The sequence below is a fragment of the Clytia hemisphaerica genome, unplaced genomic scaffold (genome assembly GCF_902728285.1).
Source record: "Clytia hemisphaerica strain Z4C2 unplaced genomic scaffold, Clytia hemisphaerica genome assembly, whole genome shotgun sequence".
NCBI lineage: Eukaryota > Metazoa > Cnidaria > Hydrozoa > Leptothecata > Clytiidae > Clytia > Clytia hemisphaerica.
The window spans coordinates 1,030,772-1,260,370 of record NW_027103768.1 but is presented as its reverse complement, the minus strand read 5'-3'; the positions used below and the strand labels follow the sequence as shown (position 1 = coordinate 1,260,370).

General features: G+C 35.8%; 18 protein-coding genes and 1 long non-coding RNA gene across 20 annotated transcripts; 11 read left to right on the top strand and 8 right to left on the bottom strand.

Annotated features, from left to right (window-relative positions):
- The first annotated feature begins 13,512 nt into the window (after window positions 1-13,512).
- On the top strand, window positions 13,513-15,634 carry LOC136805812 (small ribosomal subunit protein eS12-like). Its single transcript, XM_067062372.1, has 5 exons — window positions 13,513-13,604; window positions 13,740-13,776; window positions 13,988-14,225; window positions 15,229-15,330; window positions 15,519-15,634. The coding sequence occupies exons 2-5, from the start codon at window positions 13,760-13,762 to the stop codon at window positions 15,585-15,587; spliced, it is 426 nt and encodes a 141-aa protein (XP_066918473.1). The 5' UTR covers window positions 13,513-13,604; window positions 13,740-13,759; the 3' UTR covers window positions 15,588-15,634.
- Window positions 15,635-26,989: 11,355 nt separating this feature from the next.
- On the bottom strand, window positions 26,990-35,483 carry LOC136805790 (DNA primase large subunit-like). The gene is made up of 14 exons (XM_067062349.1): window positions 35,236-35,483; window positions 31,482-31,588; window positions 31,047-31,186; window positions 30,793-30,840; window positions 30,583-30,652; window positions 30,334-30,486; window positions 30,141-30,221; window positions 29,960-30,027; window positions 29,391-29,469; window positions 28,796-28,903; window positions 28,355-28,639; window positions 28,154-28,222; window positions 27,970-28,049; window positions 26,990-27,576 (listed from the first exon to the last, which is right to left on the bottom strand). Exons 1-14 carry the CDS (start codon window positions 35,399-35,401, stop codon window positions 27,447-27,449), a joined length of 1,584 nt encoding a protein of 527 aa, XP_066918450.1. The 5' UTR covers window positions 35,402-35,483; the 3' UTR covers window positions 26,990-27,446.
- Window positions 35,484-35,909: 426 nt separating this feature from the next.
- LOC136805793 (ethanolaminephosphotransferase 1-like) lies at window positions 35,910-42,865 on the top strand. Its single transcript, XM_067062354.1, has 9 exons — window positions 35,910-36,030; window positions 39,356-39,424; window positions 39,795-40,009; window positions 40,209-40,431; window positions 40,649-40,757; window positions 40,884-40,932; window positions 41,126-41,306; window positions 41,495-41,671; window positions 41,819-42,865. The coding sequence occupies exons 1-9, from the start codon at window positions 35,962-35,964 to the stop codon at window positions 41,954-41,956; spliced, it is 1,230 nt and encodes a 409-aa protein (XP_066918455.1). The 5' UTR covers window positions 35,910-35,961; the 3' UTR covers window positions 41,957-42,865.
- A 1,450-nt stretch (window positions 42,866-44,315) lies between these two features.
- Window positions 44,316-45,599, bottom strand: LOC136805837 (innexin inx3-like). The gene has a single exon (XM_067062402.1). It carries the CDS (start codon window positions 45,597-45,599, stop codon window positions 44,316-44,318), a length of 1,284 nt encoding a protein of 427 aa, XP_066918503.1.
- Window positions 45,600-47,927: 2,328 nt separating this feature from the next.
- Window positions 47,928-76,649, top strand: LOC136805778 (uncharacterized). Of its 2 annotated transcripts, XM_067062335.1 has the most exons (38): window positions 47,928-48,060; window positions 48,201-48,295; window positions 48,714-48,944; window positions 49,068-49,205; window positions 49,366-49,767; window positions 50,752-50,865; window positions 51,025-51,120; window positions 51,288-51,647; window positions 52,061-52,780; window positions 52,904-53,284; window positions 53,530-53,610; window positions 54,624-55,151; window positions 55,696-55,737; window positions 57,753-57,893; window positions 58,276-58,503; window positions 58,763-58,942; window positions 59,691-59,854; window positions 65,025-65,235; window positions 66,483-66,608; window positions 66,795-67,009; window positions 67,276-67,619; window positions 67,902-68,068; window positions 68,222-69,122; window positions 69,432-69,604; window positions 70,284-70,605; window positions 70,919-71,130; window positions 71,218-71,325; window positions 71,555-71,823; window positions 72,515-72,821; window positions 73,140-73,223; window positions 73,436-73,492; window positions 74,012-74,032; window positions 74,300-74,416; window positions 74,595-74,726; window positions 74,985-75,314; window positions 75,496-75,640; window positions 75,832-75,934; window positions 76,169-76,381. In XM_067062335.1, the coding sequence occupies exons 2-38, from the start codon at window positions 48,220-48,222 to the stop codon at window positions 76,295-76,297; spliced, it is 8,355 nt and encodes a 2,784-aa protein (XP_066918436.1). In that variant the 5' UTR covers window positions 47,928-48,060; window positions 48,201-48,219; the 3' UTR covers window positions 76,298-76,381. The 2 variants fall into 2 exon arrangements, with proteins under 2 accessions (XP_066918436.1, XP_066918437.1); XM_067062336.1 differs by lacking the exon at window positions 74,012-74,032 and having other exon boundaries at window positions 76,169-76,649.
- On the bottom strand, window positions 62,863-64,473 carry LOC136805798 (nephrocan-like). Its single transcript, XM_067062359.1, has one exon. It carries the CDS (start codon window positions 64,298-64,300, stop codon window positions 62,990-62,992), a length of 1,311 nt encoding a protein of 436 aa, XP_066918460.1. The 5' UTR covers window positions 64,301-64,473; the 3' UTR covers window positions 62,863-62,989.
- A 412-nt stretch (window positions 76,650-77,061) lies between the features above and the next one.
- LOC136805815 (uncharacterized) lies at window positions 77,062-79,148 on the bottom strand. The gene is made up of 4 exons (XM_067062376.1): window positions 79,039-79,148; window positions 78,708-78,739; window positions 78,051-78,155; window positions 77,062-77,182 (listed from the first exon to the last, which is right to left on the bottom strand). Exons 1-4 carry the CDS (start codon window positions 79,106-79,108, stop codon window positions 77,087-77,089), a joined length of 303 nt encoding a protein of 100 aa, XP_066918477.1. The 5' UTR covers window positions 79,109-79,148; the 3' UTR covers window positions 77,062-77,086.
- Window positions 79,149-88,069: 8,921 nt separating this feature from the next.
- Window positions 88,070-89,196, bottom strand: LOC136805814 (uncharacterized). The gene is made up of 4 exons (XM_067062375.1): window positions 89,100-89,196; window positions 88,798-88,835; window positions 88,407-88,511; window positions 88,070-88,205 (listed from the first exon to the last, which is right to left on the bottom strand). The coding sequence occupies exons 1-4, from the start codon at window positions 89,155-89,157 to the stop codon at window positions 88,101-88,103; spliced, it is 306 nt and encodes a 101-aa protein (XP_066918476.1). The 5' UTR covers window positions 89,158-89,196; the 3' UTR covers window positions 88,070-88,100.
- Window positions 89,197-91,666: 2,470 nt separating this feature from the next.
- Window positions 91,667-93,949, top strand: LOC136805786 (uncharacterized). The gene is made up of 3 exons (XM_067062346.1): window positions 91,667-91,833; window positions 91,967-93,631; window positions 93,784-93,949. Exons 1-3 carry the CDS (start codon window positions 91,722-91,724, stop codon window positions 93,870-93,872), a joined length of 1,866 nt encoding a protein of 621 aa, XP_066918447.1. The 5' UTR covers window positions 91,667-91,721; the 3' UTR covers window positions 93,873-93,949.
- Window positions 93,950-94,666: 717 nt separating this feature from the next.
- LOC136805836 (QRFP-like peptide receptor) lies at window positions 94,667-96,004 on the top strand. The gene has a single exon (XM_067062401.1). It carries the CDS (start codon window positions 94,667-94,669, stop codon window positions 96,002-96,004), a length of 1,338 nt encoding a protein of 445 aa, XP_066918502.1.
- Window positions 96,005-104,213: 8,209 nt separating this feature from the next.
- On the top strand, window positions 104,214-107,109 carry LOC136805797 (protein Wnt-5a-like). The gene is made up of 4 exons (XM_067062358.1): window positions 104,214-104,319; window positions 105,251-105,495; window positions 105,711-106,000; window positions 106,401-107,109. The coding sequence occupies exons 1-4, from the start codon at window positions 104,288-104,290 to the stop codon at window positions 106,890-106,892; spliced, it is 1,059 nt and encodes a 352-aa protein (XP_066918459.1). The 5' UTR covers window positions 104,214-104,287; the 3' UTR covers window positions 106,893-107,109.
- Window positions 107,110-107,864: 755 nt separating this feature from the next.
- LOC136805794 (QRFP-like peptide receptor) lies at window positions 107,865-109,152 on the top strand. The gene has a single exon (XM_067062355.1). It carries the CDS (start codon window positions 107,900-107,902, stop codon window positions 109,100-109,102), a length of 1,203 nt encoding a protein of 400 aa, XP_066918456.1. The 5' UTR covers window positions 107,865-107,899; the 3' UTR covers window positions 109,103-109,152.
- Window positions 109,153-109,542: 390 nt separating this feature from the next.
- On the top strand, window positions 109,543-110,834 carry LOC136805795 (QRFP-like peptide receptor). The gene has a single exon (XM_067062356.1). It carries the CDS (start codon window positions 109,586-109,588, stop codon window positions 110,783-110,785), a length of 1,200 nt encoding a protein of 399 aa, XP_066918457.1. The 5' UTR covers window positions 109,543-109,585; the 3' UTR covers window positions 110,786-110,834.
- A 638-nt stretch (window positions 110,835-111,472) lies between these two features.
- On the bottom strand, window positions 111,473-113,068 carry LOC136805813 (uncharacterized). The gene is made up of 4 exons (XM_067062373.1): window positions 112,938-113,068; window positions 112,727-112,761; window positions 112,455-112,592; window positions 111,473-111,612 (listed from the first exon to the last, which is right to left on the bottom strand). Exons 1-4 carry the CDS (start codon window positions 113,005-113,007, stop codon window positions 111,532-111,534), a joined length of 324 nt encoding a protein of 107 aa, XP_066918474.1. The 5' UTR covers window positions 113,008-113,068; the 3' UTR covers window positions 111,473-111,531.
- Window positions 113,069-118,782: 5,714 nt separating this feature from the next.
- LOC136805835 (sushi, von Willebrand factor type A, EGF and pentraxin domain-containing protein 1-like) lies at window positions 118,783-133,174 on the top strand. Its single transcript, XM_067062400.1, has 15 exons — window positions 118,783-119,026; window positions 119,775-119,972; window positions 127,326-127,538; window positions 127,767-127,958; window positions 128,264-128,452; window positions 128,642-128,893; window positions 129,176-129,424; window positions 129,612-129,884; window positions 130,592-130,944; window positions 131,206-131,326; window positions 131,499-131,660; window positions 131,827-131,988; window positions 132,240-132,386; window positions 132,514-132,604; window positions 132,860-133,174. Exons 1-15 carry the CDS (start codon window positions 118,783-118,785, stop codon window positions 133,086-133,088), a joined length of 3,075 nt encoding a protein of 1,024 aa, XP_066918501.1. The 3' UTR covers window positions 133,089-133,174.
- An 811-nt stretch (window positions 133,175-133,985) lies between these two features.
- Window positions 133,986-137,012, top strand: LOC136805788 (uncharacterized). Its single transcript, XM_067062348.1, has 4 exons — window positions 133,986-134,247; window positions 134,744-134,823; window positions 135,095-136,635; window positions 136,870-137,012. The coding sequence occupies exons 1-3, from the start codon at window positions 134,085-134,087 to the stop codon at window positions 136,625-136,627; spliced, it is 1,776 nt and encodes a 591-aa protein (XP_066918449.1). The 5' UTR covers window positions 133,986-134,084; the 3' UTR covers window positions 136,628-136,635; window positions 136,870-137,012.
- A 774-nt stretch (window positions 137,013-137,786) lies between these two features.
- LOC136805804 (uncharacterized) lies at window positions 137,787-139,532 on the top strand. Its single transcript, XM_067062365.1, has 3 exons — window positions 137,787-137,907; window positions 138,386-138,670; window positions 139,026-139,532. Exons 1-3 carry the CDS (start codon window positions 137,850-137,852, stop codon window positions 139,472-139,474), a joined length of 792 nt encoding a protein of 263 aa, XP_066918466.1. The 5' UTR covers window positions 137,787-137,849; the 3' UTR covers window positions 139,475-139,532.
- Window positions 139,533-189,518: 49,986 nt separating this feature from the next.
- Window positions 189,519-190,535, bottom strand: LOC136805832 (prokineticin receptor 2-like). The gene has a single exon (XM_067062399.1). The coding sequence runs from the start codon at window positions 190,533-190,535 to the stop codon at window positions 189,519-189,521; it is 1,017 nt and encodes a 338-aa protein (XP_066918500.1).
- An 8,334-nt stretch (window positions 190,536-198,869) lies between these two features.
- LOC136805817 (uncharacterized) lies at window positions 198,870-225,395 on the bottom strand. The gene is made up of 3 exons (XR_010846451.1): window positions 225,310-225,395; window positions 204,049-204,105; window positions 198,870-198,957 (listed from the first exon to the last, which is right to left on the bottom strand). It is a non-coding gene; the product is annotated as an uncharacterized lncRNA (long non-coding RNA).
- Window positions 225,396-229,599: the final 4,204 nt, after the last annotated feature.

The following is a 229,599-nucleotide window of genomic DNA, read 5'->3' as shown; positions in this document are numbered from 1 at the left end:
TATATATACATATTTTCATAATGGTATTATCATTATTACATATTACAATTTTAGTTTTGATTTAGCTTTGAAAAGCTGAAGCGAGTGTTATAAATGCAAATCAAAACAGTGTACCGGGTGCCTCAGAAAAATCTTTGGACGTTTGGCGAGCCACTGAGGCCAAGCAAAGTCTTTTTTGAACTCAAAACCATTTTTATTAGAAAGAGGATAGTCTAACTTAAATTTTGCGGTATAACTTTTTAAGTTTGGTCAAGTAGTTGTCAAGTTATAAGCTTTTGAAGTCAAAATTCACTTTTCGAAAAGTGTAAAAAACACGTAAAAAAAGGTGTATTAAATTTATGCAAATAATGAAAAAATAGCTCAGTATTTGACTTATTTAACGACTTTTACGACATAATTAATTGTTAAAATACTTTTAAAAGCAGTTTTCGTTTACAACATAGTCAGTTTTTAGTAAATAGTCAGTTTTTAGAAATATTTGAAAAAAATTCTTATCGAAAACGCTTAAAAATGCTTAATTTAATATCCTTTTATTACGTGTATTTCACACTTTTCGAAAAGTGAATTTTAACTTCAAAAGCTTATAACTTGACAACTACTTGACCAAACTTAAAAAGTTATACCGCAAAATTTAAGTTAGCATGTCCTCTTTCTAATAAAAGTGGTTTTGAGTCTAAACAAGACTTTGTTCGGTCCCAGTGGCTCACCAAACGTCCAAAGTTTTTTCTGACGCACCCGGTATGATATAACACGAACTACAATATTACTTGTGCAAATCAAAACAAACAAAATGGCAGACTGGTTATGATGATGATGAGCTGATTCATTGACTAGAAAAAGTGTTTTGTATGTCAAATTTTGTTTCTTGTCTTTGAAACTGAATACTAACTACTGTAATTTAGTCAGAAGTTCACTTAAGCAATGATTTCAATTCTTTTTCCAGAATCTTTAAAGAAATTTGCTTAAGTTTTCAAATGTACATTTGATATTTTTGTTCAAACTCTAATTTATTTTTGTCTGTCATTTTATTGATAACTAATAACTACCTTTATTGTTTATAGGGCTTCTTGAGCTTTAAATACCATCATATGGTCGTAACTTGAGAAAGTCCTTCTTAACTTAGTAAAACAACCGGCAAAGTACAAAAAGGATGAGTGTACGCATATGTAGCTAAAGTTGAATCCAAACGTGGTTGACTTTTTCTTTTGATCTTCAAAATAATTTTCCTCACTTAGAGTGTTTTTACGTCTTTTCAGTGTGGTAAATCTTTTTCAAAAATCTGAAAAAAGTTTGTTTACTCCTTAAACTTTACATGCGCACGTTAAACTTTTTCATGCAGTTGTGATAGCCTAAATAACTTACGCTCCAGTGGTTTGGTGAAATAGCTCCAAATTCTGGCTTTCTAAGTTAGGAGAGACCTTCCCGAAGGTATTTAACGGTGATTAGACTAGGTACACAGACAGTCATACAGAAACACCATAAAGGGAAAGTATATCGCTAGCTATAAACTCAAAAAGTCTAGCTTCCTGAAGGCACGTCTCTTCATTGTCTGCGCTGCGATCAGCTTGGAGAAAAGATTGCATCATGAAAAAGGACTATGCACTTGAAAAGAAATTTAGGCGCATTTTAACTTTTCTCGACTGTACGTCTGAATGAACCACAATGGCATTCCTTTACTTTTCTTTTGATCAACAACATAGAAGATTTTGCTTGAGAAGTGCAATCACAGCGTACGCTAGTGGAGCCCGGGCCTTAACTAGGATAAGTGAGTTTCTATTTCACCCAACTTAAGATGGCGCAGAACTTTTTGATAAATTTTATACGCAGTATCCTCTTGACTATTGTTTATTAGGCAAAGTAGCAATAGAAATATAGCAGCCAATGAAAAAAAAAACAAGCTATTTCTGATTGGTTACCTTGTGGATTTATTCACTGCGTATGTCCATATATTTTGCCTACAATCTAAGATGTCTGCGACATTATTAAAAAAGGTCTATTTAGTAAATAATAATCATGACATATATCGTTACAAGAAAGAAACTAGGAGAAAAAAACAAACAAACAGGAGATGTGAAAATCAGTAAGATAATGATACCATAACTTTTTAAATATATTTTTGAGAGGCTTTTCCAGCTTTTCCTTAAATTTTATTATTAAGTTATCAAGCTGCATGAATTCTTCAAGTATGTATTTTTTTATAATGGAATATAATTTTTTTTTTCAACAAACGCCTCAATCAATCAATCAATAAATCAATCAATCAATCAATCAATCAACCAATCAATCAATAATTAAATCAATCAATTATTCCTGATTATTTTTTAATGTTTAATCTTTAAAGCATTAAAGCTTTATAAGTGCATGACATGATCTTTATGTGGGGGCATTTAGTGAAAGCTATGACTAGTGTATGTTCAGACCTGAGAAGACCTGCATTAAACAGGTCAAAATATTGTTTATTTCAAATTATATAAGAATGACTATGAGAATTATCTAGATTAAAAACGTTAAAAGGAATGATGTATGTCATACTGTATGGCTTTGCTTTTCACTCAGAAAACTTTGATTTTGGACACGATTGGTGCAGGTTGGTGTTTTTCATTAACAGTCAGTTGATCTTTCTTGACCTCAAATGCTTTGTATTTGACAGTCAAGAATTATGGCTGTTTCTTGTTTTAAAATCTGTCAGGTAAAGTTTTAGGTCAGGTAAAGATATTTTTTTGCTTGCAGTACAAAGAAAATCAACAAACCAAGCAAAACACACCCATTATATTAATTATTTCTCCTGATAAGGGAAAGAAACAGCAAATTTCCCCTTGTCAATTTCTCCCCACTAATTTGGAATTTCATATACCTATTGTGCCCTTATTTCCTAATTCCTCCTTGAATTTTCTTCTGTTTTAACCTTTAAATTTTTTGCTTTACTTTGTATGTCATTTCAAATATCTAGGACAAAGTAAATGACAACTTTGTATATGAAATTCAAACTGATTCATGCTTATATGGAGAAATATGTGAATTAGGTTAGCGTATTTTTTTATGCTTTTATATACGAAGAAATACGCAAATTAGGTTGGCATATTTTTTTGTGCTTATATATATATGGAGAAATGCACAAATTAGGTTGGTGTATTTTTCATGATTGTACCGGGTGTCCCAGAAAAAAGTTCTGCTCTTTGAAGTGAATTTTCTCGAGTTTTATGAATTTTTAAAAGATCAATTCTTTTCCATTGGAAAGAGGAAAGATAAACTTAAATTTTGAGGGGTCATTTATCAAATTTGGTCAACTAGATCAAAAATTATGCTGAAATGAATAAAAATTTCACATTTTGAAAAGGCTCAAAAACGTTGAAAATCGACCTATCAAATTTTATAACCTAATTATTACTTTTTTTGCAAGAATAAAGAGTTAAAGTGGACATGAAAACAAAAAATGCTTGAAATAATTCTCTAAAGGACTAAAAATTTTCATTTGGGTCATTTCAAATTATTTTCTATGGAATTCAGCTTCAAGTTTTGGCTTAAGGACCCTTAAAGTCAAAAGTAGGGCTGATTTTATCAGTGTAGCTATTGAAGTCAAATATCGGTTGGAATTATCAAATTTTTCAGTTTTTCAGATAAATTTCTTTGTTTCACTTAAAACCTTACTTCGTTTTTCATAAAAAGATACTTCCATTAGGTTTTTATTGCTTCAACAATGAAAATCATGATCCATGCAATTATGCTTCTATAACAATTTGATAGGTCGCTTTTCAACGTTTTTGAGCAATTACAAAAAAAGAATTTTTATTCATTTTGGCTTAACTTTTGATCCAGTTGACTAAATTTGACAAATGACACCTCAAAATTTAATTTAATCCTTCCTCTTTCTAATGCAAAAGGATTGGTTGTTTAGAAATTCATAGAACTGGAGAAAATTCACTTCAAAGAGCGGAACTTTTTTCTGGGACACCCGGTATATATACAGAGAAATACACGAATTAGGTTGGCGTATTTCTACAAAGTATATATAGGAATCAAAATATGCGAAACCATGTTGGAGTACAGTTCTCCATATAAGTATAGTAAAAGTTTTTGGTGTAATTTTCCATATATATAATATAGTTAGGGTATTAGGCTATTATCTGCTTTCCGGTAAGATTTTACAGCAGCCTATCGTGGAAGGCACTGAGAGGCCACAGGTGCCAGAAAGAAGGGCCATTTGAAATGTGGCAATCTGATTGGTGGAAATTTGATAACAGTCCGCGAAGGAGCGCTGGGAAGCAATCAGTAGAAGAGACCACTTATGTTTTTGTTGCAGATTTGCATATAAAGTTCTCACATGGATTATTTGTCAATGTGTTGTGTCAACTTAAGCGCTGTGGTATAGTGGTCATTGACCTTGGTTGCTGTAAAGGCAACTGATTCCCACTTGCAGCGGTTCACCTAACAAGTGAATGAACCTTTGTCCGATCAAACCATACCATGTGAGGGGAATTCTGGAATTGGGTAGTCAGTTCAAGGTGCTGACGGGCGCTAATTGAAAGCATCTATAGTAACGTGCGAGAATGGGACTCTAAGCCTCCTGCAACTTAACCAAATACCGTAACTTGGTCTAATGTCGACACTCCTCCTCTAATTCCGACATCCTTTTTATCAGCTGCAATTTATAAAAAGGTTGAAACTGTTTTTCTTTGCTTAGTGGTCAGAGAGGAATAATCCTTTTTCAATCAGCGATTCAAGCTTTCATATTATTCCTTTCTCTAAAGAAGGGTGTCAGAATTAGACGAGGGATGATGTCGATATTAGACCAACTTACGGTAGAAATAGAAACTTGTCAGCATTGTATCGTTGCAAAGGGAAAGATAAAAGAGGCAAGACTAGCCTAGTTTCTAATCCTGATATAGGAGTTTAAGTTTAGATTAGACTGGCGTTAGAAAATGACCTAATTGAGCTCATTATGGTAACCACTGCGACCTCCTCCCTTTTTGCTTTGAATTTGTGAATTGAGTGCATGACCCTATAAATATTTTGCTTGCAACTTCAGAATGGAGTGACTCTACCTCTCGCTTTGAAACTCTTTACACTATATACAACACTTATTGCCCCGCAGGGGCTTTTGTTGCTTCACGTAGCGGGCTTGCTCGCCAGAAAAATATTCATGTTCATGTTCATGTTGTTCCTTTCAATTTTTTTCGTGAAATTCTTTTTAACTTTTGTGCATTTTACACTGAGCATTTCGCCGTGTCAATTCAAGACAGCCTTAGTCCATTTTTTCCATTTTGAGATAATTGACTTTAAAGGTTGAGATGTGTTGGACTTAAGGCTACACATTTCATGTCAATGCTTCAAAGAAAATAAAATTTGCACTAAAATTTAGGACTTAAGGCTGTTTCTGGTTGATATATTATGGATATATATTTTTTTTGAATTGCAAAATACACCTCTTTCCCATTAGAATTCTGTGGACTTAAGGCTGTTTTTGGAAAGCGTGCATGCTGAAATAGGGGGTTATGGTCTTTAGTCTATTTTCGAAAAAATGGACTTAAGTCTGTCTTGAATTGACATGGCGATTTGTGAAAGCGGGAAATTGAAAGTCCCGTCTGCACTGCAAGTCCACGTAGCTTTAAGCTTTCACAAACAACAAACAGCACACAAGATTTTTGCTTGGTTAATATCTTTTTAACGTAGTTGCTCAAAACTAAAACTGGATTTACTTGAGGGACATTGTTTGCTACTGAATGAATAACTATAACTGATTTCACTGATATTGGATCAAACCTTATACGATTGTCAGAATGGACGACATCTTCAATGACATTTGAAGAACAGTGTTACAGCAAAAAAATGGTTGAGCATGGGAAGCAGCGAGCAGAAAAATGTAAACAGAACACAGGAAAAAATTTTCGATTTCTAAGGTTGGAAATTCAATATTTTTGGGTTGGAAATTTTGGTTGTTTTATAATTGAAGGTTGGAAATTTGAGCGATTACTTTAAGCTGATTTGGAAAACAGAAATTACCCATAGGTTTTGTAGAATAAATCAATGCCCTTGAAAAATCAAGTGAAAAAACCCATGAAGAAATGACAATTTTCCAAGGCTGGTTGGAAAACATGACTTTTTGGGTGGGAAATTTTTATTTTCCAAACAGTTTGGGAATTGAAAAAAAGGTCAAAAATCGATGTGAGCATAGATATTTTTGTAAATTTGATACCTCGGGTTGAAAAATTAGACTTTTTGGGTCGGAAATTTGTGTTTCTCCAAACAGTTTGGAGCGATTTTTTGTTCAAAACTGTTTTGATGTATAGCTAACCTAGATATTAGGCTATAATGTGAGCAGTCAAGCTGTAAGTTTCCGTCAGGTGAGGCGGCCTCTATCAATCGCAGTGAGTTCGCACAGTGAAGCACATAGGGTACTTGTGTCATAGTTTCAACTGCTGAGCTGTGGGAGTGATCTAAGATCAACCACGTATCTGTGCGAACAATACAAGAGATTGACAGGGTGCCATCGAGCCTAGGCTAGCGAGTGACTGTTCACAAAAACAAAAACCTTGTTTAAAGGGGAATTAACGTTTGGAATTAACCCTGAATTTTTTGATCAAACAAAAAAAGAACCACTTCAAAATGTCTTTTATTCATTGAGTTATTTAATCTTTAATTTCTCACAATTTTAAATCTACAATGGAGAAAACCTCCCCCTCTGTGTATTTTGTGACGTAAAGTGTGCTCCAACTATTCTCACTGTTACACTCTATTTGGTTGTAAAAGAGATATAAAACGTTAGAAATGAATCTGTTTTAGAGTAATTATAGCAAAACGTTGAAGACATAAAACTAGGAGAATGTAGTTAGTATTCCAAAGGTGCAGTAAATTCTCTAACGGTAAAAAGAAACTCAAAAACTGCATTTTAAATCATCATTCACCACTTTTCCCTTATAAAAAAGAGAAACACAGTTCGCACCCTACGTCACATTTTTCGTATCCATAGCAACACAAGGGAATTTTCAAACAACTCTTATTCCGGATGTAGAAGAGTAAAGCCCTATAAACCATATATATTTGAAATCGTCTCAATGAGCTCTATTTGAATCTGTCATTTGTTTGTTGATAAATTTGAAACGTTAATTCCCCTTTAAGATCTCTGCCATCACTTTTTGGATTTTGGCTTTTTTCAACCTGAATTTTTGAAAATTCCAACCTTTTTTAGCTTGGATTTTGGCTTTTTTCCAACTGAATTTTTGAAAAATCCTAGCCATGGAAAATGCTAAATTTCCAACCTTGGAGAATGTCCCACATTTCCAGGTTGGATTTTCCATTGGATTTTATCTTTTTTTCAACTAAGAAAACTTGAAATTTCCAACCTTGGAAATCAAAAATTTTTTCCTGTGGAAGCGGAACAAAAGCCGAAAGACAATGGATTATGGAGTATTTGATGCTATTTTGTGAATAATCCTTTACGTCAATATTGAAGCTTTAGCAAACATTGAAAACGCTGTTTGTGCCACTGTGTCAGAAAACGATACTTCGATGAGTATATACGCCGAAGATTTTCAGCTTTAGTTACCTGAATTCCAGACTGGGACAAAACATTTCAAGCTTCTAAGAAAAGCTTATTATTACACACGCTATTGGAGTAATTTCAATTTGAATTGTTTTGTCACATATTATGAACAGACTCAAACACTCTCTCTACTAATACCACCACTGCACACTTTTTGACTTTTTAGAACCAGACGTCCAATAAAATACAAACACAATGTGTACCACATGTTTTTTATAAGCACGTGTCTGCCTTTGGTTAGGCTTAAATATGCTTAAGACCGCAGCAAATCTAGGCTCAGCAAATCTAGGCTCAACATATGCTTACTATTTGCTTATAAGTTGTTAATTTTCTAACATCATTTATATTGTCTAAGGTAAGCTAAGGTTTGGTAACAATACATTGCTGAGATTTTGGTAAAGAGTAGTAACTTTAGCTCTTTTTAAAAAACAACACGGGTATACATAAAATCAATAAATATCCCCACTTTAGACTCCATAAGCAATTATATTTCAGGCTTAAGTATGTTATATCATGTTTAATAATTTACCAAATATGAGTCTTCATTAGACTAGAGTCTGCTTTTGGCTAAACTTTTTGAAAATTTGGATGATGCTGAATTCAGTAAAGTATACTAGAACCAATTTGCAATCCCTCGGCACTTTCAATTTCAAGCACTATTTTTTGCCGTCTCCATAATTCCACTGAAAAGGGCCTGGGGCGTTCTGTAAATTCTGCTAGCATATTAGAACAAAGCCAGTTAGGGAAACCATCCAGGATTCTACCATTCTATAAGCCAGCAAAAACTAAATGACGCTTGTAAACTTAAGTTTCTTACTACTTTCCATCTAAAACAACCAAAAACATTGCTACGTCACAAAGCCAGAGACCAAAACAAATTATCTTTCAAGATTATGGTGCCCTTTTAGATCTATTGTTAAGGCCATCTAAAATGGTGGAAGGAGTTTTGGAAAGACAAAGGTGCCCGCTGCTTCGAGGGCGATAACGCCAAAACGCCCAATATGATCTTCCAACAAAAGGCGAGCTAGTTGTCGCGCGAGTTAGGTCATGCACTCCACCGCAGCACACAATGAAGCGTGTTTCAACGAATATCATTAATTATAAGAATATCTTATGTGCTTACCTTCAGTAAACTTTGAGTGCTTCATTGACAATGAAGAATAGGTAAGAAGATAAAAAATGCGCTGGATAATTTTCATTGTAACAGTTTGGTCAATCATCGCTGAAAGTTTGAAAAAGTTTTTCTGACGCAAAAAAAAATTTCAGCCAATTAAAAGCACAGTGTGCTTATACTTACTATGTTTGCTACATCCTCTAGGCTAAAAAAATTGCGAAAAGACACGAACGCCATTTTTTAATGAGTGATGTTATGATTTTTTTTATTGCAGCCGCGTACAGGAATTCACCAAATGTTCCTAGCTGAAAGCACTGCCAAAAAGAATCCGGGCCACTTATAATCGCGTCATCATCCACCAGTCTATCAAAAAGCCTTAAGTGGCCTCTGGGCTAAGTCGTCATATGCTTATAGACGTTATGCTTATAAAAAATCATATACTGTATTTGTTCATATCATGGCAGCTTTTTTCTGATTTTAGCAAAATATTAGACTCACTTTCATTCTGAAAAATGGAGCTGCCCTTTGACCAAATGGCTATTTTAAATGTTTCCTTTCTTTTGAGTTTTTTTAGTCCTGGTTCCTCCGGGCTGGGTATGCTCTGCACCTCTCTGGGGCATTTTTAGCCATGGCAAATTGTTAGTATAGAGTGAAGATATACCGTGAGATCGGGCAACTTGCATCAGTGGAAGCAAACATGCATAGCCCTCAAATGAATGACCTGTCTGGTCATTAAAATACAAAGTAAAATCAAAACAAAAATGGTAGAGTAAAGCTGTGATCAGAGCTGCGTAGTTCATTTGTTTGAAGTTTTGCTGCTTAATTTGGTCAGTCAATTGATGGCTATGCAAGTTTCCCTCCACTGATGCAATGGGCCATTCCAGTTTTTATTTGTTACCCCCCCCCCAATGGACGACATGGAATTTCCGTAGCAAATTGCTTTCAAGAAAGTTCGGAATTTCCGTAACAAATTTACAAAATACCTATCAAAACCCTGGAATTCCGTTACTGTAACCTAAAAAAATCATGGAATTCCATTACTGTACTTCAATGCAAAATTAAGTAAAATTCATGGAATTCCAATACTTTCTCTTTAAAGTTTGCCTGGAACTCCGTGCCAAAATTTATTTAAAAAATTGATGTCATCCATTAGGGGGTAATTTTTTTTTCTGGAATGGCCCAATTTACCCCACTTCACTCGTCTTCACTCATGGTACACTAGCTAAGTTCAAACAGATACGACCCTGGACACCGCCGTACATTGCGCAGTGAAGTCCGGTGGGCGTACGGTGGGTGTACGGTGATATTTTAGGTTAGATCGAAAACACCGCACAACACCACCGTACAGAATCCCACCGTACACGGAATTGCCACCGTTCGATTGTCCGGTGGATGTACACATGGATGTACGCACTTCCCACCGTACAATGTACGGCGGTATTTTTCGTGTATGGTGGGACATGAACGGTGGTAAAAATAGGTTAGGCTCCACTCACCGTACACCCACCGGACGCCCACCGGACTCCACTGCACAATGTACGGCGGTGTCCAGGGTCGTAAACAGATTTATACAGAACTATAGATAGGAAAAAAAATTATAACAGTACAAGTAGAAAATTACAGTAGGGGAACGACCCAATAAATTCTAATTGTACACATAAAACCCTCTTGTGTTTACGTAGTTAAATTTTCATTTTGAAGTGTAGTTTTTTTTAGAAAAATATATGTTTGGGGATTTTTGCGAAGCGAATATACATGAGCGAAGCAGTTTTGCTATCGTGTGCATGTACCTTTAAATTCAATATACCAGGGGAGCGCCAAGGAAAAATTGATGTGCGTTTTCTACGGTACCGAAAACATCATTTTGATCCATCAGGCGGCACTTTCTCATACATTTCTATCCGTCGCTTCCGTAAATTTGGAACAATTGGTTTTTAGTGTAGAGGATGTATACCAGATCTAAAATGTTGCGGAGATAATCTTGCCTTGAGTTTCTGTTTCGATTATCTCCCTAATGTTTAAATTAGGAAATTTAAAAAAGAGATTGGAAAATCAGCGCGGGCTGGAAGCTTTCAAACGCTCGTTTTTCAAGAAGTCGTTGCATTGACTCGGGAAAAGATTTTCGAACTTTTCCAAATTCGAATGTTGACTCTGAATTCGAATGTTGACTCTGAATTCGAATGTTGACTCTGTCTTTGAAAAATAAAATCATTGTTGTTTTGAAAAGAGACGTTGGTGCTTTGAAAAGAAACGGTGCTTGATGAAAAGAAACGAAGAAAGCAGCTGGAGAAAGAAAGAAGATGGAATTTTTATTGTTTCGTCAACAGGACAGCAGCCTCAACGGAGTTGTTGCTTCGTTGCAAAAAGAGGTTCAAAGCTGGAAAATAAACTGTATTATGATGGTGGGAGAACCATTCCTTAGATGATTGGATCTTGGTAGTAGAGAGCACAACATGAATTTGAAATTTTAGTATGTTTTGAAATGGGAAAAAGATAAAATATTTTGGATATGGCTAACCTGGAAGAATTTATTCCTCCCCTTATTGAGTGGAAGAAGAACTGTTTCTCTGTTGTTGTTTTTAAATTTTGGCTTGGCCGACCCTCGATGATATGGACTCTGTGGTTGTTGTTCGTTGTTTATGAATACGCATTGGTGGTCAGGGAAATAGAACATTGAAATGGGATTGTATTTTAAAGGATTTTATTGTTGGTAATGGTAATGTTAATGACTTGTAAAATGTCAAAATACATCAACAAAACTTGACATTATTTTTATGATGCACTTTAACTGTTTTTAATTTCTGTGCTACAATTATACAGCCGAGAAAAAAGTCACAGATTTTTTTTAACTTTTTTATGTGAAGAGTTTGCTCCTGTTTGTCAACAACTCAAGGGTGAAAGACTTGTCATACATGTCTCCAACATACTTAAGATTAAGAGCCTTTAGATTTCCCAACTTTGAAAAAATACACAGCCAGTAAAATAAAGAGCTTTTGCTTAGTAGCATCGTTGAAGAATTCTTTCAAAATCTTTTTATCTGGTTTTTCATAATTTTGATCTCAGGATTTTACAGCGCTAATAGTTTTAATATAATTTTAGAACGTTGTTAAATTTTTCAGAATTTATGATGCAATTATACGATATTCCTAACTGCGTACGATTATTGAATTTTGAAATTGTATAAGTCGACTTATTTCCATTAAATTCTAGTCTTGAAATCCTCCTTCTTTTACATCCCTGTCTCAATAAGCCGGGTGATGTCTTAAGTTTGTTTAATTTTGTTGCCTCTGGGTTCTCTGCAAGGGAAACTTTTTGAAGAGGCTAAAGGGGTATTTTTCTACCGGAGACGAAATTTTTGTCAAGTTTTCCAGCGGGTATGTGACACAGGGGTGTTTATGTTAGTTCTTTCGTTAGGGGTGTATCAAAAAATTGCAATTGTTCTTTTTATAATGCGAACGTTCTAAATTACGATTCGAAACTCGAAAGTTCGATTTCGAACGCAAGGAATTCGAAACCGGAAGTAAAACAAGTTCAAAACAAAAACTAATAACTAAAAATACTAAATGCTTAAGGCAGACAAACTTTCCCGAGCAAAAACAATTTTTGAACTTTTTATTGAATATTCTTAGAGAGTAGAGAAGAGCATAATGGATTAAAGAAATATTTTTAGGGTATATAAGTCACATTCATTTGAAATTGCTGATTTTCCAACGATTTGTGAAACAATTTGTATAATTTTCCTCAAATTCGTAGAAGTAAACATTGTAAGTTTGTTGTACGCCTGAAGTGTTTGAGTAAATCTCTAAAGTTGTATCTAGTGGGGGGCGTACGGTTTTTTGGTATTGCGGAAATCGACCCTTTTTTCTTCGGAAATTCGGAAATCAGGCAAAATTCCTTCGGTATTTCGAAATTCTAAAATTGTTTCGGTATCAGAAATCCATGAATTTTAGCTTCGAAATTTCGGTATTGTAAAGTTTTTATCCCTTTTTTTCGGAATTTTGGGAAATTTGATGAAAAATTAGTCAAAACGAGGAAAAATACCCAAAAAATTGGTATCGGAATTGCAAGTATTTTTTTACGGAATTTCGGAAATTTTGGCAAAATTGTCCGGTATTTCGGAAATCGCAAACCCCGTACGCCCCCCCCTATCTAGGGTTTGTATTTACGATTCTAGTGACCCTATAAATATTTTGCTTGCAACTTGCGAATCGAGTGACTTGCCTGCCTGAATCGCTTCGCAATTCTTATACATATACACACTAGTTAAATGTAAAAAAAAACAAAAACTATAGACTATGAACCAGTAATTAAAACAATAGTTGGTAAAAAAGGGACCAACGAAAAGACTAGTCTATTATAAAATTTAACTTATCTCTTATCTTTAGGTCAAAGATGCTTGGTAATTGACTGGTGATCCTGGATTTCAAGCAGATTGTGCCGCCATGGCAGAATGCGGACGTTGTTGGTTGTAATATATTTTCGGATCGGATACTAGTTGGCTAATTAGTCTGTTGAGAAACGGTGTTTATAAATCTTCAAAACATGTTTTTTTTACTTGAATTAATCTTTTGTATTCAAAAGCTTTCATGAATCCTCTAGAAAGCAAAAAAAATTTCTAAAAATTACAATTTTTATTAAAAAAATCAATGGGTAAATGAATAAACAAAATGAAAATGGTTAATGGATTGAAATGAGCAATTGACAGAACAAATTCCATTGCTGAGCTTCTAGACCCATAATTTCAACGAAAAAGGTCCTTTGTTGTTGTCTTGGGGTAGACTAGAGTACGAAAAATACGACGGCCGAAAATTATGTCGTAAGAGATTAGGGTCAGGTATTCAATTTGAGCTTGTTTCGTATGCCGTAAAATTAGTAATTCATTTCTCGTGTGAGATTTATATCATTTGAAGTCTCTTTCAATTTTACACCCATTCTAACACGGTGCTCATTGTAAGTAATTTTATGAATCAATCTGTTAATATCTCCTAGCTTTCTTACTCTTCTCGGCTACATATTTCTAATGTTCAACGTGACTCGTGTTTAACCCAGACCACTTATTCATTTTTATTATCTCTGATCTTTCAGAAGGAATTCCAGCAATCAAAATGTCTGATGCGGAAGGGTGAGTTTCTTTATTTAATTCTGTTGTTGTCACTTTGTTACCAATACCAAGCTAGTCTCGATCGAACCGATATCTTAAAGTTACTTCTATTTATTTGAAAACTAAAAAATTTAATTAACCTGAGTTTGTGCTTACACACTACAGTGTTGACCATATACATATTTATTTGTCCTTATGTCTTTGTTTGAGGATTACAAATTTTCCATTACAGAGATGATGTGCCCACAGCTCCCGCTCCAGGAGGTCCCATGGACATTAACACTGCCCTTCAAGAAATCTTGAAAATGGCTATGGTTCATGATGGACTTGCTCGCGGTCTTCGTGAAGCTGTAAAAGCCCTTGATAAACGAACTGCCTTACTTTGCATCCTGGCAAACAACTGTGATGAACAGATGTATGTCAAACTTATTGAAGCCTTGTGTGCTGAGCATAGCATTAATTTAATTAAGGTGAGTATCAATGGAAACATGTCCATAAATGTTGTAAAATACTTATTGGTCTCTTTCAGAAAAAGGGCCATTCCAGAATTTGTCAGTAACAGGGGCGGGCAACACAGGATTTCTGAGGGTAAAAGTTTTCACCAAAATTTAAAATTTCCAAGGCAAGAGAAGAAAATATATGAATTTTCGATGCATTTTGCAAAAGTACATGGATTTTCATCAGAATTTCCAACCACCCCTGGGAAAGAAAAATTATTCAGAGGCTAGAAGAAAATTTAAAATGCACGTCATCCGACGGGAGTAACAAAAATTTTCTGGAATGGCCCAAATCGATTATAGGGGTGGACTGAATTCCCATGGTTTACCACCCTTTAGAGCTATTTTTTTTCAATTGACTTGGTACCATGAGATTGGGTAACTTTCATCAGTGGAGGCTAAAATGCAAAGCCCTCAAATGAATGACCTGGCTGGTCATCAAAATACGACTATGCAGCTCTACTCTACCATTTATGTTTTGATTTAACTTTGTATTTTAATGACCAGCCAGGTCATCATTCAGGGCTATGCATGTTAGCCTCCACTGATGCAAGTTACCCGATCTCATGGTACACCCTTTTCTAAAAAACAGATGGGATAAATTATTATATTAGTTGATTATTACTGAATAGGATTATTATAGTTAATGAGATGTATATTTTGGGCTTGACACAACTCTTGGTATGTATTTACAGTATTTTCCCTGTGCTACACACTTGTGATGAGTTAGCGTAGGCTGATACCTTGATGACTATTGCCTACCATCACCCATAACCTGAAGTGTGTTTTGGTCATCTTAGAATGACGTCAAATTTCCCATGTTTTGTAAAATTATCTTAAGGGATACCAAAGTTGCGGGAGTTGAAGGCCTTTTATAAACCTGTATGCAGAGAAACAAAGCCTCACTGTACTAGAATCACCGCCTGTGATGTTGACCTTAGTTATCTGGAATTATGAATCTGCTTTCGTGAAATAGGTTGATGACAATAAGAAACTTGGTGAATGGGCCGGTTTATGCAAAATTGACAAAGAAGGCAATGCCAGAAAAGTTGTTGGATGCAGCTGTGTTGTTGTAAAGGTAAAATATTTGTAATTAGTTGATCAAATTCAGATATGTAATTTGAGAGAATGATGAGTTAGCTCTTCTGATTTAAACATGGTGACTATAGCCTACCATCACCCATAAACTGACTCTCTGTTTGATGTTAACTTTAAGGAATTATTCAAAACTCTCCAGCTAAATCATTTCTTTTACCTTTAATTCAGGACTGGGGTAAAGAATCACAAGCTCACGATGTGCTCATGGAATACTTCAAGGCTCAGCAATCATCTTAGACAAAATGTACCATCTTTAAAAAGACAAAAAAACTGAATAACATTGACACACTTTGTTTTCATTCATATTGCCTTCTTTCTCCAGTACACTGTTCTATCTAAAAAACCTACATACCAGAAACATAGAGGTAATAAAAGTTAGATGGAGTAACAACTTTTCTTTCAAATCGGCCTCCTTTGATTACCAATCCTTGATAGCAAAAATCAGTCCAGATATAGATTATAAGAACTAAAGTAAACTTATTCTGTCCAACAAAACCTCGTATTTAGGTAAAATGCTAATTTTTTTCGAGTAATGATTACTTTATAGTTTTAAAAGTAGTTTATATTTTATCGGGAAACATTCGAGAGGTAAACTTCTTAAAATTTTGCGAATTCTTTGTTGTTTGCGGAAGGTTCTTTGCTACAAAAACGCCCACCGCCTTCGGGCGCCCAATATTTTCCGCCCAAATCGGTCCAAAAACGCCAACCACCCATAAATTTTGCTCCACCTATCCGCCCAATCAAGAAACTTTTTGACTTTTTGACTTTTTTCTAAGAAATTTTTGACTTTTTCTTTGACTTTTTGACTTTTTGTAGAGGTGTACGATAATTTTTCGAGTGATAATTGAAATATACGAAGGGTAAATATTTCAATTACAACCGACAATAAATGATCCCTGCCCCTTATCTTCTGCATTTATTAACTTGTAGCGAAAGGAGTTATTTTGTTCTTGGAAATTTGATAAATGCATGTGATACTTTTGGGTTAGAACCAATAGATATTGTAATTAATGGTGCTAACAAATGCGAACAAATGTCTTTTGGAAAATGTACGGTTGGTAAAGGACGAAGATAAACAGAACATTGGTACCTGTAAGATGTATCTGGCAAATTGGCAAAATTTTGAATATAGACAGGGTTTTAAGGACCTACTACAATGTGAGGTGAAAAGAACCTGATCCCTTTTCTTCACTACCCTTTTTTTATCCCCTTTATCCCTTATCCTACTGATCAGGTTTCTAGGCTTTTTCACCTCTCTTTTACAGTAGCTCCTAAACCCCTTTTAGTTGCTTATTAGTGATAGGAAAGAATGTTTATATGACATGTCTGTTTAATTTTTATGACTGGTTCCCGGCTTTTACTTTTGAGTCTTCTTTGGATCCAATTTTTGTGTTCAGTTTTTTTAGTTCAGAAAATTCAATACTTAAGTTTTGTCGCTCATTATATAAAATACTTTCGAGTTTTGTTGCCCTTTTATCTCTTGTGACTCTCAGGCTTCCTTTTGGTGTTAGTCGCGCGGCTGAGGTCGAAAAAAGTGGCTAGAAAATGATTTTCGTGATACACCTCTTAGATTCCACTTTTTTCGATGGAAACTCTCGAATTAGTATATGTAGATTCCAAAATCAAAAAGTTTCCACGATATTATCGTGCAAGTAACGAGTAAATGGCGATTTTTTTTTTTTTTTTTTTTTTTATCGTTCAAGCATTTTCGGAACGTAATATACTAGAGAAATTAAATACAAGTCGGTATTGAAAAATATAAAATATACTATATACCGGAGCCTGTCCCGGCATGGATCTTTTGGATTTAAATAAAATTCTACTAGAATTATGGATTATGTATAAGAAAGGAAAAATAAAAACTTAAACTTCATCTTGAGGGAGTCGTACTCTACCTCTCGATCCACGGATGCATCTCACTGTAGATCTAACGAGCGAGAAGCATATGACAGTTCTAATGCTGTTAGTAACTTTTGAGAAAGTTTCATGTCTTTTGTCTGCTATCATTTCAGCTAGACGCTTGTAAAATAACGTACATTCACGTCCCATCGCACCATTTGCCGCAAAAACAAGCGGAGAAAAAGTCCCATTTTCGGCTTGCAAAATACGTTCACCATATTGTCTCTTCTTTTCGCGTTCATTGGATGATAAGCAGTTCTCAATTTTGAATTGGTGTACCTTCGAGCAAACGGGTTGAAAACCCTCACATCATCAAAAATGCTCTTTGGCCAGCAGTCCAAAAACTGAGAGCGCTTATATCCAGTCTCGCCTCGCGTGAGACATTTGCATGTCTTGGTAGATCTTCGTTATTAAGTTCGTTTAATAGGGGTTCAGTTCTTACATCTACGCACACTTCTCTTAGCAATTTGGACGTAATGTCTCTAATTTCATTGTGTCTCAAAGACACGAATCCTCCCTTCTTGCACGAGAGCGCGTGTGCTAGATCGAACGATGATCCGCACGCGCAAGTTGATGGTAGTCGGTCGAGAGGCCAGTTGTATCGAATTCTGATGGCATCCCAAAACTCTTGCTTGGTCAGCTCGAAACCTTGTTCATTCAAAGGGATGGATGTCAGCCAATAGACGATATCGGCTTTACCGAATTCTCCCCGAATGATTACCCATGATGCATTGTGCAAAATAATTCACGGACGATATTGATGACGATACCAATGCATCATGGGTAATCATTCGGGGAGAATTCGGAAAGCCGATATCGTCTATTTGAAACACCTTTTTGATTGAGCGTCTCCATCGTTCGTTTGGTGTTGATGTCGGCTGTCTCCAAGAAAGCTCGTAGCTTTTCCTGGTGACGTTGCTGCCGTTCGTTGTGAAGACGAGACTTGGATTTCGCTTCGGGTGCACCGTCATTTGTTTGAAGGATTTGATTCTGCAGTGCCACGGTTGCACTCATCGAGTCTCTGTGATCGTGGCTCGATTCTTCGGCGTAGATTTTCAGTCCCATTCCGCCGAGACGTGGAGGTAAGGAAAGCATTATTCTTTCCTGGTCGTTGATGATGCGTCCACCAGTTAGTGATGGAATCAGTCGGTGCCGCACAGCTTCGTCGACTCTTTTCAGCTCGTCATTGATCGTTGGGATGGTGCGTAGGAAGTACGTCAGCTTATGTTGGTAGCTGCTGACGTAGGCTGAGTAGGCTGCTTGTGGATAAGTTGCTGCGATTTCAGCAAGAAGATTAATCTCCTGGGTCCAATCGTCGATCTTTTGGTTGATGTACTGACTTTTGTTTTCATCCGTACCAATCACCGCCCCGAGGTGCCGTTCGCCATCGGATGTTATTTTAATATCGGTACCAGCAAACTTTTCCTGTGCTTGTTCGAGTTGGTCGGGTTTAACAATCAGCCAAGATTTTGTTGGTTGTGGATAATAACCGTAGGATGGACCGATCTCGAGGAGATGATCCCACCATTTCTTCAATGCGTCCAAGGACCCAGCTGCTGTGATATCGTCGGCGAAGGCGACCATTCGGTTGTGGTTGTTGCCTATACCAATGAGGAGGATGTTAAGCATCGGTGTAACACCCAGAGCGTAGATAGCCATACCGAGTGGATCTCCTTGAGTGGTTCCTTCTTGGGATTTGATTTCTAGACCTCCAACGACGAAAAGTCTAGCTGGGCTGGAGTAGCAGTTCGTAACATATGTTGCGATTTCGGGACAGTGGCAATGGCGATGGCGATTTTTTGCGTTTCCAGGCAAAATTGCAAGGCCTGGAAATTCATGATTTTTGGGGGGTCTTCAAATTAAAAAAAGACCTATATCACATGATAGAGCTCTTCAAACTGAGCAAAAAAGTGTATTACACCAAAGTCCCAACTTCTCTAGATCAAAAGTTATGGGCCTATTTGTGGTCAAAAAGGTGTTTAATTTTGCATAAATTAATGCAGATTGTGGGGAAATTCCCTGTTTTCCATCAGTTTTTTACCACAAATAGGCCCATAACTTTTGATCTAGAGAAGTTGGGACTTTGGTGTAAACAATTTTTTTGCTCAGTTTGAAGAGCTCTATCATGTGGTATAGGTCTTTTTTTAATTTCAAGACCCCTCAAAAATCATGAAAAAAAATGAATTTCCAGGCCTTGCAATTTTGCCCGGAAACGCAAAAAATCGCCAATTACTCGTTACTTGCACGATAATATCGTGGAAACTTTTTGATTTTGTAATCTACACATACTAATTCGCGAGTTTCCGTTGTTTTTTTTGGAATCTAAAATATGTATCACGAAATGAAACGTTTTTCGACCTCAGCCGCGCGACTATGTAGTCCACTTAAACTTTGTGATTAAACTTAGTTTTATTTATCATATGATATTTATGATATGTATGATACAGTATTTATTTTTGTACACTTTCACCTAAATCCCAGTCTCACCCTTGAAAACCGTGTTTTTCAGCCAGAAAGAGCTATTTTGTCCAGTTTTTGCGCTTTTTGAAGCTCAATATCTCGAGTTAGGTACTGAAATCACCTATATTTGCAATATATCTCTAATCCTAATTTTTTGAGAGCTTTCCGAAATATACAACAGGTCTCCGTTTTCTCGAGCTAAAATTTTCATTAATTTTTAACCCTATGATTTTTGCCTGAGACCGTCATATATGTCCGAAAATCACACCAAAGTGTCCGAAAAAAAATTGGAAACATAGTAATTTCGATTCCCCTACCCCTTAGCTTTCCAAAAATGTATAACAAGTGCTTTTAACAAAACAGTCGAGCGATTTTACAAAATGCCCTCTACTACTCCTAGGCCGGAGCAAAAATAACATGATATGATAACATGATGTCATTCAAAATCTTAAATTTATTAACAATATTTCAGAATCGTTATAATCTACGTCTACAGTCAAAATTTGGTGCTGATTACATTACACGTTTTTGTTAAGAAACGCTCTGAGAATGAGAAAATTTTTAAAAACCTTCCAATCAAAACAAATGCTTTTTTCTTTGCATGAAAAAAAGGCTGATTATGTCAGTTTAGAAAGGCCTAAAAGGCCGATTTCTTAAGAAACATTGAGGCTACTTGGTAAAACTAGTTTCTTAAAAAAAATTTGCAATCATGACGTCCTTTGAATCTTACCTATGCTGTGTTTATTCGACGAATTTCATAACGTCTAAATCGGTTCTTGGCGGTCTAACTTAGAATTGTGACCCAATTCCGTAACCATCTCGTAATAGACACGCTTCTTTTGAACATAGAGGTATAAAGAAAGATAGGAGATGAATTTGTCGTTAAGGCCAGGGCAAACCGATCCAACATTTCATCCAACATGCCTTTTTACTGATCGTGATGTTGGATGAAATGTTGGACCGGTTTGGGTCAATTCAAATTTTTGGAAAAAAATGAAAATTCAAAAAAAGAAGAAAAAAATCGTGTTGGATGAAGTTTGATCGCCATCAAACATTTCATCCAACATTTGCTGCGAGATAGAAGAAGCTCTCTCATTGAATTGTGTAATTTTTCGTGTTGGATTGGTTTGGTGGTACTTTTTGAATTTTCATTTTTTTCCAAGTCATGTCGGATGAAATGTTGGATCGGTTTGCCCCGGCCTTGATTTTCGCTTCATCCAACGCAAGTTTTTCCATCAAACATTTCATCCAACATTGGAAAATCATGTTGGATGAAATGTTGGACTGGTTTGCCCTGGCCTTTAAAGTCTTTTGATTTCTTTTATGTAATAAATCAAAAGAAATTCTAGGCTCGCCCGACGAAATACGACTTTTTAGTAGAACTCAAGTTGTCTGTTCTGAACATTGTCACTATCAGCATCGAAGATTTCTAGCCTTCTAATATACGAGAATAAAATAAAATTTAGCTCCACGAAATAAGTTTGCGTTCAAATTTGGCATCCATTAAATTTTGTTTTGAAAAGATATTTTCTCTAGCCAGAAAATAAAAAGTTCTTTATAAGCCCACACAATTTCAGACCCAATTTGTAGACAAAAAGTCGCTGGAGAATTTTGGAGGAAAGTATTAAGCAATAGGGTTCACCTTGAAGAAAATGTTGATCGAAAAATCTTGTCATTTGATGAAGGATTGCAAAGTTTACAGGCCCTTTTTTAGTCCAAATATTATCTTACACCAATGTCAGAAACAATAAATCTCGTCTCATCTTATTTCCAACACTTAAGTTAGCCAATAAGATTTCACCTATCAACAAAAGAGCTCATTAAAAATGCACGATATATGAGATTATGAGCATGCATACCTCGTAATTTTTTTAATCGTAGGGCGAACATGGTTACAATAGCATACTTCTCCTGTTTCTTTATACCTCCATGTTTTGAGCTATATGCGAGAGTTAAGTAACAATGGAAAGCGATGGGAAAGTCGGGAAATAGGTTTTGGACTTTCCATAACTCGCCCGAGTTACGGATTTTCGGATTTTCGAAATTTCCCTATACTTGGGATATAAGTATCTTTATTATATTATACGCATTTTTCAACATTGCCAAGCCCTCGACCTAAGCATCTCCAATAATTGTATGTTTTATAAAAAAACATGTTCTTCGTTGAATTGAAAAGATAATCCGATTTAAAGGCCGATTTTAAAGGTTTTGTTTTGAACTAATATCACTGTATATGAATATGCAGAGGGAATATGCGAGGGGCAAATCACTCGAAAAATGGTGTACGTGACCCGGGGGCACTGACCTTGACGACCGACGGGGACGTGCCGCTGGAATTTCAAAAGTCGATCCTGTCAGAAATGAAATTTGATGAAAATTAGACCCTGTCAGAAGAAAAATTCGATGAAAAACCTACCCTGTCAGATTCTACTGTGAAAAACCTATACCCTGTCAGATTCTACCCTGAAAAACCTACCCTGTCAGATTCTATGTTAAAAACCTACTCTTTATACACGTTTTTCGCGTTTTTCGTAAAGTATAACGTGATATCAACATTTCCAGGCTAAAAAACTACAGCATTGCATAAACATTAAACCTCAATACCTGGAAAACCGACCAAAAGAATCGACGACGAGAGTTAGGAAATTACAAAGTAAACATATCTTTAATATTATTCAAAATCATCACTAAATTTCAGATATCCGTTTCCAGGATTACCGTAGGATCACATAAAATTCCGATTCCCGCTCTAGCATTACTGGCGCCTTTCCGGGATCATTCCGCTATAGCGGAATGATCCCGGAAACTATAGTTTTCCCGGGCATACCGGCAGAAAAAAGTGAATTAATCCAAGCTGGCAAATCATAAAACGCAAAAAAGAAGTAATGTTTTCATTATTTTTATAATCAACCAACTTGTTTCATTGTTCTCAACTAGTCGGAACTAACTATCATCTGTTTTCAAGTGGCAAGTGGAATGTTATAGCAGGAATCGGAATCTTATGTGATCCTACGGTAAGGTTCTCAAAATCAGAACTGATGAAGTCTAGGTTAGAAAGGACTATTTTGCAAGTATAAGCTTTAAAACGACGCTTTTACAAAGAGGACGAGAGGATGTCAATTAGACTAATACAGAAGAGTCGAGAGTATTGTTCTGTTCTACAGCTGTTCTAAGCCTACAGCGGAATGTCTCAAAGATATGGGAAGAAACAAAACATAACAGTTTTGAAATAAAAAATCTGAATCAAAATCTGGAAACAATGTTGTTAGTACCACTATTCAGCTGAACATTTATTCTAAATAGTTCAATAGAGGTATCTTTGAAATTAGCCTCGATCCCTTTAAGAGGGCCCAATGGCGGGCGTGTGGTGCGAGACAACAGCAGCAAAGCGCCTGTGTTGGCCGTGCGATAAGTATTTGCAAAAAGCTGTTTGCCCCTCGCAAGGGTCTGCTCACCGCCGCGTCAAAACGATTTGCAAAAGAACTCTACATGCAAAAACGGCAAAAACAGACCCTGTCAGACACACATCATGAAATTGTGCCCCTGTCAGATCAGGATTTTGCAATTTTAGATACCCTGTCAGTAATTCTGCAACACTGAAAAAGGTACCCTGACCAGCGGCACGTCCCCGTACCTATTTTTGCCTAAGTGCCCCCCCCCGGGATACGTGATTTATGATTTATTTTTGATTTATGATTTATTTTTGATTTATTTTTGATTCATGATTTATTTTTGATTTATTTTTTATTTATGATTTATTTTTGATTTATGATTTATTTATGATTTATTTTTGATTTATGATTTATTTATGATTTATTTTTGATTTATCTATAATTTATGAATGGGAGTAATTTTATGGAAATTTTTTTTCAAATTATAGCGAACTGATAATCAAAATTATTGTCAAAAAATTAAAAAAAGTTGAAAAAATTAAAAAAAGTTGAAAAGTCAATTTTTTTTCGAAATATTTTTTATTTATTTTTGATTTATTTATGATTTATTTTTGATTTATTTATTATTTATTGATTTATTTTTGATTTATTTTTGATTTATTGATTTATTTCTGATTTATTTTTTATTTATGATTTATTTTTGATTTATTTTTTATTTTTGATTTATTTTTGATTTATGATTTATTTTTGATTTATTTTTGATTTATGATTTATTTATGATTTATTTTTGATTTATTTTTTATTTATCTCTAATTTATGAATGGGAGTAATTTTATGGAAAATCTTTTTCAAATTATAGCGAACTGATACTCAAAATTATTGTCAAAAAATTAAAAAAAGTTGAACAAATTAAAAAAAGTTGAAAAGTCAATTGTTTTTCGAAATATTTTTGATTTATTTTTGATTTATTTATGACTTATTTTTGATTTATTGATTTATTTATGATTTATTTTTGATTTACTGATTTATTTCTGATTTATTTTTGATTTATGATTTATTTTTGATTTATTTTTTATTTATTTATTATTTATAAAATTGTGTACGAGATTTATTTTTGTGATTTGCCGAGTGTGATAAATTGCGTGGGTTGCGTGCCTTCGTGGGTCGGAAAAAAATTCGTGGGTCAGCAAAAAAAATTCGTGGGTCCATGAAAAAAATTCGTGGGTCCAATAAAAAAATTCGTGGGTCCATGAAAAAAATTCGTGGGTCCATGAAAAAAATTCGTGGGTCCAAAAAAAAAATTCGTGGGTTCACAAAAAAAATTCGTGGGTGCAAAAAAAAAATTCGTGGGTCCATGAAAAAAATTCGTGGGTCCAAAAAAAAAAAAAAAATTCGTGGGTCCACAAAAAAAATTCGTGGGTCCAAAAAAAATTCGTGGGTCCAAAAAAATCGTGGGTTCACAAAAAAATTCGTGGGTCCAAAAAAAAATTCGTGGGTTCACAAAAAAAATTCGTGGGTCCATGAAAAAAATTCGTGGGTCCAAAAAAAAATTCGTGGGTCCATGAAAAAAATTCGTGGGTCCAAAAAAAAATTTCGTGGGTCCATGAAAAAAATTCGTGGGTTTTGGTAAATAAAAATTTTATGTATTGCATTTAAGCATTTTTTTCGCGTAAAATTTCAACATCAAGATCAAGAACAAAAAAGAATTTGAAGAAAAGAAGAAAGACAGATAAAATGATTTCTCGTGTTTTTGTACACAAAATATTTAGGTATGTGAATTTTTTTTTCGACTTCTTTGACTCTTTGAGAAAATTCTTATTCATAAAAAAATGTCGTGCACTTTGTATTTTAAACTGTATATATAAAGAAACTATCAATATCAAAGTAAAGGAAATATTTTTAGATAAACATGAGGTTGAAGGAATTTACTTTAGTTAAAAGTTAACTAAAGAAGAAATTTTATGGAAATGACATAGACGACAAGACACGAGCCATAAGGTGTCGAAATATTAATCTTTTTATAATAATACAGTTTACGCTTTAAATTTAATACAATAGAACAGAAACTTGGGCTCTATTCAAAAGATTTATTACGAAATCCTAGCTAGCAAAGATAGGCCTATTGTTTTAAACCCGAAATCTCACCCTGATATTCTTATAGAAGTTATTCTTATAAAAGAAAAAGCGTGTATTAAACTTATTTCATGCAATTGAAAAAAAAGATTTCTTCCCATTCCTTTCACCAACTTAGGGCTCAAATTACGGATTAATTTAATGGGACAAATCGCACGAAATTGTTGTTGCGATTTTTGTCATCTCAGAGAAGAAGTCATTGCATTGTTTTTTCGCGCACGTTCTATTTTGTGCCAATCAAATTGCGTCACGCATTCGAAAGATTCGAAAATGTTGCAATCAAAATCAAAACAAAAACTTTCATTTGAGATTTTTATTTGGCTTTTGAAAAGAACACATTGAGCTTTTCAAAAAATAAAACCTTATCGTGCTTTAATTATTACTCTCATTCTCAAAAATAAAACTTGAGAATGAAGGAAAGTTGTAGAATTAATTAAATTGAGATTCGATTGAAAGAGGTATGTATGTATAGAAATGGAATGCTTTGTTTGCTTCAGTTTTCACAGTAGACTTTCCTGCCTTCGAAATTCTGTTATCGAAGGCAGCCTTTATTTATCTAAAATTTATTCTTATCAAATGGTGATTCAATTTTGGATATCAAAAACTACCAAGGATGACCAGTAAGTTTTAATTTAATTTGGAGATGAAAAATGGCAAAAAAGAATGGGTAGCTAGAAACAACTGCCGGCCATTTGTGCGAAAAAGGGATTTTTTTTTCGAAGTTATTCATCCAGACTATTTTCCAGACTATTTTCCAGACTATTTTCCAGTAATATTTGAAAATTTTAGGCTGTTAGTTTGAAAATCAAACCCAGCTCGATGTTTAATTTACTTTTGTTGATCAATGTAAAATATGTTTTGGATTTTTAAATGCTTTGAACTCTTTATAAAACTAAAAACTAAATACTCGTTGAATTTTTTTTTTGGACCCACGAATTTTTTTCATGGACCCACGAATTTTTTTTGGACCCACGAATTTTTTTCATGGACCCACGAATTTTTTTTGTGAACCCACGAATTTTTTTTCTTGACCCACGAATTTTTTTTCTGGACCCACGAATTTTTTTTGTGAACCCACGAATTTTTTTTCTTGACCCACGAATTTTTTTTCTGGACCCACGAATTTTTTTTGTGAACCCACGAATTTTTTTTTTGGACCCACGAATTTTTTTCATGGACCCACGAATTTTTTTCATGGACCCACGAATTTTTTTTGTGAACCCACGAATTTTTTTTTTGGACCCACGAATTTTTTTTTTCGGACCCACGAATTTTTTTCATGGACCCACGAATTTTTTTTTCGGACCCACGAATTTTTTTCATGGACCCACGAATTTTTTTTGTGGACCCACGAATTTTTTTCCGACCCACGAAGGCACGCAACCCACGCAATTTATCACACTCTGATTTGCCCCTCGGGAATATGTATTTTATTATTTTTTGTCAAAATTTTGGTAGGAAAAGGAGAAAAACTACCCTTTCAGACGTTGCAGGGTTGAGATAAATTTTGGCACTGCTTCGAATTTCCATTTTATCTTTAGTATTTCTGTACAAATCGGAGTTTTTCCACCTTATTTTAGAGAGTATTCTAGAGGTGCAATTTTCAACTCCCGGAAAGAAAAACTGAAAAAATCCTTGACAAACTTAGGGGGCCTTTGTGCTCCGGTAATTAGGTTTTGAAAAATTCGCGTGGATTTATTTTCGCTACTTACCAATCTCATGGGATTTCGTGCGAATGTTTATTCGATTATGTTTCACTGAAAAAGCTCAATGATATTCCAATTTTTTATAGAGTTATATTTACATTACATAAAATCAATAAGCAACAATAAAAAGCTAAAACAGAGGAAATCTAAAACAATTACTTACAAAGACTTTTGTCAACAAAAATTTACCAAAAAATCATTTCTTACTAAATTTTGTAATTTATTTTTAGATATAATCTTAGCGGATTTTACGGCCGTTCTAAAAATAATAGGGCCTCTTAAAACGGCTATAAAACGTTCGCTCATATCTAAAAGATACTTTCTGAACCTATATTTCAAACCTTATTTTGCCAAGAAAGATGTTATATATGGAAGTACCATTTTCATTATGCGGAATTTTCAAAATCATTATTGTGATTTTTTTTATAAAAGTAGTTAAAAAATTTGCTCAAGAGAACTTGAGTGGAAATGGTTAAAACATAACATATTGTTTCAAAATTATGGGCTCAGCACATTTCCATATCTTCGTCGAAGTTCACATCCATCGCTTCTTGCGGAGGCGGTGGTGGTGGCGTTGGTTCCGCTTTCACTTCCGTTTTCACCATCACTTTCTCTTCTTTCAAAATATTCGTGAAACTGGAAGAGAATTGAAAATCTTAATGTAAAACGAGTACCAGATTATTAATTAGACAACATGCAAGTACGAAGAGGAGCGGAGCTAGCTCTTTTCGAGGATAAACATATTTTGATTTGACAGCGTATATTTCTTAGTACTTTCGGGAACCTAATAAGCGTCATTATATTAAACGGACATTCTAATTTCAACACCCCCCCCCCCGTTTATTAATTTTTGGGGAAAAAAATGTTTTTTAAAGTTATGCCCTATGCCCTAATTCTGCTGTATTAGCCTCCTTTTCAAAAAATTTCCACCCACCCCGCTTATTCCAAACCCTCCGTTTAATAGGTACCTGAGATTAGTTTCAATAACTGAACTGGATTGCTTTAATAGAGCCCGCTTGAAAGGCTTACCTTTTCTCCCCAGACAAGAACTTTTTGCTTTCATCAAAATATTGATTAGGATGATTTATCATAGTCACGCCGTTCGGAAGCTGGAAAGTAAAGAAATTCAATGGATGATGGATGAAGATTCAGGACGGTAGAAAGTTGTTAAGAACGAACAGGCAATTGATAAGGAAACATGCAATCAACTGACCTTATGAGTGACTTCAAAATATCTGGAACAGGCTATTTGGTAGTGTTGTTGCTTCGCAAGGTCCAAAATCTATGAAATAAAAAATACAAAAAAATAATTTAACATTTTGTCATCGTCATTCTAAGACTAGAAAAATTTTTCAATGACTTTCCACCATGTAAATTATTCCAATCCTTTTCATTTAAACCAATAAAGACCAACCTCTTTGATGCTATCATTGGGGATCTTGTAATTTTGTAATCTTCTTTTAAGAATATCATTATCGCTATGTTTGAAGGGACATCCATGGAAATCTCCAGGTCCTGGTTGATTTGTGGTGATGATTTTCATACAACTGTATGGAGTGTAGTCAGCTCTCTTGCCTTCTTTCCCGTAACTGTGTCTCACATTGTATGCGTATTGCTTCTCGAACTTATCTAGGTCCATTTTCTTTGTGAATTCTGATCTCCAAAATAACAGTGCTTCTTCCAAGCTTAAACCAGCGGCCTATATGTAATCACAAATATACCATGTAACATCATATTGATGTTAAACTACATCATGCTGGAGGTACAAGATAATCTTTGAAAAACTATTTCATGGGTCCTTCTTCTTCGATCTTATATTTTTAATCATTATTATTACACAAATAAAAAAACAAACCTTTATGAACAAGCCATACTGCAGACGACCCCAATGTTTCAAATGATGGTCTTTGCGTAGACCTTCGTGTAAGTTTCGCATGCAGATTGGGTAAGATTTTACAACATCCTGGTAGAAAGTAGAAATATTTTTTTCTTTTACATATTTATACTTCTGAGAACAACTTAGGCTGCTGGCATCCCCTAACGGATTCGTGCTCCTTATACTATACTACCTGGGGTTTTGTAGAGGTCTGCGATTCAGACTAGAAACAACTGTGATGAAGAAGAATAGAAGAACATCCTATTATTATTTTTATTATTATTATTATGATTATATTTTCGAAAAAAGATAGCTATAAAAATGTCGAGACAGAGGCATAATGTTTCAATTAGTAATTTGTTTGTTGCACTTGACTAGATACAGTGAAGTAAATAGAATCATAAAGTGCTCAAGAAAATTCGGAAAAATTCGAGCGAAAAATCGAGAAATAAAGAACTAACTAGCGAATACAATCAATCGACACTTGATTTGATAGCTTTACTTTAACAGCTAAAAATTAAAAAAATATCCAAGAACTTTTCTTAAATGTCGAGTGTAGTATTACTAAAAGTACCTCTTCCATGTTGGCTAAGCTCAGTTTATCATCTGCATTTTCTTTTTTCGAGGTGTAGCTATCTCCGATGTATGCAGAGCTAGGAACAAGAAGAATAAATGATGTTTTGTAATATATTTTAATCCCATGGTCGATTGAAATTCGATTGACGTTTTTGTACGTTAATTTGTAATTTCCCGCGAACTTGTAATTTCCCGCAAAAGTGAAGTCTCCATCCTTTGGAAATTCATCACCTTTTTCGAATGTCTTACTAACTTCGAAGGCTTAAGTAAAGGGAATACTATCGAATTAAAACTCGATTCGCGTTTCTATGACTTTTGAGACCTCTTTTTAAAGTTTCAGATTGATTTTTACTGTTAATCTGACGTCTTTCAATTGTTAGAATTTCAATCTAAACCATGAGATTAACCAGGAATCCCATGCTTGTTTTCGTGAAAATCTGGATAAATTATCCTTGGTCAAATTGCAAATCTCAAATAAATTCAAAATTGACCTCGGGAAATTTATCCCGAATTTCCCTCATAACCATGAGATTACTAGTACAAATTATTGGCAATTAAAAGAATTACCTCAAATTTTTCAGCATTGGTAGCAGTCTTGTATCCTCTTCGATATATGGTAGTTTCTTTGCAGTTAACTAAGAAATCAATCGAAAATAGTCTGGTTTAGCATAGCAAAGAAAAAAAAGCAGATATGTAATCACTTGCAATGAAAGAAAGATTTGGTTTCAACATGGATTAATTTACTTACAGCGAGTGCTTGCGATAAATGCGTACGATAGATTCCCAGAATGATGGAAACTAATTCTGTTTCAGGAACATAAGCCTCACCCTAGAAATGCAAAACAAAACCCTTTAAGAGAACGAAATTTCTGTCTCAATGGTAATTAGGTCAAATCATTTACTAAGGAAATACACAAATTAAAGAACCAAACTTAGCATACCTTCTCTAGGTAGACCTTCCTGGAGCGAACCAAATCCAACACACTTGTGAAAGGTACTTTATAAAATTTCATTTCCGGAAAATTGACTTCTTTTGCATTGAACATTGCTGCTTTGAGTTTATTCGCAAGTTCGTTTTTCTCTTCATCACCAATCTGAAAAAGGATTTACAAAATTTAGTAAATATACATGAAATTCCTTAATAGCATTTCTCATCAAATACAAAGAAAACTTCATTTATGTTTACTCACTGGTGCATACTTGAGCTGATTTTCTTGAAGGAAGCTTTGAATATGTTGTTTCAGCTCTGTAAATTTGAATCTAAAAGAATGATTTACATCTTTTTGAGAAAAAAACAATTCAATAGGATTGAAAATGAGCTGTTCTTATGCTCAATTATTCATACTGAAGGATCTAAAAATTCAAGATTCTAAGGTTTAATTCTTAGCAAAATCACATACCTAAACAATTCCAATTCTTGGTTCAAAAACCACCGCCTTAGGTCTTCACTGAAATAGTACGAAAAGAGAAGATTAAGAAAAGTAGAATTCAATTGCTATGGTTTGTTCTGTTTCAAAATCACGAAATGGTCACCTTTTTATCAATCAAGACACAAGCTATTTATCAGGCTGCTTGTCAAGTTGATTAGCTTTTGAAATTTATTGGGGCTGGAAACTAGTAACCGTGGCTATTCATAAAATCAATTACAAAATACCTTCTAGCAAAAGCTAAGCGAAGAATGAAATGAGAAACATAATCTTTTCTTCTTTCTTCCCCAAGTTTGATTCTCATCTCCTTCTCTTTCTTTTCTTTGTCTGCTTTGAATTCAAACGTACTATCCGCAGGGTTTGTTTTCTAGCAATAAAGAAAAAATATAATAAATATTTTTAATAAAGTTTATAAAATTACTCAAACTTGAAGCTTGAAGGAGTTAATTATTTTTCTTTATCTAATGTAATTGATTGATAAATTATGTTATCTTCTATTTGGCAATGGTTGATTTAAATTGAAGGAGACGCCTTCAATGATTTTTTACACTTATGTGCTTTTTCAAAGACTATTAAAAAAAAGTGAATTAAGAGTAGAAATGGTCTTAAATTTATAACCAGCTCCCTTAATTAATTGGAAAAAAATACAAAAAAAAGTTCACCTCAAAATAATTGGGACTAAAATCTACGAGGGCTTTTTTCATTTTAGTGTAGTGATCAGGACTATTCTTCTTGAATCTGATGTTGATATTTTCCACTTCACGTAACACTGTAAATAATAAACATACAATAATTAGGACAGCCCTGTTCACCTACTGGTTTAGGTATAAAAAGTTTCAGCACTGACAATTGTCGGCAACACTAAAAATTATGTGACAAATAGAGTGTAAAAGTGCAAAAATGCTTTGTCGAGCTAGCCTGTACCAACCTGAATGTACAAGCGATTTGTGCAAAGGCTACACATTCTGTCATTGATATTTTGTTTTGATTTATGACATCAACGCGGATATAAAAAAAACTCAATATGTGTCAAATAGATTTGAACAAATACATGTGATGGGGAGTTGAAAAAGATGGCGAGCGGGTGAAAGAACATTTTATTTTCATATTCGAGTTACTGTTAATTGAGGTTACATAATAGTCCGGGAGCCAAATCCTATATCTCCTTAAATAAGCACTTTTGCTTAACCCAAGATTCTACAGGATAAACTATACATTTTTGGAATCCTCAACTATCCTAGTTTTGGAAATGGTCGGTCCCCAAAGCTAACTCCTGGTCAATTTTTCATACTGGGCCTGGGGGTACTTTTTACCCTTTGTAAGGATTTGTTAAGGAAAATGCCATTCCAGGGATGATATAATTTGCTGTATCTAGTCAATCAGTTGACCAATTGCTTTGAAACTTTGCAAAACGTTTCAAGGTAGGCTGATGATTATTTTCGGCAAAAAAGTTTTGTGAAAAATTATTTTTATAGGTTTGCCTGGTGAAAAAAAGGGAAAATTTGGGTATTTTAACTAAATTTTGACCCTTTTTAAGTCTGGGACCCACCCAAACAACTTATAATGAGACACAAACTAGGTGTTATGATAGACTTTGAATAGCAATATAGTGGAATCTCAAAGCAAAAACTGACAAAATTACGTCAAATAAATGTTATCATTTGGGCATAACTTAAGTTTTAAATCCGTCATTATTTTGTGGTAGTTGTCAACAAAAGTACTAAGAAATGACTGAAGGGTATATCACTGGTTTCAATCTCAAAGTTTCATAAATTTGAGGCTACCATACAATAAAAACATCCAAATTCAGGCAACAACTACCAAGAAGTGGTGTATTTACCCCCTGATTTGCCCACAGTGACCCTGATTACAGACAATGAAAAGCACACATAACTTTCCCATTGCTCCTACTACAAAATTATCCTTGTTTCAGTGGTCAGAAATAAAATTGGTACATCATAAAAACCGCTTTATGGGTGAAATAGGTCCAAAAACGATAAAAATCGCCTAAAATGGGCATTTTTACCCCCTGGTTTGTCCATTTTCACCCTGGTTTTGTTAGTTTTAAGTCAGCATTGTAATCTTTCAGGATATATTACACGAAAATCAAGTTAAAACTATTTTTGATGACGTTTTAACCAAGATTAGTGGTGAAAATTGCTCGAATAAGGTAAAAACCCATAAAAATGGGCAATTTTACCCCCTGCAACCCTGAAATAATACTAAATACTGTCTGTTTGAAATTTTTCTGATGACACAAACTAGGTGTTATGTATCATAACACCTAGTTTGTGTCTCATTAAAAGTTGTTTGGGTAGGTCCCAGACTTAAAAAGGGTCAAAATTTAGTTAAAATACCCAAATTTTCCCTTTATTTTCCCAGGCAAACCTATAAAATTAATTTTTCACAAAAATCTTTTGCCGAAAATAATCATCAGCCTACCTTGAAACTTTTTGCAAAGTTTCAAAGCAATTGGTCAACTGATTGACTAGATACAGCAAATTATATCATCCCTGGAATGGCATTTTCCTTAACAAATCCTTACAAAGGGTAAAAAGTACCCCCTAAACTCGGGCCCAGTATGAAAAATTGACCAGGAGTTAGCTTTGGGGACCGACCATTTCCAAAACTAGGATAGTTGAGGATTCCAAAAATGTATAGTTTATCCTGTAGAATCTTGGGTTAAGCAAAATGCCATTTTTTGGGTTTGGCTCCCGGACTATAAAGTAGTTATAACAATCACCACAACCCTGGGTGGGATTTTACAGCCGCCCGTCGTGCAAGGCACTGAAAGGCCAAGGGTGCCAAAAAGAAGGGCCGTTTGAAATACGGCAACCTCATTGGTGGAAATTTGATAAACAGCTGCAAAGGAGCGCCGGGAAGCAATCAGTAGAAGAGACCACTTTTGTTTTTGTTGCAGATTTCTATAAAAACTTCTCTCACAGTGTAGCTCTAAAGCTCTAAAACAGCATCTAATAACATGAAAACCAGAATATGATTCTTCAATGGGAATCAAAACTATAAAGTGCACTTACAAACATAAATTTGTCAGATCTAACAAAATTTATAACGGCACTGTCATCATTGACAATAAAACAAACAATATTCTGTCAAGAGCCTTGTAAACATTCCAACAACTTCCATCGAAATGATTTATCACAGCTCAGTCTACCATTTTTAGCGTGGTCTGAGGATTGAGCTGAGAACTCTTGCAGAGCGCCCGAGCTCCCACGCTGCGTGCACCGCGCACCGCTGGGATGAAAAACTTTAATCTGTCAATCATTTTCTCAAGCGAAGAGTACGCGAAGCGATTCTAGCTTTACGATAGTGCCGTGGATCATCAATGGATAGTATTCAATTATCATTATCCCTTTATTTGCATTCCTAGAACTTTTGCAAAAAAAAAAGTAAAAATAGAAAAGTTGTATTTTTTACTGCTCTATCCACATACTGAATGTGGCGTTTTTTTGCAAACTTCAAAAAACTGATTTTTGTCCCGCCTTTGCGGGATTTCGGCTCAAGTGCTTGAGTGCAGCATAGGGTACAAAGTCCAAATATACGTTTCCCGTAAATTTTGTATGAAGAGTTAGGTCTACACTGTCTTAACGATTACTTGTCAATGTACATGTACACATGTGTTGTGTCAACTTGTCAGCATTGTATTGTTATAAAGGAAAAGATAAAAGAGGTAAGACTAGCCTAGTTTCTAATCTTGATTTAGGAGTTTAAGTTTAGACTGCCTAACAGCTTACCGTGAGAAAGGGTAACTTGCATCAGTGGAGGCTAACATGCATAGCCCTCAAATGAATGACCTGGCTGGTCATTAAAATACACATACGCAGCTCCGCTCGCAGCTCTTCTCTACCATTTTTGTTTTGATTTATTTTCGTATTTTAATGACCAGCCGGGTCTTTCATTTGAGGGCTATGCATGTTAGCCTCCACTGATGCAAGTTACCCCTTTTCACGGTATCACCTGATGGGATTAACAAATATAACAAGTGTGCAACTTGCCGCCAGAGTGACGTCAAATGCTCCATTGTTTTGCCACTAATTTGATCTTCTTTGTTCCAGACACTTGCGCGTGTTCCACTACAGATTTTTCTTATTTCTACTTAAAAGCCTACTCGGTACGAAAAAGAAATCGTGTATTTTTTAATACGCGGTTCATTAAACTCAAATCAAATGACTTTTGAGGTTCGGTGAAATGGTGGTGGAATGGCCGTCCCATGTTGCGCCAGATAGTCCCAAGCCATTAAGTTGGAGCAGTTGACGGTACTTTTTAAGCGATCTTTTTTTGACTTTGGAAAAATCCATATCATGGTTAGGGATCTTCAGTTTTTCAAAAAGAGCTTTCATGGCAAGTTTAAGATAATAAAAAAAATAATAAACTGTTAGTGAAAATACAATCTTTTACATTTCAGGCGATCAACAGCATAAGTTTCAAATTCTTCCAGAGTGATATCTCCCCTCGGAGGCTCCTTGTTGTACATCATCAATGGATTCGGAAAATTTGTGTAGAGATGACCATCGTCTATTTTGTTTCTTCTACGAGATCTTCCTTTTGCTTTGGAAAAATCCATACCATTAAACTATTAATGACAAAACTGACAAATTCGTTTGGATGTTTCACACTTTAGCGTCCTGTGTGTTTCGGTGTTGAAATCGAAAGTCAATCTTTGTTTACCACCCTTTTCGCGCTCAAACAGTGGTCAATTGCAAACCGGATTTTTTTCTAATTTCTTTTTAAAGATTCGGTAATTACGTGTGCCCACGGATAACGCATTGGGCGCGAAGCATATTCGGGGAAATCGGATTAGAAATCGGGCTTCACCTTTTAAAAAGCAATCCCTTAGATAGAAACCATCTATAAACGATATTTATTAAATTTCAAATCTTTATCTTTTCTTCCTTTTAAATAATCTAAAATTTGAAGTTACTTTAAAAATATAAAAATGTTATATGTTGAATCAGTTATTTTCTATCTTGCTATGAAAAATAAATATCTTTCAATAAAATATAATTGATAATAAAAAGCCTGGTTTCCACATGGCCCAGCAACTTGTTATCAACAATTTGAAAAGATTATAAACGGGAGTATCTCTATCAATTTTATTGGGCAACTTCTTCTCCTCTGTTTATCATGGCGTCTCTTTTGCTGAACTACAAATACCTCTCAAAAAACCAGCTCTCAGGCTTTGACAACTATAAGGTATGCATGTTCTATTTTCAAAGTTAATATTTAAATAACATAGTCTAATTATTGTTTTTTCATAATTGCTAAGTTTGAAAGGGTTCCAGCAGGCAGCGGCTATAAAACCCCGCGATTGAGAGAAGGCAAGGGGTGGAGAGAACGGAGCAGACTCAAGGTAAGCGATCAACCTAACATAGGGGTGATGTATGTTAGCCCCTCTAAGGGTGTGTTATTCACACTACTGGAAATGCACTGTAAGGGTCAAACAAATACCGTGAGATTGGGTAAGGCGGTCATCGAAAAAATGCTCTGTTCGCGTCTCGCAACGGGTGTTAAAAATGCATACGGCGGACGGGCGGTCAAAAACATTCCCGGTTTTTTTTAATCACGCCAGTAACTCAGGGGCGGGCAAAACAATTTTTCGATGGTCTTCAGAGCAATTGAGAAAAAAGCTATACTTTAAAGGAACAAATTGATTTTTTCCGCATCTCCGCACCGGAAAATCAGCGGAAAATAGACCTTTTTTCAAAGAGACCACCCTGTTGAATAATTATGTAGTCCAGCAGAAAAACAATGATAAAACCATGCATAATTATTACAATATGCATGATACAGTAATTATGCATGGCTCTATCATTGTTTTTATGCCTGGACTACATAATTATTCAACAGGTCGTCCTCTTTGAAAAAAGGTCTATTTGATGCAGACGGGTGACGCGAATAGAACAATTTTTCAATGACCGTCTAACTTGCATCAGAGTGGAGAGGCTATAACATGCATAATAGCCCTCAAATGAAAGACCCAGCTGGTCATTAATATACAACTACACAGCTCCGCTCGCAGCTCTACTCTACCATTTTTGTTTTGATTTAATTTTGTACTTTAATGACCAGCCAGGTCTTCGATTTGAGGGCTATGCATGTTAGCCTCCACTGATGCAAGTTACCCAATCTCACGGTACTGTAGCATAAAATGAGTGGAAGTGCACTCTAAAAAAAGGGGGTAACAAATGTAGGGGCACAGGGTGACGACCCTGGACATCCCCGTACAGGACCCTGCCGACGCACCGGACTTAACGAACACGCGAAAGTCCGGTGTTAAAAGAGAATTTTTTTAACCACCGGACAATTTCTACACCAGACTTAAGAAAGTCGGATGTCCGGTGTTGGAGAAGGATATTTTTCCCACCGGACAATCAAAACACCGGACATGACCAGTCCGGTGCATCCGGTGTTTCTTAATTTTTTGTTTCATAAATGTCCAGCGTCCAAAATTCCCTGTATGCAACACCGGACGACTGACACCAGACTTATTGCGTCTGGTGTAGCGAAAGTAAAAAGTCAAAAGCTACATACCTGCCAGTTAGTCACACTAGCGTCCCGCCAAAATGAGTATCAAAGATTAATGCTGCGAAAACGCTATATCGTTTATTTGACTCTCAAGCAAAAAAATGCGCCGCAAAACTTCTAAAGGGATTCATGAAAAAATAACCCGGCGCTTTTTAATGAAATTAACATTTGCAAAAACTTTGAGAAATTGCCTAAAATTTGAGCCATAGTTGAAAAAATTAGAGCCAAGCCAACCTTGAAAACTAATTTGAAGATCAACTTCCCAAGAAAAAGATCTACGGGGAGGCGGAATCCACCTAGATCCGCGCACCGCCGGATAGGCTATGTCCCGGAAATTTTGCCGGACCTCAAACAATGACCCATTTACATGTGCAGAATTGTTTTTACTTTAGCGTATAAACAAGGCCTTAAAAATCGAAGCGCTGTCTCGGGAATTGAATGACAAATTTTGGTTGGTTGATTTTGGCTGCTGCACGTTTTATTTTGTTTCCAACTTTCAAGTTTTAATTAATATTGTCTTGCAAACTTGATTCAGGTAATTCTCATCCTTGTTGTTGAAATGTATCCTGTAGATGACTGATGTTGTTTTTTCTGAAAGCTTAATTTCCTAGTGTGACTAACTGCCTGCTGGTTCTCTTTGTCCATAGATCGGTTTATTTTTAATATTCTGTACATTTTTGTTTTGTAAATGAATCTAAGAAGTTGTTTAGTTTTAGAATTGAATACAATAGTATAAGAATGAACACACTACTTTCAATTTTGAAACTAGAAAGAAACTTTGGTCTGAGAAAACAAACCACTGGAAAAAAGATTGAACGTGATCAGACTTACTAGATTGTTTTCTGAAACAGAGACGGTTTTTTTAAAGACTGCAGTTGACCAGGGAAACGCATTTTTACGAGCAATTCGAAAGCGGTCCGCTTGGTCGCCTTGAAGCGGTAGAAAAACGCCACCGTACATCGTCCGGTAGGAAAATTAATGTACGGTGTTTTGGCATTCTAACCTAAAATCCCAGCGGACAACATCGTACAATGTACGGTAGTGTCCAGGGTCGTACAGGGTGTTTGTTGCAACAAGAAAAAAATGAAAATAGTACAATTTCTGCATTCAACAGAACAAACAAAATTCCAAGATGGTGGGCAGCGAGTGAATAAAAAGAGAAGCGATAAAAAGAACTGTTTTTGTTTAGGATAGCTTTCCTTTATCAAGACACAAGAGGTGATTTCACATGGGATTTTTATGAGAGTGAGGCTGGGCTTAAAAAATTGTTGGTTTGCCGTCACCCGACCCTAGATTTTGGACGTGGGTCGGTCGGTCGGAATTTTTTTTTATTTTGGCGATTTTTGAAATTTTCGTCCATGGAAGGGTTAACAGTTTGTTTACATTTAGGTAATTTTGAATAAAAAACAGAAGTGCTAGCAGGGAATTTACAATTCTTATGCTTGAGACAAACAAGATGCGAGTTTTGATTTTTTATTGTTTGAAGTTTTTGAAGGAAAAAAAATCTTCTTTAAAATGGCAATAAAATTTTTTGAGTCGGCATGTTTCGAGGTAGGGTCGGTCGGGTGACGGCAAACCAACAATTTTTTAAGTCCAGCCTGATCCTAAGTTATCATAGAACACAGATAAATCAAAATATTAATTGTGTACTTACATTCCAATATGAAAAACGATGCACATTGCATATAGAGGGTACTTTTAAAGTCATTTTCAGACATTTCACTATCATCCACGAGGTCCATTAGAAAATCTTTTTTATGAGAGGCTTGGGGAATCATCGTAAACAAAGCCATTCTAAATTACTTATACCAAAAGCCCGTTCCTTTGTTTTGAAAATCCAAGAAACCTAATCTTCTAATGTGTTTAGGGAGTCCATTTAAAGTGGTTTAGAGAAAAATTTTTTTTCCTATTTCAGTCTCCTTGCTTTGTGTGCATGGTTTTGATGAAATTTGGATTTAATTGATGAAATTTCTGTATTTATATTGTTTTGTAGTATTCCTCAATCGATACCTCACCTTTATCCAAATATGTGATGCACCCATTCTGGGACCAACTTGTAAAGGTGAGTTATAATCAACTACTATTCAAGAGATGTCACCTAGAATCATCTTTTTAAGAGACTGTTTGTATTTTTGTTCCTTGAATAAGAGCTAAATAGAATAACTTGTTTAACTTTGTCATTTATGGACTTACCTAATTGTGAAGTGGTCAAATTAAATTCACTATGATTATGTATATTATTGTGGACGTCAGCCAATAAGTGGTTAAATGAAAACAAATGTGTGGAGGAAACAAGAACAGACTAAAGAGCAGTATCCCCGGTGAAACAAAAGTATTGCATCGCTAGTTTTCATTGTTTTCAGTTATGACCATAGATTAGGAATTATTATCTTGAAAAAACTAAAAATATTTTAAAAACTGTTCCCTCATAGGTTTGTCCACTATGGTTCCCAGCAAATTTATTGACATTAATTGGATGGTTGCTTTCTTTATTCATGTTCATCTTACTAAGTTATTATGATCCAAACTTCAGTGCTATCAGTCAGAATGTCCCTCGTTGGGTATGGCTTGTTGGTGCTGTCTGTATTTTTTGCTCTCATCAATTTGATGGCATTGATGGAAAACAAGCTAGAAGGACAAAGTCGGGGTAAGAAATTTTAATGAGTACTCTTTTCACTACAAATTTCGTTAGCCTTTAGTTAACGTTGAAAATTTGATGATGAATCTCTAATTCATCTTTCTGTTCAAAATATTTATGATATTTTTTATTTCCGTATTTCAACTTGATTAAATCTGACTGGGTTAGAGGATGAGAAAATTCTAAATAAAAGACTTTTTAATTATAGATCACCATTGGGAGAACTGTTTGATCATGGTTGTGATAGTAGCATTGTATCTTTCATGGCTATTGGAATCTTTTCCTGCTTTGGTGTCAGTACAGCAACAGCATCTGAGCTGGAACTTTTCTTTGTCGCTGTTGTTGTGTTTTATGCATTTTATTTCTCGCACTGGGAAAAATACACAACAAATGTTATGTATTTGCCTTGGGCGTATGATATCTCACAAATTGTAAGTTTTAATTTCATATCATTTTTGAAAAAAACTTTCTCCTGAAAACACATTACCTACTCTTATTAACCCATTTCTTACCAGTAACTTGATTTAGTTTGCTATAAATCTTCTGATAATATATCTGTCATACAATTTAAAGATTTTGAAAGTGTTAACATTGAAAATGTAGAAATCTACTCACCAGACTGAAAAGCCTTTATTTTTTTTATTTCAGTGGCTATCAATATGTTTTTTCGCAACATATTTGTATGGTCCTGAACTGTGGAGAACAGTTGTCTACCAAGATTATTCTATCACTCAAGTTCTGAAAGTTACATTATATAGTAAGAATTTTTTTGAATTTAGCTCAAAATAAGAAACATTTTTTGGGGATAGTAAGTAGTAAGGGTTAAGAGTAAGAATCACAAATATCATGATAGATTGATCACTTCCTTTTCTAATTATTACAGCCGCTGCACCATGTCTGTGTGTTCCAATGAGCATTTATAATCAATATGTGTAAGTAATGACTTGAGATTTTTCTAACTTTGAATCAGCTCTCATATTCTCTAATCAAAAAACAGCTGATGCTGAACTAGAATTTCTTGTTTTACTGTTTCTTAAACTATGCATAATGATAACTTCTAGTATAACCTTGTACAACCAAATTTGAAAGTTAATGTTAACACTTTTCTAACAATCGTTGTTTCAGGGCACGAAGAGACAGACCAGAAAAATGTGTCAGTTTCTTTGAAGGATTGATGCCAATGTTGAGCTTAACTTCAGTCACTTTGGTCTATCTCTACTTTGGATACTTTTCACATGCTGACATTTTCTACACTAATCTGAGATTGTATGCAATCACATATGGAATCATCTACGCAAATCTGAATGTAAGAGTTTGTATCATTTATTCTTGTTCTCGGTTTCCATATCGCCTTATCGTGGGTTTATTCTGAGATACCAATGTTTCTCCAGTATAGCTGTTGTTTTCAAAATTCTCCTTTTTTGATAACATTACATTTGAATAATTTTAATATTTTAATATTTATCAGAATTTTATTTTCATTTATCTTTGTAGTGTCGCCTGATCATAGCACAGATGACCAATTCCCAGTGTGATCGCTTCAACATTTTGGCATACCCACTCTTCCCTATGATTGTGTGCAGTCAATTAAAACTGGTCAATGATAATAAAATGCTAGCTGTGTATTTTGCTTTTGTTGTTTTGGGCCATATACACTATGGTGTCAATGTGGTAAGCAAAAGTTTAAAAAAAATTTGGATCAAACTTGGATCCCTTGATATAGATTTGACGCTTTTCTTTTTAAGAACCATTTCTTTGATAAAATTTCTAAGTGAAATTTCTAAGCGAATTAAAACAAAGATCGTGTTTTCGTTTCAGGTTCGTCAATTAGCAGATCATTTGAATGTGTATGTTTTCAAAATCGGTAAAAAACCTGTCAAAGCAGTAAATGGTCATGCGTACACCAACGGACACTCAAATGGAATAAAAGCTAATGGAAAAGTTGCCCAAGACTGAAATTGAAGATTAAGTCTTTGGATCTCCTCTTAAAGGAAGAGCCAGCATGAATCCCAAGTGATGGTAGAGAAAATTCTTTCGACCCATGAATTAGTTACTTGATGATATTTTTATTTGCTCACAAAATTTTATTTTGAATTTTAACATAATTAGATCCTAACAGATTTGTCTAGCTTCGTCATGAACGAGATCCGGGTAGAGTTCTTTTTATCATTTTTTAATTTGTATACAGTGTGTGTCTGAAATCTCAGCCCAACTTCGCTGGTTTTTGTTTACATAAGCAAGGATCCTTGTACTTACACAGTATCAGGTGATGAGATTTGAGCATATACTCACTATGTTTTAAAATAGTTTATAAAATAACAACATATTTGATTGTATATGATCATTTGTAAATATCTTTTGGTCATCAGAGAGTTTTTTAACACCACATGGAGTTCAGAGCCTAGTTCATCGTTTGAGTGAGAGATTGTAGCTCTTTCCAATAATTTCTTTCATCTTTTTATCATCTATTGCTTTTTACCCTTCAAATCAAACCATTTTTTCAGTTCCACGCCTTTTTCGTTCGATTTTATTGAATTTACAGACTTTACCATACAGCACCATAACAAATATTTGTCAGCCTTATATTTTAGCGGCTAGTATTCTGGAAATTTGATTGATTTTATTTTCTTACTTTTTCTCTTTATTTATTCTTTTTTGCTTTGTTCGTTTTTGCTTTGTTCGTTTTCCCACTCACCAGAATATTCAAGATATTTATTAAGAATTTGAAGAAAAATAATCTTGGATGATATTTATAGGTCATATAATAGTTATATAATAGTTTTTCATGTTCAGTTTATTATAGTTTTTGAAATCTTGTGTATTGTGCCATAAATGCGATCAATTAACAAACATTTACGAGGAAAATCATGTTTTCTTTTAGTTTAAACCAATCTTAAACTATTTTAGAGGGTTTTTTGAGCCACCCTTCTCAGCTTTTCACATTCATAGATAACCAAAATGACAAAATGAATCCATAACATTATGAAAACCGTGGCCTGGAAGGTTTCTGTAACTTTCTAGATAACTTTATAAATTTGAGTCACTCAGGTTTGATCACAAATTCTTCTTGGAATCAAGAAACTTAAATCAAAGTTCCTTGTTGGAATAGATCTTATCAGAGTTTTTGATTTTTCTAAAAAAGCATTGTGGGATTGTTTCGGGAGTATTACAATAGAAATCTCTTAGGAATTCTTCGAAGGAATTTTATTGTAATACTCCCGAAACAATCCCACAATGCATCTCTTTTAGAAAAATTAAAAACTCCGATAAGATCTATTGGTTTATTTACTAACGTAATCTAAAAGTGAGCAAAACATATAAAAAACCGCTGTTCTTTATAGGACCGACGAGACAAGATTCTTTTTTCTTACAGCCCTATTAGGCTGAATTCCGGATCCCCCTTACAAATTTCTTTAGCTCTTTCGCCCAACCTATTTCAATATTTTGTTTCGTTTAGAAAATGAGAAAACTGATAAAAAATTAATCAATAAGTACAAAGAAAAGAAATGAAATATGAATGGTATAAAGAAGATGTATTTCTTAGCCAATAGAGGAGTGACGAAAATGAGAATGAACGAGACCCTCTGTTTGAAAGGTATGTACATTATTCGTGTGCAATTTGATTCTGTTTGTGGTTTAAAAGTCATGAAAATTATCGGAGTCGATTTGAACAGTTATTGATACATTAGTTGCCTTGAAATTTGACTACGGTATTTACCCTTATTTGCCAAGATATTAATAATAAAAAACAGAGCTTGACTGTTTCTAATTGGATTAGAGTGAATGGTCGAAGTGAGTAATTCTCACTAACCATGCCAAACATTCACTTCTCAATTCCTCATGTCCAAGCACGCACGCGTATCGTATGTTAACATTTATTTTGTCAAGACTACAGCCAGGGATTCAAAAATTTCCAGTTTCTATAGTTTATCAAAGGTTTCGTCACGAAAACAAGTAAGCATGTCCTTTCTAAGTTTCATAAAGTGCCTGAGATAATTTGAGTTATTACACAGATAATCGTTTCGGACACATTAAGAATCAGAGATAAGATCAAGATAATATATTGGATTAATAAAAATTGAGTTCCAAAAAATCATGATTACTATTTAAAAATTCAGTGTAAAAGAAGTAGCAACTAATTAACAGCATAAAATTTTCTAACAATATGTCTAGTTTCATCAAGATGATAAAATATCAAAATCATCTGTTTTAAAGTACCCGACACAATGGGCTTATTGTTTTGAATATTACACCAGAGTTTCATTGAAGCAAGAGCAATCACCACAAATGTCTACAGTTTTCGGAACTAAAAATCTCAAGACTTAGTGTTTCTCAGCAATAGAGAGGTCTGTTTACCGTATGAAGGTCTTTCAAAGCTTTGATGTTGGCTCCTTTGTCTCGTTTCATGTACCTCAAAATTGTGTGCATATCTCTGCTCCGCCCTCGCTTGAAGAAGCCTCACTACCTCTCCAAACATGGCCAAATTTTTCACTCGTATGAACTGTAAGTACTCGATTTCACGGATAGTGATATTTCTACGCACCCTCTTGACGATATTTCGTGTATTCCGTGAGACGTTTCGTGATTCTCTACACGAAAGCATGATGTAAGAGAGTGAAAACATATTGATTAGGACGCCAATGTTTGAAATGACAATACTGATGATTAACAGGAACCAAAGAACCACCAACACGTATTGGTACAAAATATGAGGGCTTATCTCGCAAATGAACTTGTTGTAATTCGTGAATGAGTGTCTAACGTCCTTCACACCTTCTGTGATATCACAGAACCCCATCGCTGGTAATAACATATTCCCTGGTTTTGGGTGAGCGCGCGTACGTGTGTAAGCGAACGCCAACGAATTGTTCAATTTCGACCATTTGAGCCATTCAAGACCGTATGATTTGAAGTTACCGTTTAGAAGGTCATCTGTGAAAACGAAGCTCATGACATTGACCAGAACGTAGAATATTTTCACGCAAACATTCAATCCTACACGCATGCGTAGTTTTCCTTTCCCGCCGTTCATTGAGTAGTCGAAGTAATTTTGAACAAGTTTTTCGGCAGTAGTATCACTTGGGGCTTTCAGGTTGTCTCGCAAGCTGATGATGTCTGCGTTGATGATGCGGAATAAGATGTAAGGCATGTAAAACATGATAGCGATGCTTGCCACGTAAAACGGAAAGTACTGGAATTGAATGTAAAACGTCTTGGTCATTTCTTTACAGTCCTCGTCTAATAAATGCGACGCTTTGTTCAAACGTCGACACAATTTCCCATCCGGGTAAATACCATCCAGCTCAACGTCTTTCGGGATTCCAAAATAACCCGATTCTGAAAACCGATATCTCATTTCTTCATAGATGTAGAAACCTTGGATCCAACAAGCGCTGTGGACGAAATCACGTGACAGAGAGGAGTCCCCAGGAACGATACAAGAGACTTTATCACTGAAGAAATCCACGCTCATGATCAGTGATGAGATCAAGAAGATTTTGGCCATGAAAATTCTGCTGAACTGATCAGTGACGTCATCATGACGTGGTTTCATCTTGATGGATAAGATATCCTTTATATTGCCTGTGATGATGGTCATCTTGATCCGAGCAACAAAACTTGTCACCGGCACTCTTGGTAAATAAAACCCCTTTAATCCGCAAAACTTTTCTGATAGCGCTGGACACCAAAATAAAACAATCCTCCTTAATTGACTAAGTTTGATCTTAACTTGGCGCTTCAACTTTGTGATCCTTGGTATTTGAAAGCCTTGTGAAATGCCTTCCTTTTATATTTCTTTCAGAAAGTTGTATGACCTGTATGGGACGATTGAATAAAGCAATGTCGCTCTCCTTGCGTCTCTTCCCTGTGACGGTCGACCAATCAATAAGGGCGAAAAGATGAGAGAAGGAGTGACCAAGATGGTGCAAAACGTGTTGATGTTTGATGAATCGCCTTTTGATGGGATTTGGATCAACAATCTTTTGATTGGCTAATTGTCTTAAAGAGGTATGTTACTCAGTAAGCCGATACTTTGTTATAAAGACTTGTCTCTTTTCACTAATTCAGTCATAAGAGCTTAAGCGAGTGTTTCTTTTTTGAAAAGAATGCCATGTTTTCTAGTCTCATCCTGTTTTGTGACTTTATTATATATGGCTTAGTTTAATTCGATCGGTTTCATGTTTATGTAATGCCTCGCAGATAGAAATGCTGGTAACAAAGTGTATCCTAAATTACCTCTAAGAGAGAAAGATCCGTGTTTTACATGAACAAAATAACGTCCTTTCATTTGACCTGTGTCCGATCATCGAACCTTCCAAATTATGTTATCACAGTATGAAGTCGGACAAATTTCACAATAAACGTGCAATTTTTCATAGCCAAACCGAATTCTGCCATTTAATTCCCATCCCAATCATGAGTGTCTTTTTTTTAAAGTCGAATGATCTACATCTACCTATAATAATTGCGCAACTTTCATTCGAAGAGCGACTTTAGTCATGATCTTGATCTCAACAGCGAAAAGTCTTATAAGGTATTATACCTTATCGGGGAAAACTTCGTCGGGGAAAATTTTCGTCGGTGAAAATTTTCGTCGGGGAAAAATTCGTCACTTGCTGGTAGTTGGTAAACGCATTAAGGCCGGGGAAAATTTTCGTCGGGGAAAATATTCGTCACTTGTCCAAAATTTCGTCACTTTTCCCCGACGAAGTTTTCCCCGATAAGGTATTCAGCAAATTTCTGGACTAATTTTTCACAACTTCAGTGACTTTCTGGTATGGTTAAGTTTCAAGAAGTTAAATATTATTTTAGAGCAAAACAAATTACACCGCTTCTCTTTCGAAACTTCTTATCTTAACACGTATCACTCCATTTAGCGAATTTAATATCATCTAATTAATTTTCTAATCTTTCTTAGCAGTTCGGATTTCGGGCTGACCTCCCAGCGCAGCTGGTTTATTTTTACTTCAATTGCCCCCCCCCCCTAAGGGCTATTCTAATTTTAGTGCAGATTTCCGTGACAAAATGAAGTAAGAAATGAAGAACTCCGGATAAAATTTATTCTCCTTCGGATAAAAGTCTCTGAGTTTGAGTTTTTTCATGCAACTAAGCCTAATCTAACCAGGACGCGAAAGTATTACTTTTTTTGTTGATAAAGATTTAATTGGTAGAATATTTTGTAGTGCGGGGAATATTAATTTGAGTTCGGTATGAAATTTAGTTCAAATATAAACTGAAGGTAATTACATGATTTTTACCTGATAATTTTAGAACAAAATCTTATATCGAGGAGTAAATTTAATTCCTGATTAGATGTTACCGTGGCTAGCCATAAATAATGAAATTACTCATAAAAAATGATGCGTTGATCTAGTCTCTTTGCCTTTCCCCTATTTGGGAAATTATTTATTTGTACTAAAACTAAATTCGGTTTAATTAAATCTGTGTTTTAGATAAATTCCCTGAATTCTTAAGCATGTCAAATTGAAAATATAACCTGGAATATTTTTGAACTTAAAAAATTAATAAGCATTAATTCAATTAGCACGGTGAGTAGTAATTAAAATTGATTGTTATCAACTCTCAATATTGATAGCATCTTTGTTTAAGGCTATTCAGATCCATCGTTGTTTTTATTCGCTTTATTTACTAATATTTGTTTCTTTCGAATCTATTTCGAACATTTGCTTTTTTCAGTGTTCGAACTAAGACGGGGGACTTCCTATCTTCTTAATTAGCTGTATTTTATACTACAAATCTATCAAATTTTTACCTACAATACCCCCGGATGGAAGATCAGCTATTGTTTATGAAGGATACATTTTCCAGTTGATTGAGCAGCGAACAATACAGTTTATTTCGTCATGTTTTTCTTGCTCACTTTGAGCATTGCTGCAGAATCGAGCTGCGCCAGCTTTCACAAACTGAAGATTGAACAAAACAGGAAAATCGAAAAAGAAAAATCCAAGACAGGGAAGATTTTTACCCCATGAATTAAGTTAGGGGTCAAAGGATTTGAAAATGCTGAAGAAATAATTAAACAAAGAATTTAGATAAAGGTTAGTTTTGGTTTTGGAATTTTCAATTTTTTTTTTTTTTTGGAATCGCGTACATTGGTGACGAGTTGTTGTACTGTTTGATTTGGCGAGGCTCTAAACGTCTATTGTTTTATATGGATTTCACTTTTCTTTTGTTTCAGGAATATAATACAATTTGCAATGCATCTTTTCTCGCCACAGAGCCTTTTAGTGCTCACCCTTTATCTATCCTCAACCGTCCATTGTCTACACAAAAGTAAGTCCCTTTTCAAGATACACAACTCATTCTAGAGCTTATACTTAACTTTGATTGACCAGAGATTCAAGACGTTCAGAAAACCTTTTGATCCAGCCAGTTGTCTTGGCGATGAATGGAACAAAACATGAGACATAAGCTATCGACAAATACCAGGCAATTAAGCGTTTGATAATTAGATTTCAGCATTTAAGATTTCTTTTATCAGTCAAGAATAGAGACAAATTTATTTTCCGATACTCGGAGTTTCGTGCCGTTTCGGGCAGTCTTCAGTCAGATTTAAAAAAATTCTTGACTGATATATCGCTCTACCGATGGTATAGAGCACTTTCTTGAATCGCAAGTCAGATTTGCAAATAAGATTTCTGTTATATTTCTTCATCATAATTCATTAATTACCCTCCAAACACTTTTACAGGTCGAAGAGATACATCAGATTTGAAAACAGATTCTCTTCTTGCCAAAGTTCTTGGTGATAGTGATGTAAAGAAAGAGAGAAAAGATCGCTCAATAGTACTCTCACAAGAACCAAACACCAATGCAAAGTGGGGTCAACAAGCTTGGTCGTATTTCTTCGGCGACAAGCAAAATGATAAGAGAGCTGTCAATCCAGCTCAAGAAGCAATGTATAACAATCGATTCCAAGGAGGTATGCCTCCTTCGATTTATATTATATTATATTATCTGAATATTCACTGTAGCTTTTTTACCCTTTTAAAATCTTCGGGAAACTTCATTTTCATATAAAGGTTTCTTTTATCCTTATTTTCAGTGAATGGAAGGAGTAACATCCCTACAGAAGGTTCTTCCATCTCACAATCAGCAGACGCTGACTCTTTCCCTCTCCATTTGAACGTTCATTCACCGAATGCTCGACTCAAAGGAGCTGTCCCTCATTTCGAAGAATATGGTAAGAAAAAACACAACTCAACGTATGATGATGATTCCAAAATCAGTTTTAGTGTCGTACATGGTGTGATAAAATACCTTATACTGCGGTTGGAAGTGCCCTGTAGTACGTTTTACGACTTCTGCAATCGAATATTTCCCTTTTACATCTTTTCTTTAAGGAGAGACAGTTGAGTCGGTGATGAAAGCACAAAAACGTTTCAAAATCCCTCGTCCAGAGGAGTACAGTTCTGAGATCGTCAAAAAGAACGACATCCCACGACCGGATGACGAAGATGACGAACCTGTCGAACCTGTCGTACATCACAAAAAGAAGCGATCGAAAGTCGCCAAGAAACAATACGTGCAATACCCACAGCAACAGCAATTCGCTTACAATCCATACGCTAGCAATCTGATAGCTTCGGGTGACTTGTACGCACAACAAAATGCTGGCATGATGCAGTTTCAGCAACCTGCTGCTGCAGCGCAACCAATGGCCATCGTTCCTGTAGCAAACATGGCCGTTGCAACTTCTCATGTGCAAAATCTTGATGGTGCTATCGCAAGACCCATCGTCACTGGTATGATAAAACGTTTTGAATGGTTTTTTGTTGTTTTTGTTTTTGTTTTTTTCTTCTTTATAATATAGGTTACACGGTACACTAACGAACAAATAAGACGAATGAATGGTTTGAATGGTTTGCTTCTCTCCTCCGTGTACTCTGCTTTGAGTCTGACTGTATGATGCTTGTAGTGAGGTCAGGTAGCACATAAAAACGTAAGAATACTTCAGATGGTGATTAAAGCATGAAATTTGGCACAGATGATCCTTACAGGGTCTAAAACTTAATTTTAAACAGTAACACCAAATTTTGTATAAAACACTAAATTTGGTCAACTAGTTCCGTTATTACGGGATTTTAGGTTTTGCCTGGAAAGGCTTACGATGACGTCATCACAAAACTTTAAACCTTCATAACTTTTGATAGGAAGATTTTGAAGGCATGTTTTATACCTCGATTTTCATCAGCATTTCATGCTCTTTCCGCTGATACCATCAGATTTTGAATATTTAAAAGAAAAAATTTTTTTGCTAAGCCACCTGATGACGTCATCTGGCAGGTGGCCAGGTGGGAAAATTTGGTGTTACTGTTTAAAATTAAGTTTTAGACCCTCTAAGGATCATCTGTGCCAAATTTCATGCTTTAATCACCATCTGAAGTATTTTTGTGCTAACAGACCTCACTATTGTTATGTGAAAAGATTAGTCTCCCCTCCATGTAATTTTGGCCGTAAAGGAAAGCCTTTTCGCAGTTTGCGCCGCATTTCGGGTGACGGATTGAATTTAGCACTTTCTTTGTTTTCTTGTTTTACATTTTTCTCAAATTCCGGCGTTAAATGTTACTTCCGATCCAGCGTTTGTATGAAAACCACGGCGGCTGTGCAACTTATGGAGGAAATAAATGGCTTCAAATCCTTCATAGGAGGAGAGCCTTCGACTAAACCTTATTGACTTTGACCAATCATATCCAGTCTTCATCCTTCATCTTAATTTTACTTTCTAGAAAAAGTATGTGACGATCAATTTGCTTTATGTAACGAATACGCCAAGAACAATTATTGCACTGACTATGAGAAGCAAATGAGAACACAATGTAGAAAGTCCTGCAACTTCTGTAGTAAGTTGATTGTTTCTATCTGTCGACGTTTAGAACTTTTTGTACAGTAAAGTCAACCTTTTTAAGTCCTCTAATTAATGACCAGTGTTTTTACCAACAAAATGTTCATTAAATGAATTGGGAAAATTTGCTAAAACAATTCACTTCTTTTGATTGCAGAAACAGAAGCACCGGTGACGTCATCATCAGCAGCGACATCGACCAGTGAAGATGACGTCAGTGGTTCTGGTGAATTCTCTGGATCTGGTGAACAAGGTTTGTTTTTTTTCTAATTCTAATCGCCAAAAGAGCTTTAAAAGCTTTGACCTCAATTTAAATTTTTTCTTTTGACGTGTGGTAATGTAGATTAGTAAGTGATTTTATAATTATTTTTCTCTTTTATAACTATACGAGAATTAAGCAAAACATAACTTCTTTTTTAGAGCCCATGCGAAGAAACTTGAAGGCGGCCGTCACTGGTAGCAAAAGACATGATATCCTTCAAGAAAGAGCAAAGATTCGAGTTCCCGATCGTGATGAATCGGGAGACGGTTCCGGATCGGGATCTGCTGATGGCAGTGGAAGCGCAAGTGGATCGGGGGATGCTGATACCGACAACGGACCAATCGAAGTTCCAATCCAACAAAACCCAATGCAAGAATTCCACATCCCTTCATCAAGAAAAGACTCTTTTGCTGGCCCACAACCACAATCCGATTCGGATGATGGATCGGGTTCAGCAAGTGGATCGGGTGATGAGTCAGGTGATTCTCAAGATAACGACCAGCAACCACAGGTTGTAGGTGGGTACTTGAAAGGTTTTTTTTTTGACTTCTGTTAAATTGCTAGAAATTCATTGTTCCGAGTTGAAAAATATTTCCTTTCTTTACATAGAGTTTCACCCATTGAGTTTCAAGCCCGAAGGGCTAGAGGTCAATCTCTAACCTTTCTCAGGCAAGAAAAATTGAAGCCTTAAAACATGCGCCGTATTTTTGATGACGGATTGAATCTAGCAATTCCTTTGTTTTCGAGTGATATATTTTTCGAAATTAAGCGGTAAATTTTAGTTTCAATCTGTCATTTGTGTAAAAACCAGGCGGGTCGCTCAAGGCCGCGCAACTTTGGTAGGATTTGTTGGCTTCAAATCCTACCAAAGAGATTGACTTCTAGCCCTTCGGGCTTATACTTCATTGGTTTCACCTTCTTATCATTGCAGAGGCACCAAAGCCAAAGATTTCAAAGAAATCTAAAATTCCACGAAGACCAAAGATTCACCAAGTTAGCAACAACAAACGAAGCAGAATTCCCAATCGACCTGCTCAACCGGTGTTTTATCCAAAGATCGACTTGAAAGCCATCGCATCATCTCTAGCTCATTACGAAGAAGCCGCTTTGGAACTTGCTGGTGAATACCCAAAGATCTCTGATGCTGAAGTAACGGAATACACCCGCTCCTTCATTCCCCATCCGGAAAGCGATGATGAAGTCCGGGCCAACCGTAACCGACAAAACATCCAAATCGCCAAAATCATTACTGCCGAGCGTGCCCGTAAGAGCAATATTCCGCAGTTCTTGAAAGTAACCGGTGATGTCAAAAAGCCGGAAAAGGATGAGTCAGATGCTGCTACTTTAGACTCTATTCAACAGCGATTCATTGTTCCTGGAGTTGAGCCTACATTGAATGACTATTATGCAGAAACTGGCAAATTGAATCCTTTTGATAAAAAAGGAGCCAAGAATTACAAGAAATCACGTATTGAGGGTTACAATGCAAATTACGATCCTTATGAATACTTGAGGAACATGCCAGCTGGTGCATCCATGGAACCAATCATTGATCCTCACAAACGCGCGTCCATTCCTTCTGATCACTCGTACCCAGTCTTCTTGATGAAAGTCTCACCAACTGATGAAGCCAAATACGTCGAAGAAAAAGGTATTTAAGTATGTTCATTAGCATAGCAAACTACACGAAAATAAGATACTGAATAGCATGTTGTTCTTTTTCAGTTTGATTTTACAACAGTTTAATAACGTTTTTTGCATTTACTTTTTCCAGCCGAAAGACGAGGTGAAATCCGCCATTTCAATGCCGAGGGCGTCGAAATCAACAACGCTAAATACCAACAAATGTTACATGGCGGCCACCCTGAAATGGAAAGTGCCGTTCGTGCTCAAGTAGCTGCCACACGCTCCAAGACACCTCAAGCTCCAGCTCCCCGCCCTCAAATTCCAGACTTCACAATCGCTAGCAAGAAAGCCACCCTTCCATCTTTCCCTGCCGCCCCTGAAAGCGCCCCTGCTGCTTACCAACAACCATCAAACCCATACGAGAACAACTTCGCACAAATGCAACAGAACGCCATGCAACAAGCTTCACTCTTCCCAAATAACAATCAACAATTCAACTATGAACAACAACCAGGACCTAACAACATGAGTAAGTGGAGCTTTTAGAAATCAAATCTTAATAGTAAATAGTAGTAGAAGTTAGTAGTAGAAACCTTCAGGATCCGTTGCATCTTTCGTGGGACTCAACCGGATGTGATTGAATCGTAGATAGGGTTTTGTAAGGATTCGCCCCTAGCTACCAGCAATTAAAGTCATACAACAGGCTTCAACGACAGCTCTCAAAATCATATTTCCACAATGGAAACAATAGTAATCTTTACACTTGTTTTGCAGGGAGTAAGATGTTCAACGCTTTCTTCAATGTCGGTACAAACAGCTCCCCGGAGGAGGGATCAGGATCAGGAGCAGGAGAAGGTTAGTTGCTCTCCCTCTTTGCTTTCTTTTGTACTTTAGTTAATCGATTTCTACATACACTGGATCGCATATTCACCTTGTAAGTGAGGACTTCGAGGCTGTATCCTCTGATATTTTGCCCACAGTCTGTTTGTTAGAGTTTGTTTGCTTTGGAAAACAGACGATCCAGTGTATCAAAGATATCGATTGTGTCACAATATTATTTTTTATTGAGGGGAAAGAAATGTTGATAGTAAACTAAACCTAATTGCAAAATTTTCTTGTGTTCGTCAATTTGCGATTTAATGTTATTTTTATATACGCGTATTATGGAGCTAAAACTTCGTTAACGGGGAAGAGTGATCACACACTCCTTCACATGGTTTATTTACCATTTCTTTCCTTCTCACTTCTCAAAAAACTTTTGGCCATACCTCAAAACCACATCACGCTCCTTCCTCGTTAACGACCTATCAACATTTCTTTCCACACAAAGCAAAATCGATTTGCGTACAAAACACTCAAAAACAAATTTTTCGAAATTTTATAGGTCTAGCGAGGATGAACGTGATCTAATGTGGATGGTCGAGGCAAAATCGTTTCCAGTGAATGTCTGGCCAATCGAGATTATCGGACAAAATGATCGAATAGTGTTATCGTGCCATTATTTAGTCAATTTGTATTTTAAGTTAATTTAAGTTAATTTTTAGAGACTTTTATCAAAATCAGTAAATTGTGTATAGAAATATTTTTTGTAAGAAAAATTAATGTTCCATTGAAACTATCTGTAAACTACCTTCTTCTAATTTCTTACGGACGAAAGATTTCCCCCATTTCCAAATTTCGAAATTCTTCTTATGAAATACAAAAAAATTGTGCGATATTTGAATAATTTGAATCAAACTAGTTTGTGTCATACCAACACAAATCCACAAGGTACACTCTCAAAATAGCTTTTACAAACAATATGAAGTGAATTTAACTTTTGCCTTCCCGTGTATAAAAATACTTGATTTACTTCTTTTCTACAAAAGATTTCATGTCACATATGGTTCCAGACCATGAGAGGTTGGTATCCACACCTGCCGTTGGTAGCGCCAACTCAAAAGTCCTCAACCTGCAGAACTTACTACAAACCAGCACTCCACAAGAAACGCCACAAACGGAACGAAAAGACAGCATCCCGCAAGTGATGGACACTAACAGCTATCTCCGTTCTAACCTAGCTGAATTATCACCTGAAATACCGCAGTATAATAGCTATCAGTACCAACCATCCCTGAATGCCGGTACGTACGGTCCGCAATATTCATTCAACACAATGCCAAAAACACAAGAAACAAGTTGGATGCGACCGAACGCTCAATCAGAATTAGCGTCTGCATTGACCAATCAGAACACAGAAGCGAGATCAAACATCCAAACACAGCCCACCATTCAACAACAAAAGAAAGCTGAAATACCTCAAAAGCAAGATACTCAAGTAGAGACGAAATCGAAAGTCACTTTACCAACTCTACAAGAATTATTTCAAGAACAACAACGACAAAACGAGGGAGCTCGTAAGTAGATGAAGAATACACGTCTTTTTTTTTTTAAGAAACACACTTTTAAGAAACATGAGGCTCAGAATGCCTAAAAACTAAGAAACATCTAAGAAACATGCTGAGGCTGAGAATGAGAAAATAACATTTTTTAATTCGGTTTTTTATAAGAACCTTCCAATCAAGGCTAATTATGTCAAAAAGTTTAGAAACATGTAAGAAACATTTAAGGCTCAAAAGGCCGATTTCTTAAGAAACATTGAGGCTGCTTGGTAAAACTAGTTTCTTAAAAAAAAAAAACGTGTAAACAATAAACCAAAGCCGATTTCTAAGAAGGCTTTGACTTCAAAGATGAGGGAAAAGAGCTCATTTCCAAATTTCTTTTTAATGTAGGATGGACAACCACTATAATTTTGTAGGCCAACTAGCGTTACTGAATTTGGAAAAAATATCTGGCGAGAGACATTTTCAAATTTCCGACAATGCATTCATGGACAGTCTTTGAAAGAATTCAGAATTGTTTGGGAATATCGTATCAATTATATCCATTTTTTTATTATAGAGCACCCAAAAGAAGCAGTGGCAGCAGTTCATTCTCAACAAAGTAAGTTTTTGTTGATTTTCGATTCACTGAATGTTTTAAATAAATCTTGTCTTCGACAAAACATAAATTCATATTAATGTTACCAAACCCCTTTTCGTTACAGACCCCCTTCTCAATGAAAAAATTGACCTAAAAACATCAAGGCACCCTGAAAACTCATTCAAACTGGGAGAGATACTCAAGTTTTAAATGTCCAAATATTGAACAGTATAAAATTCAAAATCCCAACCTAAACGCAAGATCAATCAATCCGCATTGGTACTTAGCGTCGCCATTTTATTTCCACAGGCTAAACGCTTCTCACCGGATATCTGAGACAGGGGTGTCACCATTTGACGTTGTTTGTGTGTAATTTGTCAGTTCACGCTCCCTTAGTTCATAATTATCTCAATTGTTGTCGTTGTTTGCTGTATACATTGTCATGTTTCGTCCCCGATCATTTGAATCTATGTTACTTGCGATGTTTGTTTCTGTTTTGTTTGTGTCCGTTGTATGTTTGTGAACTGTTCATATGGTTGTATGCAACACATTGCATGGCATTGTCATGTGTTGCTTCAAAAAAGTGGCTTATCGCTTGGCTATATAATGTGAAGTACTCGATGTCCAACACTAGATGTTTAGTTATTGTTTCTTGTTTTATGTTGTTGTACATGTTGTTCGTTCAGTAATCGTTTGTTCACACCTCCACTCCCATGCATGCATGAACACGCTTCATTCACTACATCTTTTTTATTGACAGTTCAACCTACGGTACCGAAACGAAACAATTTTTATGACGAAATACATGACGTAATACATCGAATGACAAACAAAAAACCTTTAGAAGAGAGTACATCCGATGAGATCTTCCCCATTTTGAAACCCTCCAAAATGTTTGGCTTCTCTCCTTCACACGAGGAATACAATGTGAAGAAAGACAACATTCCTAAATCTATTTTCCCTCCCACTCTCTCCTCACAAATGCTCCATAAACTACCTCTACCGTTCACTGAGAAAAGCTTTTCTCAGCCAGTAGAAAGTTCTCCAAAGTCACAACTCTCTTACCAACCTTCGCAGCCCACTAACCAAACAAATCTCGTCAAACCATCAAACTCATCCCCATCAAGCCAAACAGATTCATCTGCTACTTTCAACAACCAATCCAATCCCTCCTTAATGTCAAATAACCAATCAGAATCACTCATGAAGACTGATCTTTTTGGTGACGCAAACTCTAACATCAATCAAAATGATTCGACTAGCTCCATATTGAGTTCAGTCGGTCAATTTTTAGACAATGTTGGAAACACTTCATCAGTGAATAACCAAAATAACCCCTCTCCCTCTAACCCTACTCCTTCCTCTCTCCAAGCCGCAAACTCTTCCTTAATTAACACTCTCTCCCCTGAAAAACAAATAAACCAATCAAACATTGCATACATCTCCAACCATCCAATCACAACCCAATACAGCAACGAATCAAATTTCGCCAACAATTCATTAACACACTCAGACTTAACAGGTCCCAAAATGAACCAATCAAATAGCGATCCGTTAGTTGCTTCATGGAGGCAATTCTTCCCTTCCTTATTCCCATCCGGTAGAACGACATCTCAACAGCTTGACATCAAGAGTAACATAACGACAGCCAAAAATGAAACTCCTGAAGTGAGAGCTGGTGAGTATGATGTAGTCGTTGCTTCTTGTAAGCATGCGTTTGACACCCACTTACAGATTCGACGTCATGCATGTGAGGAGTTTACTCAAGGAGTTTGGTTCACTTATAATCATGAATAGATGTTCGAGACTGGTCGGTTTCCAATATGCCGTGGAATGTCTTTTCTGTTATTGATCTCATGGCTCTCATAGTATAAGTTGCTATAAAGAAGGGAGAATTTACCAGAGGATGCTAACAGCTGGTATGTGCTCTGGGACCTTCTTCCTTTTTTCAATACTTGGCCCCAGTACTTCCTTATGAGGGGATTTCCTTTTTTCGGACTTTTTATTTCTAACTTTCTAATTCTGTACAAAAACAGGTCAAAGTGCAGCAATGAACTACATGTTGCCAGAAACAGAAGCTAGTATCCATCCTTTATCATTGACCACTGCTGACGTGAAAAAACCAGCCCTTTATGACAGTGTTCTTGTCAAGAAGAATCTCATCAAAGAGAAACCAGGTCAGTACACTAATTTTTCGAAAAAAGCAACTCTTACCATAGGGCACCTGTACCAATAAGACAAAAGAACAAAAATCATCTTCCCAATAAAAACTTCTACAGCTTTACTACAATTTGCACCAGTAGTCAGGTATTGTTTAATAGGTCGTCAAACGGTACCCTGTAAAGCAACATTGGAGATTTAAACAGGTGCGCAAAAAGTTATATTGAACAGATAAGGTCGATAATGAAATTAGAACATCTGAGACTGTTATATTTGTGCTCTTAAAGACGCAGACATTTTGACATTTTATCAAGGTAAGCCCGAGCACCCACCCCCCCCCCCCCTTAATGGGAAAAGTTTGACGCTTTCCTTTCTATAAATGTATTTTTCTTTTTGAAGATCTTAATTGTGGCGGGGAAGATTGGAAAGGAGCGGAGGGTGACTTTGGAACATTTTGTTACAAGAACACAAATTTGAAAGCCAGCTTCGATGATGCAGTAGATCATTGTAAGAAGTTGAAAGGTAACATGTTCAGCGTACTCAATGCGTATGAGAACTTGTACTTGCAAAACCATATTTTGAGTGACAGTGTGGATCAACAGAGTTGGATCGGTTACCATGACAAAGGTATGGATTTCTTTTGTTTGTGTCAAGAGCCATTTTCAATCTTAATACTTGTAATTACCCAACATACGTGACTAGATTCTAAAAATTTCCAAAAGTTTGATTTTGCAAATCTAGCAGAAATTCAACAAAAGGAATTCAGTTGGTCTAATCAAGAATGTCACTATGTAAAGGATAGTTTTCTTCAATTCTTAAATTAGGTAACACCCCGGCATATCGGTATATTTCCAACTCAATTTGAAAACCTCTTTTTTTTTTATAGAAAAGAACGGTTTATGGAGCTGGACAGACAGCAGTCGAAGTATTTACACCAATTGGGGTAAAGAAGTGGATAATAAAAACAATAGACATGATTGTGTTTACATTGATCAAGAGGAGGGCAAATGGAAAGATGGAAATTGCACCTCATCAAAACCTTTCCTCTGCAAAATGAAAACAGAATGTAAGTATAGCTCTTATTCTTTTGCACTTTGCTTTGTAAATAATTACTGGAATTTCCAAAGGTCAAGGCATGGTTTAAATGTGTATGAGGTTCAAGATAATAAGATTTCCCTTTAAAAAAGTCTGTTTTCAGTTAGATCAGCTTTGTTCGTGATATCTGGGTTCAGCACAATGGATTGTTGATCGAGTTCATATGAAAACTACATCGTCCACTGTCCACTGTTTCCAAGTGAAGTGTTACAGTGTGGTTGACATTTTATCATGGTAACAATCAGATGTTTTCCCATCAAACAAAGGGCATCAAAAACACGATTTGTCATGAAGGCGCTTTCATAGAATGTTATTCTACACTGTTTACTTTTCCCAACTATTTGACAACCTGATTAGTAAATGATTCATACTTCAAGAATGCACTTGTCTATTTACTCTAAATAAAGTCTAAAGATGCGGGACTTTTTATGTAGACATAACAGTCGTAGTTTTGTATAAGAAAGCGTTGTACATGATCCATTTTACTCCATATGCCCCGATCTCAATGGACTACCTGATTAGATGTTTTACCTTACGCTAACGCTTTATAGTGACAAGTGATCCAGTGTCCAGTGGAAAATATCACTTTATTTTTTTTTACACTATTACAATATTACTGTCTGGCATGAGGATCTACCTTCTTCCAGCTGTAGGCGCATTCTACAATCTGAGTTTGAGTAATCTGTTTTTACAAACATTCATTTTATTCTCTTCTATAGCGTGTCCATCCGAATGGAACAACTTGAAATTAAACTCTGTGGTGGGATGTTACAAACTGTTCACTGATGATACCACATGGGAGAAAGCTGAACAACGGTGCAAAGCTGAAAACGCTCATTTAGCAAGTGTGGCCAGCGAAGATGAACAAACCATGATTTATCAGGTAAATCAACCACTGACTCTTCCGGTCTGGTATCCCAGCAGCTAACTGTAGGGAAAAATTTTCTCAATGGGATAATGTGTCGGAATGTCAACCCTATAAGAAAAATATGAAAAGTGTTATAAACTTCAACAGTTTTGTACCCTTTCAGAAACCCTCGATTAAAAATCTAGAGAATATTCATAATTCAATCTGTTATTTAGCTTGGTCATTGAGATAGGGGTGTAAAAGATTATTCTAGACTTTTGGTCCTTTATCGTGCTGTCAAAACCTCATGTTTGAAATACTGTATAGTAGTGATCGACTGACATTGGATGATTAATGCGCTTAATCAGGTTTTACACTGACATGCGACTCTCCTTTCTCTATTGAAATCATACAATATCTGTTGGAAAAGGTCAAAACAAAATGAAATTAGCACACAAATAACAAAGAGTCGACCTTCTGAAAAGGAATAACTTGTACAAAAACCTTCAAGGAATTTTAACAAGTGTTTACCAACTTTGTGATACTTCCGAAATCGATTAAAATTTATATATTTGAGAAGTAAAATTTACCATACAGCCCTAAATAGCTTATACAATTAGAGCATCGGGTTTTATCAATGTTACTGTATAGCACTAATCTACTTTCCTGTGGTAGACCACTTCTCTTCACATACTTGCGAGGTATGTAAAGGCTTAAAATGAGATCATCTGTTTACAAAAGACCTCAACTTTGTTTTCATTTAGTATTTAGTGACGTAGAAAACAAAGCAGTATTTCCATAATGGAGGGGGTAAAGTTTAGTGACTTGGGGCAATTTGAAAAAAATAGATCCTACTAGGTAGCTGGATTGTTCCTCGACGGACGAAGAGAATTGTCTCGTTTCCCCAACGGTCGACCGAATGTTTCCCCGAACTGAAATTTCCCCGAACTGAAATTTCCCCAACTGTACCCGGTTCCCGAGTGGATGCTTCAAAATCATCTACTCTACTACATTCTTCCTGGAAAATACACCCAAATGTACAACTAGTCATAGCTTTCACTAAATGCTCCCACAGAAAGGTCATGCCATGCACTTATAAAGCTTTTACAGTAATGCTTTAAAAATTAAAGCATTAAAAATAATCAGGAATAATTGATTGATTTAATTATTGATTGATTGATTGATTGAAAAAAAAATTATATTCCATTAACAAAATACTTGAAGAATTCATGCGGCTTGACAATTTAATAAAATTCAAGGAAAAGCTGGAAAAGCTTCTCAAAAATATATTTCGAAAATTATGGTATCATGATCTACTGACTTTCACATCTCCTTGTTTGTTTTTTTTCTCCTAGTTTCTTTCTTGCAACAATATATGTCATGATCATTCACTAAATAGACCTTTTCAGATAATGCCGCAGATATCTTAGATTGTAGGCAAAATATATAGCGGTGAATAAATCAACAAGGTAACCAATCAGAAATAGCTTATTTATTTTTCATTGGCATATAACAGCCAATGAAAAATAAATAAGCTATTTCTGTAAAGTTCAGCAATTCTCTGTTGCTACTTTGCCTAATAAAAACAGTCAAGATGATACTGTGTATAAAATTTATCAAAAAGTTCTGCGCCATCTTAATTAGGGTGAAATAGAAAACAATCCTAGTTAAGGCCCGGGCTCCACTTACGTACACTGTGATTGCACTTCTCAAGTAAAATCTTCTATGTTGTTGATCAAAAGAAAAATAAAGGAATGCCATTGTGGTCCATTCAGACGTACAATTGAGAAAAGTTGAAATTCACCTAAATTTTTTTCAAGTGCATAGTAGTTTTTCATGATGCAATCTTTTCTCCAAGCTGAAAGGATTAAAGCCATTAAGATATGATCGCAGCGCAGACAATGAAGAGACGGGCCTTCAGGAAGCTAGACTTTTTGAGTTTATAGCTATATACTTTCACTTTATGGTGTTTCTGTATGACTGTCTGTGTGCCTAGTCTAACCACCGTTAAATGCCTTCGGGAAGGTCCCTCCTAACTTGGAAAGCCAGAATTAATGCTATTTCGCCAAACCCCTTGAGCGTAAGTTATTTAGGCTATCACAACTGCATGAAAAAGTTGAAATGGCGCATGTAAAGTTAAACAAACTTTTTTCAGGTTTTTAAAATAGATTTTCCACACTGAACAAACAGTGAAAACACTCTAAGTGAGGTAAATCTACTTTGAAGACCAAAAAAAAACATTGATTGACATTCAACACATTCAACCACTTTTGGATTCAACTTTACTTATGCGTACATTCAACTTTTTTGTACTTTGCCGGTATCTGTTTTACCAAGTTAAGAAGGACTTTCTCGAGTTACGACCATATGATGGTCTTTAAAGCTCAAGAAGCTCTATAAACAATAAAGCTAGTTATTAGTATAATAGAATATCAAATGTACATTTGAAAACTTGAGCAAATTTCTTTAAAGATTCCAGAAAAAGAATTGAAATCATTACTGAAATGAACTTCTGACTAAATTACTATTTAGTATTCAGTTTCAAAGACAAGAAACAAAATTTGACATACAAAATCAATTCAGTCAATGAATAAGCTCATCGTCATAACCAGTCTGCCATTTTGTTTGTTTTAATTTTCACAAGTAATATTGTAATTCGTGTTATGGTGTCTATAATTTGCATTTATAACACTCGCTTCAGCTTTTCAATACTAAATCAACGTAATATGAAAATATGTATAACATTTACAACTGTATAATTTACCGCCATATTTATTACGGACACCTTAATAATTGGCCGGAACGCCGATGTCAGACAAACAAACACACAACACACAAAGCGCAAAAATCGAGATTCATTTCCAATATCTATGCGTGAAGCTATGAGTGCCTCCTCGTCGCTGCGCTCCTGCGGGGGCAAAAAGATTAAAAAATATTTTATTGATGCTTTGAAAACCCAAAAATCATATCTGAAAAAATTAATCCCTCCCTAAGGCTAAGTGCTAAGGCACTTCAACAAACGTTCTCACTGGGTATAAGGAGTATTGTGTATTCTAAAATTTATTTCGCTAAAGTTAATATTGTGTATGAATTCTAATATGTACATAAATAATAATGATGTAAAAGTTACAAAAGATGAAACCAGGAAAATAAATAAGATATATGATAAAACTAACAATATTCATGGAACTTGCACGCCACACGTAAGCCAACGAAGAGAGCGAACAAGAAGAAGAAGACTCCGAGAATCATAAAACAACAACATGTCTCTTTCGATACACACCGCCCGTGAACATTCCTGTTTTTGCGCGCCCTGATAATAAACGCCACGATAACGCCAATGGTGATAACCACGCCCAAACATACGCTCAAAATAATAAGAAGTGTATATTCAGTGTCTTGCCTTGCTTTTTCACATTGGTCTCCATAGAAACCTTTTAAACATTCACATTTGTATACAGTCTCGTTTACTTGTAGACAAGTAGCCTCGTTTTGACACAAATGATCTTTGCACGAGTCATAAGTTTTACATAAAGGTAAATGGATTTTCGATAACTGTCTGATATTCCGTCCTTTGAGACGGGATGGTGTTGCGCAATCACCTTGGAGTTCACCTTTCATGCGGAGGTCGATGATATTCCTGTGCATAAGCCAACAATCACATACTAACGGATTTCCTTTCATGTTTATTTTGCCAAAGATAACCAGACTTGAAAACACATTATTTCGAATGGCTTTTAAACGATTATTTTGCAAGTCTAAAACGTGAATCTTTAAGCCTTGGAAACTACGGTCATCCAAAGTAGATATGAAGTTGTCTTTCAGAATGATGTCAGTCAAATAACGAAAATTATTCATCACTCCTTTACGCACACGTTGTAACTGATTATGAGCTACGTTGAACTTTTGTAACGAAACCAAACCATTCAATACTCCTGCATAAAGAACGTCTATCTCATTATGATCAAGAAATAGCCTCTGTAAGCTCGTCAAGCCTGTAAAAGCATCGATGGTGACTTTATGGAGCTTATTTCTCGACAAGTATAAAGTTTTTAAACCATGCATTCTCGCAAACGAATGGGGCGCCAAATATGTTATATTATTCCGTGATAAATCCAAGTCTGTGAGATTGGGCAAATCCAAGTTTTGTGGAATATGTTCTATATTGTTCTTAGTTAGTGTCAAGTGTTTCAAACTGAATAGATTTTTAGACATGTTCTTAGGAAAGTTCTGTATGTTGTTCTCATCTAAGAATAAGAACTTCAATTTATGGAATCGCCTGAACAATACAGGGTTGAAAAGATGAAGGGAATTCCGTTTCAGATTAATCAATTCCGTGTCATTGTCACATCTCTCCAGAGCTATTGAAAGCTCTTCATCTGTGATATTCTTGTCTGATAATCTACAGTCTTTGCTCCAAACTTCAATTAATAAAAAACTCGAAATCAAAAGCACAACCATGTACAATTTCACACAAGACATTGCTGCTTTTCTATCATATAACCTCTGCAGAGCTTCTTCTTATCACAGTTTGTTCGTGTCTTGATGTTCGGTCATATTTTCTTTGTCTGTGGTTGGTGGCCTTTCGGAAAAGTTGTTTTATACACGATACTGTAATGTGTACTCTTCCGATTGTTTGTGTTTGAATCTCTCCATCTGACTGTTTATTTTGATGAGCTTATCCTTTCACTGTAGTCTGTCAGTTTTTCTCATTCTTGTGTAATGTCTCTTTCTAAATCACTTATCAAAACATCAGTTTAGTACACTCCGTCACAGTAGGCTTTCTCCTCAAAAGGTTTTCCAACTTTCACAGTATCTCCAGGCGTGACAAGTAAGTGACTTGAAAGTACTTGCTAGCAGAACAAAGATTCCTTTGTTCATCCATATAGTGATATGCTTACATGAACTTTCGTAGGTACAGGTCAATCAAGAATGGACTGTTTATAGAAACGCGACTTGTTGTGTATAAGAAATATTTTCATAGTACTACTTCCTGTCAAGTTTCCCCCGGGCCCCGGGTACTTAACTATGATAATCTATGGGCATCAAGTATTCTTTTCAGACTATGAAAAGTGATATTAAGGTGGGGTTGCTTTCTCTAAATCCAAAGTTTGGATTATGAAACTTTTTCACATACATCCCTTGCACCCTGAAATCTTCACTAAATTCCTGACATTTTTTGACAAAGTCTCTTTTCCTTTTACAGTTCCACTCTTCCACCTCTTATTGGATTGGATTTAATGATCGCGAGAACGAAGGTGATTGGTTATGGTCCGATAGGCTGACGTCATCATACACCAATTGGGCGGATAATGCGCCAAATAATGGCGGATATAGCTGTGCGTCGGTTGGTAAAAGTGGGAAATGGCATGATGGGAAATGTAACGAGAAGTTGAACGTGGTCTGTAAAAAGAAAGGTTAGTGGTTAAAACGTACATCAAATGGCTTGTTAAAAAACCTTGAGATCTTTTCCCTTCTAAAGTAAATGAAGTTGCTGGCTGCCAGAGTAGGATGGATTTGGTAGTTTCTGCACTATTTAATGAAATAAGGGTTTTTCAACGAAATGGTTGGATATTCCGAACGTCAATAAAAAACCCCCAGAAGGAGGGCTGGTAATTTTTGCTAAGATTAGGCGATGAGACAGTTAGATGGATATTCCCTCTAACGACAGGACATTGTTTTGTTTACTTCTCTTCAATTGGCATAAACAACACCATTAACTGTCTAACTTGTTTCCAATCAAAACACATTGAATATCGCCCATTTCAAAATGGTAGATCTCGTTACCATGGTGACATAATAATCGTTACGTCATGTAAGTTGTGACAGTAATTTATTACGCGTTTTTGTTTCAATTAAAAGATTTAGTTAATCCGTGTGTAAATTTTGACGTCGGACTTAGATTAACAACCACACCGTTATTCGAAAAGAAATAAAGATTTTGACTCATCTTTCGTTGAGTCTTTCGTGACTCAAACTGAAAATTAAAACCATCAGAAAAGTGCGCTCGTTCGATGATTTTGATAGATTAAATTTTGGTCAAATATTTTTCTCCTCGCTTTCTTTTGTGGTTTGCTTAGGCTGACCTCCTTTATGACAAAGCGTGCTTAGCGGCCCGAATTGAGCTGTTTAATAAACCTCAAAAAGATGATCGGTCTACAAAACACATTTTCAGGCTGAACTCATATACCAAAGCGGCTTTTTAAAGTGGTTCTTTGGAGTTTATATATGTCACAGGGATTACACGTTTATTTTTTATTAGAACAAACTATATAAGAACATACAGGCTTCGATGGCCAAAATATTAACAACAAGTTAAGAGCATTTTAAGGCATTTTAAAATTTCGATTTTTATCAAAGTAATTCAAGATTTTCCACCGAGTGAAGAATATGTAACAGTTTTCAGTTTGGTGACCATCAGATTTGGGGTGAGTCACTGAAGTGTTTTGAACAGTCCCAATACTCAAGTGCCTTGTGATATACTATGCTATGGAAACCGAATACACTCTCTCAAACATTGTTGAGATTTCTCTTGATTTTCACTCAACAGTTAGCACAAGTTTAAGAAAGAAGACACATTGAATGATCGATAGATATCATTTCAATTTTACACCCCGCTCCTTCTTTTTCCAAAAATCTCGATTCCACCTTTTGCTTTCTTCAGGACCGAAACCAGAGAAGACAGATGGTTACAATGAAGATGGTGTCTTGTTACCAGTCTCTCGTTTACTGGAGAACGATGAGACTGCACCAAGTCATCTCTATGATGATAAGGATAAATCAAGTCCAGGTTAGTGGCTTTATTCCTGATTTTTTAGTTCAACGAGGGTAAAAATATTATTATATAACATCCAAATTCTTTTGCAAGTTTTGAAAATTTGAATAAGATTCTATTAGTAGTGCTTTTAAAATGTATGGATTTTTTCTTTGCCCTGATTACATGCTGACTATTTTAATATCCTTTTTTCTTTGATAGTTGTACCACTGAACTTCTGGCCGCTTTTGAAAGATTCTAAACTTGGAATGGCTGGTAACCACCCATTGGCCGTCAATGAGCCACAGAACGTCAAAATCATCCCCGGAGGAGTGTTATTAGATGGAGAGCGCTCCTTCTTAGATGCTGGTGACTTCCATGGACATTGTATTGGAGATCCTGAGAAATGCAACAAAGGCTTTTCCGTTGCGTTACAGGTACGTTTGAAATGATTTTCCCGTAAATATTATTTTAGATTTTCATAAATCTTGTTTCTTGCACAACCTCTCTTAGGTCGTTATTGGATTTTGCAAAAATCATTTAATTAGTGTTTTGAAAACGGTTATTGATAATCATTAGAGATTTTTAGGGGGATTTTGATCATTTAGACCTTAATTCACACAGCAGAATAAACAAAACAACAAATTAAACCCTGTTTGCACTCCCCACACGAGACATCACAAAAATGATCATCCGCTTTCAGGTCAAATTCGATCCAGTTGTCCTTGGTTACAAGAAACCTCATTACGTCATTGATACATCAGGACGAGGCCGTGGTTTTGCCATCTACATTCAAAACGGTAAACTTCATTACAAAGTGGTCACTGATGGAGGGTCCTGGGAACTAGAGACACGTTTGACAGTCTCGTTATGGCAAGATATCGTGTTGACGTGGAAGAATCCATCAGGTCTACACGTCTACGTCAACGGCGCGTTCATGGATTACACGAACATCACGAAAACTGTGGACATCAACACCAAAATGGTGACCACCACCAAATTGTTGATCGGGAGAAGAAGTATCGATGATCGAGCTCCTTGTACTAAGTATGTTTGTTTGTTCACCATTTTGTGATCTTTCTTTCCTCTCTCGTTAAAATGTATTTATTGGATATTTTTCGAGTGATCAATGTATAGGATGGGGAAGTCTTTCTATGAAACTTTCCTGTGGTGATTTAACATGTGTTTCTGTTTTTCATGGCCAAGCTTCTCCATGGTATTGGCTAGATTGCAAATCGTTTGCCTGATACAACTGGATTTCATTCGAATTACATACACGAAACTTTCATTGAAATTCGGTTCAATCTCTAAACACTTTTACTTTTTCAGGATGGCAGTAGGTTCAGTAGTTTTGTTCTTCAAACAACTTTCCGTTGAAGATGTTCCTTACGCGTTCACGTACGGAGATACGGTGGTTGCATACACACGTTTTTTCATGACAGATATCGAGAATTCGGAAATTCCTGGCGCTGCTGAGTTTGTTGAGAAGTCTATCAGTAAGTCAATTTTGTGTTGTGATAAAATCTGAAAATATGAAATTAATTTTTTAGAACTAAAGCTGCGTTTTCTGTCTATTTCTTAGTTTATTTTGAAAAAGATTATCTCTCTTGTTGCGACCCTTTTTTCAAAATTCTGTTTTTCCTTTATAGCAAATATCGATGGAGGAATATTTGTTGACGGTGACACTTCAGATTCGGTCAAACCACACGCTTACCTGCAACTCGAGGATTTCCCTGATGTCATCTACAACGTACAAAAAGCGCGACATGGGTTTGCAGTCAGTTTCAAAATCAAATTCGACCAACGTGACCGTGATTATAAAGAACCACGATACATCTTGGATACGGGTGGTCATAATGGTGGAATGAAGGGTATTTCCGTATACCTTGTCAATGATAACATGTATTTCCAAGTCATCCGCTCTTCGGATGAAGACATCATGATTTGGAAAGTTCGCGTTCCTATCTACACCATCCGTTGGCAAGAAGTGGTCATGACATGGCGCTTAGACAAAGGTTTATGGATTTACGTGGACGGCATGTTCCGCGGTCACACGCTCTCACCACAACCTCTACCTAAAGATGATCTGAGCACACCAAAACGTTTGACCATAGGACGTAAAAATTCAGGACCGGAAAAATCAGGAGCAGTGTTTGGTTTCAGTTCACTGGCAATCTTTGGTCGATATTTGTCGAGAACTGATTCTGAGAAAGTGTTCGGGAATACAGACAATCCATACCAAGGAATCATTCGGGAGGTTTGGAAGAACACTCCAGGCGAAGAGCTGGATAAACTGGAAGACAACCCTGACTACCCGAACAACCCGACCACTATCGAAATCATCGAGAACTTTGATGCACCTTTTAACGTTGAATCGAACTATGGTTCCAAACTGAAAGGCTACTTCATCGCACCTGAGACAGGGAATAATACTTTCTACTTGTCGTGTTCTCGCGCATGCGCTTTGTACTTGAGTAAGGATGAGACAGGCAAAACAAAGCAGAAGATCTTGACGCTTAATAAACCCACAGAACATAATGTTTGGAATAAGTAAGTATTAATGTTCTTTGTCAGGTTCAGCGACTGAAATGGTAATCCTAAAGCTTCGGCTTTACGAAAGTTATTAATCGCCCTCATGTTCCAACGGGGATCAAATGGTATAATATACTACTCGATTAACTTCAATTGAATCATACTCAACTCATGCGAAGACTTTTAAGGAAAAGTAAGTGGTACTTTTGTCTATTTGAACTCCTGCTTTTTTGTGTACCATCAAAATTAAACTTTCAACATAGCTTCCAACCTTAAAGTTATATTGGGTACACTGACAGATGAGTGAATCATGAATTATAATTTCAGGTATGACAACCAATCATCAGAGGCCATATTCTTGGTGGCGGGGAAATATTATTATTTGGAAGCCATTCAGAAGGGCGTCGATAGCAGCGATTCGTTGAGTGTGGGCGTCAAGTTACCAACAGGAAGATATCAACGCCCTATCAACAAAGAGAACTTGCAGTGGAGACTACCTGGTATGTGAAACCTCGTTTATGATCTGCATTATAATTGTTCTCACTGTCGCCCCTCTTTTGTTTGAGCTTACAGTAGCGTAGGCAGGGGTGAAGAACGATCTGCGCAGGAGAGCAGACTTTTACGAAAAAGCACTTACCTATTCGTGGTATAAAATCATATTTACTTTGTCGTTTAAATCTGCTCTTCTAAGCAAATATTCCTTAACCCCTGTCTACGCCTCTGGCTTAAGGTCGCTACCCACTCATCATTTTATGGTCGTCGAACAAGGCGCACAGCTTAATTATTGCATAAATTACATAAATCAAGCCTTCAAAGGCTGTCGCTTTGAGCGCACCAAGAGTTGAAACTTTTCAACTTTTTTCGCTAGGCTGTGCGGCTTCCCCATTGTTCTTTTTTAAATAGCCAATCAGAAGAGACATTTAACTCTCTTTTACCGTGTGCAAAAAGATATCAACAATAGAAAAAAGAAAAAATGTGCAGCATATCTCTCCTTTATTTTGGATCAGTGGAATAGGAAAAGTGTTCAGCGACCAACGCGCCCGAGATGTGCGCCTTGTTCGACGACCATAAAATGCTGAGTGAGTAGCGACCTTTTAAAAGATTGTCATTTCATTGTATTGACTCGTATTGATTTGGTAAAAACACTTTTTCATCGCTTCTTATATTTTTTCACTCCAGGCAATCCACACGCAGGGCTTGTACGTGAAGTATGGTACAACATCCCTGGTTATTCCATCGAAGATTTGACTTCAGATTCCAACTTCCCAAATCGCCCTTCATCAATTGAAATCCTTGATAAGTTTGATGCTCCTTTTAATTATGAGGATAACTATGGATCAAAGGTTTCTGGATATTTCCACGCACCTTCATCAGGCGAATATACTTTCTACATGGCCACTGACAGTAGTGGTGAGCTGTGGTTGAGTAGTAATGAGAATGCAGATAGTCTGAAGAAAATTGTCACCTTGAGCAGTTGGACTGATCATAATCAATGGACAAAGTAAGAAAATGCTTAATTCATACATCATCGATCTTTCTTCTGTGTAAGGTTTGACCTATACGGACGTTCCTTTTCACTCCGGAAACGTTTACAATCTTTTAAAAATAAATTTGTAAGACACGATACTACATCAAAAGCCCATCAAAAGTCAAGTGTACGTACACAAATGAATCCATAACACTCACTCGTGTTGGGAACCAAAGCTCTCGAATGTTCCTTCAAAGACCCTTTAAAAGATATTATTTTACACTTCTGTGTTCTGTGGGGGATCTGGAGCTACCAAACACTAAAAACTTTTCCTAATCAACCATAGATATCCTGAGCAGAAATCTGACAAAGTGTTTTTGGTGGCCGGAAAATATTACTACATTCGGCTGTACATGAAGGCAGACAAGCTGGGTGATTGTGCTTCAGTGGCTGTCGAAATGCCTGATGGAACTTTCGAGGGACCAATCAAAAAGAAGCATTTATCCTGGAGATTGATTGGTTCAAATGAAGGGCCTGGACCCAAAGAAGTTTTCGAAGGTCCGTATAAATATTTAGTGAAAATTGTCAACTTTGTGGGTGTTTGTTATAGACAAAGTATAATTAAGTATCATCTGTTTTTTCCAGAGTTACCTAAACCAGTTGGTTTATACCCCCTGAATGAGAATACGCTGAAAGACATGATCACAAAAAATGTAGAGTTGAAAAATGCTGAAGTCACAAAGGGACCTGGAGGTAAGTGATTGAATTAGATGCGATATTCATTTTACCCAAAGTGTTTCTCAATTCCATGTATTTTCAATTTGACGTCATTCAAATAGGGTGGTCACCAATCAGATTTCGTGGCAAATAAAAGTTACAGTTTTTAAATCAACATTTCTCATTATAAGCAAAAAAGTTACAATAGTAGTTTAGTTCTTCATATCAGCCAATCAGGTGTCAAAGAAATGTCTTTCCACTTTAGATGTACCAAAGAGCGCAATCGAGTTAAAGGGAAGTCAATCTTCATACCTTGAAATTGCTAATAATGGAAAACTAGATGCTCGTAAATCAATTACAATTCTCTCCAATATCTTTCCAACGGGAGACAATGGTCCTATTGTTGCTTATGACCCAATGGGAAATGGTGTTCACTTATGGCAGTACGATAAAACACAATTATTCGTCCGTTTTACTTTACGTGGCTCGAATGGAAACATGACATTGGAACCATTAGCTACACGTGTTTTGCAGGTAAGACATGTGTTCTATAAAGTATTCGAAAGAAGTTTGGAGCTGCAATCATGGTCGTAATATTTGAGAAAAAATGGAAATTCCTACGAAATCTTATAACCACATTCGATTTGAAAGCGCTCTAACTTAGGTTGGAGTTAGGTTAGGGTAGAGTTTTAACTCTGAGTTTTAACATGAGACTTAACACTTAGGACCTTAGGATCTCAGGATCCAAAAGTTCAAAAGTGGTCCGATAAGGCTCATAATATAGCCTGGAAGTCTATAAACCCGTACCTAATTGAAATATCCGATTAAATTTAAGAGATAGCCCAAAATCGACTTTCTCGCCCTAACTCCAAATTTCGAAAAACGAGGAAATAAGCTTAATTCTCAATAGATTATGACCATGATTGTGTTCTGGGTTCTGTGTTTACAAATTAGATGATCCTAGCACCCCCGTGTCACAGACCCGTTGGACCCCACCCTCGCCGCAAAACCACTCTTAAATCTTCCTTTCTGGCGTTTTTGAACTGGAAACAATAGATTTTCTATCCCATTGGGATTTCATAGAAATTTTTATCTCCACTGAGAGAAAAGATTCCACCGAGGCTGTGAGACAGGGGTGTATCCTACAGCACAAACTTGTCTTAAGCGAATCAAGTTTTGTCCGCTTTTCTCGCTCGCTTTCAACTTCTCGTTCCTTCATCCTCAGATGAAAAAGTGGAATCAAGTTGGTGCTTCATACGATAACAACACAGGAGTTGCTCAATTGTGGCATGATGGCAAGATGGTCAAAAGTCGAAACATCGGACAAGTTGACTTGGCAACCGATCAAAACATTCGTATCGGTGCCGTACAAAACGACAAACGATATTTCGAAGGGAAAATCTCATGCTTACAAATCTACGATATCGCATTGCGAGAGAAAGAGATCGGTGAACTTCGCGTTTGTCCGAAAGCAAACCTTAAAGATGAAAAACAGGACGCAAAATCTGCAGCTAACAATACGCATAATGCAGGTAGGTGTTTCAATCCAAATACCATATATTTCAATCAGTTTTTTATTCTTAATAATATTTCAACTTCTGATTGTCAACCATAAACATCCATTTAATCTACAACCCAATGTACATTACCCAGACTTTTTATATCACACGACTCGTTTGAGTTAAGTAGACGTCTCCATCTCCATATAGAGAGTCTCCATTGCATTTCGACTTACTGCTGTCAGTGATCCATTATATCCTAATGTAATTCACCCAGACTTTTTATATCATACCATCATATATTCTAACATACACTAACCATCCATTAACACTTTTCATTCACAACTGAAGGAGTGAGCAAATCGAGCCTTCCAGAGGCTTTATCAAGTTTGGATGCAGATGTGGCAAGTGGAGCCTCAGAATGGTTCGATGAAGGTAAATGATATAAATTGACAGACGCGATACCATATATATATATCGAGACAAAATTGACAACAGAAACAGATATAGTGAATAAGAATTTAATGACGTGCAAACATAACTAATATAAGATTTAACATATGATCTACTGAGTAGACCCAAATCATTTTGAGTAAAGTTATTCTTTGGTATATTGAAATTGAAACAACACTTTTTTGTTTCCATAGCGACGGAGGCAGGAGCAGAAACGCGGATAGGTGATGAAACCGAAGAAGAGCTCGTCGGTAAGTCTCCATCTTGTAAAGCCTTTCAATCAATTTATATTCAAATATTTCGTGTGTCCCTTTCTTCATTTCATCCTAAATAAAATGAAAATGAAAATGACGTTAAGTGCTAACCCAATTCTTCTTTATCTGTGTACCAACAACTACCGACGAACAATTAAAATTCAACAAGATTACAACTATAATACGTACGCATTGTACAAAGATTACGTCATAAGCACAATTTCCTTCGTAAGTGAAGTAAAGAAGGCATCATCAACGGCCATCATACTGTGGACCTCTTGAGACCAAATTGACATAGAATTTTATACATACCATGACAAGAATTGTATACCATGTAGACGTAAAAATTTTCACTTTGAAGTCATCCACCGAACACAGCACGAGCAACAACAACAACAACATAACACAACAAACAATGACAAAACCATGACAGAAAAACACAATTACGAATACAAAATATATTCACCATGAACTTTTATTCATCGATTTTCGATTTTTTTTTTTTTTTCAAAATAGCTGAAGACGCAAAAAAAGAAGGTAAAACACCGCACCCAAAAGTCACGAGCAGTGCCGGAAAACTATACATTGTTTAAAAAAAAGCTATCAATCCTATTTTAAAGATTGCGTATAATTCATGTAGTCCTAAGAAGTAGAGGAGGTATAGAAAAAGAATGTTATAGGTGTAATATTAGTTTCATTGCATCCCATGATGTAAGTCTCAATGCGTACATGGTCAAGTATTTTATCTGAAGCCTTTCTACCTTGAAGCCTCGTTTTCATCCATTTTCTCTCTTATCACCATAGCAACACGTTGCCAACCGAATCCATGTTCGAATGAAGGGGTTTGCCAAGATGATGAGAAAAAGATCGATGGATATGTCTGCATGTGCCCTGCTGAGTTCACCGGTAGACGTTGCCAAGGTAACTGATCATTCTATCAATAGTTATCTTTTGTCTCATATGTTAAAACAGATGAAATTTGGATTATTCCATAAATCAGAGTCTTAGAAATATAACTCGTTTTGTCGCATGCTCCGAATTTGAAGGTTAGAATCAAAACACGTTCGATGCCTGAACATGATGTTACTTCACTTTTCAGTTTCCAAACAGAGGGCGGAGAATCCAGTGGTGAAACGAACAGCCATTCCCACCATCACCGTCACCAATGACAACACCACCACCAATTTGCTTAATGCGACCACCACATACCCCATTAACGCTTCAATTGCTGGTATATATAACATTTGAATTTTTTCTATAATTGCCATTAAGACTATTGCTCAGTTTCACTGGCCAAGTTCACTTTTTAACTGTAATGGAGAAATCCGCTCAACCGACACCTAATCTTATTTACGATGTCTGGCACAGTTATCCTATGTTGTATAAGAATTTATTTTAACAATCTACAGTACAGTATATTGTCTGAATATGAAGGAACGTTCACGAAACACCGTGTAGTAGTTGTAATTCTTCAATACTGTGATTTCAGAAAATGTCACAAAGAGCGATGAAAGCAAAGAAGATATTTCACTCTTGTATCAAAAACTTGGTTGCTACAAAGATGATCCTTCAAACCATGACCTGAAAACCAAAGTTGATTTAAAGCGAACCACGCAAGAGGATTGTGCGAAAGCGTGCGCAATGGCTGATAAGAGCTACTCTTACTTCGGCCTTCAAAATGGTACCTCGTGTTTCTGTGGCAAAGACCATGGGAAGTATGGTAAATTAGGCGATGAAGCCTGCAATATGACCTGCAATGGTAACGAGGCTGAAAGATGTGGTGGATCAGAGGCTAATAATGTCTTCTTTTATGGCTTAGGTAAATGAGATTTCTAACTGTAATTAATATAATGTTCTACTTTATATCTTGTATAACATTATCTTTCTGTGCATACCAAAAATAGACGTTTGTTTGAGAATTGTAAGCTTTGAACGTGTCATATTCCAATATTTCGCAGAACTTACCTACAATAGTTTTCAATTGATATTTTCCACTTTAGGCACCAATTACACGGTGAAGACATTCACAGGCAAGCCCCTGGGAGCGGGTACTGATGCCAAAATATATTTCGAATTGGTTGGCGATCGAGGAAGCTCAGATTTCCGTCAACTCGATCCCAGTCCCGTTAAATATGAACCTGGAAGGTTTGTACCAATTTCTCATCGCTCTTGTAATTTATTTCGATCAATTTACGAAAAATAGAGAGATTACAGGAGTTTTTTTGAAATTCTCATTCAATTGGTTGCAGTTAGTTGAGACTTGTACCTGCTTAGATCTTAATCAAGACTGATCTAACACGATAGGAATATGATTATGAATAATCTTTCAATTCTAGCGAGGACATTCAAACGTTCTTATTACCGGATCTCGGTAAATTGAAACGGATGAAGATTCTTCATGACAACACTGGAACAGCACCTAGTTGGTTCTTGAAAAAAGTAAGTTATACGTCAAGTTTCACTGATGGACCTTTGAGCCGAAACAAACCTTATTTTTTGTAAGATGTGAGATTACCGCTGTAAGCGAAAGTACGATGCAGATTCGATGCAGGGAGTTTTAAATTTGAGAAATCTTTAACTTTCCAACGACGAGACGAACGTTCTCGAGCAAAACTTTGTATTAAGGCAAAAATAGACAAGATAACCTAGAACTTTACTCTTTTCCCCTTCCAGGTACAAGTGACGGACGAAGAAGGTGGTTCATATGAATTTCCGTGCGATGAATGGTTAAGTGATACTAAGGGAGGAGGGAAACTTGAACGAGAACTCATCGCTAAATCGAACATACCAACACCAAGTTGAAAAATATAACTTTGGAATGACTTAAAGCTTAGATGAAATGAAACGATCATCAATTACAAGCTTGTGAGTACTGTGGCTGAGAAGAGGCTTCAATTCGTAAAGTCCGCCATTTACCGAATAACATTTTATATACAAAAGCTTTCCTCGTATAAAATGGACTTTTCTTGGCCCACGCATCATTGAAGAGCTTACGAGTCCGAAAAACTAGAGGATTTAAGACTTCCGGTAGCTCAAAACTTTAATAAGGAATATTTTTGTAGAGGGATTTGTAATATATTATACTTGTAAATATTAAATTTTATATAACCGCTTTATTTATTAGATGATTATTTCTTATTGCGTCGTTGTGCCTAGATTTGTTTTCCCACTTTCTATTATTGTCTGGTAGGGTTAGAAAGTCGTCAAAGACAATTAAAGCACATAGTGCCTGTCTCATCGGCCAACCCTTCTCTCAAAGTTAATGTTTGAAAGGTCTCTAATCTCTCTATTTTGGGTATAGCTTATTTTGGGCCCGTATGTTTTGAGAAACCTCTTCAAGCTTAGCAATTTTTTTATATTATGGAGAAAAAGTTTGAAGATGCTCGAAGTAACTCTTTTTAACAGCAAGGATACCTCTCCTCAAACGCACCGCTGGAAAACCAGGTTTCCTGTCATAAAAAATTAGCAAGCTACAAGAGAATTTTATCCGTATAGGGTATAGTGCGTTTTTAGTTTTTATACACGGGCTATTTTGTATAGGGAATTTCAATGTTTGAAAAAAGACATTATTTTTGAAATCTATTTGTTTATTCACTTTTGACATTGGTACATGCATCGACTGTGTGCTTTCAAGCAATGTCGGAGATATCCTTTGTTCCTTCTGCACTCAAGGTAGTCCATACCACACTATAAAAAAAAAGAGGAAAATTTGATTCATCAATCGCATACAGTAAAACCTCTAATTAACGGACACTCTAAAAGGCGGACACCTCTGATTAGCGGACAATTTCATTTTCCCCGGCCGTTTCCTAGTCAAATCCTCATAAAAAAGTTTCTAAAAGGCGGACACTCAATTAGCGGACCCTCTGATTAGCAGACAAATTTTTTCGCAAGAAATGGCCAAAACCCCTATTTTAGCTCTCCAATTAGCGGACATTGAATATTAAACGGGTCACAGACGTCCAAAATTTTTTTTAGATATTTTTATTTCAAGCACTTAGTAGTCTTATTATTAAAAGTATTTCTACAAATTTCCAGTTTTCCCTTGACCCATTCAACGAAATCATAAATCATAAATCCACTGGTACTTCAAGTCCGTATTTTGTATTCTCGACACCCTGGGATGGCCTAATTTCAAAATTAGAGCTCCGAGATCAAAAGTTTCTAAAAGGCGGACACTTCTAATTAGCAGACACTAACCCTTTTCCCCGATGGTGTCCGCTAATTAGAGGTTCCACTGAGAAGCATTTCTAATATTCAAAAGGCGCTACGTCTACTTGATCTCCCAAACATTAGTATGGATGGAATTGCATTAATTTGGAGAACTAACTCCTCCTGGCTGGCTGATAAACGTGGAGATTCTAATGTGGGAAAGCTATGGGAAGTTTAGGCTAAATTCCTAAATTTAAAGAAAATATTTTCATAAATTAATTTTCGAGTAGTGGGAAAAACGAAAATAAGAAAAAGGCGTTTGTTAGGCACCGGAGAGTACATTCCCTATCCACATAAAACCAGGTTGATGGTCTGGCAACAGAGATAATTTTCAAACACTTACAGCACCAGCACATTGAGAAACACATTTGGTGTAAGCACCAAAACATTTGATTCGTCCGAAGATACCATGAGCGCTCTCCAAACATTCATTTCGTTCTTTTAAACACTGCAAGAAATAAGATATTCTTCACAATTTGCTTCAAAGGTCTACATCAAGACTTTCGAGTTTTCACTGATCTTTTAGGCTATGCCATAAGACTCTCGCAGAGAGCTAATGATATTCAAGGTGTAAAGAAAAAGCGGAAGATTCGTTTAGAGTAAGAATTACTATTCCACTCCAGTTAATTTAATTATAATTTTTTTCTTCCCAAAACACTACACAATAAATTCCTGTTATTTGCCAGGTGGAGCCCCTACCCACTAGAAAGGTTTCTCCAGGACGATACTCTTCAGCCTAAATGTGCGTGTAGGTTTGCCCCTAAACCTGTTCACATTCCAAAGAGGAAGAGATTTTGGTGAATTTGGAGAATTGCCTAATAATTTCGCCAAATTCGCCAAAATTTCTTTCCGCCAAATTTAAATTTATAGGTCATTCGCCAAAATAAGTTCTCGCTAAATTTAATTTTCTTTCAATTTACTCTTTTTCCAGCTAAAATATTGAACAAAAAGGGAACGTTCGCCAAAATTAATTCTGCTAAATTATGAAGAGCTGACTTACACTGACATCACCTGATCCTCCATCATACATATCTAAAATTCAATTTGCGAAAGTTAAAATAAAACATTTGAAATGAAAAGTTCTACAAAGAAGATCCAAAATATTATTTGCGCATTTTCCTCAGTTAAGTTCTCTAATAAGGTGACGTAAACTAGGGGTGATGCTTCAGGTCTGAAAATGTTTCGGTATAAGCCCCTTATTCTGTTAGTGTTGTGGTGCTCGAATGAAACAATGTCGGTTTATTTGAGCGTTGGTGACCCTCGTTTGTCATCTGGACTTGAAGGTTTAGTTTGAGAAAAACACCATTGCGCGTGTTTTGTCTGAATCTTACCTTCGAAAGCGAAGTCAGCGGAAGCGAGGGCTACAAAAGCCAAGAAAGCGAAAATAGTGTATGACTTCATGGTGTTGTTGGTTGTGTGGAGAAAGTAAAGAATGAGACAAAAAACCGTTCCTTTTTTATTACCTTGTTTTTGTCATAAAACACCAAAAAACAAGTTTCATGAATTTAAACAGCTGTGATACTGATTAAACATCATCATCATCATCAATTCGAACAAAAGAATTTGCAATAAAATCGTCAACATTTCTCAATTTAATGTTTAAAATGTGAAAAGGAAACACCATCTAAATAAATAAATTGGGTATCATATAACTATAACGGACGAATTTTAACTAAAATTAATCAAATTTAATTAAAATACGCCACCAGTTCTTAAAAAGAAAGGAAATTTGATCATAGGACTTTCACCCCACATTTTAAGTATTCATTCCCTTTGGCTTATTAGCGCGTTTGTTTGGGAATTAGTGTCCACGAATCCAGGGTTTATCCCCTTACGCTACTGTTGAAAATCGAGAAATCTTTATTCTGAAATTTTAGATAGCCCACTAGACGTTCTGTCTATTTTAATGGAATACATTTTTGCGGAGGTTAAATTTGCGAAATTATTTTGAACAAAACTTAAAAAATTATTAAATAACTACTTTTGAAATATCAACTTACATCAAAGAAGCGCTAATAATGCGTATCTCAACAATAAGTAAGTATAACTTGGCAGTAAAGTAAGACATTAAATCATGAAAATATAATCTCTCGATAATGCCCCATCTGTGTAATTAAGGGCTCTGACCATGGTCGGAAAATTGATTTTAGTATTTGAAGATAGTTATGTTTTAGATTCTTTAACACTTTCAACAAAGAATTGCCTTTATAAATTGCTCTTTGATCAAATCTCTTAAGAGTAATTAAAAATTTAATTACAAAAATGACGTTATGAACTATAAAAAGACGGTAATAATAAACAGATATTCAATAGGTAAAAGTTGGTTATTGAGATTTATTAACCCGAGGTGATGAATATCATCATCGAGGGTGTAAGATACACCATCTACCGCAACAATTATTTCAAAATGTTTTTTCTCCGCCGAAACTAAGCTCTTCAAAGTTGAAATACTCTTCTTCGCAAAAGTCTTCATTTTCTTCTTCATCAAATCTTTTCATTGCGATTCTTAAATTTTCAGACTCAAGGATAATTAGCCTAACAGAAAATGTATAACATGCCACAGTTTTGTGGGCTACTTCAAGTAGAACTTTACATTTTGTAAGTGGCAAATATAAAAAATTCACTATGGTCAGAGCCCTTAAGACCCCGCGAAATCTTAAAAATTTCGTGTGTGAAATAAATTTATTCCCCGCGAAAATTGATCCCATTACAGTATATGGCCCCCAAAACATAGGTCATCATTAAAATGAGGATTCTGACCTGTAGATTTATCGGAATTAGACAATTTTTGTTTATTTTGAAAGAATGATGGTTATATATAAAAATGAGTATGTTTTTGATGGTTTGATACAGATTCAAAATAACATATTTGCCTTTGAAGGAAATATTACAACAACAAAATTAGATGAAAATTGCTTATAACTCATTCTAGCTCCTTGGATATCGAAAATAAGTTATGAAAATGGGATATAGGAAACTTTCTACACCTAATAATGCCTTTCAGAAAATGCAGATACATCTGTGCTTTAGAGGATGAGTAAAAGATATAGCATCTTAAAGGTCAACCAGTATTTTGGAGCCCTAGAATTAGCATTGATAAAACCGAAAATTCTAAATATGAGTGACAGCAAAAAATCTTGGAACTCCGTTCTTAACAGCTTGTCTTAATAGTTTATGACGAAAATTTAACATATAGAAATTTTCGCTGAATCAGCAAAATTCTGTCATTTTTTAGCAAAATATAGGAGAAAATAAATAACTTTAAAGCTTAATATTTTCAGTTTCAGTTAAGCTGTTTTTCTAAAATTTTCACAGTATATTCAATATATAAGTACATGAATGGAACCATTTTCAAAAGAAATTGGTTTTCAGAAATTTAATTATGACGTCGTTTAATTAAAATTGCCATTTTGAAAATTTCTTAATTTTCAGTTTGGGCTTTGCATCATCGAAAATCTTGAAATGTTCTATAAAAATCATAAATTTTACATCCATCGGGTCGTAAATTTAAGAGAAAACACAAATAGGGTTCATAGTTTCTCCCCCTATTACCACTGGGCTTAATAATTTGATTTTAACTACACCTACGTTTTGGGGGCCCCAAACCTGCGTTTTAACAACCAGGTACCTGTAAAAATTTTATCAAACTAATTTACGCTCAAAACCCTCTAAATCACATTTTCAAACTATGGTCAAAATTTTGTATTCATATCGTAAAAGAGATGTCGAGAAATCGCTAAAATTGCAAACCTACGTTTTGGGGGCCGTTAAATAAAAGCTACCTATCTTTCAGCGATTGAAAAATATTGTTGAAATTGAAAATTTTGAAAAAGAACTTTGGGGAAATAAAGTAGAGATGTTAAAGTTTTGCTTGCAGCAAAAGTTTTTGTTAAACCTTTTTTCCTCTAGATTTGAGAGAAATTTTAAATTTGATCAACGTTTTGGTGGCCACATACTGTAAGCATCTAAACGAACTAGAAACATTAAGGCTTCGATGATCAAAATATTAAAAATATTTTAAGGCTTTGTGGACATTTCAAGAGCATTTATAGTCTTTAAACCTCAAAATATCAAGAACATTGGAAGACTTCGAATATTCTAGACGCTAAAGAAACGTGTAGAGATTTTTTTACGGAAGATGACTTGAATGTAAGAAGTGCAATCGAATCGTACACTACATTTGTTCAAACCTCCCCGTCTATCAAATCCAGTTATGTCTAACATACAAATCGAGAACTTTTATCTGTCAAAACTGTGTCGTAATCACTCCTGATCTATTAGAACGGGTCGATTCATGTGAAACGTCAAGAATCTCAGGATTCCGAAAGGAAATAAAAGCTTGCGAAAACATAATGAGCCCAGGACGCAGAAATCACTCAACTAAAGTCCAAAGACGTCAATACTATGATCAGTGAAATAAAGGAGACCAGAAAGGCAACAATCGAAAAGAAGATGGAAAACATCATTGAAAAGAAAGAAGAAGTAAGACCACGAAGCTACGCAGCCGTCGCGTCGAGACAAATCGAGAAGAACATAGAAAACGCATTTCGAAGGGAAATTTCCGTAATTTATTGAATATTTCGGATAAAATAAGCATTTTAAACTCAGGTAACTTTTTTCTAAAGCCTTTGTTAGAATACAATAGCTATTTATAAGAACAAGAAAATTTTCGGTTTTTGCTGACTTTTGGCATGATGAATGACGTCATCAAATACTCCAAAGTTACCTTATGTGACAGGGAAAATGTGTCAAAAGTTAGGGGGTGGTACAGGAACAGCCCCCTAGTTTTGACCCCTCCTAAAAGCATAGTATGAATAGGGTTAAGAAAATTGAAAACCGAACAGAGTGGTTCATAGAGGCCCATATGCTCGCACAGTGGCCTGCGAACTTGTATAACATTGTTATTATTTTATTTGACCAGATGACCTCCATACACATAGATTTACCTTATCGGCCCTCATTGGCGTAATAAGGGCCGACGTTAAAAGGGCCAAGATTTTACAATTTTAACCTAAAAGCGGCGTTAATTTTTTATCATTATTTCTCAATTTAAAAGATTTTAGGTATGATTCGAAGACGAAAATTATCCATTGTTTTAACTCCATATTTAAAACTTCAGTGAAATATTTAATATATTTAAAAATCAGTGATTTTCGATGGAATTTTCAACAGTTTACTACTGAAAAATGACATTTTAATGTAAATATTAGTCATTATTTACTAATTTGAAGCATAACTAGCCATTTTTCCAAATTTTGGTCTTATTAACGGCCCTAATTGGCCCTAAACGGCCTCATGATCTTCTAATCGCTAAACTTCATGCGTATGGACTTGGAAATAAAAGCCTCGCTCTTATCCATAGCTATCTTTCAAATAGGAAACACAGGGTCAGAGTGGGTTCATCTTACAGTAGTTGGCTACCTTTGCTATTTGGAGTGCCTCAAGGATCTGTTTTAGGTCCTATCCTTTTCAATGTTTTTATCAATGATTTATTTTATTTTGTAAATGAAGATGACCTCTGTAACTTCGCCGATGATGATACTCTTCATAAATGTGCTTCTTCCTTGCAAGAAGTCATTGAAGCCTTAAAATTAGACTTGCAAGTTATTCTCGCTTGGTTTGAACATAACTCTCTTGTAGCCAATCCGGAGAAGTTCCAGATGTTATTTCCAGGTACTAAAAATGCAAATATATCTATTGACATAGGAAATTTTTCACTAATATCTTCTGAGAATGCTCTTCTTCTTGGTGTTACTATCGACAGTGCTTTATCATTTTATACTCATATTCAGGATCTATGTAAGAAAGCCTCTCAAAAAACTAAATCTATCCTGAGAATGAGATCATATTTGAACCAAGATCAGGCAGACTTATTATTAATAGTTTTATATTATCTACCTTTAAGTATTGCCCTCTCATTTGGATGTTTTGCAGTAAGATGGCACATAATCTTTTGACTGAAGCTCACTACAGAGCTCTTAGAGCTAAAGAAAATCTTCTAAATCTTGATTATGACGAGCTTTTGGTTAAAGCAAATTGTGCGTCTATCCATACTCAAAACCTCCAACTCATGTTAGTGGAAGTTTATAAGAGCGTCAATAATATCGGAAATAAACTAGGCTGGGACCAGTTTGAAATTATCCAGCGTGAAACAGGGAGTGATGATGAGGATAACGATTCCCCACGTCCTCCAAAACTTAGAAGAGGCGCTCAAATTAAACTTCCACTGCCAAAAAAATGCAGTTTGCTTGAACTCCTTTAACTATCGGGCAGGACAGGCTTGGAATAGATTGCCCAATGAGACCAAAACATCTGAATCATTAGAATGCTTTAAAACAAAAATTTTGAAAGCAAAAATATATTGTTCTTGCAAACTGTGCTCAATCTTTTAATGTTTTTAGAATTTTTATCCTATATTATTTACTATTAAGTAAATATTAGATTGTCATGTTGGTTTGAATTAGTCTTTTGTACTATTTTGTTTTGTACCAACGTTAAATAAAGAATAATAAAAAAAAAAAAAAATAAAAAAAAAATAAACCCAAAATTAGGCTGTGGCGTAATAAGGGCCGGCGTAAAAGGGGCCGGCCTTAAATTAGGGCCGGCGTAAAAAAGGCCGATAAGGTATATTAGATTGCCTACGCCCTAAATTATAGGTCAGCATAAAAAACAAAAAAGCCTGTTGCAAATAAAATCCGTGAATTGATAATATGCGAGCTGCGAGTTGGTCCTGCGAGTTGCGAGTTGCTATCAAATGTGCGAGTTGCGAGTTGCAAGTTGCGAGTTACGAGTTACGAGTTGCTATTTTAAGTAAATAAAAGTGCGAGTTGCGAGTTGAAAATTTCACGTTAAGACATCAAAATCGCGAGTTGCAGATCAAAATCGCGAGTTGCAAATTAAAATCGCGAGTTGAAAAATCAAAAGTGCGAGTTGCAAATTAAAATAGCGAGTTGAAAAATCAAAAGTGCGAGTTGCAAATTAAAATCGCGAGTTGAAAAATCAAAAGTGCGAGTTGCAAATTAAAATCGCGAGTTGCAAATTAAAATCGCGAGTTGAAAAATCAAAAGTGCGAGTTGCAAATTAAAATCGCGAGTTGAAAAATCAAAAGTGCGAGTTGCAAATTAAAATCGCGAGTGTGGAGCATTTTGTCGTTAGGGCGACATGTCTAGGTTCAAAATTGGAGAAAAGTTTTGTATCGAAAGATTAAAAGCTGATATATAAAAAGTATTTATACAGTGAAACTCGTGTAATTCGAATCTTAAAATTTCCTTATTAGGTGGTATAATAAATATTTACGATAGAATTGCTGTTTTTGCTCGAGAAAACAACAAGAAAATCCTAGATTGGAAATAATAAATTGTACTCGTTCTTTTGTGAGCATTGGCTCGATAGCTCTCATTCGTTCTGTCATGTCCTTGCGCTACTTCCCGACACTTTTATCGCAACAGTGGAACTGCACACTGAGATCTGTTGACCTCAATCCCGTCTCACCGATCCACTGGGCCTTTGCGACGCAAGTTCATTTCGAACAAAATGAGGCTGCCCTTTCCAAGCGCCTCACCTTTAGCACTGTTTTACACACCGACCGACTACAGATACACAATAAATTTAACACCATGTTATCCGGGCACTTTTGATTGAATAATCGCTTATGGTTTTTCGAATAGATCCAGATGTGGAGCAATCCATAGTAAATTTACTAGCAAGAGAAAATAGAGATTTACTACCTACCTAGAATTTCTACCCTTTAAACTGTTTAATGGGAAGATCTACTTTTAGGAGCATTTAAAATAGAGGCTCAGAAAACCCGAGCTATTTTTCTCGAGTTAAAAAACCGAGTTACGAAAAAACCAAGTTATGACGTCATTTTGTACCTTTTATGACATCATTCTAAATTTCGTAACTCGGTTTTTTTCCGTGACTTTAAAATTTCAAGTTATTTCTTTTTTTTTAACTCAAGTATTTTTCCTTCCTTTAAATTTTCGAGTTATTTCTCGATTTTTTTTCGGTCCTTTAAATTTTTGAGTTATTTTCCTTCCTGTAGATTATCGAGTTATTTAGCGTTCCTTTAAATTTTCGATTAACATTCTCGAGTTATTTTTCGCTTGATTTGTTATTTCAAAACTGAAAAAAATCAATAGAAATAGATCACCAATTCAATGCATGAATATATGTAGGGTATTTTATTAAGCTATAGATTTCAACTCTCGATTTTAATTTTCAACTCGCACTTTAGATTTTTCAACTCGCGATTTAATTTGCAACTCGCGATTTTAATTTGCAACTCGCATTTTTAATTTTTCAACTCGCGATTTTAAGTTGCAACTCGCACTTTTAATTTTTCAACTCGCGATTTTAATTTGCAACTCGCACTTTTGATTTTCAACTCGCGATTTTAATCTGCAACTCGCGATTTTAATCTGCAACTCGCGATTTTGATGTCTTAACGTGAAGTTTTCAACTCGCAACTCGCACTTTTATTTGGTTAAAATAGCAACTCGTAACTCGCAACTCGCATATTTGATAGCAACTCGCAACTCGTATGTTAAAAATCCACTAAAATCCCCTCTTCTCCTTGATCCAAATCATCACTTCGTTTTACTGATGAGGATAAAGCTGAAATCCTACAGGATCAGTTTTGCAGTGTTTTTACGAATGAACCTGCTGGATCACTACCTGAGTTTCCATCACGAACAGACACAGATGTAGCATTCGATCTAACAATCGACATGATCAAAAAGGAACTGAAAGATTTGAATCCTAATAAATCGCTAGGACCTGATGAGATTCACCCAGTCATGCTGAAAAAGCTGGCCTTTTACATAGCCGGTCCTTTACATACTATCATGGCCAAGTCCTTCGTAGAAAGTAAACTACCTGATGATTGGAAGACTGCACATGTGTCCCCGATCTACAAGAAAGGAAAAAAGAACCTTGCAGAAAATTACAGGCCCGTTAGTTTAACATCAGTTGCGTGTAGAGTAATGGAAAGAATCCTAAAGAAACAAATAATGGAACACCTCACGAATGAGAAATTGCTATCAACCAAACAACATGGGTTCATGGGTAAACGATCGACAGTGACACAACTACTTCACTACTTAGACAAATGTGCAGACTCGATATCCAATGATAAGGTTGTTGACGTAATCTATTTCGACTTCGCAAAGGCATTTGACACCGTTCCACATCGCAGATTACTAAGAAAACTCGAAGCGTATGGTATCAGAGAAAGGGTACTTGGTTGGATGAAAGCATTTTTGTCCGATCGTTACCAATATGTGAAGGTCAATGGAAAGTTATCTAAGAAATGCCAGGTGCAAAGTGGTGTACCACAAGGAAGTGTCTTAGGTCCACTCCTTTTCGTTATTTACATCAATGATCTAGCTGAAGTTACCAACTCAGAAATGTTTCTCTTTGCCGATGACACAAAGCTTGTTGAAGAAATAAATAACGCTGAAGATGCAATTAGACTTCAGCACGATATCGAGGCAATGGAAAAGTGGTCTGGTGACTGGTTGTTGAAATTCCATCCTGACAAGTGCCACGTGTTGACACTAGGGAAATTCTGGAACATTCAACATGCACATCCTTACGAGATCGCTGGCTCTGTCCTAGAACATGTTGATCAAGAGAAGGATCTTGGAGTGATTATTGATAGTGAATTGAATTTCGAAGAACACATCTACACCAAGATCAAGAAGGCTAACTCGATCGTTGAATTGATTAATAGAAGCTTCGACTTCCTTTCTCCCGAGATGCTCCGCACACTTTTCATTGCATTTGTGAGACCTCGCCTTGAGTACGCGCAAGCTGTTTGGTCTCCACGACTGATCAAACACTCTGATGCAATTGAAAGTGTCCAACGTAGGGCCACAAGACTTGTCGGTGGTTATAGAAACCATTCATATGAAGAACGTTTACAAGTCATGAACCTACCCAGCCTCAAGATCCGGCGTAAAATCGGGGAAATGGTGGAAGTATATAAACATCTTAATGTCTATGATAAATCTTCCCTATGTCAGAAACTCGTTCTTCGAAATCGACCTCAACGTAAGCACAATCTCGAATTAAAGAGGAATTTCGCTGAAGACGGCATTAGAGGATACCAAACGAATTCACTTTACTATAGGAGCATTGATACTTGGAACAGTTTGGCAACCAATGTTGTAAATGCACCGTCCGTAGGGAAATTCAAACTAGAATTGACAAACGAATGGAAAGATAAGATCTATAAATTGTAAAGATGTAAGATTGTTTCATAGAGGTCAATAGACCTGAGAAATACACTTCTATAAAAAAAAAAAAATTAAAAAAAAAAATAATAAAAAAAAAAATAAAGTCAATTTCCATACTAAAATTATAAAATTAGATTAAATTTATATAAACATATTCACGACAAGATACCATTAATTTTTCCACATTTGCTGGTACAGTTGTGATACTTTGCGAAGCAGAGGAAAGTACTCCCATGGCACGAGTCGTGCTCCAGCCCACACTAAAATGAAAAAAAGAAATAAGAATTCAAAATTTCAATTTTATCTCTAAATTGGGAAATTTTAATTGGGTTTTTTTAATTGGTGAATGATTGAGGAATAACTAAGAAAAACTATTACATACTGTGCATCAGTTAGAAATATTGATTGGTATGAATTGCGAATGAATAGAGGAAGGAATTGTATATATAAAGTATACTAACCTTATAATAACATTTTACTTTGCATTTGGAATCTTGGATTTGACACAGTACTTTATCAGTACCAATCTTCGCCTGTGTCCAACATAACTTGAAAACTTGGTCACACTAAAGTAAAAAAAATAACATGTTTTATCAATTCGATAATAATTCACTCTCGCTAATTCGAACTCAGAGGGAGAACCTTATATGTTCGAATAACGGAAAGATTATAGAATTATAGGGAATTAAAAAGAAATTCGAGTTATAAAAAGATTCGAATATTAGAAGGTACGAACAAGCGAGGGTCGGCTGTAACCCCATCGTTGTCAGTCTTTATATAACCAAAACAAGATACATCGTTGGAAAGACAATAAAGAGTATTAGATTTGGAAATAAAACAAACCTCACTTTCAGTCAGGCTGTCAGACTGAATGGCAGCATCAGCATAATCTAAAATGAGAGTGAAAGTGAAAGTAATGTTAGATGAGAACAAGATACACCGAATGAGAGTGGGGTACGAATTTGACGGTGTAACGCTATTAGGTCTTTCTTTGTCGATGTTTCGGTGTTAAAGATGTAAGGCCGTGATAAAAGAATGAGTTTTGCAATTTTTGTTGTTGTCTGTGTCGACGTTCTGGTATTTCAGTGTTGGTGACCCCCGTACGCCCAATACAACTAAAATTTTAATCAAGGTTACTGACAAGATCAACCAACCTTTTGAAGTTGCGAGTACGAGGAAAGTTAAGAAGACCAGAAATTTGATTGAAGCCATGATGGAACCTAAATAAGCCTTGAGGAAGTTATGAAATCCAATTTACCGAGAGATGGAAATTTCCTTCTTTTATGTAATAAAGTGAAAGCAAATATATGCTTAGCTGAAGATATTATTAAATCTGTAGCTGTAATTAAAATTCTTCTTCTACATCATTTTCTTATTTTATTTAGCGGACCTTTGAAATAAATGCATCAAGCACCCCCTCCCTAATGATTGAGATATTATTTTAAGTTCGCAAAACGAGAGCAAAAGAGAATACCACCCATCAATTTTGAATCTGAGCCTTGTTGTATAAAACGCGAGACAGCAAAAGATTGATCCCACCCAAACACAGAAAAATGGAACACATAATAATTTACATTTGTCAACTTTATTATCATTTATTTTTCACATTGTTTAGAACAAATTGAATATTTTGAGAAACAGGGTATAAATCCTTCGATGCAAGTATCATAAGCCAAACCACACTGAAAAACAAGAAAATAAATGTACTTTTAGAATACACCATATTATGCGCAGATATGTAATTTCTGCGCAGATATGTGATTATTTTGCGAAGATATGTAATTTCTGCGCAAATATGTAATTATTTTGCGCAACTATGTAATTTTGAGCTGCAATGTAATTAAATTTCTGCGTAGATTGAAAAACTGACTCGATTTTAACATTAATTTTTCACATACAAGAAGTAATATCTTGAACATTGTTCTTGGACTAAGGCAAACATTTGGCGATTGTTGTTTTTATTATAAGCATCATCTTTATAAGAAACAAGTCAATATCTTTTTATCAAAGTGATATTGGCTTTCGGCGTTTGGTTCTATCAAAGCAAACATAGGATAGTGCTTAAGCTGGAAAAATTTATTTTTCTTATAAGCATTAACTTAATAAGAATACAATTCATAACTCCCAAACCAATAGATATTAGCTTTCGGTGATCGGAAAAACATTATAATAATTACATATCTGCGCAGAAATTACATATCTGCGCAGAAATTACATATCTGCGCAGAAATTACATATCTGCGCAGAAATTACATATCTGCGCAGAAATTACATAATCTGCGCAAAAATTACATATCTGCGCACAACACACCATAACACAAATGTTTCACTTTTCATTTTGAGTACCAATTTAACAAATACGTGTTTTGAAACTTTGGAAAAAGGTGCGAGATAGTACCGATTGCGTTCTTTGTCAAAAATTTGCCGGCCAGGCGAGGTTGCGATTGAAAATTTGCCCAAAGCCGAATTTTTTTGAGTTATGACTGTCAAATGGACGCATAAAAATCTTGTATTTAGAGATGTGTTAACTTTTACCTCATATTTGCACTTGGCTCTACACGTAGCATGTCCGATTTGACACGTGACTCGGTCTGGGAGATGTTTCGCTTTCGACCAACACTCGTTTGATTTCACGCTGCACTAAAGTGTCAAGAAAAAATAGCAATGAATGATATAAAGTAAGGGTTTAAGTGTGTAAGTTCGGCTCAAGGGGGCTCAACAAACTGAAAACTCTCTTCTACATATCCGTAATATTCATCACAAACTTCAACGATTTTGATTATTACTCATTCCAACATTAATCGACGGAAGTTTCACTTTGCAAGAAGAATCTCTCTTCAAAACTCACCGTCAAGTTACCAGAGCCATTGGCATCAGTGGAAGCTAAAACGAGAAAATCAAATATGCTCATTGAAATTTTCATCAACAGTCCACCTTTTCAACCAAAAAGAAACACACAACAGGTATACCCTAACACAACCATACAACGAGCATATATCAGCCTCACCTTGAGAAGTGACGAGGGTAACAAAAGCCAAAAAGATGCAGATTTTCAACGAATACATGGTTGCTGAACTGTGATAAAGTTTTTAGAATTTAACCAGAGAGAAAATCGGTGTATGAAGACGATTTATTGCTGTTTTATGTTTATTTTTAATGATTCATTTCAAATCAAATTTAAACATAGATACAGCTGGCAAACTGATTAAATTTTATGGATTTTAATCTAAACTCCAAACGAAAATTGAGGTATCAATATCTACAAAAGTAAATTATACCATTAGTAACCGTTTTTTAATTAAACGATATTACCAGATATTACTTTTATACTGTAAAAGTTGGCTTAATTTTGCTAATTTACTCCTTTCAAGCTTTCAAGACAGGAAATTAGGATTACGTCATCACATTACCATGATAATTTATTACACCATTCATGTTCCCATGTTGTATTCTTCACCAATTATATTTCATCCAATGTGTAAATATATCACAAAGTGTCACGAAACTATAACAAACATGTCTAGCAGTCAACAAATCTAATATTATCACATATTGGTCAACGTGTAAAAAATATTGATGCTGCATAGTAGTCGACCCCCTGTTTTATGTTGAATTTCCAGTATTTTAAGCCTAAATTCTGTGAAATTTAGGGGGACTGAAAGTGATATCTAAAATAAATCTTACAAGTTCCGCTAAAGATAAGGGAATTGTGAATATCGAATTAGAGGTTGGGAGCGAATACAGGGCTTCGCCACCATTCCTTGAAACATTTCACCATGCGTTGGTTTTCCAACAGAAACAAAATCCACCCAACGGAGGGTGATGGTGAAAATGAAGAATTTTTCGAAAATGAAAGCAAAAATAATGAAACCTTCAAAATTGCTCAAGGTAGGTTGAATCTTGGCGGGACGAGAAATAAAAATTATGCCCATCTTTTAGCAGTGTATGCTCTTTAAGCTTGTTTTCACCAAGCATACAATGTATGTCATTACCATACATTTAAAATTTCGTTTTCCTTTAGATTTCAAGTTATTTTCGTCGATGGTTCATTTGGCGATCGGTTTTGCAGATGTTTGTTTCTGGTGGTCTGTGTGGCTGATGTCCGATTCATTGTACCCTATCAATGGTATGGCTTACGATGGTTACGCCTTCTTACGAGGATATTGTCTCATCTTAACGGCCAATTTTGTCTACTTTACAATCCGTTGGCTGTTTTACGAAACATTTACCGAAAATTATGATAATTTTTCCAGTATAAGTTACCCGGCAATATTTTTGAAATATGCAAAATTCATCAAGGAGAAAAGTTCCAAATTCAAAGTTCTGAAATTGATGCTTCCGCTTTGTGTTTATGGCTTAGTGGTGGGTTTCATTCAAATCTGGCGTGGATTGTTCGATATCTTCGGCTACTTATTGAAACTGTTGGAAAGGAATTATCAAATCAATCAAGTGTGGAGTGCATTGGCTTTGCAATTTGTTGTGGCCGTATCGCTTGCTTTCACTCGCAAAAATAATGCAGTGAATTTGTGCCCAACTCACGAAGATTACAAAAAAGACGAGTTACAATACTTGGACACACTTTTCAATATGCAAAACTTAACATTCATGAAATTGAGTCATAGAAAGAAGGAACAGAAATGGTTCGCGTTGGCAGAACGAAAATTCAACCTCCCTGCTCTTTTCAAAAGAGAAAAAAGTTTAGTCAGTGAATCGATCGTCGACACAGATTTTGACATCGTGAAATATTTCACCAATAAATTGATCAGCAGCCTTTCCACCACTCAGCGCGAACCAATCAATGGCTTGTGGCAAATCATCGTGGAGACAGAGCCTAAAGAGAGAGAATGTGTGGAAGAATGTCATTCTTTGGAGAAAGTGAACCTTGCTTTCACTGAAAATGAAAACGTTTTTCAATCCACTACGACTACCTTAACCTCACTTCCCACTCCTTTAAGCACTCCACCAGCTACACCCACGCCACCCTCACGCCCTATTCCCGTCATCCAAATAAATGGGGAAGTAGGGATTGAAAGAGAGAAAACGGTGGTATGGGAGAATCGAAAAAGCAAAGTTACTGTCAGTTTTGAATCCGAGGAAACTTCGACAATAGGCGCGGACAGTGAGGAGGATATCAAGTCAATAGCGGTCGAACAAAACGAACAACAATATTTGAATCTTGATCAATTAAATGAAGAACAGAAAGAGTACACAAAAATCTTGACCAACATTTCGGAGAAACGGTTTGAAAAGAGAGCAAAATCAATCTGCATCAATATCACTCCTGACATCAAACTTCCCAAACAATGTGAAGAAAAGGAGACAAAGGAGGAAATGGTGGATTCGTTTGATTGGAGACATTCAGTGATCGAAGTGTTCGGATATCTGTATGCTATCCATCATCGACAAATCTTCCTTCATATTTTCGGTGGAATGTTCTGGAGCACAACATGGAAATTGTTCGATTTTGCAACAGAATCCATTTTCACTAAAACCGCAAGTGATATTCCAGGACTTGTTTTGATTGCAATTTTTTGTCATTCTATGAACCATTTGGTTTTGTTTCGATTCAAAGAGATGGCGCCAAGTATCTACTTGAAGACATTCTACAATTTTTTGTGTGGGGTATTTACTGTGTGTTTGTGGGCATGCGCGTGGTACGTCTTGGATATCACCACCACTTTTACAGGTACGTTAGAGACTGTGAAGCCAGCAGAGTGATGGTATTATTTCTAGAACACCATTCATTACATATACGATAATCTTTCTAATTAAGTTTGATTTCCAAAGGGCCAGGTCTAAAGTGACATTAATTAAAATCAAATTTTTTCATCATTTTAGATCAGAAACGATTGTTGTGGGTGACTGCCAACTTGGTTGCTTTCTTCGTGCTAGCTTTTTTCAATATATCTATAAACATTGCTTTGTGAAATCGGCTGCCGTGAAAATGGACAAATCTAAATGTAATTTTTACCTATTGTTAAATACATCGAGACTTGAAAGCCATTTGGAATCAAGTCCATTGTTATCGTTTAATTCCCAAGGCAACCGCATCTGATGATCATATCATCATATCCCCTGCAAGCGGATGGCGTCTGGAACAATGTGGACATACTTTGACGTAGCCAACATATCTTTTACATTGAAACGAATTTACAATAGCTAAATCAGAAGTTTCGAAATGGGCGATGAGATCTATATCACAGGGAATTCTTGATTAGGTTGTTTTAGATATCTTTATCGTTGTTTGTAAATATGAGAAGAAATGAATGAATTTTCATACCTACCCATCAAAGTATTTTCATTCCAAAAAGAGAGAGTAGGTATATTAATAGAACTAATTCAATACTACACTTGAACCAGATTTCCATATGAGATAGGGAAATTCATCTCTCAATGTTTTGCTTCACAATTTTAATTTGATAAGATAAATAACTCAAAGGCCAGCGTGTTACAAAACACCTTTTCTCTTTCAATAATACTTGAAAATTATCGCCCTCCCTTCAAAAAATATTGATAAAGTAACAGAGGGAAAGAGTGCCCGTTCTTCATTTTCCCTTACATGTGGAAAAATGTTATCTTCGTATTCATAAACCGGATAGATTTTCAGAGATATATCTAGAAACCTGTGGAACAAAAAGAGAGTGGCCACCGAGAAAGTTTATCATTCGCAAATGAGCTCACATACAGTCAAGTGATAAAGTGCCATTTTCTATCGACAACAATGAGTCGTTTAGAATTCGTACAACTCCAAGAAATCACCAATCCTTTTGGTGAAACTAACTTGGAAATCATGTGCAATAAATACTTCGGAACAACTGTGAATTGTACTTGTGATAAATTCAATCTGTTTGTAGAGGGACAGGTGGTCAACTTTTGTCCATACGTTGGAACCACTGCAGCAAAATATACAGCCCGTCAACATTCGGCAGGAGATATTGTTTACGCGTCGACCATCATCTTCTTCTCCATCATCGGAATCATTGGCAATTTATTGGTAATTTTCTGCCATCCCAATAATAAAGGAAAGAACCCCACTGGTAACATACTGAGGAGAGTATCAGCTCATCAAAGACTGGTGAATACATTGGCAGCATTTGACCTCTTCTTTTCGATAGTGAATATTGCACTTGTCTTCACACAGCTTTGGACAACAAAATGGATCTTAGGCGCGCATGCGTGTAAAGCATTTACCAGTATGGCCACTCTTGGAGCTTTGATTGCGATAGGTATCATATTCATCATTGCAGTGGAAAGATATTTCGGTATAGTTCATCCATTCGCTATTGGGATTTCAACCAATGCTCGTTTGTATGGTTTGCTTACACTCAATATAACACTGGCACTTATCCCTATCATCCCTCGTATCATTTACCTGGGAATTCACCAAGAGACATCCCAATGCGGAGAAAGTTGGCCTGAGAAATATGGCCCTGTGACGTATAGTTGGGTCATTTTAGTGCTGTATTTTACAATCCCTGTATCAATGATATGTGCACTGTATTGGAAAATCTACACCACTTTGAACAAACGACAAACAATCTGTGAAGTAGTTTCCGGCAGTTTGAACCTCAAAATGCAAAGCAAACAACTACAAGACAATCGGCGAACCATGAAAAACTTGGTTGCTGTTCTTGTAGCTTTTGTTATATTTACTTTCCCAAACAAACTTAAATGGGTCATTTTTGATATGGTTGGTGGATATAAAAATTTGGATGCAGATATTTACACCAATGTTAATTACATTGGTAGCGTTTTATACAGCCTTCACGTCATCATAAACCCTTTAGCTTACACCATCATCGATAAAAGGTTCCGCCAGAAAGTCAGCAATTTCATCCGAGGTCGATTTCGCAAGATTCATTTCAAGTTGGTCATTCACCAAGCTTCATCGAAAGACGATTATGTTGTGGACGATGGACTTCAGTTGAAAGCTTACACCAACACCTTGATTGATAGCGATAAATCGAACTCGTCGTCACGACAACCGAGCCCTGAAGTTGTCACGAAAATTGAACTTATGCATGCTAACATTCTACCTGATATTTTACCCAAATTTTGAATAAGGCATATAATAGTTAGATGTTTTTGTACGATTTACATAGCACAAAATTTGTCTCATAGGTATACAATGTTCTTGGGATGTTTAAGACGCTTAATTTCCTTACTCGAAACAAGGTTCTAAAAAGGGTTGAATTAGATTTTTTCAGTTATTTCAGTTTGTGCTTATTTTGCTTGGCCAAAGATAACATAGTCCTACTAGAAAATTGAGGCCTTTGTTTTTATCCCCATTTGAATTCAATGCAAAAGATTGCACTCCAAATCATGGGACATTAGAATTTCTATCCCCATTGGGATTTCAATCGAAATTTTTATCCCCATTCTGGGAAAAAGTCCAACCGGGGCTGTGAGACAGCTCAGGGGTGTATCATAAAAACATTTTAAAAAATCTTAAATTTCTCTAATTGGTATTGCTTTTCGCAATTCTAGGCTTTATTTAAAGTCTATTCACGATAAGTGTGCACTCTTTTTTCATTTACCTATAACTTTTGAAGGAATTCTTCAATCTTTATAAATTTGGTATCATTGGAAAGATATTAGTTAGCGGAACAATTTGAAATAAAAAAATCTTTAAAGTAATTCTAAAAATGAAGATGAAAATGAAGAAGAAAAAAATGAAGATCTTGTAGAAAAGTGCTATAACTATCATTTTCACTGAAGTGAAACCTTGATTATCGAACGTCATCACTGTGAAAAAAATTTCTCAAAAATAATCATTCAGTCAAAAGATATCAAACAAAGTTATAAGCTAACTGACGTCTAAAAACGCTGTTTTCTGCTGTTTTCTGCTGTTTTTTTGGGTCAATTACTTATTAACTTTGTATCATAACTTTGTATTGAATAAATATTTTAGTGAAATTTCTTCACAGTAATGACCTCCAAAGATCAAAGAATCTCTCTAGTGAAAATGAAAGTTATAGCACTTTTTTACAAGATCTTCATTTTTTTCTTCTTCACTTTCATCTTCATTTTTGGAATTCTTTTGAAGATTTTTTTATTTCAAATTGTTCCACTAACTAATATCTTTCCAATGATACCAAATTTATAAAGATTGAAGAATTCCTTCAAAAGCTATAGGTAAAAGAAAAAAGAGTGCACACTTATCGTGAATAGACTTTAGTTATAGCAAGTATCCTTTAGTATATCTTTCATTTAATTTTGGAAAATTATAATTTCCTGTCTAGTGAGATTTTTCCAGAGCAGAGGAATTAAAAAGCTGATTCCAGACGGCAGAACAATCAATGAGAAACTATGTGCCTCGAAACGATTTTGAATTTTTTGTCATGTCAATGTGAGCATCAATCATTTTCTAAAGACATATGGCTTTCTCATCAAAAAGGTTTCTTGATTTACTGAAAGCCTACCGCGTCTACAAGAGTTCTAATTAAGTCGTTTAGAACTCCCATGAGAAGTGTGCCAGGAAATTCAATCAAACTATTTCAGTGTTATCTGGAAACTTATTTATTTGGAAAAATGATTGAAACTAAAGCAGACTATGGGTGAAATAAAGCTTCCAGTCTATGATATTATTCTAACCCCCCCCCCCAATAAAAGGATTATGGTGATCTTGTCGAGATGTACGAAATAGGAAAGAAACATCTTTAATCTAACTTGTCCCGATAAACAGCTTAATTTCTGGAGCAATTCCAAGGCGTTGCCTTTGAAGATTAAGATCACCTACGGATAATTAATCGAAATGATTTCCTGGCTGGAATATCTCAATGTTGACCGATCTAGGGGGGTTTCAACATACTCTTCTTAAGTTAAAAAATAACGAGAAATGACTTGATCATGCCTTGCACAAAAGAAAAAGAAATTGATGTCACTTTTAAAATTTCTTGGTTTGTGAAAGGTAGAAACAATTACAACAGGCTTATTTCTCAGTATGCTGAACGATCATACTGTTTTGAAAACTTGCATTCTGAAAACCAACAATGTTCATAATCTATACCTCATATATTGCCTGCTTTAAATCCAATTAAGGGACTATAAAAACACTGAGAGATGTAATAAATTAGATGTAGAGAGTTGGAAAATATTAGAAAATAGATTTGAACGCCACGAGGTGTTTTTTTCTAAATTTCATCTTGCAAAAGAATCAATTGCCAACCTTTCGATTTTCAATCGAAGCATTGGTTTTGCATTGGGTTTAACTCAGTTGTACTGAGAATTAGAGAAACAATAATGCAATTAATCCGCTCAGCGTGACACAAAGGAAGTGCTATGGTAGAAGGAAACAAAAGATTGAACAGTACTGCAGATTTTCATGCTAATTTTGGAATTCTTGATTTCTTAATTTGATTAATACAATGATGCAAAATGTTCAATTTATTTTGTATGACATTAGTGGAAAATTTATAGAGCGGGTGGATGTCTGAAACCCAAAGAAGGCTGGCATAATGATGGTGAGTAAACAAGTGGGTATTTTCGCGCACCTTTGATTTGATTCGCGCAGAAAACGTGCGAAAAAAACGTAAAAAATGCGTAATAAAAGTGGGTAAATACTTCTGATTTTATGCTGTTTTGTCCTCTTTGACTATATATATTTCATCAAAAACATCCAAATAATTACAAAATGCGCGAAAAAGGCGCGCGAAAACAAATGGGATGAATATGCAGCTAGCAAGTAAAGAGACGATAAGTGGAAAACAATCTGCAAAAACGCGTTTGGAGAGAGAATGAACATTGAAGGAAAGGGACATACATTCAGAAATAACAATGGTTATTCTGCTCGAAATGGATTACTGCCAAATAAACCTAAAAATTGAACCACACCTATGAATGAGCTGAGTGCAGTTAATCAAAATAGGGGCATCTAGTCACGAAAACAAATGACGTCATCATAACACGTCTCAGTTTTATTCTATTGTTCAATTAATATGAAAAGAAGAGAGGGTTCTAATGAGGGGAAAGGAAGGAAAATATTTTTGTCATGGTGTAAGCATCTAATCCATTCACCTTAATTAGACAACTGAACCAAAGAAGGATTTAAGAGCACAGCAGGAGAGGATATAGTCTTTTCTCATTGCTTCTACAGCCTTCTCAATGAAAAGATAGATAGCTTCACAGGAGAAGGAAGTACTATGGGCTTCTCCTTTTCTCACACTCAATATAAGGGAAATATCTACATGTACCAAATCTTTGGAGTATTTATTCTGACGTCAACTACTGGTAAGCTGGTCAAAGTTGCAACAGTGATGACCTGTGTTCAGAATATCATTACATCATAATTATATCATTATAGCTTTATCAGTTCCATTGTTTTACACGTATAACAGAGTTGAAGTAGTTACAGCTTAGTGGTGTTACGGTCATCTGTTTGGTCGAGAAAGAACCTTTCAACCTACGGAATATAATCGACATGTTTAAGGGCCCTCAGAAGTTTTAGTATTCTCAGAAACTTTGATGGGATGGTGAACAGTTTAGGTCAAAAGAAAAGAATGGATGGTGACGTCATAGCAAATCAGAACTAGAAGTTCCTGGTCTTTATAACTTTGAGGTATTGACCATTGAGTGTGGTTTGATGTAATACCATTCATCTCTTCCGTTTTTGATAGAGTTGATTAAATATATCCATGTCCGCAATTAGGTGTCCAATTATCGGTAAATGGATTGGAAGTAGTAATTAATTTCGTTCAATGCGTACATGTGTATGACCTTTCCGCACTGATTTGTTGTTCCTTTCTTCATGCGAGGAAATTGTTGGAAAAGGAGAGAGAAGAGAGAGGTTGCTCAAATGATATAAACCATCATTTGTGGATACTGACATGAAGTGTGTGAACACGATTTGATGTCGTTCTAATCAAGCCTTTAGTTGTGTTGAAACTTTGCGCTGTATTTTTTTGAGAGACTGTCCTTTCATGAGAAAAGGTCGTTATTTGGCGAACTAGGACCCGGCTGAGACGAAATGTTGTTTCAACGTTTATCTAATATTCACAACGACCATATTATTGAGGCAACGTTGCGTGTCAGGTGAGATGGACTTCATAATTTTGGGTTGGTTGTATTTGCACCAGACCAAACATTGACTCGTCGTTCAGTACATTTTAAATTTCATTGATATTCATGACTTGTTTTCGTGGGATGAGTTGTATAGAGGAAAGCTTCAATAATCTTTTAAATACTTCTTTTCATTATGATATCTTAAAAAGTATTCATTACAGTTGCAATGGATTGATTAGCATAATTACACTTGATATGTTTTGGAAGCATGTAGCAAGTAAACAAGTCGTCATTATGGTAAGTTGGTTTTGATGTTTAGTCATGGTGGAGATAGATCTATGGTGATACTGTAGGATAGTTGACGTGATTTCAGAAAAATGTGTAATTATTCAATATCAGAAGTCTTTTCTAAAAAAGAACCTTATCAAAGACAGCGGGAAGATATCATGACCAACGATACACCCACTAGTACTCAATTAATGCATTGAAGGCATTGAAGGGTATGTTGATCAAAATTGTGGCAAGCCTTTTGTCCCCAAAGAACTGAAGATATTTGTAACCCAAAACAGCATCTTTCGTTAATAGTTTTTTATGCTTATCGACAAATCGTGAAACAGGATTGTATAGCAAAATTAGCGATTGGGCAGTGTTCATAGGCCTATAGTAAGGGTCAAAAGGCCTATCGATAATCGAAATTTGCCCTTTTTGGGTGTGGTATTTCTTGAACATTGCAACGGAAAATGAGAGCTAACTGAAGTGACTGAAAACTCCTCCCTAATCAGATTTTAAAGCTTTCGGCACCAGTGTCTTAAATGATAAGGTCACATCATATCATAAGCCGGCTTGATTTTAAAGTCACAAACTCGTATGCATGACGAAAGAATAATGCATGAATAGAATGATATTTTACTTTTTATTAAATTTTATTAATTTCTCAATAAGATTTAATTGACCATAAGAGGGTATAATAATGCGTGAAAAATGTTCGAAAGGAAGTAAGAGTGGTATGCTAAGCCAAGCTTATCTCTAAGAAGTGAGACATTTGGCATACATGTCTGAAATTGTGATCAATATCATCATGAAAGGGAGATATATGAAACAGGTTGTCAGTGTAAGTTGCTACCGAGGGAGACGGGGGTATTATGGATGACAGCGGTGAGCAACAGTAACATGTGGCTACCTGGTTTCATTGAAATTAAATCCAAGATCAATTTGATTCTGAGGATACAAAAGAGTGTTCGACGATGCATAAAATACCAATTATGGTTTAAACGTTTTTAATTTCATAGATTAAAAGGTTTTTTAGGACCTATAAGTACTTAGTGTTAGTTATTTCTAACCATGTAGTACTGATTTTGTAATTTAGTGAGAAGGGGGTTACCGGTGTTGGAGATTTTAAAAGCTTTGAAACACTCGATGAATAAAATGGAAGAAGAGCAAACTAGAGCAATTATTACAGTAGCAATGAATGCAATATAATAATGAGAAAATATGGCAACAATCAATCAAAAATATGTTGTTCAAATTAGTAGCTTAATTAAAGTGAGCTTTAGTTGAATGGCATTGTTAGATTCCCAGGATAATGCAAGGCTAAATGAGCGAGGAGATTTGCAGTTTTTGAAATTTGATACTTCTCTTATATAACGGGTATGGAAAGCTAGAAATTACTTTAATTCTTGGGCAAAACCAATAGGTTGAAGGGTCCGAAGGGTAATTTCCAGGTATTCAATTTTGGAACAAATTTTTTTCGGTTGGATCATTCAGTCCTCGTTCAATTCCATTTTGAGTATTGAAAATAGAAGTGTAGATTTTGAATATGACGATTTCATAATGCAACAGAGTAGAATACTGTGAGTCACAGTTCTCATTTAACTTGTCCATAATAAATGTATATTTGATGTGATCGGATGGTCAATGGCTCATGAACAGTTGGTTCCATTCATAAGAAGCTACAGGAAAGAGACTGAGGATTGAGTTGTCCCTTGTCAACCTGTTACTGGGAGCGATCTTCTTATTGATCATCAATCAGCACACAGTCAGAGATCTACTTTCGAAGTCTTTTTGAAAATTGTCTGCGGTCGATTTTTTCGGGGGTTCTTTTTATTCCATTTTGAGTATACTTGCAAAAGTCGCATGAATTGTATTCTAGTTTGAGGAGTTGGGGGCTGGAAGGCTGGAGTTTGAATTGAAGCTCGATTGTACGATCATGAGAAAATTTTACCCCCGACTACTAATTGTTATGAAATATTTTGAAGTATTTACGTTAATCGACCAACCGGTCAAACTGGTTAAAGTTGTATTATTTTGAAATATAGAGTATAGTTTGCGGTGTACAGCTGTCCCATGCACGGCCTAAATTTAGCATTGAGCAGGTCGAATGTAAATGTTTATATTGGAAAGTGTATTGTTATGAGGCAGAAGGATGTGGAGAGGAGAAAATGACTAAAAATAATGATTTAGGGAGGTCTTTATCTCCACCAAACTTATCACAAGTCTGTTCCTGTCATTTACATATCATCCAGTACAAAAACATAAAACTTGAAAAAATCTTACCGCTGAGGGTGGACGAGAGGGAACTTGATATAAAAGCATGCTGTTACCCTTATTAATTTCATAAACATTACAGACACCAAGAAATAACATTGCAAATGGAAATTTCCGATGGAGTATAAACTGTGAGTGAAAATATTTATGATTTTTCAACGAGGGTATGCAAAAAGAGCAGCAAGTATCTGCAAACATTACCTCGAGGTGGATGGCATTTACATACAGCGAGTAGCTACAAAAGCTCAAGATAGCTTGAGAGGTACTGAACCTTAGTTTAGATAGAGTATAGGTATTTCAAAGCTGTTTCAATGAGATACCAGGTATTCCTTACAGGGACTTAAACGATCTCCATCTTAAGAAGTAAGCTTCCTAGAAGTTTTAATAAGTCACCAATGGAATATCAGTTGTAACGAAATGTCGCCGTACCCGATAAACGATGCGAGACATCGCACAATATTATACTTTTTCAAAAAGTGCAGGAGTTTCAACGTTCAATTAACTGATTAAAATCAAGCCCAATAGAGCTTGCAATTAAACGACTTAAAGAAATTTACAATGGAGGGTTTTTCGGATCCATGGGGATCTTTTTCAATAATTTATAAACAGACAAAGTTGGAAATGGATGATTACGTGAAAAACCTTGCTGAGTGAGGAGGGTCCATTCGACAAATAGCCTTTGCATCCGCTGCTTTGATATGTAAATGACTCTCAAATGAGCTCATTAAGGAGAATGGAGAAAAAAGATCTGCAGCTGGGAAACGTGCTTCAAAGTGAAAGGCGTTGGATTAATCTTCTTCATGGGTTTTCTAATTTCCATCGAAAAAATCTAAGAGATTCTAGTTGCAAAAGGCTCACATCATATTGAGTTTAGCAGTTATTATGGAAAAGTTATACAGTAGTAAGGTGACTTGTCAATTTACCGGTGCAAAAAGATTTTCAACGGATGACTATCGCAACCTATTCATCAATGTGAGTTTAAAGAGAAATCTTTCCTGTTATCATATCATAAAAGATTTTTGATCATTATATATAGTTCTCATGTTGCGGTCATGAAAAGATGTTGACATTTTAGATAAGCGAATCACTCTGGTGAATACGGAAACTCTTAAACAAACCATGATCGTTTATAGAAATGTCCGTCTAACACACGCGCTCTTTCCTTCAGTAAAGAGGGAGATGACGACAGTCAACGTTTTTCATCAAAACATTCATTTTGACGTACCCTAACAAATGCTGATTTTACAAATATTAAAAAGTTCATTCATTAGTGACATGTCATGTGTGTGTTGAGTGAACTTGGTGAAGAGTTTCAGGTTTTAATAGACGATATCGGCTTAACGTGAAAACTCAGATTTGATCCCCGAATATTGCCCAGAATGCTTTGTGCGGAAAAATTTCACCGTGAACTTTTTTCCGCGCACGAGTTTTCACGTTAAGCCGATATCGTCTATTATCATGCTCTTTCTATCTCATTGCGTTAGGGACCTTTGGACCTCATCTAGATATTTTAATAGGTAAGATTTGACATCGTTGCTTTAGAAATATGGGAGCTACGATAGTATGATTGATACGTTTTACAGACAAACGCAGATGAATGGCCAATACAACATGCTACCAGAATGTGCTTGGTTTCGCACTTGATTTATGAAAGCCTAATATTAACTTAATTATTTCATTGGATCAATAATTGGATTATGTTAATACCTTCATTCTTTCTATCTTTAGAATCAATTAATATAAAGAAATTCTTATTATAACAAGTGACGACAAAAATAGAAGAATATCAAAAAAGAAAATGGGTTTTGTCAAGACGCTAGCTTGTTTGTGGTAAGTTGGATATTATAAGATGTCTCAATATTTCATTTACAGTTATGAGTTACTCAATGACTAGTGAATGAAAAAGTTCTATTTCAGACATCAGAATAGAATCAGTTAGCGTGTCTAAACAATCTCGGTTTAGCAGTCACGTTTTTCGTATCCTACACGACAGATTAAAATACCGAAAAAAGATATAATCAGACTTTTAATTAGTACGTTAAGTGCCTAAAAATAATTCACTAGATCAACCCACATCTAAAACCGGCTCTGTGGAATCTCAATCCCTACTAAAACCTCCTCGAAACTCAAAGGAAGCCGACGGATGAAAAAAGACGTTTATCAAATCATAGAGAAGATACGATAAGATTAAAAAAACCACACATAGCTTAATTAATGATTAATCTTAATGACCAATTAGTAACTTCTATATCTTGATCAGTGACTTCCGATAAAGTTAATCTAATGTGTATTTAACGTTTCCGATGTTGGCGCTTATTAAGTCCTGCAAGAGACGAATAGTGCACGTCAACCGCCACCTAATTATCCCCTAATCATGTTTCCATTGTTTTCAAATGTTTTTGTAAACCCATACACAATACCTGTTATCAAGCAGTGCTAAAATTAACCTGCTTTCCATCACAAATGAGACAGATTATTGATGGAAAGGACTTTGTAAACAAAATTCAAACACAAGAAAACGGGATTCTGTCCGTCCCCCTTCTAAAGAAAATTAATCCGGTATATGGCTGTTGAAATGGAATTCCACTCATAACTTTTTCTTGAAAAACATTGATGGTTGAAGGATTAAGTAGATTTGTGGAAAAATTTAGTAAACAACAAACATTAGTTTCGTCTATCAGTCGTTGAGAAAGATGTTGGGAAATAATATTGTCACACAACCAGAGGTGGTTTATGCCAACATTCCTCCTTCGTTTTATAGTTATTTCATGGTACCTGTTCTCGGTATTCTACTTCCAATACCGTTATGTGATATTAGACGAAACTTAACGCCGGAGCAAGTGGAATTATGCAAACAGTTCAAAGAGAAACATCTGGATTTGTTGCTGGACGCCAAATTCAAATCAGAGTTCGAATGCAAGAAACAGTTTGCTGGTCGACGTTGGAATTGCACAATGCCGCCTTCTTCAAACGTGACGCCATTATTGTTACCAAGGTTACCATTAGGTAAGCGCTTAACTTTTTAATACAACTTTGTCGATGTTTATGAAAAAAGCATATTCAAGTATTTTGCGACAACCCCTGTGAATCAAGCAAAAAAAGAAAGGGCCAAACTCTGATACTCCAAAGTAAACGAATCAAATTTATTGTACTTAATTATATCGCAATACATTGGAAAACGTTGTGGGTTCTAACCAAATCATGTCACCTTTTACCCATAGCAACCAAAGAGACATCATATTTGTACGCTTCGATGTCAGCAGCCATGATGCACACAATCAGTCGTGGTTGTATGGCTGGTACTCTGAAGAACTACTGCGCATGCTCCGAAGAAGGAAGGCCACGTGATCTACCCAAGAATCAGATCTGGGGTGGATGTGGTGATAATTTACCATACGGATACAAGTTCAGTAAGATGTTCACCGATGCTGGTGAACAACTGACCGAAACTTCGTTGACAGGATTTTCAAGAGTTTTAATGAACCTTCATAATAATGAAGCTGGGAGATGGGTAAGTTTATTTGTGTTTTATTAATCCCTTTTACATTGCACAAAAACAAAATGTATGCAAACTTTGAGATCAACAAAATCCGGTAACAGGAAATCAGAGATGGGAGAAGAATCTCTCGAAATGTTAGCTAAGCTTAAATCTCGTGATCCAAGCCACGATAAACTTTCAATATATCATAGAGTCGATAAACTCAAATTTTTTCAGGAAATCAGAGAATTCAAGAGTCTTCCCACATAGAAACACGCCACAGTATCTAAAGGATGTTTATTCTGGAAATCTAGAAATTGAAATTTTGTAAAGATGCCAACAAATTATTGAATACTAAGTCTCTTGTATTTCCTTTGAAATATATAAATTTCATAACGGCTTAACATTTTCAATGTTCCTGTTTTTCTTAAAGGCTGTTTACGAGAAGTCGTTCATCAAATGCAGATGTCATGGAGTTTCCACAAACTGTCCAACAAAGACATGCTACAGACAGCTTGGTCGCTTCCACACTGTAGCCAAACATCTGGAAACATTACATCAAGATGCGGTTCACGTCAAACTACAAAAGGACGTCCCTGATGCAGAGGAGGAGGGAAATGTAGAGATGAAGCTTGTCGAAACCAGTCCAGGATTCACCAAGAAGTCTACCAAAGACCTGGTTTATATTAGTGATTCACCAAGTTACTGTGAGCGTAGCATAAGAACAGGTTCGTACGGTGTAGCCGGTAGACCATGTACAAAAGAAGGAAATATTCATACGGATTGTGAAGCTATGTGTTGTCAGAAAGGACATTATTCGAAACGAGAAATTGTACGGACTAAATGTGGGTGCAAACTGATTTGGTGTTGCGAAGTAAAGTGTAATATATGTGAAAATGAACAAAATAACCACTACTGCAGATAACAGGTTCATCTTGCACTTATCTAGTCAATTTTTTATATGAAGATGTTTTTAACGAAATATAGTTTTATGTTGCCCTGGGTGTTGTTTTATCATTATTGTAGCGCGATTTGTATCATAAAAATATGTGTATATAATAATTATCTATTTATATTGTGAAAAGAATTTATATATGAAAAATCAATGAGGAAATTGTACTAGACTCACTGGTCCAACTGTAGATTTTGCAAAGCATTCTCACGTCACATTGTCATAAATCCAGCTAAAACCCTCTGAAATCCTAAAATCTTAAAAGAAGCATCACTTCAGATTTAGTCACCCAATTAACATCAAATTTTGACAGGTTTTAGGTATCAGAATTTAATTGCAATCTTAGTGGAGGGTACTTTTTTCACTGGTCAGCGGTAATCATAAAACTTTGTGATGACTTCATCAACCCAATTTTTTACTATGAATTCCTTTTATGGTAGAGAACTTGTTTGTCAAGTTTCAAGTTCACAGCGTTTCTAGATTACAAGTTATAAAAGGGTGGTGAAAAACACACACCCCCTTGATAAAAGGAACCCCCAAAAACCTTGATAATAATAGGGTTAAAGTCCTGAATTAGATCGAAAAGCTCTCAGTTCTTGTCCGAAAGTTCTCGGACATCACCAAGGACCTCCACTCGATTATGTCATATTACGTCAATTAAGAGGTTGATATCACGATTCTTTGCTTTTACCTCCTATCAACCTTTCAAGAGATTTCGCAGTGAAAGATTGAATTTGCATCATTTTTCAAGGTTAAAACCATTCCCATTTCACACCATTAACGTTGCACGAATTTCAATAGTTTTTATCAATCACGCGGTTGGAAATTTTGAAGAAATACAAAATATTTTCTTTTCCCATGGGAAATGAGTCTGTGACTGTTACCATTTCGTTTATAAAAGAATGATGATGAAAAAGCTATTTCGATTATAAAATATTTGTGAAATTGTTTTCAAGGATTAAGAATCCTTCATTTCAAAAATGGCTGCCTTTGGCTTTGACAATTTAGAAGTCATTTGCGAACACTTCAATCTTGCTAAAGAAAAGTGTTTTTGCTATAACATTGTCTTTTACGAACACGGAAAGAAAATTGATTTTTGTGCTTTCTTCAACACAACTTCTGAGATCGAACGCAGAAAGAGAATACCGCATATATATGGAAATAATATTCAAAACGAGGCTAAAACCGAAGACATAGTTTTCGCAGCCATTATTGTTTTGGTTTCGATCGTTGGTATCCTTGGTAACTCTATTGTTTTGATGTTTCCTCAAAGAAAGAAAAAGTCAACTCATCTGAAATTAACGTATTCGCTGGCATCAACAGACTTAATCTCATCAGCAATTTTCATAGTCCTTTTAACGCCCACCTTTTGGACCAAAGAATGGGTTTATGGAGAAGTTGGATGCAAAATCCTTCGAACTCTAATGTTAAATCAATCAAGCTTTGCAATAGGTATCATTTTGGTCATAGCCATCGAGAGATTCTTCGGAATTGTGAAACCCTTCAAAATTGGCATATCAACAAATTTCAGATGTATGATGTGTTTGGCGATCAATTTTGTATTTGCTTTCTGTTCTGCTATTCCCTACATCAAATATTTACACGTCAACCCCGAAACAGAAAAATGCACTGAAATGTGGCAACATAGAGGCTATGCCATCATTTATTCAGGTTTCAATTTGGTCTTCTTTTTTATCGTCCCTATCATCACAATCGGTGTTCTGTACTGGAAGATAATTGTCACATTGAAAAATCAAGCGCTCACTTTCAAATTTCTTAACGGTTCTTACGTCAGTGAGAACTACGCAAAGCGTATTGAGTACAATAAAAGAACTATCAAAAACTTATTTGGAGTGGTGTTACTGTTTGTGTTGTTCAATTTACCTAACAAGGTCAAATGGATCATATTTGACACCAGCAGCAGTGGCAAGATGTATGGCGCAGAAAATGCACTGACAAGCTGGTCCAAATTTGTATCTAATTTGTTGACGTTTTTTCGCGTGCTGATCAATCCGTTGGTATATACTTTCATTGACAAACGATTTCGAAGTGATGTATGGGTCTTTTTCATAACAAAATTAATTTGTAGGCGAAGAAAACAAAGACAAGTTGAAATGGAAATGGGTGTCAGGAGGGTGATCAACACAGGCCTCACTGAAGTTGCGTCAAAACAACCTAACTAGAACCTCTCCTCTTGTACACGGGTATTACTATTGTTTTATTACCGAGTGTGACAGTCATGGTGGAAAACACCCCCTCCCGTTGATAATAGGAACACCAAAAATGCTTGATAATAATACATCGAAAAACTCTCAGTTCTTGTCCAAAAGTTTTCGGACAGGTACACACAATTACGTCAGTTAAGAGGTTGATATCACGATTCTTTGATTTAACCTCCTATCAACCTTTCAAGAGATTTCGCAGTGAAAAATTGAATTTATATCATTTTAAAACCGTACCAATTTCACACCAATATCGTTGCACGAATTTGCAATAGTTTTCATCAATCGCACGGTTGGAAAAACAAAATATTTTCTTTTTCATAGGAAATGATTCTGTGACTGTTACCATTTCGTTATTATAAAAGAATGATGATGAAAAAGCTATTTTGATTATAGAATATTTGTGGAATTGTTTTCAAGGATTAAGAATCCTTCATTTCAAGAATGGCTGCCTTTGCCTTTGAAAATTTAGAAGTCATTTGCAAGCAAATCAATCTTGCTAAAGAAAAGTGTTTTTGCTATAACATTAACTTTTACGAACACGGACAGAAAATCGATTTTTGTGCTTTCTTAAACACAACTTCTGAGATCGAACGCAGAAAGAGAATACCGCACATATATGGGGACAATATTCAAAACGAGGCTAAAACCAAAGACATAGTTTTCGCAGCCATTATAGTTTTGGTTTCGATCGTTGGTATCCTTGGTAACTCTATTGTTTTGATGTTTCCTCAAAGAAAGAAAAAGTCAACTCATCTGAAATTAACGTATTCGCTGGCATCAACAGACTTAATCTCATCAGTAACTTTCATAGTCCTTTTAACGCCCACCTTTTGGACCAAAGAATGGGTTTATGGAGAAGTTGGATGCAAAACCCTTCTACCTTTAATGTTGAATCAATCAAGCTTTGCAATAGGTATCATTTTGATCATAGCCATCGAGAGATTCTTCGGAATTGTTAAACCCTTCAAAATTGGCATATCAACAAATTTCAGATGTATGATGTGTTTGGCGATCAATTTTGTTCTTGCTTTCTGTTCTGCTATTCCCTACATCAAACATTTACACGTCAACCCCGAAACAGAAAAATGCACTGAAATGTGGAAACATGGAGGCTATGCCATCATTTATTCAGGTTTCATTCTGGTCTTCTTTTTTATCGTCCCTATCATCACAATCGGTGTTCTGTACTGGAAGATAATTGTCACATTGAAAAATCAAGCGCTCACTTTCAAATTTCTTAACGGTTCTTACGTCAGTGAGAACTACGCAAAGCGTATTGAGTACAATAAAAGAACTATCAAAAACTTATTTGGAGTGGTGTTACTGTTTGTGTTGTTCAATTTACCTAACAAGGTCAAATGGATCATATTTGACACCAGCAGCAGTGGCATGCACGGTACAGAGAATGCACTGACAAGTTGGTACAAATTTGTATCTAATTTGTTGGCGTTTTTTCGCGTGCTGATCAACCCGTTGGTGTATACTTTCAGTGACAAACGATTTCGAAGTGATGTATGGGGCTTTTTCATAACAAAATTAATTTGTAGGCGAAGAAAACAAAGACAAGTTGAAATGGAAATGGGTGTCAGGAGGGTGATCAACACAGGCCTCACTGAAGTTGCACCAAAACAACCTAGCTAGAACCTCTCCTCTTGTACAAGGGTACCCAGTGCAACCCTTAGGGCACTACTTAAAAAAAAAACTGCGATCTAAAGATTTTTGCTTGGCTGGGCTTGAGAAATGTATGAAGCCAATCATTGCATCTTTGTCCATTTAGACAATTCGTAACACTTGTCTGCACTAAGTTCTATTGTTATAATACCGAGTGAGTCTTTTTCGAGCATAACAATGTATAATGGGTATGCTTGATACTTTATTTTAGGTTTCAAATGTTAATTGATACTACTTTACCCGGTACCAAGCCGAGCTAATAATATAACAAGAAAGCCTAAGCGGCGTAAAGGCCCAGCAGTTTTGGCACTGTCAGCATATTTTTCCGCTGCAGAATCGGCATACAACATGTACAACATGAGCAAATTTTTTTGCAATGTATAGACTCGAGTCGGGCGAGCAATAAAGATTTAATTACTTTAAACTTTTTTCTATTAATTAAGAAAGAAAAATTTGACCATATAAGTTAGAGGTATTAATTCTATATGTTTTTTTCTTACGTATGCACAAAATAAAAAGTCAGGTAGTTCAATTTTTGCCTGGAATCGTCGATTGATAATTGCACGGCATAGGCCCCGACAAAGTCAATTTTTTTCGACCAGTTGTGTTTTAAAGGCCGATTGCGCTGCACGCTGGGCCAATTAATATCAATATTAATAAGGATGATACTTTCTTCAGTTTTATCAAAGATTCGTATTTTTCTAAAGTAAATAGTTTTAACAAGCCATTTTGCATTTGAATACGTCCATGTTACATTTGAATTGATCGTCTTCGCAACTGTTGCGAGCGTCACTGCACTGTAAAAATGAAATAAATACACATGTTAACTCATCAACTAAAAAATGAACTAATCAATCCTTCCTGGCGATCATTGCCTCCTTTTGTTCTTCATTGAGTATTGAGGTAGCAGAAGTTTATTGACGCCCCCTCAAATCTAAAAAAGGCCCACATATTTTTGAAAATAAATTCTTTACAATTGTTATAGGCCTGGGAATAACTCTACTGAAAAGGTCAAATATTTGGTTGATTTCATTCTCTAACAAATACAGGTATCGCAAGTATATTGGAATTGAAGGTTTTGTCTTTAAAAAAAAGTGATATCGTTTGCTTACTCATCAATTTTAATTCAAAAGCTTTTTCACATTGAATTGATACGGATGTGGAGCAAGATTTGTCAAAAAGAGGAAAAATAATTTTTTTTTTGTTTATTCAGCACAAGATAACAACAGGGAGACACTGTCCTGATATGTGTCTGATATGAAACAGGAACACTTATGTAAAAATAAAACCTTTAAACCTTTAAACTATAAACCAAGGGGGGTAGTAAGGTTGGCAGGTGAGGGGTATGTGCGGATGGGACCTCCAAGAACTGACCCTTAGACTGATTTTTGCTGAAAAGGTAACCCTTGGAGAGACTTTGTTACAATTTTTTCACTCAAAATCAAAAATATTTCCTAAAAATCGTGAATTATCCGACCCTTAGAAAGACTAATTTAATTTTTTTTCTGATTTTTGCGACTCTTAGAGAGACTTTGAAAGTGAAAAACCCGACATATACCGTCCGCACATACCCAGCACCCATTTTTGCCTAAGTACCCCCCCCCCCAGCGCAAAAAATTAAGCATTACGTCATACTCACATCATTTATACACTTGTTGTAGATTTCCACTTTACCAGCGTTTTCCATCCATTGACAATAGTTGAATCGATTGCGGCACTGGTTACGCTTCCACCCTCCTCGAGCACCTTTCAAACATTGACGTAATTTCTGATGGCACTGCAAATTGAGAAAAATAGTTCCTGTCAAAAGTACGTTTTCTCCTCACGAAACTTGACTTTATCCTACATTGGTAGAGAGGGCTAGTTATAAACTGATTCATTAAAAAGCAAGACAAAGTGAATGTGACTTACTGTTAATTCTTCACTTCCAGAACCATCGTCATTTTCTAAGAAAAAGAAAAAATATATTGAAATTGGTAATACGTTGAACGCGCCTACACGAACATGTTTCCATTTTTTTTCCTTAGACATCTCACAAATTTTTAAAGTAATCAATCAGATAAAATGCTTGATTTCTTGCAGATCTAGTATGCTTGAGTATCATTTTGAAAAATAAAGTTACCTTCATAGCTAAAATCAGCAATAGCCAATGCTACACAGAAAGCCAAAAGCAAAATAACACAAGTCTTCATTCTGATAGTAGTGATGATGAAATTCCCTCTTGTTAGAAAGTTTCTCAGTGGATCTTCGTTTTCGTTTACAACTCATTTATATAGCCAGGCCATTCAAAACATATTTCAAGCTGATCAAATGACGAATGGGAAAATACCACAAGGAAGATCTGCTGCTTTCATTTTGCGCTTCGGAATAAACATTTGCTTATTGTTTCCCAAGAATCGCACTTACCCATGAAAGTAAATATCAGCTTTAATCTACCTAATTTCAAAAAGGTAAAAGATAAAGTCCTAGAAATAATTAATTTCACACCTCAAAATATAATTTACTGATAAAACTTTTAATATTGCAATATCGAGGACAAAAATGATAAGAAATCACGGAGCATTAGCAGAATGGAGCACTCATGTACCATGTTTCAGTACAATAAATAGTGACAATAAAGATAGCACGCTTTTCAAGTTACCCAATGCAGAGGTATACTCAGATCTGGCCCTTTTCCTGAAAAAGAATTTCCGTTAATTTTGGTATTTCAGATGTAGTAAATCTTCTTATCCTAATTCATACCTATTGCTCTTAACTTGCCATAGTGATGGTTTTATCAATGAATAGTCAATACAGACCATATAAATTGTTTCCAAAAATACTTTTAGAGACCTAAAGAAGGTAAAAGTTGACAAAAATAAAGCGAAACAAATTTTGATAATGATGATGCCACAGGCGAGAATTTTTCCTCTGTTTCTGCCAAAACGGTCTTTAAGGGTTGATGTTAGCCAAAGTTGTTAAAGTAAGTAGTAAGTAATCCAAAGGCTCCCCAAGCCTATAAAAGCCTTCGCGAAACAAAATTTACACAGGATTTAAGTGAGTAAACTAATACTCGATTAATGTTTGTTTTACCTGAGTGATTATTCTGCAAAGTTTCCTTAAAATATCGATATTCGAGAAAAACAAAAATTAGTTGCGGGATAATGACAATGGCACGGTTTAAAAGCAGCATACCTTTAATACTGATTGGAATTCTTCCTTTTTTACTCGCTCAAAGGTCTTGCATTGAAACTCATTGCACTTCATACTTCAGTGGAATATGGGAGCCCACTACAACAGTTCCAATAGGAAAATGCATCGAACAAATAGATGAGCTCATTACGTGAGAGACACTATGTGAAGCCTTGGGGAAGTTGTCGAAGCACACATTGTCTAAGAATGGCTCCTGGCAGCAAAAAAGGGAGGGAGCGGATTACATGTGAGTCGTGTTTATTCCCTTTCGGAAAACTTATTCATCTTTTGCTATACCTGGTAAAGATAGAAGGCAGTGAGGAAGTGAGAAGGAGGGAAAGATAGCCGCTATCTTTCAACCAAACCACTACCAAGGGTGTTGTACCTTTTTAAAAGGCACTATTTCTTGTCATTATCTAACAATGAAGTGTGTTTGAGAACTGCTTGTAGGATTTCAAATTCTGGGAAAAGTTGAAAGTAGTCTAAAGTAGCAATTTGGGAATGATTTTTTTGGTTGACTTTGCTTGAATAACCAGATAAGTCTCTAGAACTTTTTCCAATTTGTCATTGACAAATCGATGTGGCTTTTTATTGGAACTTTGAGTATCATAATAGCAACTCATCTGCGAGGTCTCAGATTGTTGGTAGATTTTCGTGTGAAACGCGTGAAACTTGTATTTTATTGGACTATGATATATACATACCTCAAGCAAAAATAGACAAGCAACATGCTGAATGGACCTACCTGATGATGAAACTTAGATAGCAATAAGGAGAAAAACAATCATCAAGAAAATATAGCGCTTAGCGAAAATGCATTAAATTTCATCATTGATTGTTGATGGGCGGAGGGGTTTAGGGAAAAAGAAATAGAAAGTCCCGGCATCAAAAATCAGTTTTATTGACAATTGAATCATACTTGATGGTTGGCATTGTTATCAATAATGTTTTTGTGTGAAAGAACAAAGAAATATAAAGAAAAAGTCCAACGAAAATCTGCAAAAACGGCGATTCCCGGCATATTTCCGGCATTTTCAGCCGGAAAAAATTTTTCTCAAAAATCGGACTCGGCAATGATTTGGGCATTGTTAATACGCATCTTTGAGCAAAAAATCAGAAAAAACTAATGATAAAATCTCGAGAAAATGCCAAAAAAACAGTTTTTCCGGCATATTTCCGGCATTTTCGGCCGGAAAAAATTGTTTCTCAAAAGTCGGACTCGGCCATATTTTGGGCATTGTTATTAGGCATCTTTGAGCAAAAAATCAGAAAAAACTAATGATAAAATCTCAAGAAAATGCCAAATAAACAGTTTTTCCGGCATATTTCCGGTATTTTCGGCCGGAAAAAAATTTTTCTCAAAAATCGGACACGGCCATGTTTTGGGCATTGTTAATACGCATCTTTGAGCAAAAAAAACAGAAAAAACTAATGATAAAATCTCGAGAAAATGCCAAAAAAACAGTTTTTCCGGCATATTTCCGGCATTTTCGGCCGGAAAATTTTTTTTCTTCCAAAATCAGACTCCGTCACATTTTGGGCATTGCCATTTTGCATCATTGTGCCAAAAATCAGAAAAAACTAATGAGCCAATCCTGAGAAAAGCTGGTAACAGACGGACGGGCGGACGGACGGACGGACGGACGGACGAACGAACAGACGAACGGACATCGGTTAATTTATAGGACCTCTACCCCACCGGGGTAGGTCCAAAAAACATTCTTATAAAAAGCGTGTATTATCATGGCCACTTGATACTTCTGCAAAATATATTTCCAAGTAATTCTACCCCGCAGTCACGGTGGTTTTGGAACACCCCTTTCTCACAGACTCACTAAATAACAAGCAACATGCTGAATGGACCTACCTAATGATTAACATCAGATGAAAATAAGAAAAAAGTGACAATAATTGTACAAAAATTCAGAATGGAAAAATAAAGCTTGTGTGTTGAATAATGTAAAATGGTAAAAAGGAATTTCCCCAAATACGAAAATCACTTGAACCATTAAGGCCCAAAAAACCTTTTAAGCTGTTTTTTGCCCAAATTTGCCCAAAATAATTTTCCTTAAAAATCTGGCTTCGTCACATTTTGGGCATTGCCATTTTGCATCATTGTGCAAAAAATCAGAAAAAAATTATGAGTCAACATTGAGAAAAGCTATATTTTTTTATTTGGTTAAAGGGAATTTCCCCAAAATACGAAAATCCGTCTTTTAAGGCGAATAAGAATTTCCCGGGAAAAACCACTTCAGTCATTCTTTAGAGAATCTTGCCCTCCATCTTTGTACAAAAAATCAGAAAAAAGTAATAACAGGATTTGGCACAAAGTCCAAAAAACCCTATTTAAGGCAGTTTTTGGTCCAAATTTGCCCAAATATATTTTTTTTCGAAAATCTGGCTCCGTCACATTTTAGGCATTACCATTTTGCATCATTGTGCAAAAAATCAGAAAAAAATGATGAGTCAACTTTGAGATAGGGCTATATTTTCTTATCTGGTTAAAGGGGATTTCCCCAAAATACGAAAATCCGTTTTTTAAGGCGAAAAAGAATTTTCCGGGAAAAACCACATCAGCCATTCTTTAGAGAATCTTGCCCTCCATCTTTGAACAAAAAATCAGAAAAAAGTAATGACAGGATTTTGCACGAAGTCCAAAAAACCCTATTTTTAGGCAGTTTTTGGCCCAAATTTGCCCAAATATATTTTTTTTCGAAAATCGGGCTCCGACACATTTTAGGCATTGCCATTTTGCATAATTGTGCAAAAAATCAGAAAAAAATAATGAGTCAACATTGTTAAAAGCTATATTTTCTTATTTGGTTAAAGGGAATTTCCCCCAAAATACGAAAATCCGTTTTTTAAGGCGAATAAGAATTTTCCGGGAAAAACCATTTCAGCCATTCTTTAGAGAATCTTGCCCTCCATCTTTGTACAAAAAATCAGGAAAAAGTAATGACAGGATTTTGCACAAAGTCCAAAAAACCCTATTTTTAGGTAGTTTTTGGCCCAAATTTGCCCAAATAAATTTTTTCTCAAAAATCGGGCTCCGTCACGTTCTGGGCATTGCCATTTTGCATCATTGTGCAAAAAATCAGAAAAAACTAATGAGCCAATCCTGAGAAAAGCTGGTAACAGACGGACGGACGAACGAACGGACATGTGTTAATTTATAGGACCTCCACCGGGGCACCCGGAGGTAGGTCCAAAAATAATAATAATATGGCTAAGAACATTAATGTATTCTTATTAAAAGTGGTTCTTATAGATAAAAATGCGCTTTTTGAGCCAAAAAAAATTTTCGGCAAAAATCTGCTTGAGCCATCCTTTAACTATGATTGTACCCTACTTTCATGCTAAAAATCAGAAAAAATTAATGATCCAATTTTTCACAGAGTCCAAGAAACCCGTTTTTAAGCCGTTTTTTGGCCCAAATTTGCCCAAAAATTTTTTTTTCGAAAATCGGGCTCCGTCACATTCGAGGGTTTATGGTCATGCACCTTTGTGCCAAAAATCAGAAAAAACTAATGAGCCAATCTCGAGAAAAGCTGGTAACTAACTAACTAACTAACTATCGAACATGGGTTAATTTATAGGACCTCCACCCCACCGGGGTAGGTCCAAAAATCGGCCAAAGTATCGTCCCCGGTGGAAAATTATATTCCAATTTTTGTCCCCACTAATTTTCTGACTTGAAAACAAATAAACTTAAATCCCCGGTCATTAAAAATATGGGAATACCAATCCCCATCGAGTTTCAGTCCGTTGTTTTGACCCCCACTGGCTGAAAAAGTCCTGCCAGGTCTGTGAGGAGGGGGTGTTTTGGAGTGTTTTTTTATCATAATTTCTAGTACTCCTGAAAAAGTATGAGTCGGTATATAAACAGAAAAAGGGTCTGGTTATTTAAAGTGTATTGGTCAAAGAAAAAATCTTTATGAAAAAGAAATTGAACAGCTTGTCAGTGAATAAACCAAAACTCGATTACTGTTTACTTTTCCAAGTATCTCTTTCAAAAATCGAAACGTGAAAAAGAATTGGAGTTAATTTCAAGAAAAACTACAGCAATGGCACGGTATAGAAGCACCTACCTACCATTGTTAATTATAGTTCTCCATTTTTCATTTGTTAAAAACTTTTGCATAGAATTTCACTGCACTGCAAGATATAAGGGTTCGTATAAACCGACCACAGCGCCACCCACAGGACAATGCATCACACAAGTGGATGAAGTAATTTACAGCATGAAACATACTGTGAAGTCAGGAGGCTGTAAAAATACTCTTTGTAATGAAGTCAATCGAGAACGACTAAAATGTAAGTAGTACCCCATTTTTTCGTGTCTTCCCGCTAACATTTTCCCGATTGTTTTCTGTGCCACAGTGAAAAAGTTAGCCGCTTAGACCTTCAGTTAACCTCATTTCACCATGCTAAGATAACTGGTCCCGATAAGGTGAGCCAGTTCCTGGGCCTGAACTTTTACACAGATCATCAGTGGGGAAATCAAATCTTGCATAGCTCGCTGAAGGCGTTTTCAAAAATGAGTATCCGTTGATTGGTCGACAATGGTAGCCATCTTTACTAATTTGTAAAAACACTAGCAAGTGGAAATTTTGGAAGCCATTAACAAGCCTCAGACCAAGCAAAAGGTCAAGTTAGCAGATAAGACGCGAAAATTTTAATGAGAGAAAAAGAAAACTAGGCAACAGAAGAATTATTACTGTTTGTTTTTCAACCCGAAAAGTAAAGGTTTAAGAATTTAATTTCAATTGAAGAAAGGTAACATCGATGATAGCGAAATGAAATATTTTCACTTGTTACTTACTTTATTGATTCCTGAATTTTCATTGGCTGTGTGGTTTCCGAAACCATGTGTGGAGATACGTTGCCAGGCCCGTTACGCTGGTTACCAGCCTACCGTCATCCCTGAAGGGAAATGCATCAAACAAATCAATAAAGTGGTTCACATCAATATACCTAAAATGAAAGTGGGGAGTTGCAGAAGTACAAGATGTAGGGAAGTTGATAAAACGAGAACAGCGTGTAAGTGGGTTTTGTTGAGACTTAGAAATTACCCTGACTAAACACCATTCGAATTATCAGCTCATGCTCCGATTACGATAAAATTGGAATTGCTGATGAAATATTACCACGCACTATAATTTTCATGAAAGAAATTCTCCAAAATTTGAAAAACGAAAATAAAAGATGAAGAAGAAAGAATGATCTTTTTATCCGTTTTCACTATAAAATGAAATTGACTTTTGGTCAAAGATATTTTGAACCTTGCTGATTCCAGAAACGCACTTTTCATTTCTTCCTTACATCAAAATCTCCTTGGGGAGATGAAAAAAATATTAAAAACCATTTAGGGAGTGTAACTTTTCATGAAGCTATGGAAAAGATATTCTACAGTGAAAGGAGATGAAATGGAGCTGAAGTGTTTTCTGTTACAAGGACAACACTTTACCAAGCTATTTTCACTCGTCTTCATTTTATCTTTAATAAGGGCAAAAATTAAATGTTACTAATTTCGTGTTTCAAAAGCACAAAGCTTTTGAGGAAAAAGAGTCAACTGTAAAACTGTAAAAGTTCTGTTTGATGTAATGTAAGTTTCATATCCTAAATTTCAGAACACATCGTAGATAAAAAAAAAGAAAATAAATTTTGAAAAATAGCAAGGAGCTGAATTGTTCAAAGTGAGACAAAAAGGACAAACTCTGTGGAAATCTATAACATAACGCCTCTTGAATCTTTACTTTTGCAAACTCTTAATTCTTTTCGATTGTAGGTTCATGCAGAGAGGTCACGAATTGTTGGTGGGCTAGTTGGGGAGCTTGGACAGGTTCAATAACACAAGGGACCTGTGGAAAACAACATCGTAGACGAGCTGAGAAAGACAGAGCAAGATATGTGGAAAGATATGGAAGTTGTAGTGGAGTAAAAGGCCAATGCAATGGAAGTTACAACTCAGAAGATCGAACCATGTGTAAGTTATATCCTGAAGTCTTTCAGCTTTTTGTTTACATAGTTTCGGTGGCAATTTGATCTACTAATATTAATATTTCAATTAGCCGTCCTGGAATCGTCTCTTGAGATGACTCTTTACAATGATAATCAAGCTCGCTTCGCTCGCTGTCATTATTGAGACATCAAATGTATTTCTTCCTTATGAGAGATGTGTAAATGATTTCTTGTATTTTCCAAGGAAAAAAAAACTACAATATTTTCTTGCATATTGATTGGAACATTGATTATAAAACGCAGTTTCCTGCATTTTCCAAGGAAAATTATGTATGTCTTGTAGTTTCCAAGGAAAATTAGACAAAATACATTTTCTTTTTTTGGTAATAGAAACAACCTAAAGCAAATTCTTGTATTTTTAAAGGAAAATCGGCCAAGACAATTTCTTGTATTTTCCAAGGAAAAAATTACATAAGATAAAATGTTTCAAGAAAATTGTCTAAATTAATTTTTTGCTACTTTCACCCTTTCACCAAGTTGATTTTGCAAGAAAGTTAAAAAAGGAGTTATTTTGAAAGCAAACCGAATCGAAACTGGCATATTTTAATAGACTAAAACTATAATTTTACAAGAATAATCCTTATGCTAGGAGTTGTTCAGCCATCGTGGCTAGCGATGGTGGGTGGACATTCGTGGGTGGCTTTGAAAGTTATTTGAAAATGAAAAAGAAAAAGAAAATGAGTGTTAAATTTCAAAGCGCTCTTGAAAATGTTCAAAAAATAAGATTAGAAAAAAGGAACGAAAAAATACATGTTTTCACGGTTTTCATTTTAAGGCTGAAAATTGACCAATTGAAAGACCAAATACAGAAAAGGCGCGAAAAAGAGTTCGAGAAAAAATCGCTAACGAAAAAGCTTTATGCAAGAATGAGATAGGCTGCTGGCATCCACTAACGGACTCGTGCTCCTTATAGATGATGCTTAATAAGCGATATTTCCTTTGTCCAGAGATTTCCCGCCTTTAGCCGATATACGGCTAAAGACATTTTTAGCTGACGAGTGTCTACAAATATAACATTACGTAATGTTTACATTTTCTGTGAGGCATCGAATCATAGATTGGAAAATATATTTAGATTTCGAAAAAAAGTAGGCGGAAGGAAGTTTGCTTATTTTTCTTCCTCCTTTCTTGTTTAATGTGGAGATTTTGTAAAAGATTAGAAATTAAATTTAAATTGAATTTAAGTGCCCTGATGTATCTTCTGTGTGCATCAACAAAATTTTGCTTCATAAAACTACATTTTGATGCTTGAATTTGGACTTGTATGAGTGTATAATTTATAACCACACTGGGGATTCTTTGATCACTTTGGCTCCAGATAATTGTTTTGTCAGTTCTACAGATATATTGTAGATCATTTCAAGGTATTCTAGTTATGTTTATACAGTACATTTTGGGGGTCATATTGAATATTTCTGACATTACTTCTTTATGATTCTACAAAAGGGAGTGTTGTTGTTCCCTTGTTAAATGTTAAAACAAACAAAAAACGTTTCTTCAGCTTTGGCATTTCACTTTTCGATATTGTGTGGCCTTTGTGTTTATCTTTTTCATGTACTTAGCTTCAATCCTTTTCGAAAGCATTCACCGAAGGGGGACTTCAAAATATCTGTTTTGAAGGCACGTTCCAGCTGGATATGGTGGTCTGTTCTTAGCGAACTAAAGAAAAAAGTCTGCTGGAAAAAAGTGGTCTGTTCTACTAAAGATTGGGACACCAGCTGGAAAATTATGATCTGTTCTATTGAAGATTGGGACCAGCTGGAAAAATATGATCTGTTCTTATGAAAATATAGTTTGATATCCAAAAAATAAGGTGTTTAAGAATTTCCTACCTGTTCTGAGGGAATTTCAAAAAAGTCAAAAAATCTTTCTTAAAATATCTGTTCTTTTCCTTCTGAATGTGGTTGCCTTGAGTGGCAGCTCAAAATTCTCCATCTAAGTAGAACATCTGGAAATTGTTGATCTGTTCGCACAGATATTTAAACGGGGCCCCCCAGCGGTTTGCGTGAATGCGTGAATGGGCTTTTTTGGTTGCGTGAATGCGTGAAAATCGAAAAAAAATTGCGTGAATGCGTGAATTGAAAAAACTTGCGTGAACGTGAAAATCCATATTTCCATTGCGTGAATGCGTGAATCTGCCCTGTTTTTTGCGTGCACGCGTGAATTTTTCCTTTTCACAGTTTGTAGAAAACCCCAAGGTGCGCACCTATCCCGAATACAAGGGATGCCAGGTGAAGGTGCACAAAAAAATCAGCAACTTTCAAATTCTCTATTTTATATAACGATTCATGATTTAGATGCGCTTTCTAGCAATCTAGACACCTTAAATTTCCAGATTTTTTCGCTCATGCCAAACATGTATTGGCCCTCGAATCTTAAATAACTCTAATTTGCCCCCTTGAAAGTGTTTGTTTAAGATAAAACCATGGTTATGCATGATGAGTGATCCAGGGTCAGGGCCAGCCAGGGCCAGGGCCAGCCAGGGCTAGAGCCACTGGGGGCAGGAGGCAGCCATGACTTCACCACGTTTTTGCAAATTAAAAGAAATTTATTTCAAAGAAATTTTTACCCATGATGTAGAATATCGTTTAACCTGATTTCTTGGTAAAATTAGTCTGAAATGGAGTCGTATTTAAGCACGTCAGAGGGTTGAAATAGAAATTTTCTCCTGTCGGCGTAAAACATGGTTGCGCCTCCTTAGTCACTATGTTTTCGGCCCCTCCACGTTAGGAAATTAATTCGCGGGCCCTGATTAAAACCTTTCTTTTTAAATTTTTTTGATCGCTTTGCTCGCAACAAATGTTCATTCTTTTACCTTATTTTACAAGCTATCAAGCGATCGTACCTTGCCTAACGAATTTAGACTACATTCTTTTTCAATGGTGTTAAAGAGAGCATTTTTAGCCAAACGCGAGTGACAAAAATGCAAAAATTTCCTCTCTGCGTAAACCATGGTTGCGCCTCCTTACCCCTGAGCTAAGCATCATAGTGTCATCCTCGAGTTTGTTTGACCTATTTTTGATAATGTTTAAGCTATTTTATGTACAAAAATTCGCCTGCGGTGCATATCTTTTCACTTACTATCGCGATACGTTAACTGCAGAAGCTTTACCTTTTCCAAATGATCGTGACAAGTTAGAAGAATCAAATATTTTGCATGATGGCATGTAATTAAAGTTGAAAAATTACGCAACGCTTTCTATTTGGGGGCTTCTTATGACGCTAAAAAACAAAAACCACGGTGTTTTATAGTCAGGTCTCAGGAAAAAATCACTACTGAGTTAGTTTTTTTCTCAAGGTGCATAGACCAGATCCGGTCGAATAATATCCGAGTACAGCCTTTGTCATACTTTTTTATGCAAATCGAACGTTTTACTCAATAATGGCGGAAATTACGTAAATTACGTAACTTAGCGAAATGTGCAACACCTCTATTTTTGAGATTTTCCCCGATTTTTTCCGAAAATTTCCCCGATTTTCCAAAAAATTGGGTTTGCGTGAATTTCGAGAAAAACTTGCGTGAATGCGTGAATTGCGAAAATTTTTTGCGTGAATGCGTGAAATTTGGGTCCGCTGGGGGGGGCCTCTTAAACTGTTAGCTGGGAAATTAAGTTTCTGTTCTTAAAAGTCCTTCAGTCAAGCTGGAATTTAGCGATCTGTTCTTATAAGATTTTGTCAGCCCTGGTAATAAGAACAGTTAAAGGGAACGACGCATGGTATATTTATTAAATGCTGATCTAGCATTGGCACAAACACCCATACGGAGGAGTATTTAGGAGTGCTGGATCATAACAAAAACCAAAAGTGACTTAATTCCAAAAAATATATTCAAAAAAGTGAATATAATCTATATAATCTATATTATAATACGCTTAAATCGGAACTCTCCCATTCTCGCATGAGGCTTTTTCGCTAGCGATTTTTAAATACACGGCAATTTTTTTCGCGCCTTTTTGATTGTATATTCAATTCTATTCGCCAAGTGCACTTCCATTCAAGAGAGCACATTTCTCCTTGATGGAGAAACACAACTGACTGTGCAATAGCACTATCAGCATAATTTATAGTTTTTAAAAAAAAAGTTTATGTCGGTTATGAAATAATTTTGATTCACATGGGAATACGTCGAAGATAAAATTTGAGTTTTCAAAAAGACATCATATTTATGATTACCCTTGAGATTAGTAAAGCTCCGATGACATTTCCCTTCTTTTGATACTCTGATAAAAACATTTCAATTTAATGGACTTGACAATATGAAAAAAGTTGATGCTTATTCCCAATTCAATTATGAAATTTTTTAATCAATGTTTGCTATTTTTTGTTCTATTGAGATAGCAAAATGAAAACGCTTTTACTTACGCATTGAGTTTAATTGTTAAATAATTGTTGACTCTGTTAAGAGGTATTGAAAAAAGGCACTCTTTATATTCCACCGTAAAGCACTGTGGTCTTTGGAGTGATCGGTGTTGCCAAGTACCTCTAATACTGAATTTGAATTTCTGTTTGTTTTTTATCTTCATCCTTGCGTGAGGAAAATAATAGTCTTTCCTCTCCCAAAAACCCAAAAAAAAGCACGTTTAAGTATGACCGATTTCTCGCGAGAAATTTTTAAACTCAATTTTCACCCAATATTTGCCATTAGTATTTTTAGCGAGTCAGAACAGTATTGTTTTGAAGGTTTTCAACAAAAAAAATTATGACAAATTTATACAATTTAATAAGGAGTGGTCAGAAAGATCTACTAGGGGGGGGGGTGGAGGATTCTAGGGGGGTGGGGGGTTCCAAATTTTTTTCGCGGGTTTAGGGGGGGTTTCAAATTTTTTTTGAGGGTTGAGAGGGGGGGTTCCAATCTTTTGGGCACCTCAAGAGAAAATGTAGGAAGGTCTAATTTCATAGTTTTACGTTTCAAAATTTCAAAAATTTTTCGGCCTGACGGCCGACAACTCAGAATTTATTTTATTTCATATATGTACATGTCATACTAACATTATTTGGGCATCATCGCCTTGCCCTTTTGGTTTGTAGCATTGAGCTAAATGAGGGAAGTAGATTAGTGGCTTTCACAGCTCATCAGAGTGGTTTGAAAAAGTACTTTTTAGAAAGAAATTTGTCAAAACAAAGTGTCTTTAAGCTAAAATGGTGGTGAAAAACATCGACATTTCTTCCCGTCGGCGCAAACCATGGTTGTGCCTCCTTAGTCTCTACTAATATCTTATAAATTATATACACAGAGCTTTGACAGACCCTGGAAAACCTGAAAATATAGGTTTATAGGGAAATTTCAAACTCAGAGAATTTCATTTCTCAGACTCCTTTTAACAACAGAATAGCTTGTATTTTAGGGTCTCGAGTACCTGATCTTCAAAATTTTCAATATTTTGAGTAATTGAGTAATGCCTCTGTAATGTAGGGAGATTATGTATCAGGGAAAATAAGCCGTAATTTTCTCCCAAAACTTTGGGAAACTCAGAGAAAATAACTCGTTGATTCTTATTTTAACCCAGGACTATTCCTATAGGAGATCTACCATTTTGATTGACGTTTACACCACGGGTTTTTTTATTTTGTTTACTTCAGAGAAATTCCGTCGTAACCATGGAAATCGACGGAAAAAATCCCGTGGTGTAAACGTCAATCAAAATGGTAGATCTCCTAAAGGACTATACTCAACTTTACAGGGCTAAACTATCTCCCTTACCTAATTTTGACATAAAAACTGTCATACAAACAAATAATACTCTTTGTACCGCATCTGTATGAATTCTTTTTTTGCGTAAAAATTTTTCTAGTGGGGGGGGGGTGCGAAAAAATATTGGGCCTTATGAGGGGCGGTTCGAATTTTTTTTCCAGTTTAGGGGAGGGGGTGCGAAAGTATTTTGGGATTTTTCAAAATATCCTCCACTCCCCCCTAGTAGATACTTTCTGACCACTCCCTAAGGAGAAGAAAAATCAAAATTCAACTAAAAATACTTTCACCATATTTTTTAATGTGCATTAATTTTAGTGTCCCCTTAAAAATTTTAAACATCAATTTTTACGAAAAAGGCCTAAATTTAAGAACATTTCTTCTCGCAAAATAAGTACATTTGTATACAAATCCCTACAAGTTTCTGAAAAATAGAAAAGCGAGCGAAGCGAGTGTATTAAAAGGAGTAAGAAGTCGTCTCGGACGACGCCGGGACGGCTAGTTTACTATAATGTTCAACAACAACACAAAAAGACTTACATAAAACTGAAAGAAAAAAAGGAATGTATTTTTCTTTTGAATGAAATCGAGTGTTTCTATTTTTTTAAATGAAGACATTCTATTGTGAATATATTCGAAAACTTCTTTGCAATCTTTTTGTTTACATTTTGTCTTCATTCACTTTCGTTTACTGTTGAAAACATAACAAAGTTTTAGCTATACTCTTAAACCGCGTATAATTGTCGGTTAAGCCAATCAGCTTTCGGGCTGACATCAGCATGTATTTCAGAGTATACCATGGAAGTACCATCAAATCCGACCCCTACTATAAGTATAGCGCTATTGCCTTTAACTCGCATAAAAAAATCAATCGCCTGGTAATTTCGTACCTGTTCCGGAAGTTTTTTTACCCCCTAGCTGGAAAAATATAACTGTTTTGAAGTAAAAATTTCTCCCCTGGAAAACGAGGAACTGTTCTTAATTTCGGGGAAATCCTTCCAGCTGGCAAATCAGAACAGATATTTGCAAATTTTAGGTCGGTGGCTGCTTCTGCCTTTTGAAGAGATTGGAGTGTTTTTGGTTGTTTTCTTTTGTTCATATTTGTATTTTTGAGCTTCGACCGAAGAGCTGAAGGATAAATTTACAGACCAGATATCTTATAAAAGCAAAAGTGAAAAATAAATCTACAGACTGTACAAAATGCGCGCATCAGATTGTTTTTTATCTTTATTTCTGTTTTGTTTTTCTGGTCTTGGATTCGAATTTCGAATGTAAACATTCTATTGAAAACGTTCGAAACGGTCGTCTTTGCGCGCACATCAATGTCAATAAAATTATTTACTCGCTAAGATTCTGTAAAATACATCGAATTAAAAAAAAAACGAATCGGAAAGCGTTTGGTAGATCATTAAGCAGACCTATACTACCAGAGGTTTTGTAGAGGTCTGCGATTCAGACTAAGAATGAGAGAGTTCGGATTTAAGCGTATTATGATAATGATTATTTTAAATATCAACTTCTCATACATGGAATACTGTTTTTTAATCTGTAGGTAAATTCTCTCCACTTTAAAAGACATTTCAGGAAATCCAGTTAAATCATGCCTCCTATACTTTTCATGATTTGTAGGTAATTGCAGAAAAGCCAGTAGTTGTCCAGTAGCACCATGGAGTTCGTGGACACCAGCAGTCGGTAATGGACAATGTAAAGACCAAACACGACACCAAGACAAAAAGCCTTCATACACTTACGTTATGAAAGAACAGAAGAAAGGAGAAGTGGCTTGCTTTGGCATCGATCCTGATTGTCGACCACCAAGAATCACTGATACAAGAACTTTCTGTAAGATAAAATTTTCGTCGATTCGACTTTTAAAAACAATTATTTGTTAGTTTTAGTTGGTCTGTTGTTTCATAGTCTGCGCTTCTTGAAGAAGGAATTTTCAAAATATTTTTGAAACGAATAAGCGTTTGATTCAATCAAAAAGTGTGAGAAAGCTATGTCAAGATCTATCTGTTTTGACAATCTCAAAGAAGCCTTCTTTTAACCGAATAAGCTTTCTACATTCAGGTAAATGTCCGACGAAGGAATGCACAGAGAGAAGTTGGACATCTTGGAATATCGACACATGGACGGGAAGCTGCCCGAATGAGAAGAGGACCAAAACATATGATTTCAAAATCAAATATATTGAGGCTTACAAGAGCTGCAATGGTGTAGGAAAAGATTGCCCACCTACCAAGAACGAGTATAGAAAAAAAGGTTGACAACTTTGACTCGATGTTGTATCTTCATCATAGTTACCTTATAAATGTCTCTCTGATTCTTATCATTTAGCGAACATCAAATTGTGAGTTTCCGAGAAGTCAGCAGTACATATGAGCCAAATCAAAACAAAAATTTCGGGTGTTAAAATATGGCAAACTATAAACTTTTGATCTATGGTAGTACAGCGGAGTCTCCATAACTCGGACACGCGATTTGTTCGAGTTAAGGAGACATTTAAGTTATAGAGGTTCGAGATAAAGAGACTCCACTATATCTTACGTCTTCGAATATATTTCCAGTGATCAAATGTCCAGCAATCAAGTTATCACCAAACTCCATCCACCTCGACAAAGCATGCAATGGAGTAGACAGCTCATGTACATCTGTCTGTCGCATTGACTGTAAGAAAGGCTACAAGCTAATTGGTCAAAACCATGTCACGTGTCACGGATCAGGAAAATGGACAGGAAAACTAGGGTATTGTAAAGGTAAGATACAACAAAACTTGTCATTGCAAACCATTCTATCGAAATTTATCGTAGAATTTAACAATTTCTCCTGGAAAGTATTCCAATTACATGTTATGATAAGAAACCAAGATATTCAAAATACACTATTTCCACTGAACTTCGCTCGTCTGACTTTGTTTTTCACTCATTATGGCACCATATTTTTAGATTCTGAGCCACCGACGATAACATGTCCTAAATTGCCAATTCCAACCGTCAACAACAAGCCAGGCACCAATTACTCCATCATCTCATTCCCCAATGCGACGGCAACCGATAATTCAGGTTTTCCAGTGACAATCACCACAAGTCATCCATCACCACTGAAAGTGTTCGTTCACCATCCAGTTGAAGTTACTTACACTGCTACTGATGCTGTTGGAAACACCAATAAATGCAAACGGAAATTCATCGTCAAAGGTAGACATTTTTGAATATCATTACAGCGTTTGGTTATAGGTTTTGTTAGTCAGGACCGTCTTAAGGCTTAGGTTTAGCAAGTTATTTTACCGAGATGAAAAGAAGTCATTGGAATTTTAACTAGTAAAGATGTAAGACTGCCACCAGCACAATATGTTCTCACTTCTTTTATACTGTTCATACTTTTTATTACCGGTAGCAATAATTTTGAATCTTCAAGATGTTGACAAGGCTTTAGAAATGAAACGATTTCCTATTTTAAACCCTCAAACCCATTTTTAGATCACGAGGCACCAGTTGTAACATATTGCCCCAAAAAACATCGAATCATCAAAACAGGGTTATTCCCACACCAAGTATTTTGGCCCATGCCACGCTTCACAGACAATGTAGAGGCTGACAACGAGTTGGTCTTCATCCCTTCGGTGGTGAATGGAACTAAGTTCTACCAAGGGAAACACAGTGTTGATATCAAAGCCAGAGATAAATCATCCAATACTGAAAACTGCACCATGACATTCGAGCTCCAAAGTAAGTAAATAAAAAACATGGCATTCGTTATTGTCAAAGTTAGGTAGCAAAGAAAAATTAAAAGAAAGGCAATAGAGTGTCTTTTCAAAATAATTCATCCTGGGTTATATTACCTAAAAACAGGTTTTACTATGTTTCTGATGAACATGTGAGGGCCATCGAAACTTTTAACTAATTAATTTTCTAGTGTTGAAATGCCCAGTGGATGCGCCACCCAAGCATGGTTCCGCCACATGCAACATTAAGAACAACGGGAAAGTTGAAGCTTTCATTTGTACTGCAGCTTGTCAAAAAGGTTCATGGTTTCTGGAGGGTGCAAACATTGCCAAAGTGTACAATTTGTATGTGTGTTCGATGGATGGAGCGTGGCAAGGTGCAAGTGTTTTCAACTTTGACAACTTGGTACACTCTCATATGGTTCCTATCAATAGAGGAGATCCTATGTGGCCAGACTGCTCAGGTATCTCTGATGATTTTCTCGGGTTTAAAGCCAAGTGTAGATTCCTAAGTGTTCGCATTAACTCCTTCGCATATAATTTATCTTTGGTTTATAATCACAATAGTGTATAAAAGATTTTAGCAGCCTATAGACACATCAAGACGAGAGGTTTAATAGTTTAGTTTGAAGATATTTTATCTTATATTACACATTTTTTATATAAATAACCAGCTTGTATTGGTAAGGCTAAAGGGCTCAGATTAGCCATTTTTTTTCACTATCTCGTAAAGTATAAGTTAACCATGGCAGGCCTAGCCTGGATATCTAAGCTGTAAACTTTTTTTTCTTTTAGACGTTCCTGGTTTCCTTCAGTCTTCCTAAATCCTAAATCGATTTATATTCTAAAATCGGAGACAGCGCATGCGTACTTTGTCGATTTAATAATTCAATAAAAGCTAAAAATTTACCGGCCCCGGGTTTACAAGCATCTAGGTAGACCAAGCTATTGAAAACATCAAAATACAAAGCAATTTACAGCTTGGTCATTCAGGTTACTCTTGACCCAATAAGCATAAACATGGTATAATATCAAGGATACTTTTTCACAAAATGAGCTAGAATACTAAGCAACCTCAACCCTGACGCGAAAGTTTGAGTTTCTTATAATGAAAAAATGTGTAATAAACATTGTTAGCTATCATATATGTTCACAAAATTTCTGTCTTTAGTGGGCAAGTCACCAAACAGCGTGGCGCTAGATATGCAAATCTTCAGTGGCAAATGTTCAGACCAAGCCTCTATGGAAAAGTTGAAGCGTGATTTTGTAGCAACGTTGAAGAAAGATTTCATTTGGGGAGCAGCATTCTGCTCACAACAACAACAATGTGATGTGGAGAATGCTGTTGTGTATTGTTCCAAGAAGACAAAGAGAAGCACCAATAGTAAAGATCAGATGGTCATCAAGTTCTCCATATCTGTTCGCAAGACATTGAATCAAGGAGTTCTCGATAAAGACAATCTTAAGCAGTTGAACACGTTGACACAGGCGTTGGAACTTCAAAAGACAGCAATTGTTCAAAAGGTATCATTTCTACTTCCCTTTTCTCCTATGTCTTCTAGTCTGGTATGTGAACTGTTGATCGAGAACAGCCTCGTTTACAGCGTTTAATCAGATTTTCAATGCTTGCTGATAGCGCCAGATAATCTTCTTTGGCGTCTTTCAAATGACGAAAATAAAGCCTAGGATACACTGGGACGACGTTGAATCCAGAATCGGTAATATCTTCAGATAAAAGAGTTAGTGCATAACAACAGACGTAATTCTCTTACTATTTGAATTCAGGTGACAAGCACAGCGGTCAAAGTATTGAAAGACAACAGTGTGAAAGTGAACTCACAAAAACCTTCCATCTCATGCAAACAAGGTTCTGAACTCCAATCTGTGAATGGAACCATCAAGTGCTGTAAGTTCAATGAGAACGGTTTTTGTAGATTTACAGTTATTTACTTAGCAAAGCCTTTTCCTTAAAATCCTCAAAATTTGGGACTTTTCTGAATGAATAAATGTCTCGAAACATTCGAGATCTCGAAAGTGAATACAGTATTTGGTTTCATTTTTTTCATCTTCTTTTACAGTGCAATGTCCCAGTGGAACGTTCTATCAGAGTGAAACAAAGAAATGTACAGTTTGTCAACCAGGATTTTTTCAAAACAGAGAAGGTGCATTGTCTTGTGAAAATTGTCCGCAAGGTGAAACAACCAAAGGGACTTTATCATCGGATTTCCATAGATGCAAAGGTAACGGCCCCACTTCTTGTCTACCATCAAATTGTTGCCCTAAGAAAAAGGTCTAATTTCAATATTCAAACACTCTTGTAATCGCCCATTTAGTCACATTTATTAGGTCACAAAGGTTCTTTCCTGAAGTTGACCTCTTCATCAGCTTATTCATTAACCGTTTCAGCGATTTGTCATCCTGGAACATACTCAAAGAACGGTCTTGCACCTTGCACACAATGCCCATCAGGAACCTACCAACCTTCTTTGGAAAGTCAGGATTGTATTAAATGTCCGAGTTCAAATGGGAAACGACAAGGCCTAACTGATGTCAAAGATTGCAATTTTGGTAAGATAAATGATTATAATAGAGGTAATGTTTTACCTTTTTGTGAAAAAAAAACAAGCCGGGGGGAAATCATAAGGGAATAAATTTCGTAAGGGGAAATTTGACCATACCTTCACACTCTATAGAGGGCAGCAATACTTTCTTTTCCGTTGCCTTGGAAATGCCATCTTATTTGTTCATTCTTTATTTATTTCTTATTGGTCCGACAACTTTGTTAAAGTTTACATTTTCCTTTTAAATGATCACTACAGATGGCATCAAATACGAGATCCGTTCAGAAGGTTGTGGCGATCCAGGGAAAACCAGTGGATGTGGTATCTCCACCATCAAAGTGGAAGGGAAAGATTACAGTAAACAAAGAAGAGGAATCAATTTCGTCGCAATCGATGGTAGCAGAGGTAAGAAAGTATCTGCGGAGCAATTTGACACCGGTTTGCATGATCACTCTTGGCATTATGCATTCTAAAATGATCGTGAGCTGGTCTTATATGTTCTCATCGAAAATCTTTTTTTGTTTTATTGAAGGTACCATTGTGGGAAGCGCGTCATTCGATTGGCACTATTACAGAAATGAATGCACCAATGCTTTAAAGTGGACCAACAGTCTAAATGATGGGTTAGTACATCTACATCCTGTTGAAACCCAATTTGTAATTCAGCTTAAAAGTAATCATAAAAAGATCTAAGATATCATATCATTTCAAGCTGAAAACATTCCTTACCAGGTAAAATTCGGAAAATAATCACAGTTGCCAATAAAAACTTTGAGCAATAAGCGAACGTTTTAATTTGCACCTGACTGGTTTACATACTCAGTTTTAAAAGGTATGTTTTTTGAATGACATTAGTTATTTTGACTTTCAATTTATAGCACCATCGTGCTTGGAGCCTACCAGGACGAGGCCACTTTGGCGTTTACGTCTGATTGTCAGAAAGCATTGGAAGCGATCGGTGGTAAGCGCCCTTTCCAACGTCAATATCGTTCGTCGTACGTCATTGTCGGGTACAAAGGAAAGACGAAGAAGTCTTGGGTCACCCAACAAATGAGCAGTTATGGACGAGGACCCACTCAAGTTACTGGTCGCATTTCTTTTGTCTAATAAGGATGCATAGTACATGCACGAAAATATTGGAATATTCTTTTTTCTTCAAACTAATCATTTTAAAAAAGATAAAAAGAAAGGTACTATTCTGAAATTGTTGTGTTTTATCTGGCGTTTTATAAGAGCATCCAAATTCTTTAAAGCGTTCGGATGTTCTTAACCTTTTTGAGTTTTAAGCCTAAAAATGTTCTTAACATATTCTTATTTTCATCATTTTGCGACTATTTTTGTCCATTTTCCTAGGAAATCGGATGTTTTAGAGTCTGTAGCTTACTCTTAGGTGCCAAATAAACGGGGGGGGGGGGGGTTCGAATAAACGGGGGGGGCCTAATTGCCGGGGGTTGGAAATTGTACTTATGAAAACCCAAAAATAAGGTAAATATAGGCTAAAATCAGGCTTTTTGGAGCAAAATAAGGGGACTTCTTTAAGCCAACTGAAAATATTCTTAAAAATTAATAAACGGGGGGGGGGTCCTAATAAGGTCCGGGGGGTTGGAACATTTTCGAAAAATTAACAAGCGGGGGGGGGGCGTTTATTTGGCACCTAAGAGTATTGTTCTTAACATTTTGGCCATCGAAGCGTTATGTTCTTATAAAAAACATGTATCATCCTTCTCATATTGCTTAAATAATGATTTAAGTACAATAAATAAAACAGTGGTTTGACTGCCTCTTCACAGTTCGAGAGTCGAATAATTTCACGAGAGCACCTTTGTTTGTCTAAACATCTCTTTTGTTTAGTCCGTTCGAATGTTCGAAGACAAGAACTTTCGTTTTGTCTGTAACCTCCACTCAAAAGAATTTTGGTTACCATAGCAACCATACAGAATATGAGGGTTAATTGAGCGTGCTATGAAACTGCAGGTGAAACAAACGTTTTCTTCAGCATTAATTAATGAAACAAAAAAAACTTCGAATTAGAAAAAAAGTTTACCCTCATAAAGGATAAAATTTATATTTTTTCTTGATAATTGGGGGTAATAAAAACAAACAATGAGGATATTGTTATATTTCTTATTATTGGGACTGGCACTAGACCACGTGTACAGTTTTCCCATCGCACGTGGTGAGGAGAATGATGAACTTTTGGAAGTGAGAATCAACGAAGAAGATGCAGGAGATGAATTGGAGAATGAAGAAGAAACCACAGCCGAAGGTATGTCATCACTTTCCTGAGGTCAGTCATCTGATAAGCTTCCCCGATTATCTCTAAGCGACACCATTCAAAGATCCAGTTGAAATAATACAAACGAACCAAACTTCATTGGCTATTCTCCTTATTTCGCGTGAATAAAACCTTTGGAGAATTAAATGGCCAAAATGATGCGAAAATACCACTTCGTAATCATTTTGTATTCGCTAAACCTCCCAGTATATCAGTAGTAATGCAAGTATTTGTACAACCTTTGTTTCCCTTAGTCCTTAGTAGCAATATGAGCGGTGATGGCTCAAGGTTCATAATGATGATTTTAAACCAATAGTCGGTATCTTTAAAAATTCACGGTGTCATTCACAAACACCTGGTCTCATACACGTAGAAACTCATAAACATTTTATCCAATGCGTGATAAAGATTTATTGAAATTAAAGCATAATACTTGCGCGTTCTATTACTGCCTATAAGGTATAATTTTTCATTTTTCTTTCTATAGAATCAGGGAGTGGAAGTGGCAGCAAAAGAAATTTGATCGAAGAAGAAGTCAAAGAAGAAGATGAAGCTCCTGAAGGAGAGGTAAAATTTTCTTCCGTAGTTAATTTCGAGCAGCATCCTCCTTCTAAGTCATGGTTTTTGATTTGCTAAATAATTTAAGGTTGTTATCCCGTCTGTTATAATGATACCAGGTAGAAGTATTTTAGAAACGCGTAGACATTGATTTTCAGAAGACATTTTCCACCTAAACTGTTGGTATATGATGACGCTGACACGTCACAGGTTGTGACTAACTTCAATAGAGTATAGTTTCTTTGCATTTTGGTTAGACCTCATTATTATTAATCTGTAGAGCGACGAAGCAGTCGGCAAAGATGCCATCACGAAAGCTGATGATATTCCCGACGAAGGCGACAACCAAGACGACGAAGCTGATGACAATCAAGAAAAAGAGAGTCAAGAAGAAAAAGAAGAATCTAAAAAGCCAGAAGAAGAAGACAGTTCTTCAAAAACAGAACTGACCAAAAAAACTGAGGTCCCTTCAATGGAAGGCGAAGAGGAGCCAGCAGAAAGCAGCGAAGAAGGAAACACTAGTGAAGAGGATGACGGAGCCAATGAAGAAAACCAGGACCAATCTGACGAAGAAGCGGAAGAGGGAGAAGATACGGGCAACAAACGATCTGATCTCTGCAAAAGATCACCATACGGTGGTGGTTGCGGTGAAGAAGGTCACGAAGAGGGACACGAAGAGGGACACGAAGGACACGGTCACCATCACGGTCATCATGAACACGAACATGGTCACCACCATCACGGACATCACCATGGTTTCGTGCATGAATGGGGAGAAGAAGAAGGAGGCGGTCACCACGGTCACCAAGGACACGGTCACCATGAAGGCCATCATGAACATGAGCACGAACACGAGCATGGATATGGTGGTCACGAAGGAATTGGCCATCACGGAGGATATGGAGGCGGTGGCATGGGAGGCGGCGGCGGTGGTTATGGAGATGGAGGATACGGTGGTGGTTATGGCGGCGGCGGCGGCGGCGGTGGCTGCGGAGGTGGATGTGGCGGTGGATGGGGTCGATCCAGTGTCTTACAACAAGCTCCACCCATGGCTTTCCATTGCAGAGATATGGTCAGTAAAGACGGTAAGAAACATACCAAACGTTTCTGTGTACCCATTGGTCATTATGGTGGTTATGGATGGCCTTATTTCCATGGTTACCCTGGCACTGGTCTTGGCCAATGGGGATGGGGATTCCCTTGGATCAAATCGAAAGTTGAAGGATCCAAAGGGGTGAAAGCCAAAGATAGCAAAAAGGAGGAGAAAACCACTAAGAAAGAGCAACGTGATCATATCACCAAGAAACAAACCGTTCATGTTGGTTATGGATATGCCAGTGGAGATAACTACCGACTTGGATTCCAAACAGGTGGTATGGGAGGTCTTGCATCAACTTTCACGGGTCACTTAGGTCCAGCAACTATCCCAGAACATTTCAAAAAATCTGTTATTAACAAACGTCAATTTGGCTTCGGTGGCCCTGGTGCTGGACCCGCAGGCCCAGTCGGAGCAGGACCAGTCGACGCACCAGGATATGGTGGCCACTCAACTCCATACGGTCATCCAGTCACGCACCCTGGGTTTACTACTATGGGATTCCCAGGACACGCTCTTGCCTCTACTGACGTCAGAAGTGGAATTCAAAGACCAAAACGAGAATTAGATGTAGAGCAATATCCAGAAGCCGTCATCCCTGAAGATAACTTTGAAGTAGAAGACCCCGAAAAAGAATTCGCTAACTATCAATATTACGAACAACAACCAGTAGAACACGAAGACAATGAAAATACCTTCTTATACACTGCTGAATAAACCAATCGGTGAGTACGCTACTGTCTTGTTATCACTCGCTTGTTCTCGTCTAAAAAGAAAGAAAATGAGTTCTTGTTGTTCTCCACAGCACGTGACATTTACAGTATGATACAGTTCTTCCTCATTTTTTGACCTGATTATTTTCATTGTGTTCATAAATTCGAAGTGTCATTAACTTCAAAAGAAAATGATTCTTAAAATTGGGAGTCTGAAAATTAAATCATGATTTTCTTTTTTTTCAGGCAACGCTTATCAAAGAATACACCCAACACCACCCAGATAGTCACACATATCTTATAATTATATTTTTTAACAAATCTTAACTATTTTGTAATATCTGTAGTATAATAAAAAATTACAAATAAAATGAATTATGTCTGCTCTACGTCTTCTTTGCGTTCGATATATCATGGTCTCGAGTACGTCGAGTTTATCGTATTAGGGGATTTTACTTAAATGGGCAATCTTAAAATTTGCTTCAATTCAAAATAATTGCTCATATTGGACTAGTCCTTCATAAAAATGAGGGAGGGTCAAAGGCTTCCGCAGTCCGTCTTTTTTTAGATTAAGCGGTATTTCCTTTTCGTCCAGAAATTTGCTACCTGTAGCCATATATCGACTGAAAACTACTTTCTATACTACAGGCGGTTTTCTAGAGGTCAGTAATTCAGACTATACTAATTTTACAGAATAAAGGCCGTGATTACCGTCTTCGAAAGTGGACTAAAATCCCGCAACTGCGGATGAAAAAAAGGGCTCCTCAACAAACTGTGAAATAACCCTCTTCCTAAAAGATCCTTCTGGTTAACTAGACATTAAAAAAAAAATTAATCGCCATGACATCTAGCATAAACAAAATATTTGTATAATAAATATAAATATTTAAATTTATATATACAAATATATAAATATTTGAAACTAGAAATTCTATTTTTATTCATTTTTGACGTTTCGGTGTCTTCTTTGCACCATGTATAGTAAAAAGTATAGTAAAAAAAATTCAAAACGTCAAAGAAACTTCAAGAAATGAATGAAATTAAATTTCTAGTTTTCACTTTTTTTTATCAAATTTATCTGGCCCAGCAAGAAATGTTTTCAAGTTGAACAAAACTATCAAAAATACAAGTATTGCAGTTTTCTAGATTCTTGGGAACATGCTGTATTCAAGATGCTATGAAGGGAAGAGCTAAAAATTTAAGCTATCAAGAATAATAACTGGTGTATGGGGTCATCAAGTTTTCTCAAACTGCGTATGAGGACTAAATCCCTAAAAGTGCAAGGTAAAAGTTGTTTAGATTTTTTATGCTGTGTAAAAGAATTTAGACTAAAGGTGTATATTTTTTCCATCATGCAAATTCACAACTTGCACGGGTCACCTGTGACCCTTATAAATCAACTTGTGAGCCATGTTTGGAAAATTTTTGTTTTGATTGTTTGAAGAGACATTTAATAAAACATTTTCTATTTTGGGGAAATTTGATCCGAAGGAAATAGGTTTCTCAGGGCAAAATAGTAACAAGCCAATTAACAGCATTACAGTAACTATTTTAAAGACATCAAATGAAAATGGCACCTTCTTTATAATTTTCATAGAAAAAGAAGTTCAAATTATCGGATTCTAATCAACCTTTTCAATGAATTTTCGTTTGAACGAATCCAAGAGAAGCGATCTCAAAATTCGATTAAAGTAAAAATTTCGAAATTTTTAAGAGATTATTTTTTTCGAGAGAAAAAAAAAAGGGATTATCTTCATTTTAGGGATGTTTGTAAAAGATGCTCGCTTCATATTCTTATTCATTGTCTTATTCTTGGATGCGATTAAATGTCATCTTTATCAAAAATACCTCATCCCATCACAAAGTTATACAAAAGAAGAAGAAGTTTTTCGAACGAAATCACAAACCGAATGTTTATTACGTTGTGGGAAAAGAAAATGTATGAACACCATTATTGAAGATGAAAATTGTCAATGTACAACGACGGACTGTCTGGCGAATCGAGCGGCGAGCAATGAAACGACGTCAATGGTCGAATGCTATGAATGTGAGTGGCAATGATGTTCGTTTCACCTTTCAAAGCAATTTATATTCCATGGGTCGTCACAGTCTTCTTTTGAAATATACTTGCTGATTAATTTGTATTACGGAAATACGCTTTATTGCCAACAGTTCAACCTCGGGTAGCCTATCTCTATCCCAACACACGAGTTTTTGATCACGATGTCGAGGAAAAAGCCGTGGTCGTCTGGTACAGGCAAAACCTTAGGATGTCAGCTAGGTCGAAGTGGTAAAATAGTCAGATTCGGTTTGTTGTTTTCTAACTGATTTTATAAGCTTAAAATTCTATTTTTAAAGTAAAGAGCCAGTGAGAATCACCTTATTGTAACTTCCTATTATAGCTCCGCTGTTGCCGGTGACAGCAGGACCGATTTGTTACAAAGGACGAAACAACCAATATGCTTCATTCACTATACCACACAAAGGAAAAGTCAAGGACATTAAACTCCAACATGTCTCAGGTGGGATCGAGTGTTCGGAAGACATAGGAAGTTCTGGTGCAAGTTATTGGGGTTGTCATCATTATGTTTTTACTTCAACTGATATCTTGACACTCATCACAAACAATCAAAATATACCAGTTTTTCCCCCGATTAGCCAGGGAGTAATAAAATTCACAATACCAGGTACACATATTGATTCAGATGAGATTGTTTTCACTCCTTCGTCGCCAGTGGCAGTTCAGAAGGGCGAAGAATTTCGTATTTGGAACACTGAAGATTTATATGATTCTGCTGACGGAGATAACCCTGGTACCCACTGTGTTCACGTCCTTGTCAAATTTTGCTGATATTTATAACCTCATACCTAACATTCCACACTCCAATAATAAAAAATAATAATTTAGCTAAGAAAAAATCAAAAGATTCCTATGATTCAATCCTGAGAAAAGTTGGTAACAGACGAACGAACGAACGAACGAACGAACGAACGAGCGAAAGAACGAACGAGCCAAAGAAAGAAAGAACGAACGAACGAACGAACGAACGAACGAACGAACGAACGAACGAACGAACGAACGAACGAACGAACGAACGAACGAACGAACGAAACGAACGAACGAACGAACGAACGAACGAACGAACGAACGAACGAACGAACGAACGAACGAACGAACGAACGAACGAACGAACGAACGAACGAACGAACGAACGAACGAACGAACGAACGAACGAACGAACGCAGATTAATTATAATATAGCGAATTATACCGACTCAAGTGCTTAAAATTGCTGCCAGGAAATTGGCAAAATGCTCTTGCTGATAATAAAAAAGCGGGTGCTGTTCTAATTGACTTATCGAAAGCCTTTGATTGCTTACCTCACGACCTCTTGTTAGCCAAACTTTCAACGTATGGCCTCGGAAATGACAGCCTTAAACTCATGCACAGTTACCTTAGCAATAGAAAGCACCGTGTTCGTATAAGTTCACATCTTAGTTATTGGCTTGATATTTTCTTAGGTGTTCCCCAGGGATCTATTTTAGGTCCTTTATTATTCAACATATTCATTAATGATTTATTTTACATTATTCAAGAAATCTCAAACTTTGCCGATGACAATACTTTATCCTCTACTGGCTCGAGTATTGACGATGTAAATAGAAATTTATTAAACCAATTGAAAATTCTATTAGAGTGGTTTTAGGATACCTCTATGGTTGCTAACCCTTCGAACCCGGGAACATTTAACTAAAATCTCTCTTTGAAAATCAAGGATATTGTCCTAAATAATGTTGAGGTTGTGAAACTTCTAGGGCTCAAAATCGAAGATAAGATCTCTCTTCTTCCCCACGTGACTGAGCTCTTTAAACAATCCAACCAAAAATTAAGGGCTCTTCGTAAGGTGAGAAACTTTCTGTCTGATGATCAAACTAAGATTCTTGTAAACTCTTATATCTTGTCACCTTTTATAATTACTGTTTTGTGGTAAAGGGGGAAGCAACCTTATAGACAAATGCCACTACAGAGCACTCCGTGCTATTAAAAACAGTAGTGGTGTTAGTTATGACGACTTACTAGCAGATTGTAATGTAGAGACTATTCATGCACGCAATCTAAAACTTCTGTCCGTTGAAGTTTTCAAGTCAATCCAGCACATCGGACCTAGCATTATGCATGATATTTTCAATACAGGACAATCTGCTTATACCCTATACGTTCTGGTCATACGTTAGCTTTACCATTATATGAAAAATTTGATAGTGTTTTTGCTGTAAATACTTTCGATTTCAGAGCAGTCTCTACCTGGAACAAATCACCATCCAATATTAAGAACCTAGATTCACTAAAATCTTTTAAGGCTGCTCTGAAATCTGTTTCTCCTATATACACCGGTAAAGGTTGCATTTAGAAATATGGTTCATTCTACTTTTAATGTGTTTTTAAACTTTATAAATTAATATTTAGTTTTTTTTAGTTTTTTGGATTTAATAAGACTTTACATTCATTTGTAAAATCTAGATTTTTTAGTACCCAACTCTAAATAAAGAATAAATGAAAATAATAAAATAATTTATAGGACATCCAGGTAGGTCCAAAAACATGACATGAGGGAGGGGAAGTATGGGTCATATAAAATGTTCAAAATTCAGCTAGTACTCACCGTTAACTAGAAAAACTGTCCTGCTGCGCGGACCTGACTGAATGATAGAAAGGTGCCGAGTGGTAAAACTTCAAACTAATTCGCTGGAGGACAGAATCAAGTTAATCAGGGCCAAATTTGGAGGTTCATGGATCACTCGTTGACCAAAAATGATCAAAAAACGGTCAAAATCTTAAAAAAGTGGATTTTTGTCAAATTTTTGCATTTTTTTGACTTTCTTTAGCTTAAAATCTCGCTGAAAAGACTCACTTTTGATTTTTATTTTGCTTGGCCATGAGCCCAATCCGATTCCTACGAGTTAGACCAAAAATGACGATTTCTTACTCAAACTGGGCATTACAGGAGGCTTCAACGATATCATTATCAAGGACTTACCATTAAGCTTCGCCCTTCTACATAGCCCATGTCTGATATATACGACATTGGCACTTAAAGGCGGTTAACTCAAAAATCATTTTCATTTTCTCTATATTCTCATATTTTGACTTGGAAGAAGACGCGAATATTAGTTTAAAACGGGGCATAAAGTTCAATATTTCATTTCGTGTTAAGATAATATGGAACATTTCCGTTATTTTGAAAGACAGGAGTTAGATGGAATCGAAGTTTTAGTTGAATGTTATTATGTTACTTAACAGAATCCTGCTCGTTTTACTTTACTATACTTTTTCCTGTGAAGAATACAATTTTTACCAAAAATTCCTCATCCCATCACAAAGTTATACAAAAGAAGGAGAAGTTTTCCGAACGAAATCACCCACCGAATGTTTATTACGTTGTGCTAAAAGAAAATGTATAAACACCATTATTGAAGATGAACATTGTCAATGTACAACGACGGACTGTTTGGCGAATCGAGCGGCGAGCAATGAAACGACGTCGATGGTAGAATGCTACCTAAGTAAGTAAAAATCTATTATCTATATATAAATACCTCTTTATTCATTAAATAGCCTTTCAAAAAAATCTGTTTTTTCTACACCAGCTAAATAAAAGAAATCAACCTATCTGCTTATTTCAATATCTGATGCAGTTAATCATAAATTTTTGAGGGTCAATAACACCAACAAGGAACGAATTCTACAAAAATGAAAAACAAAACAACTTCATCAGTATTTCACGCCTCTGCGTTTATTAGAAATTAACAAGTTTTCTAGACTGGAGTCGTTTATAATGCGTGTAATACTAATAATACCAATACTAATAATAATAATACGGGATTTAGTTTGTATAAACGACTGGAAGAATCCGGTGTTCCAGCCTTATAGATACCGGGCCTAGCTACGCAGAAACTTGCGTAGCGAGAAAACAATTTATCAAGCAACAACAAACTCTCAAAACGAAATCAACTCAAATGAAAAACTTTCAATACACAAATCCACACATATTCTTTCTTCTCAAGAATTATTTTGAGCAGGAAAAAATTATAATTGCAATATTGAAACTTTTCTTTTGTTTAGAGTTAGTGCACAAAGGTTTCTAGACGACTAAAATTGTTCCATTCATTACTTTTTGCTTTATTTCTACTATGTATAAATTAGTCGTCTAGCTTGCTAGACTACAAGTTTTCCACCCTTAGCTCAAATAACCAAATAATAGTATAGTCGTGTTAAACCAGTATATTATACATTTCAATGCAGGTCCGGTAAGCCCAATCACAACCACACCAATCTGTTACCAAGGTAAAAACAGCAAGTACGCCCCTTTCAAAATACCATATAACGGAGACGTCAAGTATGTTCAATTGCATCACCTTTCTGGAGGGATAGAATGTGGCACAGGGTCGGGTAGCTATGGTAAAAGTTTTTGGGGATGTGACCACGCATCCCATGTATCGGATCAAATTTTTACAGTCATCACTAATAACAAAAATGAAGTTCTTTTTCCAACAGTGAACGGGAGAGTTCACTATATTCACATGCAAGGTACACACATCAATGCAAATGAATTGACATTGAAGCCACAGAAACCTGTGGAAGTTCAGAGAGGTGATGAGTTGAGAGTATGGCACACTGAGGACTTATTCAAATTGCATGAGCGGGATAATTCTGGTGAACATTGTATCAGTGTTTCTGTTAAATTTTGCTGATGTATTTAACGACAAACTACAGGAATACAACAAGAACATTGCCACGTGTTACCTTCTTTTGAAAAAGATACCCAGATGATATGACTTTGAAAGTTCAACGTTTTCCCAATGACAGCTCTACAGTCAATAAAGCATGTTCAACAGAATTTCAAATAATTCTATATATTTTGAAGCTATTATTAGTCAGCCCCGGTGACTCTTCAAATCGGTTCGACCATTTTTTCCATCCACCGAGGATTTGGATTCAAGTTTTAATTCCGATTTCGGATTATTTTCGGGAAACAATTTATTGGGATTACTTAGCGCGAAAATAATTAAATAATTTTTGTTCGTAAAAATAGATGAGAAAAGTAGTCGTTGGTATAACATATAAGAGCCCCCCAGCGGACCCTCAATTCACGCAATCGCGCAATTTCTTTTTCGAAATTTGCGCATTTACGCAAATTTTCCTCGAGTTTCACGCATAACCCGATTTTTCAGAAAATCGGAAATTTTTTGGGAAAAATCGGGGATTCATTGGAAAATCGGGACCACTGCACATACTCGGTGGAAAAAAGGGAAAATTCAAGTATTCACGCTCAAAATAGCCTAGATTCGCGCATTCACGCAATCAAAGAGTGGATTTTTTCAAAAAGAGTGTTTTTTCAATTTACGCATTCACGCATTTTTTTTAATTCGTGCATTCACGCAAACCGCTGGGGGGCCTCATATAAAAAGACAGGTATAAAATAAAGAATTTTTTTAAAATATTTTTTTCGTTTTGTTTTTCAATTAATTAAAGATACTTTTGTTTTGTAATGAATAGAGCTAATAAATAAAGAAAGCGATTTTTAAAGAAATTGTTCTTCTCTTCGAATAATGATGCTGTACTCCCGTTATGTAGACTATTTCTTCTATCTGGGTTTTGTCATTGTACAATAAGGCCCATTAACGGGCCCCTGAATAGAGCGTTACGAACAACAATTGGGGGGAGGGGGTACCTAGGCGAGGGAAAGGGTATGTACAGTCCTTAAGAATGCCTTTATGGAACCTGGCAGTCCTTGTAGGGGAAAAATCAGAAACTTAAATTTCAGTCAACTTTTTGCCCCTAGAAAGATCGAAATTTTGTCAAATATGTCCGAAAAAAGAGTCGTAAAATTCACAAAAATTATCCTTTTTTCCACCTTTTTAGTTCCGGTAAGGTCCGAGGTCAGCTCGCCATAGTGCCCTCTTGGCATGTGAAAGCTATTAGAAAGAGCAAAGAATGATAAAATTATTTCATTCTAATTCCCTTAGGCGAGATAAATTTGCTCTACCGACCTCTGATTTGGACGAATTTCACTGTGCGCTCTCCAAGGCTTGATCTTTTATTTGTACTTGTCGCCTTAGCCTTTTGGGCTGACTCTCCAGCGCAGCTGGTTTATTTATTTTCAAAATGTAGAAAAGATTCGAATATATTATGTTACATGAAGCTGATATTTCTTAATTACAGACCTCCTCTTAATGTGAATCTCAATTTGCGAAATCATTTACAATTAAAAGAGCTCGTTAAAGACGATAAAATGAAAAGGAAAAACAGAAATTCGAGGAGAAAAACCAGACCAGTTTAAAAATAAAACCCTTGATAATAATTTCAGCTATGTTTGAAAAGTTCAAGAATGGCAAGCATGAAGTGTGTTATTGGAATAATATTTTCAATATCAAGTGCCATTTTATTTTGTAAAAGTTGTAAAGGGTACAATATTTACCAAAAATTCCTCATCCCATCACAAAGTTATACAAAAGAAGGAGAAGTTTTTCGAACGAAATCACCCACCGAATGGTTATTACGTTGTGGGAAAAGAAGATCTATGAACACCATTATTGAAGATGAAAATTGTCAATGTACGACTTCAAACTGTGTAAAAGAAGAATCTGAAGCAAGTGGAAATCCTTCAAATGTTCAATGTTATCAAAGTAAGACGTTCGTCATTTGCCCTTTAATACAACTACATTAAGTGTGTGTACTTATTGAAAGGTTAAGGAAGTGATTGTCCTCATCAGGTCACTGTGACGGCTTGTCATTCATGAATATTGAATATGGCTGTTAAACGACCCTGGCATAAACTCAGAAGAGAACTTTTTGCGGCTTCGAAGGCTTACTTTGTTTGATACAGTTTACTCTCGCTAATTCGAAGTCGAATGAGAGAAGTCTAACTTGTTCGAATAAGAGAAGTATTCGAATTGTATAGAGTATTTTACGAGGGCTTCCTTTTGACGGGGTTCCAGAATTAAATTCGAATTACAGAAAAATTCGAATAATAGAAGTTCGAGACAGTAATATCTTACATTGCTAAATTAAAGTTTCATTTTTAGCTCCATTTATACCACCCACATTAACACCGATCTGTTTCGAAGCGAAGAACAATCAATATGCTTCATTCACAATCCCACTAAAAGGGAAAATCAACTCTATCAAACTCCAACATGCCTCCGGTGGCATAACATGCCTCCGGTGGCATCAATTGTTCCCCAGTTTACAATGGAGGTCAAGGCTTGAGTAATTGGGGTTGTCACCATACAAGCTATCGAGAAGACGAAACTTTAACCGCAGTGACCGATGCAAGCGATCAGATCATCTTCCCAAACATTGGAAACTCAATTTCATCATTCAAATTCAAGATACCGGGTGCTTTCCAAAATGACGAGGAGTTGCCGTTGACACGAGACGAGCCTTTGGTGGTGGAGAAGGGTCAAGAGATGAGAGTTGGGAGCAAACAGAATTTGTTTAAGAAGTTCGAAGATAACAATACAGGAAAACATTGTGTGTTGGTTTTTCTAAAGTTTTGCTGAGACTAAAATGTTGAAAGTGTTATTGGCGTTTTCTATTTCCCAGGTCACGAATAAACCATTTAAAGCACCTGCAACTTCTGTTGAGTCTAAACCGATCATTAATTTACATTTTAGATTTAGAATCAATATTTCCAATTGGTGGATAATTTGTTAAAGTAAACAAAATATTAGGATGATGTGTCTGGAGATGTAACTCGAGCTAAATGTTGCTCAAAAAAGAAGAAAGGTTAGTTAGTTAACTCAGTTAGCCCTTAATTAAACAGTTAGCCCTTTCCTGACTCTGTAGGTCAGATACTCTTGCTTCGAAACGTTTGCCGATTGCTGCTTTTAGAGCGAATTTTTGCACTTGTTTCGAATTGAATGTTGAGGTAAAGCGAAATACCGCATCATATTTTCATTGTGTGGCGCCTACAATACCAACATTGCTAACGAGATAGGCGTAAAGCTTCCTCGACCACATTTAGAATCAAATAATTTGCATTGACCTGAAGCCACCACCCACTTAATTGAATGTCGAGGTTTTAAGAATTACTCATGGTCTTAAATCAAATTTTATTGCGATTATAATAATTTGTAATTCTATTAGTCAGCAAATTTCACTGTAAAAGATATAGTACCCTCCATAGAATAATAGAGCAAATTACTTTCACTCAAGCACTAAAAGATATCCTTAAAATCAAAGTTTCAAGATGGTAGAACACATGAGCTGTTATGACAAAGACGTGTGGGGCAATAAACTCCATGCACATTCTTTGTGAGTGAGTAAAAGTATAAGCGTAAAGGCAATAAAACGTTTCAGACGCACGAAGCACCACAAGGAAGGAAATGAATTTCAACCGACACTGGTCTTCACCATGACAAACTTCACCGAAAATTCGCATAATTTCTCTTCATAGAAAAGGTGCATCAAATTGCGTGTTTATTTTTTATTAAAAAAGTGGAGTAAAGATGACCTTCACTGAGCCCTGGTTGCACGCGGATATTTACACTAACTTAAAAAAATAACTTGAGTAGTTTGACCACGAGAATTATTTTGCGGAATGTATAAAATTGGAAGCTTAGCGGGAGAAAGAGAAAGAGGAAAAGTGGACGAAAGTTAAAAGTGAAGTCTTTGCGAGGTTGATGAAAACTCAGACCGGTGATCAAGAAGCATTAAGGGTGATTTCCTCTACCAGTATTTTATAATCACTGATGCAATTTATTAACAAAAATTCTCTCAAACAAGGAAGATAGAAGATAGACGGCTTGTGAGGTGTTGTTTATTTTAATCAACTTAGTTTGTGCTTGAAGGTTGATTTTGTTACATTTGGCATAATGAAGAAATATACATCCATGAAAACAGGTAGGTGTCTTTATTCTTCGTCTATCCAATAGATTTAGATCTCAGAGTTAAATATTTAGGGTAAGATTTTTCACAATGCTTTCATCTAAAAAGAGGTGCAGCGTCTCGAAAATTCTATTCATATAAAGCTATTCATGCATCACGCAAAATTACCCATAAACAAAGCTTTTGGATTTTGTTCTATGGATTTACAGGCTATGTTAATATGCAAACAGATCCTGATTATTCCGCGCATGTCATCTTGGTCATGGCTCTGTAAAGGAACACAGGTTAGCGGATCGATTTGTTGATTTTCATCCAGATTTGGATTTAGTGAAAGTGTTGGTTGGCTGAAGCAACGCAATCAGACCAAAATCATACGCCAATCACAAACATAAATACTGTATTAGAGCAAAGCAAATTTTTTATGTATTGGCTGGACAACCAAGTCAGATCATCACATTCAACATATCCTTTTAGAACAGTGCGTGGTGTGTGCTGAATGGATGATCTACCATAAGATTAGGGCCATATATTACAGACCTTTTCAGACCAAAGAAGGTTAATAAAAAATGTAATTCACACCATGAAGTCCTCTAATTTCAAAATTTGAAAATAAATTAATTTGAGTTTGATGCGAATAGAGTAATGACCAAATTATTCCATCTTAGGTTTTTCCGTGGGTTTTCCATAAAAATTTCTACTTTAATTAAGTTCTCATGTACATCTAATATCTAAATACTCTCATCAAGCCTTCTCTAAGAATTTGACCGATTTTCTCGCCTTTTCTTTTAAATTAAATGCTTAGCACAAATCCTTAAGATTTCAAAATCACAATTTGATAGAAGTTAAATACACCCCTTCTCACAGACCCACTGTGACCCCTTCCCACTGGGAAAATTAGCCAAAATATCGTCCCCAGGGGAAAATTATACACAAATCTTCACTGCAAAATAGTGTGCTATTTTTTCCGTCCCCACCGACTTTTCTGGCTCGAAAACAATAGATTTCAAAATCCCCGGCCATAAAACCCCATCGAGTTTTGGTCCGTTATTTGTACACCCACTGACTGAAAATCCTACCACTCCAGGGGAATAAGGCGGGTCATTGGAGATCAAAATTCTTGCAACGTTACAAATCATTTTCAGAAGCTCATTTTGGGCTTAAACGAAGCGTATATCTAAGTAGAATAAGATTCAGTCTAGGCAGATGTTTTTTTTATTTTGATATTTTGCGTAATTCGCAAAAATTCTCAATTTTGCGCTATTTTGATGACGTCATAAAAATTGAAATTCCAATAACTTTTGAAATCTTTTGAAAATTTGCATTGAAATGCATCTTTGTTGAAAATTTGAAATTATTTTGATGATTCTATCAAAAGTTATTGGAATTTCAATTTTTATGACGTCGACGAAATAAATAGCCTTAATCCCCTGGAGCAGGTCTGTGAAAAAGAGGTGTTTAAATTCTCGAGGAAGATATAAAAAATCCCATTTTCGATTTCTGCTCTATCCACGCAACGATTAGAGGTAACTTTTCAAATTTGGAAAGTATTCACATGTTTTAGAATTACTGTGAAAATAGTAATAGGACAGTTCTTCAAGATACTGACTAATATTTTTTTATGATAATAACACCTCTGCTAATATGGAACTTCTTCCCACAGTGAGAATGAAAATTTCTATCGAAATCCCAATGTTCCCAGAACAAAAAATCCCTGTGGAGCTGATTTTCAAATGCGGATAAAAGCAAAGTGAATTTTTCCCTTTTTTCCCTATAATATAAAACGAGCTGTCAAACTCAAATTTTATCAAAAGTTAAAGCCATGCTTGTTTTCGCTGCAGTGTATTTTGAGGCAGACAAAATGGTTTGAATTTTACTCATAAAGTGCAAACTTTATGGACCAACTCAGCTTATCCACTAAAAGAGTAAAAGAGTAAGACTACAATATAATAAATGATACCTTCAGTCTTGAGAATCACATTCATTACTGTTTTTTTTGTACAAAATCCGGCGATGCTTCAAATAAAAAAGCCCGTTTTCTCGTTTTTTGTCATTAATGACGTCGTAATTTGCCCTTTTGTTTCCAACATTTTCAGATAAAAGCTGTGATGTTTTTTACAAAGAGTATTATACTTGGTAAGGGCTGACGTCAGCAAAATTTTAGTTTTAAGGCTTGCATTCCTCAATTTTTCTTCCTTGACACATCAGGACAGGAATTTCAGGACTAATTTCACAAAATGCAATCTTCGCAAACAATCTTCACAAACAATCTTTAGTGTTTTTAATTTTTACAATCATAGTTGTTCAACAACAGCGCACTAATTTATGTTTGTTTAATCCCCGTCAAAATTTTACTCTAAGAACCACGGTTTTGGAGATAGCCACATGATATGAGATCCACCCACGATTATTTTGCAAATCAGAATTTGGCCTTTCATTAAGATACTAAAATGTGTAATTAAAAACCCTCGCATCTCATCATCAACGTCTATGAATGGCTCAAGGAAATTGTCGCAATACCAATGCCAATATTCTACATTCTATGTGCCTACTAATTCAATGATTAAGAAGTAAACAACAAGCTCGTCATCGATGACAACTCATTTAAAAACGATTAACTGTGAAATCAATACTCAAACCCCAAACATACACCACTCTGACCGATACGTGCTCATGTAAAACCAATGGGCTGCCGTAATTTCCCTGCAACATATGGGCTGTCAGAAATATCAAACTTCTATACTGCAGAAAATTAAATTGAATTTAGATTGTGATAAAATCGATATTTTTGTGCGCTAGGTCACAATTTCATATTTTAAAATCTCTGAAAAATCTAGAGAGGTGCTTAAGAATTTTTTCAATATTTTGTATTGTGTTGTTTCAAAATGATTTCAAAGTTATATTTTGCCTTTAATCGCTCTCATCGAAAATTCAAGCTGAAATTGTTTTTAAACCTGGTCTAGTTTCGTAAAAACTTTATTGGCTGAAGTAGTTTTATTTTTTCTAAAAGTTTGCGGTACCATGATTTTCGACAGGATAACGACGCCTGGGTTTTTTATTAAATTAAGTAAAATTTAATAGATGATAAAAGATTGTTCACGGAAATTATACCATTGTTGTTAAAGAAACATATCAATTAAAGACCGGTTAAAATACCATACACAATTTTTTCGTTATGGAAGGAGAAAAAAAAGTTTTAATTTACCGCGTACTTAAAAAAACATCAAGAAGTGCATTAACGGGACAACATTTGAGCGGAATCTCATTAAAACGAAAACTACATTGCGCAACATCCTTACACTCCTACCATTCACAAATTCCATTCTCATGATTCAATATGTCTCAAAAGAATCGCCTTCCTTCACCAGAATCAATGTGATATTCATAAATCAATAAACTTGAACGCTTGAAGGACAGCTTGGGTTGAGTGATTGGGAATGATTGACCAACAAAAATAGGGCAATACGCACATGAATTATTATCTAAAACCCAAAAACCTATACTAACAAAAATTAAAGGGGTGGGCAGTAAATGAGGAGTAAGTTGGTGACTGGAAAGAAATTAGCAAATGAATGGACGGCAAAGTAAATGAATGGTAAATTAGAGAGCGGATGCCATGCGCGTGCCAACATAATTTGATACAATTCTTTCTTCAACAAAACTCTAAATTTGTAGTTGACAATATCTAAGGAAGAGTACTTTGGATGATGAATCAACTATTCTTTAAAAAAAAAGGAAAAAAGATGGTCAATTATTAGATTTCCCTTTTCAATCAAATGCAATACTTTACTTAGAATTGAAATATTTGATGCCCTTCCACGTGACAAGTGAACAGGATATCAAATCCTTCCTACATTCATTGGCTGTATACTACCAGGTATGCCAATCTTAACTTCACAAAGGGGCTGGGTTCGATTTTAACAATGTCAAATGTCAGTATTGTACTGTTGTGTCACGTCAAAACAATGACTTGTACCATTCGACGCTCTTTCCGCTCTACAAAACTAAACGTACAATCCTTTCTTTATAAAACTTTTTGAACAAAGATGTTGGGTGTATATTAAGTAATTTCTCCGAACTATTATGTTGTATATTTTGAGTTCTCAAAGATATTGTTCAATATAACAGTCATTATTAATCCTTTGGTCCAATATATTTCCCGATTTTTTCAAAGATGATTTAAGGACCGTTAATTTCCGAGGCAAATTATTTAACGTTCATCACAAGATCCCTTGTCATGAAATTAATCATCCGAAAAAGCCATTTTGACATCCGCTAATGGGTAATATCCAATCAAGTGTGGTTGTAACAGAATAAGTTACATTCAAACATTTTATTGATGTTCAAAGTTTGAGGTTTGCTAAATAACCTCACTTCTGTCAAGGCGCATTGATTTATGATCGCAAAAATTCATCTTTGAAGTGGTCGTCCTATGGGACAGTCAAATGATAAATTTAGATTGTGAAGATATATTTAGTAGAAGGCGTTTGAGCAGTCGTCGCTATCTTAATTCCGATAGATCATAGTCGAAGAGGCACTTTTATATCGGCTTGCCTTTCAGAACAATCAGAGGAATTTGTATTGTTTGGTTGTTTGATTGACATCTTGTGAAAGCATTAAATGTGATTTCAGAAAGGTTTGTTCGTCATTACTGAATGAACGATTTGATGAACAAACACTCACCACACATAACAAATTGAATTTGATTATCCAAAAATCATGAAAGGTTCGTTTAGAAAATGATTTTGATGATTTCAACTTTACTTTGATAGATGGCTTCGTTGAATTCTTGCATACTGGAGACCTTTTAAATTCAATGCAATAGGCTCGGACGCATTTCATAAGCATTTAGTTTTTGGATAAGCGAGTCCAGCCCAAATATTAAAATCTAAATGAATGATGTCATCAGAAATAAACTAATGAATTGATCAATTTTATGTTTTGGCTGTATGGAATGCTTAGTGGGTATACAGAACCTACTAGTCACTCATGTCAAAATAGAAGAATAGGATTTTGGGGGATAAGACTTTAGGGGCTCATTCAGCTTTGATGTTTACGAATGTTTCTTTTTTCATTTAGATCTTCTGGTCATCGTTTTGGTATGTGCATTTCTGTTTGGGATTTCAAGTTGTGAAAGCAAATATCTTTCCAATCGTCAACTGAAACCCAAGAAAATACAATCGGAAACAAGACCCAAATCGTTTATTACATTACGACAACGTAATTGTCATGATGTTTGTCGGTTTAAACATAGACTTTGCAATGATATTGCATCGATGAAGAAGATCAGGGAAGAACAGATCATCTGCACAGCTTCGAAAACTACTTGCTTGCTCAAATGTTCAGCATTGAAATAATTGGACACAGACATTATTCACCATAAAAAGGAAAACCAAACTCAGTATTTTAGTTTTTTTGTATAAAATTTTAAATTATAGTATTGACAGAATCAGCTCTTGTAAATAAAGACACTTTATTCGAATATTTAGAAGTAATACTTTTTAAAAGATGGACGACCTATATTTTAGGGAAATTTAAACACATTAAACTTTTTTTTTATTCTTGTCCCTGTTCTCGTTAAAAGAGATAATTGAAACCAGGTCCTTCCATAGTCTATTTGTTTATCCACTAGGAAAAATGATGCAGTAGCTCAAATGTTATTTTCAAAGTAACTGTTAAATGGAGTGTGAAGATGACCTTTTGCATCGTTTTTGGTGACATTTATTCTCCCTTTAGCTTCCAAAGATTTAAAAACAACCTATTCTCGTTATGAAGAAGTTGGCACTAACACAACGCCTGCTCTTGAATAACGTCCAATGAAATATTAGAAAGGACAAAAGAATATTTCAATCTTTTATTTTGTAACGATTTCTTAGAATTCCAACGCGTTATTATCTGGATATTGGAAGGGTGTGACTGGGGAAGGGCTAAAGTGGTAAGAAAAAAGTGGAAGGCTGAACCGGGAGACAAACTAGTGCTTAACTTTCTTTGGTCGACAAATAATAAAATTGAAAAATATTCAACATTTATCATTTCTAAAGATTTTACACCCCCTTCTCACAGACCCGGTGGGATCTTATCAGCCAGTGGGGGTAAAAATAACGAACCAAAACTCGATGGGATTGATATTCCTTTTTTTCTTTATGGCCATTGTTTTCAAGCCAAAAAATTCAGTGGGGATAAGAAAAATAGCACAATATTTTTCAGTGCGGATTTGCTTATCTGATTATTTTCAGCGGGGACAAAAATTTGAGAATAATTTTCCACTGGTGACGATATTTTGGCCCATTTTTCCAATGGGAAGGGTTCCCAGTGGGTTTGTGTGATTTCGTGTGATTGCATGTTACTTTTTCCACTATTCGAAGGTATAGCCTTTAAGTGAAGACCCCGACTGCCCTCCTATTGCCAAATGACCAACCACTTACCCTTATGACTGCCTGAACGCAAGTTCCTGAGTATGTCCTATTATAATACTTAGCTTATAGCGAAAAAGAAAGAATTTCTTAATCTTTCACCAAGCAACTATCCTCTAGAGGTTAAGCATATTTTGAACGGAAGCTTAGCTAAAGATTTTTGAAATTCTTTGGAAAAGATAATTTCTCAGCAAATGAACTTTGAACATTTTAACAACTAAGATAATATGAAAATGTTGGGGCGTATTAGACAACTGAACAAAAGTGCAACCTGATAGGAAATGAGCGATCAAATGAAAGTGTTCGAAGAATGTTAAACATCCCTTTGATCGACACCGGAAAATGTTCGACTTTTCAAAAGTCAACCTCGATATCCTAAACTGACGAAATGAAATGAAAAACAGGAAAATACCTTGCATTAGAATTTAAAATCAAGGGAGTTTAATACACCATTATTGTTTATGATTGAAAATATTTCTAAAAAATTCTTTGAGTCTTGTTTAAGTCAATGTTCTTCAAATGTTGTACGGGATAAAAGCACCAGCGCTGAATTGAGGGAGCAAAATATCGGAGTAAAATGACGTTGTGTTCCATAGTTGGAAAACGTGGAAATGGTTAAAGTTGACGTGCTGAAAGTATTCTTTTAAAATCCATTTCGAGACAATTTAAAATAGAATTTTTGGAAAAAAAACTAAATGTTTCAAAAATAGTTCTTCTTGGTTAAAGATTGAGGGATGACGGTGCCATGGAGCATTACCTTTCTTTATTCCACTTTTCAATAAATGAAATAATTCTCCGAAAGGTAGACCATAATTTCTCCAATTTCAAAGGACTTAATAATATTACAAGGGTTGTGTTAAAAAATGAAATTTCCAAGAGTTTTTCATTTTGCCAGAGAGCCACACTTTTACCAGAAGGTTTTTGCAATGTAATCGCTTCTACTGATTATCAAATGGAACAATTTGTTTAACAAACTTTGGCAAGCGTACATCACCAACATCGCCATACCATACATATGGGTCGTTTCAAACCCTCCAATGGGAATAATGAAAAGTAAGCTCTCCCTCAAGAGAAAAAAAGAAAAAATCTAAAGGAAAATGTCCAAATTTAGGAGCGATAATTGTGAATAAATAAGGAGGTGAAATCAGAACTTCCGATTGCTTTAATTGACAAGTTCTTTTGAGAATGATGGAGCGCTCATTTTGTGTTTCATTTCAAGCAATTCCACTGGAATGTTCACCTTGGCAAGTCATCATCGTCCATCATTCAAAAGATTGACAACTTAAATGACATCTCTCTGCTGCTAATATTTCTTCGACATTTTGTATGAGTTTGAGAAGAAGAAGTTACGAGCACTCCTGTTAGCCTTAATTAAATGTCATGAATTAAATTCAGATTTTGAGTAAAATCAGTGATTAAGTTGATTAAACGAACCAGCTCAACAAGGTAGTGACCAACTAAGAATGGAGAAATCAGGGACACGTGGCAACTGAAACCTATAGGATTTTAAAATTTAATTTTACGAGTTAATCCGTTTTAAATCAAGTACTCAATTAATGAAACATTAAGGTATTAAAATTGATGATACGCTTAACGAGGCCTTGTCTGCATCTTAATGACCTTCAATACGAACACTAATTAGATATAGGCCATTAGATAAGGCATTTTACAACAAATCTCCATTTCAGTAATGCGTAAATGAGTACCTTTCGGCGGACAATATTTCGACCGCATTTTCAATCACAAACCAATCCAAAACGACTTCTCAATAATCTGTCTGAAACCAAACACAATACGGAGAAATATGACATTACAATTTTTGGTCCCATCGTTACTCTCGATTGTTACATGCTGATTGGCCACAAATTTTCGTACGATTTTTTCAAAAACTGAAAAACAAATCATTTATGTTAAAGACCTCAATTGGTTCAATTGATTCTAGATTTATCAATTAGAAGAACACTAGCATAAACAAGGATTTAAGTCGACCTCACAAGTGGAAAAAGCCATTATCTGATGAGTCATTAGTTATAAGAGAGTGATGACATTGGCGTGGCACAGTCAAGACATCAAATGAGTCAATTACATCAAATCTTGTGATTAATAATGCCTTGCAGAGTGAGGAAATAGAAAGAGCTTTTCCGCTAAAAGTTTAGATAGATACAACATTATGTAACAAATATCTTGCAGTGCACCTGCTACAATAGTGATTTGCCAAAAATAAAAGAATATCTAAAACTGTGAATTCGTGAACTTCCTTCTGCGAAAATAAACCTAAAGTAGACGAAGTGAAAATGTAATCAAATTGAAACATCTAGACAGTCTTCTTCCAAAAAGAAACAGAGAAAATTGATAATGTTCGGAAATTTCATTAGCACAGTCTTCGTAAAATTTTCAGTCCTTTGACTGTGTCGAAAAAAAGCTTACGTATAATAACCATAAACCTGGGGTGATATTATTGAATAATTTTTTCGAAAGTCAATGATAAATGATTTCCCTTCTTTCTCCATCGAAAGAATTCTTCAAATAAAAATAAAAATTCAAACAACCATCGAGTTGATCAAACAAACAGACGCAATAATTCAATTTCATTAGAAGTGTAAAAAAGTTCGTTTTGAGCTGAAGAAAATCACAAAGTTTGAAAAACGGATGAACACATGCACGTTTGTAAGGAATGGTGAAGTTCGACTGCTTCCCGTTCTTAATGAACAGATTTTCAAATGAAAGTGAAGCATACAAAATACTAGGAGGAGGAGAGAATGAAGAACAACCACAAAATGAAATAGGTTTTGGCGCCTTGGAGGCTTTTATGCTTCTCGTGTCAGCCTTCATCATTTCCAGCAATTGTGCCTTGATCATCGGCGTCCGAAAGACAAGCAAACACATCTCATTACCTCAGAAACTTTACATTTGGTTAGCTCTAACCGATGCTGTCTTTGGTTTGATAACAGCCCCATATTTCATTATCATCACAAAAACTGGACATCGAACTTGTACAGCTGAAGGAATCGGAACAGCTTTTTCAACATATTCGTTCACGATGGGCATGGGAACTTTATTCGCAATTTCAATGTTGAGAAATTTCGCCATTCGAAAACCATTACTGAGGATCTCACAAAGGACGGTCGTTTACTGCTTATTAGTGTGGAATGGCTATATGGTTGGTAAAGGAGTGATGACATTTTTCGTACACCATCCAGCCTTCACCAGTGAGGTATTAGCAGATATCTATTGGTGGGCTGTCTCTATAACAACGTCCATTGAAATCACCATCATTTTCCTTCTTAACTCTTTCTCACAGAAAAGTCTCAAGAGAAAGGACTCGTTTTCGGAGTTGGGCAAAGGAAAACGTAGACATCAAAGCGCAGTCAAAACATTAGCTTTAATCTCGATTCTTTATGCATTGTGCTATCTACCCATCATCATTTTCTATGCTTTTCTTGCCATCATTGTCGGTGATCGAGATTCAGATCCGCAAAATTTTTACATGGCAAGGACTCTTTATCCCCTGTTTCATTCACCCATGGTTTTATGTTCAGGACTGAATGCTATCGTGTATATGTCACGAAGCAAAGACATCAAAACATATTATAAAAAATTACTCTTTGGCAGATTTGACAAGTATAGAAACTCAGGGAATGTGGAATTGAAAGGTGTTCAATATTTGAACTCGCAAAGTGGATTTTCATCACCCTTTACCAGTCCCATGAACGAAAGAAAAGTTTAATATTTATGGATTATTAACCGAAAAGCCGGTCTCTCTGGCAAAATATCGACCTCGTTCGCTCGTATTGGACCTCGCTTCGCTCGTTCCAATACGTCGCGAACTCGGTCGATATTTTGCAAGAGAAACAGGCTTCTGGGGTTGATAATCCATTTATAGCCCTGCAAAAATAAAGTAATAAAAGTAATTGACATTTTAACGATGTCAATTTCATAACTGGTCACTTTGGAGAAATATTGACCGGCCACGTGACATTAATCATCCAATCAGTTTTTTTAAAAATGATTGACAGTTGTATTGCAGGGCTATAAGCATTTGTATGTTTATATGTTTCATATTGATTTGAGAAAAAATCAATTGAAGAAATAAGATGTGAACTTACCGCTAAACCAGTCTATAACTTCATTTCGGGTTTCTTTTAACGGTTTCTGAATGGAAAGAGGTTTGACTTTAGTTATTCATCCAAAGGTACAATAAAAAAGATTTCAATGGACAACCCTGGTTTCACAAATCCATTGGGACTCTACTATGCAGTGGAAAAATAATTGGGAAATTCTTCCGAGAAAAAAATACTTTACTATTTCCTCCTTACCAGGTAACTACAGTGATCTCTCACCTTTCGAGTAAACCGACAGAATCTTTTGAGCTAATTGTTAATAATATGTATATCCCATCATCATACTTCTCATTCGAAATATCCCGACTCCTTCATGACGTCACTCAGACAGTGAATAAAGAAAAATACCGAAATATAAAAACATTTTTAGCAGGGTGGGTCATGCAGTTGGTACCAGACAGCATGACGATTAGTACCGTGGTGGTGGGTCATATTTGATTTTTGGAATTTGCAGTTCTGTAAAGGGTGGTGTAATATAAATTTTAACTTAATCAAATGCTACTTTTAGGGTACTAACTACTATGAGGGGTGGTGTGCTATAAATTTCAGGTCAATTAAATGGTACCTTTACTGACCTTTAGGGTACTAATTGTAAAAAAGGCTGGTCTTATCCAAATCAATAAGCCTTTTTCAATGTAGGAGCTTTCTTTGTTTTACTCTCCAGACTCACCAAATCAGCTTGAATCTTAAATTCCATTCAAAGATTGCTTGTTTTAAAATTATGTGCAGTTAAATTGCCAGCTCTTTGTTTTTATTAAGTTGTGCATCACTACAATATCTTCTTAAGCTTTTCTCGCAGTCTTTCGTCAAACAATGCAAAAGTGATATTTTTTATTTCTGGGGTTTTAGACGTAAATAATGTTGTGCAGACTTGACATTAAATGTTGGGCCTTGTAGCTTTGTATCATATATATGTTAGGCTTTGTGTTTATCATAAATCAAATAGAGAAAAATTACCAAGGTTAGTGTCAGCCCCAGGGCTGCCTAGGGTACTAACATGTTTCAAATAGTGATTACTTTGAGTTTCGCCTACTCAAGACCGCTAAACAGGGCAGAAGAGGGGGTGGTGCCAGCCTGGCAATAGTCAAATGCACTTAGTACTGCGGGGTACTAGGTGCAAAAAGAGGGGGTGTCAACCTGCAAGGAATAGGCAGGTAAAAGAGAAATTCAGAGCGAAAATCTGAGATTTCAAATCATCAGAATGTCAGTTTGAGATTTTTTACTAGTCTCAGGATTATTTCGTCGTTATTATTTCAGGATGAAAAGTACCCAAATTTCCCCGACAGAGGACCTAATGTCTAAAATCTCGTCCACGTTATTATTTGTGTAATTCTTCTCTTCCGCAAACCGTGACCAACCACCGCCTAAAAAGCGTGTCGTTGACGTGGTTACAGTAAACACTTCATATTATATGAACGACGAGAAGTTGCGTTTTCGCAACCGGAAAGTGATCGTTTTATTAAGTGATGGTATAAAAATAAACAAACACATCAGAGCAACGAAATAGATGTGATGCAAAAAGGATATCAAGATACTTTAAAAACAAACAGTGCACTTGTAACAAGAAGGAGGATAAATACATAGTCAAAAGGTGAAATGATGTGTTGTGATGTACTTGGTGTTAAGAAGCTGTCAAGGCTAGTCTTTTCGTGATAAAAAATTGTAGAGTTCAAACTAAATAAACGACTTTGATAAAATTGCTACCATTTGGATAAAAAGGTTTGAGGACTTTTTCCTGGAATCGAACTAGCGACTGTGAAATGTGGTAATATTTCAGCGATGAAGCCAAAACGACAAAAACTGCTTATTTTGACCATCGTTATCTTTTATATACTCGACAATACTCATGCTTGTGGAATAGGTTGTAATTTTATTTACGATATCTGCATCAATAACCAGAATGTTAATACACAAAATAAACTATTCAAATGCATCACAGCCAAATTATTCTGTTGTAAACTGAACAAAAATCGAGAAGTAAAGAACGATGAGATATCGAACGATATTGACAAAGATGAACTTTCGAACATCAAATCTACTTTGAATTTCCTGTGGAGGTGGAGAGAAAGATATATTTGCAAATCTTTGAGGTATTTTAAATGTCAAGAGCGAAGTAATGTAAATAGTTTTTAAACAAGTTTAGAAAATTCTATCATTTTGAATAAATCAATTGGCTCTTATTTTTATCAATAAAGTAAAATGATGACAATTTTCCAAAATTCTTCTCATGGCATGACAACATTATTCGAATCCACTTTCGGTCGATATGTCCCATGAGAAGCTGGCTTTTTGCTTGCTAATCCATCAAGATCGATTGAAAATGTTTTGGTATACTGTATAGTTCTAAACCTTACCTCTTTTTACTGATTCAATCCCCCTTATGGTTCTACACCGTAACACATTTCCGTAATTACTTGCGTTGCGAATGGATGCTTTTGCATGGTTGATACAATATATCAAAAAAGGTATGGTGGAAAGAAAGGTTTTATTTTTACATAAGTGTTTTCGTTTCCCATCAGACACTCAGTGGCGTATTTAGGAATTTTGCAAAGTAGGTCAAAATTTTGAAGCCGAGTGGTTGTAATTCTGGTTCTTGGAAAGTCTATATTCCTTACATATCATTTTTCATTTTATCGCTATCTGAGTTATTCTATGCAATATTCCACTTTTGGTTGGACGTAGTTTGTATGGCACTCGTACTTTGCAAACTTTGAGAAATTTTTTATTCAACAAACATCCCTGTCTCACGTTTTGACTACCTTTTTAAGTTAATAACCGCTTGTGGTAAGAAAATAGATACTGATGTGGAGCAATGTCCGTTCCCCCAAACAAGAAATATAGATGAGTTATAGTAGAGTTTATAGGCATTTATAGGGGGGGTTTCAGGGGTCTTAGATACCGTCATACCGACAAAATTTTGGGTCAAATACCGTAATACCGTCGGTAAAGGAAGCCTAATACCGATACCGATAATATATATTTTTTTTTTTTCAAAAATAATGAATTTTCAGTTATCAAATATATCGTGTAGTAACAAATTAGAAACTGTACAAACAAGTCTTGTACTTTATGAGGCCCCCCATTCAACCCTCAATTCAGGTATTCACGAACAAATTTTTGCCAATTCACGTATTCACGCGCGAAAAAAACTATTTTCACGTTCACGCACCAATTTTGCTTTTACATCTTTAGTTAAACGATTGTGACCTTATTGGGCTAAAAATTTTCGACTATTTTCACTCTCCTTTGATATTGAAAAACGGCCTTAATACGCTATTGTTAGCCAAATATGCCTTGTTTGGTCACACAATTTTTGATTTTATTTAACACTGACCATTTGTTGGCAAAAATATGGTACGGCGAGCGACGTACCTGCCGTACCCGGTGCGGCGTTCAAAGAGTTTCGCCCAAGAAAAAATTTAAAATTTAGAATGCCTAGATTGCCTGAAAACGCATCATGTGCATCATGATGTGGATTATTTTTTAATCGTTCGATGCTGCACAAGATGTTTTTAGAACTACCTACTTTTACTAATTATTGAAGGAGTAAATACTGCCTTTATTGTCTCTAGTCACTGCAGTATCAGTGTATTGTATTGTAGTAGTAATATAAGTGAATACGGAGAGACGACCATAACATTTAGTGCTGACGGAGAAAATTTTATCTAGACTCATTCGTTGGATGCAGTATTTGCATCACAAAAGTTGTCATTAAAAAAAATGCACCCGCAGAAAAATAACGAAAATATTTGTTTAGATATCGTTAAGTTTTGCTTATTTTGAATAACCTTATCATGACAAAAAGTCAATAGGACATCCAAGATTGTGCGAGCGAAACGAGCAAGAAAATTTTATTGGTTAAAATAGCGGAATAGACTTATCTTTTTTTTAAATTTTTCTGCATGAAACTCATGAAGAAACTAAAAGGTAAATAGTTTTATACCGAAATACCGTTTTTTATTGATAAAAATATCGAAATACCGACAAAAAAACAGGCAATTTACCGATACCGGTAGAAAATAAAATACAGTAATCCCGTCGTTTTTTTCTCGTAATACCGATTTACCGGTGGTAAAAAGGCCCAATACCGTCATACCGTAAAAGTGAACCCTTTATACCCCTAAAATTATTTTTTATGTTTTGAATTGAATAGGAATCGTAGGAAGTAAATTAAATGGTGTCAAATCATTTCACATATTCTTTTTTGCTCACAACAACAACCATAAAGCAGGTAAAAAACAAAGTTTTAAAATACTTTGAAAAATGCTTCATTTTTGCTAAAAAATAACAATTATTATTAAAGCCTATTCACGATAAGTGTGCACTCTTTTTTCTTTTACTTGAAGGAACTCTTCAATCTTTATAAATTTGGTATCGTTGGAGAGATATTTGTGAGTGGAACAATTTGAAATAAAAAAATCTTCAAAAGAATTCTAAAAATGAAGATGAAAATGAAGAAGAAAAAAATGAAGATCTTGTAGAAAAGTGCTATAACTTTCATTTTCACTGGAGAGATTCTTTGATCTTTGGAGGTCATCACTGTGAAGAAATTTCACTAAAATATTTATTCAATACAAAGTTATGATACAAAGTTAATAAGTGATTGACCCCAAAAAACAGCAGAAAACAGCAGAAAACAGCGTTTTTAGACGTCAATTAGCTTATAACTTTGTTTGATATCTTTTGACTGAATGATTATTTTTGAGAAATTTTTTCACAGTGATGACGTTCGATAATCAAGGTTTCACTTCAGTGAAAATGATAGTTGTAGCACTTTTCTACAAGATCTTCATTTTTTTCTTCTTCATTTTCATCTTCATTTTTATAATTATTTTAAAGATTTTTTTATTTCAAATTGTTCCACTAACTAATATCTTTCCAATGATACCAAATTTATAAAGATTGAAGAATTCAATCAAAAGTTATAGGTAAATGAAAAAAGAGTGCACACTTGTCGTGAATAGACTTTAGTTCAACTTACAGCAGTGCCAACTGGTGCTGATGCTTAATACCCTGACGATCAATTCTTAGCGATCAATCCACAAAGATTAAAGGTATAAGGCCCAATAAGATCAGTTAAGACGTGAAAGTCACTTTGAGTTTCACAAAATTTCAGATCAAAACTAAAAAGTTAATTGGGTCGCTTCAGCAAACTTCAGCTCTGGAAACTGAGCTTCTCTCTCTCTCAATAAAAACTGTGAAAGGGGGGGGGGTTTCACTTTTACGGTATGACGGTATTGGGCCTTTTTACCCCCGGTAAATCGGTATTACGAGAAAAAAACGACGGGATTACGGTATTTCATTTTCTACCGGTATCGGTAAATTGCCTGTTTTTTTGTCGGTATTTCGATATTTTTATCAATAAAAAACGGTATTTCGGTATGAAACTTTTTACCTTTTAGTTTCTTCATGAATTTCATGCAAAAAAAAATTCAAAAAAGATAAGTCTATTCCACTATTTTAACCAGTAAAATTTTCTTGCTCGCTTCGCTCGCACAATTTTGGATGTCCTATTGACTTATTGTCATGGTGAGGTTATTCTAAATAAGCAAAACTTTACGATATTTAAACAAATATTTTCGTTGTTTTTCTGCATACGCATTCTTTTAATGACAACTTTTGTGATGCAAATACGCATCCAACAAATGAGTCTAGATAAGATTTTCTCCGTCAGCACTAAATGATATGGTCGTCTCTCCATAAGTATTCACGTATATTGCTACTACAAAACAATACACTGGTACTCCAGTAACTAGAGACAGCAAAGGCGGTATTTACTCCTTCAATAATTAGTAAAAGTAGGTAGTTCTAAAAACATCTTGTGCAGCATCGAACGATTAAAACATAATTCACATCATGATGCACATGATGCGTTTTCAAGCAATCTAGGCATTCTAAAATTTAAATTTTTTCTTGGGCGAAACTCTTGGAACGCCGCACCGGGTACGGCAGGTACGTCGCTCGCCGTACCATATTTTTGCCAACAAATGGTAAGTGTTAAATAAAATCAAAAATTGTGTGACCAAACAAGGCATACTTGGCTATATTATAGCGTATTAAGGCCGTTTTTCAATAACAAAGGCGAGCGAAAATTGTCGAAAATTTTCGCGCTCGCTTCGCTCGAGTTCTTATTTCCCATTTATTTTCTTCCCTCTGGTAGGGGGGGTTAAACTTTAGAATTTGCGTCCTCTAGTTGCACCACAGCACCACCTCTGTGAAGCCTGTGTTGAAGTCTACGACTTCGCAGACCATGATTGGCCCGAACCATCGAGGTTTGGGCCAATTAAATTAATTCTCAATATAAAAGACATTCGGCGAGGAAGAAATTATTGGGGGAAAGGCTTAATTTTGCATTTGCCTCCCGTAACAAGCAAGTAACTTTGGCGCGGCAGACCTAAAATCTTGCTTTATGAAAGCTCAAATAGCTGTAAAAGAGGCCTTAAAAAGTCGACGATATCGAGAATAAGGTCACAAAACTAGCAAAAAACTTTATATATTGGCGAAAGTGTTTGGTATAAGAATAGGTCAATCTGCTTAAAAGAGACCATGAAAAGGTTAAATTTAGCCCAATAAGGTCACAATCGTTTAACCAAAGATGTAAAAGCAAAATTGGGGCGTGGACGTGAAAATGGTTTTTTTTCGCGCGTGAATACGTGAATTGACAAAAATTTGTGAGTGAATACCTGAATTGAGGGTTGACTGGGGGGCCTCATAAAGTACAAGACTTGTTTGTACAGTTTCTAATTTGTTACTACACAATAGATTTGATAACTGAAAGTTCATTATTTTCGAAAAAATAAATAAATATAATATCGGTATCGGTATTAGGCTTCCTTCACCGACGGTATTACGGTATTTGACCCAAAATTTTGTCGGTATTTAAGACCCCTGAAAACCCCCCCCCCCCTGAAAGAGATAAGCTAGGAAATGTGAATTCAGTGTTGTTTTTTTATAAACTCGACAGAGAAGCTGTACGTAGCCTCATAGCTATTACCCCGATTTTTTCAGAAATTTTGCTAATTCGGAGATAAATGTTAGTCTAAATTTTAACTGTCGCAAGCATAAAATTGATAAAGTTGATACCCAAGACATGTATCACTAAAAGAAATAAAAAGTCTGTTTCACAATTTTTCATATTTTTCAATTTCTGGGAACTATGTCACTTGACCTACTTGACCTACCCTAAATACGCCTCTACACACGTTTCATATCAGGACAGTGTCTGCCTATTGTGATATATATTTATTTTATTTAGCATTTTCAACACTTGCTCTCCTTGAGGTCAGATCTCTTCACCATACCTTCAACTACTGAAAATGGAAACACTAAAGACAAAACCCACAAAACAAAAAGACAATACAAATACAACAAAAATCTAGAATGAACATTCACAGAAAATCAATCAGGTTGGAGTTGAAAAGGAAAATATGATGACATAGAAATCCATCAATGCAAAGCTAGTGATCTAAAATGACTATAAGGAAGAAACAGAAGAAAGCAACTCAATATGAGTTAAGATGGAAAGAAGTAACTCAATATGAGTCAAAAAATATTTCAAGAAAACACATTATGTGTTCCTCAGTTTTCGCGACCTACACAGGATTTCGGCCATTTGTGAAAATATCCTCCTATATGATGGAAATAGGGTTGTGTTGGTAGGCCAAGCAGTGTTAATTAGACACCACCACAGATAAAAGAATATAAAAATATGTATTTTGTGGGCTTTAGTGAAAGTATAAAACGCGCGCAATAATATAAAACAAACTAAAACTTAAAATCCACGGAACCAGCCGAAGAAACTAAAATAAAAATGAGAAAAGAAGTATACTTTCTACAAGACAAAGTTGCCATACCTTTGACACGTTTCTGGAACAACGTTGTAGAAAGCATACTAGAAGGGAAGGAACTGGGATTGGATCACCACTATCCAACCCTGTGGCTCTCACACACATTTTACAGTTCAAAGAAGAAGATGGAAATAGTGGGAAAAGAATGAGAATTTAAAAAATCGGACTAAAGCCCAGTCGAGTAAATCGATTTTCTTTTAGAGTTGTTGTCCAATAGAACGTGAGCCATGTTCAAGCTCTCCAAACAAAATCATTTTTACTTCTCTAACATCTCAAACGACTTTTTGCCAGTAAAACTTCAATATCTTCAACATAAGCTCTGATCAATACTTACATAATCATCCCATTTGATTTTCATTATGGAACGGAGGTGACGTTGTTGGAAGGTACGGAGTTGTCGAATTTCAAAGAGTAAATAAGAGTAAAGAGTCCAAGTCTCACTCCCGTACAGAAGAATTGGTAGTAAACATTGCTTGTACACTGCGATTTTAGTCGAGATTGTCAAATTGTGGTTATCAAAGACTCTGTGTCTAAGCCTACCAAAAGCACTGGATGTTGCTTGGATGCGTGAAGTGAGCTCGACTTGAAATTTACAATCTTTGATGACAAAGCTGCCAAGGTACTTGAAACGATCGACATTTTGTATTAAGGGGACTTCATCGACGTAGAAGAGTGACCCATACATATGACTTCTGGACCCATACATATGACTTCAGTTTTGCCTGCATTGATCTTTAATCCAAAACGTTTGGCTGCAGCATTGTAAGCGTCGAGTAGTTCTTGTAGACCTTCGGCCGAGTCGCTTAGCACTGCGATGTCATCTGCATATTGTGCCTCACGAATAAATTCGTACATTACTTTGGTTTTAGCCTTCAAACGCCTCAGGTCAAAGAATTTTCCATCAGTGCGAAATCTTGTCAGGATTGAACGTCGGTGTTTGACATCTTTGAAAGCAACAAGGAGAGGAACTGCTGCATATATATCAAACAGAGTTGGGGCAAGCTTGCAACCCTGTTTCACACCGCTGCTGTATTCAAACAGTTTCGATAAATTACCATCCACGATCAAACGAGCTTTGACATCAGTATATAGGAGCTTGCACTGGGCGAAATAATGTCTTTCAAATCGTCGGAAAGATGTAGGAAGCTCACATTTCCACACCTTTCGACAGAGTTGAAAGTTGGTCTTTCAACAAAAATTGGAAAGATGTGCACCTTACCTTTCAACATCTTTCGACCAGATCATCTTCCCATCTTCCCAAAAAAGTTGAAAGACGACCTTCTCAAACTTTCAAACAGGCTGGGAAAATGAAATTCCCAACTTCCTAATATGTTGAAATTTCATATTCTGACATCTATCGACAGGTTTTAAAGTTGGTCTTTCAACAAGGATTGGGAAGTTGTGCACCTTACCTTTCAACATCTTTCGACCAGATCGTCTTCCCAACTTTCCAAAAAAGTTGAAAGACCACATTCTCAAACTTTCAAACAGGCTTGAAAAATTAAATTCCTTAATTCCTAATATGTTGAAATTTCATATTCCGAAACTTTCTAAATACTTTGGAAGATGATTTTTGCTTTTTTCGAAATCTTTCATTAACAAGTCAAAAGTAAATGAGAGATGTTTTAAATAATTTGTTTGTGTTTATGTGCGGATAAATTCTTTTTGTGACATTAAAACGAACAATTCATACATTTACAAAGCATAGAAAACAGAAAATATGAAACAAAATAGTAGTGACTTTTTGCTAAAAAATTAAGTAGTCTAAATAAAATAATTCTGAATGACAAATTACACGTTTTGTATAAGAACAATCTTATTAGAACACGAGGCTGAAATTTGGCCAAAACCTAAAAACAATTAAGAACAATCTGAGCCTCAGCTTTTAGAAATTATTAAAAGACTAATTTCAATAGATTTTGACTGATTCTTAAGTAAAGAAACTAAGCGGCTAAAAGCATCATAAGAACATTAAAGCCTGAAAAATTGCAAAAATTAAGAACAGCCCAGCCTGAGCAAGAATTTACTGGTTCTTATAAACGCGTGCGTGTAATTTCTATAATTTAATTTCATTTTCAATAATATAATAACTAATCTAAATTATAAGTTTTTAGAATCTTAGTCCCTATCAAGGAATAGATTGGCCATAGGGCTTCAAAGGACATTAAAGGATACATTGAAATTTCCATTCACGTAAGTGCGAAATCCTCGTTAAATACTTTGGGAATGGTTTGTACAATGGAGATCAATTCTACTAAATTATAGACATTTTTATAAGCATACTGCTAACAAGCATATCCAGACTAATCTCTTGGAAAAATTAAACATTGCCTATAAAGCATATGCTGAGCCTCAGTTAACAAAGTTTCAAATAATTAAATCTCCTAAATCACAAAAAAACAAGCATAATGTGTAAATTGCACTATTTAAAATACCCTTATACATAAGTATAAAAAATTGTGTGATCCCTTTGCGAGTTAGAGAGAGAGAGAGCAAACTTTCAATGGGAAACTGGAATTGATTACTCACATCGTCGTCAAAAAGGTTCAACTTATATACCGGGTGTTTCAAAACTATTTCTAATATTTTTTTGATAATTAAAACAAGACTCTCGAATCCGAGTGGTAAGTCAAAATTCCTAGAAAAAAGTCAAAAAGTTTCTTGAATGGGCGGATGGGGGAACAAAATTATGGGCGGTGGGGTTTTAGGGAAGATTTGGGCGCCTGAGGGTAGCCGGTATTATAAATATAAAAAGTAACGAAGTAAAAAATATGAAAAATATCAAAATACTGTATAATAAAGTAAAAAATTATGCAAATCACTCTAAAAAGATGACACTGTGAATAATGAAAGCTATGCCAAATATACTCTTTTGTGCTCAATTATAGGGGAGGGTAGAAAAACCATAAAGTACAAGTCATTATTAAAAACTGATATTAAGATGATTTTCCCAAAATGCCCTAGTCTGAATAAACGTCCCACCTACTTTGTAATTTTTTTTTTTTAAATTGTGGACTCCGACATTTTGACAAAATTAATTTCAGGGGTAAACCAATAGTCTCCCCATTTTCTCAATTTGACATATTCTGGGATATTTTTGAATGCTTTTGAAGAATATTTTCAAACCTTAAACACATTATCCAACGAAAAATCTACACAGTAAAAGAAGCATAAATCTGAACCAGACCGAAAATTTTTTAAACTCCAACTTGTTATTCAGACCCCCACTTTTAGTAGATTTTGCAATATTTTATCATAATTTATAATATACTTGGGACCTAGAGTAGTCGAAAATGAAGGTTTTAAGCACTTTTCAGAAAAATCCATAAAATGGGAGGGGGTCTTATAAAATTATATTACGGTGATATTTTCCAAAAATATGACCCACAATGTCACTCCAGTCCTCAGTTTAGTTGTTCACTTATTAGACTGAGGTTATTGTGCTATACAACACGTGATGGTACAGTATTGTCAATCCCTTGAAGATAGTACAGATTGACTCTTACAATTAAGCATTAAAGAGTACAAGAATACCTTCTATCATTCAGCAACCAATTATTACAATGAAAATATCCAAGTTATTTATTTTCAAGTTGAAAACGAACTCCACATGAAGCATATAAATATCTGATTGCATGCAGCAACATACATTTTTGTTTGCACATCGTTTTTCAAGTGCATTTCAAAATCAGCCAGTAACTGTCCTTACGTCAGACCTAATAAACAAATAGAAATAGAATCAGTAGAAATCCAGGCATACAAAACGTGATAATAAAAGCGTTTGTAAAATATTTAATTTTTACAGCTTTCAGTAGACTATGTAGAAAGACCCTTTAGGAGACAATTATTAGATTGTTCTATTTCTAAAGAGTTTCTAAAAAGGTTACAAAACCTATTTTTCAAAAATATTTTGAACTTAGGTCAAGACTTTGTGTACTGTAACAAAATTTTAGCTTCTTTTGATGCACAATGGAACAGAATCGAATAGTATCATCAATAGTCTTGTATTACTGGGTTATATTACAAAAATTACTTACCGTGTTGTATTTTGTTCCTTGTTCAATGGATAAAATTAATCTATTTTCAATGAAATCCCCAAAACTTCAATGGCTCAATGTAGACACACATTCAATGTATCCTATAAACATGAAGTTTATGAAAATTTGACACATAAAGCTGCCATCAGATTTAAAAATTCCCTGTCGTACACATTTTATAAAGCAATCAGCGCCTAAGGCTGAGGCCTCAATTTGTCAATTTTTCTTCAATATCGCGAAAAGTAACAGCTTTTACTGCTAATCATGGCAACTATAGCCCGTTGACCAATACACATAAATATGGTATAATATTAGGGGTATTCAAGCAATTTTTCAGAATGGACCAGAATGCTAAGTAACCCAGGCCTGACCAGAAAAATTTGGAGTGCTTATTAAAAAATGTTATTTAAATTCATGTCATCTTTTTCAGTTCCATAGCAAAAACAAAAACGTCAACATTTCTTTGTTTTAGATTAAAATATGTCTAAAAGGCACCTTCAGCTATGTTATCATTTGATATTCCCGTTGAGTTTAATTTAATCATTTTTTACTTCAACCATGTTAATGACAAAATTTCTTTAATTCTAACAGGAAGTCAGAATAAGATTTTCCAAAATAAAATGATCTGACAGCTTGCATTCCAACCAACCACTTTTATTTTATTCCTGAAAATGGAAAACAACTAGTTAAACAAAAGTGACACTTGGTTCCAGGGGGGTCAAGCAGTTAGTACAAACAATCATACCAGCTGGTACCTGGTGGTGTGTTATGTGAATTGATTTCCTTACAAAATCTTAAATCGGTGCGGGTTTCCAGAGAATTTATTATGTAAAAATTTCCTAGATGTTGTTATCTCCTATTAAAGATGAAAAAATTTCAAGTCTAAATGACCAATATTTTCATCTGATTATATTCTTTTTATCTATTTAGATGACATGTCTTGTACTAGCTGCTTGACCCCCTACTTGGTTGATTATCAAGAAGAATTCCTGTATATACATTACACATTATAATAGAAAAAAAATTAGTATTAAAACGTCCTTGGTGGAAAACTTTTGAAAAGGAGGCTTTCGCCTAGGGGGGTGGGGCACTGATCTAGACAGCCGACAGGGATATGCCGTTGGAGTTTGAAAAGTGGACCCTGTCAGATATGAATTTTTGGCAAAATTGGAAGAAGGAAAGATTGAAAATTTTTCCCATTTTCACCCTGAAAAGTGGCAAAAATTAATAAAAGTAGATGAAAAATTAAAAGATCTTCTGATTTCCAACCTGAACAGCCCTGAAGATTGTCCAAAATAATCAAAAATCGAAATTTTCGGGAACCTGTCATATACCGTGAGATTGGGCAACTTGACTTGCATCAGTGGAGGCTAACATGATGCATAGCCCTCGAATAATTGACCTGGCTGTTTGGTCATTAAAATACAACATTAAATCAAAACAAAAATGGCAGAGTACTACTACTAGCAGAGCTGCGTACAGTCAGGCACATCCTGGCAAATGACGTATTTTTCACTTGAGACCATTGGCAAATGAACGGGGTCGAAAACGAAAGTGACGTAATAGCGCCGAATACCCAGTTTAATTGAACCGGGTTGGAAATATTTTGCTTCATTTCAAAGAACTGCATAGATGAAATTTTTCCATGGGTCAATTTGTCTCGAAGATTGGGAAACCTTTTAACGAAAAAATAAAGTTCCCAGTTTTTCTTCCTTTTTCCCTTTTCATTGAAAGTTCATTTATATCATTTTCCGCTTTAGCCTGAAGACGCCCAACTCATTTACACGGGTGACGAATACCCATGCAAATGCTCCACCCCCGTTCATTGCCAGGATGTGCCTGACTGGCGTAGTTCATTTGTTGAAATGTTGCTGATTTAATTGGTACGCAAGCCATTGAGACTATGGAGATCGTAAAAAGGTTGGCAAACGATACACCACAGGATGCATCCCCTCTTATTTCCCCTATTTCTACTTTCTATCTTCTTCCTGATTTTCTGACTTTTTTTAGTGTTCTAACTGTTTTCTAAGTATTTTTCTGAAATTTTGCCGTACCGGGAAATAGGTCTCCGCCCGGCTCGAACACCAAATACAAGCAACCTCAGTTTACAAACCCAATGCCTAAACCCTGCGCCACGAGACACGGGAAGCTGTCATTCACAAATACTTATAGCGTGTAATTTACAGACCTTTATTAAGAAAGCTCCCAACCCTACCGATGCCCCTACAAGGATCCCTACGGGATCCTAAGTTAGGTCACAGGGTACGGATGCCCCTAAGAAGGCCTTCGGCCTTACATTGTGACTCTCGAGCTCCAACCCAACTAAACTGATAATAACCGAACCCCCGTCTAGGTCCGCAGATTGAAAAATTTCACTTGCATCCTGGTGGATGATATCGTCTGCCAACCGCGTAAAAATGGGACCCTGTCCCAGCAGCGACACATACCCAATTTTGCCTAAGTGCCTCCCCCTGGGAGGCTAATACCCTGAACTTTTTCCAAAGTAAATTGTTGTGGAAAATCCACATCGTCCACTGGAGGTTATAACAGACTATATAACTGGAACTGCCCATAGCTTTGAAAAGCTGCGGTGCAGCTATGTGTATGTGTCTGTATAGTCCATACAGACAAATACCACACTTCAATCATTAGAAATATATAAAAAGGAGCTCACCTTAGCATCTTTTGATTCCCATTTCATATCTTTAGAATAAAGTTTCCNTATTTCATTTTACAAGAAATTTAGATATTTTAGTATATTCTTGTGTTTTAAACGTCAAAAAGTATGCTTCAAATAGTCTTTTTGATCCCCGGTATGCATCAGTGCGGACGTTTGGCGCTTCCTTTTTCAGCAACATGGAAAAAGAGAAGTTTCTTGAGGAGTTGAAGACGTTGAAATACGAGCGTCGAAATTTTTGCTTTTTTTATAAGAAGAACCAGAAAATTTTGGCTCAGGCTGGGCTGTCTGGACTGTTCTTAATTTTTCGAGGTTTTTAGCCTTAAAATGTTCTTACGATTATTTTTTTTCCTTAAGAAATTAAAATGGCTTAAAATCTATTAAAACCCATTAAAATCAGCAAACTCGCCCCAAACTCGCGTTCTTTTAAAATTGTTCCTATAAAAAAGCGTGTATTTAGAAAATATTAAACATTAAACGTAAAAGTGTAAAAGTTCGCCTTTCGAAAAATTGGAAGACGTCGATATACGAGTTTTAGACATCTTTTTGAAAAATTGAAAGTTTCTATTTCGAAACTTTTGAAAGACAGAGAAGTTCGTAGTTCGTCTTTCGTTTCGAAAAGTTTTAAAAGACGTCGATAAATACGATCTTTTAAAAAAAATGAAAGTTCAAATTTCGAAACTTTTGAAATACAGAGAAGTTCATCTTTCGAAAAGTTGAAAGACATCGATAAACGACTTTTCGACATCTTTTTGAAAAATTGAAAGTTCATATTTCAAAACTTTTGAAATACAGAGAAGTTCATCTTTCGAAAAGTTGAAAGACGTCGATAAACGACTTTTCGACATCTTTTTGAAAAATTGAAAGTTCATATTTCAAAACTTTTGAAATACAGAGAAGTTCGTCTTTCGAAAAAATGAAAGTTATTGGAAGATGAATTTTCAACAAAATTCAACAAACTTGTAAGTTCGTCTTTCCAAATCTTGGAAAAATAGAGAAGTTCATCTTCTTAAAAGTCGAAAGACATCGAAAGATGAGCTTCCAATATCTTTCAACAAATTTGAAACTTCATCTTTCGAAAATTTTGGAAATTTGTTGAAAGTTGATCTTCTCAACATCTTTCGAAAATGGAAAGACAAGATTTCGCCCAGTGTTGATGAGCTTTATCAAACCAGGTGGACAATCGATCTTTCCCAAGATTGACGGTTGAACTTATCAAAAGCCTCGGTGAAGTCTATAAAAGCAATGTATAAATCTCGATGTTGTTCCCTGCTTTTCTCCATAATTTGCCTCACTGTGAAAATTCAATCGATCGTACCACGACCTTCACGATAGCCTTTTTGTGAATCAGGGTAAACTCTACGTTCAAGAGAAATCAGTCTTTGCAAAATCATATCGGCAAGAAACTTTCCGACAACACTTAGAAGCGAGATCCCTCGATAATTCCCACATTGACTACGGTCTCCTATCTTGAACAGAATCGTGATGTTTGGGTTAATGAGGTCTGACGGTAGAACTTCTGTAATCCAGAATAGGTTGAAGAAAGTTAGAAGGTAGTTTTTCAAAGCGTTTCCTCCATACTTGATAGTTTCTGGTAGGATACCGTCTGGTTCTGGACTTTTCCTGACTTCATATTTTCAATCGCTTTATCAAACTATATCTCCTTAATGGTTCATCGAGTGATTTGTCAATTGGCATTTGATCGATTTCATTTAGAACTTCCATGTCTGCATCAGTTTCGATATTCATTCCTTTTGACAAAAGTTTAAATTTATACGATGACCCTCTGAAAGACTTAAGTGTAACAGATCAATTAGAAAAAGTACGAACAAAACAACGCAACACTTATATCTCTAACACACAGAAAAAATCGAGTTTGAAGCAGTTAAAGGATGATTCACAGAAAACAGTGAAAGTATCAGAAAAATTAGACACTCAGTCAAAAGCGAAATCGGAGAAAGTTCGAAATGAAAATGTGATCTGTGGTGATAGTATGCTAAATAACATTGTTGGTAATGGCGTGTCGACGAAATCCACCCGAACTCTTGTTCGTAGCTTTCCTGGTGCTGATACTGATGATATGCTTGACTACTTAAAGTCAATTCTTATTAAAAAGAAACCAAAGTATTTAATTCTCCATGTCGGAACTAATGACATTACGTCTGGCTGTGACACTGTAAAAAATTTTGAACGAATTCGAGACCTGGTTATGGAAATTAGCCCCAACACTGAACTGATCATTTCGAACGTCATTGTGCGAGATGATAAAAATGCCACCAAAAATATGAAAGACGAAGTCAAACTCAAAAATGATATATTGTCTAAATTCTGCTAAAAGTTTAATTTACACTTGATAAACCACGATAATATTGGTAAAAATATGTTGTCTAAAAAGAAGTTACATTTGAATGGTAACGGAATATCAAAACTTGCTCAAAATTTAAAATTCTTCATTTCTGAAAATTGTTGCTGAGAATCTGAAAACCAGAATGAAGCTAATGAAATGGTTTGTTTATCCTCTGATAATGTTGGCATTGATGACACTGATATGGTACATGTAAGATAATTGAAATTGAAAAATCCTTCTAATATATCTATCTCATATCTTAATATTAACTCGATTAGAAATAAATTCACTGATCTACAAGTTTTAGTCGAAAAAACTTTTGATGTTATTACTATAGCAGAAACTAAACTTGATGAGTCTTTTCCAAGTGCTGATTTTAACCTTCAGGGCTATCACTTTCAAGGAGGAATAGATTGTAATTCAAATAGTGGAGGACTTTTAACTTATGTGGAAAGCGACATTCCTGCACGTCACTTGAAAAGCTTCAAATTAGACCCTTCTTTGCACATTCTTCCGGTAGAACTAAGACTCAGGAAAGATAAGCTGCTTGTTTTTAACATATATAGGCCAGATAGAATAAACTTAGATTTATTTTTTAATACTTTATCTGACGCAATACACTTCTATGAAGTAGACTATAACAACATCATCGTCATTGGAGATTTTAACCTTGAACCTACTGATCCTAAGCTGGTACGTTTCCTTGAACTAAATGACATGGCTAATGTCATGAACTCAAAAACCTGCTTTAAATCTATAAATGGAACGTGCATTGACCTTATTTTGACTAACTCGAAAAAATCAATAAAAAACACAGGCACAGTAGAGACAGGGTTAAGCGATTTCCATAGACTTATTTATACAATGCTAAAGACAACGTATGTAAAATTATCTCCAAAAATCGTAAAATATCCAGATTATAAAAATTTCAACCAAGAACAGTTCTTATTTGAATTGGATTTGTGTATTTCTAGTAATATTATTGAAAACTATGACCAATTTGAAAATATTTTTAACAATATTTTGAATAGGCATGCACCGTTGAAAACCAAATATCTCAGAGCTAATAATAAACCCTATGTTTCTAAAGAACTCAGGAAGGAAATTATGAAACGCTCACATCTCAAGGCATTGGCAATAAAAACTACGAAACCTGAGGATTGGGCTAATTATAGGCGGCAGAGAAATTTGGTCGTTCAGCTAAACAAAAAAGCAAAGAAAATTTTCTTCAGCAAAAATTCACATAAGTCTAACCATTTCTGGGATGCTATCAAAACAAAATTTTCAGACAAAAACTGCAAAGCTGAAGGAAAAGTTCAATTGCTTGAAAATGATGTACTACATACATCTGATGAGAAGGTTGCCGATATTTTTAATTCATATTTTAATAGGATTACTGAGACACTTGAAATCCCCGCCTGGGAAGGTCAAACCACAAATCTAAATTCTAACCCTCTGGAAAAATACGAAGAACATCCAAGCATCAAAAATATAATTTCTCAAAAAATCTCAGATGAGGTGTTTGACTTCTCCCAGGTTGAACAATCTGATGTCCTCAAAGCAATTTTAAGTCTAAATAAATCAAAATCAGTTAGTGGGACTATACCGACTCGTGTGCTTAAGATTGCTGCAAATATCTGGGCCCCCCTCCCCATATCTGTGCTCCATATCCTAACTTCATGTTTTAACAAATGCGTCGTATCTGGAACTTTTCCAGATAGGCTAAAACTTGCAGACATAATTCCGAGTTTTAAAAAAGGCTCACTAACCGATAAAGTCAATTATAGACCAATCAGTTTACTCCCTGTTGTATCCAAAATCTATTTTAGGACCTCTGTTATTCAATATTTTTATTAATGATCTATTTTATATTATCAAGGAAATTTCAAATTTTGCAGATGATAATACTTTATCAACATCAGGTTCCAACATTGACGAGGTCAACTTAAACCTCTTACGTAAGCTGAGTGTTGTTCTTGATTGGTTTAAGCATAACTCAATGGTTGCTAACCCCTCTAAATTTCAATTAATTTATCATGGTACTTTCAACGCAAATCTCTCTCTGTCTATTGAGAATACCCACATCAAGAGCGTTGATGTGGTGAAACTTCTTGGTGTAAAGATTGATACCAAGATGTCATTTAATCCTTACGTCACCGAACTCTGCAAAAAATCAAATCAAAAACTTAGGGCTTTGCGAAGAATGAGAAACTTTATATCTGAAGACCAAACAAAGCTTCTTGTAAATTCTTACATTTTGTCACCTTTCGACTATTGCCCACTCGTCTGGATGTTCTGTGGTAAAGGGGGTAGCAACATGATTGAAAAATGCCACCACAGAGCACTTTGTGCTTTGAAGAATAATCAAAACTCGAGCTATGATACCTTACTAACTGATTGTAATGCGATAAGTGTACATGCAAGAAACATAAAACTTCTTCTTACTGAAGTCTTTAAATCTATCCATGGACTTGGACCTCGCATAATGCATGGTATATTTGTCACATTACAATCAAAGTATAATCTTCGTTCTGGTCACACCTTGTCTCTCCCTTTATATAAAAAATACAACAGTGCCTTTGGAGTAAACACATTCGATTTTAGAGCTGTTTCTACCTGGAACAAATTACCATCTTCCCCGGGGGGGGCACTGACCTTGACGACCGACGGGGACGTGCCGCTGGAGTTTCAAAAGTCGATCCTGTCAGAAATGAAATTTGATGAAAAATAGACCCTGTCAGAAGAAAAATTCGATGAAAAACCTACCCTGTCAGATTTTACTGTGAAAGCCTATACCCTGTCAGATGCTACCCTGAAAAACCTACCCTGTCAGATTCTATGTTAAAAACCTACTCTTTATACGCGTTTTTCGCGTTTTTCGTAAAGTATAACGTGATATCAACATTTCCAGGCTATAAACTACAGCATTGCATAAACATTAAACCTCAATACCTGGAAAACCGACCAAAAGAATCGACGACGAGAGTTATGAAATTACAAAGTAAACATATCTTTAATATTATTCAAAATCGTCACTCTCTACTTCCACAAAATGTGTTTCAAAGCTAGAAAGGTCATACAATATTATAGATGTACAAGAACAAATAGAACACTAAAGTTTCAAAAAACGTAATAATGAACGTAGATAAATTTCAGATATCTGTTTCCAGGATTACCGTAGGATCACATAAAATTCCGATTCCCGCTCTAGCATTACTGGCGCTTTTCCGGGATCATTCCGGTAGTTTTCCCGGGCATTCCGGCAGAAAAAAGTGAATTAATCCAAGCTGGCAAATCATAAAATGCAAAAAAAGAAGTAATGTTTTGATTATTTTTGTAATCGGCCAACTTGTTTCATTGTTTTCAACTAGTCGGAACTAACTATCATCTGTTTTCAAGTGGCAAGTGGAATGTTATAGCAGGAATCGGAATCTTATGTGATCCCACGGTAAGGTTCTCAAAATCAGAACTGATGAAGTCTAGGTTTGAAAGGACTATTTTGCAAGTAAGCTTTAAAACGACGCTTTTACAAAGAGGACGAGAGGATGTCAATGAGACTTATACAGAAGAGTCGAGAGTATTGTTCTGTTCTACAGCTGTTCTAAGCCTACAGCGGAATGAATGTCTCAACGATATGGGAAGAAACAAAAAATAACAGTTAAAATAAAAAATCTGAATCAAAATCTGGAAACAATGTTGTTAGTACCACTATTCAGCTGAACATTTTTATTCTAAATAGTTCAATAGAGGTATCTTTGAAATTAGCCTCGATCCCTTTAAGAGGTCGCAATGGCGGGCGTGTGGTGCGAGACAACAGCAGCAAAGCGCCTGTGTTGGCCGTGCGATAAGTATTTGCAAAAAACTGTTTACCCTCGCAGGGGCCTGCTCACCGCCGCGTCAAAACGATTTGCAAAAGAACTCTACACGCAAAAACAGCAAAAACAGACCCTGTCAGACACACATCATGAAATCGCGCCCCTGTCAGATCAGGATTTTGCAATTTTAGATACCCTGTCAGTAATTCTGCAACACTGAAAAAGGTACCCTGGCCAGCGGCACGTCCCCGTACCTATTTTTGCCTAAGTGCCCCCCCCCGGGCCATCTTCTGTCAAATCTCAAGAAAATTTAGACTCTTTTGTAAGCGCTCTAAAGGATTGTACCCACGTGCACTTGTAATATTTGTACATAGCTTTATATTTTATTATTATTGTTATTATTATGTTAATTAATTAATTATGATATTTTCCTATTTTTCTTAGAAATTTTTTGTTTTGATTTTATGACAGTTGGATTGGATTAGAACTTACTTTGTAAATTTCTAGATTGTTTTTACCCAACTTAAAATAAAGAGTAAATAAAAAAAATAAAAAAAAAATCCGAGAAGTGTTCAGTCCAACGGTCATTGATCTCCTTGTCGGTGGTTAAGAGCGTACCGTTTTTCGAACGAACTTGGTGAGTACTTTTTGATATTGGACCATACAATTCACAAAGTATCGTAGAAGTTTTTTATTAAGGAAAGTTTCAGCCTGAATGGCTTTATTAATAAACCAAGCGTTTTTTATCTGTCGAACTCGTTGTTGGATTTCTTTCTTGTATTGGTGACGATCTTTGATGATCATCATTCTCATCGAACCAATCATTCCGTTGCTTTCGTTTCTTTCCAAATGCAAATGTGGCAGCTTTTTGGAGGCACTCCTTGAGATCATCCCATTCTTGAGGAAGGTTAGTCAGGTGTTGGTCGAAATATTAATGTAGTTGTTCAATCATTTCACGCGTAACTTTGATAAATGGTCTAGTAGGTGTTTTTTTACCTTTCTTTTTACGCTTCAGGGAAAACGAACATTTACAAGTGAGCAGTCTGTGGTCCGTGAAGCAGTCAGCTGAGAGGTTGACCTTGACTACATCGATGTATTGACGTGCAAGTTGGTTTGCAAGGACATGATCAAGTTGATGCTAGTGGTTGACCTAGGATGTCTCCATGTGGTTTTGAGAGAGTTCTTCATCTGAAACATAGACCCAGTAACAGAGAGATCATTCTCAGTACAGAAGTCTAGAAGCATTAGACCATTGGAATTCATCCGACCTACACCGTGCTTTCTCAGTACAATCAGCCATAACAATCAGTCGGAACAAACACGAGAGTTGAAGTCACCGAGGATAATGAGATGGTCATCACTGTTGTTTTTTATCGCTTTCAAAAGTTGGCTGTAAAAGAGTTCCTTCTCTTCTTGAGAACGTTGCATTGTCGGTGCGTAAACGCTGACAAAGTTTCAAATGATTTCCAGATTTTAGTTGAATCCTGAAGGTTATGAGTCTATCCGAGATGTTCGAAATGTCAAAATGAACAATGGAAAGTGAGTTTGAGACTGCGAAACCAACCCAGCTACCTTCGAAGCACCACCACTCCAGTAGAAGGAGTATTCTTTTTCAATTAAATTGCTGGTACCTTCTCGCTGTATATCGTCGAATGGCCAATTTGATTTAATATCGATTTGTTTTCAAAATAACTCTTGTAGATATTTTTACCTTTCTCGAAAATTCAACTTGGTAAAACTAGCAAAAAATTGCCTTACATATTCATTTTCTTTGAAAAGAATACAAAAAATCATTTATGTATCTCTCATAAGTAAGAAATACATTTAATTTCTCGATAATGACAGCGAGCAAAGCAAGCTTAATTATTATGGTAAAAAGTAGGATGCCGGGACGGCTAGTAGTTTTTAATACTCAACACATAATCAGTAGTAATAAATCACAGACCCGAGAAAAAATAGTTGTGCCTTGAGGAAGAGGATGAGATGTAGCTTACGAAATATTTATACGCACTGTTATCCAGACAAAATGTGTCACAAACTAATGTGATTATAGGGGTGAGTGAGTCAAATTTCCAAATTCAAGAAAAATATGAGATTTAACTCAGGCGGTCGATTAGTAGACTGCTGGGGTAAACGATCTTTCGTCGGTGGTAATGGGGTTCAGAATCTACGCTAAAATTTGAAAGATTCAAAGCCAATGAGAAGAAAGTCTGTAGGATGAAAAAGAAAACGGGTATATTTCGTATGTAGCGAAAATGAGCATCCGGGCCTAATGTCACTTTAGATAGATATATGATCTCTTCTAAAAGAGTAGATTGGCTGATATGGTAATTATACCATAAATACCAGGAGACAGTGATATCCAACTCATGGTTGTCTTTTCAACGAGCACGAAATCGCAATCTAATTCTATCAAAAGTTTTTCGCATTTGTAATTGTACTGGCGGCTAATTTGACTAGTAATAATCAATGAAAACTGGACAAGTCTTATGACCATAGTAAAAAGGGAAAAGTCCCTACACATGAGCCCCTTGAGATTATATCATTTGTTTAATAACTTTGAAATTCAATAGCGTTTAGGTCTTTTTAGTGAAAAAGCAAGGTAGTCGAATTCAAGCTTGAACACAAAATCTTACGAGCTTAGCTCAACGGAAATTTGATAACAACCTTACGATGGAGAACACAAGATTTTGATAATATGAAAAGCAATTCATTTCCCCCGCAGAGCTTTTATGTTATTTTGATTACTTGTCAATCTTTTTTATCATCACATGATAACCTCTGTTGACATTTTGTAAAAAGTGCTTTTCTGCAAATTGCTGTAGTCAACAAATTTATTAGTAGAGTTAGAGTACATAAATAAGAGGGATTGCTACAGTGGAAGCAAGAGAAGTAAGAAGAGCTTCAAGATGAAGACACTTTTGGTATTATCACTTGTGGTTGCGCTATGTGTCATTCCTGAGCCTACAGCAGGACATGGAGCAATGTTATTACCATATAGTTGGTTCGACTACAAAATGTGGGTCAAAACCAAAGACGGATACAAATTCGACTTTGTGGGCATCAAATCAGAACAACAATGTACAGCTGGAAGTCAGATTCCAAGAGATGTTATATGTCCAGCACCAGGAAGTTGTGGGGGATACCCTTACCCTTCACCAGCATGTATGTGGTTCAATAACTACACACATATCGAGAAACCAACACTTTTTGATCAGAAGCTTCGAACATATCCACACAACGAGTATCCACAGTATGTCTTACACAACCCATGGAGAGCCCCTGGCGCCGCTCCTATTTCAAGTCCATGCGGAGTCGCTGGTGGGAACCCAAATGGCTGCATAGGCGGACCAAAATGTGGACAAGATCAAGGTGGGTTTGACAAAGGACCTAAAGCAGAAGATGTTGATTTTCCTTTCCATATCCATGTGACGAACTGGACACGTGGAGAAGCTGTAGAAGTAGCATGGGCCATCCGAGCAAACCATGGTGGTGGCTACTCCTTCAGATTGTGCAAAATGCCTGAACAAGGACGAAAAGCTTTGACTGAAGAATGCTTCCAACAAACACCTCTTCGATTCGTTGGTGACAGACAATGGGTCCAATACGGTGAAGACCAATCCACAAGATACGAATTCCCGGCTGTCCGCACTGATAAGGGTACCTTCCCACCTGGTTCGCAATGGACCAAGAACCCAATCCCAGCATGCAACGGGTTAGGCGGTGGATACAACGACCCAAATCCCAACAAATGTTCTAATGGTACACAATTCCCTCCACCAGGACCTGGTCTACTTGGCTTTGGCGTTGATATTACCGACCCATTGAAAAACTTCCCTTTCTCCATCATTGATTTGGTGCAAATTCCCAAAGATTTAGAAGAAGGAGAATATGTTTTATCGTTCAGATGGGATTGTGAGCAATCACCTCAAGTATGGAATACTTGTTCTTCTGTCAGGTTGCACTAAAAGGCTAAAACACTCCTTATAAATAAAATTTAGCATTTTTTATAAAAAATCAAAAAAGTTAATAAGTTCAAAATCGAAGACGTTTTCAGTGTTATTTAGATCATTAAACCCTTTCCGTGCCGATGTCGGCATATGCCGACATGAGCATTTTTTATTTCCTTACCATTGTCGGGATTTGCAGACATGCGAAATTTCGACCTATTTGCCGGAAATTTATCATTTTTTACAAAATTTTTGTATTAGGTGGTTTGAAATGAAAAAATTAATAGTTACTAACTTTTCTATTTAAAAAAATAACTATTCTACAATGTTCAACTCAAAATTATAATCCTTGGCAAATACTTCATATATTATTCAGAAAATAGTTCGAGGGTGTAAAAAAATAGGCCGGCAAATAGGTCTGGGGTGTAAAAAAATGCCACGGCAGTTAAAGGGTTAACTAGTTTTTATTTCTTAGTATTTGTAAATAAAATATGATGTTTCTTATTTTTTCGAAAAATCAACATAAAATAAAATGATTAACAAATCATTTGTCGTACTTTCTCAAATTTTGTGCTCCTTTTCTTTTTCACTTCGCCTAAACAAAAGTGCTGAATAAAATTAAACAAGGAGGAATTTCACATCCGCACCGTACTATCTTTGCTCACCCCCGTGCTGGAAAAATTGGCCAAAATATCTTCAATGCAAAATGATATGCTATTTTCCCCATCCTTACTAAATCTTTTTTACTTGAAAACAATGGAATTTAAATCCTAAGCTATAAAAACATTCAATCCCCATCGAGCTTCAGTCCGTTATTTTCACCCCCTTTGGCCGAAAAAAATCTACCGAGTCTGTGAAAAGGGGTGTATCAATTGCATCATTGCAACCTTTCCCCACTGGAAGAGTCGGGTAAAAATTATTCCCCGGTGTGAAAAAACCTGAAATTCTTAAACTTGAATCACAGATCTCCATACAGCAAAACCTCTAATTAACGAACACTCTAAAAGGACAATTTCATTTTCCCCGGCCATAAGGATCCCTTCTTCACACCCTCGAAAGTCTCTCATAGGGGTACAAAAACTATTTAAAAGAAAATTGAGTCACTGTAAGAGCCCAAAAATCACGAAATTCAAAATTTCCTCTCTCAAAGGGTCGTGATTTTCCAAAAATTGGACAAAAATTTCTCTAAGGGTCCCAAAAACACCAATTTTTCCTCTCTCTCTAAGGGTCGATTTTCGATTTTTGGCTCCGACATACCCGTCACCTCGCAAACCTAGTAGCCCCCCGGGCCTCTATTTTAGCTCTCCAATTAGCGGACATCGAATATCAAACTTGTCACAGACGTCAAAAATCAAAAATTATTTTTTGACATTTTTCATTTCAAGCACTTATTGGTTTTACAAATTTGTAGAATTCACTTGACCCATTCGACGAATTTAGCTAGGCCAACGAAATCATAAACCACTGGCACTTCAAGTCAATATAGCCAGATCCAATACCAATAACCTTTCCCCCGGGGGGGAGTGGGTTTACCAACTGACGGTATATGTGGCGAAAAGTGAATTTCATACCCTTACAGTGCATTTTTTCAAATTTTAAACTCTTTTAAAGCAAAAAAAATAAAGATTTTCGAGTAAAAATTTGCAATTCTTCCCAGATTTGCTGAAATTTCCACCCTTAAAGTGCATCTATCAAAATGCCACCCTTACAGTGCATTTCTGATATTTTGAAAAACATACCTTTAACCGCCGCACATACCCGTCGGTCAATTTGCCTGACTGCCCCCCCCCGGCTTTTTTCTTGTTTCTCTATGCTCTATAGTGTCTGCAGATAAGTACTCTAGACTCCAATTTTATATTTCCGAGACCTTGGAATGGCCTAATTTCAAAATTGGAGCTTTTAGATCAAAAGTTTCTAAAAGGTGGACACTTCTAACTAGCGAACACTAACCCGTTTCCCTGATGATGTCCGCCAATTAGAGGCTCCACTGTAGATATACTTCCTGTAAAAAACTCTCTTCCTAATTCACATTCCATCCTCATTCCATCCCTGAGCTCTTATCTCTCATCAATTCAATCACCCATATCGGCGCGGTCAGCTTTTGAGGAGACTGGTATAACAAAAATCCAAGGAAAATCATTTTCGACAACGGTATCGAAAATACAAACAAGTGTAGGAGTGCTCTTGCTAAAAATGTAAGATACCCTTGCAAGTAATATGAAGTCTGTTTGTGGAATATGATCAAAAATAAGAAATTCAAAAAAGATCGGAAAATGAAAATTGAATATGAAGAAAAAAAATCAACTTCTTCAATATTTGTGCTATAATTATCATTTTCACACGAGTGATTCTTTGATCTTACCTTACCCTTACCGGGTCGAGCGAGCTCGGCATCTGATGACTTGATCTTTCCACCGTGTTCGATCTATCATCAGGTCTTTATTCAAGCAGCCTAGATCTTCACAGAGTTGGTCAAGATATGTCTTTGCTGGTCTACCACGTGTTTTGAAACGGTGATTTGGTTACCAAAGGACAAGATCGCTAGCCAGCTCATCTCTGCTCCTAAAACAATGTCCAGCGAACCAGAGACGTCTGTCCTTCAATGTTTAGCTTATTGGTGGAAGATCTCCGTATAGTAATCTCTTTGTTGGATGTTCTCTCGACGAAATATTCAGAACTGCCCGAAGCATTCTTGTGTACGCGCCATCCAGCATTTTCTCGAGGGTTTGAGTTAGGATTCACGAGGTAGCTCCATATAGAAGACCCGACTCAACTGTAGCTCTGAAGAAATTCCTTTTTTAATTTTGCTGATAGGTTAGATTTCCATATTTTGTCCAATTTATTGAGGGCTGACCAGGCTTTTGCTAGTCTGATTTCCATATCTCGTTTCGTAGAGGAAATGTTACTGCCAAGGTAGGTAAATTCTTGGACATCTTGAATGTTTTGGTTTGTACGGGATTGAACCTGAATGCGCTTGGTTAAAAACCATGAATTCTGTCTTTTTTGCATTGACACAAAGACCTATTTTGATGGACGCTTCTTCAATACGATGTAGGAGGACAGTTGCATCATTGAGAAGGTCAGAGGTGATGCATAGATCATCGGCATAATCAGCATCAGTAATCATATCGGAGGGAGTCTACGGCTTGTCTGTAGAGTAAAGCCAAGATTCGTATTATCTTCGGTTGCTTTCCTCATTATGTAATCAAGGCAAATTACAAAGAGGTATGGTGCGAGCGTGTCACCTTGCGATACTCCTTTGATCTTAGAACATCATTAATGTGAAAAGTTTATCACTGATTGCCTTTAAAAACCATCAGAACACAAAATAGCCTTTTTTCAAGTCAATCAGGGAAAAATTTAAAGCTATATTTTCTGAATGAATAATTCTTTTTTGAATTTCTTTTTCTCGCATTTACGACTTTAAGATCAATGAGTTTCTAATATAAAATTGAAGATTATAGCACTATTTTACGAGAAGTCTATTTTCTTCTTCATCATTTTTCATCTTCATTTTACTCTTTTTTGAGTTTTCTTTTTTTGCCCCCGCAGGAGCGTAGCGACGAGGAGGCACTCATAGTTTCACGCATAGATATTGGACTGGAATCTCGAAATTTTGTTGCGCGTGTTTGTGTGTTTGTTTGTTTTGTCGCCCAAGCATCCCCGTAGTTAGTCTCTTCCGTAAATGTTCGGTTTTTTTCCGAGACGGTAGTATACATATTTTCATATTACGTTATATGCTATTACCATTATTACATATTACAATTTTAGTTTTGATATAGCTTTGAAAAGCTAAAGCGAGTGTTATAAATGCAAATCATAACAGTGTATGATATAACACGAATTACAATATTACTTGTGCAAATCAAAACAAACAAAATGGCAGACTGGTTATGATGATGATGATGAGCTGATTCATTGACTGGAAAATATGTTTTGCATGTCAAATTTTGTTTCTTGTCTTTGAAACTGAATATTAACTACTGTAATTTAGTCAGAAGTTCACTTCACTTCAATTCTTTTTCCGGAATCTTTAAAGAAATTTGCTCAAGTTTTCAAATGTATATACATTTGATATTTTTGTTGAAAACTCTATAATTTATCTTTGTCTTTTATTTTATTAATAACAACCTTTATTGTTTATAGAGCTTCTTAAGCTTTAAATACCATCATATGGTCGTAACTCGAGAAAGTCCTTCTTACAACAAGATACCGGCTAAATACAAAAAAGTTGAATGTATGCATATGTAAGGTTGAATCCAAAAGTGGTTGAATAATGAATGTTGAATGTCAATCAATGTAAACAAACTTTTTCTTTTGGTCTTCAAAATAAATTTACCTTCACTGTTTTTTCAGTGTGGTAAATCTTTTTCAAAAGCCTGCAAAAAGTTTGCTTACATTCGTTTAACTTTACATGCTTACATTCAACTTTTTAATGCAGTTGTGATAGCCTAAATAACTTATGCTCCAGAGTGGTTTGGTGAAATAGCTCCAATTCTGGCTTTCCAAGGTTCCAAGTTAGAGATGGACCTTCCCGAAGGCATTTAACGCTGGCTAGACTAGGTACACATACAGTCATACAGAAACACCATAAAGTGAAAGTATATATAGCTATAAACTCAAAAAGTCTAGCTTCCTGAAGGCACATCTCTTCATTGTCTGCGCTGCTCGGAGAAAAGATTACATCATGAAAAAGTACTGTGAACTTGAAAAAAAAATTAGGCGGTCTGAATGGACCACAATGGTATTCCTTTATTTTTCTTTTGACCAATAAAATAGAAGATTTTGTTTGAGAAGTGCAATCACAGCGCACGCAAGTGGAGGCCGGGCCTTAACTAGGATTGGTTTCTATTTCACCCTATTTAAGATGGTGCAGAACTTTTTGATAAATTTCATACGCATTATCCTCTTGACTATATTTTATTAGGCAAAGTTGCAATAGAGAATTGTTGAAATATAGCAGCCAATGAAAAAAACAAGCTATTTCTGATTGGTTACCTTGTTGATTTATTCACCACTATATATTTTGCCTACAATCTAAGATGTCTGCGGCATTATCAGAAAAGGTCTATTTAGTGAATAATAATCACGATATATATTGTTGTAAGAAAGAAACTAGGAGAAAAAAACAAACAGGAGATGTGAAAACCTGTAAGCTAATGATACCATAATTTTTGAAATATATTTTTGAGAAGCTTTTCCAGCTTTTCCTTAAATTTTATTAAATTATCAAGCTGCGAATTCTTCAAGTATTTTGTTAATGGAATATAATTTTTTTTCAAGCAAATCAGCCTCAATCAATCAATCAATCAATCAATCAATCAATCAATCAATCAATCAATCAATCAATCAATCAATCAATCAATCAATCAATCAATCAATCAATCAATCAATCAATCAATCAATCAATCAATCAATCAATCAATCAATCAATCAATCAATCAATCAATCAATCAATCAATCAATCAATCAATCAATCAATCAATCAATCAATCAATCAATCAATCAATCAATAATTAAATCAATCAATTATTCCTTATTATTTGTTAATGTTTTAATCTTTAAAGCATTAAAGCTTTATAAGTGCATGACATGATCTTTATGTGGGGGCATTTAGTGAAAGCTATGACTAGTGATAATATTCTACTCCGGGATATCTTTTTAACGAACACAAAACCTTGGCTGGTTACCAATGCAACAACATGTTGAATTCGAACTCCTAAAACTTGCCCACTAGTCGATTAATCTGGAGGATTTCCCATCATAATTAAAGGAGATTTGAGATTTAAGAGCTGCTGGTAGACCAACACGGGACCAACACGTAATGTTGAAGAGATTGATTCGAATTATGTATGTAATATATCTGAAAAACTGTTTATTGGCAAGACAAGTCACCTTTTGAATGATTTCCGAAAGGCTTTTCGAGAAGAAGTTGATGCTATTAAATTTCGTAGTTCTTTAAAAAATATTTATTAGATGTTAGTCTTGCAATATATATCATGCAACATTAATTTATGACACACGACAAAGTCGCAACATTTGTTGAGTAAGACAAAAACAAAGAATGTATAGAATTTCAAAGAAAAGCCGTGGTCGTCGATTTTTTTAAAGCAAGCCTAAAATACCTGTTTTCCCGTAATTTCATTACCGGTCTCCCAAAAAGGGATGGTATGGCATTATCCTCCCTGACAAAAAACATCACCGGGTCACTAAAACAGAGATGTTTTTTGCGAACAACTTTCTTTCCAGCGGTCTCTCCAGTTTCTATCTCATTCAGACACCGCCTTGTTGCAATTCGAGACTTTTTTTCAAAATTTTCATTTCAATTCCTATTCAAACTGTGAGCATAAAATCACAATCGATTCAAACTAAAGAAACGAATTACAACCTTTTCAACTCCTGAAATGATTAAGTCTTATCACCTGAAATCTTGCCGTCAATTCATTTACATGCTAACACCCCTCACCTACCTCTCCGTACAGCTGCCGTCACACCGCCCATTCTAAAGTGTTGCTGGTGTAGCCTAAAAGAAAGAGGAGACTCGAAGCTATTCAACTGACTATGATCGAACTTCTAACTCCTTCTAGTTTGAGCATATCAAATTTCTCAAAAAGGAACGGTCACTGGAGGTGGTATAGCATTTTGAAAATGGAAAGGGAAAGAAAATAATTTTTAATCAATGCGATTTTATGTACAAAGATTTACAACCTGAGAACAATTATATTCGAACTAGAATTTCTCTAACAAGTTTTGATATAAAAGAATAGTCGATATTCAGCCGCGAGGGTGTATTAAAAATGTTATTGCATTTCCAAAGAGTCGAATGTAGAATTCGTTGATCCCATGGTTTTCGTCTTTTCCTTGGGTGATGGATGTCTCCTGAAACAGGTTTTACAAGAATAATATTTCTTAATGTCTTGGTCTTTCACCATGTAAACCAATGCATTGAAGCCAGAACAAAGGAAAATCGGAAGGTGAATGAACGAAAACAGGCTGTAGACAAAATCAAACAAATGTCTATTACTTTGATATGTGAGTAGTAAGACACCAAGCAAAAGATAGTATAAGCTGAATGGTAGAGTGCACAAAGTGTAGACCAGGGAAATCATATTCAGGATACCGACAGCTTTCCTATTACGTTTTCTTTTACGTTGGTCAGCATCGCTTTCGTTGGAAGGATGCGGTAATTTTCCTGTCAATGCTCTCTTTGACCAAGTGTTTAAAATGACAATCGCCAACACTTCGATGGTCGTCACCGAACCTACGTAGATCCAATAAGAGCAATACAAAGCATATGATGTATACCTTGGGTCATAGGTGAAGAAAGTGAACGTACTTTTCAAAACGATGTAGATATTCCACAAGACCAGGAAAGAATAAACTGTTTTATTTTGAATGTCATTGAATGGTTTTCTTATGGCAAGATTTCGAAGATAGGAAATGCCTAGGAAGGTACCCAAGCCAACACCAAATGAATAGACAGACATTGCCATTCCGATGCTCTGTGTTACACAGCTTCCAATTGATAATACATCCACCATAACAAAATAAGGTAAACAAATCATACCGACAATCGTATCAGTCAAGGATAAATAAATGTAAAGTTTTTGAGAAATTGTCAATTTCTTATTTGTCTTCTTTAAACCAATGATAAGAGCGAAATTTGTGATTGCAACAAACACGGCAAACACGCCAAGAAGAAACATTTCAGCATGGCCCGTGCCCGTTTTACTCGTTGTGCCATTGATGAATTGGTTTGTTTCGTTCGATAATGAAGATTGGTTGTCAAAGTGCAGGAAAGGAATGCACAAAGCCATTTTTCAATTCTTAAATAACTTGACGACGATCAGAGACAAGATATAAATGCCAGTTCCCATTAAGAGCGTACAATGTCATTGCTCTCCCTCAACCTCCTTATATAGGGATGGGTCACGAACCTTATCTCGATTTAGAGATCTAAATCGAAAGACATTTCATTTTAAGAAACTAAAAGTTTTCTTTGGTTTTCTTCACCAGGTTGGCGTCAATTCAAATTCCAAATTAACGAACTTTCCAAACTCAATCAAAATATACATGATGTGAGATCAATAAGATCTTGACAGACGCTCGAATGGGCTCGATAACATAACAAGTTTTTTTGGGGTAAATCTTATCGCAAAAATCATTCGAATCCCATTTTAGCGTTGGGAAATTATTCAATTCCTATCAGCTTTTCATGAACGATGTTTTGAATTTTCTTCTATTCAGTTTTCATTGAAAAGTAATCAAGTCAAAAATCCATAACTGAAATTATTATTTTCCCATTCAATAGAAAGTAAATCTTTGCAATCAAAATTGTGAGTGAGGAATCTCATTTACTTGGATTTCCAACACTTTTCTGTTAATCAGCGAAACAACAAAAACTCCCACCTTCATTTCCCTGTCTGCTTAGTTCATTTCTCGCTTTCGCACCACGATTTATGGTGCTTGTGTTCCAGTTTAATTTCTGAACGTTAACTTGTTCTGAATTGAATATTGAATTGAACATCACTTATCCGCCTGCATTTAAATCTGAAAAGCTAAGAGAGGTTCTTTAGGACCCCCTTTAATGTAAGTGTAAAGAATATCCGGTAACATCATCAGCTGCATAATAAGATTTTTGAACCAGGCTCAAACGATGGATCTTAAAACACTAAATAAAGTAGTTTCGAAATAGGATATGGAGAATTTTGAGCTTAAGATGGTTAGTTTTAAGTTTTACAGTATATGATGGGCGTTAAAGTGCAGGTTTGTGGCACCTAGATGTAGGATTTGTTGAATCCTAAGTATGAACCATAGTGAAACGAAAACGAAAAACTGCTTACATAATCTCATTATGTAAGTGAACACACATCTGCTAACTGGTATAATTTGTATGTATGAAAGGCCCCATTGGAAAATTTGGCAAAAATTTTATACTCACTGGAATTTCAGCCCCACTGGACTTTTTACCTTGGAATAGAATTCCTATCCCCATTGGGATTTCAATTGGAATTTTTATCCCCACCGAGGAAAAAGTTTCTCCGGGCCTGTGAGGCAGGGGTGTATATACTTCACATATATATAAGAAATCAAGAATTTTTGGAGGACAAACTTTATGTTGAAAATTTCAAAAACGCTAAAATCCCCATTTTTGGCTGCTGGTGTCACTATTCAATTTTTTCAATTTTTACTTTTGAAATAATTCTAGTATGCTATAGTGTATCCTTTTAAAACTTTATGATTAAACACTGATATATCTTATACAAAGCACTAAATATAGCTACTTTGACCCTAGCTGAAGCAAAATATTCCGTCATCTAGACCATAGTAGACCATAGTTCGGTGCCGGTAATTTGATCGATCAAGTCTATCTCCCCCCTCGTCGCTTCGCGCTATTCAGGTTTTTTGTTAGGTTGAACAAATTGCCGGTACCGAATTATGGTCTACTTTCGACAAAGATAGCGGATCATTTTTCTTCAACTGACGTTGCTTTGGAAATACAAGTAGCTTTATCTAGTGTTTTATATTAAAGATATCTGTGTGATTAAAGCTTTACTTAATAATATATCCGGATATTCATAAAAATAATGAAACTATTATGCTGTTGGCATCCACTAACGGAATCGTGCTCCTTATAGATGTATTATTACTGTATAAACTGTGGTTTCATGAAATATAACATCTAAAAACATAAATACTTCGTCTCAAATCAATTGTCTTCACATCACAAAAAAACCGCAGTTTTGACCGGTAAAATCGAGGACGGTAAAAGCAGAACTAATTTACCGCCGTCCTCGGTCACTCAGGATGTAGACAAATTAGAACCTTTCCATCTCCGCCGCAGAAAAACACACATACATAAACTCGGTATCAATCCCGAGAAAAAATAACGAGCGAACAGGGGTTAATTGATAGACCTCCAGGTAAGTCCAAAAATGTTGATTAAGATAATTATTTATAGTATCGATTTAGATCGATACTAAATTCTCCCAACCTTAAAGGCGAAGTTAAAAAGTGGTAACCGAAATTGTTACGACTCCTTATTTCTTGAAATCAGCTAAATCAACTCTTTAATGACTGTTAAATTCTCTGAAAAGGAAATCGAGAAGATCTCTGATGGATTCTTCATCATCAAGCCCAACCTCATATTCTTACGAGAATCAGAATGGGAGGGAATGTTAAATGATTACACTCAAGGATGACGAGTCAATAGTCACATAGCAAAAACTGTACAAAAACTGTACCCCTGAGAAAGATTTGAAGGAGAATTTATTAACCAATAACACTGTCCATTCCAACTGTCTAGAGCCAAAAAAATAGATTAATTCATGTCACTTCTTCTAAATTCAAATCCTAGGCGTCTCGGTGAGGTTTTGCGGAAAATTGAATCTCGCATTAGAGATACCTTAATCGGCCCTCAATCGATAGAGATCAAGACGACAGTCCTGGTATTGTCAGAGGAATTTCAGTCCTGTTCAGCCATCTCTGATTACAGTTAGGATTATCTAGCCTTGTTGTATAAGTCAGACAATATACACTATCAGCGAGATCTCTGAATATCATGCAACGATCAGAAGTTGTCTTATAGAGAAACACCTTAGAGTTTGCACCCTTTTGAAGATGTTTTCAATTTCATGACCCCCACCCCAGCCAAAGTATTCGGTCATTATAGGTATAGTAGCATTCGGCTACGGTTCACAAGATTATGGGTTCATAATCAAAGGTTCACAAAATGGTACATAATGCCTCTCTGGTTAAGCTGTTCTCTGCTCTTTCTAGGAATGGTATTTTATCTTAAAGTAAATGGGAATTATTTAAATGGAAAATCTAAATCAGGTTTCGTCATGGGTTCGTTATTAAGGTCTTAATTCAATGATGATGCAAAGGTAGACTTTGTAAGAATTTTTATTGAACTTTATTTGATCACTTTTACAATAAAGTAAGCCAACAATAAACTCAAAGTAATCACTGAATTGATACGTCATGAAGTCAGGACCATCTAACAACCCTCTGCTCCCAACGTGAATCCCACGGTTTGCATTTCCCCACTGTGTGGAACAACTGTGAGAAATTTACCGGTTATACACGTTTTTTATAAGATCATCCAAAATCTTATAAGCCTTAACCTTTTCAGTTTCAAGCCTAAAAATGTTCTTAACATGTTCTTATTTTGACCATTTTGTGAATATTTTTGACTATTTTCTTAAGAAATATGGTGTTTTTTAGTCCACAAAGCCTTAAAATGATCTTAACTTGCTCTTAACATCTTGGCTATCGAAGCCTTATGTTCGTTCTTATATAATTTTTTCTTATAAAAAAAAACAAGTATGCCAATGCAATCACCATAAACAGTGAATTATGTATAGCAGGAACCCTTATTAATCACCAACAGACTGTCTAAGTATACACGAATCGAATCGTGTTTTGAAGTTCCTCAGAGGGCGTATACGTATACAGGAGACTCCAATCTTTTTAAGCTCCAAAGGGGAGGGATAACAGGGCGTCTATATGGTTCTAAGTGGTTTTCTCATGACTCTGACCTTGATTTTGAGTATTCGATTCTTTTACTTCACATATTAGAAAGGGGTTATAAATCTGTGTGTGAAAATTTAGTCGGGAAAACTGTACTCATATAATCACTGAACTTCCTACAAGACAAACAAATTGAGCTTTCGTGAGTCTGTAGCATCTTGCCGCAGTGAAAAAAAGAATAACTGGCAATTCAAATTTCTAACGAATTAAGAATGATGAAAGTACTATTGCGATTAAACTCAAGTACTCAGAAAGACCTGGTAACCTCGTCCTATGCACTTGTGTGATTATTACCGAGTTTATGTATCGGAGGATATGGAGGGCGACGGTAAGTGAAATCGATACAAAACAAAGTCGATAGTTCATGTACGGCTTTATATCACCTTTGCTCACCTAAACAGACGACGGTGTTTTTACCGTCTTGATTTACCGTCTGATTTGGAGACATGTCAACTTTACTTTTCACCGCCCCCTCGATTTATCTCGAATACATAAACTCGCTAATATCTTAATAATGTTGGCAGGCACCTAGTCTAGGACTAGAAGAGGTAGAGAGAAGAATCAGTGGAAAGGATTTTATTGAAGGTTACAGTAAAGCACCAATGATTCATTTTTTTAATTGCGCCAATAAATGAGTAGTTAATTTCAGATTGGAGAGCTTAAACAAAAGCAGAAACAATAAAATCGTTATCAAACGAAGGCCGAAACATGAGGGGAATTTCGATGACGACCATCTTGAAAAAAGGTTCCTTAGCAACCAAATAAATATTCAATTTGTGAATCGCACTCCGCAAACACAGTCTAGTTTGTTCATTTATCAACAGAATGTGTACCGAATAAGACCTAAACTTAATACTCTAGTAATCATAGCGCTTAGATAATGATATCCCGGGGGAGGGGGTACTAGGGTTGGAGAATGAGGGGTATGTGCGGACGGGACCTCCGAAAACCGACCCTTAGAGAGACTGATTTTTGCTGAAAAGGTGACCCTTAGAGAGACTTTTTGAATTTTTTTTTTCGATTTTTGAAAAAAGTCATACCCTTAGAGAGACTTTATTACTTTTTTTTTTTCGATTTTTGAAAAAAGTCATAACCTTAGGACTTATTACAATTTTTTCTTTGGAAATCAAAAAATTTCCTAAATATCCTGAATTTTCCGACCCTTAGAGAGACTAATTTAAAACTTTCTGATTTTTCCGACCCTTAGAGAGACTTTGAAAGGTGAAAAAACCGACCCTTACCGTCCGCACATACCCATCATCCATTTTTGCCTAAGTACCCCCCCCCCGGAATGATATAGAAACAAAAGCGAATTGCGTAATTCCGAACGAAAGGAGATCTGGAAAAAGAGTGGAGGATATTCGGCCCACGCAATGAAATTGGCTTGATCATTAAAATGAAACTTTTTCGGCCAAATACTTACTTATATTATGTCTGTAATTCCGTTGGAGCTCTTTTGAGCCAACACGATTCGTTCATACTTGCTAAATAGCTGAGGCTAAACTAATTATCTTACGTACAAAGATATACGTCAATGAAAATCAGACGAAGCAAAGAATTTCGTACCCATTCTCAATTTTCTTGCGTTTTTACTGAAATTTAGATATTTTACCTTTTAAAGAGGCCTGAATACCTATTCTGGTGGATGGGTAAGAAAAAGTGGAAATATTGTGTAAAATCACTTCTTTCTAAAAATTTTTAACATTGAAAACAAAATTTGATATTTTTATCAAGCATTTAATCAATGATGCAAAATATAATCTTTTTAAAACTACTCCAAATATGTAGTTGCGATGAAAGGGGGCCCTTCTCAACCGAGAACACGTTAAAGTAGGGATGAAAATATCATCTGAGAGTTTTCTAGAGTTTAAAAGTAACTAATTAGTATGTTAGCTTGTGTTATTTTAGGATTGGGAATTGGGATGACATAGCTAGTTGGAAGATGTCATCAATCTTTTATCCATGGTTTTTCAATACCATTAATACGTATTTGATGGGACAACATGCGTATGAAGGAAGAACTGCCAACCCCCTTCACAAATATCAATATATAAGAATATTTTCATCAATTTTTGTTCCATTGCAAGACTTGAGAACTACTAAGGAACATTTAAATTTTCTAGAGACTTTTTAACGTTGTTAAGATTTTCAGCGATGAAAAAACTTGTGTTATACTATTTTCGTGTCAGACCGTGGCTGTTGAAAATTCTGTTGTATAAAGTGACGAATAATGAAATTTTGTTCTACATTAGAGAGGTAGGGTTTCGGATACGCGACTTTCGTACCGTATTTCGTTTTGAGAGCAGAGGGGGGGGAGGGGGGTAATAATACATTCTTAACCGAATCCATACATCAATTTCCATATAGGCGACCGTCCAGTAGTTAGTTGTAAAAATCGATAATTAAAATCCACAACTAATGCTATGGGTTGACATGGGCAAAGGGTTTTTATTAGCTTAATCGCATCGAACAGTTTACTCTGGTCGCCTGCAGAAAACCCATGGACGACAACAATTCACTGCTACACTGTAAGTCCTTATTGATTATCGATCATCGGTTTGATCGACAAATTATCGACATTAATCGACAACGAATAAAATCGATAGTTATGCTTTAACAATGTAGACTACATCCCGTATTTTGCTATTCGATGAACATGGCGTTACGAACGGCTCAACGATCCCAATTCATCATCAGTTTTAATATACGTTTGATTAAAGTTCGAGAACGGTTAGTTAAAGCGAGAGTGGTAATTTTTTAACAAGATCTGTGAGGTTGACCAGGGAAGTGAAGGGTACGGGTTTATGCCTTTTCAGAATCTGTGAATCCCTGTCAGAGGGTTGGAAAATCAGAAAATGAAATCTCAGTCCCCTTAAGGGTCGGAAAACTTTCTTACTGTCCTCCTTTTTTTAGCCCCGCTACCACAAGCGTCAGAGGTTCGAAAGTTGGGCAACACATACCCATCAGCTCATAACACTAGTACCCTCGGGGTCGTAAAGAAATATTCTTCATGTTATTCCAGAACTCTCTTTCATAGTTCATGGTTGATTTTATGAATCTTATGAATCTCACTGAGGATGATAATTGTAGCACTTGCTTTGACGTGACACAAGGAAGGAAACTCGGCTAGAAAGATGGTAGATAAAGCTACGGTTATTTTACAACATATTCACTATGCTTCTTTTTTGACGTAACTAGCTATAGTGTCATTATCAAAAGGTTTCGCAATGAGAGCGGCTGAAAATTCTTCTTCAACTTCCTTCGCGCTGAAATAAAGCGGCCAAATTTTATGAACGTCTTTTACTTTCAATTACGTTAAAGAAATGGCACAGTGGACCAAATTTTCCAATTGTTAAAGAAGAAAAAACTCATTCTTGATGTTAAGCAAAACCAAATTAATCGGATTTTTGGAAAAAGATAAGAAGCAGCATTTATGTCATTCGAGAAAAAAAAATGACCTAAATAAAAATTGACCAATAACCGTGCCGCTCTTTGTAAGCTACTCAAAATTGTTTTTGTTTTTCTGAAACCAAAATTGCACAACGAATAAAACAAAGAGGTTGCTTGTGTCCTTGATGAAAAATACCGATGGACAATTACTTTATCAAAAGGGGAGGAGGGAAGAGATACAAACAATAAGCCAAAATAGTATCACTAATTTCCTTTCTAAATGATGAATTTGAGCGAGAGAGATCTCGGTCCCTTTTCAAGAGCAGATAACGGGGAAATGATTTGACGTCAAGTGAATTCCTTTAAGTCCGGTGATTGGATAATCATTGACTAAAAATACGCACTGAAAACTTAACAGGAACTAGCATTTAAATCAATGACAAATTCTTTCAATCATTTGGTTTACGACACCCCGGTCTCGATGACCCAGTAAGAGTCTTTCGGCTAATCATTATTTTTTAGGATTTTTTGCCTCAAAATTGTTCTTATTCTTAAGGCGAAATTTAGGTAACTTTAGCCTGTCATCCAATTTTACATTACGAACCTTTTTGTGCTTCCATCCTAGACTCAGCACTGTTCTCAATTTTCTTTGAGGCTCGTTGTTCTTAGTTTATTTCATAAAAGAAAAAGAGTGTAGAGGCAATTTCATTGGTTAGTAAGTCAGAGGATTTGTAAGCTTGTAAGTCTTGTGACCACAGTCAAAGGTAGAGGGGCGCAACTTTTCTCGTCTGATTGTTCCACTTGTTGAGTTTAGAGACTTCAAGCGACCTTTTAAAATTCTGGTATGACCCAGTTAGGGATTAAACCCACATCTTTGTGGATTCAATTCCACAGTACCTTTACTATGAAGGTGTTGTTGAGCAGAATAGGATGAATGAACAAAGAGATTTTGGAACAAGGAAATGAAAGATGTTGTTTTGACCATGTAAGCAGATGTCGTGTCTGAGGAGTCTACGTGATGATCTATAACACGATTAAAAAGACTACAATGCTCCCTTTGATAGATGTCAGGTGCCTTGATGCGTCCTATCTTAACTGACATCAAGGTCTCTAAGAAACTATCTGCACGAGGTACCGTTTCATCCTCCAGAGGGGAAAATGATGAGGGGTTATTTTCACCTTCTACACTTTCGCATTACACACCAAAATATAAATAGATCATCACTTACTGCACAGATCCAACCTCATCGTATCAGCCAACCTCATCTCTTTGATCCAAGCTACTTGCACTGCATTTTTGGCATCTTCTTCATTCATCTAATTAAAAAGTCATTAACACTTATTACAATTTGACGTCAATAGTAAAAAGGATAAAGACCGAAACATGTTTGAGCTTGCACGATTACTCAACCAGTTTGTTTTAGACAAAAGATGCTCCATTGTAGCAGCCCTACATTCCAAATGATTGTTTTTGTTTATATATTTTTTTTGTAACAACAATTTCAAAAGAAATTCAGCCAATAAGAACAACTTTGAGTCTAATAATTTCAAAAAGTATTAGAATTATAGATTAAGCACTTAAAAGTTAAAATCACCAAATAATTTTTTGAAGAATGAAAAAAATAGTTAAGACGAGGATCTTTTCAGCGAGAATGAAACCGCTTTCTAATTATAATTCAACGCCTTCAATGGTTTGAGCTTTTATATTACCGTCGGAGAACTTTTGAGCTGCGAAGTTTAAAAATGACCAAAATGGCTGNGCTTTTCTAAACCTAAACTTAGAAAAGAATGTATGGACCTATTGAATATCTTTCCTTTCTGAATATAGAAAAGTTCTATTAGCTGTTAAATTTTGAAATAATGCTGAAACGACCATTTTTCATCCTGCTGTGATTTGGAACCATATGAAGTTGTATGCGTTTAAATGAAGTTGTACAGAAATAGCATTTCTTTTTTCAAACTACTTCCTTCTGTAGATTGCACAATATACAAAGATACGAAGATCGACTCAAGGAAGAACAGTTATGAATACGTAAAAAGAAGAATTTCTTGGACTGGTGTACACATTGATATTTCCTGTGACAACGGACATTTTTACCGAAACAATGACGTGCTTGATAGGCCACGTGTTGGAAAGCCAGGCTGGCAACCATAAGTCTCTTGACCCAAGCATGGATTTTGTTAAAGCACCTATGGGTGAATGCTTCAAATGATAAAAACAATCTAAATGTGAAATTTAGAATAATCTTTGAAGGGACATTATCTGTATGTCTTAATCTTAATGGCTGATCATGCCAACGTAACATATGGAATTCGAGGACCGGTAGTAGTTGCTTACGTTAGGTAACGTTAACTGTCTAGATATCATGGAAGTTACTAAGTGTATTGCAACTCATACAAGGGAGGGCTTGAGAAATCATGATTCAAGTGTAAACAAATTAACGTTTTGAATGCATTAATTATTTTCAATCTAGACGACATATAGGAGGATGCACCATGTCTTTGCATATCCCTCCCTCTTTGGGCACTCATGAAGGCTGCCAAGGCTTTCATTGCGTTGTTTTTCAAATAATCCACTGCTTACTCATTGGTCTGTCCGCCTTTGACAACAACAAAGTTATTGTGTCTGTTGATAAGTATTTTCGACTTCAAACAAGTTTCTTTCGGAAAGTGATTTGGACAGTAAAGATGTCTGGTATGGCATTCAAGTACGTCAACAAAATCAATATACTGGTCGCTAAAGTAATTTACGCAAATTTTCTCGTGACAGACCTATAGAAAGCGTTTTACAGGAGGTTTTTCTACGTCTCCACCCTTCGCCATTCAGGAACCACAAAAATGCGAACCGGGAAGCCAAGTTGTAAATTAGCTGAAATAAATTTCCAATTAATTTTAATTTTTACTATTGAAATTGTTAGTGGAGCTGCATGAAAGCAAAAAGCTTGTTTACAAACAAGATGACGTAATGTAGCAAAAATAACGGGTGGCATCAACCACGTATACGTTAATCAATACGAAAAGAATTTATCAAAGTTTAGTGACTCTGGGATCTTTCAAGTCATTTTACGAAAGTTTCTATTTCTAGAAATCAATCCCTTATCGATCCCGTGGTGTTGGAGAGATTTTACCGCAGTATCTAAAAAACGTAAAACTTTTTGGTATACCAAAACAATTGATTGAACATCTTACATTACAAACTCAAAATGCATATGACTTCTGTTTTTAGATCGTTGCATTTGATGAGAAGGGGATACGTCAAAAGCAGGAAATAATAAAAAGTTACATCAAACTTTCTCACGCAGTCGAAAAGATGAGAAGCACTTCAAGGAGGTTTTAAAGTGTTTTAACCGTTATATACAAGTCAAGATGAATAGGATGGTGATACGCCTGTGACAATGTTTCAAGTGGTCTTGTGGGAAAATGTACGTTCCTTAGATGTTGTTTAGAATGGGTTGGGAAATGTCTGAGAGTGAGTAACGATGCAAAAGGTTTTAACCAGTGATTACCATAAGTGGTTGAGAGCGCCCACTTCGGAAGTCACAGTTTTATTAGATGGTGTTTTACAGGTCATAGTGATGAAATAGTCCGTTAAAGTATAGTATAAAAGTGATAGTTTTTGGAATCTCAGATTCTCAGAAAGATTAAATAAAAGGTTGTAAAATGTTGTACATTTCACGAATCTGAAACGGAATCTTTTCATCCGTGAAAACCCCATTTTTAAGATTTTAAAACTTCCTGGATACAATACTGTGGTATCAGAATCAAAAAAAATCTCAAAATTGGAGTGATCAGCCTACAGCCGGCGTTTATGTACGGTGAAAAGCAAATTTAAGGTAACTTAGAATAATTTTTCCGCTTTCGAAAATTGATTACTTTCAACTGTGCTCCATAAAAAGCAAACAAAATTTTTCGTTCCAAATCAAATATTTGGATCAAGAGCCATGAAAATCTCAAGAAACTACAAGAACGCCGACTCCAAGTAGGAAAAAATCAACGAATGTTTGGAAAGTGAACAGGCTTAATGAATGATAACTTTGAAACGATTTTCATTTCGATAAGGGTTATATGTTTTGTAGGGTGATATGTTCTGTAGGGTGATATATTCTGACAAGCGAGGAGTATACATGAGCATTTTTGATTTCCTTGCCATTGTCGGGATTTGCCGACATGCGAAATTTCGACCTATTCGCCCGAAATTTATCATTTTTTACAATTTTTGTATTAGGTGGTTTGAAATGAAAAAAGGAAATAGTTGACAAATAAAAAAACTTCCAATAAAAATTATAGTCCTTGGCTAATAGTCAAATTATTAAGAAAAGTGAAAATCGCTACTTTTTGCCCATGTTTGCGTCTGCCGACATCGGCAAATAGGTCGAACCTTTATTTTTTACCTCGGCAAATAAATCGAACCTAAAAGAAAGCGACGGACAGTTAAAGGGTTAAATCGTTTTCTTTACTCGAACTAATTCAGACTTTTTTGTACATTTTGTTATTTCCCCGCTGTGGAAGGTGTAAAGAACCGTGATTTTTTTGGACAATTTGGTCAAAATTTTAACATTCTCTAACAGCGATGGTCTCAACCTTTAAAAAGCTACTTGAATATGACCTTTTATTGAAAAACGCGGAATTTTTACGTTTCACGACCAGTTACGCTAAATTGCAACAACAAACGCACATTTACACAGTGAAACAAGCCTTCATCAGTTAAATTATCGGATTATTCTCACATCACCACCGACACATCTTATGATGTCATCAACCCTGCGTGCCAAGCCGTGCAAGAAAATCGAAAAGATTAGAGAAAGAAAGAACAGAAAAAAATTAGCAAAATGACGTCAAGATTCCTTGAATAAATGACATTTGAAAGTTTCGGGAAAATCGGGGTCACTTGTGCTTTTTTTGAAGAACAAATTATCTGGAATTCTTTTTTGGAATTTTTGGCAGACAGCCTCGGTACTCAGTTTTCCTTTTAGAGAATAATGACGTGAGGATTCCAGGAAAAAGCAAAAGCCCAATTTTAATTCCAGCAATCTTTTAAGATTTCAACAACTTATGCATAGAAAGATCTTTTAAAGTAATATGAAATGGTCCTTTACAGAACCTGTCTGTTGAATAAACTTACCATAATACTTTACTATACTATCGTTCTCAAAACGCGATTAACTGATTTACCTATCGCTCATTACGTCATAATGTCCTACACTGTGATGTCATCAAATGCTAATTAATTAAATTCGGTCGTTATTGATTCATAGTTAATGGAGATTTAAGATATAAGCATATCCAATACAATCATTTGAACAGGACCCTTTTTCATAAAATCTGTTCGAGAATATAAGAAAAACATCAAAATTAGCCACAGATTGGTAAAAGAAGTTTTCTCTGATGTTTTATAGCTTTTGAAAAATTTGCCCACATTAGCGGGCCGTCTTCCAAACGGCCTAATGTCTCTAGAGGTATAAGCCGAAGTCTGGTTAAATTTGAATTGAATAAGCATTTTTTTGTTCATTGAAAGTATTTTCTAGAGTGATGTCATAACGTTTCGGTCTCTTATCTTCTCAATACAAGAAATTTTTGGTCGCGTTTGAAAAAGATTGAGAAATCTAAGGTTTGAGAGATTGCTGTGAAGGATAAAAATTTGCATCCACTTGCAATTTGATTATTATTACCAAATTATGAAGCTGCAAAGTTGTGCTTGCCCATGAAAGCTGTCCTAGCTCGGAAACCTAATTAAAGATTATTGAATGAAAAGTTTCCTTTGAGTTTTTTCCAATGTAAATAAGAGCTTAATCACTAATGCTTCAGACAAATCGCCGCAGTCTAAAAAGCAAACACTTGGTATAAATATCTCATCTCATCTTTCCTTGCTTTTTTCATCGCAAAGGCAAGATTATACGTACTTTATGGTTTAGCCTGAAGATCATTAGAAAACAGAGCACGTTTATTCGATTATAATCCCTTTCAGACATGACCAAGCAGGGAGCATGGAAATAAGAACAGACCACACGTAAAATATTTTTTCGGATTCCCATTTTAAGGATTTTTTGTTTTAAACTATTGGAAAAAAATTCCCCCTGCTTAATGCTTACACTCTTGGTATCGAAAGTTATTTTTGCGTTCTAGGAATATTTCCGCGTGTTAAATGCAAATGAAGAAATATTTAATAAGCCATATTTTCTTCTTCGCCTGGTTATCGAGGAACACCAGATTGCGAGTAAATTGCACGAAATTTACAAGATCTTTATCACCCAGTCCGCCATAAGGTCATAAAAATATCTGGCTAAGATCTAATTAAAGACTGGCGTCGATGTCAATCATCTAATTAGTGTAGATGACCAAAATCGGCTGTTCAATGCAGACTGCAATTTGAAAATGACAAAAAAGATGATTTTATCCCGCAGCACTTACCACTGTTTCCAAATGCGTGGGAGTTATGACATCGCAAATCGTCGACTGTCCACAGATCTGAAAAACAAATGGCATATTATGTAAACTCTAATTTAATGGTCACACCTAATCACTAATTCTGGCGGTTTTAATTTCCCTTAATAAAACAGTTTTTACAAAAATTAAAAAACCAAGCAGGTTAAAATAATGTGTATCTTAGACCGAGTCTTCCTGACTATCTCAGAGAGCCGAAGAATTTTATCATCTCAATTATAGGGAATCTTGACAGAACCACATTTTCATTTAATTGCGAAATTTTAACCCACTTTTCTTATAGACTGGGTTTTTGGATACAGTACCAATTTATAGTTTATTTAGGGTATGAAATGTCGAAAACAGGAATCATTGGTATTTCAAGTATTGTTTTGTTTTGATCTTGTCTTACACTGTACACTTAAAATATCGCGTGAAATATGCAGAAAATTCAGAATATTGGTCGAGAGACTTTCTCGGTTCCACAAACGATTATCACTATATGAAATTTGGTTATTTTTATCATGTTTTGAAAGTAATGGACAAATATTACACTGATATATATGGAACGAGGAAGATATTGGTCAAATATAGACCCATTAAAAGATTTGGCATTTCTGTTTTTGGAAACACGAGTATTTTTATTACGATTGAAGGCTTAATGTTTCATTTTTGTTGACTTACTATATGCGTGAATCTCAACTACTTGAATTTTCCGCCACCGATTTTACATTATGAATCACATTTTTTTCGTGAAATGATTCCATATAAAGAGCTTGTCTATTGCACCATACATCACTGAAGCAAAAGAAGGAAATCAAGTGCAAATATTAAGGAGAAGTCATTATTTGTTGATATACCAAGCAATATCTTTTCACCATTACGTAACCAAAGTGTCTTATTTTCACCAAGGGGGTATTTTGATCCTTAAATTTTCAAGTGACATATTTAGCATCGCGATTCTTATAATACCAAACTTACAGCTAAACTTCAAATATTCAAGATATTTCTTAAAGACAAAATTGGCTTTTTTCAGTAATCGTGCGGTAGTTTTCCTTAAATTGATAAAGTAGATTTTTTCTTTATCTGCCTGGCAGAAGGAAGTGAGAGTCGTTTGTAAGTCTCTGTAATTTAATGAAAGATATGTAATTTAAATTCTTCGATTTTAATGTCACGTACTTTGCGGTCTTACAAGTGTTCACTGATTATCCCCTTCGTTGTTCTTAATATATTCTCAATTAACCATTCGAGACAATGTAAAGGAGACTCAGACCCATTTCGAGTTAATCTGTAACAAATTGTTATGTTAATAGGTTTCTGCATCGTCATTTTTGGTGAAGAACAACATTTTAAATGGTTCTTAATATGGTTCGATGACGCAGTCTGGAGGATAGGCTGAAAACAATACGTCAGTTGAAAGCAGTCATATATTAGGTCACCCCAGGTTTTATTTCCTTTGAAACTTCAACATTTAACATTTTAAGAAATTAAACTTATTAAAGCTTTTTATCTTCAGTACAGTATTTGAGTACTGAAAAATATGTCAGCTTAAAAATTAAAGTGTGTAGGCCGGTCTGAAATGAGATCATATACATACTGGTTTAAGGTAAATCGGTTTGCAGAAGCTGTCGTTCTTTTTCAATTGGTTCCTTTTATTATTTTTGTGAGCTTCCCACGGGAAAATATGGTTTTATTCTTTTCAAACCATATAACCGTCACCTACGCGTGTCGTTAAGTCGTTTGGTCAATTTTCTTAACTGTTCATCGAACCACAGATAAAATATCTTTAAAATCTTTGGCACCTCTCCAAATGACCAAGATGAGTAATGAAACTTAAAATCTACATATGATGAGATCCTGATATTTCATGCAGTAATTTGAACGCCTTATGGTCCTTCCTCGATACTGAAATTAACTCTCACAACGTTTGAATTAAGAAAGGTAATTCAAACCTTATTTTTTTTGGACACACCCCTATTCGAGAAGCGTGAATAGCGTGTATCGAGAACGTAACAAGTTATACAATGACTACTAAGTACACGTTATTTTTTTAGATCTTTTGGCGTCACCCTTACTTGAAGATGCTTCTAACCACAGCGTTGTTTCGTGTGTGTTAAGCCCACTTATTTGGTTGGTTAGCCTAAGAAAAACGTGAAAAAGGTCAAGCCGCTTCCTTAGCACGATTGAAGGCGTTTCACTGACCTAAACTGGTCGAAACTTTAAAGCAAGAGTTCTGTTTCGTTTTAAAGAAGTAATTCAGTCATTTGGGTGGCAAAATCTACATGAAGGTAAAAATTAGAGTTCGATTCGTAAATTGTTTCGCAGACCAAGCAAGCTATCATCATCAATGTGCTATTCCAGAAAAAGCTTTCCCTTCTGTTTCGCGGGTCAATAAAATTTCGTGAAAGAATCTAAGAGGGTCTCTTTTGATAATCAAAAATCAAGGAGGAGTCTCTGAAATTTCGATGAATTCCAGCTGGATCAAAGGTGGCCTCCTAAGAATTGGGTGGGGGTGGAATCTTTTCATGAAATACCCAATTTGTTATAACATTGATCATTGATGTGTTTACGCGAACGTTGTTTACGTAATTTTAAACTATTACAGTTATTTTTACAGTTTTCATCGGCACATGTTTTTTGTAATAAACGTTGTTTTAGACTCCTCCGAAAGAAAGGCAAAGGGTCAGATTCCAATTGCATTATGTCTGGCACGCCTGGCTACAAGCTAATAACCTGTCGATCTTATCCTTGATTTTAAACACTAAAATGATTGTATGCACAATTTATCTCATACAAGACCGATAAAATCTAAACCAACGATTACGAAACGTTATCACGATAAAAAAGTAATATGCCTCAAGAACTTCTAGGGCGAACAATAAAACGTCATAAACATCGTGTTATTGACAAGAGAGGATTTTGAAAGCTCATTAGGACTTGGTAAGATTTATTGGCGGTGATGACCTCAATAGATAATCATTATAGGCTTCAAGGGTAGGAGGGTAAGCGAGGAAGAACAAGCTACATGCTGAATGGACCTACCTGAAGATTGATGTAATAAGACAATTGATATAAATAAAATAAGAACAATAGTATGAAAATGCAGAATAAGACGAGAACAACTCGAGAAATTCATGGAATCCGGCGATTCTCGGCTGTTCTGGCGATTTTTAGAAAGTTCCTGTACCAAAATCAGTTTCATTGAAAATTGAACCATGCTTAATCGTGGATATTCTTATAAATGATGTTTTTGTTTGAAAAAAACAAAGACATGAAACGAAAAAATCCAATGAAAATCTGCAAAAACGGAAATTTCCGGCTTTTTTGGCCGGAAAAACATTTTCTCAAAAATCGAACTCGGTCATGTTTTGAGCATTGCGAATATGCATCGTTCTGCAAAAAATCAGAGAAAATTCGAGAAAATGTCAAAAACCGGTTTTTCCGGCATATTTCCGGCATTTTCGGCCGGAAAAAAATGTTTTTCGAAAATCTGGTTCCGTCACATTTTAGGTATTGCCATTTTGCATCAGTGTGCGAAATTTCATAAAAAAATATAAAGTACAGCTCGAGAAATTCAAGAAATACTGTCTTTCCGGCGAAAATAGGTTGTTCCGGCGATTTTTGAATAGTTCCGGCTTCAAAAATCAATTTTATTGAAAATGAAACATGCTTGATGGTGGGCATTGCTATTAATAATGTTTTTGAATGTAAAAACAACCAATTATAAGGAAAAAGTCCAATGAAAATCCAGAAAAACGGCAATTTCCGGTATATTTCCGGCATTTTCGGCCGGAAAAAATTTTTACTCAAAAATCTAACTCGGCCATGTTTTGGGCATTGTTAATACGCATCTTTGAGCAAAAAATCTGAAAAAACTAATGATAAAATCTCGAAAAAGTGCCAAAAAAACAGTTTTTCCGGGATATTTCCGACATTTTCGGCCGGAAAATTTTTTTTCCCGAAAATCGGGCTCCGTCACATTTTCGGCATTGCCATTTTGCATCATTGTGCAAAAAATCAGAAAAAACTAATGAGCCAATCTCGAGAAAAGCTGGCAACAGACGAACGGACGAACGGACGAACGGACATGGGTTAATTTAAAGGACCTCCACCGGGGTACCCGGAGGTAGGTCCAAAAAACAACCCCGACTACGTCACAAAGTTCGTACGAAAGTGAACACGGTCGATCATTTCGTTTCCGCATTTTTAAACTTTTACAGAAAACAGTAGGTCAAACCATGAAATAAAATCCCCGACGGTGCTAGATTTGAAGCTTTTTGGTGAGAAATAAAGCCACATGTGACCCACGTAGTTTTCACACAAACGAAAGGTTGAATGTAAAACCCATCGCTAGATTTTGAAAAAATAGGCCGTCATTCCAAATGCGACATAAATATCAAGGCTTCACTTTCCCTTGTTCGAGAAAGTTTGAAGATACCTCGCTAGCCCCTTCGGGGCTTCAAACTCAATGGTTCAAACACTAATGGGTCTGCTATGACATGTCAAGGAGTTTACAAATGAAAAATGCGAACCGTTTATCCCCAGGGGAGTATTCGTCGTAAAGGACGGGTATGTTCGAACCTAGACTACTTTTGGCTGAACTTTGCTTTTTGATAATTTTTTTATGACGCTGAGTCCAGTGAAGTAGACTAGGAGCGTCTGGCGAGGTCGCCATTTTGAGAGAAAATGTTAAAGATTTAGCAAAATTTACCTTATTCTCAAACAAAAACATTGTTTCATACTGTTTTTACTTTCCAAAAACAACTAAAATCTGGCGGACTGTTTCGCCTAAGCAAAAGCATATTACCATATACTACCGGGCCACTTAATAGCGTCATCCAGTCTATAAAAAAAGCCTTGAGTGGACCCCGGGCTAGTTCGAACCATGTAACACTAAACCTTTTGGTATTTTTCGAAGTTTTTCTTGACAGTTATTATTGCTACAATTTTCAAAGTTTTGACTAAATTTTAAGAATTTACAAGCTTTTTAGGGACATGTCTAATTTGCGTAAATTTTGAAACAGTTCAGAGCTTTGAATGTTTGTTGTGTTTTTTAAAGCATTTGAGTTTCTGAGACTAACTTGCACAATATTGTATGTGTGACACAGCTACAGAAGAGTTAGAGGGTTAGGAATAACCAGAACAAAATTATGTTGGTTTCAGTATACGTGCCAAGATAACGGGAAAATTTCACTTTTATTCAAAGTCTAATATATAAAGATAGTTTTCTTACCACAAATTTCAATTTGCAATTACTAAATCCCACTCCTTCTGGGTATGTCTTGCTGTGTGGCGCAATTCATCTACTTTATTTGGAATATGACGCAACTGCATACAGATAGCATATCAATTGAGTATCAATTATACTTTTAGTGCTATGTTAGCAGAACTGGAACGAGTTGTCGAGTGAAAACCTATATTAAATATTTGGAAGATAAAAACTTTTTCCTACGATCAAAGAATGGATTCAAGACCTCGAAAAGCAAAAGATTGAGGACATATAATTAATGTGGGCAGAAAAAGTCCCTCCGTTGGAAATTCCCGTGTTTTGTTCGGAGAAAATCATCATTTGAAAAGGAAAAAAAACAAATTCTTTTCCCAGAAGTAAACCCTTCACTTGTAAGTTGGAACTTTCTGAAACCACAATGATGTAGACATTTTAAAGGAACTTTACTCAAATTTATCGAAATTAGTTCAATTTCAATCTATAATTATTCGTTTGTTCGTACAAATGAAAATTTCACATGCCCCCGGAAGGGGTGTCATCCTTCTTTGAATGACGAATTGCGCCTTCATAATTTGAAAGAGCTCTTTGAAAACATGAGAGCAATTTCAAGATGAGTCACAATATGACAGGTCAGTGAAGAGAAATAGGAAGTAGTCTCAGAGAATTTTTCAGACGAAAAGTCATTGGATACAATTTACTCAGTCATCATACACAAAATGACATCAACTCGGCATACTGGAGAAGTGGGACGTGGGACGGTGGGACGCTCGAGTGGGACGCTCAGGTGGGACGCTCAGGTGGGACGGTAGTGGGACCTAAGGTGGGACGGTAGTGGGACGCTAAGGGGGACGGTAGTGGGGCTAAGGGGGACGGTAGTGGGACGCTAAGGTGGACGGTGTGGGGACGGGTGGAGTAAGTGGGACGCTAAGGGGGACGGTAGTGGGACGCTAAGGTGGGACGGTAGTGGGACGCTAAGGTGGGACGGTAGTGGGACGCTAAGGTGGGACGGTAGTGGGACGCTAAGGTGGGACGGTAGTGGGACGCTAAGGTGGGACGGTAGTGGGACGGTAGTGGGACGCTAAGGTGGGACGGTAGTGGGACGCTAAGGTGGGACGGTAGGGGGGAAGCTCAGGTGGGGACGTAGTGGGACGCTAGGGGGACTGCGCAAGTGGGACGCTCTCTCGTAAGGCTTTTGTATTTTTGCTTCTCTGATAATTATGTACGAGTAAAAAAGAACTCAATATGAGTAAATGAATACTTTCAGTATTAGTTGTTATTCTGATCGGAATACTCTCAAATGATTACGCCAGTATCGACAAAATAACAATGAAAATCCTGCCTATTGTTTGTATGCGCGAATGAAAATGTTTTACGCAATTACATTACGTCATTTTTTATTACTTTTTATGGTAATATAAAAACATTTGCTCTCACTGAAGAAACATGACTAACTAGCTCAGTCAGTAGAGCGTCAGATTCAAGGTCTGGTGGTCTAAGGTTCGATTCCCCCACACGTATTTTTTTTTCTTTTCTAAACTAATCTATCCACAGGGATCAAAAATATTTCAGACCTGATCAAAAATATTTCAGACCTGATCAAAAATATTTCAGACCTAATCAAAAATATTGATTTTTCAAGCACGGAGGACGAGAAATTTATCTTTTTAAATAGCAGATCTTGTTGTTGTCCTTTAATCTTTTGATACTTTTGATACAATTTTCATCCAAAATCTGTCTTTGAATCATACAAAGTTCCAATACACTTTCCTCGAGATATACATGGGGGGGATCTTGGCAAAAAGGGGTACGGATGCTCCGGGGGGGGGGGGTACTAGGTTTGCGAGGTGACAGGTATGTCCGAGGCAAAAATCGAAAATCGCCCCTTTGAGAGACAAAATTTTGATGATTTTGGGACCCTTTGAGAGATTTTTTTCCCTAAATTTAGTTTTAAAAGGTCTGTACTAGACGGACACGGTCCTCCGCCTACTTTTGAAGTGTTAAAAAATTGGTTGGCTAGTCAGACAGGCTAATAACGTTTTTTCTGAAACAAATATTCTTTTGACACTTTTTGCCGGACAAAATCGGTTCGGAAAAACTGGAGCAACCTTCGATTGCCTTATCGGATCGGGACTTTTTAGCTGTTGGACTAGATGATGTCGGATGCATGACTTTTGAAGACTCCTCCCCCCAGTTTTGTGAAATCATCATTCTGAGCAGTTTTCCAAGAGAAAAAATAAATAAAATCTGTATTTCCAATTAAATAAGACAGGCTATGAATTTTCGCATAGGAAATTGATTTTCTGTGGTTTCTCAAGGGAATAATAATCTTCTTTTTCAAAAAGAAAAATTCAACTAATGATTGCTCAAGGAATTTCAGTTATTTTGTATTTTTTGCAAGGGAAAATACCTTTTCTTTCAAAAGAAATCAATAAAGTGCTGTGATTTTTCCTTGGAGAATACGTGAAAATTGATTTTCCTGGGAAAGAAACGGAACAAAGGATTTTCCTTGGAAAATACGCAACAACTAATTTTCCTCAGAAAATACGGACCAGTGATTTTCCTTGGAAAATACGCAACAACTAATTTTCCTTGGAAATACGCCTTGGAAAATACGCAACAACTATTTTCTTGGAAATACGCAACAACTATTTTTCCTCAGAAAATACGGACCAGTGATTTTTCCTTGGAAAATACGGTCTAGTGATCTTCCTTGGAAAATAACGCAATAACTAAATTTCTTTTCTTTGGAAAATACGCAACAACTAATTTTCCTGGAAAATACGCAACAACTATTTTCCTCAGAAAATACGGACCAGTGATTTTCCTTGGAAAATACGGTCTAGTGATCTTCCTTGGAAAATACGCAATAACTAAATTTCCTTGGAAAATACGCAATAACTAAATTTCTTTGGAAAATACGCAACAACTATTTCCTTGGACAATACGCAAGAACTATTTTCCTCAGAAAATACGGACAGTGATTTTCCTTGGAAAATACGTCTATGATCTTGTGAAAAATACTTCCTTGGGAAAATACGCAATACTAAATTTTCCTTGGAAAATACGCGATAATAATTTTCCTTGGAAAATAAGGGACAACTAGTTTTCCTTGAATTAATTATTTTTAATCTTCTTATCTTCTAATCTTTCTTTATCCTTTCGGGCTGACCTTCCAGCACAGCTGGTTTATTTCCTTTAATCCTAGGAAGCGTTTTCTCTTTAAAAATAATTTTACATAAAATATAGCATGCTTTTGTTTCGAAACTGCTGATGCAAGATTTAATTACAAAAAAATATAACATGATAGTTTTCGAGTGTTATATATATTTAGTGCAATCGGCTCTTGCATGTTGGAAATAATCTAAAATCATTTCTTTAAGAAGTCAATACCTTGACAGGGTAAAATTATACAAGTCATGGCAAAATAAAGGTCTCATGATAATCATTGTTCACTTCTCTTGCACATCAGCTGCGTGGCCGAGTGGATAAGTCGATGAAACGGCAACTTAAGGGTAATAATTATAGAGAGTTTGAATCCTATACGGGTGCGACGAAAATTGTGTTATTTTGTCTGTTTTGTCAACATTGATCAAACTTTTTCTGGTTTTATGAGCTCTTATTGATATTTTTGAAAATTTCCGTTAAAATTTTAAGAAACAAAAATTGGGGGGGGGGGGCAGTCAGGCAAATTGACCGACGCCGCAACGGGTATCTGCAGCGGTTTAGGCTATCTGATATTCCGATGGCGTATTGGCGGCCGCCCACGCTAAAGCATACTGTCAATTGGTTTTTTTCAGAACCACGATGAAAAGAAAAGCAAAACTGACTGAATATGCTGCCAAAAAAGTGATTGACAGGTCTAGAAAATGATTGACAGGCCCGGGTTAGATATTTCCGTGAGCAATCTCGTTATATTTATCAAAAAGTAATATACTTGTGGAAAGCCCAATTATTCTACTTTTTCGAATGCTGTGTCATGGAATTTTTTTAACAATTAAATAGAACGGGGTTTCCTCTGATGTAAACAAACCTCGAGTCCTATCCTGAAAATTGACATTGAGCGTAGAAAAAAAGACAAATGAAAGTATTTTCCTTTTTAATTCATATTTCCAATAATTAAAGACTAACTTGAAAACACCAAGAGTGAAATGTAGCTAAATGATTAGAACGCCTTGCGACTTAGAATTTTTTTTCAAAACTGAAAATTTGACCCTGGCTCGAACTACCAAAGTCTCTTGTCAATGATTCTGAGTCCGGCACGCTAGCAATGTTCTATCGGGCCGATACGATATTACGCAATTCAAAAATCCTTATAAAAAACACTACTGCATATACGGGTGAACTGACCTTGGACCTCATGGGCTAGGTCTTTGTAGCTTCAAATTGATTATGTTATTATTTTATAATCCATTCACTATGAAAAAAGTCAAAAACATTTCGATCGATCTGTGTATTGTTTATAAGTACTTGACCTGTCCCTCTTCACTGTATTATAAAAGAAAAGACAAAATACATATAAAAGAGAACTACCCCACTACCGTCCCCACTTTACGTCCCACTACCGTCCCCACCTTAGCGTCCCACTACCGTCCCCACTTTAGCGTCCCACTACCGTCCCACCTTAGCGTCCCACTACCGTCCCACTTGAGCGTCCCACTACCGTCCCACTTTAGCGTCCCACTACCGTCCCACCTTAGCGTCCCACTACCGTCCCACTTGAGCGCCCACTACCGTCCCACGTTGAGCGTCCCCACTACCTTCCCACCTTAGCGTCCCACTACCGTCCCACCTTAGCGTCCCACTACCGTCCCACCTTAGCGTCCCACTACGTCCCACCCGTCCCACTACAGTTAGGTCCCCTACCGTCCACCTTAGCGTCCCACTACCGTCCCACCTTAGCGTCCCACTACCGTCCCACTTTAGCGTCCCACCTTAGCGTCCCACTACCGTCCCACTTGAGCGTCCCACCTGAGCGTCCCACCGTCCCACGTCCCACTTCTCCAGTATGCCCATCAACTCATATCTACTTCTCTATTTGAGGTTATTTTCGAATTCACTGAAGTTCTCTTCAAAGAAATTGCAACAACGGCAAATAAGGTCTCGACTTTGATCTTATCAGTGGGTTGTTTTCGAGGTAGGGAAATTCACCGCGCTTCAGTGACTCACAACTGGTCATTATGTAATTAGTGACAGGAAAATCACGAATCTATGATTCAAGAAAACAAAATCAAATTTTGTCGTAAATCATGAGTCTACAACAAGAACATTCTAAACCTTGATCAATTAAGCAAGTCACTGACTGGACAGCCAAAGAAACTGGAACGTGACTGGAACGAAGAAAAGGGTCTTGCTCAAAACAAGTAAATGAATGCATCGACAACGATAAGAAATTAATCAGCATTAAAATGAAGAAAGATTTTCCTAGAGTTTATTTGAGCGGGCTAATGGACGATTGAAAGCGAAGGATTCAAAGCTCCAACGCAAACAGTGTACATTACGTGCTATATACTTTCGAAATGCAGATGAACATTAACAGATGGTGCAGCATTTGTAGGTAGGAAAGTATTTAGTAGTACCTCAACTATGCAACATCAAAGAAAAATGCAAAATAATTCCTGTTTCGAGCTATTGAAAACACGTACAAGCGTGTAATTTCCACAAAATCCCTACTTAGTGTCTGATCAACATAATTTAAAAGAATTTCAACTACTTTGACAATTTCAAAACAAGCATGATGACTAAACATTTTAAAATGTTTTAAAGCTTTTTGACGCTAAAGTGTGAACGATGAAAAGAATTGTTTCCATATAAAAGCTATACAATTCGAAATATTTTAATTATACTTATTATACCAGTCGATTACAAATTTTTCCTTAGTATAATTTTGATGGGACCCAATTACAACACTTTTGTTATCAGTAAACTTGTTGCTTCAGACCCGCTTGCCAAGCAGGCCATCGTGAAACAAGCAGGACTTTGCACATTCCTCCACTAATCCATTTATAACAACATACAACCTACTTTTTGATCGTCTATTCATTTCCTACACCTATTTAAATAATCAAGTCACATGAAAGTTGAAGATAGATTTGACGGCTTTCAGGAAATCATTAAAACCGAAGGAATGTAAAGAACGTTAAATATCCCTTCCAAATTAGTGAAGGCTTGTAAAAGGTCAGGCCTTTATGCAAAATTCAGAAAGCTCAGCTCTGTAATGGTCATCTGACAATTTTGGTTCCTCGAGCTTGAAGATAATTTCTTCAGACCATCAATTTTACCTCTTTTTGATTGAGCGATATTCAGTTTTTCTAAACTAAAATCAAACGTTAAAAGGTATATGACATTAGATGTACGTTGTTTCAACGTTACGTGAGCCGTTGGATGTGGCAGAAATGATCGTTGAAGACCATTGAAGAAAGTGTCCATCATCAAGAAGATGATAAATGTGATTTTATGCAATTTTGCACTCTGCTCTGAGGATATTTGAAAAATGTGCAAAATAATTTATCATTTCCTCACAAACACTGAAATACATGTTGAAAATATCCCTGACATCAATTCACATCCTCATAATCATTAAAATTAATCCAAAAAAGATTGAGCAGAAAATACTACACCAAAGTCTGAAGCTAATCAAAAAATTCCTCAATTAAATGAACGTGCAAAAATTAAGAAGTTGAAACAACCTGGTGGTTACTGATAATATAAGAACTCGCAGATTCTCCAAACGAGAACACCTCTAGATAATAGATTCCTTATGCAAAGGTTGGTGGTTTAGTTTCAAGCAAATTTACGAAATCAACAGTATCAGAATACTCTGTTTTTAAAAATCCCAAAAGGAACAATAGTATGATGTATATACAGTATGTTATAGGATTTCATTTCATCAGACTAAGACCAAGTGACAAAATGGAAAACAGTATAAAGACATGCATTTTGTGAGTAACCGTTAGCAATGGCGCCCATTCGTTCATCCTCAACCCTTGAAATATTGCGTGACTCGTTTTTCAACAGATCTAACACTGAGGTCTGTTATAGAACAAACGATCTGTGAACATTTTATTTACTATATCATTATAAAACTTAGGGGATTTCTGATAATTTTAGGAGTTAACACTTCAAATAGATATCTTTGTGAGATGTTTGAAGATATAGCGTGATCGAATTCAATCCCATTTGATCATTGAGAAAAATAAACAGTACATATATATTTCACGCAATATTAGATTCTATGGTCAGGCACTTTTAGCCTTGTTTTCTTCAATTCCGCGGTCAATTTTATGATTAACTTAGCTAATAAGTTGTTTGCGACCGATGTCGAGGGCAAATCGAAGGTTTCCTTTTCCTTAACTGTATACACAAAGTTAGAAGAGGGCAAAACCCTGTGTCCTGGATTTATCAAATTCCAGTTTAAGAGTTCTGGGAGGTGGCAAAATTTTGTATAATACACAATTGAGAATTAAGAATACTTAAAAAATTCTTATTTGGCAATTCTTCTTACGCAGTAGAAATGTGTCCAGACAAAAGTTCAATTATGATTATGAGTTGAGTTGGAGGTGGTGTTACAAAACTTTCACTAATCCGTATTCATCAAACTGAATTGCGATGAAAAATGTCAAGAATTTGTCCATCATGAAATTTTGAAAAAGACCTTCCTTTTGTAAGATCCTAAGTAATTTCCCCTCTCAAAAATGATACCTTAGAATTTTCATTGACATATCTAATGACGTTTCTAGATAATTCTTCGGGTCGTCGGCGTTCTCACGAGCAACATTCTTCATGACCTTATAAGGCGGTGAAAAAGAATAACTTTGAAAAATCAGTTTCAAAACAAAAATTCTCATCTATTGTATTTGTTTCAAAAGTGAGCCAGGGCAAACTATTACAAGCCAAATTGGCATTTCTTTTTGAGAATAAATTTTAAAGGTGCGCCAACTTAAATCAGATAAAATCTTAAGAGTGCCAAATGCGTAGGAACTGTGTAACTTAACATTTCAATCCGTTGAAACTTGTAGTAAAAAATGAGTAATATTTTCAAACTTTATTTTTTCCTGTTGATAGTATAATACCACACCCAAAAAAATAACAAAAGTTTAATTTGATAAGCTTTTAATCATTCTAAGTCAGTATCGCATGAATGATGGGTATCATTAATTAACCATTACATGTCCTTCAAAATAGACAAATAGGGTCAACCAACTAGAAATGATAACACTTCCAAATTGAAAAACAGGATTTTGGCGTAAGGTCATGACTAATTTAAACGGTTCACCAAACAAGTAAACAAGTGGGATATTGACGTACATCGCATCAAAAGTTACCATGTTAAATGTTTAAAAAAATCATGATTTGGTTAGGCAGGCGAATGAGTATAACTGAACATATTCAACTGAATGTATGGCTTCATTGAGTAGAACATGTTTTATTAATTCACCCAAATTTTTGTGTCGCTCACGTATGATCTCAACTTCACATGGACTTACATTGTGTAATTTGAATGCAGATTCTCCGTCACAAAATTCGAGGGGTCGCAATTTCTGTCATGCGTCAAAACTAAGCGCCTCAAGCATGGATCTGCAAATAAAAGTTTTTTTCCTTTTTAATGATGAAATAACTGTATGTATATTTAAAAACACAGTAGAGAGGTGAAGTTTTGAATGAAAGCTTTATGAAGTGAGACCCCTCACGGCAGGGTTGTCTTTTGCGATATTGCGCAGTCACAACGTACCATGGAGATAGGAAACTATATTACCGTTAAGTTTTTTTTTCAAATAAGCCACAAATGTACCTCCGGAAAATGGATTAAATCGGCGTAAGTGGAGTCGTAAGGTATTCTTCCTTCACTTTAAGCTGCATTAAGGAGAGAAAGTTTAAATTTAGATCAACTCAAGACAGGAGGTCTTTCGTGTTTGATTTTCATCGCGGTTGGAGCTTTGAGATGAAGATCAACCTGTAGTGAAGTTTGAAAGAAATTTGACTCAGTTGTTTTATCAAAAGTCGATGGAGATTTGTAACGGTTGCTAACTGGTTGTACAATTTCGTCTACCAATTAAATTATACAAGAGAGCTGTCGGCTTGGAAGGCTGGATAGAGAGAAATGATTCAGGATTCCTCCTCTTTTTTTTACTTTCAGCGAGGATCAAAGATAGCGGTAAATTATAAGTTTGATACGGTGACTTTCCTTTCACGTAAAGAGAAAAGATGAGTAGAGTTCCCTAAAACAGTTCAGTGACCATACCTTCACTTACATAAAAGATTACACTTGTGAGTAGATTGTTTGGGCAAAATGTTTCCAGTAGAGATGAAATAAATCACGAAGTAAGCTCTACTTCTAATAATAAAATGTGATCTAAATTTAGTTAATTGTCTTGATGAATGTTTGCGAGAAGGATGTGAAGATACTGAGGGCCAGTGCGTACGAATCAACAACAAATAATCGAGATGACTTCAATTGCAAAAAATAAACAAACACTGACTGATATTTTCATGTTTACAAGCTGTGTCAAAAACAAAAATTGAAAGTCTACGAGCTGTCTGATTTCTCATAATGATGAAATAAAAAAAAAGTTCATTGATGACTAAAACTCTCTTCTCGAAATTTTGACAGTAAAAGTTTTAAGCCTTCTTTAAGTACTGAAGCAAGACCTCTTCTGTCTCATGCAAGACATTCCTTCCTGCAAAAACTACTCGAACCTTTAGTGCATTTTTAAAGAAAACAAACCATTGGAAAGGGACGAGAGCCACTTGGCGGTTAGAGAGGGCGTTTCACGATAAGGGGCGTTCATAAGACCTCTACTGAACGAACGATAAAAAACTTTTTCTAACGATGAATGTTTAAAAACCGTTTGATTTAGGTTATGTTTGCGGTTTTTTATACTCTGAAACATCAATAAGACAATAGGATAAAAAGCAAAGACATCGTTTTTGAGTCATAATTCTACCAATTAGAGATTGTTTTCTTTTGATTATGACGTCACAAGGTCAGTATATATATTGGCTAGGAGGAGAGCATCTCATTTATATCTAATCACAACTCAGTAGAGAGAAGACGTCTCATAAGAAAGACAAACAGTCAATCAAAACTAACTATTTCAATTTTGTACAGAAATACACTCAAAGAAAATGATTGGAAACTCATTGATGAAGACCGTCGCCATCTTGGTTTTATTGTCATGCTTAATGGAGCGAACTGGAGCAAAACCCTCTGCTATGAAGTTTCTGAAGTTTAAGTGTAACTACAAATGTATGACAGATTTCGATATGTGTGTATCATTGATTACCACTATGCCGATGTATGTCATCTGCTATCGCGCTCAAGGAATATGCAAACGAAGCTGCAAACGAGATTTCGGGAAGAAGACTAAACGCTCCGTCGGAGACTATCACGCACCTGAAACAACGGTATCACCAACATTAAGACACGCCAAGAAGTTGGCGCATCAAAAGGTTCATAAATGAAGAGATTATGTTACATAAGATGGTTAAGGAGAGTTGATTATGGTGAAAAGTTGAAAAAACACTTTGTTTAACAAGTAATTCATTCATAGTGACAATAATTCATACAAAAATGACATTTTGTCGTCTGCCTTATCATCATAAGAGCGAAATAGTGAGTTCAACAAGGGTCATACACGACAATAAGACATTGAAAAAGGTGCTTAGCTTCCTCTATTTATTTTCGGAAGGAGACAGTAACTAGGATGTTTAATTCCTTTAGCAAGATAAACTTAAAAATGGAATGACATTGTCAAATTGATTTATGTGTATTTTCACAAAATAGTAACGTCTATTGAAAAAGACATTCACAGCATTGATGAATGGACGAAGAAAGTTTCCAAAGGGGATATATTTGCAGATTAGATTTAACACTTTATTATTACTGTAGATAATTTGTACATATTTGTTGATAGAAGCTATTACAAAATTTATTTATTTATAATTTTTTTAAATATACTATTTTCAGTTTAAATTTCTCGTTTCATATTTTGTAAAAATTGGCAGTCTAAAATTTTTTAAATAAAGAGTTTTTAATTTATTGAAGAAAATTATCAAAAATAAATCGCAATGTTTTAATTAAATTTCTGAGCAGCCCTTAGCAGCACAGCGTATCTCTTGACAAACAAAAACAAGATTATCGATAAAAGTAAAAATATTTTGGAAAAGAAGTATTTTGGCTTAAAAACCACAGCATGACGAGCAAAAAATAATTCAAAGTTTACTTTCTATAAAATGCTGACGGCTTCTTTTCAATGGGTTTCTCTTTTTACGATATTTATCTTGGAAAGTTTCCCTATAGTATACTTGGACAGGACTTGTAATTAGAGCCCAGGCTTTTTTCAGTGATTACAGTTGAGACGGGGGTTTGTAAAGTACTGGTAACTGAGTAAGGAGACATCTTGTTCGAGTTAAAGAGACTTTTGAATAATAAAGGTTCGAGTTAGAGAGACTCTATTGTAATATCTAAACGAATTCAACCCAAATGTTGATATTTCTGTAATAAATCATTGATTTGACATCGGTCAGGAGAAAGGTTAGTTATAAAGTAAGTTGTAGAGGAAATGAGCCATTTAGTTCGCACAAGCGATATTGAAACCATACGTCTCTCATTTCCTTGGATGCATATGTAAATGAAATCAGTTTTAGCAAAGGTGACCATTATTTCAAGAAATACAATGACTTTCTTAAAAAATTGACTGTTGTTTTCTAATATCGACTTTGGGAGTATTTTGTTAAAATCTAGAAACTGGCGAGGTCTACTTTTTAACCTCCAGTGACTGACCTTTTTTGATAACCAATGGCCATAAAATTCTAGCAAACCTTCGTACTGGATTACCATTTTTTGAAAGAATTATTTTTCCTTTATAATTTTGCATGACTCAAATTTAAAGTTTATGAACTCCCTTTTTCCAATGACATCATATTTTGCAAAGAATGATCTGAAAGAAAATGCCTTTTTACGAAAATTGATCTCATTAGCATGGCATTATAATTATATTTCCAAAACGAGGAAAGGAAAAATAAGTGCAGTAAGAAACATTTTCGTGTCAGTGGGTGGTGGTGATTAAGTAGACACTTTGTTCAAAAATCGAGAGAGAAATTTTTCAGCGATCAAAAATTAATGGGATCAAATGCAATTACCATAAAAGGATAATTCATTGTAGCATAAAGCGCCATTCCAGGTATCAAGAGAAATTAATAAGATGATCAAAATGATTAATAAGGCGTCATGCACAGTACACAGGAGCTCTCTCTACGTGAAAATATTAAGTACATTGTCACCAAAACATTCATCCAAAAATATATGTAACTTTTGACAGCGATAATGCAAAACATCCTGGTTACAACCAACTCGACAGTTGATAGATGCTATATTAAAGACAGCCTGTACCACACCCTCAAGTTGACTTTCGATTGATTACGACGCAGAAAAGATTACTCTAGGGTTAACCATTTAATAAATTCGTGTCTGTAAAATACCGATATACTTGATTATGCTTGATCATCAAAACCTTGCCCAGTGCCGTAGCAACTGGGGGGTCAAGGGGGGCTATGCCCCCCCCCAATTATTTTTTCAAAAATGGTTATTTTGCAAAATACAAAGTTTTTCTTTTTTAATTTGTCATAATTGTCATAATTGAGTGCATTTTCAAGCAATCAAGAGCTCAAATTTTCAAAATTCCCCCCCCCCTCGGGCCAATCCGGTTGGCCCTCGCGGTGTCACTAAACTTCAGCCCCCCCCCAATATGGAAATGCTTCCTACGGCACTGTTGCCCTATGCATTTAAGTAAAAAAAATCAGAAAAAACTAATGAAGCAATTTCAAACATGTCCAAAAAAACCCAGTTTAAGGCACTTTTTGGCCCGAATTTTCCCAAGATATTTTCTTATCGAAAATCGGGCTCCGTCAAGGTAGGTCCAATAATGAGGATTGTGTGAAAATAGTCAACATGACACGAATAGAGCTTAAAAACTGAACGTGGTTGTTCAAACCTTTTTGAGTTTTTAGCCTAAAAATGTTCTTAAAATATTTTTTCTTTCAGCATTAGTGTAACTTCTAATAAATTATATGTTGTAGAGCCTGCAGTCTTAAAATGTTCTTGAATTTTTTGAAAAACGTGTGCAGCGTGATAAAGCAAGAAAGTTTAAAAGGTTAAAGTGATCACTATGAGGAGGATTGCAAGGAACCAACCAGGAAGATTGAATGTCACATAAAGAACTTTTACTGATGAAAGTCAAATTCATATTTAGTAGACGTTCGACTACCACTGAACAGCTACTGCGAGAACAAAGCTGAATGGTGGTGCGAATCATGCTAAAGAATTTGTATCCTTTGAGGGAGAACACATAAGGTTCTACATTATTAACTTGAAAGGTAACTTGGAAGATAATTTTTTTTATATCAAGAATTCAACGAAGTAGGAAGTCGTTTACGAGGAGAGTTTTATATTTTGAGTTGAGAGTCTACTGCGCAACCAAGAAAGTTTCGTGACAGCTCACGCAAATCATCCTTACATAACTCAATGAAGGTGGTGAAAGCGCAGTGTACATTGAACTACCATTTAACGACTGCACGAACACAAATTTGAGTGCAAAAACTATTTTAAGGTGCAATAACTTTAGGTGTAGTTAGCATGAAGGTCACATATTGTCGCCAGAGAAGCAGAAAAATATGAAAATCTGAAGACTTCCACGTGAGTTAATTCCCATTTTTTCCTCTTGATACTCAGCAATCGGGTATAACTTAGTATAAGTGGAAAGCATTGGTTTTTCCACCTCCAATACTCGTTCTAGGAGATGTAGGGAGCTTTATCAAAATCTTGCCTCCAAAAGAAACTTTTTCACTAATTCTATTTTCCAAGGGTTACATTTTTACTGTCTCGAGTTCGCAAGTATAATGACTTTATACCAATAACCAAAAGTAAGTAAGTAAGTCTGCGACCGCAGTCGGAGGCGACCCGAAGGCTCCTCTTTCGATAGCTATCTACCCGAAGGTAGGGGAGGGCGCCACTCTTTCTCCCTGGATTTCTCCACAAAAAAAAATAACCAAAAACTGTTACACCCAAAAATGTATCACGTTAAATGACGAAGGAAAATTTATTTTGGGCTCTCCACAAAGCCGCTAACTTGTTTTCTTTAGAAGAGAAAACTATGACGATCATAAAAAGATATAAATTGGCAGTCTAATGCAAGTTCATTTCATAAGGATTTGGTGTAGAAGAATACATATCACAAACAGAGTGAGAATAAGAAGTCAACAATAAAAGATCACAGAAGATAACGAAGCTATGGTTACTAACAATTGGGTGAAGATTGTGACAATCCTTGTCTTCGTTGGTTGTTTGTTTGAATAAAGCAAGGTTTGATCATGCAAAATTGCAAAACTTTCGGAAACTCAGATGTAATTTTGAATGTTCCAGTGATTTAGATATGTGCTCAGAATTAGCCGCTAGTATGGATGGTAGATACCTCGCAGTATGTCAACGTGCCAACGGGATTTGCAAACTCAAATGCAAGAAACGTTTCGAAAAGAAACATCAAAGACAACCTACTGCTGGTCAACGCAAGACGAAACCGACTATCTTCAAGATTTTGTTACATCACGAAAAGAGCGAAATCAGTGAACAGAAATGAACGAACAAAAACAAAAATTCTAAATGAGTTCAAATGAGAATAAACAGTTGCTGTATCTCACATTCTTCAAAATATGTAGCTTAAAAGTTTCAGTGAATTTTATTATGAAACTATCTTCATAAATATTTTTTTATTTCTTTTTATCAAAATATATCTACATCCTGAAATGCAAAATAAGTTGTCAAAATGAGACTGTTAAAAAATTGTAGCTCCCTTGTAGGATAAGAGGACGATAAACTTCTTGTATAATCTTAAAAAAGCATTATTCTCCGTTTAATTCAATGGTTGGTAATGCTACAGTAGACAATATACTTGAGTAACAAGAGGCCTTGATAAAACAATACTGTAAGATTCTCAATAATAGAATAAGTAGTATTAGCTAAGGTCTCAAAACCATATTCAGGGTTTATCTCTTTTAAGAGTGTCATTGTAATATTGTGAAAAGGTAAACTCCTTAAGAATGTGTTAAGAAAATATAAGCGGCAAGCTGAAAGGGATTTTTGGTCAAAAAGCCTTCAGGAACGACACTGTTATCACGTACTCACACAAGGATTTTTAAGGCAGCGTTCAGACGTATAACATATTATCGGCGATCCAAAAAATATCTGCAATCTGATTGGTTAAAAAGAGTACAATATATCTTGTATTTTACATGTAAAAATATAAATTGACGAAAAGATGTTGTTGCATTGTAGCGGTAGAAGCAATCTAACGTCACTTTGCTACAAAAGTGTCCTCCAACACAGAAAGTGCATTTTTTGGCTCACCGATAAACTAGTTATCAGACATTTGCTCGTACAATATGGAAATATTTCACTCGTTCCGGATTTTCCGTATATTTTCCTCGCCTAAAGGCTCGGAAAATATTGTACAGAAAAATCTCGGAACTCGTAAAATATTTCTCATATTGTACTCGCAACTGTCCGATAACTATTACATATTGAGCCGAATGAAAAGCGCAATTTTGTTGCCATAGTGAGACATTCCTTATACCAAGAAGCAAAAGTATGTATTTGTAACTATCGAAAATGTCCGATCGGTTATTCTTTTTTTCTTGGCCCTTTGAGCCTCGAATTGTTCTTATGTTATCCTTATTTTTATGGTAAAAATTGAGTTACTTTAGGCTTCGTGTACCCTATTTTTTACAACTCTGAGCCTTAACTTGCTTAAATTCAGTCATTCCAGGTTCAGCATTGTTCTTATTTTTTGGCATTTTTGAGCCTCATTGTTCTTATAAAATTATTCTTATACGAAAAGTGTAAAAGGTGTTTGGAGTATTGTTTTGTGTTGTTTCGGACGCCTCAAATAGTTAATAAGTATTTTGACATAACATAGTGTTACAACATTATAAATGAAAGTGAGGTTAACGTAGACAGTAATAGGTTGGCTTACCGTCTAGCCTTCACAGCAGTCACTTCCGCACTACTCAGTCCAATCACATTGAAAAATTGAAACTTGAGATTGAACTTCTCGTTACACTAGAAATGAAATGAGGAAAAATAGCACAAATTTGGAACAACATTCATCTTTATAGTGTTAAGGTAAAAATGAAAACAGGGAAAATATGAAAACACGACAAACTCAAACACGACACACAACCAAAAACAAACGAAACTATCCCCGCTAAATTAATTTCCCGCCGATAAATTATTGTTAGTATTGATTTGAAATGATACTTTACTTTTTCCGAGGATGGTGGCCAAACCAGCGGGGAACGCACTAAAAAATTAATAAAAGATTGTATGAAAAATGTAAATGGGCTTGAACATGGCCCCCGGCGTGCGAATCGAATTGAGGGGGCCAAAAAAATATGTCACCCAATAGGTTGGGCGACAAAGAAAATTTTCGACTTTACATCGTTATTTCACCCCTCTAAACGATATATATAAGATTTTTTAAAGTAAAAAAAAATTACTTTGTAAAATATCGGAGGGGCCATGTTAAACTGACCCCTTTTCTCATCCATAACATGAGTATTTGGATGTTTTCTTTTGGTCATAACTTACGAAAGATGATGTCAATATAAAATGCCTAGCAAAAGAGCTTCTTTCACCGCAAATATAGATCTCTTACCACAAAAAAAGAAATACTTTCGATTATGGTACTCTAATCATCATTTGAGCAGATTGGCTGTCTTGACATCAATCAATGGGAAGATAACAACACGTGACAAGCAGCAGCCTACAAAGAAATTACAAAAGTGATGCGGTTAATATAATTGCAGAGGTCACTACGAAAAATCCCAACGACATATCCTACGAAAGGTACAATAAATTATAAGGATTTTCAGTTTCAACCTAGAGTATATAATCTATACACGCTTTTTTTATAAGAATGGTATTTTTTCCATTTCATCATGCATATTCTAAACCTTTTCAGAGATTAATCTTCAAATATTCTAAAGGCATTCCTGGTTAGGATACAAACCCAACCTAAATTTAACATGTAATTTATACAAGCAAAAATATGATACTTTTCTGAAAGCCTTGAGCATTGCTGGGAGTAAATTGGCAATTTACAGGTAGAAAGACTCTCAAAAAACTAATTTATTTAGGTTCAGTTGCCAAAGCCTATTACAGTGACATTCTTAACATATTCTTTGGCAAATAATTTGCCACTTATAATTTATAAGTAAATTAAAATTAAACAAGTAATACTTTAATGGACCTACCTATTTATAAAACGAATAATTAGAATTTAATGGAAGTAATGTATAATTTTGGGCATTGTCATTTTACATCATTGTGCGAAAAATCATGAAAATCTGTCGAGTATAAGTTGAAAAAATGAAGGAAACCGTTTTACGCTGGTTTTCGCCTGTTCCGGCGATTTCTAAGGAGTTCCGGATTCAAAGGATGATTTTTTTGGAAATCAAACAATGCTAAGTTTTGGGCATCATCATAAAGAACATTTTTCTGTAAAGAAACAATTAAATAAGTTGAAAAAATGTGACGGAAATGTGAAAAAAACGACGATTTCCGGCACATTTCCGGTTCTACAGACCGGAAAAAAAAATTTTTCGACAAACGGTTTTCGACACCTTTTCGGCAGTACTAATGTGCATCTATGTGCAAAAAATCGCAAAAAACTAATGAGAAAATCTCGAGAAAATCTCAAAAAAAACCGCTTTTTTCGGGACATTTCCGGTTCTAGCGGCCGGAAAAATTTATTTTTCGAAAATTGGGCTCTGTCACATTTTGGGCATTGCCATTTTACATCATTGTGCAAAAAATCATGAAAATCTGTGGAGTATAAGTTGAAAAAATGAAGGAAAACCGTTTTACGCCGGTTTTCGGCTGTTCCGGCGATTTTTAAGGAGTTCCGGATTCAAAGGATGATTTTTTTGGAAATCAAACGATGCTAAGTTTTGGGCATCATCATAAAGAACATTTTTCTGTAAAGAAACAATTAAATAAGTTGAAAAAATGTGACGGAAATGTGAAAAAACGACGATTTCCGGCACATTTCCGGTTCTACAGACCGGAAAAATTTTTTTTTCGGCAAACGGTTTTCGACACCTTTTCGGCAGTACTAATGTGCATCTATGTGCAAAAAATCGCAAAAAAATAATGATAAAATCTCGAGAAAATCTCAAAAAACCGCTTTTTTCGGGACATTTCCGGTTCTACCGGCCGGAAAAATTTCTTTTTTGAAAATTGGGCTCTGTCACATTTTGGGCATTGCCATTTTACATCATTGTGCAAAAAATCATGAAAATCTGTGGAGTATAAGTTGAAAAAATGAAGGAAAACCGTTTTACGCCGGTTTTCGGCTGTTCCGGCGATTTTTAAGGAGTTCCGGATTCAAAAGATGATATTTTTGGAAATCAAACGATGCTAAGTTTTGGGCATCATCATAAAGAACATTTTTCTGTAAAGAAACAATTAAAGAAGTTTGAAAAAATGTGACGGAAATGTGAAAAAAACGACGATTTCCGGCACATTTCCGGTTCTACAGACCGGAAAAAATTTTTTTTCGGCAAACGGTTTTCGACACCTTTTCGGCAGTACTAATGTGCATCTATGTGCAAAAAATCGCAAAAAACTAATGATAAAATCTCGAGAAAATCTCAAAAAACCGCTTTTTTCGGGATATTTCCGGTTCTACCGGCCGGAAAAATTTTTTTTTCGAAAATCGGGCTCCGTCACATTCGAGGGTTTATAGTAATGCACCTTTGTGCAAAAAATCAGAAAAATTGAATGAGCCAATCTCGAGAAAAGTTGGTAACTAACTAACTAACTAACTAACTAACTAACGAACATGGGTTAATTTATAGGACCTCCACCCCACCGGGGTAGGTCCAATAATAAAGGGTGTAGCGGAGAAAAGATTTTAGTCTAACAAAAGCAATAAGGTACGTTCAATAAAAGAATCGAGAATATACACAGTTATGACCTAAGATAAAATAGAGTCGATTCTCTCCAATTGGTTTTCACAAGGGATAAATGATTTACTATATTCGAATCACTGACTGTGACAATAGCAAAAAATAAGCCTGACGCCACCCAGAGTAATCTATCATTTTTTCTTACTGAAAGGTGCTATGTTAGCTTAACCTTTCGAAAGAGAGAAGAATCTCTCACTAAAATCTCGTAAATGGTGCCAAAAAGTGTTTTATGTACAGGAACAAGAAGGAAAAGATACTGTACGAGCATCAAAACGATACTCTCATCCGGACGTGACCGAAATGTTGACAACACCTTTTTTGAAAGCATATCTGTAAACAAACAGCAAACAAGCCTTCTTCCGTGTTCGCTACTTTCCATAATCAGCGTTTAGATATCTAAATAGAAGGTAAATGCTCTAACCAGGATGTGGTATGGACTTTTTCGCCGCTTTTACATCATTTTGAGAAATTTTAGTGTAGATTTTAACTCAGAGAGAGAGAGATGGTATTGCTGCATTTATACACCCCCTTCTCACAGACCCGGTAAGATTTTTCCCGCCAGTGAGGATAAAAATAACGGACTGAAACTCGATGGGGATTGGTATTGCAATATTTTTTATGGCTGGGGATTTCAATTCATTTGTTTCCAAGTCAGAAAATTCAGTGGGGAAGGGAAAAATAGCATAACATCTTGTAGTGAGGATTGGTTCATTTGATAATTTTCGGTGGGGACAAAAATTGGAGGATAATTTTCCACGGGGGACGATATTTAGGCCAATTTTTCCAGTGGGAAGGGGTCCCAGCGGGTCTGTGAGAAGAGGGTGTTTTTATAGAAGAAATTTTATTTCCAAACTAAGTAACTGGTCCATAATTCTTGAATACTTCTACAATAAACTCAACATACCTGATTGGTAGTTTGGGAGGATTACTGGGACATCCAACACTGACTTCATCTTCAATTGAGAGTATGACCATGATATCAGTTAGTTATATTTTATTATTGAGTTATTCGTTTTTCTATTTATTAGTCAACTGAAAATAAAAAAGACAGTATGCATGAAGTTGTTTTACTCCTGTAAGTAAACCTTTAAAGAATCCTAAAACAACAAGGTACCGATGAATTGGAAAAGACTTGGAATCGTTTTTGATTATTTTCGATACATTCAGTACGTGTATAGGAAAGTTTTCATTCTAAAATCAAGCTTGGCCACGAAAGCAACCAGGCTAGAAATACTAACTGAAAAAGAGGGCTTAGGATTAAGCTCAAACTTTGAAGAAGGAGTCACTCGTTTAAA

Coding starts and splice junctions, on each gene's coding strand:
- LOC136805812 (XM_067062372.1), top strand. Junction 14,226..15,228: donor ATAGCATTAATTTAATTAAG/GTGAGTATCAAT, acceptor TTCGTGAAATAG/GTTGATGACAATAAGAAACT. Junction 15,331..15,518: donor GCAGCTGTGTTGTTGTAAAG/GTAAAATATTTG, acceptor CCTTTAATTCAG/GACTGGGGTAAAGAATCACA.
- LOC136805790 (XM_067062349.1), bottom strand. CDS start 35,401: ATGGATTTTTCCAAAGCAAAAGGAAGATCTCGTAGAAGAAACAAAATA. Junction 30,653..30,792: donor CAAGAATTGGAATTGTTTAG/GTATGTGATTTT, acceptor TCATTCTTTTAG/ATTCAAATTTACAGAGCTGA. Junction 30,028..30,140: donor ATTTATCGCAAGCACTCGCT/GTAAGTAAATTA, acceptor TTGATTTCTTAG/TTAACTGCAAAGAAACTACC.
- LOC136805793 (XM_067062354.1), top strand. CDS start 35,962: ATGGCGTCTCTTTTGCTGAACTACAAATACCTCTCAAAAAACCAGCTC. Junction 39,425..39,794: donor TCTGGGACCAACTTGTAAAG/GTGAGTTATAAT, acceptor GTTCCCTCATAG/GTTTGTCCACTATGGTTCCC. Junction 40,758..40,883: donor TCTGAAAGTTACATTATATA/GTAAGAATTTTT, acceptor TAATTATTACAG/CCGCTGCACCATGTCTGTGT.
- LOC136805837 (XM_067062402.1), bottom strand. CDS start 45,599: ATGACCATCATCACAGGCAATATAAAGGATATCTTATCCATCAAGATG.
- LOC136805778 (XM_067062335.1), top strand. CDS start 48,220: ATGCATCTTTTCTCGCCACAGAGCCTTTTAGTGCTCACCCTTTATCTA. Junction 58,943..59,690: donor CTGCAAAATGAAAACAGAAT/GTAAGTATAGCT, acceptor TCTCTTCTATAG/CGTGTCCATCCGAATGGAAC. Junction 72,822..73,139: donor TAACAATACGCATAATGCAG/GTAGGTGTTTCA, acceptor TCACAACTGAAG/GAGTGAGCAAATCGAGCCTT.
- LOC136805798 (XM_067062359.1), bottom strand. CDS start 64,300: ATGTCTTGTGTGAAATTGTACATGGTTGTGCTTTTGATTTCGAGTTTT.
- LOC136805815 (XM_067062376.1), bottom strand. CDS start 79,108: ATGAAGTCATACACTATTTTCGCTTTCTTGGCTTTTGTAGCCCTCGCT. Junction 78,740..79,038: donor CGCTGACTTCGCTTTCGAAG/GTAAGATTCAGA, acceptor ATTGAATTTTAG/ATATGTATGATGGAGGATCA. Junction 78,156..78,707: donor GAGGATCAGGTGATGTCAGT/GTAAGTCAGCTC, acceptor TATTTCTTGCAG/TGTTTAAAAGAACGAAATGA.
- LOC136805814 (XM_067062375.1), bottom strand. CDS start 89,157: ATGGCTTCAATCAAATTTCTGGTCTTCTTAACTTTCCTCGTACTCGCA. Junction 88,836..89,099: donor CGTACTCGCAACTTCAAAAG/GTTGGTTGATCT, acceptor CTCTCATTTTAG/ATTATGCTGATGCTGCCATT. Junction 88,512..88,797: donor TTCAGTCTGACAGCCTGACT/GAAAGTGAGGTT, acceptor TTTTTACTTTAG/TGTGACCAAGTTTTCAAGTT.
- LOC136805786 (XM_067062346.1), top strand. CDS start 91,722: ATGCGTTGGTTTTCCAACAGAAACAAAATCCACCCAACGGAGGGTGAT. Junction 91,834..91,966: donor AACCTTCAAAATTGCTCAAG/GTAGGTTGAATC, acceptor GTTTTCCTTTAG/ATTTCAAGTTATTTTCGTCG. Junction 93,632..93,783: donor TATCACCACCACTTTTACAG/GTACGTTAGAGA, acceptor TCATCATTTTAG/ATCAGAAACGATTGTTGTGG.
- LOC136805836 (XM_067062401.1), top strand. CDS start 94,667: ATGAGTCGTTTAGAATTCGTACAACTCCAAGAAATCACCAATCCTTTT.
- LOC136805797 (XM_067062358.1), top strand. CDS start 104,288: ATGGGTTTTGTCAAGACGCTAGCTTGTTTGTG. Junction 104,320..105,250: donor AAGACGCTAGCTTGTTTGTG/GTAAGTTGGATA, acceptor TTCGTTTTATAG/TTATTTCATGGTACCTGTTC. Junction 105,496..105,710: donor GTTACCAAGGTTACCATTAG/GTAAGCGCTTAA, acceptor TTTTACCCATAG/CAACCAAAGAGACATCATAT.
- LOC136805794 (XM_067062355.1), top strand. CDS start 107,900: ATGGCTGCCTTTGGCTTTGACAATTTAGAAGTCATTTGCGAACACTTC.
- LOC136805795 (XM_067062356.1), top strand. CDS start 109,586: ATGGCTGCCTTTGCCTTTGAAAATTTAGAAGTCATTTGCAAGCAAATC.
- LOC136805813 (XM_067062373.1), bottom strand. CDS start 113,007: ATGAAGACTTGTGTTATTTTGCTTTTGGCTTTCTGTGTAGCATTGGCT. Junction 112,762..112,937: donor TGCTGATTTTAGCTATGAAG/GTAACTTTATTT, acceptor TCTTTTTCTTAG/AAAATGACGATGGTTCTGGA. Junction 112,593..112,726: donor CTGGAAGTGAAGAATTAACA/GTAAGTCACATT, acceptor CTCAATTTGCAG/TGCCATCAGAAATTACGTCA.
- LOC136805835 (XM_067062400.1), top strand. CDS start 118,783: ATGAAATATTTTCACTTGTTACTTACTTTATTGATTCCTGAATTTTCA. Junction 129,885..130,591: donor TATGTGGCCAGACTGCTCAG/GTATCTCTGATG, acceptor TTCTGTCTTTAG/TGGGCAAGTCACCAAACAGC. Junction 131,661..131,826: donor GGATTTCCATAGATGCAAAG/GTAACGGCCCCA, acceptor TAACCGTTTCAG/CGATTTGTCATCCTGGAACA.
- LOC136805788 (XM_067062348.1), top strand. CDS start 134,085: ATGAGGATATTGTTATATTTCTTATTATTGGGACTGGCACTAGACCAC. Junction 134,248..134,743: donor AGAAGAAACCACAGCCGAAG/GTATGTCATCAC, acceptor TTCTTTCTATAG/AATCAGGGAGTGGAAGTGGC. Junction 134,824..135,094: donor ATGAAGCTCCTGAAGGAGAG/GTAAAATTTTCT, acceptor ATTAATCTGTAG/AGCGACGAAGCAGTCGGCAA.
- LOC136805804 (XM_067062365.1), top strand. CDS start 137,850: ATGGGGTCATCAAGTTTTCTCAAACTGCGTATGAGGACTAAATCCCTA. Junction 137,908..138,385: donor TAAATCCCTAAAAGTGCAAG/GTAAAAGTTGTT, acceptor TCTTCATTTTAG/GGATGTTTGTAAAAGATGCT. Junction 138,671..139,025: donor AATGGTCGAATGCTATGAAT/GTGAGTGGCAAT, acceptor TTCCTATTATAG/CTCCGCTGTTGCCGGTGACA.
- LOC136805832 (XM_067062399.1), bottom strand. CDS start 190,535: ATGGCTTTGTGCATTCCTTTCCTGCACTTTGACAACCAATCTTCATTA.